The 288,358-nt window shown below is 38.5% G+C and overlaps 8 protein-coding genes and 2 long non-coding RNA genes across 32 annotated transcripts; 6 read left to right on the top strand and 4 right to left on the bottom strand.

The window, feature by feature from the left end:
- Positions 1-71,243: 71,243 nt before the first annotated feature.
- sox1a (SRY-box transcription factor 1a) lies at positions 71,244-84,946 on the top strand. Of its 2 annotated transcripts, XM_042002466.1 has the most exons (3): positions 71,244-72,380; positions 76,109-76,158; positions 83,885-83,952. In XM_042002466.1, the coding sequence occupies exons 1-2, from the start codon at positions 71,538-71,540 to the stop codon at positions 76,127-76,129; spliced, it is 864 nt and encodes a 287-aa protein (XP_041858400.1). In that variant the 5' UTR covers positions 71,244-71,537; the 3' UTR covers positions 76,130-76,158; positions 83,885-83,952. The 2 variants fall into 2 exon arrangements, with proteins under 2 accessions (XP_041858400.1, XP_041858399.1); XM_042002465.1 differs by lacking the exon at positions 76,109-76,158 and having other exon boundaries at positions 83,885-84,946.
- Positions 84,947-105,667: 20,721 nt separating this feature from the next.
- Positions 105,668-143,798, top strand: LOC121650630 (phospholipid-transporting ATPase IH-like). 8 transcript variants are annotated; one of them, XM_042002205.1, is made up of 31 exons: positions 105,668-106,154; positions 119,630-119,752; positions 120,006-120,095; positions 121,600-121,680; positions 122,269-122,376; positions 123,849-123,977; positions 125,667-125,770; positions 125,878-125,928; positions 126,064-126,128; positions 126,230-126,311; positions 126,395-126,545; positions 126,653-126,850; positions 126,944-127,117; positions 127,689-127,855; positions 128,335-128,406; positions 129,273-129,346; positions 129,460-129,563; positions 132,762-132,943; positions 133,392-133,625; positions 133,755-133,932; positions 134,027-134,129; positions 134,352-134,497; positions 134,906-134,965; positions 135,428-135,555; positions 135,641-135,776; positions 136,274-136,297; positions 137,165-137,230; positions 137,433-137,536; positions 137,628-137,793; positions 139,340-139,561; positions 140,687-140,773. In XM_042002205.1, exons 1-30 carry the CDS (start codon positions 106,116-106,118, stop codon positions 139,520-139,522), a joined length of 3,522 nt encoding a protein of 1,173 aa, XP_041858139.1. In that variant the 5' UTR covers positions 105,668-106,115; the 3' UTR covers positions 139,523-139,561; positions 140,687-140,773. The 8 variants fall into 8 exon arrangements, with proteins under 8 accessions (XP_041858139.1, XP_041858140.1, XP_041858141.1 ...); XM_042002206.1 differs by having other exon boundaries at positions 139,340-139,538; positions 140,687-140,770; XM_042002207.1 differs by lacking the exon at positions 139,340-139,561 and adding an exon at positions 138,443-138,557 and having other exon boundaries at positions 140,687-140,770.
- A 5,792-nt stretch (positions 143,799-149,590) lies between these two features.
- mcf2lb (mcf.2 cell line derived transforming sequence-like b) lies at positions 149,591-190,852 on the top strand. 9 transcript variants are annotated; one of them, XM_042002470.1, is made up of 34 exons: positions 149,591-150,135; positions 166,213-166,296; positions 167,545-167,659; positions 172,261-172,351; positions 174,999-175,118; positions 175,211-175,327; positions 175,593-175,742; positions 175,866-175,990; positions 177,236-177,350; positions 177,453-177,572; positions 177,934-178,125; positions 178,221-178,412; positions 178,682-178,841; positions 180,065-180,120; positions 180,217-180,302; positions 180,449-180,515; positions 180,603-180,718; positions 180,841-180,910; positions 180,980-181,072; positions 181,168-181,260; positions 181,360-181,485; positions 183,391-183,612; positions 183,696-183,788; positions 183,903-183,981; positions 184,132-184,204; positions 184,863-184,969; positions 185,254-185,346; positions 187,171-187,230; positions 187,708-187,773; positions 187,903-187,980; positions 188,343-188,452; positions 188,647-188,759; positions 189,641-189,744; positions 189,839-190,852. In XM_042002470.1, exons 1-34 carry the CDS (start codon positions 150,057-150,059, stop codon positions 189,916-189,918), a joined length of 3,645 nt encoding a protein of 1,214 aa, XP_041858404.1. In that variant the 5' UTR covers positions 149,591-150,056; the 3' UTR covers positions 189,919-190,852. The 9 variants fall into 9 exon arrangements, with proteins under 9 accessions (XP_041858404.1, XP_041858410.1, XP_041858401.1 ...); XM_042002467.1 differs by lacking the exon at positions 149,591-150,135 and adding an exon at positions 154,843-155,195; XM_042002472.1 differs by lacking the exon at positions 149,591-150,135 and adding an exon at positions 155,539-155,816.
- Positions 190,853-191,621: 769 nt separating this feature from the next.
- Positions 191,622-206,198, top strand: phf11 (PHD finger protein 11). Of its 2 annotated transcripts, none has more exons than XM_042001851.1 (18): positions 191,622-191,834; positions 192,964-193,068; positions 193,157-193,290; positions 193,401-193,429; positions 193,521-193,588; positions 193,722-193,792; positions 193,897-193,952; positions 194,033-194,103; positions 194,195-194,217; positions 195,159-195,232; positions 195,325-195,395; positions 195,507-195,529; positions 195,704-195,738; positions 195,814-195,878; positions 196,768-196,906; positions 203,349-203,771; positions 203,856-203,927; positions 205,595-206,198. In XM_042001851.1, exons 1-18 carry the CDS (start codon positions 191,724-191,726, stop codon positions 205,669-205,671), a joined length of 1,647 nt encoding a protein of 548 aa, XP_041857785.1. In that variant the 5' UTR covers positions 191,622-191,723; the 3' UTR covers positions 205,672-206,198. The 2 variants fall into 2 exon arrangements, with proteins under 2 accessions (XP_041857785.1, XP_041857784.1); XM_042001850.1 differs by having other exon boundaries at positions 193,515-193,588.
- On the bottom strand, positions 192,093-216,708 carry LOC121650373 (RCC1 and BTB domain-containing protein 1-like). 5 transcript variants are annotated; one of them, XM_042001853.1, is made up of 13 exons: positions 216,567-216,696; positions 215,498-215,511; positions 214,810-215,061; positions 213,662-213,812; positions 213,420-213,586; positions 211,721-211,879; positions 211,522-211,629; positions 211,291-211,433; positions 211,012-211,202; positions 209,552-209,678; positions 209,304-209,455; positions 209,093-209,223; positions 206,693-207,941 (listed from the first exon to the last, which is right to left on the bottom strand). In XM_042001853.1, exons 3-13 carry the CDS (start codon positions 214,933-214,935, stop codon positions 207,801-207,803), a joined length of 1,596 nt encoding a protein of 531 aa, XP_041857787.1. In that variant the 5' UTR covers positions 214,936-215,061; positions 215,498-215,511; positions 216,567-216,696; the 3' UTR covers positions 206,693-207,800. The 5 variants fall into 5 exon arrangements, 4 of the variants coding, with proteins under 4 accessions (XP_041857787.1, XP_041857786.1, XP_041857788.1 ...); XR_006012255.1 differs by lacking the exons at positions 206,693-207,941; positions 215,498-215,511 and adding an exon at positions 192,093-192,103 and having other exon boundaries at positions 208,184-209,223; positions 216,567-216,708; XM_042001852.1 differs by lacking the exon at positions 215,498-215,511 and having other exon boundaries at positions 216,567-216,708.
- Positions 216,709-217,933: 1,225 nt separating this feature from the next.
- Positions 217,934-234,112, bottom strand: kpna3 (karyopherin alpha 3 (importin alpha 4)). Its single transcript, XM_042001790.1, has 17 exons — positions 233,883-234,112; positions 231,371-231,415; positions 226,800-226,889; positions 226,125-226,154; positions 225,960-226,012; positions 225,735-225,830; positions 224,615-224,700; positions 223,109-223,195; positions 222,852-223,021; positions 222,539-222,583; positions 222,275-222,406; positions 222,026-222,154; positions 221,655-221,759; positions 221,342-221,413; positions 220,884-221,046; positions 220,620-220,714; positions 217,934-220,525 (listed from the first exon to the last, which is right to left on the bottom strand). Exons 1-17 carry the CDS (start codon positions 233,949-233,951, stop codon positions 220,427-220,429), a joined length of 1,566 nt encoding a protein of 521 aa, XP_041857724.1. The 5' UTR covers positions 233,952-234,112; the 3' UTR covers positions 217,934-220,426.
- Positions 234,113-236,105: 1,993 nt separating this feature from the next.
- On the bottom strand, positions 236,106-243,956 carry spryd7b (SPRY domain containing 7b). The gene is made up of 6 exons (XM_042001213.1): positions 243,817-243,956; positions 243,158-243,449; positions 241,859-241,975; positions 240,377-240,543; positions 239,206-239,308; positions 236,106-237,248 (listed from the first exon to the last, which is right to left on the bottom strand). Exons 2-6 carry the CDS (start codon positions 243,261-243,263, stop codon positions 237,151-237,153), a joined length of 591 nt encoding a protein of 196 aa, XP_041857147.1. The 5' UTR covers positions 243,264-243,449; positions 243,817-243,956; the 3' UTR covers positions 236,106-237,150.
- A 186-nt stretch (positions 243,957-244,142) lies between these two features.
- On the top strand, positions 244,143-246,367 carry trim13 (tripartite motif containing 13). 2 transcript variants are annotated; one of them, XM_042001212.1, is made up of 2 exons: positions 244,143-244,229; positions 244,882-246,367. In XM_042001212.1, the coding sequence occupies exon 2, from the start codon at positions 244,888-244,890 to the stop codon at positions 246,088-246,090; it is 1,203 nt and encodes a 400-aa protein (XP_041857146.1). In that variant the 5' UTR covers positions 244,143-244,229; positions 244,882-244,887; the 3' UTR covers positions 246,091-246,367. The 2 variants fall into 2 exon arrangements, with proteins under 2 accessions (XP_041857146.1, XP_041857145.1); XM_042001211.1 differs by lacking the exon at positions 244,143-244,229 and adding an exon at positions 244,240-244,774.
- A 5,064-nt stretch (positions 246,368-251,431) lies between these two features.
- LOC121650008 lies at positions 251,432-261,872 on the bottom strand. Its single transcript, XR_006012196.1, has 3 exons — positions 261,444-261,872; positions 257,429-257,481; positions 251,432-251,573 (listed from the first exon to the last, which is right to left on the bottom strand). It is a non-coding gene; the product is annotated as an uncharacterized LOC121650008 (long non-coding RNA).
- Positions 261,873-270,250: 8,378 nt separating this feature from the next.
- On the top strand, positions 270,251-278,973 carry LOC121650009. Its single transcript, XR_006012197.1, has 3 exons — positions 270,251-271,138; positions 273,858-273,945; positions 275,903-278,973. It is a non-coding gene; the product is annotated as an uncharacterized LOC121650009 (long non-coding RNA).
- Positions 278,974-288,358: the final 9,385 nt, after the last annotated feature.

The raw sequence follows: 288,358 nt of genomic DNA, 5'->3' as shown, positions 1-288,358 counted from the left end.
GCACACACTTAGAACTACAGACCCAGCAGGTATATGAACTTCAGTGGAGTTGTTGCCATGGCGATACACTGAGTTGCTGACCCCCCGACTCCATTTTTCCTGCCGCTTGGCTATTGAAAGAGATGATTGACAAGTGTCCAAATGTCAGCCGACCTAGCTGGCCACACAGATGGAAGGAGGTGGTGAGGAGGGGCAGACATTTTATTTTACTTTCACTTACAGAGAGGAATTTGTGTGTGTATCTGTGTACATGTGTACACATATATGCATGCACATACATTTATACAGGTATTGAACGTCTGGCAAAGAAGAAAAAGTAGCTACTTAAACAACAATCAGAACAACTTGTCTAGTCTGAGATGCTAACAGTACATAAAGAAATCACCAGAGATAAACACACACATAATGTAGGTGTATTCACATGTAAACACACATATCCTGACCTGCAATGAGAAAGCATTCAAATAAAGCCCTTTTGTATGTGTGACAGGGTCGTATATTTGGTTTGTCTTTTGAGTTGCACCGATAACCCACTCAATGAAAGGCAGGATCGGCTGGTGGTGCCTATTGAGTGCCCCCCCCCCCCTTTTTTTTTATGTTTAGAGCTCTTCTCTGCTGTGTGTTTATTTATGTATGTTTATATGTGCAGCAGCACTGATCTACAGACTCAACATGAATCCACCTATTACATCAGATATAATAAACAGTATTTTACAGCAGTCTCACACAGACACTTCCATGTTTTCTCACATCAAGAACACTTTTGCTTATTTCATTTATTTATTTATTTTTCCTCCTCCTGTTCCTCCTGGTTTTTGTGTCCACACTCCCTTTCTCTCTCATTGTGTGCAGGCTTGAAGGGATCGGTCTTATCTTGATCACCCACAGCAACACATTAACCTCTCCTCTCTTATCTCTACACTGGTCATTAGTGCCAAAACCCTTAACGTCCTATTGACAAGGAGCACAAAACTCTGCATTTGTGTGTGTGTGTGTTGGTGTGTGTGCGTATGTTGAGTTATTGTGACGTGCAGCTTAGATCTGCTGAGTTTGTGATCTGAGTTGATAACATTATTTGCATGTTGTGTGTGTGCAAAAGTAAAAGAGAGTGTGAACGGGTAAACTGTTGTTTTATTCCTGTATGCAGTGTTTGATATCATGACAGCTTATCCAAAATTGAACAGCTGATAAAACATATTCATCTATCTTTATTTGAACCTACATAGGATCTGTACATTAAAAGTAGTGTGAATAATAAGATTTATTTTTAATATTTATCAACCAAATACTGTATAATTTGCACTAAATGCAGTGAATGTATTCACCACAAGGCTTGAATGACTCTCTCCTCCCACTTGAATTCTTTACAGGAAAATGTAATAATTCAAAAGCTTGTTATGTATTTGGCAATGAAAGCATTTAGAAGGTACTGAGGAAAAAATAAAATGTACTCTTGGCTCTAATGCGACAGTATTGGTGCTGAATGGGGTTCTCCATTTGCTGCTGATGGTGCATCACACTTCAGCTCAGTGAAACAGCTGTCAACAGTAAGTGAATCACAGATTTAATCAGTTCAGTGTCTTCACACGCAGCAGCTGCTTTTTGCCATAATGTTAGCACCTGCTTTAAACATTGTTTGTACATTCAAAGCAGTTTTGAAATAACAGGAATTAGTAATTTAGGGCTTTTCTCTTTTCAGAGTCTTTCTGCAATTGTGGTTTTAAATGGAGAAATTGATACTGAATTGGATTTGTTTCTACTTCTGTTAGACGCATGTAATCCATAAACCCCGTTTGTACCAAATGAAAAATAAAAATCAAATCTCTAAAAGTACTAATCATAAAGTATGGTAATATTGGCATTTAGTTTTAAGTTAAAAGTGTGCTACTGTTTTGTTGCTAAATGCTCCACTTATCAGTCTGTCTCTGTTTTCTATCTTGTCCTGGCCCTGTGAGTTAGTGGGGCTGACAATCTAACAGGTTAAAAGAATAATTGCAACTCTATTTACCCCAAACAGCCTCTCCTCTGCACATAATTACATCCACACACGCATGCATTCACAGACACATTACTGAGGCACACTCACAGAATGGGAGAGGGAGAGTCCCTGCACTAATATTTAGGTTGTAACAGTCATGTGTTGGAGTGAACCCTCCTCTTGTCCTCCTCTTCAACGCAAAGCACTGTTAACCACCGGCACTCTCTGAAAGAGGAATACACCCCGCATTGACTGCACTCATTGTACTGTAGATATCTGTGTGCTGTATTTATGCCAGGGTGTGTATATTTTAAGAGACTGAAAATACTAGGAAAATAAGGTGAGGGGTTCTGTGGTAACTGTATGCTTTTGTTGAAGCAAATTATTATACTAATAATGTTTTTTCTTGGAATTTTTGGTCTTGGACAGACTACTTATTATAGCAACAATCTCAAGGTAGCATCATATTAATAGCATTTTATCTAAATGTTTTTTTTTTTTAAACAGAAAGATGCTAAAAACAAAATAGGGAGACAGAATTTGTGAAGCCAGAATTGCTGAATATTTGGTAATTTGGAAAAGGTAATTGATTGTGTTCTGAACTTTTGATGTACTGACATAACTAAATATTCAGCTACATGAAATACCAGTTTACTTCAGCATTTTTAGGTATTTTTTAGTTATGTCAGTCCAAATAATTCCAACCACATGATTTAAATAAAGCATTTTAAAGTATCATATTCTTGTAGATTTACAGACTTTGTTAACATGGAGAAGAAAATTTACTTATGGCCTGTAGGTTTAGTTAGACAGTACCGTTTAATGATTTTTCAGAAACCTAAATACTGATATGGCTAATGCAAAGACAAAAAGCTGAGTACAATCTAATTGTATGTATTTAAAAGACAGAAAACATGTGGCATCAGTAAAAATAGCAAGATGGTAATATATAATGTCTGTACATTGTTCAAACTGCGAAAGGAAAACAAAATGAAAATATAAGGCTGTGTGAGGGCATATTTATCATTAATATAAAATTCCTACTTGGTTTATATGTGGCACATGTCATTTTAAATATGGTTTGCGTACATGTTTGTACAGCTTTCATAGCTTGTTTAGATTTCTCATTTGCAACTGATTGTACTCTTCAGTGCACAGGTTTTATATGTGTAGAAGGGTAAGGTTCAGTATGAATTTGATTGGGAAAATGCAAACGTTTTTATGTTAATGTTTGTTTGCAACACAGATGCAGGTGTAGCCTTTGTATCCATCCTTAAGGTGAATTGGTTTCAGCTCGCTGCTCAGTGATGCAGTGCCTCTGCTCAGACATTGGTGGCGCTGCTGCTGCACTGTGATTAATGACTGCTGCAGCTATACTGTGGATCCACTCACAGCCTGGCATTACATTAGGAGACATTATCTAAATACTCAACAAAGTGAAATTGAATTTAGGGCTCCTTCTCTAGCCTCCCCTCCACCTCCTCCTCCCATTCTGCTGGTTCAACTGGCCCGCTCTAGGATCCCATTCTCTCCTTATTGTTAGAGGGAGTCGAGCAGGATCCTCTGCTCCACATCCACTTCCAAATTGAATCAGTCTCAATTTGACCTTTTATGTACTAGAATCCGCTACAGATGTACAGTATGTGCATACAAGTAGGATTTGACACGTGTGTGTGTGTTTGTACGCTCACATGTGCCCCAGTGTCAGCGCGCATTGCTTACAGTGAAGTGGGAAACAGCATCTCCCTATTTGCTGCAGAATAGACCAATTAGTGTTTAGCAACAGAGCAGGAACCCATGTGAATATGTCATTGATTAGCAGGATTTGGCTAATCATCACATCTCATAAACTCACCCGTTAATGTCAGCTGGATCTCCTACAGTACTCCTCCTTCTCCTTCCTCAATATATCCCTCTAGCTCCTTTCCTTCTCCATTCAGCTCCCTCCTCCCGTCTGTCTTTCCGCACTTGTCTTTTTGCCCATCTGTCTCTGTCTGTCTTCTCTCCTTTTCTTCTTCTTTTTTCCCCCACTTCTCAGTTTCTTCCTTCCTCTCTCCCCATTTTCTTCTCATACTTTTTCAAGGCTGGAGGGTTTACAGTAGAAGGAGTAGAGCGGATGCTGATTTCTCCTGCTTGTACATGAGAACAAGAGTCTGCATTGCTGCTGATCTTTAATAGGAATATGCACTTTTAAAAAAATTAATAGTCTTCTATGCAGCTTTTAATTCGTTACTGAGGTTTTAGTGTCCCTCATCTAGCTTGGCGCCTCTTTTATGTTTCTTTTTTTTCTGATATTAAGTCATTTTAAGCAAAAACAAACAAAAAAAAAACAAACAAAAAAAAAAAAAAACACAAAACAAAACAAAACAAAAAAAAAACACAAAAAACCAAACAAACAAACAAAAAAAAACCCCACAAAAAACTCATAGTATCTCTATCACTTCCAAATATTCAGAACTGTGTTTTATTGTTTAATAAGCTTGTTTAATTGAAAAATTGCCTTTTTATCAATATGTTTTAGGTCAAAACAGTAAGAAAAATTAGTAGCAGTAATCAGATTAAACTGGTTAGTGAAAGCAAATTGATATACAGCGTAAAAAAAAGGTATTTAACCAAGATAATAGAAATTTCTCTTAGAGAGCATTTAGAGTTTACTAAAAAGTTTTGACAGATTTTTTACGTTTTCAATTAATGTTCAGATTATTTCCCCAGCATAAGAAACTTTGCATACAGCTATTTAGGTCACTCTTAATATTAAAGAAAAATCTCATTTACAACCTTCATGGCCTCGTTTTGCTTCTTTTTTAAATGTCTGAATGCCACGTTTGGATTTCGCTACACTCTTAAACTAAAGGTGTAGATACATTCAGATATTTATTGCTTGCTTGCATATGCACAGAGAGAGATGAGATGTTCTTGATCGGTTTCATCTTTTTGCTTTAAATAAGCCCAAATTAAATGAATGATTTTGGAGATTTCTATGTTTTGTAATAAGTATTAGTTATCATATTAATTAACATCTGTTTGACACAGTATGCTGGCCAGCTGGGAGCATGAAGGAGGACATGTGGCGTTGCGTGTAAGTGTGTGTGTGACTGTGTGTGTGTGCGTGTGTGAAAGGTTGGAGAGGAGGGGACTTGCAGCGTTTGATTTGTTGTGTTGCTAATGTGACACTGATTATACAGGTCAGAGTAAAACAAAGCGGTGAAACGTTGCAATGCTAATACAGACGCTGTGATAACAGGGTTGTCGTCTCGTGGTTACTCACACTCAAACACAGATAGACAGATATACCTTCATAAGGATATATACACATGTATGCATTCTTACGTGCTTGTGCAGAACATAAGACACACCAACCATAGCACATGCACACACACACACACAGAAAACCTCTCTCAATGACTTCTGCAAACCACACAGAGCTTTTTTTTTGTAAGAGCTACACTGTTGCCATGGAGAGAAGAGGTTAGTGAATTTGACCTATGCTATCATGCTAGCTTTGGTCCCGCAGCTGTAATTTCAAATGAGAGAAAAAAAACGTGTTTCTCACTGAATTGATTTATCCCTATGTTTATGAGTAGATAAGTGCAGTGATGCTTAGATGGAGGGTTATTTTCATGGGGTGACTCTTTTGTGTGTATTGTGTTTATCTAGGCCACTGTCGATGTAGGGAGTACTGTAGCTCTTTTGCTCGCAGCAGGGGCCCTCTTTTTGTGTTTGTGTGTATGGGTTTTCTCTATGTGTGCCTGTGATTTGTTTGTGTTTATGTGTGCACCATTCTCCACCAGAAGTACAGCAAAGGCATGGGACACATTGTGGTTTATGAAGAGCAGTGCGTGATCAGACTGCCTTGCAGCACTAACAAAATCAATCACAGTAAGATGGACAAAGTAGAAGTGACTGAACAACACGAAGTGCATTTGCTCTGATGTAGTCACCACATAACCTGCTCCTTCGTTTGAAGTGAACCAGTCTTGTGCCCTTGGTTTGACTCCCTCTACCTTCATGTAGTCAAAAGAAAACTAAACTTAGCCAGCTTTATGTCATCTGATAGAATAAATCCCCACCAGAATAGTGCATGTGAATGAGCAATATATGGAAGATGAAAAGAGAGAAAATGGGTTGCTAAGATATAGTCATCTGTCTGGGTTTTGGGGTAATTTGATGGGGCAGGTGCAAATGTTAGTGGTGGTGGGCGGGGACATGTCAGTCATGTGTTTGACAGGGGCTTGTATGGGTTGTCATGTTGCCCAGCAGCAGAGGCAGAGGAGCCATGAACCCAGGGGCCAAACAGGGGTTAAAGTCTGCCCTGGACGGTCCCCAAGACAGCACAAGGTGCAGATAGGGAAGCCGTCACTCCGAGAAGGTCATCCCAGGGGTGATCCAATTCTCTGTGTTTGAGCGTCAAGAGATTGTGTGCTCACCTCTGTCAACCCCTCTATATACAGGTCAGCAAAAATAAGACAGAGACTCACTACAGCGGGAGGAAGGGTTGACATAACAGAGAGGCATGGTGTAACCTGTGTGTGTGTGAATGTATGTATAATTCACCAAACACAACTGTGTCTCTCTCATCCTTTCTCCAGTCATCTGAACAGGCAATGTAGTGGACACTAATGGGCCTCTTAGCTCTCAGTTGACCCTTAACGGCCCCAGTGGGGATACTGGGGAGGGTGACTTTGCTCCTGCAGCATGGGAGACCTCCATGTTTATTGTTTCTTTTTTCCTCACTTCAACTACCTGTTATCTCCCTTTCATTGTTTGTCTTTACTATTCACTCTTAGTTTCTCTTTCAACTTTCCTCCTAAGGGATCTCACCTTCACAAGTTTATGCAGGTCACTGTTGGATATTCCCATGTGACCCGTCTACACTGAGGTATACAACGAATCAATAAAATTCTGAGACTTTCACACTTTCATGTTTTTTTTTTTTCATCTTCACTAATGTCAACAAAGTATGGATTGTGGAGGTCAATGTTTTTGCAGCGGTGGTAAATTTTTGTTAAAAACGTGTTAAACAAAGTAATGTACCTGCTCAAGGACAAAGTAAAACCCGCAATTGTGAAGAACATGGAATGTGTTATTAATGACTGTGTTACTATTCTATCTATCTATCTATCTATCTATCTATCTATCTATCTATCTATCTATCTATCTATCTGTCTGTCTGTCTGTCTGTCTGTCTGTCTGTCTGTCTGTCTGTCTGTCTGTCTGTCTGTCTGTCTGTCTAGAGAAACAGATAGCAACATCAATCTATACTGTAGATATATCCCTACAGTATGTAGCTAGATATATTTCAATTTATATAAAGCTCACATGCTTTATACAAATAATATGTGTGTGTGTATCAAGAGAACAAGTTGGAACTACCATCTGGTAATGAAAGCCAATAAACCGTTGGAGCCTTGCTGCCCTACCCTTGTCAGTGACAGCTGTGAGTGTGTGTGTGTGTCGTAGGGTGAATGTGTATTCCCACTATGTTTCTGTGTGTGAGTTTCTATGTGCTCACTAATTACTGTCAATTGTATCACAGTGTGATCAGACCAGTAAACGGTCATCATGTGTTGACACATCTAGTTTCTGTTCCTGCCTCCTGTGGCTCTGCTGCAGGGAAACATGTTTTGACTGAGTCGCACAGTAATGGCTGCATTGAGGGCCCTGGACCTCCGTGGCCTATTGCTTAGTTCCCACCGACTGGTGGATTGACAAAACTTATGTCACATAGAGAAGTGGTTGCAGAAACTGTGAAATGCTTTTAAAAGAAACACTTCTCAGCTCAGTTGTGTAAGTTTTAAATACTAATTGATTAAGAAATAAAGTAAACCAATGATTGGCACATTCTCCACAGTACAACCCAAGTAGAGCACATATTATAAGACAGGAAATTTTTGCACCATCAACCGGTGATTCTTCACTACCTTTCAGAGCATGGCACTTTGTTTGAGGGCACATTCACACCAGCCTTTTTATTTGAATCCAAGTCTGTTTGTTTGGAAAGTCAGTCTTGTTTGTGGTATTGTGAATATGCAAAAGTTACTGATTTGCGTCAAAGAAACGAACTTGTTCCTCCTACAAATGCAGTCTGGTTCAAGCGAACCAAATACAGAGACTGGACTACAAAACAAAGTGCATTATGCTTTCAGTGCACAACATTATGGGTAAACACAACCAAACCTAAACATACATACTTGTGGGACGATAAGCGAATTTTGGAGGGGAGACGTGGACGAACTTGGTAAAAGTTCTAATAAAAATCTGATCAACCCAAGACCCCTGGGATCTGATGCAGCTCCATATTTAGCTTTTATGTACTAGATCCAAAGTTGTTCTGCATGAATGAGTGTCTCATCTAATTCATGTATTCATTGTAATTACTGGTACAGTGATGCTTCTGGTGAAGAGTGGAACATGTTATTTAAAAGGTCCAATTAGTTTGAGTAGTGCAGCATCAACGGTAATCTCAGCCTAAAAGAATATTGCACCCCCAACTGAACGAGTCCTCAGTCGTACTGAGTCTAGTGGACTACAGTATCCTGGTGTGAATGCACCCTTAGTTTCAGAGATTTCTCCAAGAAAACAGATTTTTTTTTTTGTTTGCATGGACATATTGATCCTTTTCAGCTTCCATAAAATTCCAGCAATCTTGGATCAGTGAGTGCAACCTGATTTTTGTGACCAGCAACACAGTCTCAAAATGTTTGGATATTTTTACAGATGATTGCTTTATTAACAAGACCCAGTACGCCACTGGCTTTGAGGGGTGACTTTAGCTAAAGTCAAAGCTCTTCAAAACAGCATTAGTATGAACTGTAAGTGGTAAGTCAAATCATATCAGATATGTCTTATGTTGGCATTTAATGTAAACACTGCAGAGTGAAAAGACAACTAAGGAGGCTAAAAGTATATTGTCTAGATTGGTTTGTTCACTGGGCATCCAGAAGTATCCATATTGTTTACAGTAAAGCTGTAGTTTACTCACACAAACAACCATAGTTAAACACATGTTCACATATTGCATGAAAAAGAAATTCCATTAGGATATAGTTTAGATTAGGGGAGTATGTCAGGATCATTACCTTTTCTAGATATTTTTTTTTGTTTGTTTTGTTTTAGGAACAGAGACACCCTGCTGTAATCTTTGTTATGGTGGTTTGTTGTACTGCTCACCTTCAGATCAGATTCTGGCTCAGACATGTACACATGGATCTGAAGTAAATGTTTGAGAATGTGGTGTTTGTCAAAGGTTTTCGTAGATTATGAGTTGTCACAGCTGAATGTTAAAACATATTAGTCAGAATCTGCCATTTTCAGGAGAAAGCTTCCCATTTGGAGAAAGCTCTCCTTTGTTCTGAAATATTTAGAATACAGTTAGGAGTTATCTTGGGTGCAAAGCTAATCTAAAGTTTAAGAATTACATAACTGGAAATATTTATACCAGGTCTACTAAAACATCCCAACATGCCCTCTCATCAGATTCTACAGTGTAAGATTTTCTACTTTTATTGTTTTCTTCTTATTTATTAATTTATTTTCATTCATTTAATTTCATTTAATTTTAAATTCCTTTTTTAAATGCAAAATTAAAAGCAGTTTGTATTTTCAATTCTGGAATCTTGGTTGGACAAAATGAGTCATGTGAATGCAAACCTTTTCATCATGAATAAATTATGCAGGGTATTATTTTACAATATTTTGATGATAAAAACAGCTCATTATTCACAAGAGTTGGCAGCTGACACTGGATAGCCAGCTGAAGCCAGCTTCAATATTTTTCATTTGGATTTGCAGCAGTAATAAAGTGAGATAAAAAATAATATTTTTTTAATCAGTTTTGAGTGTTCCTAGTTTAGTCTTTCTAAGTCAAACTAACCTGCTAAATATCTCCTCTTGTCTTCTTTCTATTCATCTCTTGCTGTTCATACAAACCCCTCCTCCCCTCACCCCATGTTTATCCCATGGGCAAGCCAAGGGTTGACAGCTTTGTTTGTGTTCTCCACTAAGTGATTTTTAATCAACTGGTCTGCATGAGTCCTCCCAAGGGCCAGAGCAGCTGAGACCGTGAGAGGCTGAGCTGTGGGCTGGCGGATGGATGGATAGATGGATGGATGGTAGGATGGAGACAGTTGGAGTGAAAACTTCATCAAAGTGCCGCTGCATTAAAAATATTAATGGAAACAGCACATTCAGTCACACAAAAAAATCTCAGATTTTCTCTGATAAAAAAGGATTTATTAAATTGTTCATGTGTTAATTATTATTATTATTATTATGTGTTTTTTTCTGCTTGCATGGTCAGTGCTGCTGTTGTCTTCTTTCCTGCCTGCTTCCTGAAAGAACACAGTCATGGGCTTCAGGGGACTGTGGCAGAAGATGTTCTGTCATGCAGATGTACATTCAGTTTTCATTAATGTTATTCACAGAGTAATTCAGACATATCATCAACATTTGATGGAAAATGCCATAGTACACATGCACACAATTGGCGAGAGATTGGACAGTAGCAGGTCAAATTTCTTACATAATGGACTAATGTGAGAGAACTGACACACATAAAAGGTGGATTCTGCCTCTGGGTTCGAAATGTGAAGCCACACAAAATACTTTGACCTGCATTTTTTCCTATGACAAGCAGGAGGTAGCTCATCTGGTTTTCTGATGGCATAAAAATGAAAATGAAAAATGCCCATTATTCATGATTTGGTTTGTTTTCTTAGTAAGCATTTTCTAAAAAGACTTCATAGTTTCAAAAGTTAGTTTAAATTCTCCTTTGAAGGGACACAGAAAACGTTTGCAAACCTTAAAGCAATCTTCTTCTAACTCATTTTGCTATGCATATTCCTGGGCCTGAAACAGCCCTGGAGCGCTCATGTACTGACACACTGCAGTTACAGTAACAGCTTTGGTTTCAAGCTTGACACAATGCACTGTTTTGCTTTACTATAACATGTCACACACCACCAGTTAAAAACCCTCTTTGTCTCTATGTGGAGAGAGAGAGAGAGAGAGAGAGAGAGAGAGAGAGAGAGAGAGAGAGAGAGAGAGAGAGAGAAAACAAATAAAGTTCTGATAAAAAAAATCCCTGTGGCTGGTGAAACAAAGTGATCCAAGACAACAGCAGAATCTAATAAAAGGGGGAAAACTTTACAAGTACAAGCAAGACACAAGACAAAAATAACATCAGCTTTTACTGCTGCAGAGTAAGAACATCTGAGACAAAAACCAGGACGACTGATGGATATAGAGTTAAGTTGTTGGTATCTAAGTAATAACTGATTAGCTCTCTTTGCTTTTCTTGACAATGCTGATTAAGTTGCAGATTTTGCAGAAGAATTTGCAGCTGTAAATGAATGCTTGCAAATAATTTCAGTTTATATTTTTAAATCAAATTTTCTACTTATTCACAAACTTTTCTCAGGCAGATTCTTTTTTTTAATTTTATTTTGTTTTTTTTTTTTTTTTTTTGCTGATTGATAAAACTTAATATAGAAATACAAACTCTTAAATTATTAGTAAACATGACTTTACAACTCCAAAATCTTTATGGCTTTATTATACTGAGCCAATAAGCCTTGTCATTTTTTTCTCTCCCACAGATGAATGAGCTGTTTCTCACTACACTTGCTTCATTATTTTGGCCCCATATTCTTAACTGTTGAGTGTTATTTGTATAAATTTGCACCATAGTTCATCTTCCCAACAGTTCAATGCTCAGTGCTTCAGGCACACTGAGTTTGCCCATCCTTTAGCCACCAAAGCAGAGATAGCCTTTAAGTCAACACATTTATGTGACAATAGAAAAAAGAAAAATACTGTTTAAGTTGCACCAAACTTACTTTCAAAATGCATGTACACTTTAAAATGCTTAAAAATCTAAACCCAAAGCCACACTAGAGCACCCAGATGACTTTTTTTTTTTTTACCCTGTCCTGTCCAGCATCCTAACATACAGAACGATGGTCTGTGCGCCAACTTTTGCTTGACAGATTTGCTCTACCAAGGGAGACATGTTATATACATGGCTGCCCTTGATATTTTTATTATTTTTATTGTAATCTTATTTTCTTTAGTTTTTATATGTCAGTGCCAAACCTGACTAGGAGATAGAGGAAGAGTGAAGAAAAAAAAAAAAAAAAAAAAAAAAAGGAGAAAGGAGAAAAGTACCACAGTACCACATGACACTTAAAAAAATAGGATAATGATGATATGAAAAAGTACGGTAGTCATCAAACGTACCTGCAGAGAAATGTACCAACACACAAACATCAGCAACACCTAGTCAGAAGCAGATGGAGAGAAGAGCACGTTTGTGAGCATGCATGTGTGAACGTACGTGTGTGGCCATGCAACGAGGAAGAAATGTGTGCTAGCAAGGGGGCCGTGATCACGCCGCACCCCAAAGCATCAGTGGGGGACGGGGGGAGCCGAGGCCCCAAAGACCCAGCAGGCCCACAGAGCACCAAGCCCAGGACAGCCAAAGCAGACAGAGCAGTGGCCCACTCAGACCAGAGCAGAGGGGCCCCCACACGTGAGCACCCCGGTGCGACAGGGCACGGGCACCAGGCAGCACAGGGCGACGGTGAGCAGGCCCAGTGGGTGCTGGGCACCGTGGCGAGGGGCTGGCACCCCAGGGCAGGCACCCCACAGGCCCAAGGGCCACCCATTTCCCCAGCAGAGCCCCGCCCAGGACCCGACGGGGCCCGACTGCCCCAGGCAAAACCACTGCTGGCCACGTCAACCCAACACCAAGGCTAGGCACCTCAGGGACAAGAACATGTCCTCGCCCAATCCCCCCCAAAAAAACTAAAAAAACAAAACAAAAGAAAAATCTTCTTTCCCCAACCCTTACCCATTCATCCCCTCCCCAGAGGTTATATTTGCTTTGAATTGTTAGAAAACTAATCTGAAGTGGTTCCAACTAGTTGGAAGTTGCCAAACAACCTCTAAAGATTAATAGTTCTGTATTTTTCTTTAAAAATAGTAAAGCATGTGTGTACCAGATACCGGCGCTGCAGAAGTGGCTGCCTTTTGGAGCAGTCTTTCACAGCAACTCCTGCTCACTGCTAAGCTCTTTTCCACCTTATTTCTATACTTTTGTTTTTTATTTCTTGTAACTTTTATTTAGTTCTTTTTTTGGATTCTGACTATATCCACCAAGTGTTGAGGCTGGATGCTAACATTGGAATTGAAAGCTCTGACCTCCTGTGGGCGGATAGGATAGTTGAGCGTGACAAAATAACAGTGGTGGTAGGGTTTGTGAATGATAGGTGGTGTAACCCTAGGCAGATCACAAATAAGGCACAGCAGTGTAGCAAGAAAATTATACTGGTAGTCGCTAGCATGATGCCTAACTAACTACTGAGGGAATTCTCACAGTATTATGAAAGGTGTGTACAGAGTACAAAATTCTGTGTTGAGAACATTGTACCCACCAGGACAGTATGGTGTTTCTCCAACAACAAACTACTGATCACCCCTGACATAAAGATTCTGCTAAAAGAGAAGAGGGTTTTTCTGTTTGGGAGCAGCGAGGAGCTAAAGGCTAAGCAGAGAGAAGGACAGCTACAGGAAGAAGATGGAGAACAAGCTGCAACAGACCCACATTAGCAGTGTCTGGATGGGATTTAGGGTGCATTCACACCAGCCAGGGACAGTTCCTGCTGAGGAGACTTGGGTCTTTTGGAGTACAGAGGTCACTTTTGAAGACCTTCTATGACTCTGTGTTAGCATCGGTCATTCTGTATGGTGTTGTCAGTTGGGGTAGCAGCATCACAGCCGCTGACAGGAAGAGGCTAATCAAGTAGGCAAGCTCTGTTCTTGGGTGCCATCTCAACCCATGTTGGAGTCGGAGTCCCACCATATTCGGGACACACTGAGTGCACTAAGTAACTCATTAGCAACAGGCAGCTCCATCCAATCTTATCTTATCTTATCTTATCTTATCTTGTCTTGTCTTGTCTTGTCTTGTCTTGTCTTATCCTATCTTATCTTATCTTATCTTATCTTATCTTATCTTGTCTTGTCTTGTCTTGTCTTATCCTATCTTATCTTATCTTATCTTATCTTATCTTATCTTATCTTATCTTATCTTATCTTGTCTTGTCTTGTCTTGGCTTGGCTTGGCTTGGCTTGGCTTAGCTTAGCTTACCTTAGCTTGGCAATAAAGCAGTTTCCATTTACATTTTATTCTGTTTTTTTTGGTAAGACTGCTGAACATACCAGGACCCTAAAAGCAGCTCATCAGGACTCAGTGATAAGCATTTCCAGACTGCTGCTTTGTGTTCCTTATCTTATTTTGTCCTTATTTTATTACCACAGCATCATCTGACCAAATCACCACTCAAGTAGCATAATAACGACATAATGACAAATTCGATGCACATCTGGGCAATTTGGCGATACTTACATGTAAAGTGATCTCCTACAAAGACATTTAGAAGTAGTATGTGTAAGTGTAATATATGAAGAATCTTAACGGAGTCTTCCTTAGTCTGTTACAAGTAAACATGGATTTGATCAGGTCTGTCACTCACTGCCTGACTAGTCAAGCAGTTTATCAAGTGTCTAAATCCTCTTGCCATCACCAGAAATATTTAATGTATTCAATTAAGTCAGTCATAAGAATTCAGACATGAAATGTTTTTCCATTTCTGCATTCCAAAATAAATGTCAATACATCACTATACTATGTAGACATGGAATATCTAACTTGTACAACAGAAGTTTCTATTAGGAATATCAAAAACATTTTCTAACTGCTAAAAATAAAATAGAACTTCATCCTGAAATAAGCCATCTATGAATTCAATTATCTCACCAAACCTTCACAATATTATAAATAATAGAATTGTACTTAATATCTAATTATATTTTATAAGCATTCTAAGTGACCAAGCCCCACAAATGGTATGCAAGTCAGACCTATGAGTCAAGACAAGTTTCTCTCTAGTTATAGACAGACAGGCATGAGAAGCTTGAAGAAAAGCCCTAAATGGGTTTTGAGGGGTACAGAACAGGGTTGAAATACACTTTGGAGCAAAGGTGCACTGGTGCATATGGCAAAAAGATATTTGTGCACAATCCAAATTTGTAAAATATTAACCATGAATGTAATCTTAGAAAAATCTTAGAAAAGCAAAAACATACATATAAGAGTGCGTTTTAAAATTTAGTGTCTGGTTTGTTTTTTAATTGGTGGCAACAAATTTTTAATCACAGTTAATCACATTGTTATGTACAAAATTCAATGACACTTATTAGAACAAATAGGCTGCTTAGACAACAGTATTCCTTTACAATCCAGCAATAGGCTTGTCTTGTAAATCTCAACTTAACAGACAAAAAGCAGGATTATAATCTCAGCACTAATATATCATGGGAGAGGACGGGATGTTTCAAGAAAAAAAGAAAAAATAAAGACTTCAAACTTGTGTGACTATCCTGGTAATCTACAGTTGGAGAAACATGTTTTAATAGGGTGCCCGCTTTTGTTTTCTCGTATGGGGACACCGGTTCAGGTGATGCTGCAGCAGTCCACACGCAGGTGATCTCAATGACTGAGTCGCAAATTGACTTCCATTCTCTGCCAGTATACCATCTCTGGTTGGTCTGGTTTGTATATTTAAAATGAATTTGGAAAAAATAAAAAGAAACTGCGTTAATGCATAAATGTTGGCGTTAAGTAATTAATCAATACATTAAAGCGATGCGTCCACGTGCCCAGCCCTATTTGTCATAGGGTCTACAGCATGTAAAAGAAATTTATTTTTAACTTTTAAAAAGTTTTTGTCAAGAGTCTTCGTTACTGGACGTTTATATCTGACTATAAGCCAGGCCAGCATCAACCAGTGCAGGTTTGCGCGTTTGCGTCAGTCTGGGTGCGGCGCAGACGTAAACATCTCCTGGTCTGACTGCAGCTGGGAGGACAACCCGCTATATTTATCATTAGTCACTTTAAAAAAAAGTCGCTAGAAGGGTTGGAATACTCACTCACAGTGACTAAGTTGGCAACACTGCTTTTCCCTTGCTTGCACAGGTGCACGTGCAGTCAAAAATTAGGTGCACCGCACATGCACGAGGTGCCCTAGTACAGAGAAAACATGAGTTATAAAAGCCGATGAAGGGTATTTATCTTTATGACTCTAATTGTAGTAATTATGAAAATTATTACATCTCTCTATGTCTCTTCTGATAAATAAACAAACTCAAATCTTGGGATATGTTTAAAACATGCAAATGCAGAAACTGACCCCATGGCAGGGATAGGTGTAGAACAGGATAAAAAAAAAGTTTTTATTTGTTTATTTATTTATTTATCTCCACATAGACATATCTCATTGCAATTCTTCTCATCTTTGTATGTATGGCAATGGTGTTAATGCTAAAATAATTTACATTGGAACCTTAGCAAGCATATTTGCTGTGCCCCTCTTGTCAAAGTATAGAGTTCAGGACATTGTTTTATAGTTCTAAGTGCTGATGAATAATAGGCAGCTTGTATAAATTTAAAGAAGCCTCCCCAAAGCAAATCTTCCAAGTATGTCAACAGATAAGCCCACCCAACCCTATCAAAGGACTTTTGAGCATCTAATGATTCATGCATTGCCTTCTGCTGTTCGCTTTGTGAATTCACCAATGTCACCTTAACCACTTAAAGTTTAGATGTGCGTATGGTGTTGTGTTACAGTCCCTGGAACAAGAAGGACTACATAAAGCAACAAATAAATAACACTTAGCATCCCTTAGTGGATGAATCAGAATCAGCCTACACATGCAGTAAAGAGAAAAAAGCCATGGACTAAGGTCACTTTTTGTGTTTTAACTGTTCTTACTGCATTGAGTCTATCCTGAACAAGTCAAGGTCTTAGGCCTTCAGAGAAATAGAGAGAGCGGGTCGAGTGTTAGAGCAGAAGGGAATTGGGGGGCTAACCATAAGAGCTGTACTTGTGTTTTCACATTGTTAAACAACCTTCAGGGAGAAAAGCAGTGACTTCCAATGCTAATAATCAGGCCTTCAGATAGAAGGCAGATATGAAAAATGTTCAGGACCCTCTGTGAAACCTGAGATATTTCAAATAATTTCTACTAAAATGATTGCTACCATCTTCTTCTGTGAAGTAAGTAGGACAAATGCCTGCCCTCTTTTCACAGCTGAACCTGTTCAATGATCACATTGCAGAATATCTGCTGCTCATATGTGGACAAGAAGATGTAGTCATATTCTAAGTGTTTAAACTGTTTAACCAGTAGATTATGGGATAAGATGTAGTGAATACATTCAGCATCCTGTATACACACTCTCAGCTGTTTGCCACCCTGAGTGTCTGGTCTCCTTCCCTCTTCCTGCTCTGCAGAAGCAGATGCGGAGGAGCAGAGATAACTCTTAACTTTGTTTTGACACTTTTGATTAAGGACCATTGAAGGAACACCTGTATGGCGGGAGGGAACAATGCACCAAGCCCGTAGAGAGATTGATTTTGTGCATTAGAGAAGCAGCCTTTGTCTAAAGCCACGAGGCCCTTTGTTATGCTAACCAGCCATGGAAGATTTCCAATTCAATTTCACCTGAACGCTGGTCAGCCGCACGCTCCATTGTATGGCGTCCCTCGGGCCCAGCAGCCCCCACTCCCACACAACACCACCGCCGCCACCACTGCCACAGCAGCCTCTCCCCTGTCGTCTCTCAAACTGCAATTTAGCCACTGAGGAGGGTGCATTTGTATGTGAGAGTTGAGATATGTGTGTGCGAGGATGAGGGAGGGAAGGGGGTGCTGCAGACTAGATTGACAGCCGACTGGATACTCTTGCCACAGTATTCACTGCATCCTGTCCTTGTGTGTGCAGTGGGCCGCAGAGAGGATCACAGTGAAATGAGATGATATTAATTATCCTAATCCTGATAGCTCTCTCTGGAACTCTGCTTCCACTCATCTGTCTCAGGAGAGGACTTGGATGGTCAGACAGAGAGAATGTCAGAAAAATGAAATGAAAGCTGATAAATTCAGTAGAGAATACTCCCAACAAAAAGGCTGCGTACTGAATAAGGTACTTTTCCTCTGCTGTATGTCTTTCGTCTTTCCTTTCATAATTTCATGGTAGCTTAATTGTCCCCTCTCAGTTTCTACATAAGAAGTTTATTTATTTATTTATTTTTACATTCCGTAGGATGTAAGTACAACACATCATTTTCTTAAATTTGCAATTGTATTCACCAGTTACTTACCAAGTTAGTTTGTCTGCTTTGATCAAGTTATAAATTTTCATATTATTATTTACATTTTGCCAACTTATTTTCAGATAAAACTAAAGGAGCCATTTTAATTGAATAACTGTAAAAAAAAATGCATGACAATTGAACCAAATTGAACCAGAGGCAGCATGAATAGGCCAGTATTACATAGAGATTTGCATTAAGATCAAGTCTCTCCAGTGATGAAATAGCACAATGCTCAGCTGCAACCATTTACTCTGCATGCAATAAGAGAAACTTCTTAACTCACTTATTATGCTTGATGATTGTATTATTTTAGTGGCGTCACACTCCAGTAGGCTGGATTAGATAACATGACTCTCAGCGCACATAGTAATTAATTAGGTTTTTCATCTGTATCTTGAAAAAAGCTGTGTGGTTTTGCTAAATGAAATGCAACTTAAAATGTCTTCAGATTCCTTTGCAAATGCAGTTAATGTATGTGGAGAACCTCTTAGATTTTGTGTTTGTGTCCTGCTCTCTTGTGTAGAATTTCTTTCCTATAACCATTTGTCTTTTAGCAATCAAACATGTTGCTGTCGGTACTGTTTATTCCTCTACGTTTAAAATTAATTGATTCGTCGTTTATGTGTGTTTGCATGGTTGTTTCCAATTCTGATAGTTCTTTGTTCTGTAATGCAGCACATCCACATAAATGTGCGCACAGAAAGGCCTAATCCTGGCCTGAAGTGGAGGTACTGTATATTTAGAGCGCTTTTGATTGTGAAGGTTGTTATTATTGAATTTGAGTGACGATCACGGTCGTTTGATCATGAATCAATGCCTGTTGGGTTATGATGTGCTTAAGGGGACACAGAGGTGCAGAAATTGTTTTATGGGGCATTTTATATTTCTTGGTCTTTGAGGGGCTCTTGTCTTTTTTCTTGAGCTCGCCCTGTAGCCTGATGAGACCCCTGCAGGCACCACACTTACTCACACACCCTGAAACCACTGCAGCAGATAAAGTGAAGTGAGAATAACTGTTTTCCCCTTATGCCTGAGGTATCAGTGCCAGCATAGAGTGGCACATCTTCCCCCTCCCACCCCCCCAGCCTTCAATAGGCTTGTGAAGTGTGAAGTATATTTTTGTTCTTCTGTTTTTATACCAATTTTAATTCCACAGCTGCATATCTGAGAAGCAGGATTTCCTTGGTTAGCTTCCCAGATTTTCTTTCTCTCCATGTTGCTACTTCCCTCCCTTGTATTCTCACTCACGTCTCCTTCTCCTACCCCTACTATCCTTAACCTCTCTGTGTGTCTCTTCCCTGCAACCCCCCCACCCTCCCAACAACACTTCCCACCCCCTTCCGTTGCCTGGGGGCTGATTATTTTAGTGGAAATACCGCCATCATGTATCGGTGCCAGATTCTGCCAGCCCAAGCCTCTGCCACTCCGCCCCTCCCTCTCCACCCCCATACCCACATCCCTCCACTTAGAATAACCAATCTGATGATGTGACAGTTTCTTTCTCCCCAAAGAAAATCTGCCTCTAACCCTTTTTCTCTCCCTCTTGCATTTTGGATTCCAGCGTTGTTTGACATGTTATGGAAGGGTTTCAGCTTCCCACCTCCGCAATCCTTATTCTATCCCAGGGAAGCGGTTGGCATGGGAATCTAATACTTGGCAAAGAGGGCACGGAAGGAGGTGGGGATGAAGGGGTTGGGGTTGGGGTGGGGTGTCTTTAAAAAATCTTCGCAAACACACTCTGTCTTTCTTTAGTTTCTAAAATATCTTGTTATTTTTCTGCACTCTATCTCATTTAAACTTTGATTTTACTGTGGTCTTGGGCCTTGATGTTGCATGATGTCTTATAAAGTTTACAAAAACAGACTTTGTTTGATGATTTTGATCATCTTTGAGTGCTTGTGTGTCATGTAGCCACATCAATGGTCTGAAATCAGGTCCTGTTACAGCGGTCTAATGGAAGATGTTAAAGCCTCTTTATTTATAACACCTAAATGAACCACAAATGCAACTCTGGAACCCACAAGGTGTTGTCTAATGACTATTTCTTGTGCAAACTGTCAGTATTTATGTGCTACATTGTAGCCGATGTATATCTGGATTATAGATAACAGTATCCTGGGTCAAGACTTCCTTTTGCCATTGTTTGCAGAGAAATGTGAATGAAACTAATCGTAAGCTAAATGATTTTTGTTCAAGATTCAATTTTAGAACTTACTCATCATGTTGGCTCAGTTCACCTTTTGACCACTAAGGTTGAGAATGTAACTGCTTTTAATTACATATTTGCATGCTTGTGATGACTGTGTGTTGTTTGTAGAGTCAGTTTTTCACATCCTCTGAAATCAGGACTTCATGTACATAAGATGCATTATACAAGTGACTATTAGAAGCAATGTAGGAGCTAATGGTACCTGTAATCCTTCATTTATTGGCCTTAAATACCAACACTAAAGTAAATACCAACACTAATGCTGCAATATTTTTTATAGTGATTTTCACTTTAACCACATTCCAACCTCCTTTTACATCCAACAAGTTCTGAAGTTTAGCAGTCTGAATTAGCTGTTATGCCCCCTAGTGGAATCCTGCAGAAACAGAAGTAATACATCAGCAAGTTTATGAACAGTTATGTCAATAATGGAAATGGCTGCTTATGTGAACATGAATATAAAAACAAACAAAAATATGGTCAGATTATTAAAATGAAAACAAGAGAGCTTCCTTTACCACAAATATTCACCCATTCCTTCAAATTCTACATATTTTTACACCTACATGTGTTAATAGAGCCTGTTTATACTATTTTTCTGTCATGGTTTCCACTTGAAGCACTGTGCTGCTTGCATGCACAGGAGATGACGATCTTTCAGTCAAACCTTTGCAATCACAACAAATCGATGAGTACATGATCATCTGTAAAGAGTTTCACCAACACCCGCTGGTTTATGTCATGCAAATCTTACCAGACTTGCATACACTTGAATAGTGGCAGGGTAATAACAGCCTGAAGCTCATCTATCCTCATCGGGGAACCGTGGTGAAACCAGTCTCAGTTTGCAGGCTAAAGTACAACTGAAGGCTCACTTAGATGCCAATCATACACTCCCGGCAATGATGTGATAGTGGTCATTAACTTAATTTTTTGTCATCATCTCCCATCAACTTCATTGTCATTTAATCATATAGTTAGAGTTTTGCAATTATGATCAGCTTATGTTGGGTGTAAGGTATTTCAGGCACAAGGTAAGCACAGAAGAGGTTAATCAGCACTCGCTTGTTACGCTGTCTCAGTTAATGTGTTGCCCAAAAGTGCTTTCTGTCTCCTTCTGCCTCCCTCTGTCTGTTTCTCAGAATGGTGGTGGGATCTGGCCGCCTACAGATAACCGTGGTCTTTGTGCAACAATTTCTAAGGAAAAACATATTGTTCTATTCAGACAGGGTTAGGTTATTTATTTGTCCATTCTGATCATTTACATGCATTTCCATCATGCCTCCGTGAACTAGTGTTTATTCAGTCACAAATCTGTTTGGCTTAACACAGCACAATAATGGTAATAAAAGTGATCATACAAATGTAAAATAATGGTAATATAAACTTGAACCAATTAAGAGCTCACAGCAGGTCCAGTCTACTGCTTGGCCACATTTGTGTTGTATTGCGCTACATATTAACATGTATAGGAGAGAAGATGAGTAAAGATAGCCCTGTCTGCACTGAGCTGTTTATCAATGTGCGGTTCTTCTCGGCATACAGAACAGTCGTGGCAGCCCCCAGCGTGAGGCTGAGCAGGCAGAGCTGTCATTGTTTAACGCCTCCCCTGATTAGTTTACTCTCGCCTGATTAGAAATTAATTAAAATGATGACACAGATCCCAGCAGAGGAGCAGGAGAAGGGGAGGAGGTGGAGGAAAATGGGAGATATGCATAGGGGGGGATGAAGGTGGGGGCGAGGTGAAAAGAGGGTTAGTGGCTTGTTGGTGGTGTCCACAGGGAAGGGGTAATGTTAAGTCAGGGAGCTTTTAGGAGGCGAGAGTGCAGCAGGGAGGGTTTTGGTGTGGATTGTATGGCAGGCATGGGGGGGTAAGTGTTTTGGGGTGGGGTGGGGGGTGGGGGGTGTAGCTTGGAGGGAGTGGTGCTCTGGCAGGGGACAAACATGGCTTAATAAGTGACTCTTGTCGCAATCAGAACATCTTTTCCTCATGCATTCTAATGAGCTGGATGTTGCAGTGAAGATCAGTTCACGCCTTTAATTTATTCAATATATTTTGTGTATTCACTCTGTTTATTTAATAACAGCAACCGTGCACATTAATCAACATCTCTGCCATCATCACATCAGCAGAGTTTTCTCTGTGCGCCTGCCTGGGTCATGTCCCTGCTTCTCAGGACAACATCACTGGCAAACATTGTGCCGCTGCTATCTTCTTCCTGGTTATTGCATCTGTAGACATGGTGAATGTTGCCGTGCAAGTCAGAACAAAAGCTTTGAGTATTACACTGAAGCCTGATAACATCGTGGTTGTGCAAATATGAGTGCTATAAACATTTGAGTGCCTAGCTGCGGCTTACATGTCACTCATGGATGAGCCTGTAATTCTATCTACTAATAATTTTCTCTGGAGTCACGCTCTTGTTCTCCCACAGCAGCCTGGGTCTCACTGTTTCATTTCTCTCTATGGTTTTCTCTCCTTTCATCATTGTTTCAGTGAAGGCTGTGCTAACCAGAAGAGATGCTTTCAATTTACAAAGTTTATCCCTTTCATGACAAACAACTTATGATCTTTAACCTAAACTGCTGTTTTCCCCATTTGCTCCAACTTGTTGCTCCCTTGGTTTCACCAGTCATTTTGTCTACTGGACTGCGATGTCATCTCCTCTTTTCCACCACCTATTTATCTTTGCCTTCCCCCTTATCTATGTCATAATATAACCGAAGAGTTGAAAAAGGTAGCAGATGAGCTCTGTGTGTGTGTGTGAGTGTGAGGGGGCAGTATGGTGTGGAGACTATAGTGGGTTTCCCATAGTGATGAGGGCCCGCGGTTCTCCTGGTAACCTAATTGGCATGTGTTTCCCGGCGGGTCTTATTGTGGCCTCTCCTAATCACTGTCCCCAGCCCTAACAAGAGAGACCTACAGTATTGGTGCTGCACTGAAGGAGCATGTCTTTTGTTATTTTATTTCTTTCTCTTTCTTCATCTCGTCTGTCCTCATACCCCTCATCCTAACAGAGGAGCTCGTTGAGACTGCCTGATTACCTCAGTCAGGTCCAGGAACATGTGTATCTGTGTGTGCACACATTCATGTGTTTATGAATGAGATTACAGTTTTTTTTTTCACCCCGTGCTATAAAAACCAGTTGGATTATTGAGGCAGACTCCTGTCCAACTGAGCATGTAAACCCTAATTGCGAAATGCTTTAAATAATTTCTAATTAGTACAAGTGTGGTAATAATTGGCGGGGTAATCTGAGGATTAATTAGCAGTGTTGTGTGTGTGTTAGTGGGAGACTGTTTATGAGTGCATGTGTGTTCACTGAGCATGTGTGTGGATCGTTGCGTGTGTGTCTGTGTGCTCCTCAACACACTCAGTCAGGCCTGAACGGGCGGCTGAATAGACCCCAGGTTCTGCAGCTTGCTAATGGAATCCTGTCCACTCAAGGAGGTCTGTGGAGGAGGGAGGCCAAGACAGAAGCACCTTTGTTGGCCAAGTTGTACTGTGGGTGGGCCCCCCCCCCTACCCGCAGACCCTCATTTGTATCACGACGGGCATCCACCCCCTCTCTTAGGACCCCCACCTTATTTAACAGCTAACCCAGCCTCTAACTCCCCTTCACCTCACCCGGCTGTCCAAGCTCAGCCCCCACCCCTCACCGTGTACACCACTCTCATCTTCTTTCTTTGGCTAAATGACACGTTTTATTTTCTTTGACCCAATATGCTCCCAAGCCCTGCAGCCCCCCCCCCCCCCCCCCTCTCTCTCTCTCTTTTTTTTTTTTTTTTTTTACCTAGTTTTATTCTTCTTCTAGTTTCTAGCCTCTTCCACCCCCCCTGCCCCCACCCCAACAGTGAGGAAGTGCTGGGCTCTTGAGATGTGTACTTCCACCTGGCCTGCTCTCTAATAACTGCATCCTTTCTCTTAGGGGAAAAAAGAAATGTGAGAAAAATGAAGAACAAGAAGGCTACAACCACTTGTTGCTCCAAGCATAGGTTTTTATTACATTTTACACCACACTTTTTGTTTTGCAACAACAAAGTAAGCTTTTATCAGCTCAGTGTTTTTTTTCTTTCCATTGAAGTTTGAAGAACATTTGAAGCTCTGTATCTCACTGCAACTGTTTTTTAATTTTACCCCAGCATTACATTAAACATCCACTTCGAAGTGTTGTTTCACCTTCTCGTCTCAGTTCATTTGTTGGAAATCTTTCTCAGATTCACTCTGTCACCATCTACCTTCATTTTCTCACTCCCTCTTTCTGTGTGACAGATGGCTCTTAAAGCCATATGAATGAGCAGTAAGCAAGTAAACAAACAAGCTGGGATCAATATCCCAGGAGACTAATTGAACAATGTCACAATTTTGCTGAAGCCTGCTTTTAGTCATTTGCTATTCTTGCTCTCTGTCAAGCTTGAAAAGTACGGCTGGCATGCAGTGCCATTTGGATCAAACATGTGTTTGTAGCTACAAACTACCGTCACTCAGCAATAATGTATTCTGGTATTCCATTATACTAATTTATACATAATTACTAATCCATAAATAACCACCAACTGAGGACTGTATTAATACATATATAGGTTTAATTAATATTATTATTATTATTATTATTTATAAACATATCTTTCTATTAATGTTTTGAACTTTTTTTGTGCTAAATGAAAGACTTTGGTACTAGAGGTAAAATTAATTCTTATATGTGCAATGCTCTGTTTCTTGTTTTATTTTTCTTATTTCCATGCTTTCTAAACTTGGCATCAACTTATCTTGCAATACACTGTCCCCTTACTGTACATTATACTGTGTCTCTGACTGATGGCACACACAAATTCAGCTAATGGTGCTCAAAGGTGCTTATCACTTCCTTGCTAATCTGGTTAGTGAGATGCATTTACAGAGGTTGCAGATTTATTACAGGCGATCCTCCCTCCATTGCAAAGACAGCAACTGCACATATGGGGGAGATCTAGGTTTTATTGTGGGTTTTAAACTGCCCCCATTTTCTCAGTGAATTATACTCAGTCCATGAGGCTATAGTCCGGATGCCTGGCCCGTTCTTTGACATTTACTGGGCTGGTACAAGGACGTACCCTTTCCCATCCCCTTCTCTTCCTCCCATTCCTCCCAGTTAATCAGACTGGTGTGAAAAGGAGGCTGATAAGCCCATTGTCTGGTTGACAATGTCTTGGTGATAGGCCCGTAGTGGCCAACTGGATGGTGCTCTGTCCCTTCTCCTCCTACGTCAACCCATCCCATATTTCTGCACCCCGAATCCCCTCCATTCTCCCCTCCTCTCCTCGCCTCTTTATCAGTTCTTCTTCACCATTTTTTGTCAAACTCTTACCCCCCTTTGCCTTTTCCATGTCTGCACCCCACCAAAACCCCTACACAACTCCAAGCTTTCCCTCCCTGACCCGTCTCTTCATTCCCCTCTCCGCTCACCCTGCTCTTCCCTTTTCTCCATTGAGCACTGCAGAGCCACCAGAGGGAACTCATTAGTGCACTGCTCCCAGGTTAATTGGCTTGCTCAAAGAAAAGGACTGAAAAAGAAGAAATGAATGAGAAGAACACCCACTCTGTCCAGGGAGAAAAGGGAATCGACCTGTGTGTTTCTCATACTGGCAGCTCCTCTAAACAGTGATGCAGCTGCTGTCAGGCCAGATGTGATCCTCATCCACTGATTAGCACTGCAGCCTTGTTAACTGTGCATGAGGAGGGGGCAAGGCCTTGGCCTCTATTGTCGGATTTATCTGCCATGGAACTATGTAACAAATCTGTAAGCCGCCCCATGTGACAGGTTCATATTTCTCTTTGCAAAGGAAAACGATAATATCAAGCAGAATTGAAAGCGTTATCTGCTGGCTATCTGGATAAGTCAATGCAGAGATGGCGACTGTGGACTTGTGTGCATCTGTGCTTCCACGTCCATGAAACACTCACCAGAGTGTGCCTTAGCGCCCATGGCACGGCCCTCCATGTCCTGAGAAATGGAGAGAAATGACTCTTGAGGGAATGTGGTGTAAGAGTGGTGCTTATGACAATACCAGGAGTGTATGAGTGGAGTCTGGAGTGCTGTCCACTCTTTAATTAACCACACCGCTTCCTGCCACCTCGGGCAACCAGCACATGTCAGCAAGAAACTGTCTGAACTCACAATGTCAAAACAAGATTTTATAATTAAGGATCACATTTCATTATTTCTGGCAGATGCTTGGACATAATGTCAATATTTTAAGAATTCTACATGTGCTGCAGCCAGTTCTAAGATTTGCAGGAGCTTTATAAGTAATTTAAAAGAAATAATCAATTATATCTGTGAAGAATGGGTGTATTTGGTCTTTTTCAACACGTTTTCAGAGAATTTCTTCTAAATAGCTGATTTTCATTTCCTTTTTGATTTGTGTTTACAAGATGTGAATATTAGAGTGATTAGAAATGGAAAAACTGAACAAAAAGGCCTTTCAAGTAATTCACAGATATTAAGAGTATAGGAAAACATCTTTCCTGATAACATTCCTTTTAAGGGTCACTTTAAAAAAAAATGTCAACCACAGTTCTAGCTTCCTGGTCCAATTTATTCACTGCAGTTTTAAACACTCCAAAGTTGTGTGTTTAGCTTGGTAAACCCTTTAGTGAGTCCAGGAAAAATATGCCTTGCCTTGTCTAAAACTCTTCTGCCTTTACATCGATCTCCTCTTCCAAAGCATTTTCTATTAGTACATAAACTGTGGCAGTTGTGATGATTTGATTATAGTTTTATGAATGACACATTTTTAAGGTACCAAAGGAAAGGAACTCTTAAGAGTTATGCTTAAGCTTTTAGTTTTTATGTTCATAACCTTTTATGAAACAGACGTAAGCATATGTCATCAGCCAAAACATTCCAGCAAGGTTATAATCTATATTATCCTAAAAAGAGAAAGCTGTTGTGCAGCATCGAAGGATAAACACAACAATAATACAAAAAATGCACTCTCTGGTCAAGTTCTGGTCCTATTTAGCTAATATGAATAAAATCGTCCTGTGACTAAATAATGAAACAAAAGGATGAGTTATGTGAAACAAAGAACGGTATGGTCTGCTGGAGTTAAGATCCTCCAGATAAAAGAAGAGTTTTGATTCAACTATAAACTGGAAATGTCATGCTTTGGCTCATATAGTTTTCTTTGTTTATCTGGCTGAAAAGATTTAAGAAAACCAACTATTTCAATCAAACCTTGACAAAGTTGCTTGGTTGTCTCTTGACTTGTAACTAACAAAAAAGTAAAAAGCATCAGAGCTGATTCTGTAGTGGATGTTTCAACAAGCAACTCTGTTAAGCACATCTGAGATAAATTCTCATTTCTAATTTATGCTGAGCATTGAAATATTCAGTTTCTCCCTCTCATGCAAAACACATTTTTGGACATATAGTTAAAGCTGCCAACCTTATAATTACAGGACAACCTGGCTTGATCACCTGAGCTGATGGGAATAACATCTGCACAGGTTCTCTGTGGCTTAAAATAAAGGAATAAATATAGTTGTGAACACTGGATCTTTGGGTAAATGATAAATAATGTTCCTCCCTTTTTTCTCCTTTATTTTTCTCTCTTACTCCTTTTTTCCTTTCATTCTCAACTGTGAGATGATAACACGATCAGTGGTTTGCTGGTTTGCAGCCAGCACAGGGATCATATTCAGATGAGAGAGGTTGAGACTCTCTTCAGACAGACCTAACGGAGTTGGGATTAGAAGTACAGGAGCATGGATAGCAACAGAATTACTCACAAGCTCATCTTTTTCCATTTTCACCTTTCCTTTGGCTCTGCTGCGGTTTGTTGGACATCACTACTTGTTAACCCGACCCACCGCCAGCACACATCATGCATGCACACACTAACCTCCCCCCTTGTCTTTTCAGCATGAGAGAGAAAGCAAAAAGCAAGACAAGGGGGGCTCTGCATAGATTCACTGCCATTGTGTGTCAATCATTCTGTGTGTGTGTGAGAGAGAGAGAATCGGAGAGAGAGCTCTTGCCTCCAGTGATTAGCTCTGTCAATGCTGGGCTCTTGCTGCTTACAGAATAATACAGTAAGGCCTTGAGGAGCAGGAGGGAGAGAAGAGGAAGGCGGTATGCTTGTAGGCCTGTCGGCTCAGCGGTCAATGGTTTGTGCTCCTGTGTGTGTGTGTGTGTACCTGTGGCTGTGTGTGCACGTGGGAGAGAGACTGTGTTTACGAATCTGTCTTGTGGACTATCTGTTTATGTGGGAGAGTGTATTTTTGGAAGCGGAGTTGCTTGATTTTGTTCACTGATGCTTAAAGATGTTCAAGGCTCCATGAGCCAAATCCGAGCACATTAGTTGGAACAGTCAGATCACACACAGGATGGGTGTTTCTTCATCCACCAGGTCAGTTAGCTACGTGCACCCATCCTGTGCCTTTGCTTTTTTGTGTATTTTTTTTTTATATTCTGTAGTCTCTTGGCCCCTGTCTCCCTTAAACACACAACACACACATCTTTTTTGCTCATGTCATAAGTGGGTGTGCAGCGCATCGCCTTGAGCTGTAGATGAACATGAAACAACCACAAACTAGGATGGTGACAGTTTTAAATCGGCTTTAGATCACTATGAAAGGTAAAGGATTAGGATGCTTTTCTCAGTCCTGAGGAGATAGGATGCAGTCTTGGATGAGAGCCCACTCCTCTGAACCTACTGTGGGCCGGGTGTCTATCTTCTAATCTTCTAAAGCACTCTTACGCCATTTGCATGTAGTATGGCCTACATAGTGAGCACATGCCCATCTTATATAGGCCATGATGAAAATGTATCTTTTACAAGATGATTGGAGAATAGTTTCTTGTGTGATCCAGTCATGATTTTTGTTGTATACTTTTGTTTAATTATCTACATAGCAAATTATCCCTTAGGATGTGGCTTATATTTTTTATGCATTTTGTATCAACACAGTTTAATAATTAATATTTTCTTTTTACATGTAAAATTATAGAAGCTATTTTGTTTTTGGCCTTCGAATCATTTAAGGCTGTCAAATTCTTTTGTTGTGTATTTATTCATTTAGTCATTTAGGCTTTGATTTTTAATAAGCAAAATTGTTGTTTTAGTTACCCCTTTTTCATAACCACTTTTTTTATTAGACTACAGATAGTTTTCTGTAAATTATCATATTTATTTTTCAAATATTCTTTAAACAAATGAACTCAAATAATAAAGTCATTGCTTTCATAATGAACTAGGTTATTTAATGTAATTCTTGTTTTGCTATATAATCGTCCTAATAGTGAATATATAAACTACCATGCCTTGCACTCCCCTTTTGATTTTCGTGGGTATTGTTAATTTTTTTTTCCGTTTTTTTTCTTTCTTTCTTTACCAAATCAGGCATGAAACCACCCCAGGAGGATCTTTTTTTCTTATTGTCCTTAATGCTTTCTCACAGGGAACTCCCCCCCAAAAAAGAAATCAAATTGAATTTCCTATTGAAGATATTGCTGTTGTTGTTTAGATGCTGGTTTGGGGTCTTTATAAATCTAATTATTCCATTATCAGGACGGTCCAAGGGGTAATCAGTCACTTCTTACCAAAGTCCTCCTCATATTCTTATCATCATAACTTAGACATTTTAAGGGAGACATTTTTGTGTAATTTATGAGTCTCGAGTTTTATTCTTTTTTTCTTCCTTTTTGCGTCCGTTTATTTTTTAATCGTTCCGCTGCTCTCCGAAAACACACCTGCCTTTCTGAACAGGAAACAGAAAACTGCGACCTTGTTTCCTGCGCGGTGGGCAACCGTTTAGCTGAAATGTTGCGCCAATCAGAACAGCGATGCAACCTAGATTTTGTGGAGGTGAAGATTAGTTGGCTGAAAATGAAGAGATTCTTGAAGGTCCGGCTGCGGTGAGAGTCGCAGCTCGTTCACGTGGCGTGAAATGCTCCGCTTGCTGCCTCTGCAGCTGGACAAACGAACTTTGTGGAAAAAATTTTTTCGCATAAGCAAATATCTCACACACAGACACACCAAAAGAAAAAATTTTGAGGAGACAAATAGACAAGATGCAGTCTATAAAGTGTTACAACAGGCCTGTTAAGAAAGAAGTTTTGATCTTTTAAAATAGCCAGTAAAATGTTCATTTTTGCCTCAACATCAAACTTTAGTCGTCTGTGTTTACTAATATTTAATTGCTGAAAATCGACCCTGCTTCTGATTGTTGCACAGCGTGACATGATGTTGTTTCTGCAAGCATTTATTTTATTTTGGGTCCATGTGTTTCCCTCTGGTGTTTTCGAGAGCCTTTTAATCGTACAAGCTGTGGAGTGAGGACTAATAATGGCTCTGTGTTGTGATTAGGCATGGTCACCCTCTGCTTGTAATTTTCAAGAAATTTTTGATGCAGCAGACGAAATAATATACAGTACTTTTTCCAGATTAAAAAAAGAAGAAGCTGTTTTTCCACATGTTTCAGCAATGCTTTAGTGTTTTAGTTCATATGTGCTTCCAAACATAATGCTCATATATGCCACCTGTGACTGTGACCTTAAGAGAAATGTAGCCTACGCCTCATAAATATTCATGATTTTTTTTAGCATCATACCACCTTGCCAAACTGCAAGAGACTGCCTTATGGCTGTAAAGAAGCAGCTTAAGTATTAGTCATGTCCATTAGATAATTAAGAAAAATAACAGTCGGTGAAGGAGGGGCAACAGGACAGACAGCAGCGGTCAGATCAGCCGATCTCGTCTGACAGCTGGAGCAGTAACGGCTCACCAGTAATTAAGATGGAATGATAACATCCTCATGAGTGTGTGGCTGTGATGCAGCATGTTTGGCATGTGTGCAAATATCAATTTAGGCTATTTGTTTTGCGACCCAGTTTACCTGGCAGGGGTTTACGTGACAAATGTATGATTTTTGATGGGTTTGGGGGGGAAAAAAAGAAAAGAAAAAGAAAGAAAAAGAGAGTGGTGGTTTTGCGGGGGTTGAGAAGAAGAGAAGGGGGGGCTGTTTTTCTAATCAGAGTCACTGTCGTTTTGTTGTCACCTGCTCCCAGACAGACAAAGTGGCATTTCCTGACTGTTCCCATCCCCGTCTGAGTTATCTGACACCCAAAAATACGGCTACCGGGAAGCAGAGAGACTAGGCACCACAGCCTTATCCCGGTAAGGAGATGGCTTCTTATCAGATCAGGCTAGGAAGTTTATTTTATGGAGTAAATCTGGATAGAGGGGATAAAGAAATGACACATCCCTTGCGGACACAAAGGGAGAAGGAGATTAGTCCTCCAGCAGCATATATGGCTTTAGTTCAACCTGACAGGCAGCGGATTGAAAGGTCATGAAATAATAATCCCCCTATTCTTTTGCTCTAATCCTACGAGGGTGTGTTTCACTATGGGAACGTATAGGCTGGGGCTATGTGCTGAAGGCTGAATGTTCATTTTGTGTTGTCACTGTATTAAGATAGGCACCCAACACTGATTTAAATTAATTAGACTAATTATGATTGAAGAGGGGTTTTTATATGATGAATGTCAGTGCCATCACATCTGTCTCTTATGGTGGGTTGTAGGCTGTTTGTCATTCATATCTGCACAAATGCTGGAGGTTATTTTCTCTGAGTCTGACTTTTTCTTTTTTTTTCCTTTTTTTTCTATCAGACAGGTTGGAGGTTAAAGGGACATTAAAGAAATCTATCATCATCTGGAGCCTTTTTTCTCCAATGCATCACATACATCAAGCACCCGGTGCAAAGACATGTAAGTTTATGTGTTTCTAGAGAAGGGGAAAGATGATGTGTTTTAGAAAACCATGACCTATCTAATAGATTTGTGATTGTGTGTCTGTGTATGTGTGTGTGTGTGTGTGTGTTTGTATGCAGAGGGTGCCCTAAAGCTTGATAATTGAGCATAAAAAATGAGCGGGATAAATTCTGTGCAAACTAATGTGTTCCACACAATTACTCGATTATTAATTCTTATTCCATTATAGTACTATAGAAACTCAGAGAAAGAGAGATATGGTGGGAGAGAAAGATTTTTCTGAAACAGGGAAGGAGACAAGCGAAGGAGGTGGGAGGGGAGAGGGAGGGAGCACATCAGGCTAAGAGATCTGCAGTGGCTGTATATTTCCCAATGCCTAGTTAAGGCTGCAAGGCAGGGGTCAGGAAACTTAATTATAGCGTAAGTGGATAGAAACTGCAGAATGATAAAGAGAAACATGCAGACAGATTGGGATGGCAAGGACAGGTTTAATACTATCTTATCCTGTCTGCTTTCCTACCACAATACAAGCTAGACCTGCAATCACACATGGAAACAGCCTATACACCCTGCCTGACAATAACACTAATGCATATCAAAATTACATACTTCACAACTGCAAGGCGTTTTTGCATGGCCACTATTACTTTCCAATTTTGTGAGTTCAAGAAAATATGTAATGGGGATATCACAGGAACTTATTTCCCTGCTCTCTCTCTCTCTCTTTGTGTGTGTGTGTGTGTGTGTGTTAGAGCTTCAGATAAGCATTCACCTGTGGTTGAACAAAACTTATTAAACCATATCTGCGCTGATGGAATGGCTGAATAAATATTCTGGATTTAATTTTTTTTTAGCTCCACCATTAATTCTTCATCTACTCCTCTTTATTTATTTCTCCTTTAATATCTCAAAGTCCAGATTTTTTTAGGTAGCCACATGCATGTCTGTATTTCCATGACTTGGTTTCAAATCATCGAAGCCCAACACACACCATCCTCTGTGTGAGCTCTGCAATCTATTTGCATTGTATGAGATTTGCATATCTGCTGCTCATGAAGCAAGGCTTTAATTTCCTCCTGCTGGAGATAAACATCACCTTGTTGGAGCAGATGGGCGGAGGCAGGATGGGGTCAATGAAGAAAAAGCAGGACAATGGCATTGGTTCAGACTCTGAATGGGCAGAAGTAATAAAATTGTGCAATTTCCATATGGTGTCTTTTTTCAGATAAATTAGGATTAAATGTGATATGAGACGATGCTGCAAAATTCTGTTGGGGAAGCAAAGTTTTGGTTGTCAAGTGGGGATTCTATTCAGTTTCTTGAATGTTTTTAAAGTAAATATGGGTACACAGAAGTATGAGATATTTGGGAGCTGATCTTTATCATTATGAACGTGGTTTAAATCATTTTATCCTAAGGCATCAACCTTTGATCTTCAGATATTTGTGTTTTAATCTAGAATATTTTCAAGGTAACTCTGCTTGTGCCATCATCATATGAACAGTCTCAGTCGATATCTATATTGAATACAAATTCTACTCTTCATAGAGGTGGAGTCCATTTCTTACAAGAAAAGTGCCACATTCTGTGAATTAGAGTGTCAACTAAGCACCTTTCTTATGACAATATTAGACACAATGGAAATGATTAATTAGGTTCAATAGACAGAATTTAATCAGTGTCTGAGCTGGAATTTAGTCCACATGTGCTGTTAGGAGGCAAATTGGATTTGGCATTTCACAGAATGAACTTTTCTTAATTTTCACTTAACTTACAGAGTGCATTGTGGGAGGTCACACATTGTTCTGCATTATTTTGTATTAGATCTGAGGAGACGCAGTAACAAGAATAGTTTCCTGAATAAAGAGTGGCTCATATGAGAGTTATGTAAACCTCCTGTTATTTGGATGTAGGAGTCTTGTAATTAAAGTACTTCTACAGGGGATGCTTTCTGTCTTGAAGAGAGCAAGGCAAGCTGGGGGGTTCTCCATTCCTTTATTGACTTGCATTATCTTATACTTATTTATCATTGCACAGCCCCAGTTATGGATCCCAACAGCACAGGCAGAAATCAATTAAAAACAGATGCATATACACACAAACAAACAAGCTGTACATGTGCAAACCCTCTTGTAACAAGTTCGTCTAATTTTCAAAGACGTCACACAGCGGGTGAGGACAAGGCGAGAGAGGAAAAGGCAAGAAATCGGCGCCAGTGTTAATTTAATCAGGCTTCAGTAATACCTCGCCTTCTCCTCCCTCCCCAGGCAGCTCTTGGTTTCTCTGCTAGCTTGAGGAGAAGATGAAGGGAGCTTTCAGCCTCTTAGAAGATGGGGGTTAAAGAACGGAGAGATTAAGGAAGTGAGAGAGTGACTGAAAAGAAGGCTAAGGATTATGTCATCTACAATTGATGTGCTCTCTTAATGTACCTTTAAACATGTGCCATTGGGGCCTGCTTTTATAATGTCTATTCAGACATTGAAGGAAAGGGTGGGTGGGGTGGGGTTTGAAGTATTAACCCAGAAATACTTTGCAACAGATGTGTGGCTCGTGTATTGAGAGTAGTTATCAGGGTTTATGTCACTTTGATATGTATACAGCATGTGGAAAGATCATCTTTGTCAAAGGAAAAGTCCATTTCTGCTCAGCTTCCCATACAGAGCCATGCATTGTACTGATCTCCATATCAAAAAGAGATCCTTTATCGAGTGATCATAAGGACAAGATGTGTCTTTATTCTGCGTCTTCAGCGCAAATGAAAATGTTCCTGCAATCTGGTCCAACTTGGACTATGAGCAAAGGATTTAATAAATTGGTTGATTCTCCTCTACCCACTGAATGAATTGTCTCTCAAATTGCTGCTTGTCTCAACAAAATGACAGCGGAGAGAAAGCGTGAAGATCTACAGATCTTATCCATGAGAATGTTATGGGGTTAAGTGTACTTGGAGTGTGTATGTGGGCACATACACAGAGTCTGGGTGTCTGTAGAGTGTGCAACGATTCGATTAAATCCACGGCTATCACTAACAGGATTAGCTGAGTGGACAGCAGAAGTCTATCATTGCTTATTGATTTCTTCTGATTCCCATCAGCCCATCAGGGCAGGACATTCTGTGAGTGGCCCCAGTGGGGATCACTGCTATAGGACGGGGTTAACATATTATGGCTAACGTATCTGAGAAGCTTCAAAGCAGGTACCCATCTTTCTGTGTCAGGAAAAGTCAAATAAGTCAAAGCTATCTGGGGCAACAGATGCTTCCACCTCTCTGGATATGGAGTATATATAGTTTGAATCCATCTCAAGTGAAGTACCTGGGGATCAATCTAATCAATGGATTACTAAGACAGTGGTGTTGAGTAACAGCAAGTGAATCGCTCCTGACACAGTGTAGTTCTAGGTAATCCTTTCTTTCTTGTAGTCAATATTTTCTCAAATTAAACAGCGCTTTGGGAGGCACCAATTCTGTTGTTTGATCCCTGAACACTGAAGTAAGAGCTGTGTTTGCATCCTCAGCAAAAAAAAAAAGCTCATGTCATGATCTTTCACAGATTAATGAATTCAGTTATGAATATGTTTACATACTTTATTAACAATAACAAACAAACAAAACACTTTCCCAAACTGCACCTTGCTGTATCTAGTGTTTTGCCTTTCAGTCTAAACGGTGCATTTCAGCTTGTGTTCTTTGAAGGCCCTCTTTTCAAGAAATCCAATGAGCTCAGATGGGTCAGCTGATAAGTCAAATGGTACAAGACAACTGCTGATTCTTTCTTTGAGGACATGGCAAACAAGTCACCAGGCATTTTAAGAATATGTTTCATGTTGGAGGAGCAGTGTTTTTGCTGGGAGGAAAAGTCTTTGTCAGCCTGCATGCCCTTTACATGCACAAAAGCTTACTTAGCACACTGAAAGTATGGAGCAAAACTCAAAAGAAAAACAATTTATTTAAGGCTGTGTCTTGCTATGTCTAATATAATTTTAAATGACAAATATAACTATTTATTTATATAACTATATATATATATATATATATATATATATATAAACTTTATTATATAAAATATTTATCTTGATATTTTGAAATCTCTGGAACACTGTGCAAATGTTGAATTCAGCATTACCATGCATGAACAGACACCACTGGGAAACTCTTAAGGAAGCTCTGTCAAAAGGGAAAAGTCACAATGAAGTTAAATTTGGCTACCTTTTTTTTAAATATATTTTGAACTGGGGACCTGCACTCATAAGCTTCTAACAAAACGAGCATTTCCCCTACCATTACATGTTGGGGATGCCTCAACCCCACACCACATCCATGCACCCCTAGAAGGTCAATTTAATTTTATTTAATCCCTTTTTCTATACACCACCAGATCACAACCGATATCATTTAAAGTTATCCTTCCTCTATAAAACGTTTATATTGTCCTTTTATTGTGTTAGTCATCTTATTTTTACCCAACAACATGTTACAATCACACATCATATTTCTACATGCCATACCATGCACCCATGGGTGAGCACATTCCCAGCAGTGGACTGAGAGCAAATGTTGGATGTCATCTTGCGTCAACTACCTGAAAAACAGACAAAAATATCTACATTTTAAAATGCTCCTGAGGTGGAAACACTTGCTCTTCAGAGCAGCAGGTGTTTTTTTTCTGCTCAGGTGTTATGCCAAGAACTTCATGTCCATTGCAGAACCGTACACAGCTGAACAAATAAGACTCTCTGTGTCATTGCAATTATTTCTGAGGTGTCATGGCTTAAAATGGACATTGCACATTCTGCTTTCATCTCTTAATGCTTGTAAACCAGCTTGATATGTGTATTTCATGTCTCCATGCTTCTTTTCCATCCCTCCTGAAACAACACATATGCACACAATTTTCTGGATGGGTGAGGAATTGTGCTGTCTGCTGTGAGTAAGCATAGAAAATCACATGTAGGCTTTAAACACTGCTGTGACAATTTATACTCTACATTCACTACAATTTAGTAATGCTATATATTGCATGTCGAACAACTCGGGATACATCAAGTATATTCAGTAAATCACCCACCTCTAGTTTGACAGCAATGAAGTTCCAGGTTTATATCTCAGTCAGGGCCTTTTCTTCACAGAGTTTGCATGCGCTTTTCATGCCTGCATCATATTTTTTTTCTGGGTACTTTTGCTTGCTTTCACAAAATATTCATGTTAGGTTAATTAATGATTTTACATTGACTTCATGCATAAATGCAACAATTCAGGAATATTGATTTTGTTTGTTTCTATTTTGGACATTTATGGACCAACCCCATGTCCAGGGTGTATTCTGACTCTTGCTTAATGATGACTCGAATAGGCTCTGGCCAGTCAACCTAATGGCCGTGGATGAATTGATGGATAGATTTCAATAGTAACAGTAAACGGAACATCCTCCTTTGGAAACCTAAAAATTATATCTCATGCTCCTGTCTTATCAGCACAAAAAGACATCATCATTATTCTGTTTCTCTTTTAGTAATTCACACAACCAAATGAAAGAAACTCAGTACCACATCAGAGTGTGCTTACCCATAGCAAATTGGCATCACAAATTAAGATGAGTTACATCAGTATAGTTAGAAACAATATTTTGCTGTGCTTGCTCATGTTTACATATTATACCAATTTACAGAAACTTTAGCAGCACATCAGCTTGAGTACTAGAGTCCATCTCTTCATTTAAACACAGGATGCAATGAATGCCCATCAGTCTTGCCGGAACAGACAGTATGAAATGAGCAAAGTTGCTGTCATCATTGTATGAGTGCATTAAATACTTGCTGAAACAGTTTGGAAATATGAAGTTGCCAGAATTTAAATCAGTGTATACAAGTGTGTGGCCATGAAGGACGGTATTGACCTGTAATGTAAAGGTTGAGTCTTCTACATTTTTGAGTTAAAGCATCTAAAAGTCTTGTTAACCAGTGACAGATAAATGGATCAAGAGATGTAGCATAGACTGGGAAGCAGCTTCTACATTGATGTTGGAATATTGAACCTTGGTGAAACTCAAGAGGAACTGAAGCCATAAAGGAAAGGATTTGGTTTACCAGTAAGATTTTGTCCCAACCTTCACCAGCTTTCTCTCTAAGATTATTTGTAAAGTTTAGACATTCTAGGGAGATACAGAGTTGACTGATTGCTCCTTTACAATAAGGAGAGCCACCTAAGATTGTTCAGGTACATGATAAGTTGCTAGAAACTGTGAAATATAAAAGCTTTTCCACGTGTACACTATGTGGGAGTTTCACAGCCTAAGTTGCAAATTTGCAAGATGCCAATGTTTTAAGCAAATGTCATGTCATTTGACCAATGAGTATGAAACTTTGTACTTATCTCAATCTATTTTAGCAACTAAATCTAACCACACATTTTAATTCTAATCCTAGCCACATACTTTTAACTCCTAATTGTAACCTTTAGAGCAGTGTTTCCCAGTGCAGGCCCTCAGGATCCACTGCCCTACATAGTTCATATCTGATTACATTAAATTAATTGGCTCATTAACATGCTTGCAAAGAACTTGATGAGGTGTTCCATTAATCTGAATCAGGTGTGATGGAGTATGAAAACATCTAAAACATGCAGGCAGTGGGTTCTGAGGACCACAATTGAGAAACACTGCTCTAGAGAGTGGGAGCAAATTATGTAAAGTCAGTGACTGTGGAAAGAGAAAAATGAAATGACTGAGGAAAAGACTAAAATAAATATGATCTGAAACAGCATTTTTTTCTTAAGGGTCATGCATCACCCCCATCTTCTTAACATAGTATGTTTTATTTATCATCAGTGGAAACTGTCAATGCCATCATGTTGCACATGTTGCACATGTGAACATGTAGAAATGTCATCAGTAGTTAAACAGTAGCTGTATTACAGTTGACAACTGCAGAAACAAAAGCGTGCTGTTTACCATAGTCCTACAGGACAATTTTTCTGTACAATACCTACTGTGAAAAATGTACATATTTATCAATGGGCCGATGTACGTATTATCCAATCTGTCGTAAGATCTAGCCAACACTAACAGGAGGATTGTGAATATGAGAATATGAGACTCTCAATTACATTTTCCCTAGTGTGTAAAAGACTGAGTAGCCTACTACAGAATACTATGTCAGTGTTAAGTTTTGCCTCTTCTTGCTGCCTCTCAACCTTACGAGATAAATGTTCAATTAGTTAGTGGTTTTCAAACAAGTAAATTTAATATTACATATCTGACATATGAAAGGCTCTGTTTTTACCAAAACTATATTTTCCTAAACTTAACCAAGTTGTTTTGTTCCCTAAACCAAAAGTGAGAAAAAGTATTATGTAAAAGTAAAATCATAGACAAACATTTGACTCAAATTTGAGCATCAAGGACAAACAAATAAATGGGTTCATCACACTGTTAGAACAAAAGGTATTTGAGCATTATTGCTTCATGTTGACTTTGCAGGCAATGAGTCTGTCATATGTACAGTTTAGTAGAGGACAGCCAGTTTTTGATATGAGATAAATGCTAAAATAGTCTGTTATGGACTTTAGAGTCAAAGTCACTTCCAAAAATATTTTCATTTTCGCTGTCCTGATGGTTATAACTATATTCTTTTTGTAAAAGCTAATCAGTTATTACATTTAGTCAGATTTGGCACATTATGATATGCAGTCCACATTTAACTTACTGGAGACTTGTACAGGTAAGGCCAAGTGTAAAACTGATTAAATTAATGTGATATTTAATTTTAAAAATCACTCGCAAACTTCAACAAAATGTGATTTTTATTTTAATAATAGAAAAAAAAATAGTTTTAAAAAGCAAAGAAAATTAATTAAACTAGAAAAATCAATGTGCTGCAACACAGTTGCACTGATAGAGTTGGTTGCAAAAAGAAAGAAAAAAATTAGAGCAATGTTAAATAATATTCACAAACTGCATCCAGCACATCTGTATTCTTCCTTTAAGAATAAGATGAGAAAAACATGATACAGTACAGAGGGAAATAGGCTCTAATGCATCTATGTGAGAGAGATAGAGAGATACTAACAAGATAATAATGAAGGGGAAGCTGACAGCAGTTCACCCTCAATGGTTCAGATGTCAAAGGCTAAAAGAGGCCCCCAGAAATTAATAATAGCGTTTGTGAAAGGGCGAGGAAGACATGCACGGGAAGACTTAAAACTGTACCTCTGGATGCAACTGTGACAGAACCAGAAGAATTAGTCCAATTAAAAGTGGTAATTGCTCTGCTAATTTCTCCTATTAATTTCTCAGAGTGTACCAAGGAGTGAAAGCATAATAAGAGAAATATTAACCCTTCACTGCCTTAATATACTCACTGATGTCTTCATGCTCTGCATAATAGCGTATATTAGTTCTCCACATCTTACTCATTCACATCTGATGTCTTTTGAGATTAAAGAAAAAGTGTGTTGTTTATTTTGCCCTAAACACAATAATTCTGAAATGTTTTTGCCATGTTGGTATAGATTATTGCAAAAAGAATAATAATAGATTATTTAACAATATTACAAATACCAAAAGCCAAGTGGTAATACCAATAAAATGTATGGTGTATGTATGGTGTATGGGATTCATTTATTTTTTCGTTCTTTTTCCTATTATTGTCAAAATGGGGTTAATGATTTCAAGTTAAACACCTTTTCCCTGATACCTTTACCCCTTTTCCACTTTCTTTTCAAAAGCTTATGTTATGCTAGCTATGCATCATTAACCAAAGGGCCATATGGTATAACTTAAAACCTGTACATGAAAAATATCTTCTAATTTACTTAGTTAAAAAAACTATACAACTCTAGGCCCAAACTGAATGACATTGGGCTGTGTAGATAAAAAGACACTTGAAGGGGTTCTGGAACAGAATAAGTTTCTTCATCCTTGTCTCCTGGTCAGAGAAAGTTTTAAAATTAAAGCAAAACTTGATATTGTTTTTCTTTTCCCAGCAGAAACTGTATATTAAAGGGAAAATAACAGTCTCATAATGAGTCAATGACACTGATGCTTCTGAATGTGTTATAAAAATGCTCAATTGTAGGTCTGCTGAACTGGCTATAACAAAAAAATAAACATACCAAAATATACATCTGTTTTGTATGTTGTGATGTATCAGCATATTTAAGCATATTCTCCTTGACCAAGTAAAAGGGGCCCAAGGAAAGAAGAGGATAACAACAAAGTGGCATGAGTCCACACAGTGGTTCTGTGTTTTTTCCCCTCCAGGCTTAAAATTGCCAGCCGGGTGCTGGAGAGTTCTTCATCCCAGCACCTTCTTTAAAAAACAAAAAAGTATTTGTTTATTGTGACAATGATATTAGATAAATTCAGCTCTTTTTACAGATGCAACCGGAACTGCTTCTCCTCCATTTTCTTAGTTACTACAGAAAAAATTAATAGTGCCCATGTTACCACTAGTAGCTTTCTGAAAGACTGAGTCTTTTTCAACCTGAAGCACTTAGAGCAGCCCCATGAAAAAGGTGAACACTAAAAAAAAATAAAAAAAGCCTTTTTTTTCCCTTGTTGTAGCTGCATGTGTCCTCTCTTCATTTCCTCAAAATGCCATAGATGTTTGTATAGCATTTAGTATTTGAAAGACCAAATTGTGATTGTTATACATATGGATTATATTGCATGCATACTTATTTCACAATTAATAGATTTTGACTTTTACCTCCTGTTTACGTCAACTCCTGACCAAGCATAAATTTCACTTATTGTATCCCACTGGCAACCCATGGCTGCCTGAATCAAGTTCTAAGCAAACTTGAGTGTAGGGTCTGTAAAAATCTCCTGGAGCAGGGAGTCTAATTATTTAATTTTTGCTGTATAATGAAAACATGTGGATTTGAGTATGAGACAAGCAATCAGCATTTACAGGACAACAGTTTTATTTTTAGGTATTCACATCTGTGCATACTGCATTTATAGTTAAAGAGGTGTAACCATTATCAAGACTGAAGAGAGGATAGAAAATTAATCAGAGCTGTTGCACATACTTTGGCCATTATCAAAAGCACCATTTGGATTAGAGAAAACATTGACAGAAGACATTGTGAAAGCTGTGAAGAAAAACCCTGAACTACACACAAACTCATCACGACAAAAGCTGGATGTCATTTTATGACTTTAACTTTAATGGCTCCTCCTGCAATGTGCTTATTGACAGATATGATCAGATATGATGGGGTAGAACAGGTGCATGGTGATCAGGCGTTTTCCTGGTGCCAAGGTCTCTGACATTCTGGCTCTGGTTCCTGACCTGCTGGCTGAATACTCCATGTCCAGAATGTGGTCATCCACGTCGGGTGCAGCAATATTCCCAGCCAAACATTTTAAAGAATGATATTAGAATGTTTTTATATCTGGACCTATTGGTCCCTTCAGAAGAGGCAGCAATCATTTTAGTCTCAACACCTGGCTTTGGCATTTTTGGCACCTTTAGCATTGTTGTTATTGATTATTTTGATCTGTTCTGGAACCGCCCTTCATTTTTCAGGTTTGATGGCCTTTACCCCAATAGGCCATGTTTTAATAGACAATATATTTTACTTTATTCGCAGTTATCAGTCATATTTACTAAGAACTGCCGCCTGTGCACAATCACAGCTGGCTCACCTGTTTACCTCAAACTGTCATGTATCTCTAGTTTACACCAGCCTCCCTTTTTAGTCCAAACATCCCTTAGGTCTAAGTCACTGCTTTTCTCTTGCCAGTTTAATCACTGATATCCTCTCATCTAAATATTTCTTCCACAGTTTATAGTAATCCCATTTCTGTCATCATCATCAGAAGCCAATCTATTCAGTATTCCATCTACAAGTCCTGTAGTTCCATTAATCTTCAGCTCATCGTCACTACTAAACCATCATCTGGTAAGTCTGACATAGGGTCTCTTGAAATGGCTCTTATCAATTATCGATCTATAGCAATAAAACGTTCCTGTGGAATTATTTTACTCTCGAAAAATCTAGATTTTATGTTTTTCACTGAAACTTGACAGATGACTCACACTATGGCAGCTACTCCCAGCTACTCCTTCATTAGTCAGCCTGTGCACCTGGTCAAGGAGGAGGTGTCGCTGTAGTTTTCAGGGACCATTTCGCATGTCGCTCAGCTAACATCGGCCCCTTCTCATCCTTTGAACTACAGCTGGTTAAAGTCGGGAATAAGAACCCTTTTTACTGTGCTGTGTTGTATTGCCCACCTGGCCCAAGCGGCCTATTTTAAAGAGAGTCCAGTATTTATTTATTTAGTTTTTTGTTTTGTTTTGTTGTTTTTTTTCCACAATGAAACTGTAGTTGGTGATTTTAATATTCATAATAATGGTGATTCCGATCTCTTTGCTTGTAGTTTTATTAGTGTTATTGAGAGTGCTCTGTGTTACTGATGTAAGATTTGACCTTTGCATTTGATACTGTTGATCATTACATCATCCTTAAAACACTGGGTTGGTGGATCAGGATTGACTTTAAAATGATTGTCCTCTTATCTGGATGATCATTTTCAGTGAGTGTTGCTAATTCAGATCCTGGCCCTCATCCCTTGCCTATGGTGTGCCACAAGGGTCTGTTTTGGGGGCTTTATTATTCCTTTATTTCTGCTCCCTCTTGAGCATATTTTAAGTTTTTTTTTACTTTGTATCTTATTACTATGCAGATTATATTCAGCTTTTTTATTTCTAATAAATCCCAGGATGTTCTTAAACTACAGATCTTGCTTGGGTGCTTAGATTCTGTCAAGGGTTAGATGGCTGAAAGGTTCCTGCAACTACATCATTAAAAAACTGAAATCCTTGTCTTTGCCTCTGATGGTTCTCTACCAAAGATAGTCTATTCTCTTAACCTAACTTACCTTTTTTTCATTATTAAGAATATTGCTAAGCTAAGCTCTATTGTGGCATTTTCTGAGTTAGAAATAATCATACATGCTTTTATATTTTCAGACCAGGACTACTGTGGCTCTATTTTCACTTGCCTCCATGAGAACTCTCTGGAACGTCGTCAAATTGTACAGAATAATGCTGCAAAGCTCTTTTGAATCTTCATAATTGTCACATTTTACCCCATTGTTGGCTCAGCTGCATTGCCTCCCAGTCCACTACAGAGTAGACTACAAAATTTTGGTTTTAACATATAGACCTCTGCATGGTCAAACCCCATATTATATCAGTGAACTTCTGCCGCCATATGTCCAAATCAGATCCCTGAGATCATGTGATCAGGGTCTGCCAGCTGTGCAGCATAGCTGGTTAAACCAAAAGTGACAGAGTTTTGTTTTTTGCAGTAACTCCTACTGTCTCGAACTTCTTTCCTCTAGACCTAAAATCAGTGATATATTTTAAAAAGTAGCCAAAAACATATTTTTAAACTTCCTTTTGTCTAAATTTTTGTTTTTACATTTTTTTCCCATGTTTGTTTTCTTTTATTGTAAAGCACTTTGTGATTTTTATCTTGAATGGTGCTATAAAAGTTTACTTTACTTACTTTCCTTTACATTAAACTAAAAAGAGAGTTAATCTATTCAACTAATATCAACCATATATTCACTGAGCATTTATTAAGGATAGGATATATATAATAAGTAGGTTTTTCCTTTTTTTCTGAAGGTATTACAGCATTTCTTTAAAGGTGGGTGGTAATGCAGTGGATCCATAGATTTACTTACTTTAACAGAGTTGGGATGGCTAGAAGTGATTAAAGTTTTTGTGTTAATCCATGATTTTTATTCTTACTTTTTATTTAAATTCAGGCTCAGCAGACATGCACAGTTCCAATAAGCCTGCTCCTGTTAATAATGTACCAGAAGACAGAAGCAATCAAATAGTTGGAAGCATATATAGTAGGCTAAACTGTATCTTCAGGTTAAAGATTCAGTTTTGACAGGATCTTTTACCTGATCTCAGCCCATTGTTCACCTGCTGAACACAAACTCAAGACGGAAAGATCCACAAACAATAATTAAAGAGACAGCTGCAGTACAGGCCTAGAAAAAGTCATTAAGAAAGAAACCCATTCTTTATATGTTTCATATAAATTTTTATATCCTTTAAGCTATACCTCATTCTGCACTCTAATTTAATTGAAACCGTTTAATTTCAAATTTATTTTGGTGGTGCATAGAGGCACAATTTGCCAGTGTTTGCACATTTCCTTAGCTAACTGTGTATTTCACTAATTGTGTGTGTAGTACCTAGGCCTTGACAGTGCTAAAATTAAAAAGAAATAAATGTAAAAAATGATCAACTCAACTTCACCAGGTTTAAAAGGCAACAATATACAATGCAAACACTTTCACCAAATATTCATAATAGTTTTCAGCGACCCTTGTGGGATGTGATTTGTGTAAGTATTCAGTGGAAATGTTTCTAAATAAATATATCCCTTTTAGTTTTTTGTAAAAAAACAGCTGAACAACCGAATATCCAAAAATCAAGATTTTATGTATAAGCAGTCACTAAATTTGGGTGTCCTTCTTCCCAAAATGTGGCATGTGCTCATGTTGGCAGATAGGGCCTATATTTGTATTTGAAGAATATACAAGCTCTAATGATTGTGGGAGCAACTGGGAGTAAATGGTAAAAGTAACATTCAAATGCTTTAGTTTAAATAAAACCAGAAAGTGAGAAAAGTGTTGAAGTAAAGTTTTGTTTTTTGGAACGTATGTTGCTCTCAATTTGGTGTCTCAAAAAGGTCTTTGGTTGAAATCACAGCAGTTAGCTCCACCACCAAAACCCTCTTCTTCCTCACTGTGAGGACTTTTTAGCTTTCTAGATTAGATGACATTGACATCTTTTTTGATGTGGATGTGGAGGTAGTACTTTATAGGACACAATTAGGAGACATATGTAAGGATGTGAACAAATGACCATTTCAGTTAGAAGACCTGTTGTAACAGGATTTATTTGTTCTCAATGTGTTTTGATAAATGTTGGAATTTATTCATGGAAAGCTTATTGCATTATCAGTACAGGTAAAACCCCCAAAGCATCACCCTTGCTGTCTTGTCTGACTTGATTATAGACCAAGCACATGTCAAAAAATATTCTGGCAACAGATTAATTTTCTCTTCTGCTAGCTGACAAGGTGGTCAGCTATGTAATTTGTTCCTGTCTAGCTTTAAGTGTATAGAGTAGGCAGTCTATTGAATTCCCATCCGTCATGGTTAGTTACACGCTTGTCAGCTGCTCTCCCACTGCCCAGCAGTCTAGCCATCACCCCTGACCTGGAAGCATTATATCTAAATCACATTACATGGCCTTGCGTTCTTTGGGTCCCTTTTGAAGTCACCAGAGTGAGACATCTGTCCAGCCCTGTTTGAATTTACTTCCCACTCAGCCACCACATCTTAATTAGCTGATCTGATTTACTGTGTGGATGTGTGCCTGCCGTACGTGTTTGGGTGTGTCAGTGTTTCATGTGTAGGCTGTTACGGATTTGTTTGTGAAGCTGAGGTGATCGACAAGGTGATGGGAAGATAATATGCCGAGTACGACAACCAAAGGAACCTTGAATTCATTCATTGTGACGATAATGAATCTGAGAGAAAATCCTTGTGTTTGTTCATTAGCCATTAAAGCTGGATGACACAGCCTTCTTGGCATTGCCTGCCACAGATGTTCCTCACTGACATCTGCAGCACCTGAGTCTGTTCTGGTTAATAAGGTTGAAACTGACACAGCAGCAAGACACCATGAGAAAAAGCTTTGAATATGTTACTGCTTTTTAAAAAATTAAGTCCTCCAGGTGTCTGTGAGAGAGTTTGTAACTTGTGCGTGCGATGCAGATGCTTGGTCTCAATGTCTTATTTATTTATTTATTTATTTATTGTCTCTGAAAGCTAGTTGTCCTTGTTAGCCCTGCGAAATGATTGAAGGTAGGTGTACATACAACAGTATCCCTTTTCGTGTCCTGTGTCAGTATGGACTGCATAGCAGGCAGGAAGGAGGAAAAAGTCAATTAAAAATTTTTAGTCACACAAAAGAAAAGAAGAACGAGGTGAAAGAAGAAGAAAAGACTCGTCTATTCACCCTGAACCCACAGCTAGAAACATTTTGCTGTAAAATGGTTTCATTTGTATTTTTCTGGAAAACTAATTAGCCTTGCAGTACTTGACCTTTACCTTCTCTTCACTTAAGGTTTGCTGCCTGTGCATCAACATGATTCTTCATGGCAACATCACTACCACTATAACCAAATAAACATCTGTGTTGCCTGTTAGGTTTTGCTCAGATAAATCAAAATGCGGTGTTACTGTCTGGTTGAAATGTACGGCTAAATTAAATGAAACATTGCACGCTGTGGCTGATGGACACCTAACATAGATTAATGCGTATAACAATAAATACTGAAGCAGTATTTCATGTCTCCAATCAGCATCTTTGAAAGTTGATAAATATACATTTACGCCAACTTATGCAGAATCAGCTTTAAGTGGACTGTCATACATTTATGATGACAGCCCATATTTTCATATTATTCTTAATCAACCAACGTTAATTTAACCTGATGTGAAAGGTTTGTAGACCTCTGGTTACCTTTTACCTTTGGTCTTCATACTCTGTCATTCGTTCTTATAAAGAAAAAGTGGAGGCAGTTAATACTACATGCTATCTTAAGCTGGCATTCACTGCCCCTGAGATCCCATGAAAATGAGCTGACTACAAAGTAAAAACATACAAGTCTTTTACTAGTGGAAAGAAGAGACAAGCTAAGATTAGGATCAGGTTCTTGAAAAGGGCAGGTGAAAGTTAAATGAATCCAAAGATGAGAAAATCTTTAGAATAAGAACCTGTTATTGAAAGTGAAGCACTGTTCAGGTAGTGTTTTAGGCTGGAATTTTTATTTTGTTAATTTTAGATAGTTCTTAACTTGCTTGTAGTATTTGAATGGGCAAACACTTCATGCAACACTTTTAGAGTTTGTTGGTGAAAAGGGGACCAAACTGAAAGTGTGCTTGAATAAAAGCACTGCTCATCAGCAACTGAAACACCCATGTCTATGTCTGTGTGTACTTTGCTGGATAACATTAACAGCTGCCTTTAAGTATTTTACTGCAGTCACATTTAAATTAAACCATAAATATTATAATGATTCCTATAAAACCAGAATAAGCTACAAGGAAGCAATTCTTGCTTCCTATATAGAATAATTCATGCATGTTCGACTGCAACTCTGCCTAAAGAAAGAACAGCTCAAAATAGATTTATTAAGCCTCTTTTAATGACGAGAATATTTAGTAGAGACATAAACTTTTTAACAAACACGGGCAGTTTCCCATATGATGTGGTATTGGTAGTAAGCATTTTGTTTTCAACAGGTACAATTAAAAAAAAAATTCTAATTGCAATTATTCTAACTATTATCGCGAAATGGTGTTTTTTTAGTCTTTTAAACTGAAAATTCTATTTGGTAGTCACAAAGCAATATATTTTTAACATGAGATTGAGGATTATCTCATAAGATGACATGAAAATCTGAATTGCTCTATATTTTAATGCAGAGACACAAAGCTGAGATATGAACGGTTTCACATAAACCTGCAAGATGCAACCTGTTGTCAAAACACTGAACCAAGAAGGTTACATTTCCTCTAGAACAGGTTTGTCCTTGTATTAAAGCTAAACAGTCTGATGTTATTTATCTTATTTTACCACAGCACACCATTTCTCGCTCCACATGCTTATATTGCACAGGGAGTTTCACCCAGCTACGAACACACACAGACACATGCACACACACATGCGCACATTGTAAGCATCAGATAGAGAATGCATGTTGGAGAATGTGTTGCTTCGGCCACCTGAAAATCTGAAAAGATCTTTGTTTTTTAACTCCCCTAGGCTGGTGAAGATGGATACGCTCATGTTATGCTAACAACTTCATGTCCATTGCAGAGAGCTGAATCTACCATTATTGTAGTCATTTCTGAACCATAGTGTAGTACAGCTCAAATCAGGTGTGTCCAACTCCAGTCCTCGAGGGCCACAATCCTGCAGGTTCTAGATGTTTCCCTGTTCCAACACACTTCATTCAAATCAAATGGCTCTACTCAACAGCTTGTTATCAAGTTTTGTTATCAAGTATGTTGACCCATTAATCCGTTTCAGGTGTGCTGCAGCAGTAAACATTCAAAACCTGAAAGAAAAGAAGAATATAACCTTTCCAGTCTTTCTTGACATAATTTGGGAACCACTGCAGTTGTATTACATATTTGTGCTTCGTAATGGTCTTTTTTTTGGCTATCAGGCTATTAAAGCTACATGAGCTTTCTAACTCTGTGGCCATGGCTATATTAAGATGAGATGAGATGATTAATTTCATGCTTCCTCTGCAAATGCTCTGTTAGTTTGTGCACTAGTGGAGCGATTCCTGCACACAAGGAGATCAAATCAAATCATTCCATGCCATCTCTTCATTGTTGCGTTATCAAACAAGACACATCAAATTTGGATGGTGAAATGTTACATTTATAAAGCTCAGCAAAAACATTTTACACCTTGAACCCATCCCATGTGGCTGGTACACAACATGAGATAAGCACAACAGATGTAGTTTTTATTTGGCCTGACCCAGTGTTTCTGCATATCCCAGCAATAACTATAAGTTTTTGTCAATGATGCAGGGACAGTGATGCTGGGACTGATTCTGACATATTTCTAAGAGTTTTTTTCCTTGTCTTTTTATCTCTGACAACATGTTTATCAATTTGATCAATCAATAATTTAACTGTAAAGAGTAACTGTAAATTTTACTGAACTCCCATCAAGATTGAAAATGTTTTATTACACACAAAAAATTAAGCTTCATCCAACAGGAAACACGCATGCTACATGTATGAAGTATCTTTAACTCATTCATTATGTCACACACATTCAATGATAAAATGAATAATAAATCATTTTTTTTCTTGGTCTTATCAGTTTTATCTCAGAACACAGGTATTTCCATAGTTTATGTGGTTTTGTGCATGTATGTACTGTACATATATGGAATCCATCTCTGGTTCTGTGCATCTGTATGCCAGTATGAAGACTGCACACCTACGCTTTTAGCTCCTTCTATTGAGGTGTTGTAGGTCCAAGGACACATAACATTCAAGCTGCACTCTCAGAACTTGCATCCAAACCTGTTCTGCCTTCAATTAGCATTTAATTCATAAGAGTCAGTTAGTGTCTCCTTGTTCACTGAAGTAGTGGAGAATTCAATTTCTCCCTGCCTCCCTCTCACAATAGACAGAGAGCTGGGTTAGAGACAACCTTAAAATGATAGTGTCCTTGCATTTGCATGTCCTCCATCCTACTTATACCTCATGATGTTTTCCCATGCTTTCAGTTTCTGTTTACACTTTTAATGAACTGCAAAAGCAAACATAATAGTCTAAATGTTCTAAATCCTCTATACAATTAAAATGGGCATAGCTGTTCATTTCCTGTTAAAGTGAACAGCAATTGATTTGTTGAGAATCTGCCTTTTTCAATATTTTATAAACACTTTAACATGACCTGTGTTTTAATGGTTTACTGGCTGAAAGATTCTGAAAGCAATAAAGGTAATTTTGGCCAAGGTGGAGGTTATGTTTTCTGCAGCGTACGTTTGTCTGTCTGTCTGTTTGTGACACAACTCAAAACGAAATGGATGGATTCTGATAAATTTTTTTTAGGAAATCTCCCAAATGGAATAAGGAATAACTGATTAGATTAGTGATCTAGTGTTCTAACATTACATCCTACCCATTAAGACGTACTACGTATGTTTATCACACCTGGCCCCCAGAGAACTGAAAATCGCCTCTGGGTAGAGGACCAAAGCATTCAGTGCAGCGATGCCCAGAATGTTAAAAACCACCGCTACTGGCCATCTTCTAGTTGCAGCTCCAGATGAACACTGCCTGGCTTCTTGTCAAGGATGTCTACTCCTAACTTGGTCCTATACAATAAAAGGAGCTGATGTCTTCCTCCTTCATTTGTTGGAGCATAGCCAAAGCATATTCTGCACTCATTCTTCTGCTTCTGTTAATTTTTTAATTGTCATGCAGCATTGATCTGTCTGTCTGTCTGTTAGCAACATAACTCAAAAAGGTATGGATGGATTTAATAAAATTTTCAGGAATAACAATAAGGAGCAAGTGATTACATATTTTTGTTGGTGAACACCATCTGGATCCAGGTATTTTTCAAAATGATTCTTTACTTTTGCGAGATAGGGATCATTTTGCCATTAAAGCTTCTAAATCAACACATAATGCCCAGAAAAAAATAAATAAATACAAGATAACATCATGGTAGATGTTATAATAACAGAGTGACCCTATGGCTTGACAGACTTGGCACTCTCTGAGTGCTTCTAGTTTAGGTTATTTTCCAGCAAATGCCCATCCTTCTATCATTTTAGCTTCTCAATTATGAAGACTCTGTGTGTTTCTATGTTTAATATTAGAGTAAACTTTTAATCTTCTAGTTTTGGACTCAGAGTACTTTAAAACAAAACATTTTCAGATGCTTTTTTGGGCTTCAGGAAAACAGACTTTTCTGCTAGATAATAAAAAATTATTGGCAACTTAATTCAGTAATGGAAATAGTTGCAACACAAAATTCAAATGCAATCCATTATTGTTTTGATTAACTGCAAAATATTTTGGTCAGGCTTACCTTTTGTGTGTGGTTTTGTATAATTTTATGGTTACAGAGCTCAGCTTTAGCACAGCAAAACATGCCAAAAGTTTCATTCTGACTTCTTTTTTTACATTTTACAATGCTTATACTTTATTCTCAAGCATAATTATTGTAATCTAACTGTTTAAGTACTACATTTTAGACAAATTCATTGTCTTTTTTTAGTCCCCTTGTATCTTAATCTGCATTCATTGTACAGTATTAGAGAAAAATTTAGACAAAGCTAGGCTAGTCAAACTTTTTATCAGTAGAGCACCTTGAGAGTGGTTATTTTCTACTTCTGCTATGTAATGCATAAAGTGAGGGGTAAAATAAACATGGCTACCTTCAGGTCACCTCTGTTAGAAATAAATACGTTAACAATTCTGATGAAAAAAAATAATGTGCAAGAGTAACTTTGTTGTGTCTTCAGATCCGATGCTTCAGGCATCAGAGTTTGTGTTTGCTGTAGCTGACTTTTGTTTGACAGAAAAGTTAAAAGGTTAACTTTGTAACTAAATGTTACAAATATAAATACCATAACAGTATGCCTAGAAAATCTGACATCCTCAATTTTCTTATATTTTCCTAATATTGTTTAAACTAACGTCTTTGAAACAACATTAAAGACAGTTTAGAAAAAAAGTTGCCTTTACAATGAACAGAAATGACATTCTGTCAAAGTTACTGTGTGTTGTTTCACAGGAATGCAGTTGAGAGTCTGGTTCTTTTGTCTTGTTTTTTCTTAGGTGCCTGATGTAATATAGGAGAAAAAAAAACACTTTTCAGTCGATTTTATGTTTCTGAAATTTTTCATATTTTCGTCATTTTTTCTGTCATCAGTTCATACCTTCCAAAGAAAGCAAATTCTGTTGTATTAAGAATCTCCTTTGATGCGACAACATTTTAGAACTTATTGCATATCAACAGTAAAGGTTAAAAAAAGTTAGTGTTTTAACTCTTTTACCATGGGGTTCCAACTAACTAAAATCAAACAATGCAATCAGATTTATAGTTCGTGGGTTGGATATACAGGAAATTCAAAGAGTGCAAAAATGTAAATTTTTTTCTCCAAGGTATATCATGTAATTGCCTGTGTGTGTGTGTGTGTGTGTGCATGTAGTCCCTCTTCACTATAGTGCAAAACAAGGAATAGCAGCAAATCTTCACATTTGAATTGCTTGATTCATTAAATTGTTCAGCATTTTTGTGCTACAACTGAGTAATCAATTATCCAGATTTAGCTAAATTACCAATTAATATTCTGTCAGTCAAATGATTTGTTTATAAAATACCTTCAGGTCCATAAGTATTTGGACAAGAACACAATTTCCGTCTGTACACCACCATCTGTAATTAACTGGGTAATGCAATGTTTTTGTAAATTCTTTCACTTAAAACTAAAAGACTAAAATTCAGTCACTACTTGATTGCTTCATTTCACTTCCACTGTTGTGCATAAGCAAAATATGTGTTCTTGCTCAAATACATTTGACTCACCTGGTGGTAAAGACTTGCCTCTGTGTTTTCCCAACAATGTGAACTGTTGTGACTAAAATGTATTGTGTTATTTATCAGATTCTGAAACCTCTAGGTTTTACTTATGAAGCATGCTTACCTCAGCCCAGAATTCTTTGTATTAGCTTGCTCCAAAAAGCCCGAAGCTGCAGTCAGAGAAAATGGATATCATTACAGCCTTATTATCAACCTTCTTTGTTAACCCAGGTTTTGTTCTTCAGGCTGTGTGTACGCTCCAATAAAAGAAAAGGGGGCTTGTGATGCTTTATTTAATTCCCACTTCAGTTAAAGAAAACAAGTTATGGCAACAACAAACACTTCTGGGGTAAATATAGTGGAATAATAGAGCAGAAGAAAATTATTAGTAATGTAAACTGATAATCTTGCACACCTATGTGCCCACACATACAGGTTGCATCATTGTAACTGCGTGGCTTGTTTGGCACCACTGAAATGTGGCTCAATAGGTTTATACTTTTAATGTGTCGATTCAGCTGAGTTGATTGCATATTAAGAATTTAATCATAAACGAAAAATAATTAGTAAAAGAGCTTTGCCTATTAAAGCAAGTTTAAATAAAAAATATAACAGTTTATGTGTGAAGTTACCACAGTGAAGGAGATCCACTGCATATACAGCGTAATATTCAGTCTATAAACCATAATCTAAATAAACAATATTGCAATTACTGTATTTACAAGGGTTTTGGATCACGTTCACATTTCGCATATTACAGAGCACAGTCCAATAAGTTACTTTTGCCCCCAAAGTCCACCTATGTTTGCACCAATCCAAAATCTCATCATATCTATAACTTTTAAAAACCCAGAACATTAGCCTACTTGTGTTACTTCCTCCACCTAAATGTGTGTCTTTAATTTACTGCTATATTCTTGTTCTGGGTTGAACTCCTCTGGATCTGGTGTTGCCAGATATTGTGACAGAAACAAGTTAACAGATCTAGGAAAAAAATAAATGAAACAAAATCAAGCAGGAGTGTTTTTCTTTGTGTGTCACAAGACACACCAAATACCCCAGCAGAGAGTAATAGTGTGGTTAAAGTAACACCACATGACGTTCCAACCTTAAAACTCTTCTCACTCGTTTTAATGGCACACTGATATTCATTTTGTACATTCTTGTAACTGTTATGACAGTTTTTTTTCTCCTTCTTGGAATCTCACTTTAGAGATGCATTTTGTTTTATAGCACTGTATCACATGCCAGCAACTGGATATCAACACACTGGCCATTTTGAATATGCACCACCGTGGCTGATTTGGCAAAGAAATGCAAGAGGACATTATCAGCGGAGGAGAAAATTTGAAAGAATGTGACAGAGGAAGATATTAGACAAGAGCCAACATGGGACATTTACTGGCTGGAGAGAGTTTAGAGAAGAGACAGGATGCAAGACGGATGCCAAATTGGCCATTAGGGTGCACCTTAGTGAGAACATATGCATTGGTTCAGTAGTGAGGCTTAAGATGTATATATATCTGATATGACTAAAACTGGCATACACCAAATAATTTACTTGAAAATTTTTATTCTTCTAAAGATACTTAAAAGTTCTAGCTGTTGTTGCCAGGGTATTTCTTAGACTAAGATATAAAATGAGTTAATTTTAGAATAGTGGTCTGGATGTAAACCAAGCAATTGGAAACTCCAAAGATCAACATACCTCATTATATTCCATTACTTCTGCATCAGACATTTTATTTGCTAGACTTTTGTCAATGTCAGTAAGAACATGGTCAGTTGTTGATTACAACACAAGGAGAGATGTAAGACAAAATGCCTGAGTCAAGTTGTAACCATAGTCACAAACAGTAACCCAGCTTGTGAAAAAAAAAAAGAATACATAAATATTTATTTGATTGTAAACTCTTTTGAAGTTATTATTATTCTTTCTATTATCAGTTTCCTCATATCCAACATCCATGTTATTTAATTTTGCAACCTTTGTCACTGCTCCTCTATACCAATATTGTGTATGTTGATAGAATCCTCAAACTTAGCTTGCAGCAAGACTCCCAAGCGTCTGTAAATAAATTACATTAACTTATAATATGCTGCTACAGCTGTTGATTCAAATCATTGTCCCAATGCTTCACCTTTTGTATATATATATATATATATATATTCTTCTGAGGAGCCATAAAGAGCAACAGAACAAAAAAAAGCATAATGAACAGTGTGAACTTCTAAAGACATCTGCATACACATAATGAGAAATCACGTGGTGTGCATGTGTTGTGCATGGCACAGCCACAAACACACCAACACATTGGTCCATCAAGCCGCTCTCCATCTGTATATCCAAGGGTCTCATGCGACCTTCCTCCCAACAAGGCCAAGGCATATTCATACTGATTTATTCAAAGGGACGGTTCTCATTCAATTTTCTCCATATTCATAAGCGTGTTTCGCACCCCCGCTCTCGTTTTCCTTTTCAGCTTTAAATTAAAGGTACAGGAACGAGCCAGGCCTTTCATCTAGGGCTGGGAGTGGAGGGGTGTGGGAGGAAAGCAAAGGCGTATGTGCACGTGTATGTGTGTGTTGGCTGAAGGGACGTGGAGAGTGTGCTGGGCAAAGGAGGGGAGGGATATCTAGTGGCGAGACTCTCTCCACTCTGTATTTATTAGCCCCCACTCCCTCGCCTTTGCCCCCGCCACCGCTCCTCACCTCCACCCTGCCCCGCCTCCTCCCTCAACGACACCTGGCGAAAAATGATTCATTAATTCAGAAAGCAGCATTTTTGAAAGCAGTATTTCAAAGGCATCGACAGGACAGAGAGTGGAGTTGAGTGGGGTGGGGTGATCCAGGAGAGCTGAGCGAGCAGGAGGAGGAGGGGTGGAGAAGGAGAAGGAGGAGGAGGAAGAGAGGGCAGGGGAAGACAGAGCCAAGGTGTTCTAAGGGGCAGAGTATACTTAGTTTCTGTTACAACGAAGCTCAGGTTGGGGGAGGAAGTAATGGAAATGAGGTCCAGGTTAGCAAGAATTTTCTGCAAATTAAAGTTTTCTTTCATTTTCAAAAACATCACAGACAAAAATAAAAAAAAAAGACAAGTTTGTCTGCAAACCTGATTAAAATGTAAAATGCAGCTTTTTGTGTGGTGATCTAAATAGTACTTTAAGGTTTGAATGCACTTAAGGTTAAATTAGCAAAAAGGCATGGGATTGTATTCAGGCTCATTACTAGTTCACCTGTTGAGGAAATCAGAAGATTCTTCAAAGTCACTGTGATGAATTGACTAACACACACACGCACATTTGTACACACAATCAGTAAACATTAACAGCGGGATCGTGTGTCGACCACTCCCAGTCCAGCTGAATCTTTCATACGACTGTAGATGATGTGGTTAATTATAGATGGCAGGACAAGCCGGGATCCTTAGCCTCAATTAGACGGGGCCACAGGGTTATTGACCTGCACAACAACTGTCAGTGCCTATTACACACTACACATGGCCAGTGACAGTGAGAGGGTCTAGGGGGTGGAGGGCAAGGCTGGGTTACAAGGGCTACTACTGTATTCTTTTCTTTCCAGCAAAAAGCGACACAGACGTGCACGTGTGTGAGGACTAACAGCCACAAAATCAGAAATCCAACAGTTAAATAAAACAGCTGTAGAACAAAGATTACTTTGTTTTTGGTGGAATTTAACAGCTCATTGCTCTTACCTGTGATTGTGTGTCCATACACAGTACCATCGAAATGTTTGGTTTAATCAGTTAATATAACACAAATTTGCAGCACAGAAAACTACTCTAGTTCACTTAATTGTCCTCCAGTTTTTAGGATATTTGTTCCATTTTGGAGAACTAGCCACATTCCTCTGTAAATTCAGGTTGTGTCACATTTTTGTCTATTTTTTATCTGATTTTACAATGAACTGATGATGTGACAAGTCAAGTCTCTCTACGCCAAATCACTTGTTGCAGAACTCTTTGTTTAATGTTGTCATCATGCTTTAAAAGTGATTTTGGACCAATCTGACATCTCCCTGATGGAACAACATGATGAATGTGAATCTACTTTGCTGCTTAACATTGATTAGTCTGCTGCATCTGCAGTGCAGCAACTCTAAACCTGCATGGTTTATCCTCCAGTCCTGTTGCAAACAAATGTCCCTCTCTCAAACATTTCATGCTGCCACTTCTCCTAACCCTGGTGTTTCAGCTTTTGCGTATGTGTTTGGCCCCCATTATAGTTTCCTTATCACTGGAATGGATCACTTCTTGAAAGACTTTTCTGAACCCCCAATTTCTGCCATTGGCAAAATGATGCTGCAGGAGGACATGCATCTTCCACTTGCCAGCTTGATGTCTCTGTTAGTCTGCACTGCTTGGTTTCTTTTGTCAACCCCTGGTTTGCATATTTGTGTGAGCTATTAGAGAAAAGCTTGTACAGCACATATGTCTGCTGTGAAATATTTGTCAGTCAGAAACCTCGGTGGTCATGAAAGATTTCCTTGAGACTTGTTGCCATAATCAGACCTTCCTTTGATATAGTTACAGATTTCAAGACTAAATTAAATTTTTAGAGGCCTTGCATATTTTTAAAGGTGGTTAGTTTAATTAGTTGTTTTGTTAGACATTGAACCTGCTATTAAAATATTTTTTTAATAATTCTGTATGTCTCTGAAGTTTTTATTATTTGTTGTACAATCATGAAAATCATCCTGAATAAGCAGTAGACATTTCTTTAATCTGACTCTCTTTATTTTATTTATTTATTTAGCTGCAAATGGTCAGCACAACAAAGTCTGTGTTAGATGGTTGAGTTGGAAAATAATCATTTTCAAAATCTAGAAAATTTAGCATCCAAAGAATGATTCATATTCCTACATGCATGCATCTGATTTAAAATATACAGACTGATATTTGTGTACAGGAGCACCATATCATTTTGTGTATTTCCAGAAAACATGAATTATCAATATTTCATCTAAATTAGAACAAATTATAAACAAACCCAAGCAGGCAGGTATGTTTGCTGAACCTATTTGAAAAATAACTTCATCCACCACAAAGATACAATAACTGTGACATAAGTTTATTTTATGGACAGTAATTGTTTAGATACAGTTACTTTAAACTAATTCAGATATTTGTAGATATTGCTGTTTCCTCATTTTTAGTTATTTTAAATACCTACTATAGTCCAAGGACAAATATTTTGCAGTTTTGCTATAGAAAAATCTCTGTTTTTTTACATGCTCATGACATGAGGATGTTGACAGCTGCTCTCATGAATATGCAGGTAGGGATAGATAGTGATGTTACATCCCCTAAAATTCCAGCAAGATCTTATTAGTTCACAATCTGTCCTTCACAAGCTTTTTCTCACTCTGGTCACTTATAAACTTTTAACATATCTTATTTTTTCCACTTTGCTCCTACAGCTAACAGTTACAATTAGTGAGTTAGTAAGTTAACCATGCATGGTTAAGTTAGTTGCAAGATAGTTTTACCTCAAAGTAAAAAAAGGTTACGCTGAGGCCGCACCTTTGTTTCTTTTGTACGTGCCCTTGCATCTATCTAGTTTACCTGGAACAAAACTAATACTGTTTTTTTTTTTTGTTTTTTTTTTTTATTATTCCCAAAAGCTCCAATAAAAGTAGGAAAGAGCCATGTAAATCCACATACTCAGAAAACAGCTGAACTTTTTCTTTTCTTTCTTCTTTCTAAACTTTTTCTTCTTTTCTTTTCTTTCCTTTTTTTTTACTTTTCTTTTGTACTATTCTGTAACTTCTGACAATGAAGAATAAAAACAGGCCAGTTAAAACAGTGTCAAGCACACGTCGGCACATAGCATTGATATTTGCAGTGTTTTTCTCACGGAGGTAGCTATTGGTATAGTATGTCCTATTCCCAGGGTGTCTCTCAGAATACTGTCTGTGGGAACAAAACCAGGCAAATAGCCCTGAAATCTATCATATAATGATCCAGCCCTAATGACTGCAGCTTCAGTAATCGGACAGTCCTTCAGTTAAACACTGTTGTCTACCTTAAACTCAGTGTCTTGTAATTACCGTGTCCTCCTGGTCCCTTTTCACTTCTCTATTCAACCACTTTGTTCTTCTTTCTACTGAACAGGAAGAAAAAATCTTTTAAAATTATGTTTATATCCAAACTAATTTCATTTGACTTTTCTGCCAGCTATTCTGCTAGAGGATGCAACAACCCAAAGTTTTCAAGTCTTGTTCAGTACAAGCAACTGCCTCTGCACCCCAACAGCCTCCTCCTCCTTTGCCCCTGCTGCCTTACCTGTACTCACCTATGTCTGTCTATGTGAGTGAGTGAGCCAAACCACCTTTGGGACCTGCTGATTAGGGTATTAAAAATAAATGGGCTCAGTTTAGGCGGGTGATGGGGGGGGTGGCACTGTGGTATATATTTCTGTTAATTTTTCTCCCCCCCTCTCTCTTCTATGTAGTGACTGATCTGGCAGAATATGATAGCACGGGCTGTCACGGTAATAATTAGGCCTATTTTCCGTGAGGTCATCTTACAGGGACGCTGGGCGGCTGTGGTTCACACACAGGGTGCTCTATGCTGCTCCTGCCCCAGAGCCCCCAGGATATGATCATCCACACAGGGCAACAAAGAATCACTCCGCAGCAAATGAGCGAAACATAAAACACCTACAATCTGATATCGACTGTGGTTCTCAACGCTGGGAGAATTCACCTCACTGGGCTTCTAGCTGAAAATCTAACAGCCTTTTATCAAATTGTCTCCAGTCTTAAATTTTAAACATTTTTGGGAGGATTGAGGTGTCAAGGGAATTATTTGTGACGGATGGTTAAGTCAGCCCGAGTGCATTGGTTTGTAATCAAGCAATTGAATTTGAAAATGTTTCATCTGAGTTTAAATAAAATCTGAAGGTGTGAGGGCAATAACAGTATTTGGCAATGGGTTTGTTACCAGAAAGTCAACAGTGTCAAGTCAGAGCGCAATAAATTTTAGTTCCATTCAAAACACTCCCTGGTTGGGTCAACAGCTGCAGGCTAGAATTAGAAATCAATTATTCAGCTTCGACAAGCTCATTAAGTCTCTGAATAGGATTTTCTGTTCTGAGTCTGCCTGCTCATTTCTCCTAGCTTGCAGTTTTTAATTAGTATTTCTTTTCCTTTTAAAGTTTTGTGGGAGTTTGGGTGAAAAACGTAAGCATTGACTTAACATTCATAAGCCTGTTGGCCTCTGTGAACAGTATCATTATCTGTAGAAGAGGCTGTATCGGTACATTGGAAGACCACTGAGGTTGTTTGCTTTTAGTTTGGGCACTGTGTAATGATTGGTGTCATCAGGCTAAATTAGGCATTAATAATCAAAGGAGTGTAATCTGGGTAAATTAAGCATTAATAATCAAAGGATGACTGGAAATTATCACACGCAGTAAATGAAGCAGCACTAATCAGCAGTAAGAGAGAGGGCAGGAGGCCAGCAAAGTATTTTAAAACAGAAAATGGAAGGATATGTACTGGCAAGCGCATTTATATTAAGCTCCTGCTGACAGACTGTGCTAAAATGATTGATGTTGTCATAGAAACATCCATCCCCTCAGTTTGTTGGCATCTTCTGAGTGAAGTCAGACATAAGCCTGCATCTCCTAATGTTGCCTACATCACCTGCAGTGCAAGAAGGCATATTTGCAAACCCTTTCCCTGGCCATCCCTCGTTCTGTCTCACCGTGCTGCCTCCTCCCATCCCTCCCTTTCTCCCCCTCTTTTCTCTCTCTTCCTCTCCTCCCTTCCTCTCCTCTCCACATTGTGTGTGTCTATCTGATCCCGTGGCCTTTTGTTGCGCTATGAAAGGCCCGATGCCACACTCATTATTTTCTCCTTTATCTCTCTCCCCACTGCTCTGATTAGAACAGTCGCCCCTGACAGACGCCCTCAGCCAGCTCCTATCCATTACACAGTGTGTGTGTGTGTGTGTGTGTGTGTGTGTGTGTGTGTGTGTGCGTGTGTGTGTGCGTGTGTGTGTGTGAGTGAGTGAGTGAGACGTGAAGCTACTTACCTATATAAACCATAAGTGTTTTCAGCGAGGTAAATGTCTAACACAAAGGAAAATAGGAAAACACAGATATCACATAAAGGGTAAAAGAAGAGGAAAATTAGCTGTGTTTTGATAATTTTGAGGTTTTTGTGACGTGACACAAAAACCAGCTCCTGCAAAAGCACAAATTGCACACTCTTTTGGTTACACTAACGCACACACTTGCAGTCACATTCAATGGAATTGGTGTGTTGCTTAAAGTTTTCTGGTGTTTTGTGTTACAAAGTTGTGCTTGCTGTTGAAAAATACTTCAAACTGACATTTTTTCTTGTTCCTGCTTTTGATTGTGCATGAATGGTCCTATGTCAATTAAAAAATATATATGTAAGCATGTAACAGAGAAAACAGGAGATTAACTGATGATTAAGGAGGGGGTTTCTGCAGTTATAATTGCCTTTAAATGAGAATATCCCCCAGCTTTGAAGCATAATGTTGACAGTGTAATGTAAGATGTCATACACACAAAGTGCACTGAAAATCAGCAACAAGCATTTAATACATCAAATGCTAATCTCCAAGAAGCTGTGTACAGTTTAAGATTTAATTTATGCATAAATTGGTCATTCTGACTTGTAGGAAACACTTTAAAATTTTTTCTGATACAAGTAAAATAGAACAAAAATCCTTTTTACACATTATTTTCTTATAGGTACTCTTCTTTCCAGAGTAGTATGAATATGTAATTATCTTTTAAATTGTTTTATTATGCAAAATGAAGAATAAATTTGATGAAACGCAGATGGATTCACCTGAGTTAATGGAATATGGGTTTAAGAGGGAACTAATTATCCCAGTTTAGCGGGCAGTGAATGTATTTCTTTGCAAGGCTTGATTCTGAATGTAAACATTAATGGCCTCCTTGATTAGCATAAGAATAGTGAGTTATTGTCCAGCTCACTCTGCATCCTATTGGATATGCATCTGTGCTGCTTCACACACAGATACACACACACAAACACGCACACACAAGAACAGACTGCAAGCTTTAATACATTTATTACCTGTGTTATCAACGCACGATGCCATTTCTGTTATTGTTTTGCTAATCCATAAAATTCATTTCTCCAATCAAATTACAGTGTTAGGGCCCAATGACATTACTGGAACCCCCCACCCACCCCCACAGCTTTGGGAGTCTGGCAAACACAGGAGAACAGTACTTAAAGAAAAGGTACTTAAAAACGGTTATTAAACAAAGAAAAGGGAATGAGCAAAAAGAGAGGTAAGACCGAGGCCAAGAGTAAAATTAAGAGAAAAGACGATGAGGAGAGTTAAAGGGCAGGTGAAAAAGGAGAGCTTTGACTTGAGGCCTCCTGGGGATGATGACCTTATTTCAAATTCTGGGTATGGGATGGTACTTAGGCAACAGAGGCGCTCCCCCTGAGTCTCAGATATACACACTTACACAGACACTCATACACACTTTCAAGACTGAGTTCAGGAATAGAGAACCCCCCTGAAGTCCAGCAGCTCCCTCAAAGGCCAAGCAGCTACCCCTGTTGCTAGTAAAGGTACACAATAGGTTACACTTATAATATTCTTCCAAGGTTCAAGACTTTCACTTCTTCTTTGGTATCACTGGAGAATTAATGCGCAAGTTTAACATTGTGTATCTGATGACTGATTTTTTTGTGTGCAGTTCCAGTACATTAGCATCATGTTACTATCAGAGGTAGTTTGATGTATTTTTTTATAGCATACAGCTTTATACATAAATATAAAAAGATTATGAGATAGTAAAAATGAGAGCAATGTCAAAACGCTAAAAAGTTCTTAAGCACATCCTTTGTTCAGGGTTTTCACACTCTCTTTGGGACAGTTTTTAGATAAATTGAACATTTTTTTAGATGGAAGGTAAGATAAATGAAGAACAGAGTGCCATGTTTGACTGTGGGGAGTTGTAGAGAAAAATCAAACACAGCAAAAAAAATCTAAATACAATAACAATTATTAGGTTCCTGACTAACTTTCCTGATGACTGTATTATAAAAATTTAAACAATACAAGGCATGCCAGCAACATGTTATATTATGAAGGAAAGCAAGAGGGAAAGGTTAATAGAAATTACAAGAAGCATTGTTCTAGAAGGGTCAACAGTCAATAGATTAATTGTTGAAAGGTTAGGGTGTCAGGATTGGATATAAAATAAGCATCCACCAAGCCTTAGTCTTTTAAGGAAGGATCGGTCATGTTTCATCCATTTGTGCTAAATTCCATCAGAGAATCATTATCCATTAAAAAAACATTATAATTTTATAAATAGATATCTGTTATTTACAAAGAACTTCAATCCATCAGCATGTAAAGCATATTAAATTATAAAAAGTTTCAGTAAGACTTGGGAAATTGCAGAGGACAAAGGCAAAGGTTTGAAACTATGTTAAATGTGACATTGAGCCTTTAAGCTCTGGATAAAAGCATCTGCTAAATGACTGTAGAATAAGCAGCCCGCATGAAAAACCATCATGCCATTGACATCGGAATGGTCACATACACACAGCAGTACCTTGAAAAACCATCATCACCTAGCATAGTTCACCACTGCATTCAGAAAAACGAAATCTGAAACAATTATAAGAGAAAGACACATATCAACTCCAGATTGGGAGATCACTGAGTTCTCATAACACAAGCTTATCTTAGATGGACACAAAGACAGTAGACATTAAGAAAAATATTAAGATAGTAATAGATAATAATAGGATATAAGCATGTATTTATTCATTTTTTCGTGTAATCATGTGATATTTTAACTATAATCTTTCATTCATATCTAAGCCTAACCATATATTTATCATCCACAACCAATGACGACCAAACACAAATAGTAAGTAGTTTTTGGTCAATATTGTGTTGGATGGGACTCAAATTTGGCTTCCTTGCATGACAGTAGAGTAACACCACTGTCCACTGTGTCTTATCTTGAACGTGTAATAGTTGTGCTATATCACATTTATAAATGTTTCATATAAAGCAAAACGTCATCATGTGACAATTTGCAAAGGAAAATGTGGACGTGTCATTTTTCTAAATCCATTTTGAGGCAGTGTGACAGGATGATTTTTAAAGGGACACGTAGGTGTATAACATTGATAAAGGCAGTTACTTGTCATTTTTGACTCTTCATTGAGGACCCTACATTTTGCACTTTGGATAAATGGAGGTTTAACATTTCTGTTGGTAGACTGTTGGGACAAAAGTTAGCAAACTACAAGGGAAGCCTACCTCATATTTTATATTCTACTTTATGAATTTGTTGAATTTTTGTTGTGAAAAACTTGTTTCATCGAAGTGTTATGTCAAAATAAGTTGTTATGAAAAAGTGGTCACACAGCTGTTTTTTTTTTTGTTGTTGTTGTTTTTTTTGATTCCACATAGAATATAAGCTAAAAATGTTGTAAAAAGCTGAACTAAATATTTCAAAAGCCTACCCAAAATTCTGTTCTCTTCACTCACACACAGCTCTCACTCTACAAGACTCACATTTAATTTCTCCCATTATTGCTTTCCTGTCATCTTATTCGCTTGTTTTTACTCCCATCACTCTGTTTCGCTACAGTTGCTGCAATTTGGTATTGAAAAGTGTTAAAATGTGCATCAGTAGCTGAATGGGCTGCAGAGTGCATCAGTGCTAACAAGGTGTAAGTGCCAAAGTAGTTAACTGTAAGCCTGCCTCGCTGCCTTCCTCCCTCAGTCATCCTAGCTCTCTTGGTTATCTGAATTCCCCTGAACCTCATACCTCCTTAATTTTTATCTTTTTCTTTTTGTCTTGTCAGTCTCTACATGTGCCTTGCCTAGCATGGCAGATTTCACCATTATCAAAGAGTCTTTCCATTAATGGGTCATGACCTTGTCTGACTACTATACTTAAAAACCTTCTCTGCTGCAAGGCACACTTTTCCCAAAATCACTCCTTGAACCCCACATCACACACTCCACACCCCCCAACTTTCCATCTCACCTCTCCTCTTCACCATAATCTCCCTTTTTGTTCCCTCCTCCATAAATGTTCTGCTCCTCTCACCTTACAAGAGCCCCCCTCTGTTGTTTATGGGGGCTTGCCTGATAGCCATTAGTGTTACACCCTATTACATCAGTAATGACTGACTGTGAGCTCTAATTAGAGATGTGTTAGGGAGAGCTGACTTACATCGCCCCCACCTCCACCTCCTCCTTCTGCTTTTCCGCAAAGCTGTTACTGTGACTCCATCGCCGTGGCGACACCATTAGCACAGCACCTCTAAGAGTTGCAACTCCTGACTGTTAAAACCATTATGTTCATTACAGACCAATCAGAGGGGAAGGTGTTATGGCTAATTGATAAGCTGAACAATGCGTAAAATCTTGTCTCTAATTGCCCTGCGGGAAAAGGAGAAAGCACCCAGGGAGAAAGAGACTGAGAGAATGAAAGAGGGGAGAGTGTGGAAGTGACTGTCGTGCTAATTTCAAAATCTGATATTTTTTCCACTCGAATAATTTAGGCTTACAATATGACTTCATCCAAACATGCTGCAGATTTTTTTCCACCCTCTTGAATAATAGGATGTTTCTTCTGGGTTTGTCATCTGTGATAAGATGATTATCTGAAAGGTCTGTGGCACATTGTGAAGAGAGTCTCGCCTTCTCTGCTGGAGTAGGTAATCCTGGGTAATAGCATTATGGACACAGTGTTTTCCTAAAGCCCATGATTATCTGCTGCTGTTTGCTGTGGGATTGACATTGGCCTCCCTGGTCTCCCTCTCTCCTCCTCTGCCAACTCCTTTTTCTCACTTCTCTCACTTTGTGTCATCCTGTCTCTGACTCACCACTCCATCAAGTCCTTGTATGCTCTTCTCTCACAAGAGAAGAAGATGAAAATAGAGCACATGGAGCAACAAAAGAACAAATTGCTTGTAGACAAGAGTGCCCCAGATTTGAATGACATGTTATGCTCTCTGTCAAAAAAAAAAAAAAGAAAAAAAAAAAAAACACTTTCACTTTGGCAGTTTGGGGTTATCATCCTACTCCAAATGCAATAAATGTAAGATTATGCTGTTTACCCAAATCTGTTTTAAAGTTCTACATTCTCAAGGTTTTATCTTCTACCACACCCCTTCTTTTAATCCTTCTACGTTGTATGCTCTAAGTCATAAACTTGACTTATTTGTGCCTTTTGATGTTTTTAAGTGTCATGTTATGGGGTCTGCATGAAGGAGAGGATCACAGTTAACTGAGCTTAGACCTTTGCTTTTAGCCAATTGGTGCACTCTTTCCTCAGCGCTTTTAGCCCTGAACTTGATCTGATCTCCCTGTCTTGCTGTCGGTCTTGCCCCTTGTACCAACCACCCCTCCCAAACACACACACACACACACACACACACACATCAACCACTTTTACTTAGCTCGCCAATCTCTGTCATTCTCCTGCTTGTATGGTTTATGTGCATTTGATGTGGTGCATCTCACAAAGGGACAAAGTAATCTCTGGTAAATGCATGTAGAAGTTGCTTTAATCTGCAGGGACACTGCCTTTTTCAGTGAGGAAAGTAAAGAAAAAAGCCAGTTAACCCTAAATTGGTTATTTAGAAATTGCACATCAGGGTATACCTGTGGAAGGCATGTAGTTTCTGCTCATTTTAAAATGAAATGTAATGAAAACTCAGAAACAGCAACAAATGCTCAATTTGTGGTCTTTTTTTTTTTTTTTTAAGAAAAAAGCTTTAAATAGAACTCACAATATTGATCGCCTTGGCTCCCCTCAGTAAGCAGATGGATGTGTGAAGCAGGAAAAGCACCTGCCAGCTACAGCGGCCACAAGTCAGGGAGTCTGTCAGCTCTGGCAGCGCTGCAGCCAGGCTGCAACAGGCAAAGGAGGGAGTCGACAGCAGCCTGCTGGATTCATTAACAATGAAGGAGCTGCTCAACCAAGTTCTGCTCTTGTGTTTGCAAACCAAACAGGAGGTTCAGACTGAACAGAGTGTGAATCATTCACCATGCTACATCTCAAAACCGTGAACCTGAATAATTAAGAATCCTTTTAATTAGCTCAACTGTGCCTTACAGTGTTGTGTGTTATTTGTTTCCCCACCTTGAAGCTCTCAAAAGCACATGCTTACAAGCTGTGCAGGTTCATATAAACTAAATCATATACATTGCACCCCATAGACTGAGGCAAATATTTTATGATTCCAGAGTAATTTTTGGGAATGTTGTTGGTTTTGTTCCTGGGCAAAAGCAGCCTCCAAAGTCAATATCCCCCTTTCTCCTCTTTCCTCCATTCCGACCTCCTCCCTCCCACCCTTTGCATCCTTTTCTGTTTTAGGATCAGTAATGGGAGTCAGTATCCAGGAGGAGACAAGGGGGTGCAGGGCTCCTTTCCAAGTCCTCGCCCCTCCTCCCCAAATGCGGCACAGCTGCCTTTCAGAACCCTGCCGCTCCAACCCATTCATCCTGGAGAGCCCAAAAAAAAAAAAAAAAGAAAAAAAAAAAAAGAAAGTGGCTGTGGCTATTTATTAGAATACTTGTTTTGTATTGTTCTGAGCCGCACAAAAGATGTTCATTATGTTAGAAGCAAGCCCCCTTTCGCAGAGAGAAACAATAACTTGGAATTGTCTGTTTTAGAGTGTATAATAAATGTCATTTCTTCTTGTCTCTGCCCCACAGTGTGTGTTGAGTGCTGGGTTTGGGCACCGGGCACGGATGGCCTTGGCACTCGAGCGGCCAGATTGTAGTGGGAGTAGCGGTCTTACATGGAGCTTTGGAGGGGTTTAGGACGGCTTTAGGAGTGTGGAGGGAGAAATTTGCCCACAGTGTCTGCAGCAGAGGGAACGAGAGAAACATGCGTAAGTTTGCAATATGACAATTCCATATGCAGGGAAGACAATGTGTGGTATTAATATTTAACGTGTGTGTTGTGGTTTTTCTGTTTAGTGTACACATTAACAGAGTAAAGCCAATTCAATTGTAGCCTATATGCTTTTGTTGGAAATCTCTTGGTTAGTCCGTGCTCCGATTGTGCGATGCACACATAATGTGTTTCCAGCTGCAGGCTGTCGTTTTTATTTTGGGACATGCGAACCCCGCGAGGGTTTGGCTGCATACAACGCACAGTTCCGTAGCTCATGATGCTACCAGTTGCTCTTCAATCGGCTCAGTTTGATTTTCCAAAGTGACATGACCAGATCTGTTCTCCGCGGGCGGGTCATCGTCTGCGCCACCTTTGCGCTGCAAGTTGTAGGATGCCATATTTAATATTAAACGCTTAAGCCGTTCCGTGGCTGGTACAACTGACCTTATTTTCATATGTGGGCAGGCAAGTGGGCAGGTGGTGGTGGTGGTGGGGGGGTCACATTTTAAATTGACACATACCACGCATTTTGTTTGTTTGTTTTTTGTTGGGTCTTTTTTCTTTTGCTTTGTTTAAACCCAATTTAAGTCCAGGTGATCAACAGATGTTTAGAATTCCTTTACCTTTTCTGCATTAAAACTAACATCACTCAGTTTAAAGCGTGCTTTCTTCCCCACACACTTACATCCCAACGGCGCGTGGAAGCTGTTGTCCTCGCTCAGGTTAACTGGTTTAGGGAGGAAAGGGGATTAAAGGAGAAGACCCGTATACAATAGCTTGTTATGCATGAGGGTTAAACTGCGAGGGAAGGGTGAACTTGCTGAACTAAAAGGAATAATGACACAGTGGTCGCGCGGAGGAGTTTGGGTGCTTGTGATTATATATTTGAAGAAAAAAACGTATAGGCTATTTGTATATAGATTCGTTGTAGAGGGATGTAGCGTGTGTGTGTGTGTGGGGGTGGGGGGCTAACTGCTTTGACCCTTGGCTCCGGTCTGCACCGTCATGACGGTGCACACACATCCTGTTGCAGAAGCTAGCGCACAAAGAAGCGAGGAGGTTTGAAAAGAGGTTTGTTAAAGAGGACTGATGGGGGATGACAGAGAAAGCAAACAGGGGCCACCGGGGTCCTAGTGTCACTGTGAAGGCTAATCCTCTATGTACAACCCCAAATCCTCTCAACAAGGAGGATAAAGAACAACAGTAATATAAGTAATAATTATTTGGAATGTATTAGCAAGTATTTATATATATATATATATGTTGCACTTTAATTAAATATTTTATATTTTAGAATTTATGTTTTAAATCATATGTACCCATACAAGGTTATAGTAAAGCATATCCAGAATTAATAGCCTATTAAAAAATATATATTTAAAAAGCGCAAATCAACTTTATTTTGCGTGTATTGTTGGCGCAATACATGCTTTTTCTGGACTGCTTAAAATTAATATCTGCAATCAAGAAATGTGGTGACATATTTTAATAAATGTATCTGTCATGTGACGACATGTAATCAGTGTTAAATTTGTATATTTAACAAAAAAACGGAGTAAGGATTGTTTTTCTTAATTTTGTTCTCTATGTGATCGTGTTACTGGCGCTCACCTCCCCGTTGCTCTCTGGGCTCTCATCATTACATTATCATCATCCTCGGGCCTTAAGCCACGTGGCCTGAAAAGCGCTGGAAACGTTTATTGACCACTGTGACATCCAGTTAACCCTATTACCAAAGACTCACGGATCCGTCCGAGTGATCCCAATCCCTCAGGCCCTAAACAGAGAACCGTATCAAGCTGAGCTGTAATTAAAATAAAGGGCCAAAAAAAAAAAAAAAAAAAAAAAAGGAGGGGGGGCGATGGAATGATTAAATCGTTAGTCTCGCCGCGGGAAGTGGTATTTCGTTTTCCCTTTCAATTATGGTCTGATTGGGCTTTTCGGGGGAGGTCATCTGTGAAATCTGGATTATTTATGCGCGGACTTGAAGACCCAGACAGTTCTCTCCAAGTCTACAAACAGGCTACTTGCCTGCATTTTAAACAAGATGCATCACATCTAACAGCCACGTTGAAAAAAATGTCAACCACAGCTGACAGCATGAGCAGCATTACTTTTATAGCCTCAGGCAAAGGCATGGCCGAGACTCGTTCACCACCACCAGCAGACGGCGATAACGACACTTTACCCCAGCAATTTCACCTCATTAAATGGCTATCAATCTTTATGGGCTTCTCCTCTAAGAACAACTTTTTTTTCTTTACAAAATCACTTTCATGCTATTTTCTGCATTGAGTGCGCGTAATTTCTCTCACTGACACCTACTATTACTACATACCTTAATCACATACCTGGAAGGAGAGCGAAGGACAGAGTGCAGGGAGAGAGGTGGTCTGAAAATTGATTTGAAGCGCTGGTTCAGCATCACATCTTCTGAGTACGGATAGACGAAGAGTGATTCCACCGCACCACAAATATATGGTCCTAAGATGTTGTTTTTTTTTTTTGTCTTCTTCTTTTTTGGGGGATGCGCGGATTGTGAGAATGTTGCCAGATATAGATGGGATTGTCTTTAATGCTTAAATATGGAGAAAAAGTTGGCATAGAAAATCCTTTCATCCGCTCCTGCATTGGATCATTTGAATATGTACCCGCTTAAAATGTTTGTTGAAAATCACCTTTAAAATGTTTAGGTGTTTGACTCGTTTCCATCACAGACATACCACAGAATTTGGTCGCTATATCACTGCCAACAAATCTTAAATATTTTTGTTGTTGAAGTCTCTGAGAGCCTGTTTGAACATGTCAAATGCCTCGTGCTATTTGTGGGATTGACCCTCCTTTTTGCCTCCTCCTCCTTCTCCTCCCCCTTCGGTGTGTTCTTCCTCTTTGGTCCTATGGTCACCTGACCAAATGCCATGCAAATCATTCTGCTGGTAGAACCTCATTGGTCGCCTGTGGCTCATTTAACCGCTGTCAGTGCGCATCATATGGCCGCCGCTTTACCCAACTTCTCAACTCCGACAGGGAAAGTGTCTCAAATGCGCATTCTCTCACATTGGATGTGAACCGACCCAAGCAAAAGAAATACTGGGTGGAGGACATTTTATATGCCTTCTTGGATTCATTTTCATTTCCTTTTTTGTTTTATTTGGGGTTAGAATATTAATTCTGTAACCCAGTCAGCCTCAGCGCATCCGTACTTGTGCGCGCCTGACCGTTCGTGAAACAGACTTTTTTTCTCTGTTGGTGGTGAAATTTAAAAATCAGGTGAATGTATAGCATGATGATGGAAACTGACCTTCATTCCCCCGGCCCCCAAACGAATACGACCACGGGGCAAACGGGGCCGAATAGTGGGTCCAAAGCGAATCAGGAACGCGTGAAGAGACCGATGAACGCGTTCATGGTGTGGTCCCGTGGGCAGCGGAGAAAGATGGCACAGGAGAACCCCAAAATGCACAACTCTGAGATCAGCAAGCGGCTGGGCGCCGAGTGGAAAGTAATGTCAGAGGCTGAAAAGCGTCCTTTCATCGACGAGGCGAAACGGTTGCGAGCCATGCACATGAAGGAGCATCCGGATTACAAGTACCGGCCAAGACGAAAGACCAAGACGTTGTTGAAAAAGGACAAATATTCCCTTGCCGGTGGACTGCTTTCTGGGCCAAGCGGTGGCAGTGGAGTTGGTTTAACCGTCGGCATGAGTTCATCAGGGGTCGGACAGAGGTTAGAAAGCCCAGGGGGTCACGGAGGGTCCGCAAGCTCCGGCTATGCGCACATGAACGGCTGGGCGAACGGTGCGTATTCGGGGCAAGTGGCTGCAGCCGCGGCGGCCGCTGCAATGATGCAGGAGGCTCAGCTTGCCTACAGCCAGCATCCCGGGAGCGGAGCGCACCACCACCATCACTCACACCACCACCATTCACACAACCCCCAGCCCATGCACCGCTATGACATGACAGCCCTGCAATACAGCCCCATCTCGAACTCTCAGAGCTACATGAATGCTTCTCCATCCGGCTACGGCGGGATCACCTACACACAGCACCAGGGCTCCGGCGTCTCCTCCTCAGCTGCCATGGGGACGTTAGGATCGCTGGTGAAGTCGGAGCCGAGCGTAAGCCCTCCCGTCAGCAGCACACACTCACGGGGTCCTTGCCCAGGAGACTTGAGAGAGATGATAAGCATGTATTTACCGACCGGAGAGACCGGGGACCCGTCAATGCAGAGTAGACTCCATGCCTTGCCGCAACATTACCAGAGCGCCACGGCTGGAGTGAACGGGACGGTCCCTCTAACACACATTTAGAACTCAGAGAGTAATTGAAAACTGCGAACGAACACATAACCAAATATTTACCTCTTTTCTAAATAACCCCGGTCCCGAGAGCTACCTGCATTTTGTACAGAATGTTTATGATATTGTAAATGAAGGGTAAATAACATATTCATCTTGGCTCTTTTTTTATAGCCACCAGTGGAATTATATAACGAATATGATGCTGAGATATTTGGTTATTGTGCTATCATCTTTTTTGTCCACTTCTTCACAGTCTTAGTTGAGGAGAATGCCAGGTTTACATGGGGAGGGAGTACTTGCTTCAATTGTCTCATCATTTTTGGGGGGGTTCTTGTAAGTTATTTGAAAATGAGATAACGTGTCATAATTATGAGAAAGTGCTTTAAAAGATATGGGAAAATCTCATTTCTTCAAGCATTTGTGTTTATTTGCAGAAGCCTGTGTCTTAATTCTTGAGAAAAGAATCATCTCTTTTTATTGTAACGCTCTAATTATTGTAAATTGTGAATAATTTTAATAACTCAAAAGATGACGGGCAACTGCTGTTGTAATTTAAGTGCTTTTCTGCAAGTGAAAAGCCCTGATATTGCAATGAAGAAAAAAATAATAAATTTCACAAGATGTTGCTTTGATTCTTAACAGAACGGTCTTAGATTGATTTTTTAAGTGCTTTTACACATATGTTTTTACATTTTAAGACACAAAAGTATCACCAGACTTCTTGTTTGGTTGAAAACATCTTTAACTATTCTTTTTTTTTTCACTGCTGGACACAGACCCCCCCAAGCTCTTCAATAGTCGAATTGTTTTTGCATAATTATGCATAAAAGCTACAGGCTTTAAGGGAACAATTTGGGGATTGTTGTTCCAGAAGTTGGATTTTTTGTTTGTAATGATACATTTGTTCATAAGTTATCAAAAGAAAAAAGAAAGAAGAAAAGCTCTCGTCCTCCACTTCCCTCATTGTAGTTGCATTTTTGGCCTAAGTCTAATTTCCAATCTTTATTATTAAATACAGGCCAACGTGATAGTTCACTTTTTTATATTAATATAAATCCTTGTTTCGCAACGTTTGTTAGTGATATAGTGGTATTGAGTATAAGGAGGCCTCACATGACAGCCACCTGTTTAGTATCAACATTATCATTTATTAAGCAGAACGATTTTTTTTTATCTTAAATTATGCCATTAACAATTTCTTTCCCCCTCTTGTAAAAGTCTATGAAATGTCATTTTCCATTTAAATTAAAGCATCGAAAATTTCTTCTTAATTCTTTCTGGTTTGAATCAGCTTATAGTATATTTGTAGCTTGTGTTTATCAGCAATTACACATATGTTAATCAATGAATTGAAGAGTTGTGCCAGACTTCTCCTTTACCAACAGATCACTGCAGATGTCAAATCATGAGCTGCTCTTGAAAAATACTGGCAACTACTGAAAATGCATTTCACGTTCAAATATAGGGTTCAACTGAGCTATTTTGGAAATGAATAAAAAAAATCGGATCAGGAATACATTACCGATTCATATAATTTTACTATTTCTGCTTTGAATATTATGAAGATTACATGAACAAAATATTTCATAACGAAAAAGTCAGAAGCCATAATAACAGTCTGAACTAAATGACTTGTTTGCCTTACATTGCTCCATATGCTTTATATATATATAGAAACCCTCTTTATTTGCACATTAATTGATGATAATTGTGAGACAGCTATGGGAGGTCTTAAACGATATGGGCCTCGTGTAATTTGCATTGATTGCTATTTAGCAAACTGCAATGAAGTTTTCCATGTAAATATCCTCAGCTATATTTAGATTAGGCTATATTATAAATTAAATTCAAGAGCAGGATCGACGATTATAACACATATAATATTTACTCTTATTGCATACTCCCATAATACAATGCGGTTCTGCATTTTGTTCTTAACACTTGATAACCTGAAGTTGGGGAAGTAACAGAACTGACGTATAGCAGTCATGCAAAGTTATATATATATATATAGTTATATATATATATATATCACTAGAAGAGAAAAGTGGAAGTAAGCAAAACAATGGCTTAGACTGCAGAAGGGTATTTAGCCCCCCCTATTTTTTCATACTAGATTTTTTTTTTAATCTTTCTAAAACTACACTACAGGGATTGTACCTTCTCAGTTGTACCTTGTGGAGTCAGACAACTCTGGTGTTTGATTTTGGATTGATCATGGTGATTTTTTTTCAATAGCTAAATCATTTTGAAGTTTTTTATCCTCTTGAATATATATTTTTAAAAATTGCTCAGATGATGACTTCATCTTTGACAGCTGCTTTTGATATTTGCGATTGCTATAGGCTTCACACGATACTCACTAATGGCTATACAGATGCAAATAAGGGGGAAATTTATGCCTACTTATGCATTTTTAAAAATCAATTAATATAAAATACATAGTTAAAGGGCCTATTTTACACTGATAAAGACGTGCACCGTGTGTCAATTAAACCTGTTAGGCCTCATAGCGTGTTACGTCTGGATGCGCGTTAATCTGTCGAAGTAAATCAGAGGAACAATGTCGAGTTTAAATTCCTAAACCCAAAAGAAACTGCGTCTATGGAGACCTCTCCGCACCACAGCGCGCACCGTAAGGCAGGGGAGGGCCTCCTCGTGTGTTTTGCATCTGTTTCAATCTTATCTGTTGATGTGAAGAGATGCGGATTAACAGTGAAAGCTCGGAGAGGCGGAGCGCGTCACGGCGCATCGCCAGGCAAAAAAGAGGAGCGTTCTGGCAAATTTAACCCGCATAAATTACACCTTGAGGTGGAAGAAGAGGGGTGAGCAATTTGGGTGCAACATATACAAGCTTTCAGTATTTGCGCTGCGCCGGCTCTTGTTCCAGCTCCTGTGTGTATTTATCTATTTATTTATTTATTTTAGTGCGCGCGCGTGTACATGCGTTTTGGAGCTGACCGGTCCAATAAATCTCTCCACCGCGCGATACTCTTATCTTGTAGCCACCGATATATTCCGTGCTAGGAGGCCATCAGTACCAGAGCACACTCGGTTGTTCGTAAAGCCCCGATCCTTTGCACTCCCTGTCCTAAATGGGGATAATTAGCGTCACTTTATCACGCCTCTGCATATTTCTCCCCGTCTCCCCCCTCTTTTCCTAAAAAAAAAAAAAAAAAATTACCAAGCAGCCTGCTCCCGTCGCCCGCTCTGTCACAGAAGATTATGGAGACAGATTGCACAGAGCAAATGTGCCGGGCGAGATTAGCGCGGAATAGAGAAAGCAACTGGGCCAATGAATTCCTCGGAAGGGCCTTATCGTGCAATTACACGTTGACATGTTTAACAATCTTGCTGCCTCTTAATCCTGCAGTGCTGCTCTATCTACCCACAGCTACCACGCTATATGGCGGCACAGAGACCAAATGCACCGAAACGTAGTACAAATGTACTAAAAGTTAAGAGAAATTGCTTTATTTTCCAACTTTGTCCAGAAGTACCCACCAAACGTTTTTCTCCTGTTTTCTGTTTTTGTTATTTTTCAGATTTCTCCGTTGTCGGAATAGCGTCTGTACTGGGAGTTTTTGAAAAAAAGGTGAGGCATCAAGATACATCTTAAAATGAATTACTGTTTACCTAAATAACTGTTTGCCTTTTTAAAGGGAGGGCAAAACGTGCTTAAAAATATAACCAAGTTGCGCAGTTTCCATCCAAAATTGCGAGACAATGCAAAAAAAAAAAAAAAAAAAAAAAAAAAAAAAAAGTAGCGATCTTGTTTGGAGTTTAATGACTTTTTATTTTTCTGCCCAACATACACACTCACCCCAACCGCATCCCGACCCCACCGTCGTCATCCCCCCCTCTTCCTCCCCGTCCCGTCCCTCCTGCCTGGCGGTATATCGGGGCCTGTGTGGGAGTGATTGTGGAGCGCCACTGTTGGAATTTGGCAGCGTCCGTGGGTTGGAGAGACGCCCCACGCTGAGTCCCATTCAGCGGCCAGCGTGCTGTGAGGTTGGGAAGTTTCAGTCAGCCGTACAACTCAATGGCCCCGACAAAAGCGATTACAAGCCCCAGCGCATTCCTGTAGGGACCTGGGAGCGACGCAGGTGCGAGGGGATCCGGGGTAACCCGTCAGAGGAGTGATAAAAACGGGACAGTGCAGGGACCACACAAAGCCAGACTCTCCACAGGAACCGGGCATTTTTTGGAAGAAGGAGGAGAAAGGAAAGAATAAGTCTGTAGAAAGATGCGAGTTTAAGGGTTGGGGTGCAGCATACTGATGGCTTCACTGTTAAACACTGAATGAAAGTCCGACAAGAATTCCCAATCAGGGCTCATGGATCAAAAGTCCAATGTCTCGAAATCCGTCTTAGAAATGTTAGATACTTTTTTTAGTACTCTAAAAACTTATTGTCACACTTTCAAAGAGGCTGAACTGAACTGTTTTTAGCTACTTTTTAATGTAAATGCCTATTATCAAAATACATTTCAGTTTTATGGTATATAACCCTTTAATTCTACTAATTATATCACCCTAACATTTATAGATATTTATAGACTTCTGAAAGGAGGCATAATCTCATGAAACACACCTCCAAAATATCCCTTATATGTAACTGCTCCAAATGTTACTGGAGGTATTGTCTCAGCAAGGCCTCCAATATGGGCTAGAAACACAACATTTCTTAGTCTAAAATGTTGTTTGAATCAGGATTTAAAATATATGATGAACTTATTAGCTTGAAAGGTTAATTAATCTTTTACTGATATGTATATCATTGCTATTAGCCAGTTCATCACGTGTATCAGATTTGAAACTTGGTCCAACATCTCCACATTTTTGTGGATTAGATGGATGAAGATCAAGATCATGGGTAGAAGAAACCAATGTTGACAGTTGGAAGAAGATGCACTGTGAAAAACCCGTCACCAGAATCAGAGTCAGATGCTTTGCGTTTCTGTATTAAAATGTTTGATAACCCTTTCAGTTAACTACTTTGGTGGTTGGGAAGATTTCACGTGTATGTATAGTTAATGACATCCAGTGGCTGTTTTTAATTGAACAAATTAGACATATAGGAGACTAAATTGTCATCAAAGACACAGGTGCTTCAAAATTTATTGAAATTCCACATGTCCTGAAGAGGGCTTTAAAAGCAGAAAACCCACAGCCTTGCTTCTATTAAAACTGGCTTTTCTCATCTGTTTGTACTTGGTGCAGAAATGGCAATAAGTTGAAGATGTGTAAAAGTGTGAGTGTTTTATTCAAATGAGACAGTGAGTCTTCTATATTGGAAAATAGGTCTCAAGGGGTAAGTTTGGTGATACTGTCAACAAGTACATAAAAAATAAATAAAATACAGACGAAAGGTAGCACAAACATGGCAAAATTTAGTACACTGCAAAAATAAGCTAAATAAAAACAACATGAAATGCACACAATGGAAAGGCAATGATTGATTTAAATGAAGGAAAATCTATCGTTTGTCTTGCTGCTCTCTGATGCAGCAAGAAGTTATCAAAAAGTGATAAACAAACAGCCACCAATTTCAGAAGTGTCATCAGTCTCAATGTTCTGCTGCACTTGTTTACAGACGCATGGAAATCATGCTCAGCTGTACCTCTACACACATCAAACCGATGAGGTTAAAACTCAGTGTTCTGCCAGTTTGAGCAGGAAATGCGGAACTCATTAATCCTCTGCATCACAGCAACCTTTTTGGCAAAAATGGCAATTCAGGTTTTATTCTCAAAATGCACTTTTAATTTTGATGTGAAGTATGACATAAAAAAATACTGGGTTGATGTCACATAACCAGATTAGAAACAGCTTTGCTGTGGCCCCCACTAATTTGACTGACACCCTTAACAGAGTCAGCAGCTGCATAAAATATTTTTTAGATTACTAAATGCAAAATAAAACAGGCATCACAAAAAGCATGACGTGATTGAACTTTCACCATCTCCACAAACACAAGCATTGCTGTTGGCTGCAGATTTGTTTTTCCCTTGCTCTTGGGTCTTTAGCACTTTCTCAAAGAAAGCCTACTTTCTCACCAAGAAGTTTCCCTACTTGGTGTGCCGGTGTGATCTGCACAATTATTTTAGTGGTATTATACCAGTAATGGGACTTATTACAGTGTTAACAATACACATTATTTCTTCCAATTTATAAGGTATTTTGTAAGCTTGTACTGTCATGATATCAGATTTTTAACACACTGTTGCCAAAACTTCCATGATCGCAATGTTATTGTGATTTTAATAGAAAACTTTTTTAAAATTTACTGGCACTAACTAATTCACCTTTACTTTTAAATTTATGTCTCAATTTCAATTAATTATAACCTAAATGAGAAGTGAGGAATTTAATAAATTGTTCAAAACCAGTATGTAGTCAATTATGGTCTGAATTTATTAGCTTAGATACAATCACAATATTATTAAAAGTGCTTTCTCAACTCAGAATTGATAAGTCATAACTATTATCAATACTGGTTAATGGCATCTTTATTACCAACTATTCTGTATATATTGTAGCACTGCATGTTGCAAAGGAATTAATTAGGTATCATATTCTGGCAAACATTGTTAAAAGCAGCCTACAGATCTGAAGCTGATCTGTCACTTTGAAAACCTCTTAATTTTGAGCTGTAAACAATGTTAGTGTTCCTAAAGACAAACTGCTTTTCTGAACCCAAGTAGCTCTAGTGCCTTAACTTAGCCAGGAAAATGTTGCTTGACCCTGACTCTGTCATTATATTGTGTTAAAAGCAAATTTTCAAAGAAGGAATCAGCAAATTTAAAAGAAGGAATGAAAAAAATCTTTTGTTTGATGGTCTCAAACTAATATTAACAGCATTGTGCAGCTAGAACCAGCCTTTCTGTTCTCCTTGTAAGAACCTTGTGGCTTGTAAAAGCAAACACATCCTTATGCGGCCTGTTCTATTTGTTGTTGGCAGGTAACAAAACATGACATAAATCGTGTGCATCGTATTTCAGGGCCTTTAAGATCTGAGGACTTATCGGCTCCAATCCCTAAATGTTGTCCTGTTTGACTGTCTACCTGTCAGATCTATCCAATTATAGGTGCTTTATGAGATCTCAGGAGTTACTTTGGTGAGTATAGTGACAGTTCCTCCCACCTCCCACATATTTTTGTCAGGAGATCCTTGGCTATTTCAGTTGACCATTAGCAGACCTTATTCTGTATTATAGACTCTACAACAGAATTAATACAATGAAGTTAGTCATTGAAATCATGAAAAATAATTTCTGTTGTGGTTTTTTTAATGGCTCGCTGCACAGTGGCTGCTGCCTCAGTCTGCTTGTACTGGAAAAAAAATTTGTTGCACCTGTTGCAATGACAATAAAGTTTCATTCATTCATTCACCTGTTAAGAATTTCAATACAAATTCAAGCAAATTTACTAAATAAAGATTTAAGCTTTTTTCGCACTTAAAAAATTGGGAACTTCTCAATTGGTCTGGAAATGAGGTTTGTAGCTAACGTAAACTATTAACCTTTCCTAAACTTAACCATGGAAGTTTTGCTACTTAAACATAACTTAACCAAGTAAAACTGCTTTATCCTTATCAAATGCCAAAACAAGCAAACTTGTAGAAAAAAGTTACATTAAGTGAAGTATCCTCAGTAAAACGATAAAGATAGAATTTAAATCTATTTTCTACTTTCCAGTTGCAAATACACTAAATCCCATTTTACACTGGTCACATAACCTTCTTACACTCTGTACCATCTGGTTCTTGAGTACAATGAAAAACTGTTTGACATGGGCCTGAATGACGATCAAATGATTCTGAAGTAGATGTAGGTTTTAATCAGCTTCAGCTCAGCTTGGCGCTAAGGAGTTCATAATGCGCGGGTCTAAATGCTAATTTTCTCTGAGGATGCTGTGGTCTGGGCTATGAAAATAGGCGCAGCTCACTTTTTCTTTACTGAAACAGGCATGTACTTACCATAACGTCTCACACAGAGGCTCTGAAACTGATAGCAACAGCATGCAAAAAGAACGAGGCTTGATTATTTTTGTATTTTATTTGCATTTCTTATTTTTCAACCTGTCATTGAGACAGCTAAAAGCTCTTTAACTGTCCTGCTGTTAGGGGCTGATGCAAAACAGTCAAAAGTAGTAAACTGACCTGATTATCACAGAGAGTTGTGATTACAGAAACACACTCAGTAGGATACAATCTCTTGTCATCCCTTGTGTTGTTATAGTGTCACACCCATCTCCTGGGAGGTACTGGACCATTAAGTTTCAGCCTTTAGAGCATTGGTGATAAATCAGACACTATGAGAAAGGCTTTAACCAGCTGGTTTTAGCAGGTGTACTCAGATTTAAAAAAAACACACACACACACACACACACATGCATTTTAAACATCCTACCTTTGGTGTAGAAAAAAAGAGGGGAATTTAAAATCAGTTCATAATTAAATTTGATTCATAGCTCTGTATTGCTCATTTAAGATGCAATACCCCTAATTTAGAGCAGCAGAAAAATTATAATGTCTTTTAAAGCTTACGGATTGTAATGAGAACTGTTAATGCAGTGTATTACGGCACTGGATGAAAGTGCATCTGCTTGAAACGTTTGGCACCACTTGCAGATCACTATAATTTCTTTCTGAGTTTCTTACTGCTTACTTCTTACTAAAATTTGGATGTACAGATACAAAGTTGCTGCTGCACTCAATTTTTTATTCATAAAAAATTATTTTGGAGGCTGTAACTACCTTAACTTTTCATTCCATCCAATACTTTGGTCCAAACCGACACAGGAAGAAATAGAAATATATGTGTATATGTATTGATGTGAAATTTTACAGTGAAATCTGTGACCAGTAGAGAATTACTTCACAGATCTTCATGCATTTCTTGTAGTCTCCGCATTAATAGTCACTATTCACTGATCGATCTGAAAAATTTTGATTAGGCTCTGACTTTTTGTCTACTTCAAAACTCAGGTTGACATTTATGTTGTGACCATTGTGAAAAGATATATTTTAACCCAAACCATAATCTTTCCCAAACCCCAAGGCTTCTTTGGTACCTAATACAGTTTTCATACTAAAAGCAGTAGTTTCAACAGAACTTTAAAAAATGACTAAACCTGCAAAAACAAACTGTTTAAATAATTTCTCATTGCCAGAAGTAGTTATCATCAATGCTACATCTAAAGGAACAAGCTTTTAAGCTTTCTGATAGTCATGCATTTCTGAGACTATTAGACTCTTTGTTTAGACCTCGGCAGTCCACCCACACAGCTATCATTTGGTCAGTTAAAATATATCAATGTTATATATAATTACCTGCTAATTATTGAATTATTGCTGTCAGTTCCAGAGCCTCCATGTGAAATGTACAGTTGATAGAAAAGAAAAGGTGAGCTGTGTACAGCCTTACAGCCCCGAGCGCAGCACCATTTGTGAAAACTAACATGTTGATCATTCCGAAGTTGATCAATACCCACAAGGATCTTTTTTTTTTCTTTTTACTTAGACAATGTTTGGAAGTATATGGTCACCAGCAAGAGGTAACATGAAGTTCAAATTATAGAAATTAATACTGCCAGAAGTCTTTGAAACCTGCTGAGCTACACAATGTTATAACAAACGCTAACAGCACAGTGTTGGAACCATCCACAGTAGCCCAACTGCACACAGTGCAACAACAGTTTTTTTTTGTTTGTTTTGTTTTTGTTTGTTTTTTTTTTTGTTTTTTTTTCTTACTTTCAGGCAAGCAATGGACCTTTACATAACAGCTGCGCCTTGCTTAGGTGTTGCCTCTGGTTCCATTTGGTAGTTTGGGAGTTCATGCAGACCACAGAGAGGTGTCCCAGCACTGCATCTCCTTGACACATTGGTTGCACCTTGTAGGCAAAACAAAAATGTTGTTGTTAACCCTTTATTGTTCCTTGTAAATCACACATGTGTCTTTATTAACAAAATAGTAATGGATCAGGCCAGAATTGCTGTGTCCTTATTTACATCAACCTGGCATATTGCAATCAACTGAGTGACAACAGCATTGTTGGTTAGAATAGGGAGTTCTGCATTGCTGGTTGGATGTTTGTAAGCACATATGAAGTGGGTCTGTTTAGTCTCTTTTGCTACCTTACTTGCCAGCTTGCACATTGCTGGGTCAAAAGGTTGAGAAGCTACATTTGAAAGAGGGAAGTGTTTGCATATGCATTCCAAGTTGGCATATTGGAATTAGCTGAAAGAAATTTCCAACGTATTGTTGGTAATAACAGTGCTGCTGGCCAGTCCTTACCTAGTAGCTATGTATCTTGCTTAGGGGCATATTAGCAACCCATCAATGTTGATCCCCTATTCTGTGTCTGTACTCACACACAGAACAACAATGCACAACAAGGATGGAACAGGCTTACCTTAAAATTGGCAGTGAAAGGGGCTAAAAAAATGGCAAACCTTTACTTAAACGTCTTTGTCAATGTCAAAATTTGGAAAATATGGACACTTCTTATATTGTTCCTACTCTTACAATTTGAATATAGCTCAAACAACAAATGCTCCACAGGATGTTAAAGAAAAGGGTTATGCTGAATTCCCTGTTGGGCAGCAATAGTCTTGTTTTCTTCATCAATTTATTCTTTGTTTGACCTAAACTCTAACTAACACTCACCAGCTCAGGTGTTTTTCTATGCCTGGTTTAAACACACATACACCTGAGCCCACCAGATGCTGTGAAGGATTTCTGCTCCTCTGTGTCAGGTGATAATTCTCAAAGCAGCAGCGAGAGGTTAATGAGGGGTCAAAGAGTTCAGATAAGAAACAGCAGTTTTATGGCGCCTGCTGCAACCTGCAGCACACTGATAGCTGTTTGAAGTGGCTGACCTTTGAACTCCACTGGGTCAAGTGATGAACAACCTGGTTTGTTTAGATAGGTCAGATTGGAACAAGTGAAGGATTTGTATGTCACAGCCAAATGTCGAAGAAGCCCAGATAACTTGTTTTTAAGGATTACAACCCTACTTAATAATTAATTAGTTTCCAGCCATTAGATTGTTGTCAGCTATCAGGCTGTTTAAGGTAGGATAAATCTTATAATTTCTCATTTAACTGATAAGTTATTCGCTATTTAACACACAGCTAACTGTGGATGTTTCATATTTAGAAATAGAAACACAACACGTGCAGACTGTAGACGCATGCGTCATAAGACAGCAATGTGAAACTACAGGCAATTGTTTGTTTTGGTACATCTTAGTTTATTTGACATTTGATACTCATACAATTCAATAACAGCTGTCCATCTCTTTCCTTCCCCTCCAGCAAAGTGACCATCATAACCATCACCAGTGGACGTGGATCACTGAGGGAGGACTGTGATTTACAGATAGCACCTTGTCTCTTCAACTGGCAGGCCATCATTACGTTGAGCACCAGGAGATAGGTGCTGTGGGCAAAAAAGACCTTTTTGGAAAATGTCAGCAACAGTCAGAGCCTCAAATTTCCCCCATTAGCTCTTTCCCCTGCGATACACTGGACTCTAAACCCCTTAATTATACAACCCCTTCCTCCTATCACCTGATGTTTGGTATCTAAGTAATTTCGGAGCATGTGGGGTTTTTTTCTCCGTTACTTAAATGTGGCTTACCTGGCAAAGAAAACAGCCCAATAGCCTATTTCACCCATCTTGGCAAAAACAAACACACACGTGCACACACATACACACATATAAACTGCCATGCCTGCAACAGCTCTCCTTCCCAGTCCCTTTCAGAGGAGCCAGCTTCGCTCTCTTAATACCCTTAGTCCCTCAGCTGGCATGTTTTCCAAGAACCCACTGCATTTTCAGATTTGTAAAATCCGTCAAAATGCCTGTAATGAATATTTCTACGCTCTTGAGTCTATTTAATGTGATGTCTGACCAACCAATAGGAAACTTGTACAGATTCTACAGCACTAGGTAAAGGGAATCACTTGAAGCTTTATTATCTGTTCCTACTCAGCCATTTCTCTCAGTTAGTGTGAAATTTTCATTTGAACTCTGGCAGATAGGTTTGCATTAGGAGACTATAAATGAAATAAGCATTTATTATTATTTGTATATACTGTTAAGTTCTAATTAGCATTTGTTCTGTCCATAACTGTGCATATGTATTTCTGTTTTGATTTTTCTTTAAAAAAAAAAAAAAACGATGGATTAAATATTGGGAGACAGGTTTTGATTTTTCTGTTAACATGCAAAGCTTTTGATGGGAAAAAAGGGAAACATTCTGTGTAAAATCCTGCATCTTTGTCCTTTCTTAAGAATAACATGTTTTATATTCACATTTGATTTAAGTGGTAAATTAATACCTCAAAGTGAGAAGTTACAAAAAAAAAAAAACATCTTTCAACATTTAAACTATGTATTATTAATCCCAAGGCCTAAATGTGCCCTCAATTATTTTACCACTGCCCCTAAGTAATTGATTTTCAGCATGGAAAGTGAGAGATGGAGGGGAGGGGGGGAGGGGGGGAGTATGTTTTGTCTTGTGAAAACCACAAAGCCAATAAATGAAAAAATAACTGATGTCATAATTGCAGTGAATGTTGTAACCTTGCTTTATTGATTTTATTTTTTCTTTTTTTTTTCTTTTTTTCTTCTTTTTTTTGTGTTGTTTTTAAGGCATTTGGATAACATCAAAGTTGGGCCCATGATAACATAAGTTGTTTCACTTCCACCAGCAGTGGTTTATGTTTTTGTTTGTTTTTCCCCCCCATATATTTTAGCCTTTCTCTGACTCATACAGGTATGTGCAGTTAGGTACACACTCAGAGAGGACAAAGACAAAACATGTACACAGACAAGATAATGAGCATCTCAGGTGACTACATGCAGTGATTACCAGGTTACTGGTGTTATATAGGAACTATATCACATAAACATACTCTCCCTCTTTGTGCGCACACATTATGACAGGGCACACACACACACACACAAATTCACACTCTTGAGAGATCCATGGTTATCACACCCTTCCAGATTGTTCTGAACTACTTATGGAAAACACACACATCTCAAGATGTGGCCACTCTTGCCAATACGAGCCCAGTGTTAAGAACAGTTGTTGTCGTTGTGTTTTTTTTTTTTTTTTTTTTAGCATCTCTAAATTCCTAGCGTTGCTAAGGTGCTTTGGGAGGGGATTAACAGAGGCTGGCGCCGATGAGCAAGCCTTGCAGATTTCCAACCAGCAGGAAAAAGACAAAGACAGAGGGGAAAGACGGAGGAAAAACAGCGGAGGGGTAGACAACAGGGAAATGGCAGTAACAGCTTGTGTAAACATGATGACTTGAGAGAGGTAAAGAGGTAAAAACAAATGAGGGATGAGAAACAGAAAGTGAGACAACATAACAAGTATCCTAAAGAGGAGGCTACAACTTTCACACAGAGATGTGGGAAGAAACTAACAGTTTTATTCCCGTGTCTTCATCTCTTCACTCTCTCCTCTCCATTTCTTCCTATCGCTTTATTCCCCCAAGGGCAGCAGTTTCAGATCCAGGCCCTTTTGTGTCTCTTTCTCTCTGCTACAACTTCAAACAGTGGCAGTGTTGAGGTCACACTGATGTGCCCGGAGCATCAATGTCTGTGCTGTCTCAGGTGAACGTCTCCCAGCGTGTCCTTGATGACACTCTTTCCCTTTCTCCCATCTCGCTGTTTTTAATTAGTGTAGTGAGCAGGGGAGGCAGGCAGCTGAGCCACATTTATCAATTATCGACCTGCATGTAGTGTAATGCTTTAAATAATTCTGCACTAAAAAAACAGAAAACTTACATGAGAACTGACCTTAATTTTCATTAAATCCTCAGATATATATTTTTCTGAAAGGAAAACTCCCTTTGCTAAAGAGGGTGCACCACAAGGAGGGAGGTCCACATGCCTTTCTTTGAATCCTCTCCTCAGGCTCAGCTTCTCAGGTAAAGTGTAACTGGATGCGGCCTGTTTGTGGAATACAAGGTACTTGACCAAGAGCCAGCGCTGCTCCTCCCTCACCTCCCATTCCCTCCCTCCTCTTTCCTTTCCCTACCTGGGTCAGGTTACCCCTCAGTCCCCCCTCCTCCTTCTTTCCCACCCTTGAGCGGTGGCAGGTAGTTTGTTTTGCAGCTACATCAGTGTCTAGATGCTGAAAAGCTTGTCTGTATGTATGTACCCTACCCAGATAAGTGTTTGTGACTGTGTTTGGGCTTAGCAGCTGGGATCCTGTAACTGTGCCCATCTCTGCTGCACTGGCTTATGTGACTGGGTTGGCTGAGTTATGGAGGCGGCTGTCTTTCAACCACTGATCCCTCAGAACTACTCATCTGATCAGGCTGGATCTGCGCTTCACGGCTGCCAGGGTCACACAACCCAACCCCGGGGTCAAGCAGCTAATTACAGATCTCTGTGTCCTCTGTCTTTGTCACCACTGGGGAGATGGGGAAGGTGAGGCAAGAAAAGCCTGCGGGGGGGAAAAAAAGAGATAATATTGACTTAGACATCAAGAGGTCAACAGTAAGGATAACCAAGCCACATGTTTTCCCTCCTCTTTAAAAAGACAGAGAAAGTGAGGCTTTGGTTTGCTTCATCTTGGTCTCACCCTTTTCAGCCCTCAGGGGGCAGGTAGATGCTCAGACTTATGAGGCAAGAACTATGTCTGTAGATATAAATATAACTTAAGATTCTAGGTCTTTAGGAATCACTGTAGAAGCCCAAAAAAATATTACCACTATCACAACTCCCCTGTTAAAAAGTGTCCATGTGTTGTGTGTGATTTCCTCCAGCTTGACCTTTAGCTGTCAGCTCTGACTGAGCTGGGGATTTGAAGGATGCTGCACACTACTAACAGTGAGAACACACATGCACACACATGCACATACACATAAAAAATAAGTACCAAACCACTATTATATTATATTAGGCTGCAGGTTCATTAATCACAAATGCGAGGGTTTCTCAGCCGACATAGGAAATTAATAAAAAAAAGGGGACATTAATCACATGCATGAACAGCAGTAGTTACACCTGTGACAAAGCCATCTGATTTAAATGTGTGGCTCCAGCCGGTGTTAATGATGCCACCCAGGGCCAGGAAAAGCAACCTCTCTGCCATCACTGAAACAATAATGCACTATGAAGCAATTTTCTTACGTGTTGTGAAGGAGTATGCTGATGCACGTTGCACAGGGGTCAGTGGGTGTTGCAGCAATTACCAGGTGCAGCTTTTTCCTCACAGCTTGACCACTGGGTTTTTCTCTCAGACTGTTGAAATGTCTGTTGAAAATTAGTCATACTTAATATTTTCAGTCATTTTGTCCTTGACAAATAGATTATTAATTTGAAGAAGTAAAAAACAAGTTGTTGTTGCACAGGTTTGATTTGCAGAGGTTCACACTTAAAATACAATATATACACATGTTATATTGAAACTGTAACAGCTTAAATGTGAGGAAAAGCAGAAATAGAAAAGAACATCAGCTGCCAGTGTGGTTACACTGCCCTCTTTTGAATGCACTGCAGTGTTCCCCAGTAATCTGTTTTAGGTGTGGAAAATACAGAAAAATGGAAAAATTAAATGTCTTGCAGATCAGAAAGAAAAATTAACAAATGGACATTTACTACAAATCAGACTATTATGTATGAAGAGAAATGGTAATGTTACTGTATTTTAATTAGCTGGCATTTATACATAGTGTGTTTTCACATCCACGGATTTTTATCTACAGCCGAATCTTGCGTCTTGTTCCAGTAAGAGAAAAAATATTATCAAAAGCCTTCAAAGGAAAGAAATTTTAACCTGTTTCTCTGGTACACTTGAAAGATTGTGATAAATTTAGGATTGCAGAATGAACATTATGTTAAACTCCAACAAATATTACTGTCAACCCTGAATTCTGCTGTTTCTTTGTGTCCAAGAAATCATTATAGTTTACTGTATGTAGAACAAAGGAGTTAATGACACATCAATATATCTCATTTTGTTACCTTTATCCCATGTATATAAATCAATCTACTAAAATATAGTAAATATATTAAATCAGCTGTGAGGATTATTGTATGGGGTAAAAGGGACACAAAGGACATTTCCCTGCTTGCAAGAAAAATAAATAAAAAAAACACACATTTCCACTCCTTCCAACTCACCATCATCTTTTCTGTAGCTCAAACCTATATAAGCTGACACACAAAAGCTTAAAATAAACATATTCACAATTATAAAAGGCATTTAAATTTTTAAAAACCCTGTGTTATCTCTTCTCATACAGCATTTTAAGTCAGCATTTATAAATATTTAAAGTTGGATCATATTAGTAAGAACAAGCTGCATAAATAGTAATGACTATAAAAGATGTTTTAAAATACAAATTTATATTTTAAAGTCATAACAACATATTTTATTCTAAATCTTGGTTCATTTTTAATTACTGCTTTAACCACTTGAACCTCACAGGGTTGAATGGAATCAAGAATTTATTTATTTATTTTACATTTTCCCAATTTTAGTAGATTAAAAACAGTTCATTCTTACTTTAACCTCACATTGTAGGCATTTAATTCATTAGTCCACATTAATGGTGTTGAGAAAATGTCTTTGTTATCTGTTTCATAACCATGTATTTAAAAGATTTTATATTTTTAAGGTAGAAGGTAGACTTAAACCAAAGACAACGAGATAAACTAATTGAAAGTAAGAAATGTGAAGGTTCAATGTAAATATGAAGTGTTAATATGAAGTGAAACACTCATTTTGTTTTTACATTGCAGTGTGTTAAAATCACTTGCCAAATTATATATGTAATGCTTCAAAAGGAAACATCATAAAGAAAAATCTCTCTGCATATTAGTTTCTTTTAGAGACCCGTGGATGCAGTTTTATTTAGATTCACAACATTTTTCACAACAGGCAAGTGATTTAGTTAAATTTCAGTTTAAACAAATGTTTACTTTTATTAGTTTGTTGTTACTGTATTTGTAATAACAAAACAGTTACATACAGATAATTGCTGCAGTACTTTATGATTCAGTTGTCCTATAATGAGTCTTTTCTTTCTGCTTTAACAGCATCTTTAGGCTTGAAAAGAAAATCTCTTTCAGCTTTGATCCGTTAGCTATATACTGCTTCTCTCCTCCGGCCGAGTTTTTGCCGTGGCTCAGTCTGCAGTCTAGTCCACCTACACTGTTCTCTGACCCCTGCAGCCTGACAGGCAGCTCTGATAAACTCATACTGTATCACACATGGCGAGGAAACCAAAGACCTGGCCTAATTAGAAGGCAAGACAAGAAAGATGATGAGAGCAGGGAGGAGAGGAAGGAGGGAGTAGAAGATTGAAAATCAAAACGATGATGACTTGATCAACAGAGCCGCTGACCTCTTGTTATTTATTCATGGGATTACTAAAGAGGACTTTGGAGCAGAGCACGTTGCCAACTTCCCAACAACCATGTTGTGTCAGCTCACTGTTTTGCTCCTAATAGGCTGCTAAGCAGTACAAACTTCCTTTTCTTATTTCTCTGCCTTTTTCACTCTCAAGCACATACATGCACTTGACACCTTCTTTAGTAGACTCACCTGTCCAGGTATTCCAGTAATCCAGGCCAAGCCTTGTCAGGTGGAAGAAAGTCTATCCCAGGGTGGAGACAAGGAGATGATGAGGGGGGGCTGCAGTAAGTCTAGCTGGTGATAGTGTAGGTGGGAGGGAGGTATAGGACCAGAGACAGGGGGCAGGTTAAAGGGATCGTGTTTAGGCTCCTGGGGACAGGAGGCTTGGCGTGGCACCGCACTGCCCACCCAACATCAACACTCTCAGGTTCCCTGGCTCAGATGGGCCAGATAATCACCCTCTCTCCACAGGGACCATCTGGAGGCAAGGAGGGAGGCAAGGGCTATATTTTATTTCCATAAAACATAAATTCAGTTATCTGCCGATGTGCCAAATGAAGAAGAAACTTTTTTTTTCTCTCTCTCTCTCCCCTTCCACTATCTGAGAACTGATCCTAACAAAACATCAATAACATGTAACACCTGGTCTGGAAAAAAAAAACACCCAACACGTGTTCACGCTCGCAGCATCGTTGCTTCTCATCTCTGAGTGTCTCCGGTTTGATTGACACTCATATCCCTGTAGAGATCAGAGGACAGCCACTGTGATTATCATCTCACCCTGGTAACCGAGACACCCCTAATCCTATAATAATCCTTCACAGCCAGTCAACACGGGAGTATCTTGACCTCCTGCAAGCAAAGCACGTGCACACAAATACACAGGCACCCACACATGAACAGTTCTACATTTTAAAAGTAAAAGTAATAGACTACACAACATTTTTCTGACATTATTTTGTGTCATCACACACACACAGACCAAGACCTCACAAGTATGCACTATTTTCTGTTATATCTTTCTGACACCTTTACAGCCCTTTAATGACACAGCTGTGAGCTTTACTAAGACTATCAAAACTTATTGAGAGTTCTCCTCCAAAAAGACAAATGACACAATATAAAACATGAGGTTTTTAAATATTTCTGAAATATTCTTGCAGTCAGGGCTGCTGCTAGCTATTTGGGTGCCATAACTATTGTGTCTTTGTTTAAAAAGTTTAATAAAAAACTCAAAATTTACAGATTTCCACAGTGAAACAACTATGTTCGCTTTCAACATGTCTGGCTTCAATCTCACTACTCAAAACTCTTACAAAATCATGTATTAGTTATTACTAATTATTAATTATATTTAGTATTCTTATAATTATTAATTATAACTATCTTTTTGTTGCCAATTTGACTTTTATCTTAATTATCAAATGAAAAATACTAAATTTAGCTCTAATATCGCTGTTGCTGATTAAGCCACATTAAACCCACATTTTTTATTTAATAAATAAATGCAATACCAAGGCTGAGACAGTAAAAAATTTGTGAAAGGTCCTAAGCACTTACAATCTTCTAAACCTTTGCGAAGGCAATGCCTACCAGTAAGCTATCCAACGGTGGCAACAAAAGTTTGGCATGAAAAAGATACAGAGCAGCAAGAAGGTTTTTGGTTCAGAAAATAGCTACAAATTAAATACCTGTGTGATGCAAAGTGTTGTGGAGTAAATACATAAATAAATAAATCACAGTCAAACTACAATAATTTATTTATTTATTTATTTTTTAAAGTTTGGATTGTTTTAGATTGTGAAAATAATCTGTTGTGTCGCACTCTGAGTAGTTGTTAGCGTAGGTCTTGTAGCTGCTAGCTAAGTACCTCTTTAGAATTCCTCCCTAAAGCCTCCTTTCCACCCCAGGATCTTATTTTATTTAGTCGGGATTTAAAAAAAAAAAAAAACCTTGGTTCATTTCCATCACGATTACCCAAATAAAAAAACTTTCCCTCACCCCTAACCTTACCTTGAAAAATAAGTACTTAGTAGGGGGGTTGGGATTTTTCAGATTTCCCAGAATTTATGAGGGCCAGGGCTACATGCGGAAAAGTTCTGAATGAATAGAACTTTATTGTCATTGCAACAAAAGTGCGACGAAATTATTGAAATAATTGGTGGATCATACTTGCAACATTTTGATATGTTTAAGTCAATGTGAACACATATGTTTATTTTATTTTAGTTCTAGAAATTTAACTCTGTGTTTTGATAGTTTGAAAAATAGACCTATGAGAAGATGATAGACGTCAGGCTCTTTTTAAGTGTTATTGCAGAGGGCAACAGCAATGAAACATCTAAGTGTATGGAAAATTTGCTAGCAGAGCTGAATCTAGAGCAAACAGAAACAAATATGTGACAAGTTAAAGAAACTAAAATAAGAAATAATAAGAAGCAGAAAGATCACAACAGCCAACGTGTGTCTGACCACCAAGGTTCTAATTCGAATAAATTTTATGGAAACTGGCAGTGCAGAGGAAATGCAAGCCACACAGATTATTAGATTATTTTACTCTGATAAAGAGCACCCTGACCGTTGTCTGCTGCAGAGACTGACTAATCATAGATACCTCACATAATTCAACTTAAAAGGTAATTAATTAACCTTAAAACATTCATGCATTAACTACAACAAAGTGTGTGTTGGTAAAGTGGCTTAGTCCTCTTTGTTGTGGAGTTGCATGTTACTCTGCACTCACTCACTGATATTACAGATACAGTTAAATACATGTGATATTGATATGAGCAAGATAATAACCATTGTTATTGTTGAAAATTACAACCCGTCTCTTACACTGCTTGAGTAAATGAATAAAAACAGATTATCCTAAGCAAGCCAGGTTGATTATCTGTGAACTTGATAGCAAGTACACACCTCAGAGAAATTATAAGCAGCTGTTTTGTGATCCAATGTTTTCAACAAATCAGATATCCATTTAGGGTAGTCTGGGTCTTAAAGAAAAAGAGAAGAGAAACTTTCAGACAGATGTAACAAAGAGGTGCTGCATCAATTTACAATATAAGAAAAATAATGTGTAATTTTAACGGGTGAACATGTAAAAATCATTTATACTCCCAAAGCTGTAAATAAACATCATACGGGTTCTAGAAATGTCCAATAAATTACAGCAGCATTGACATTTAGAGATGGCATGGCTCTCAGGTTCATAATGAAAATAGGGTGTGTCACACCAAATGAACATATTTTTTCTCACTTTTGACCTCCTTTACTTTTCTTCCTCCGACTTTAGCCTTTTTTGTATTTACATCACGTTCATGTTCTGTTGCAGGCAGTTCAATCCAGTTGTCGTAGAGTAACCACAGCCTTTCTGACGAAGTGGAGTGAAGGCTGGTGTGTGTTCATGAAGCCTTGACTGCAGTAAAATGTGCTCAGCAAGGGGTCTGAGAGTCAATGGATGTCACTGTTTAACAACTGTTACAACTCTGTCGTTAAGACAAGAAAAATGAAGACAGGACAAAGAAAGATTGCAAATTTGTGTGTGTGTGTGCGTGGTTATAACATACAAACTCGTATGCCCCTTTTATCTGCTAACATGGTTAGCAAGCTGAAGGGGCACAGACCCTTATGCACACATAGTGGGGGGTCCAAATGGGTCATTATTTCACCTCCTAAAGTGAAATTGGCTGCTCTACTTTAAATCTCTCATTTTTGACAGGAAAGTGTACCAAAATGACTCATTGGCCATACAGATATACCAAATATCCTGCAATCATATTTGACAATTTGAATTTTTTATTTATTTTTATTTTTTTTTTACTTTGCACAATGTTCCTCTTAAAAAGAAGACAGTCTTGCAGCAGATTTTAACACAAACACACACAGCAGTAGAGTTGAAAATGTATTTATTTATTTGTTTATTTGTTTATTTATTTATAAGGGACTATGTATATTAATAAACAGAAAAATGTAAATATTATAGAGGCAGTGCACAAGAGTAATGACTGAGAATCAAAGGCAAAGAGCATCCACACAATCTAACACTTGACATGAGGAGTAATCGAGAGAAAAGTCAAAGGTGGTTACATGTCTGGTTCCTCTTAAGCCAACATTTGAGTTTTTGTTTTTAATATTTTGAATGTGGCACAGTCTCTCAAATCAGCTGCAATGCTGTTCCAAATTTAAGTTTCTTTAACTGATTTGAACTTGATTATCACATTTAAGGATGGTGGCGAAAGTCCATGCAAAATCTTACAAATCGCACAAACCAGTTAAAGGTCCCATATTATGCAAAATTCACTTTCTAAAGGTTTTCAAAGTCATATATGTCCTTATAGCCTGTGTATGAATCCCAAAAATGAGAAAATTCTGTCACCTTTTTCACTTGCTTGCTCCCCTTTTTAGTGAATTTGTGCTCAAATGAGTGAGTCTGAGATCTTTCCCAAAGGGAAATAACCACTGCCCCCGTAGTGGATACTGTCATTGATCTGCCCCCCTGGCTAACTGAGCCTGCCCTTTAAAATAACAGAGCAGGCACCAGCACAAGCTGGTTCTTCTCCCATAGAGGGGCATGGACAAGCACCACTCATGAACATTTAAAGGTTCAGACACAGAAACAGCCTGTTCTCAGTAGAGCTCACCAGAGCTACTTTTGGAATGGCTAAAATTAAGGACCAAGGCTGAATTTGGGGTTATACACTTTGAAAACAATGTTGTTGGACCTCTGATACCCATATGAAATTGTTGAAAAAATTTGTAATGTGAGATCTTTAAGATTTTTTAAAAAAAAAATTAAATTTAGAATTTTGTATTTCTGAATTATTAGACAATGATCAAAGCAAAACAGTTTTTTGTATAAAGATTTTATTGGTTTAAAGCAGCCATGTTTGTCAGTGACTAGTTAGTAATACAATATTCAATGTGTGAAAAAATCATAAAATAAAGAAACATTTTAGCAGAGTTTTCTGGCAGTCATGATCTAATTTACTTATTCCTAATTTAATCTAATCTAATTTACTTACCCAAATTTCCCTGAGGACTCTCCAAAGGGATTAATAAAGTATTTCTATTCTAATTTGTCTAAAATTACAGAAATTAAAATATACAAAATATTACAATTGTTTTTTAACATATCTAAAAGATAATGTCAAGTCCATGCTAACATCAAGATATTTAAATTAATCTACAATCTGTAGCTCCTTTTAAAAATATATTTTGGGTTAACCTTGCCTTTGGGCTTTTGAAAATATCATGCAGACAGTCTTCTTTAAATTTAATAAGAGGCATGAGCCACTCATCAATACAGGGCATTGCTGAAGTCAGTTTTTCTGAAACTTGAGATTTGATACCACTGACTGTGACACAATGAGTTTGGTTTGACAAGTCAGATTTCATCAAGAAAATGGCTTGCTCTGAAAAATTACATTTGGTTAGCCTGGACAATAGAATTTGGTGATCAACAGTATCAAATGTCTTCTTTCAATTGAGAAAAGCGACCCCAACAACAAGACAACTATCCAAATCATGTTTAACTAAAAAAAAAAAAAAAAAAAAAAATGTTTATTGCTGTTTCTGTTGAATGTCTGGCACAAAAGAACAAATTGCATCGGGTGCAATATGATTCTCGTTTAAACTAGTTGTCAATTGTTTAGCAACCCATTTTTCAATCATTTTTGAATATACTGATACCGAAAGTATAAACATGTCTGACAATATTCACATATATCTAGTAGAGACACTTGCAGTTTTCCTTTGTTATTTTTGATCTTATCTTACAGTTAATAAACTACTAACAAATGCTGTCTGATTTTCCTCCACTGTGGAGTAACTGACCCCAACTTTGCCCCAGACTGAAATCCTATAATTAAAATAAATAATGTTGCACCATAAATAAAACTCTTTGGTAATGCTTTGCTGTGAAGACAAATGAAAGGAAAACCAATAGAAACTATCCTGTGGAGTTTAACATCTTTCTGCCACCAGAAGAGCTTTACTGGCCCCTACATTAAGTCTTTGGAATTCTACTTGGATCATCATTCCTTCAGAGGATATTCCATAGTTTGTTGTTTTGATCGTGTAGGACAAATAAAGCTGCCCAACTTTAGGCTAAAATCCCTGTGTTTGAATTTAATGACTGTGAAAGTAGGAATTACATCATTTTCATAGCTTTCAAACCATTCAGTGACTCCTTTTGTCCTATTACTGACATCATAGACCTGTAAGAGATCGTTGCCACTAATGCTATTTAATTCTTAAGGGACATGTGAACTAAACCTTACAGACCAGGAGTGCCCATTGTAGGGGAAAGGAATCACATATATTTCCTTTAATTTCACGACAAACTCAATAGTGCTAATCACAACTTAGCAGCCCACATCCATCTATAGAGACCCCTAGACTGTAGCCCATCTAGTTGCCAATACCTTAAGATCATCAAGGGCACAATTATGTACATTTGGTTTTCAGTGATGATTTTATATCTTCCAGGGAACCTCCAATAACTGTATTTCTTTGTTCAGAAATTAAACCCATATTTCTTCGTATGTAGTTGTGAACAGGAGCAGCTATGAAGAAATTTAAAAAACTGTCAATGATATGTGTTCACTCTCTGTGTAAAGAATGTAAGAACATCAAGAATATAAATTACAAAGTACAGGTCAGCTACGTCCTGATACTGGCATATGATCCATAAAACTGTCAATTATTTGAGTGTGACAGCTACAAGAGACTTTCTGGCTGGGCTTATACAGTAACATATAATATCGTAGTTAGGGCTTAAAAAAATTTTCACCGCGAACATGAGGTACATCATACAATATAATATAGGTCATTTTTTTCATGTATCCAATAACAAAATATTAAGTGACCTCCAGTTTGGTATTGTGTGGTAGTGAGAGTGCTTGATTATGGAAAACATAAGCTGCTGGATACCTGAATTTCCCCAGTTAGTGGTGAATAAAGTATGTCTTATCTTATCTTATCTTATCTTATCTTATCTTATCTTATCTTATCTTATCTTATCTTATCTTATCTTATCTTACCGCCAGTGGCCATGAGAGCAAATATTAAAGGAAGGGCCAAAAAAGCTTCCTTAAAGCAATACAAATAAGTTTCCTACTTTTAAACTCTGTGTTTCTAACTTGTTTTGATGACACTCTGACATTTATTATGTTCTTCCTGAGGCCGTTCTCCTGGAGCTGAGAAACTGCACCGCACAACTTTGTGTTTCAGCCCGGAGGTGTATTTTGCTATATGGCACCACATTACATGCCAGCAACTGGATAGCTACACACAGGTCGTTTTGGACATGCAAAATGGCTGATTAAGTAAAGAAACTAAGGAGGACATTATTGAAGGAAGCAAATAAAAGAAAGAGAGAAAGTGACAGAGCAATGGATAGGATAAGAGTCAACATTGGACTGATTTTCACTGGCTGGAGAGAGCTCAGAGATGAGACAGGATGTCTGACTTAGCCTTTGTAATAGTGGCCAAAGTGTGAAGAATAAGAATAAGAATAAGAATAAGAATAAGAATAAGAATAAGAATAAGAATAAGAATAAGAATAAGAATAAGAATAAGAATAAGAAAAAGAATAAAAAAAACCTTTATCAAAAAGAACACACACACACACAAAAAGTAATAATATGTACAGTATATGGTCTGGCAAGGAAAGTATAAACAGTATATAAATATGTCTATAAACGTGGTATCTCTCCTTTGCAGAGCGAGGATGGATCAGTCTGTCATTGAAACTGCTCTCCAGAGCAGACAGGGCTTCCTGCAGGGGTCCTGACTCATGGTCCAGCATGGCTGTCAGTTTTGCCAGGACACTCCTGCATTTAGTCCAGAGAACAGCCCAGGATAGAACTGGACTTCCTGATTTGTCCAGTTTCTTCCTCTCCCTCTCTGTGATGCTGCTGCTCCAGCAGACCACACCGAGGAGACTGCAGACTGATCTTGCCCTTCCTGTACAGTGTGTCTGTGTTGTGAGTCCAGTCCAGTTTATTGTTTAGCTAAACATCCAGGTACTTATAAGAGTCCACTCTCTCAGTGTCCGTTCCCTGGATGTTCACCGGTGCAGCAGATCTCCTTGGCTTCCCTGCATAGATTAGGAGGTGGTTTTGCTGACGTCAGTCCACAAAATTCTGCATCAGTCCACTGTACTCCATGTAGTCGTCAGTGATTAGTCCGACAATCGCAGTCGTCTAAGAAGTTCTGCAGAACACAGCTGTCTGTGTTGTGTCTGAAGGCTGCAGTGTAGAGGGTGAAGAGAAACGGGGCCAAGACAAAAATCTGCCAAAGTTTAGTTGTGCTGCTTTAAGGTCAAGGTGACAATAATATTATTTGTTAGCGTTGTTTTTTTTTTTTATGAAACCAAAATCAAATTGGAATTTCTAACCCAAATCAGTGCCTAAACCCAACCAGAAATCAGCAGTGTCATCATAACATGTTTGGTTGATTTGTCATGGAGGAAATTATCTACATACCATCCATGAAGATGACAGTCATTTTGTAAAAACAGTATAGTTTATCCCAAAACATTATCCTTTTTTTAACTAAGTATTTTTTATCTCGAACCTTCAGCATGTGATGTTATTGCTAAAACCCAACGGGGAAGTGACAAAAGTGTTTTCATAAAACGCTGTTTCAATGGTTGAACATAATCACGCCATTTAACCCCCCTCCTGTGTAATTAAGACAACTTTATTGCATGTAAAAGGAAACTCTTGAGAATGTTGTTTGTGAATAATGTGACAAAGCTGTTCCGTGTTTTTTCTTCTGCACCCCCGTGTAGGTTGCACTTGAGAGGATTTTCTTTTGGGGTCATGTTTAAGAGTACTAACAAATTACCATCTCTTCATTTAGACTGGAGGACCTCTTGATTGGTCAACAATAAAGGTTTCAGAAAGGTATGGTCTAATATGATTTAATCTGCATTTTCCTTTAAAAATTGAGGCATGCTAACATTTTGCAGTAAATTAGGATGTCTTTAAATAAATACAGTAATATTTTGGAATTATGTGTTTAATGCAAAAACAAACTTCTTTCTAAAGTAAGTTTGTCTCCATCATGCTTTGTGAGTCAGAGATGCTCACATCCATCTGTTCTCTCTTCCCACATTTCAGGTCCTCATGCAAACATACTGTAGAAACAGTTTGGGGAAAGAGTGCTGGAGCTCACTAACACCACGGGCGATCACATTTTTATGACTGGTCTCAGTGGTGTAACTGCAGCTCACATCCATCTCTTCAGCATTAGCGTGATAGATGTATTTTTCATGCGGCCATTAGGGCTGAGGCAGTATGTTGTGCAAGGCTTGTGTATGCTAATGTGCCCTCTCACACCTGCAGTTTCCAATTACCCCTGAGGAACAGAGCCAAGGCTCAGTTTGCAGCCACCAGCAATAATATGAGTAATGGCAAAATTGCACAAGTCCTTTGTAGGAAATTGGAAGAAAAAAAAAGTGAAATCATTCAAGAGGGGGTTAGAGAGGGCAAACAACGAGAGGTAAGAATTGGAAAGACAGGTGAATACAGGATTAAGGGGGCAGATACTCAGGGGTTCCCTTTTTTTCCCTTAAAACTTTAGTCACTATGTGCCAATATCACCACTTTCAGCAACATTTCTTCTCTGAACGCCCCCCTTTCCTCAGACAGAATTGATCATTTGAAGCTTCAATTTGGACACATCCAGTTAGCTTTCCTCAATCAAATCAGCTTCTCAATCTTGTGCACTTGTGTTCATAACTGCTATTTCCCCTTTCTTGAACCCTGCCAGTTGTAGACAAACAGAGCTTTCCTGGCTTTCCCAATTTCTTCTACTCTCTCTGCATGTGCACACAGCCAGTTATGCTGATATTTGTAATTGACCATGTGATGAAGAGACAGATGATACTTGATAGGCCTATTTTCAGTGCATTGAGCTGCTGATAGCTGTGTGTTGGACAGGATCCTCATGGCTGCTAGCCTTGATAACAGAGGGCGGAAAATCAATCACCTTCTTTGACAGCTGTATGAGAAGCCACACCCCTCTATTTTTCTAATTCGTACCTCCAGTCTCCGTTTCTTTTCTGTCCTGTCACTTAGAAAGAGTAATCTACATGGTGAACATGCATGGAACTAACCCATACATGTCATAGTCTAAAGAGGCTCTCATATACATGCACAGGTGGGCAGGAAGCACCTGGTAAATCCCTGGCAGGATTAAAAAGTTGTAGGAGCTGGTTATGGTGGGGAACACATGTTCAGGTCACTGTCTCTCTGACTGCACTGCTCCAAATGCGGCTCCTTGTATTATACTCCCCTCTCTTCTTTTTTTTTTTTTTTTTGTCCCTTTCTATCCCAAACCCCCCTCTTTCTCTCCTTCATATGTGTACATGTGTATGCGTGTGCGTACTCAAACTGAATATATTTAAGGGGTGAGGAGGGGGCCACCAAATCCTTAGAGAGGACTTGGCAGTTGCTTTTCTCCCTCTCGCTTCATTGCTTCGGTCCTTCCCAAATCCTATTTCACGGTGCCAAGCATCCGCTCCCTGGGATCTCACAGCTCCCATCTCCAGACGCAGGTTTAAGCCCCTCTCTTGGCACCCGGACTGGGCATGGAGAGAAGGCATGTGAAGCACATCAGCACCACCAGAGACACAAACACACCTATTATCTTTGCTCAGAGAGGGACCTGAGTCCACTAGTATGCACACACAGCGCTCACTCACACAATCTTAGACTCGCAAGCTGCATGAGACACATCAGTTAACCTCTGACATAAGTCAAGAGGTCACCCCAGTGAGCTAAGTCACTCATTCATCCAATAAATCACTACCATACTAAACACACTCAAAAACTCACTCAGTCAAACAACAGCAAGTCAGCCTAATGTGACTGCCACTGTTGAGACATCATGAATTAATAAACAGCAAAAGACAAAAGGCTATAGACTTAATCTCCACCTTCTGTTAATTTGCTCTCCCACGATGCAAGCTAAACTTTAACAGTCCTCCAATTACAACTAATCAAATAAATTAATTAGTGATTAAATTACCTGAATCTACACCAACTGAGCCATGGGATAAACATGAGCATGTTGCACTTATCAGGCAGTGCATGTGTTTTCGCACAGTGACCACCAGATGGCACCAAATACCAGATTTTACATTCAGGCTTTTTTTTTTTTTGTACATGGAGCACTCTTGATCTACCCAAACTGTACATCAAAACCTCCAGTGAATCTGTAATTGATCATTCTCAAAACTCACAATTCACTTACATATAATCAGATCTTACAGTGGCTCTATCCTTCTATTGACAGTTAGATTTAAACTTTTTTTCCATTTTTTTTACATCAATGACACAATATGATGAGTTAATAATGTTTTCTAAACTTAATCAAAAATATTTTTAATAACATCAAGTACATGTCTAAGTGTGGCACAAATTAAACAATCTGCATTTCTAAACACCAATAATAGAGCAGTGTAAAGCAAATAATCACAACTATATCTATAAATCAATGACTTTGGTTCCAGAACTTATAGCTTTTATAGATATTCAATTTATATTACTGGATATTCAAAATATATACAGTTTCCATCACTATGTCATCCCATGCCCCATATTCTTAATTTTCCACAGCCAGAGAGTCGATATGGGGATAACTCATGTCTACAGCATAATAGGATCTGGTGTTTGTGCTGACAACGGTGCCGTGTCAGCTGCAACATGAGCTGTAATGATGAAAAAACACACAAAAAACCTGATACAGAAAACCTCCTATATAGATATTTTAGCAGTTTAAAACAGCTCAGCATTCAGGACCTAGTTAATTGACCATTTGTTAAAATTTTTATTTGTTTGTTTAAATTGAAATTTGTTTATTTCTTTCTGATATTTAAACAGCTAATGAGCTCTGAATAGTTTTTAACTGTTCACTATCTATCCTGAGTCAACACTTGTTTCACAAAACTGAAAAACCTTTAAATGTATTTGGGAATGTTCATATGCACAATACAAACATTTTTACCATGACTTTTACAGTTCTGTGAATTTCCAGCACTAGAGAAAATGGCTGCATGGCACAAAACACAACATCTCCAGTATCCAACACAAGGTGGACGAGTGAAGATTATTAAGGAAATAAATGATGAGGAACATTCACTTTGCAAACAGAGAATCAGAGGAACATTGTCAAGACAAATGGAAAAAATGGACGATGCTTGGATGTCAGTCTTAAATAAGAGAACAAGCTTTTACCTGTACTATAGAAACACAATGTTATGGGTAGAAAAGGCAGTCAAAATCTTTTCCAGTTAGTTTTTGTTTTGTTGTGCTTTTTTTGCAAAAGACAGGCATTAATGAAGTACAGTGTTAAATACAAATCTAAATATGCAGGCTTTGTTTGTTTACTCTACCTGCCACTCTGTTCATGCAGATCCCCACTAAATACAGCTTACTTTCCAGTCTACTATGATAACCCACATTTCACCACACCTAAAATCTTACCAGACTTTTTTAACACAACAATTCAGACCCAAATATTTTGGTGTTGCACATTTAGGGGTAAGCATTTGGTTCAAGCATCTATCTTATGCTTTTGAAGCAAGATCATAAAGATGTTCATTGTTTTTTTGGTTTAGCAGACACTGCTGTCAGATCATGATCTCACTGAAGATTATTGCTCTGAAGCAAGAATAAACAAACTATGAATGACTGGGAATCAGCTTTATATCGCTACGTTTAACTTAAGTATCAGATAAGGCTGACCAGGAGCTTTTATTGACCTCAAGCAGAGTATTTATGTCTAACAGTTATTAAGCCCAAGAAGAATCATCTGAAGGGGGCAGCCAGAATGTGTATGATGACAGGGTAGGGACAGGACCAATCATAGCCCAACATAACCCATCTGACAGGACCTAGACTTTGTGAACTGCAGCAGCGATTAGGTGTGAATAAGTGAATAAAGATGATGGAGGAAGATCTTCTTGTTTGGGCCTCATCTCTCTGCCTCAGAGTCAGGTCCTTCATAATAGAACTTGTACTTTAAAATATATTTTCACCTACACCTGTTTCATATTTTTTTATTCTCCACCATCATCTTCAGTCACAATGATACCTTTGAATCTGTAAAGGTGATAAGTTCAATGCATTTTGAAATCTTGATTAAGTTTAACACTCTGCATTTTCTCCTATTACTATGAAAAAATATTGTGTCCACATGTAGAAATTAAAGATTCTGCCCACACAGGGGTGATGGCTACACAAGAAGACTAACCCACTGCCCCATATGTGTAGTAACTTGCTCTCACCCACAGAAGACAGAAGCAAGGAATGAACAATGGCCCAGTTCCTCCACTCAGATGGAATTGAAATAGTCACTCAACTGTGTGATCATCTAAGGAACAGAAGTGGAAACATCAACCAATGATGCAAATTGAGCAGCAATTTTACCCCAGTTTGTTTGGATATCAAGGCCAGCTGAGGATGAAAATCTCATCTGCTTTTCAACATGACGATATGTTTGGGGGAAAAAAAATTGAAGAGAGATTTTCAGAGACAAGATGGTTCAATTCCAGGATGTAGAAGTCATTGTCTTTCATTTGCAAAGTATATAACTATCATAAATCTTTGATTACTGCTGTGCCATTTGCCGTTATCTTCATAGCATAACAATGATATTAAAACATCCATATGCTCCTCATAGTCAATAAACAACGGATATGTTGTAATGTGTCCACTGAGGCAGACTCATCATTAGGTACTAAGTGCCCTCGGGTCTTGAGAGGGAAACAGCTGCATCAAGCATTATTAGGTCAGAGCTGTATTCCTATGCATTATTAATAGTGCCTGTGCTAATTGAAAGCCTTAACGCGTTTGAAAATGAAACGTCTGGGGCAAGTATCACAACATGCCTTATTGCCCAGCTATCAGAGGATGTCCTGGATGGAGGTGCAGCTAATTTTAGATTCTCGCTTGATCGCTAAATCAGCTTTTGTAAGTTGCAGGCCTATAGTTACGCAGCTGTTGTTCATAACACTGACAGTTTTGACTTCAGGTTTTGCCTCATCTAATACTTGTAAAAACCATCTATAGACTTCATGTCTATAGATGGGTTTCTGTAGATGCTTCAGTCTTTAAAACTGACTGTTTTCTGTTGTTTTGCTAGAAAAATGTCACTGAGTCACTTAGACTCATGAGTCTTTGTTCAGTAGAAATAACTCTTAGACCTTGATGTTCTGTTCTCAATGTTTTGAAGTAATGTTCCTTGATGTAATGTCAAATGAACTTTAAGAAATGTAATCAACATACATAAGTGACATATAAAGCATTTCAAAGAGATAGGTACCACTTTCTAAAAATCATTTATTGAGAGTGTCTAATAGTTGTAATGGAATAAATCAATATTTTTAACAAAATGTTCATTTCTCTTTTTTTTTATCGACATCAGCATTATTTGCGAAAACTTAGTTTGATTAGTTGGGCTGCTTGAAATTAAGTGGAATACAGTCTAACCATTAACCTCTCATCACTGCTTAAAGCAAGTGACATGATCATAGAAAAGCTTCAATTGATAACACTTTAAACCTTTCATGTGGTTATTACCAATACTGACTTCAACATAAGAAGAAAAGAGTAACTTAAGCAATTTTTACAGACTCCCCATAAATGTGTTCCCATAGTATTTTAACTATCAAAAACAGGTAAATACCTTAAGAGAAAGTGACATTAGAAAGGCTCATTGCTGAGAAGTGACAATGCATTTTGCATCATTTTCTAAATATTACAATGACGTCTGTGCATGCATGTGTGTGTGCTTGAGAATGTGTGTGTTTGTTTGTGTATGTTTGGTCAGGGTGTGCTGTGGAAAATGGCAGCTGGCATTCAGGACATGTCAAATGTTTCTGCCTAAATATACTGAGAAGTTAAATATACTGCTGGCAAAATAATCATGTCAAATACTGAAAGCATAGACAAAAAACAGAGAGAAAGAATATTGGTCCAGAATTTTAATTTCCCCACTTTACCGTTCCAAGTTTCACTCTTATATTTGCCTGACATCTACTTCTTTTGTAGGAAAAGATTTTAGAAACTTAAAATAAGCTATACATCTGACAGTGGTGCTTGAAATTTGTTTAATTGGCTTCTCTTTATGTGCTTTTCAAAGTTGTGTAAAATTCTGTTGACATTACATGAAAATTTCAGAAATACTCCCAAACCTCCAAGCATCAACATAAATTGTCAGACTGTAAATTAAACTACTCTTTTTACAACTTAAAAATGTTCCAAAAAAGTACTCATTTGCCTGGATTGTGGCATTGTGGCTTATCAGTTGAGTTTATATGAATGTTTCTAACATTAATGCATGGATTTTATGATTATTGAGCTTTCACATCTTATGTTTTTTTTCACATTAGGAAACTGAAAAAGAACAGAAAACAGGAGCAGACATCCTGTGATTTGCTACCTATAGACATATAAGACAAAAATGATAATCGTTACTAATTAAATTGACAATAATAATGAAAAATAAATAACAGATACAAAAACTATGTAAAAAATATATTTTTTAAATATATATAGGCTATATATATATTTGCATAAAGCAATTTTGCAAGAGGGGCGGCTTTAAAGGGAAATATCCAAATTTATTCAGCAACTCGAAAATCAGTGCGCATGCCCCGCGTAGTCATCTGACGGGTGCGCGCTGTGGACCGCTACACTGAGGGCCACCGCTGTTACCACAGAGCGGTACAAACACGGCGTCCGTGAAAAATCTTCCCCTGCAAGGATAAAACAATTTCTCATACAGGAAGATTTCCAAGCGAGACCAGTCGGAGGTTTGGTGCTTTGAAGCGGCAAAGAGAGAGAGAGATAGAGAGAAGGAGAGAGAGTGAGAAAATAAATCTTCTGAAATGTAGCTCGAAGCGTGAGAGTGCAGGTTGTAATCGCTCGGTGGCTGTGTGGCTCTTCCAGTGATGCCACGAAAATCAGAACAGCCGGGTGACTGAGAGACCGCTGCTCCTCGCTAAATCTCAGACACGACGGCGGCAGCGGCGGTGAGCGATGGATGCTGGTGGAAAGATCCACATTAGGTAGCGTTTACGAAGATCCAGGGAGAGCCTTCTGTCTCTGTCGCACAGTGAAGTCGCCGCCGGAGCTGTGAAAAGGATGGATTTCAGCCTGCTCCGGAATATCATCAGTAGATACGTAAGGGCCGCCGTCTGTCAACACTGTCACAACTGTAGCTCCGTGGCTGAATGTGCAAATATATAGACTGCATGTTTGTTGTTGCTGTTTGTTTTCCCACCTTTGCTGCTGCACATTGATTTCCCAGTGTTGCTCAGGTGGTTTGAACGGGGACGCGCTAGATGACAAATACTTTGCTCATGTGCAGTGATGCACAATTCACTTGATCAGCTTTGGCAGGGGGTTGACTGTCGGCTTTACGGTGTTGTTGTGGGGCTGAATGGAGAATGTGCCAGTGGCTACAGATGCAAAATGACTGATGAATGTGTAAAAAAGAGATGAACTTAGCTGGCCTATTTAAATGAGCCACAGCAGGCACGCACTAAACTATCGTATGGCTTCCAGTTGTACTCCTCTGCAGAGGAAATAAATCCCAACTAGGCCTACTAATGGAGGTACCACACTGGCAAGTAAGACACTAATATTATTTTTAAAGAGTGATCAAGTTCCTCTGTAAGCAGGAAATGTCTTCGCGATAATGTTGTGAACCATATTACTGGTTGCCCTGGTCTGAATGGGCATCTGCCATCAACAGCCTCTAATTATCTGGCAGGACAGGAAGCAGCTGGTTGGAGGGCAGCTGAATTAGAGGGGGAAAAAAGTGTCTATGGGAACCCAACAGTGACAGGCCTGGTGAAGCTTTGAGTTCCTCTGAGTGTTCAAAGATCTATCACGCCTTCACCTGACCCTAATATTGGCTCAGATGTTGTGATGATAACCAGCTAAATATGCATTTTGAGTAAATATCAGGCTTGTTTTGTGCATATTAGTGTGTGCATGTGTGCATTTACAGCACAGAAGCTTGACAGATCCTCCAATAGAGCTAATATCAGGGGAAATCAGATTCATGAGTGAGTGGGGAGGAGGAAGCAGGGGTGAGGGTCACTAAACACGCCCCTTCTCCCTCATCTTTTTCCCTTTGCGTCCTCACTCTAGACAAGGTATGAATCATTACTTAAACTATCAAGATATTGATTTATAATGGGAAGAGTGGATGATGTACAGGATGTCTGGACCTCTATTACTTGTGTATAACCTTGTATTAACTCTGCCATATTCTGAACAGCTGCTCCTGTAATGAGACTACATAGTGAACAAACATTACATCTTGCAAGGTGATTAAAATGTGATAAGCAGGGAGTCCAAGGCTTTTTAGATCGAGAGAGCAGTCTGCTCCCATCAAGGTCACTGCCCAAATGTAGCCCAACAAGACCAAATTAGTAAATGTACTTCTGTCTGTAAAGGATACACCTCTGATTTAGTCTACTTTACCCCACAGAAGAAGTTTATAGCCTTTCACTTTGTATTATGTTTTCTTATCACCCTGAAACTTAATTACGACTTATGCTTGATGTATTCTCGGTGGAGATTTCCCAGTTCTGTCCTTCATGTCAGATAAGCACTGCTTTTACTTTTATTCTCAGACAACATTTCTGTAACTGTATATGCAGCACAACATTTCTAACGTTTTAAAGTATTTTACCTGTGTTCATCAGTATTTGTGTTGGAGACACTCATTGGTTTTTGACTTTAAAAAAGGAAGAAAAGCTGGGAAATTGGCATAGTTGTGTTGTTAAGTTTTTTGACATGGGTTTTTGTAACTTATTTGTATTAACTGCATGGTTGGATGAATTTGAAGCCTTCAGTTGAGCTTTTTTTGTGTGAATGGAGATGACTTTTTTTTTAAAACTATATGCAACATGCAGGCGAATTGAACCAATAGTGTACAAGAAATATATTTTTAAAGAAAATTAGAAATGGTACTATGGTATTGTCTATGGCATATACTTTAAATGTGAATTTGGTTTGCACAATAACCTAAATCTGTTCTTTATTCATCTTGCTGGAATGAAAGAAAGGCCAAGCCTTCATGCATTGTTGTGGTGCAGTTGGTGCTTCTGTTTGCACTTCTTTAAGTATCATAGTCAACACTAAGTCAGGACAATAATTCATTTTTACAAAGACCTTCTTTTTTTTTTAACTCTCTTTAGGTTGATAATAGTAGATGTGTTGTGGTGCTTTTGACTTGTGCAAACTGTGAGAATTGCATGAGGTTATGATCTGGATAAAAAGGATGCTAGTATGTGCAGCTGATGGTCATGCTAAATGTATCAAATGCTTTGTAAAAGCACAAATGCTGTATTTGCTCATGTTTGTCAAGCTTATAAATCTAACAGCCTCACTGTGGTGCTTTTTCCTGTATTCAGCCTTTATTTTTCTTGTCTCCTGTTATATTGACCCACAGTTACATCTTATCTCTGAATAACTGTTGCACTGGTGGAGACCTCTCACAAAATCAGCTGATAAAAACAAAAACGAAAGGCCAGCGATCCCTCCGTTTGATTAAAAAAGGCACCAGGAAGCCCTAACATGCTCAAGGACTTAGGAAAAGTTCCTGGCAACTTTATAGGTCTTCGAGTGCCTGGGATGGTGTTGAAAGGCAAAAAAAGGCCTGCTACATTACATTACATCTCACTGCTACAAGCGGTTAAGGGCAGTCTATTCCTGTCTGCTGCACCCCATGGTGATGGAGCCCTGGTGGAGAGACAGTGGCTGTAGGTGACAAAAACAAACAGGATTTGTGTTTGGGTTGAGCTTTTCCTGCTGGGCTATGTTCATGTCAGGGGGGAAAAAAAGCAACGTTTGTGTGGAAGGCTCTTAAGAATGATCTGTGACTCATACGGCATGGCACAAAGTTTTTTGTGAGACTCATTTTCAAGCTGGTATTAGTGTGTTGACATTGAAAGCAGACAAATGTGGGCTTTTTAAGGATGCAGATTACGGTGGCAGGAGGAAAAGGAGAGACCAGAGGGAGGGAAGAAGAGAAGTAGCACAGCTGGATTAAAGACTTATGTAACTGTTGGATCACAGCTAGTCAAGTGGGAGCAGAAGCTGGGACACCAAAAGAATACAAATTTTGTCACTTAAAAATATTCATATGTCACAGGTATTAAATGTGTCATCAAGTTTGGGTGATTTTTGTCACTTGTGGCTGAGATTACTGCCAAGAACTAACAATCTTTTCATGTCTAACCAAAATACTGATTATTATGTTTTCTATTTCACAAATATTATTCTCTAATATGTCACTCTCTGTACCCACAAGGTATTGTCACTGTCTCCTCCTTTTTTTTTTATCAGTTTCTTCCTCACTGTTGCTTTGTATGAATAGTTTACTTTGCATTTTGTTGTGCTTCCCAAACAAACCAGGGTCTAAGAGTTCTGTTTAGACCTAAATATGAGCGCAGAAGAAGATCTTGAGGATATTGTTTGCATAAATTACACTAAATTAATAAAATCCATTTTGTTATTTTTTATAAAATTAAGCTAAAGGGAAAGACGTACACAATGAATATGCAGAATCTGCAGAATAACATGAATGAAACATGAATCTGCACATATTAATTAGCAGTCTCTTGCTGTGTATGTGTTGCCATGGTGATTAATGGTTAATGAATAGCTGTGTGGGGGCATCATTGGCCTCCTTTTTTATTAGCTGATCAAGGACTCAGTTGTAATCAATTAGATATCCAAACGGAAATTCAATGTAGTTTTATAAGCTGTTTGTTTTTTTTAGTTATACACTGCCCCTCCCTGTCACCTCTATATATCATTATGTGTTAATTTCTGAAGACATGCACAACTGATGCTCCACACAAATGCAGGAAATGGGAGGTAGTTAGGTACATGCATTTAAAAGCAATTCTGCTCTTAGACATAAAATACTTAATTGTCATTAGTGTTAGGTTATTTGAAGAGTAATAAACAGAGAACTGCTGCCACAAATTCTAAACTAAAACTTATAAAATTTTGTTGCACCATGTTTATCCTTAATCATAAATACTTTCCATAGAAGTTTCTTAAAGTGCACTTCATTCCACATTGTACATAAACAGTGCTTTCTCCCTGCAGCTCGTTGCTCAGGGAATGTAAGCTAAGAAAACTTCACTTAACAAAACTCCTCAATTCAGAACACTTTGCTACATCCCCAACATAAACAGCACTGCATTATCACCACAAATACTGCTGCTGCACAGAAAAGCTATAGAGCATGGAAATGTGACGTCGCACTGCAAATCATAGTGGAAACGAAGCATAGTGGAAAGTGCAGTCACAGCTGGTTTGAGGTTTTTTAGAGATGGTGAGAGCGTGATGTGTTTTGAACTGTCTCAATGTTCACATGACCATAATGGCAAACCATTGGGACAGGGTATTGTTTTTTTTGTTTTTTTTTATTTTTCAAACCTGGAAACAAACGTGCCCAGTTCCCACATTTCCAATGTTACCAGGCAGCACAGATTTAACATTTTGATGAGTATGTTTATTTGTTCGAGGCATTTTCACAGTAGAAAGTCAGCATTAATTGTATGTGAAGGTGGAGTGATTGATGACTATAGTTTGCATTCTTTCTTTTTCCTGCAAATTCACTGTTAGCGTCACTGTTAGCGTCACTAGCTACGTTTTCCAGTTGCTCCATAGTGTGATCTGTGTCGTATTTAGACATTTAGTACATGTAAAATTTGTTTTATTTAAATTGTGGGTGTTGGCAGACCACAGGTTTGACATTACAGACAGTGCTAGATTAGTGAGTGCTGAAGTCAAAACATCTGCTTTCATTGGAGGATGCTGTCAGCTTGATGAGGAACTTGAGGAGACAAGATGGCTAGCACACCCCAGGCTGAGAGGGTGGTTGGAGATTACGCACCAAATACACTATTTTAAACAGCACATTATCACTAAACTTGGTAGTTCCTTGTGAAAGAGAGAAAACTGTTACTTAATAAAAAGTTATGTGTATGTTGTGCACTGACTAGTATGTGTCCCAGTGTATGTGTGTAAATATACAGCTTACAGGTAGTCAGCAACATCAGCAAGACATTCTTACTTTGAGGCAACTTAACCTCTTAAATTCTATTGGGAGCAATAACTAATAAAACTAATACCAATTACAATGATAATATAACAGTAATATGTTAGTACACAGCTCTCTCTCTAGTGCAGTATTAGCTAAGTTGTCAACATATTAAAAAGCCCCACAGAACTTTGATAGATTTTTTTTCACACACCCCCTAACAACGGCTAATTCAGCATCCATCTTTCATCCTGTGTGTACTGTAAGCTCTCTCCAGACAGTAAAAGTTAGTCCTATGTTGACTCTTGTTTTATGTCTTGCTCTGCCCCTTTCTCTCTTTCTTTTCCTCTCTTCCACTAATAATGTCCTCCTGCATTTCTTTGCTGAATCAGCCACTGGATGATGTGTTAATATCTAACTGCTAGCTGGTGATGTAGTGCGTAAACTGAAACTTTCTCAGCCTCAGGACGCTGCTAGGAAGTGACGGCTCCAAAAATAAATGCTGTTCTGCCATCAAATAGGCCAGGAATGTGGGAATGTGGAGTTTTATGGTCAGAAAGTTACATAGTTACATACATACTTTAAGCTCCTTTTTTATATGGTCAAAAATCATCATCAAGTTGAGTGGATGATGATTAGCTGGCAGCAGTGGTCTTGGTATGATTTGATAGTGACAGAAGGCCAATGTGGAATGAGATGCTTTTCATTCACAATTTTAGACTATTTTCACCATTTCTTTTGTTTAAAGAAATTTAAGAAATCATGAAAAAGGGCAGCTTTATTGGAAATTAAGCTATATATGTGAGCACAGAAAGGAGCGAAGCAAACTGATGTAAAGGCCTGGCATGAAGCAAAAGGCAAAAGTGATGTGATCACTTGGGTTGTGTCAAATCTGCACACAAATCTGACTTTTTTGCCCATTTCTAATTGACTTATTTTATATATACTGTATATACACAGAATGGTCCGAAAAGCACAAATTTATTTAGTTATTCTTTTAAAATTTTTTTAAGTGAACTCAGTCTGAACAATCATGTCGCATTTCATCTGATATCTATGTCATGTTATACAGAAGTCACAATTCTGGGTTTGAGGAGGGAGAACATGGTAAAATTAAATATAAGCAATGAATGAAACAATATTATGTTATAATTTTGTTGGCCCCAATTGCAAAACTTATTCAAAATTGATACACACATGCTTACATGTGTAGCATCCAAGCGGCAACCTCAGCCGGTAAAATGTGAAGCCTATGCGGAAACGCAAAAAATTGCAGTTCACCCCTCATCCGTTAGGGGCTGGCTTCAAAACAGACTCCCATGTTTAAAAGACCAACTTCACAGCCGAAATAAACATGTTTAAAGCCTGGTACAAAAATCCATTTTAGGATTAATAGGTCAAGTTTATCTTTATGACAACTGTGAGGGGGGTGAAGTTTTTTCTAACTCATTCGTTTGGATGTTATTTAATCTTAAAATTCAGCATAATTAGGGGCGTGTCCTTTTGATTGACAGGTATCCAATATCCGTGGAAAGAAGGGAAAGTGCAGCACAACCGCGGTTTTTAGCCGGCTAACAGCGCGCCTTAGCTTTAGCCCGCCTACCTCTATTTGCTGGTTAGCCACAGTTAGATCTGGGTTAGCTCGGTTAGCTTTTAGCTACAGGCAGCTCGGAGTTGATGGGTGTCAATCATCCACCCCGCCTTCACAGTCTCCCTCTCAGTTCCACCTCTTTGCCCATTTTTGGATTTTCTGGAAATGACAACACACATAAACCTGCCAAAATGGCAACAGTGGAACGGCCCAATGAGCTTCAGTTCAGCTCCTCAGAAACCTACGTGTGATATTACAGAGGCTTCGTCCATCTTTTATATACAGTCTATGAGCACCACACAGCTCTTCAAGTTACAGAAAAGTCCTGTGTCTACTTTACTACTCCAGGGTAAAGGGAGTTCACCCTAAAGCTAGCTGCAGCTTCACCCAGAAGTAATCTCCTCCTCCTCCTCCTGAGCTCAGTTTGGAGAAAGAAGCAGGAAGTTTTTAAAAGCTGTTTCTGTCAGAATTTTTACAGATAGCGGAGGCAGCAGACCAGAGCAGCACAGTTACCAAACCCTGACAGAAATGTTGTGCTTCAGGAGCAAAAAGACCAGATGGAAAGATGAGAAAATTAACAGGTTTGTGTTGAAGCTGAATAGGCTTGAACAAAATGGAAAAAAATCTAATTGCGATTTTTCTGACCAACATTGCGATTGCAATTTGGTTTGGTGACATCATGGTGACATCACGACTAATTAACTAATTAATTTTGAAAGGCCTGACTATTCGACTTCAAAAATCACCTAAAATCCTTATCCCTAGTTATTATGCAATTTAACCACAGTTCACCATTTCTTCTGAACACATCTGTGAACAGATGTTTGCAAAAGCTCTCTCTCTCGTTATCTATCTATCTATCTATCTATCTATCTATCTATCTATCTATCTATCTATCTATCTATCTATCTATCTATCTATCTATCTATCTATCTATCTATCTATCTATCTAATAGTTTATTAAATGTTTTGTATTTAAATATCTTCTTCTATCAGTTTTTTTTTTTTTTTTTTTTGTGGTAGTAAAATCTAATATTGTGTAGATGTTGTGTTTATAAGCCTGACTTTTTAATGTTCTTGTGGGAGCCTGATTTTATTCCAGGAATTATTAGCCTATTGGGCCTCTTGTTGCATGCGCAGTTTAGCATACATGTGATATGTAAGGGTCTTTGTTATGATCTAATTGTATCATGTCATATTTTTTTTTATATATATATTTTTTAATTATGCCATACTTTACAGGGTTTTAGCTGGTTAAACTGTTAAAAACTGTAAGTGAATTTTGTTTAGTTAATGCATACAAATTAAACCAATGGAGTGTTAATATTTGTGGGTCCCAGACCACTTTGTACTGGAAAAGCTTGGCCCCAGCATAAAAACTATACATAAGAACCCCTGGTTTAGAATTTTGCATAACACGGCTGAATGAAGTGTGTGGTCCACTTTGAACTACTGGGCAATTAGAGCACGCTCCTAGTGTAGTATGCTGACTTGACTTGGCACAAGATGCAAGTGTTGTATAGTTACAACCAATCCCAGTCTCCTCAGCTGATCCAGTCTTGCATCAGTCTTGAAGAAAAAGATGACACAGCCAAATATGGGTCTTTGTTTCCCTACATTCTGTAAAGTGATGTAGAGATTTTTTTAAACAATAATGAGCAAAACTCACGTTGATGGCTAAAGTGATGAGCTAAACTTACATTCTTATTATTGTGTATCACCTTTTTTATGTTTGTGTTATCATGAGGAGTCCATTAAAAGGGAGCTTAGTCAGAGGAATTTGATCTGTGGGTTAATGAGGGATCCTTGCTCAACATGCCATGTGTTTCTGCAGCACAGCATTGCGGGACAGTGGAGGAAGTATGAACCATTATCGTTTAATCAGGAAGTTAATGGTGTATATCTTTTATTACGTTGTGTGATAAAAAAGAACTACATCATGGAGACAGATATATCATGGCACTGTTGGGGTGGAGAATAGCTTCTTTTTTGATGAAGATAGATGCCTCTAAGTAGCGTGAAGTGAAACATCTGCAAATATTGGCACATTAAGTAACAATGCCAGAACTAGAATAACTTTCATGTCTTTTTAATAGTAGCATTTCTAATTTTAGAAATAGAAGGCCTTCTGCTGTTCTCTCTTTCAGAGTTTAAACTGTAAACTATCTACTGTAGAGAGTGTACCACAGCACAGTTAAACGCATAAAGGAAGAAACTGCAGGGGTAGGATGTTTCGATCTTATCAAATTCATTGTGTCATTGCTGCTGATGATGTAAGACCAGCCTCTCTGTTAATAAAGACAAAGCCCCCGTGTCCTGCAACCAACCAGCAAGCCACTTTCTCTGATGGAGCAATAGAATGAAGAGGGAACTGCAGGACAAGGGTTGATACGGATCAGTGAGGATTAATGATCAGATAACTACAAACCACAATGCAATCTCTCTGTGTCTTCCTGTCTCTATCCTGCAGTCACACTCCGTCATGGTGTGACACTCGCTGCCAGGAGATGGTTGGGGACAAAGAGAAAGAACATCACAGATAGAAATGTGATAGAGTAAATGATGGAGACAAAAAACAAAATATTTTGGTGGAAATGTTTGAATAAAAGAAGTGGAAAGTAGTAAATTCTTCTAAATAATTTAAACCCTTTTTTTCAGATGCATTTGCTTCTCCTTGTTGCCTTTTATTTACTTTATAAAATCTGCTATAATGTGTTAATTTAATTCATAGAGTAACTTCTTTTCTATGTCCTGCCCATGTTGCTTGCTGCTATTCAATCTCTTTCCCCCACACTTTCCATTTCACAGTATCTCTCAGGGTCATGTTGCCCTCACTAATGTTTTGGAGGGGTCTCAAGTCGGCCGACACTGTTGGCTACGTGTCTATTTTTATCTCACTGCGAAGTGCCTGTTGACAAACGGAGGATAAGTTTAGGTCTGTGATTTCAAGCCCAGCAATAACTCGTGTGAGTTATTGCCCCCCACATTTCAGTTTGCTCAGTTTACCAGGACATTACAATATTTTTTGTTTGACAGTGTCCAGTATTAAGTTTGTTAAAACTTGTGGATTGTGTTTGACAATAATGGGATAATAGTGGAAAATTAGCATCATCTGGACTGATCACAATAATGAGCTATAAGTCAGCCAAAATGTTGAGGACATTTAAAGCACTGAAGCACTGCTTCCACTGAAGGGCTTTTTCCAGAACCTTTCTGCTAATCGTCAAACTTCTGCCCTTAGCCGTTTCAGACAGGCTGCTTTGCCAAAGGCTGTGCTCACACTGTTCACTCAGATCACAGCTTTAGGTTTTATGCTGGAAGACAGACATGAAGAAGTGAACATCTTTGTCCTTTGATTCCTTGTGTGTCTTTGAGATTTCTCTTCCCACAAAAGTGTTTATTGAAGATCTAGGGTTAGTATGTGCTGCATGAATGTGCCAGATTGAACTCTGCTTGTCCTTGTAGAGCTGCTTTGATGTTATATATAAACTCCACATGCAGAAAACACTCCAAAAACTTAAATCTGTAATTCTTTTAATTTGTTTGAACCTTTATATATAACTGACCAACTTCTCTGCATTTAGACAATCTTGAATTTGATACCAGCAACAGACTCAATGCTTAGAGAGAAGCAAGGAAAGACAAATATTTATACTTTATACTTTTAACTGTCACAGTGATGACATGTGAAGGTGTAAGGGTTTGGTATAGATTAATCCAGCAGCTGTTTTATGTGTTGTGCCTTCTTGTGCTCCCATTGCTGAGGTGGCAAGTCATAATTACGTATCTGCTGACATGGACAGCATCATGGAAATCCGTAGTTGACAACATAAGACAGTGGTCTACATTTATTGATCAGGGTATGTTACCTAGAGAGCTCAAATGTATTTTGTTTTTCATGTTAGTTAGACATTTGTGCATCAATGTAAACTATGATTCATCTTCCAGAAACTGCTTTTAATATCTGACAATTTACATAGGATAAAACTCCAATCTTGTTATAATAAGTTAATGAAAGTTGGTAAAGAGATAGCTTCAAACCTTTGCTAAGGCTGTTAATTTTCTATTTAGTCAGATATTAGACATAGTTTTGTTATAACTAGGCTGCAGGACACAGTATGTGATCTATTTGTGTTACTGACTGAATGACTAATTTTCTGGTCAGGACATTGCCCTGATTAGAGCAAATAATATTACTTCACAAAATCTCCCACATTCGACATTACCTCTTTGCAGCAACACAGCTTCCTGTCTCTTGGTCCGTTAGCATTAACCAGCAAAAAAAAAAAAACCTTACCTCTTGCTCCATGTTAAGCTTAATTAAAGCTAAAATTAAATTAATTAATAGATAAAAATAATCTTGTCTATAATGTTACTAAAATATTGTGGTAGTCTTCTGATTTCTCAGCACGTGAAAGCCATCACTGGAAGCCTAAGTCCTCAGTCAGGACATCATGAGAAACTGTCATGGCACTATGATCAAACAGCTTTATGGGCTTAAGGCAGATTTATATTTGCACGGCGTCTGTGTGCAGTCAGTTACAGCGTAGCTGGCGCTGGTGAGTGTGCTGTTGCACTCGAGCGTAGGGGCTACGCGTCATTTTGATGTCATGTTGCAGTTTCTCTTCCTAATCTGAAGGTAGCATCAGGGGTGTTATCGGCGGGCAAACTCACCAGGTCGGAATTCTTTTGATGGTTCACTTCAGTTCCTATACATATTTTCTGTTATAAAACAACAATGGCGTCCAGTATGGCTCAATGTCTTTCTTAGCTTGTGAATAAAGATGAAGAAATATTTCTATCAGCCTCTCATCAACTTGAACCATTAGGTGTTGTGTTTAAAAATGGCAATTACTACACAAATTCAGCAAAAAGATCCAGAAATCCAGAAACTTGTAGTCCCAAATTGACCAATCATAAGGGAGAACATCTGCGTAACCATCTGCATTGCAGGGGTGCACGTCAGGTCTGGAACAGGTGCACGTCGGGCCTCTGTGGAGCTATGCCGCACCTACGGCGGTGACGCAGATGCAGATCGAGTATAAATCTTCCTTTAGGAGTACCTTGGTAAACTAATTTCACTCTACTCCGTACACTGCTGCCTCCAGAAATATCACACAAGGTTGTTATCCTATATCCTCTGAACTGTGAGTAGATCAGATCGTAGATGGACAGAAACAGAGTGGCTGTGGGTTTAGATAAATCTGCATTTGGGAAAAATGACTATTGGGTTCCTCAACAATAAAGTTGAGAAAGACCATGTAGGCTGTTATCAGCAAAAAGGAGCAGAAGCCAGCATCTGTGATGGTAGGGGGTGCAAAACTGCCAATAGCATGGATGACTTGAGTACGTATGTGTACAAAGAAGCACAAAGAAGCACATATTGAAATTTTGAAGAGTCATGCTATCATCAAGGCATATCGTCTATGGATTTTCGTGGATTTTTCGTCAGGACAGTGTGTGACAACTTACAGCAGTGTTTCTTCGTACACACAGACTTTGTGTTTATATCTTGCTTACCTGCAGTACATACCTGTCTCCTACTGAAAATGTGTAATAAGAAGGAGAATCAGACATCATTGATCAAGGATGGTTGAACAGCAGAAATCTTGTATCGTGTGAAATTGACTCTATCAATTTAATTAGAGATTTCAACTGTAAGGAAGGACGATATAATACAGTGGCAAATCCACCTCTGTTTCATTTTTTAGTCTGATGAGTCTTGGTATTTTCATCTTGGAAAATGCCAATACCATCAGGAAAGAAAAAAATGTATTGATTGAATGTATTGATTTGCTCCAGAAACCAATCTGTATCTTTATTCTTCCCAGTGAATTAAAGCCTACATTGAGTTTTCTTCACATTTCCTATGGGAATGCTCTTGGTTTCACTATTAAACATTACCAATGACTTCTGCTTTTGATTTAATTTACCAAATTTTAAAATAATCTCTCCATCATGATCATTCAGGTTTTTCTTTTGACTACATTTCTTCCTTGAAAATTAGGATTCACCACTATTCTTCAATGTTTTTATATTGTGATGGACAATCCTTCATCCAATTTTAGTAGTTTTGGTGTTTTTATTTTTTCCCTTTACTTGATGCAGACCAATTTAACACCTGAAACACAGGCTGTTCCTTCAGCATGGTAATTTAAGGAATGAGAAGCTAATCACAGCATCAGGTGGCGCTAAAAACCTTCTTAGTAGATCTTACCTGTTTGCTTAGTTAATATTACATAGTGACTTTTTGTTAACCAGACAGTGCATTTTAAATAAAATGGAGTTTAGTTTTAAGGTAATTGGAGGATGAAGAAAAGCAACAACTGCAGAAATGTTCTACTTGAAAAGTGAAAAGATAAATGACAAACCCACCTAAGCCGATCCCACCTACACACTTCACCAGAGACACACTGATCCTTACGTCGGGCCTGGCTTGTCTACAGAGTTGCTCGTTTAAAGAAGCGGTGATAGTTGTGTAACAGACTTGTGTAACAAGACTTGAGAAGAGCATTTAATCCAGAATGATGTTTTCTAGAGGCAGATTTTTTTTTCTTTATCAAAGGAATAATTATTTCCTTTTCTCAGTATTCAGATTAAGCTAATATGGAATTTCTGTCGATTGATTGTGATGCCTGTAGCATCGTCATTCTGTTTTTTTGTTGTTTTTTTGCACAAACTTGCATGCTTGACTCAAAGTGCAAAATAATAAGATAATGTTTACAAAACTGTGACTATATAAAGTGGACGATGTATAGTGCATTCTGTCCAAGTTTGCACATATTAAATTATTATTTAAGCAGATTTTGTTATGTTATCAAGGTGTTTTGACTGTGGATGACATAAAACTGAATCAGTGAAATTTGAATAATCCAAAAAACTTGCACATAGGTCATAAATTGTTATCAAATTGCTGTTTAATATTGTGACTTAACACCAAAATTTCTCTCTCTGTATTGCTATTTATGTCTATATTTTATGTCTCTTTGTCAGTGTGTGGGGGAGGAGAACTGGGTGGACAGTAGGACGGTGTATATCGGACATAAAGAGCCCCCTCCGGGAGCTGAGGCCTACATCCCTCAGCGTTATCCCGACAACCGCATCGTCTCCTCCAAGGTGAGCGAGCCACAGTCAGCGCCATACTGCAGTTTGTCATCATGCCATTCTTCTTTCTTCTGTTTCATATCCAGACAAGCATGTAATCTCTCTTGTTGCCATTTTTAAGGATGACACAGTTTACTTGTCTTGTGTTTGTCAAGCTGTGCATCACCGTTTTCTCTTGTCAGAAAGGACACTTGTGATGCACCATTGTCTCCCTGTCTGTTTCAGTATGTCTCCATGGTAATTTTGCTGTCACTCTGTCACACAGTACACCTTTTGGAACTTCATTCCCAAGAACCTGTTCGAGCAGTTCAGAAGAATAGCTAACTTCTACTTCTTGGTCATATTTTTGGTCCAGGTAAGATCTTTGTGTAATTTTGGAATAATGTCTTTTTCTAACCTGAAAGTAGAATATAGATGTGTTTGCAATCCGACGCTGCATTTCTGAATCAGTTTTTTTGGATGTAATGTTGGAAGTCACAGAGCAGATGCAAAGTGTTTCTCTCATTTTACATTTTATTTTTGTTCATGACTTAAATTATTGAAGACAATGAGGTGCTGTTAGGTTTAGCAGCCATGAGCACTGCACTGCTGTATCAGAGCAGTTATATAAGATTAGCAGTTAAATCCTGCACCCGCTTCTTGTTTGAGTCTACATGGGTTAGTTAGCATGGTGTGCTAAAATCATAATATTATGAAATAATGCCTGTTTACATCAGAGACTTTTTTTTCATTTGCTCCTATTTTGCACCTTATGTTAATCATCGAAGTGTAAACTGTATTGAGTTGAGAGTGGGTGCCCAATTGCAACTCTTTGGTTGGATTATGTCTTTTAATAGCATAATATGTTCCTTTCCATCTAGATTTATGAGTTCCCACATATACTAATAAAGTTCATTTATTTTAAATTAACACATTGAAATATTGCCATATGACTTCCGAATATTACATTAATAAAATCAGATACTTCAAAACTGAGTCACTGTCAGTTGTTTTTAATTCATTATAAAAGTTTCTTGAATAGATATAAACAAAGGCAGTGCATTGTAGATGTTTAACGACCACCCTTATGCATTATCACACATGATCATAATGTCTTTAAAATTATTTTAACCAGCCAGGATCCTGTAATGGTAGCTACGGGGTTTTCAGTGCGATGGTAGTTTGCTTGTGACAGTTATGAACAGATACTTCATCCAGACACCTGCTAAGTGTGTGACCTTTTCAGAATGATTTCTATGGAGGACTTCCGTGATGGCTCTGTGTAACAAATGGTTCTGTCAGGTTAATTTTGGTCTGCCTCCTTTGATAACTCCCCTTGTAAACTGAAAATAAACGGAGAGCTTCCAGACCAATTTGCGTTGTGCATTAGTCTGGGGTAAATGTCTTTACCACATGCTGCCTCAGAAGGCATGAATGCGTCTTAGCTGCAGCTTAGATCTCTGTGTGTTGTATATTTTCTCAGTACCATATGAAATTGTATGTTCTCATAATGAGACAAACTGGGCCTAGCTCAGCACAGGTTTTTAACTTTTTGTTGCCTGAAAAATTATTAGTTTGCTGCATGTGGTTAAAACAAAAAAGAGATGTTTAAACCGGAAAAGCAAAGCACCTGTCTTCATGATTGATTTTGATGATCCAGAATAAATGTGTCTTCTTACAGAAGAAAATTTTACAACTCAGACACTTTGGGTTTGCTAGACTGGTGCTTTCTTTCTTATTTTAGCAGCTTTTCCCTGCTGCATGTCCAAACTCAGCTTCGCCTTACTTGGCCTCCTCTCACCTCCCTTTTCTGTTTCCCCCTCTTCACCCTCCCCCTTACTCTACATCTTCCTCCCTCCTACTTCCTCTCTTCCTTGCAGCTTATCATCGACACCCCCACCAGTCCAGTCACCAGCGGCCTGCCCCTCTTCTTTGTTATCACTGTCACCGCCATAAAACAGGTAGGACACACACAAACATGTTCACATCTCTGGGAAATATGGTCCACAACCATCTTCCTCATACACAAACTCATTGCCTGAAATAAACACACACACTCTACCAATCGGCTGCTCTCTATTATCTGTATATACACATTCCTCTCCCAGCGAAAGGACTTGCCATTGAATATGTCTGGTGATGTGAGAAATATGATAATGAATGGTCTCCTCTGTTAATCACTTGAGCTGAGGATCCCATGCCCCTGAGAGATGCATCCTCTGTACTGCATCCCAATACTGAGGGATGGGGTGCTATCAGTGATAGATGAAGCTGTTCAAAGGAAGGAAGCTTGAGCATTACTGGAACATAAATCTTAAACATGACATGTTGGCTAGAAATCCAAGAAACAGGTCAGTAAGCACAGGGAGCACAATGCTAATTAATTACAGTGTATGACTACCCCCCCTCCCCCCCGTACACACACACACCTCCTGATTTCCTGCTATGTTTTGGGTACTTTGCGCAAAAATCTATATTCTCTGTTCCTCCCCACTTCTTTCCCCTTTACAATCTTGTTGTCTCTTTCTTTTTTGCTGCACCTCTTTCAGGGCTATGAGGACTGGCTCAGACACAAAGCTGACTGCTCCATAAACGAGTGTCCGGTGGACGTTGTGCAGCAGGGAAAGGTGGTGAGGACACAGAGTCACAAGCTGCGGGTAAGAATGGCCTCATTAGAGCGGTACAGCACCTGAGGCCACAATGCTGCACTGCTGCATAGCTCACTTTTTCTATAACTGTCACTCCTACTCCCCCTTTTGCCTTCCCCTCTGCAGTGCTGTCCAACTTTGTCTCTCTTGTCTTTTCTGCCAGTTAATTGCACTCAAACTTTAGTAGACTGTCCCCTGCTGCACTGCTGTAAGAGTCTCTTAAAGGATGAACAGGTTTCATGAGTCAACATTCTTGTCATCATATCATCCACAGATGCCCTCTTATGTCTACAACATTAACTACACAATTATTTTTTAATTACTGAATACTATTGTTTCTTAATTCTGCATTAATAATTTCCAAAGTATATACCTAATTTAAATAGCTTCTTGTTTACAATGAACAATATCGCACCAAAGAATATGATTTATCCAGCTTCTTTTAATGATTTACAGTAAAGGGATGAAGTTAGTTTTATTTTTTTTAATGGTTTGTTTTTAAAAGACAACATATATGAATAAATAAAGCATAACACAAATTAAAACATTTTGTACAAGCTGTAATTATTAACTGATCTGTAGCTAGAAGAGATCAGAGAGAAATCAGACGCTTATTAATGTGCTTCTGTTTATTTATGTTGCTAATGGTTACAGAATCAGTGATGAACGTCGCTGGTTGGCTGCTCTGCAGACATCTTTCCTCTATCACCCCAGCGTTTAATGAAAACAGTGTCAGACTGTATAATGTGACTGATCTAGCTCATCACCTCCTGCATGGATCTATTGATTCAGTGCACTATATTTTAGTCTTGTAACACCATTTGTCTGCAGGTACATGATGGTGCTGGTACATCTACTTTCTGCTGTGTCTGCTGCTCATTGCGAGTGTGCAGAGCCTGTGTGGGATGTTCAGGGTTGGCTCAGCTTATACAGCTTCAGTACAGCTACCAAGCATTTAAAAGATTTCAGAGAGCTTTAGTTTGTGTTACCATAGCAGTAGGTTTCTGTGAATTTGATTGAGAGAGACATCTGGCATCCACTTGCACAAGAGCTTCTTATATTTATCTGTTTGTCAATCACTCTTCCTGTAGTCTTTCTCTTTTTAACTGGTCTCGCTGTCTGTCTTTTTGTTTTATGCTGTTTTCCTTACCAAGGTCTGTCACTACAACAAATGAAACGGAGAGGATTAGAGTGGGAATAGGGAGCAGGAATAATGATGAATACATTAATCGTATGAAATCAGAGAGCGTGTGTCATGTGTATGGTCACCGTGGAGATGGGATTTATCAGAATTTAAGCTGCTCTGCTCTCGTAATCCGTTATGCAACTTCTCTATCCTTTGAAAAAAGGAATGGTACAAGATGAGCAGACTGTTACCCGCAGGTTTTTCTGTTTGTCTTTTGCTCTCTTCATGTGAGAAAGAAAGATGTAAGGGCATCTGATTTGTTGTTAATGCCTGTATGTCTGTTAATTTCTAACAGGTGGGAGACATCGTCATGGTGAGGGAGGATGAGACTTTCCCCTGTGACCTCATCCTTCTCTCCTCCAGTCGCTATGATGGAACCTGCTATGTCACCACCACCAGCCTGGATGGCGAGTCTAGTCATAAGGTACCACGATTAGTGGATGTTGTTTTTTTTCTTTTTTTTTCTTTTTGTTTTTTTGGGTTCAGTTATGTTTTAAACTTTTAATTATAATCTTTGGTTACAACATAAGCCTACAGTTGGTTTACATGGATCTTTAAAGTTTTTTTTTTAAATTCATCACCTAGATTTAGACTTATAAAGTACCAAAATATGACAAATGTAAGTCTTTTGAAACCAAATAATACATGCCTGCTTGCACAGAAAAATGTTGGTTATGTAAAAGTATATTTATTAATGTCAGTAAAAACAAAAGAAAATGACCACCTAGTTGCTAGCAGGCATTATTTATTATGGATAGGAAATCCTCATATGTGTGTGATTGTACTTGGTTTGTAAAGGATTTAAAATATGGAAAAAAATAAAGATAAGATAAATAAATTAAGAAGGGGAGCAATTCTTGTTATTTGAGATGTGCAATCCATTTCATCTGTCCTGCAGTGATCTCCTGGAGTGTCTTCTGAACCAAGCCGTTCATCTTACATTCAACTTCTGTTTCTGAGTGCTTCTAAATTTGCTTGACGCATGCACATACTTTGGCTTTCTTTTTAACTTCTTTCCTCTGTCTCCTGATACAACAAAATGCATTCGCTCAGTATTGTTTTCTGGATGAGTGGGGGAGTGTGCTGTTGTCTCTGAGAGAGGTTATAGGAAAGTGAAAGATTTTAAACTATGAAGAAAATCAGATGTAGATTGCTTGAAGCAACACTACATAAGTGACCTTAAAACTCAGTGCTTCTGACTTGTTTTGATGGCACATTGACATTCATAATGCACATTCCTAGGCCTGTCATTGCCTTACAGCATCCCAGTGCTCAAAAACTACACTTTACAACTTTTTGTTTCAGCCTGGAACAACATGTGACAGCTGCATTTTGCTATGCAGTACCGTATCACACACACTGGCCATTTTGGATGCACGCTATGGCTGAATCAGCAAAGATACCCAAGACAACTTTATTGGTGGAAATGAGTAAACAAAGGATAGAATGTGACAGAAAAAGAGAAAGTTCTGTAGTATTACTCTAAAACATTGTTGTTTTATCGCCTTACATGAACATGAATTTAATCAGGTTTATTTTTTTGTCAAAATTTATTTTATGTGAAAGATTATCTTTTTTATTATTTTTTTTTTTTACTATTATTTGATATTTTGTAGCAACAATTAAACAGGAAATACGATTAGCATTTACATGAACACTTCTTAGATACATAACACTTTTCAGTCATTTCCTGCAAACACTTTCTAGCAAACCCATAAGGCTGTAGTAGTTGTAACAAAGTGTTAATGATGTGTAGATCACACATCATTTTACCTACATGTCTCTTGTTCATTTTTCTTGTTTTCATTTATGTCACTCATACAACCACATGCATGGCTGAGCAAACATGTGGTCAAGTGTAGAACACTCACTCCACCCCCTGCCTCATACATGCCCTCGAGGCGACCCCATCATGTGCAGACCATCAGCAGGTTGCCCCCCTCACCCAGGTCTCACTCTAATAACGGCTTGTCTCCATCCTCCCGGTTTCTCCAGTTCATTAAGAAAACCTGCAGAGGCCGAGGCACCAAATGAATCTTGTTCACATGGTTGCTGTGTTGGTGACATTTTCCTCTGCTGTCTCCCCCTCCTTTCCTCCACCTTTCTGTCTCAGACCTATTACGCTGTACCAGATACCATGGCCTTTAGAACAGAGCAGGAGGTGGATTCACTACATGCCACTATCGAATGTGAACAGCCGCAGCCTGACCTCTACAAGTGAGTGTGACAAGCTCTTGCTGATACATCTGTATACACACACCTGATAGAAGGTCTAACCTTATTGCTGTGTCTTAATTTGATTTTGCTGTACCTTTTTATTCCAGATTTGTGGGACGCATTAACATTTACAAGGATAAAGAGGAGCCTGTGGTTCGGTGAGTGTGCTTTGTGTGTACTTTTGTTTTTGTGCAGGTGCTTTTCTTTAAAACATCTTGTTTGGTTTTTGTGTGTACCATTCTTTAATTTAAAAAATAAGTGCTTTAGTTGTGTTTTTTTTTTTACTCTTGCAGAACGCTTGGAGCTGAAAACTGTCTCCTTAGAGGAGCCACGCTAAAGAATACGCATCATATTTATGGTAGTAGAATGAGATTTCAGCCTCTGTAAAATCCCTTTAAAATTAGTGGACAAGCCTTTTGTCATGTTTGTCTCTATAAAGCTGTGTTTTCTCATCCTCAGCTGTCGCAGTCTACACTGGAATGGAGACCAAGATGGCGCTTAATTACCAGTCTAAATCTCAGAAGCGATCTGCTGTTGAAAAGTAAGATTAATGATTTGATTGCTCTTGTTGTGTGATTTGGTTACCATGGTATTGACACATCTTCATTCTGCTACTCCCTGCAGGTCTATGAACGCCTTTCTGATCGTGTATTTGTGCATCCTGATTAGTAAAGCAGTGATCAACACAGTCCTGAAATATGCTTGGCAATGGTCTCCTGACCGAGACGAACCCTGGTACAACCACAGGACCGAGAATGAGCGCCAGCGCCATGTGGTTTGTCTTAACCGTCTGAGTTTACAAAACAAAATCGTAACTCTAAATGCCTGTTATGATTTCTCAAAAGCCTCACCACTGTTAATTGTCTCCTCCCTTTTTTTTAGGTGATCCGAGCCTTCACAGACTTTCTGGCCTTCATGGTTTTGTTTAATTACATTATCCCAGTATCTATGTATGTAACAGTAGAGATGCAGAAATTCCTTGGCTCCTATTTCATCACTTGGGATGAAGAGATGTTTGACGAAGAGCTTGGACAGGGTGCTCAGGTGAACACCTCCGACCTGAATGAAGAATTGGGACAGGTAGGCCCCCTGTCTGTACATCTGCATTCATATCTTAATGTAAACTTTGTACAAACATGCCCTTGCTATAGCCTTTCTCTCCCTCCATATCAGGTGGAGTATGTGTTTACTGATAAGACTGGCACTCTGACTGAGAACAACATGGAGTTTATCGAATGCTGCGTTGATGGGAATGTCTACATTCCTCATGTAATCTGCAATGGACAAATCCTCAGCGCTGCCTCCAGTATAGACATGATTGATTCCTCACCGGGGGGATACAGGAGAGTAAGTGTCTAAATGCAGCCTGAGCAGCCATGTGGCTTACAAACTCTGCGACTGAACAGGAGAAAATAAAACATTATTTGGTTGAAATGTTTTCAAATTAAGGACATTTTTAGGAGAAAAGTAATAATCTGTGCTCTGCCATTTCATTTGACTCTAAAAACCTTGGGGGTTTAGCTTACATCCAAGTCACTAAAAACATTTTCTTATTTAAGAAAACTGGTTTGTCCTACTTTGGGAAAAGAGTTCCTCAGGTACACAGAAAAATGATGAGCCTTGCGTTTATTGCAACAGAGTAGTTTAGATTTAATAAAAAAAAAAAAAACTTGTGTAGTCAGCATGAACAGCAAGAGTGGGCCCTGCCAAACTTAAAATTTGCAGAACAGATGTCCTGCTCTATTACAGGGTTTTCTGAGAAATGCACAAAAATACCACTGTAGTGACTAAAAAAAACAATCCTGTGGGAGAAACAGTGGGAAATAGGTGGATTTGTCTTTACTATTTGTCATGATTATGGCTTAGCTGTTGCCCGTATGAAGTGAAGAAAAGCTGTAATGTATATCTGTGTCTGTAGGAACATGAGGATCTGTTTTTCCGGGCGCTGTGTCTGTGTCACACAGTGCAGGTGAAGGAGGAGGAGACCGTAGATGGTATCAAGAGGGGCATCCACCAAGGCAGGCCCACCTCTTTCTACATCTCTTCCTCACCAGATGAGGTGGCCTTGGTAGAAGGAATGAAAAGGTAAATGTTATTTTATCGTCTGTAACTAAGAAGGCCTTTTCTTTTATTGTGTTGAATAACATTTTTAGAGAAGAAGGGTGAATCAGTCAGATTGAGTCAGATCTGACTGAAACTAATAGATGAACTGATCTCTGTTCAGCCATTAGTCTTTGTCACCTTTGTGGTATATTTAGGATTTCTGTGGAGCTGCAGTAAGTTTGTCTCACATATAGACTGTATTCATGAAGGATAAAGCCATCGCTCTTGGCTATAAAACTGAGGAGCTGCACTAAAAAAACAATACCATCGGCCTCCACTAAGTGCTATTTCCAAGGCAACTTGTGCTGAGTTTAGACTGTCTAAAGCTCCATAATAGAAACATATCGAAATGCATCACAGCACCTTTAGCTTCCCTGTCTGTGATAAAAGTAAGTAATTGTGTATGTAGAAACTCTCTACTGCATTTTCATGAATCTTTTTCTCTTTGCTTTTGCTGCCAGGTTGGGCTACACTTATCTAAGACTGAAGGATAGCTACATGGAGATCCTCAACAAAGATGATGAGATTGAAAGGTTAGTTTACTAAGTGTCTGTTGTGGTTACACCACAGAAGATAAAACCAGATTAATCCTTTTGATTGAGACTGAGTTGTGGTCATACATCAGCTGACTTAGGGGAATTACCTCTCAGATTGTGTTACATGCTCAGCGGAGGTTACAAAAACCTACAGCCTCAAAAGGCCTGCTCAGTTGGATCAAAATGCTATAACCAATGAGGGAGAATGGATGGAAGCAAGAATCCAGTGGACTGCGGCAGGGAGGGGGAGGTTGAAAGTGTCTAATGTTTTGATCCATAGCATGTGTTAGTGTGGGTGGCCTCACTAACCATCACTCTCAGCAGTGGCCTGTCAATAGGGAGCTATTTTAAGGAGGAAGGGCTGGAGAGGGGAGGGGTTCAGCATTCATCCAGCAGTTATGCAGACTTTGGAGGCAAAGAGACGGAAGACAAATCTAGTCTTCTTTCATCTACTGTGCTGACATTTTTATAAGGAACTCTAAGGTATAAGCAAACAAAAATTACCTAAAATGCTCTTAATTCAAGTTCAGACCTCGATGTCTTTTCTTTCATGTTATAGCCTCCCAGTAGATAGTTCAAGGCCCATTTACAAATTTCAAATTAAGTCAAACCTTTTGGACAGTAAATGAATAATTAAGACATCAAATGTGTAATACCAAATTTGTTTTATACATATCTTCTTTTTTATATTACTCATTTACCATTGCACAGAACTGGCTTTTAATAGAAAATGTGTTGAGAGAAAAAGAATTATGAGATGCAGTTTGCAGTTTTGCCTCAATTACATGACTCTATAAAACCTAAATAGGGAGAAAAAAAATAAAAGAATTACCTGTTTTATATTAAAACAACCTCTTCCTCAGATTTGAGCTGCTCCATGTGCTGAACTTTGACTCTGTTAGGAGGAGAATGAGTGTCATCGTCAAGTCGAGCTCAGGTAAAATATCCTACACCAGTTAAAGTATTTTATAACGCTAAGATGCTAGCCTCTTCCTACACTTTTCTTATAATGTGTTTGGTTTGCATGTGTGTGTTTCTGTGTGTTCTTAGGAGAGTACCTGCTGTTCTGTAAAGGTGCAGACTCATCCATTTTCCCACGGGTGGTATCTGGGAAGGTGGAGCAAGTCAAAGCCCGGGTGGAGCAGAATGCTGTTGTAAGTAAACAGTTTGACCAGCACTGATGTACGTTGGCTTTGACGATACATTACATTTATATATTTTTCATTTTGTTAAAACAGTAGCACCCATAGATTATTATTACATACAAGGTTTAAAAAACATATAGAGGGAACTAATATGGTTTAAATTCTCCTAAATGTAGGAAATTTTGAACACTCATAAAAAAGAAATCTGAATTTATTAATAAAATACATTTTCAGTTACAGTAGATTAGGTTAAAACCATGCTCGGAAAGCTCAGATCTCCACCAAGGCCAACAATATAATGCTTTATTATCAGGTATAAAGTTACAATAATACTTAGTAGAACTTTCTACCTGCAGCCCTGAACATTCCTAGACATTACCAGACAGCGCTGTATTTTAAGGCAAGGCAAGTTTGTGTGTAGCACAACTCAACAGCAGGGTGATTCAAAGTGCTTTACAGAAAATGAGAAGCATAATTTAACAGTAAAAACAAAAGAGAAAGGAAAAAGAAAGAACATTGGATAAAAACAACATTAAAATGTGATCACGTTTAAAAATTCAAGCTTAAAAGAAACAGTACAGATTTGGACTTTATTAAATAAAAACTAGTAAAATGCAGCAGAGAACAGGTGGGTCTTTAACCTGGATTTAAATACACTAAGGGGCTGAGTTATGACGAGGGCAAAACTGCTGCGCTATTTAACATTTGCTGCGCAGTTTTGCTCTGGTTATGTTTCTACGATTAGCGCCTGATCTATTAAGACTGCTCCTGTTATCATTTGCGGAGCAAACAGCAGTATTTAAATGAGGATTTAGCGGCGCTGTTTGCTCTGTCATGTAAGGTTCTGGAGAGCAAGGAAACCGCAAACGCACAATTAACTTTTATCCGATAGAAGTTGAGACAAATAAAGGAGACAAATAAAAATATTGCGGAAGTCGAGGAAAAAAATCTAAATGTCACCAGAAATGCTGCAATATAGTTTCATATTCAAGTTCAATTTATTTATAAGGCACACTAACAACAACCTTTAGGAACCAAGGTATTGTACATATAAAAACATGCAAGGAACAAATAAGAAATAATAAAGGTTTAAAAGCTATAAAGAAATAATAATAATAATAATAATAATAATAATAATAATAATAATAATAATAATAATAAAAGACAGGCATGATAAAGTCTTTAAACTTATCCAGCAATTCTAATATTGCAACGCTGGATCGTCTCCACAATCCTCTTCTCTGGCATTCTAAATATATTAATATAATAGAAAAAAATGCATTATCTTAGTCGCCTTTCATGGTGTCTGTGCCTCCTCCTTAAAATTATTACTGCAGCCATTGCGCGTATACTGTTGTGCCAATTAGCACCTGCTTTTCAGAAACGCTATTTTTAGAGCAAACATAAACACCGCAAACTATTTGCGGGCTACATGAATCCCACTGCTGCGCAAACCAGATTTATTTGCATAGTCTCCTCCCACTAATGTGCACTTTCTGGCCGGAACGCCCATAATGCATATGCAGTAGCTTCAGAAACGCAAAGTGGAGAGCGGCGCAGTTTTGCCAGGATAACTGACGCAGTTCCATGTTTGCGGCTTTGATAGATAAGCTTGGGCCGATTTTAGCGGAGCAAAGCCGTCTGCACCTGTTTTAGTACACGCAAAGCCTTAATAGATCAGGGCCTAAGTGTTTCCGCTGATCTGAGGCTTTCTGGGAGTTTGTTACAGACATGTGGAGCATAGAAGCTGAATGTCTGGTTCTGACTCTGGGAACTGATAAGAAACCAAATCCAGACAACCTGAAGGGTCTGGTAGGTTCATACTGGGTCAGGAGGTCGCTGATGTATTTTGGTCCTAAACTATTCAGAGCTTTATAGACCAGCAACAGAACTTTAAAGTCTATCCTCTAACAGACAGGCAGCCAGTGTAAAGACCTCGAAACTGGACTGATGTGGTCCACTTTCTTGGTCTTAGTGAGGACTGGAACAGCAGAGTTCTGAATCAGCTGCAGGTGTCTAATTGACTTTTAGGTAGACCTGTAAAAACACTGTTACAATGATCAAACCGACTAAAGATGAAAACATGGACTAGTTTTTCCAGGTCCTGCTTAGATATATTCCTAAAGTGGTAGTAGGCTGACTTTGTGATTCCCTTAATGTATTTTTTTTTAGTTTTGGTCTGAGTCCATCAATACACCCAGATTTCTGGCCTTAAATGTTTGAGTCAGTTGGATCAGACAGTGAGTGTCTGGACACCAATTTCTAGAGACTGACTAAAAGCAGCTACACTCACACATTCAGAAGCATTTCTTGATTTTGTACCTCTTCATATCCTCCATCCACCTGCTTCGAGCCAGATGTACAAAATCAGCACATCTTGAAAGATGTGTCAATTCTTAAAATTTACCTGAGAGAGTGAGAAGTGATTAGGCTTGTTAGAGGGCCAGTAAGCAAAAAGAGTTTTTTTTTTTGCATCCATGTAATATAATATAAAGATATAAGTTGTAAAAAAACAGTGGTAAATGGTAAAAAATGGTACATGGTATGTTTTAGTAATGATAGTTTAAAATGACATATCTGAAGCAAGGGTGGCTTATTTTATTTCAATACCTGTTGCATCAACTTCTCTCATCTCAGGTGAAAGGGATTAAGACTGAAAGGAATGGAGATGAGGATGTACTAACTGAAAAATGTGACAAGGGAATGGTATATTTTACATAACCTCCTCTTTATGTAATTCCAGTCATTCATTGGTAGTTTAAGGCAGAAGAAATAAAGACCTGTGACGGGGCTTTCTTACAGATCTGGTGTGTGTGTGTGTTGAATAGCTGCTTGTGGGGAAGAATTATCCACCTCTTAACATGTATCAAACATGTACCAAAATGTAATGCTTTCTTTCTTTGCCGCTGTTCCACTTGCTTACTAAGTTTAAAAAAAACAAAAAAAACATGCTTCGTAGCATGTTCTGCTAACAGTGAGATGTACAGACAGACATGGTTGGGTTTGAAAACAAAACCTATTAGACCTCTCTCCCAGCTGGATGTGGTTAGAAACAATCACTTCTTAACATGTATGCTGTTACCACTATGTTAAAGCTTGTTCAAAGCCTGCTCTGATCAACCAAAGCTTTGTTGTCGTTGAATCGTGATGTTAATTAATCTATCGCTCTGTTTCTGTCTTCAAAAAAAAAAAAAAAAAAAAAAACAGGAGGGGCTGCGGACTCTGTGTGTCGCCTATCGAAGGCTGTCAGAGTCTGAGTATCAGGAAGCGTGCCATCACCTGACTGAAGCCAAGCTGGCCCTGCAGGACAGGGAGCAGAGGCTGGCACAGGCCTATGACATCATTGAGAGAGACTTTGTCCTTCTGGGTGCTACAGCAGTAGAGGACAGGTTGGTCGATGAGAGAGAGAGAGACAGAGGAAAGGAAAGATTTAGAAACGGTGCAGCAGCAGGGGGACAGAAGGGGAGATTAATGAATCATTAAGCTGGCTTCAAAGTGTTTTCATGACTCATAAGGGCAAAAAAGATTCAGTGTGAGCTCTCATTGGTGACTTCCTATTAATACTGCTGCACCTTTTGTCTATTTTGCTTTTCTTTAACTCCTTTTGCAATAATTTGACATGTTTTTGTGTACTGATAAAATAGTATTGACCCTGACTGATTGATCAACTGCTTGACAGTTTAATTTCCTAGTAGATAAACTGCTGATGGGCAAAGACAGGGGTGGTCATGCATTGAAAAGTTATCACTATCTGGTAATGGATTGATTGAAGCTTTGATGGATCGTTCAACCTACCTCAGTGGAGGCTGGAAGACTTATTGACTTATTGACCCACAGGCTCCAGGAGAAAGCTGCAGACACCATCGAGTCACTGCACAAAGCCGGGATAAAAGTTTGGGTCCTCACGGGGGACAAGATGGAAACGGCGGCCGCTACATGCTACGCCAGCAAGTTGTTCCGGCGCAGCACCCAGATCCTGGAGCTGACCAAGAAACGTACCGAAGAGCAGAGCCTGCACGATGTTCTGTTCGAACTAAACAGGACTGTTCTCAGACAACGCTCAATTTCTGGGTATGGAATAATGCAGATGCATGTTTGCAGCTTGCACTAGGCACCTGGGACCACCCGTCTGGATCTGATTGCTTCTCAGATTGCTTTGTACATAAATCCTGTTAACCAGGCTGGGCTGTGTGCTTCCAGATTGTCAGTGGACTGCCTCGACTTTGGCTTGATTATCGACGGGGCCACTCTTTCTGCTGTATTAAAGCCCAACCAGGAGGGTCCTGGCCATGGCAACTACAGAGAGATCTTTCTAGAAATCTGTCGCAACTGCAGCGCTGTTCTCTGCTGTCGCATGGCACCACTGCAGAAAGCACAGGTTCCAGAATAAGATTTCTATTTGGAAGATATACTGAAGACATCTTCCTGAGTAACATAGTCACTGTGACTGAAATATTTTTTTTCTTTGGCAGATTGTAAAGCTAATCAAAGCTTCTAAGGAACATCCTATAACCCTTGCTGTTGGTGATGGAGCCAATGATGTCAGTATGATTTTGGAAGCACATGTGGGCATTGGTGAGTTTATTTCACCACCTTAGTGCATCATCCATCCGCTGTTTTGGTTTGAATCCAAACTATTTAAAAACCTGGTCATGATTAAATTAAATGGCAATGTTGCTAATAACCTATCAACTTCATTGGTCAGTCATGGGAGATCTATTTTAACATAAGATATTTGAAACATTATAATAGTTGTTTATACATCCCAGATTGATTTGAACTACTTTCTCTCCTCAGGTATTATGGGTAAAGAAGGCCGACAGGCAGCGAGAAACAGTGACTATGCCATCCCGAAGTTTAAACACCTGAAGAAGATGCTACTTGTTCACGGCCACTACTACTACATCCGAATTGCTGAGCTTGTTCAGTACTTCTTCTACAAGGTACAGATTTCTTGTGTACTCCAGAGATTCACATTTTAATCACTTTATCGTAATTCCCAGTGAAAAACAGTGTTACAAAGAACCAGATTTTGCAGCCACTCTGACAGATTACTGGATTCATGAATACCTTGTGCGACATTCTCCTGGATTCACGGCCATGAAGATCAGTGTGGGCGGCTTCCACAGCATGTGATGCCCTGCCAACCAATCCATTTTTTTCCCCCCTTTTTGGCAGGCCAGCTTGATGCGGCCCACTCAGTGAGCTCATAGCGTTCAATCTGCAAAAACAGAAACGTGTAGATACATTTTTAGCTTCTTGAAATGGCTTCAGTTGTACTTGTCACTAACTTATCACATCCTCTGCTGGTTTTTTGTTTGTTTTTTTTTCTCTCTCTTAAATCTTTGCAGAATGTATGCTTCATCTTTCCTCAGTTCCTGTATCAGTTCTTCTGCGGGTTCTCCCAACAGGTACGTCCCTAATAATGTGTTAGTACTGAGAAGATTATATTCAAATCAATCAGTGAATGACAGTGTGTAAATGTAAAAGGTGTCACTAGCAGAAACCCCAACGAAGTGTCACTTGATTATTTTTTCTTTGCCCTGTTTGCCTTTTAGACCAAAACAAATATCATAAATCCAGTTAACAGAAGCAGCACAACAGCAGATTATTGATAAGACTAAACTAGCAACCATCTGGTGAAACTAGTGGAGCATTTAGCACGTACGTAGCTGGAAAACTAAACAGCTTTGGAAAGGAAAACATGATTTGCTTTATGAGACCTTGATATGCAAACTGACAACTTTAAACATGTCTGTCTTAACTGCTTGAGAAGCCAGGCTGCAATAAATCAGATATGTTTTTCATTTGTGGCACAGATGGTGTTGCAGTTACAGATGTCTGATGCCATCTGTGTAACATTCCCTTTGCAGCCTCTGTATGACACCGCGTATTTGACGCTGTACAACATCAGCTTTACCTCGCTCCCCATCCTTCTATACAGCCTGGTTGAGCAGCATGTCACCATGGAGACATTAAAGAGGGAGCCTTCCTTGTACAGGTGAGGTCAGAAGGAAATGCAGGTTTGTATGTGGTTGTTATAACCTACTTTAATAACATTTTTTGTTTGCGCTTTTCTGTCTTAGGGACATTGCAAAGAACTCCCTCCTCCGCTGGCCTGTCTTCTTGTACTGGACGTGCCTGGGTGTGTTTGATGCTGTCATTTTCTTCTTTGGTGCCTACTTCCTCTTTGACAACACCACCTTCACCAGCAATGGCCAGGTAAGGCTCTGTATCTATGTCAGCAGAGGAAATGTAATTGAAACAAGACAGAGCTAGCATCTTATGCAGTATTTGGGTTGTCCTTTAGGGATGTAACGAGTGAATAATGGACACAAAGTCTTCATGATCGTTCACTCATCATCACTTGATTCTTCTTATTAGATTAAGTGGAGTAGTTGTTTTTATGTATATGGTTTTGTAACAGTAAAGATTCTATCTTGGCCCCCCACCCTCCCACATAGATCAGCAACATTGGAGCTCCATTCATATTGACAACGCAATAGCATCTTTCTCTGTATCGTTAATTTGTATCATGTCAACTGTTTTTGATTGCCTTTGGTCCTGTTTTTTAAGTTAAAACATCCTGAAATTCATTTTACCCTTTGTCCTGATTCTTTTTTTCTCTTCTTCCCCCTCCTTCTCTTTGCTTCCTCACTCTTTATTTTGCTTCTCTCTTCTTCCCCGTCCTTTCTTTTCTTCTTCTTCTTCTTCTTCAGCTTATGACCACCAACACACAGATGGTAAGCCTGTCTCCCTCCCTGTCATCTCTCTCTGTCTTTCATGCCCTTTTAGTTCCTGTTGTACCGTTTTTTGCTTTTAGTTTCACCGTTTCATACGGTTTCATCCTTCCTTACTCCACATCATCCAAGCACTTTCATTTAGATGTGTAGTTTCTCTAGTGCTCCATTACCCCCTAATCTCTGTAAAGCCCTGAATCCTGCACAGTGCCTGATCTTTAACAACTCCACTCTCATAGTAGAAATCTTAGATGCTTCCCCACATTATCCCTGTGTTTTGTTGTGGTAGCAGTTAAATCAATACTAATATGTGGTACAGATTGAGATAAAACATTTTTTTTTCTTTCTGTTCACCGTGTTTGTGCATTGTTGTGTACGTTCTGTGTCTGTGTGTTTGTTCCAGAACTTCTTGGGGTTAGCTTGTTTTTCATTTCACTGCTTCTCAAAGTTTAAGACAAAAGGAAGTCGTGGTGTTATTTTATTGGTACCAACAACCGTTGTAGCCGTAGTAGCCGTTACATAAGCTTTACCTTCTTTGCCTTGATCTCCCTATTCCTCCCTTCTTTCATATTCCCATCCCATCTGTTCACTCCTGATGTCTGCTGCTTAAACCTTTCTAGGATTTCACCAAGTAGAAAAATATAAATGCTGCAAGATGTGAAACATTTCTACTTTATTGGCCACAAACCGTAAAAGAAAGATGAGGGATTGATGTTTTTCAATCTGAACAGCTCTTAGCAGTTAATATTATGTGAAGATGTATTTTCCCTCTTTTTTTAAACTTAAAGATGGTTTTTAAAAACAATAGGATGTTCAATGATTCATGTTTAGTGTAGTCACTAACCGTCTTCCTCTTCTCTTCCCTTGCAGATGTTTGGAAATTGGACATTTGGGACTCTTGTCTTTACTGTGCTGGTGTTCACAGTCACACTCAAGGTGTGTGTCAGTGTTTCTTTGAAAATGAAAGGAGGGGAAAACATTTCCATGTGCATGTGGTCATGTAGGATCATGAACAATTAACTGATGTTACATAAATGATTAACTGCACTGGTTTCCACGACAGTAAAGCCTGAAGGTAATGCCATCGACTTTATTGACTGGGTTAATGTTTACTATTTATATATTCTGTTTGTTTCAGCTTGCCTTGGACACACATCACTGGACTTGGATCAATCACTTTGTCATCTGGGGATCGCTGCTTTTCTATGTTATTTTCTCACTCCTCTGGGGTGGCATCATTTGGTAATGATATGTTTGAATTTAAGTAGCATCCGTGATACGTTGATTGGTCCAGTTTGGTATTCCTTTTCTTGCCTTTGCTTTTGCTGCTCAGGCCCTTCCTGAACTACCAGAGGATGTACTACGTGTTTATGCAGATGCTGTCCAGTGGTCCAGCTTGGCTCAGCATCATCCTCCTCATCACAGTCAGCTTGCTGCCAGATGTCATCAAGAAGGTGCTCTGCAGGGCTGTTTGTCCCACAGCCACGGAACGTGCACAGGTAGGCTTCATAAAAAATTATAACTTTCTTTGTTCTAAATTTTATTCTGATCTTTACCCTTTATTGATTTCTAGTGTTAACTAAATGCTTCACTAAAGCCATTAACCTCTGACTAATTAATGCTTTCCCTTTTTTAAAACATCGTAGTACACAAAACTGATTTAGTAAGTAGAGTTCTCTGAAATATAAGTTTATTTACAATTTTTAATACCATAGTCATAAGGCATAAATCTCTTCCTGTATAAATAATCCAGAATAGCTTTTAGCATCAGCTGGATTTACTGTGACTTCCTGTTCCTTGTAGCTTAGCCTTACCCACCTGTGAAGCAAGCTTCACCATGAATGGAAAAATGAGTGAAAGGTCTGACAGATTTCTTCCTCCTGTGCTCTTTCTCCTTTTTTCTCCCTTCTCACTGCATCATAATGGATCACCGTAATCAAAATACACACCACTCCGCATCGCTCCATCCTCTGCTCTCCTTTCATTCACGCTGTTCTGCCTTATCCTCACTCTTGCCATCCTCGCTCTTCTCACTTCTTCCTCCCTCGTCATTATCATCTCCTCTCTCCTCTTTTGCATTCCACCACTGCTCCCGTGTGGTTGTGACTCTGTCCTCTGCACTCACACGCTCTTTTGCGGTAACTGCAGTCCACCCGCCCGTGCCTTACTGTGGAGCCGTCCACCATCTTCATGCTTTCTCAGTCCTCCAGCAGAATGAGTTTTTGATTGGCCCAGAGAGACGAGAGAGGAGCAGGAAGAGGAGGTGACACTCTCTTTTAGCCCTAATCTCTGTGTGCATGGCAGTATGGCCCAGTGTAAACCACTTCCCTCTACACCCCAACTCGTGTCAAACTAATCAGCTACTGATGCCGCTCCAAGGTTTGATTTGTAAGCTAGGTTTCATTTATTTTCTGTTACTGCTGTTTCTCTTCCTCATAAGTTTTGTGTTCTTTATTTGCCATTTAGAAAAATACATTGTCTGCACTACACCTTTCCTTCATGTTTTTCATGTTGTCAGTTCAGTTTTATTTATGTTATTATTATTAATTAGGTATACAGAATGTCTCTCTACTTAAAAAACAGTGGCATGTTTCTTATTTATAGTATTCAAGTAATTTATCAATATGCCAATAATGATTCATTTTCTATGCAATTTAATGATTTAATAATAGTTTTTATCCAATTAGTTAGATTGACCATTAAACAATACTTGATATACCTTAAAATGCTCTAAACACTCTTTGATCCGATATTAAGTCAAAACATACCAACCACGTGTAGTTTAGTGAACATAGAGTAAATGAGTTACTGTGCTTGACCCCAAGTCTGGGATGTGAAAAGAACAACAAACCAACAAACAGAAAAATACTAAGATCACTCAACAGTATTCTTCTTTCACTGAATGGACGGATAAAGTTCAAGCGAACTTTTTTACAGGATTCAGTTAGCTCCATATTGACCTTGAGACAATCTGAAATCTACTGGATACAACACAGAAAGTCTGAGCAGGTTCCATGATCAGTTTTCCTTTAACGTCATCCACAGAAGGTCAGGACAGTGGGGGCTCTGCAGGGCCGTGCAGCTTCTGGCCCTTGTGGTGGAAGTGGCAATGAGAGGGACCCACTTCACCCTGACAGGACCTGTGAGAGTGACAGTGGAGAAAAAGCTGCTAGGACCTATGACTCCATGATGTCACGCAGTCACAGTACCCCACTCAGCAAACCCTAGACTTCCCCGCCCACCAGTAGGTGGGCTAGGGTCACCATGGTAACAACACACAGAGGGTGTTGATAGTGGGGTGTCGTGTTCTTAATGCTGCTGCCATGATGCTTTTTGCTGCTCTGAATTGCTTGCGGCATGGAGTCATGCTGTGACTCAGGGTTAAAGTGGGGGTGGGACATATGAGTGTGTGCCACAAGACATTTTCTTGTGTCCTCTATTTAAGGACTCACAATCCCCCCCAATTAACTCTGCAATTCCTGATTTACAGCAGGTTGTAAGTCTCACTGCTTGTGGGGTTTTGAATGTATTTAATCTAAGAAGCAGTTAAGTGAGAAATTACCTCCATTTTGGGACTCAGGCCTCTTAAAATCTTTTGTTTGTCATATTGACTCTAAAGAGTGTTACCTTGCTTGTTTGGGTCCTGATTTGTAAATATAACAATAGGTTGAGAGGTTCAGTTCTTTGATTCAAGGTTAAGTTACAAAATATACAATAGATTCAGGGTTAAAACTGATTTGATTAGTACTTAGAAACCAAGGTGATATGTTAAAAGTAGGTTACCTAATTCGGCCCACAGACCAAATGCAAGTTGTACAGGCAGTTGATCCAGCCATCAGATACATAAAAGGTAAACTGGTGACATCTAACGTTGGAGAATGGGATTGCAAGTGTGAACTTATTTGCCTTTCATGGTCATGCTTACTCTAATACAACAGTTAATCAGCTTGGGAATTTCCAGATGGTTTCTTCATTTGCCAATTCTTTATGGTATCCATACAGATACAGTCACTTAGAGTGGCTGATTAGCTCTGGCATGGATCATTCTCTTCCAAACTGAACCGAGCTGAAGATCATGGCTGAAATTGCCTAGAAACTAGCAGAATTTTGACTGGGAGAGGCAGTTAAAAGTGGCTGCAAATGTAGATGATGGCTCATTCAGTAAATCCATGACCATTTATCATACAGTATTAAAACTTAACTTAAACAAAAATTTTAAAAATTAAATAATCAAACCTTCAGAAAATAACCCTAACTTTTTACTTTATGCATCTTCTCACGTTTTCACATTCACAAGTTTGGTTTTGTGTTGTGTGCGTGTGTGTGTTTCTGTTTTTCTTGGCTTTATTTCTTGAATTTTCCTGTGATGGTACTTTCTCCGTCTTTCTGCAGGATCATGAGAAGCTTTTGCCAGGTGACGTGGCTGAGTTGACTCCGCTGTCCTTTCGTCGATCCTACAAAGGCACAAGTACAGACTCCTCTCGTCTCCACCTTGGGGCTGTGGAAACGCTGTCCCTCCGCAGGTCTGGTCCCCTTCCCCAGAAACTGATGGCGCACTTGGCTGATGGGGCAGGAGCAGACTTGTGCTCCCTCAGCCCCTACATGTTTCGTCTCTCAGGGGCAGGATTTGCCTACTATGCTCCGGGACCAGAGACCTCTGTGTGAAAACAAATCCAGTCTCTGAAACTAAGAATATGTGCGTCTCATGGGTTTAAAATACACACACAAAAGAAACAAAACAACACATCCCCAGTATGTGTGAACAAGATCTGCATTGCAAAGACGGAAGATTTATAGAAGAAAGCAAACATATTCACACTCAGAAAGCATGGGCACTCCATGCTTAGTTCACCATGTGCATTTTCTAGGCTACACCTGAGTGGACAACCTTTTAGAGAGATTGCTCTGAGTCCTCATCCTCATACATTTATGTGTGAGTGTAGCCCCTGTATTAGTCTTGTCAAAGTTCCTGCTCAAACATTTCGAAACTGTATGAGAACTAAAGGGGAACCATGTGTGTCCATGTTATTACACTGCAGAACTGTCTTGTTTAAGAAGTCAATTTTGTACACCTTGTCCTCATTCTTAGTCTTGCATTCTCTTGCCTGTTCCTCCACGTCCATGTCCTTTTTGCTTGTTTGTAAATGTTTGTCAAAAAAAAATCTACACTATGTGGTCTAGCCAAGTAAGGGGGGTAGCCTTCAAGCTTAGCCCTTTAGGTATGCGTGTGTGTGCATGTGCGCAAGAGTACGCATGAATTTGCCTGTTTATTGTATGTTTGTATGTGACACACTTTTGCCTTACAGGTACGCAGCAGCAGACTAGGAGCCAAAGGAGATAGGTATATTTTTTAAAAAAGGAAAATAATACAGCAGAATTGGTGTATTTTAAAGCCTTACACTCACATACTCATCAGCTGAAGGGGGTAGATGAGGAGAGACTCATGGGGGAAGTGCAGTATTTTTGCCACCCTGCCTTAATTCATAGACACTATTTTCAGTAGGTCAGTTTAAACATGCTGGTGAGAGTACAAGGAGGTTCAGAGGGCATATATGTCTGGTACAGTGTGTCAATTGTCCCCCTTCTACTCTTTTACCCTTGCTTTGGTGTCAAGCTTTGTTTCTCTTATCTGTCAGTGTAGCATGTTGGATCTCTCTCTGCATGCTGATCTATTCTTCTTTATCCTTTTGTTTTTTTGTTTTTTTTTTGTCCCTGTCATGATTCATCATGAAACATATCAAGGCACTTTTCTTTAATATTGAAAAGTGTGCATAGTGTGCCCTGTACTGCCACCTTGTGGCCAAGTAGGGTAACAGCCTGGGACTGATGATTTATGGATGTCTTTAATGACTTGCTATCCCTCACTGTTGCAATGTGCTTGTGTATTTGCTGCCATGTTACGTGTTATGCAAACATTAATGCCAGAATGCTAATATCATGTAATCCTTGTTATAAGGGGTTGTCTCTGTGTTGCATTAACTCACGGGGTTTTCCCATATTCTGAAATTATTGATGTCAGTCACTATTTTATGTATGGGTTTAACTTAAAAGGTTTTTGTTTGTTTGTTTGTTTGTTTGTTTTTGTTTTTTTGCTTAATATTGTAGTTAGAGGGGTGTTATAGATCTTTAGATACGACTTGTGGTAAGTAGGAAGGAGACTTGAATTGGCGACGTCACAATCAAATCAATGAGAATGTTGAACTGACTTGTCCATCATGTCCTCCAGCTGAAGATTGTAGCTCATCATGGATGAACCTTTCTTCTGTACTTCTAACAGCATTTCTGAAGTCCTTGTTTTGTTTTTTTCCAAAGCATATCTGTCTGGTTACATAGCAAGTGACTGACTCTGGAAGTCTTGAATGTGAGATTCTGAAGCATTTTTGTATCTTTATACAGTTTATTTTCATACACATCACCATCTGCCAACTTGTATAGATTTAATAACAGGCATTCAATATTTTTCTACAGTGGCACAGGTAATTTATTTGTTTTGAAAGGAGGTCTAGATTTGTCCCTTTCAGTATTTCACTCAAAGCCTCCACAAGTGTTGAGACATGGGGCCGCAACATCCTGACCTCAGTTGTTTTAAAGAAGAGTTCTCGGTGCTTGTATAGCATAGTCCCACCTCACTGTGCTGTCGCCATATTGTGTCCAGACATATTTTACTTGTTCTACAACAATAATGGTGTCAAATCAGTTTCTGTGATTTGATGGATTTTTCTTTATGGTTTTTCTTTAAACACATTTTTGTAATATCCAAGTCCTCAGATTTTCACCTTTTATTTATTTATTTTTATTTTTTATTTTTTTGTCATTTTTCTGTTTTCCATTGTGAATATTTCTTTTGCTACTTTTTGTATCTCAGAGAGAAGATTATATTTTAACTCTGTTAGAATATCTGTTCAAGTTTGTAACCAAAATGAGAGCAAAATATAAATTATACGATTCGTTAGATCTATCTATAGTTCTTCACACTGCACTTTGTTTTACAACAGATCGGTTTTACCCTAAAAACAAGTTCTATTGTCTAGCAACTGGAGTTTATAGTTAACTGTTCCTCACATGTTATTTTTCTACAAAGATTGTAGTGGGTGACAATTAAAACAAAAAAAGAAGAAGTGACCAAATAACTTAACAAGGAATGAACTGTGTGTAGGTGTCAGCCTCTGTCTCAATGGGTTTATCACACCAGCCTTCTATTGCTGATCAGAATGTCAAACAGCTTTTTCTAAGTCCATCAGCACAACAGCAGGTGCTCATCCTGTCACTTCTGAGCTTGGCAAAGGTCTGAGATGTTGACTGCTGTGCTCTGAGAAGCACTCTTCATATCATACCTTTAGTATGGCACTGTTTGTATTACTAAACAGAATTTGAGAACTTACTTTTTTTCTTTTTGGATAAAGATTTTAAAAGTTCACATGTTGACTTTTTGCCAGCCTGTCTGTAGCAAATGAGGGCAAAGCACTGTACTGTCATTCTGCTTGTAATAAAGAGAGTGAAAACATTTTGTGTTGTTTTCTATCATTGTCAGAAATAGATAGGCTGCAGTTTTTCCAATCAGTCAGGATCTAGCAGGTGAGCCCAATCCACCAATACACTTGTTCAAGCTGTTTATTCATGCATGCGCAATGTCTTGAGGGCAATGTCACTTAGGGTACACCAGAGTGGTCTAATGAATAAAATGGCGGTGGTGTACACTGGGTCCAAAGTTCTTTCCCATAGCTGTTCTTCTCATTGATTATTTGCCTTTAGTCAAATGTGTTGGGCGACTAACAGTGCAAGAGAAACATTTATATTTTGCTTTTTCTCAATACATTACTAGTTTAACCAGAAACAAAGCCACAAGACCTCTTAAGTTAATCCGAAAAAATACTAACAACTAAATACATGACAGCTAAATGCTAACAAGAGCGGTTAGCCTCGTTGACCGCTGAGGTCAGGTAAACTAATAATGTAGTGCACCACATATGACGTTTTTCTAAGCTTTTGTTCCTCTGGGAAAAAAAGAGCCATATTTGACAAAAACAAAATAAACTTTTTCCAATTTTGTTTCTAGATTTTGGCTTAGTGAAACACAAATTTATAACAGCATTTTTCCAGCTCAAGAAAAGGAAACAGAATGGATCCATTCTGTTTGCCGGCCATATCCTTGAAAAGATAATGTTCCTGAAAAGGATTTTGAATAGATGTATTATCATCCTGACCATTTCTTGATAACACCAATATCTACTTTTGATTGACTGAATGTAACAAGTCCAAAATTTCAGAGTTTATCTATATCTTTATTGTAGAGGTAACAATGATTGCCAACACACCTGATGCTACCTGGAGTCAACCCATATGATCAATCCATCCATTTTCTACCTATTATCCGGGGTTGGGTCGCAGGGGCAGCTGCCTAAGCAGGGAAACCCAGCCTTCCGTCTCCCCGACCACATTCACCATCTCGATCTCGAGGTGTTCCCAGGCTAGCCAAGAGATGTAGTCCCTCCAGCATGTCCTGGGTCTTCCCCTGGGCCTCTTTCCGGTGGGACGTGCCCAGAACACTTCACCAAGGAGGCATCCAGGAGGCATCCTGACCAGATGCTCGAGTCACCTCATCTGGCTGCTCTTGATGGGGAGGAGAATTAACTCTACTCTAAGTTCCTCCTGGACCACCAAGCTTCTAACCCTATCTCTAAGGGGGAGCTCGGCCACCCTGTGGAGAAAACCCATTTGGGCCGCTTGTATTCGCAATCTTGTTTTTTTGGTCACTACCCACAGCTTGTGACCATAGGTGAGGGTAGAAAGATCGACTGGTAAATCGAGAGCTTTGCCTTATGGCTCAGCTCCTTCTTCATGAAGATGGGCCACTACATGCAGAGTCCAATTGCTGCAGACGCCGCATTGATCCGCCTGTTGATCTCCCGTTCTATCTTTCCTTCACTCATGAACAAGACCCCGAGATACTTAAACTCCTCCTCTTGGTGCAGGACCTCATTTCTGACCTGGAGAAAACACTCCATCCTTTTCTGGCTGAGGACCATGGTATCAAATTTGGAGGTGCTAATTCTCATCCCAGCTGCTTCACACTCAGCTGTGAATCACTTCAGTGAGAGCTGAAGACCACGGCCCGATGAAGTGAACAGAACTACATCATCCGCAAAAAGCAGAGACCTAATCCTGAGGCCACAAACCGGATCCCCTCAACACCTCAGCTGAACCTAGAAATTCTGTCCATAAAAGTTATGAACAGAATCTGTGACAAAGGGCAGCCTTGGTGCATAAGTACAAAGGACCCATCTCCCCACCTGAAGGAGGAGGGAGGCTACCCTCTCGTCCATGGGGGTAAACACCAACATACAGGCACCAAGTCAGGGGGCAATGAGTATGCCCACACCTACTTGGAGCCTCTCACTGGGAGCAACTCCAGAATGGAAGAGAGTCCAGCCCTTATCGGAGAGAAGAGCCCTTCTTCTCATGATCAATAAATGTGGAAATTTACTTGTTTTTTCTGTCATCTTTTTATGTTTGATTGGACTTGCACCAACCTAAAGTTCTCACATAGTCTTCTTTCATCGTGCAGATTCATAGGTAATCAATGAATTTCACTTTTGTGCTATCATGGACAGTCCATTTTTGAGGTAAACCTTGTTTCCTTCAGCTAATTTTTCCCAGTTTGGCTACAAACGTGGACTCCTGTTTTCCCCATTTGCTTTTCATTGCTTTTTTCCCCAGGTATATTGAGCTTCCTCTGTTTAATGTCTTCCTTGGCCTACTTAAACATGACCTTTTACAACTTCCCATTTTTTTGTACTTTCTGCAAAGTGGCTGAGCTGAGTTGAATTACTTCCTTGAGGCAGTTCTGTCATCTATGTGGGGCCATGTTTCCTGTCTTATCAGCCAGTTTTAACAGCTGGTTCAGCTGTAGAAATACAGATTTTCTCAGTGATGTACTCCCTATCAAAAGCTAGTTTGGCATCCACATTGCATCCTAGCAATACTGTGAGTTCTCTCCAGCTAGATAGTCTTATCTTGACTCTTGTCTTATCTCTTGCTCTGTCCCTCTCTCTCTTTTGCTTTTCCTCCCTTCCTTCGATAATGTCTTCTTGTGTGTCTTTGCTAAATTAGTTGCAATGCTCATTTAAAACAGCTGTGTGTTTATATGCATTTGTTAGCATGTTAAAGCAAAACCCGGCTGCAATGCCATATGTGCAGTGTCATTGAGCCACCTGACTATTCTGTGCATTATTTACGTTATTGTCCTCTGTGAGTTAACTGTTTACTTTGTGGCATCATGGCATAGCAAATTGTGGCAATGCATACACAATGACACTCACTTTGTCCAAACACCCTGTAACACTTGTAAGCTAAAACTCCCCACCAATTAGTTCTTAAAGATGATCAGAAATGTTTTCAAGGACCAAGGAAAGGAAGTTGTGTTTATTCAAGTTGTTAGCATTATTTGCAGTAGCTCCACTGGGAAGTGACAAGCACCTGGAACGCATGTGAACTGTGAGAAAAGAGTGAATTTTCCCGTTGCCTTAAAGGATAAATATCCATTAGAGCAGACTTCTGTAGGTTACATTTTGTAATCTAGCCCTACTCAGGTTTCAGGCAGATCTCTGTTCCATTTAGTCTGAGGTGTCAGCTGGACAAGTAGCAATGTGTGCCTCATTTAAATGTCAGACTGAGAAGGATGGATCAGCAAGAAAAGCTTGGTGTTATGAGCTTAGCAGAGAGAAGAGGAAAGGTCTCAAGAGTCAAGCTTGTGAAGCTCCTGTTATCAGACTGTGTGGCTGTGATGCCGATCCTTTTCTTGAAACCTGATAGGACTTAAAGGAGTCATACCTTGCTCATCTGTGAGTGTGGCAGAATGTTGTTCAAGTTATCATTAGTGGATGTGCGCTAGGTTCTCTGCGAATGTCCGTGTACCTGGTTATTTGTTGTAGACGCTATAATAGAAAAACTACAGGTTTTGAATCCTGAAAGATGGGTGCAGAAACAAGTTTTAATGATGAGATCAAACACATAAAACACAGAGTATAGAGTATAGTACACATTAAAATATGTTTTTTAAAAAACAAAACAACTAATAACAGTAAATAATAAAGTACAAGGGGTCATGAGTTGGTCATTTTTTTTTTATTCAGTAGGCTAATGGAAAATGGATAAAAACAGTCTCTGAACCGAGATGTCCGTGCTCTGGCAGCTCTGTAGTGTCTGCCAGCGGGCAACAGCTCAAAGTGGTGGTGGCCAGGATGAGAGGGGTCCTTTGTGATGTTCACAGCTCTGCTGAGGTAGCGTGATGTAACAAGTTTATCCAGGGGGGGCAGGCGACAACCAATGATCTTTTCTGCAGACTTAATAACTTTCAGTAGCACCATTTTGTCTGCAGCTGTACAGCCTGCGTACCACACTGAGACGCAGTATGTCAAAATGCTCTCAATCGTTGCCCTGTAGAACGCCACCTGCAGCTTCTGCTCCACGCTGTTCCTTTTCAGCAGCCGGAGAAAATAGTGCCTTTGTTGAGCTCTTTTGGTGATGGCAAAGGTGTTTAGTGACCAGGAGAGGTCCTAACATATATGGACTCCAAGGAGTTTGAATGGCTGCACTCTTTCCACAACCACATCACTGATGTGGAGAGGCAGAAATGATGTGTCACACTTTTTCCTGAAGTTCAATATCATCTCCTTTGGTATTGAGGGTCAGATTTTTAACCACACACCACAGCCTCGCAATCTCATCCCTGTATGTCCCAAGAATTTCCAAGTAAAAATTAAACACTGCATAAGTGTGCATCACATGAACTCAAATAACTCCCCAATTCATGGTAAATCAGACAGGCTTCTTAGTATTTTGAAATTTTAATTAATGTTTATGCATTGTGCATGTGCAGTGTAATTATCACAACAAAACAACCAACCAAACACATTCATTTCAGGCGATTCAGCACTGGCAGTGTAGGCTTATGTTGCTTTTAAAACCACATGCAGTATGTGACCACAAATGACACACTGTACACTGCAACCACTGCAACCACCACTGCAACTTTTGGTTGCATTTTTCCTTTTGTCATAAAAATGGATGCCGCAGACACAGCACACATTGTCTTTATCTATCAAGATAAAAAGGAAGGAAGGAGAAACAAAAGTATTTTGTTTAAGGTGAATTCATCAATCAGTCAGTCAGCCATATTAAATATTTAAAATAATGTCTCAAAGGCAGCTATTTCTGTTACAACTGGCCAGCTCGACTAAAAGCTTGCAAACTGAGTGGGTTGGAGTTAATCTGATACGGTGGGTGACTACTACAAAAGTCATCTCTTATAAGTGACAACATGAAAAAATATACTGAGACACACAAGCCTCATATTATATACGTTCAACTGAAATATTTTTATACAAAGACCCTGATCAGGGCAATTTTTTTTTGCAGAAGGAATTATTAAGGTACAAGGAATTTAAACTGCTAAATGTACCACAGTTTTAATATCTCACAGGATTATATTTATTTAGCCACTTGGGGGAGTATTGAGCTGGGTGGGTCACATGAGTTTAGGTTTATCTGTAGGTAGTGTTACTTAGGATAAGTTGATTGTGGGGAAGACATGGCTCTTAGCCGACCCACTAAAAGCAGGGTACGCTAGGGTTGGGGCAGGTTTAATTCCCTTGCACTGTTCCCAGTGTAATTTGGATGGGTTAAATGCAAGAAACGGTTTATCAGTTGAGATTAATAAAGTTTGCTGTTTGCATGCGTTCACTGTGGACGTTCACATAAGTTCACAACTACTGGCAACAAAATGTCTATTTAGTTGTCATTTCGCCTCTGTCATTGAGGATTTTCTGGGTTTTTTTGCTGAGCATTGTTTCTCAAAAATGACATCTCTGTGAGGACATGTTAATGTATAACTAGCCAATCAGTGATACACTGATTTATTTTAATGATGCCAATTAGGTTCAGTTACATTTTTTTAAAAGGTGTAAAAATGTTCATCAAAAGGGCTATGATTTTTAGAACAATACATTTTCTTAAGCAATTTTACCCAAGAATACCCAGCTTATTTTTGTCATAACCATTTGTCATCACATGGTGGCAATGCAGCATAATCAGTGGTGCATGACCATCAGTAGCACTACGTAAGTTTACTTGGATCATGACGCAGCTGCTATGCCTTCTCCTCCCCGCTTGATGTCACTGTTATCTCAGCTGTTTGTGTGAAACTACACCGCTGACCTTCACTTCCCCTCCCCCTCTCTGTTAGTCTGTGCAGGTTTGCACCATCATGTGTGCTGAGGCTGAAGCATGCATGTGTGAAGGAGGCTGTCTTCTGCTCCAGCTCCTCCTCATCTCCACCGCCACCATCCTTTGCTCTGCATCCCTCTGTCCACGAATCAGCATTGCTGCTGGGGCTGTCACAGCAGCTTCAGCATCTTTCCATCATCCATCTCTGCACCATCCTCTCCATCCTTGGCAGCATTAATTTTTCACTGTGAAGAGGCGTGCACCACCTATATCTTAAATCTCTCTCCTCACTCCCAGAGTTTGGAAGCTGAATTAGACAGCAGCCAGTCAGTCACATCGTGGGCGACTTTACCCTGCTACATCCCCATTCTCTCCCTCCGCTCAGCTGGGCTTGTCATCTCAGAGTCTCCCTCTCCCATCGTCTTCACCATCGTTCACTCTCTAAAGCACTGTTTGGCAAAAAGCAGGCAAGCTGTCTCTTCTTCCAAAGAAAGTGTATTTTGGTTGGGCAGCTGGTCTTCCGCTGTCCCTCTGGAGGATGATCCTGTGGATGAAGACAGAAGAAATGGCCCTTGGGGAGCTCTTGGAGAGACTGAGGACTGTCACCCAAAGCATAGGTGGGTGACAACAGTAGTCAAAATCAACCGTATTGCCTGTTTGCCATCTTTATTGCTGAGTGTTTGTACATGTTTGCTTTAATGCAAATATTGGTGATGTGCCTTCATATGCAGGTAAGATATATAAATGAGGCACAACAAAGTGGTTTATGAAGAAAATGCATGGTCATCATATCTAAAGCTGAAGAGCAACATGAAGTCATATTAGGTGAATCTGTTTTTGTTACTGATGTCCCTGCCTCAAGCTAGGCATGTTTTGGTCCAACATTGTTTTTATCCTAATATACATGTACATGTCATATACATTTTGCACTTTTAACAAAAACTGATTCATATTACTGGATTTTCTGAGAATGTGTTACATGCTATTGTGTGACAAGAATCAAATGTGTTTTTAACATGATCAAATTGAAGTATTACATTGAAAGGTTTTCCTACTATTAACAGCTTTCTGTTAAATAGTCCAAAATATGACATGTCATCTGAACCCCAATCACAGAATGATTTGTGTTATGATACACTATCTTAATACTCCCATTTTTTCAGTTCTCCACCCAAATCAGAAGAAATATTTGGAAAATATTTAAGAAAAAAGCTGAAGACAGAAATGGGAGATGTTAATAGATATATTATTGACCTCTTTATCCTGGGATAATTATTTAAAATTATTGTCACTTCACATATTCAGCTTATGTAGGTTTTGATGTCAAGTATATGCAGTTGTTTGGTGCAGCACTCTACACTCACTCCTCCCACTTTCATATTTAGACAAAGCTTTTATTTCTAGTTGTGCACATTCATTGTGCAGCTGAGATTTCAGAATTCAGCTATTTTGGTCAGTTACCTTTGTTCACATTGTATACCTGATGTTGCTGCATTATTTGTTTTTGATTAGAGGACAAATGTTTCCCTTTTGCTAGAGTAATGCCCCTAATATGATTTCTGGTGTTGCTCTTTTCTGTTTTGATCCGTTTATAGAGATCTCTCTTAATCCACTCACTGCCAGAGTGCAGCAATGCACACAGAGTTGGAAAGACAGTGGTTTGTTGCATATGTCTTGATGTCTTTAAGTTCAAATTTAGAGAATATATTAGTGTTCCTGTGTGTGCAGGTATGTTAAGTTTAAAGCTTGTATGTTGAGACATACTGTATGGGGTATGCTTTTTTGTGTGTGTGATTTCTTGCTGTTATTATAAGTGCAGCGTCTCCAGCTCTTGTTGCATCCCTTACACCTCAGCACCAGAGATGGTGAAAGCTTGGCAGTAGAGAGTGGGTGGACTTGAGGAAGGAGGGGAATATAGCCAAGTCCAAGCTAGCAAAATGAAAATGTAGAAATTTAGATTCAGACATTGAATTTGAAGTTGCATGATTTATCTATACTAAAATGAAAAGAGTCCCCTTTACTTTTTACGCTGATTACCATTCAGTGAGCAGCATATATTTTAACATTCAGTAACTGGTGGCTGTTAACAAGGAAAGGTGGCAGGTATGTGCTATAGCAGGAGGATGAGAGCAGTAATCGGCTTAGAGCAGAGTTCAATAACACTGATTAGAGAAGACAGAAGATAGGAAGGGAGAGTGACAACAAGAGATTCAGTCATCTCTGGATAAAAATAATTTTGCTTTGTCTAAACTGCAGACCTGCTTTTAAAGGAAGTATAAAATACAAAAAACAAAAATAGTGGTTTTTATTTTAGTTCCCCAGAGAAATCACTGTCAACACACTATCACCTCTGTTTCAGATTGTGTTTTTTGTCTGGCTGGATTGATACATGAGACAAATAAGAAGATCATGTTGCATCCCAACCGATGGACGATTGTATTTTTACACTTTCTCAGAAACTATTGTCAGATGCAGGGTTCCAGTCCATCTTTTTAGTCTATTGTAGCCTCCATAGTGAAAAATGAGATGAATAAATATTAAATTCCTTAATATGATTCTAATCAGTGATTATCAATGCCACTGGCCTTCATCCTGCCAATGTCTCTTAAGGGTAATGTGATATATATTGTCTTAGAAAGCTTTTTGGGCATTTGACCTACTTCCAGTTGATTTAAAGGAACACATCCGGTTAAGTGAGTCATTGGTCTCAGCTTTACCAGGAGGAATGTTTTCTGCAACCATTCAGTGTTTTTTATTTTTCATGTAAAAGGGGCACGTAGTGCAATTATGGGTTGTGTTGTTGTTGTTTTTTTTTGTTTGTTTGTTTGTTTTTGTTTGTTTGTTTTGTTTTGTTTTGTTTTTTGTTTCTCCTTCTTTTTTCCAGCTGATATAGCAGTATGTGTTTACACCTTTCTGGTTGCGTGTGAAACAGTTTTGTTTATGCTTGTAGTTTAGGTGAGGCAGGAGGGAGCAAGAGATTTATGAAAGTGTTCGAGCTTAACTTAAAGTAGCCCAGCTGTCTCAGGGGTAAATGTGTGCTATTTAATCTTAGTAATTTGGTATTGATCAGATTTTCCTCTCATGTATTGTTTGTTGTATCTCTTGCATTATTTTAAGACAGCTTTATTAAAATAAAAAAATGAAAGTTTAATAAAAAAAAATGCTATTTTAAATTTCTCCTGGGATAAATAAAGCATTTTATATTTAATTTATTTTAACAGGGACATTTATAGATCAGGTTTGAATGTTAGAGTTCTTTGGTAACATAATGTGAGTGCTTGATTCGTTTTTTGTTGGAGGTCAAACAAGCTGTGCTTTTTATCCCTAAAGGCAGAGCAGGTGTACAGGCAGATGGATCCAGCAAGCCACTGTTAGCCTTTAGTTAGTTGGCCAGAAAGACACAAGTAGAAGTGCTACAGTAACAAAACATTATTGGTTTCTTTTCATTTACCAGTTACAATTTTATTTCAATTTACCACTGAACAGTTAAAACTGTCTGCAAAATTTAATTGAACTTTGATAATCTGTTTATGTACTGATATATTACAGTTTACCGACTGATGATCCTCTTAAGATACACCCCAATAGCTTTGTTTCGTGAACTTTTCCTGTATCTGACTTATGACCAAAGTATTTGGCCTTTATTTAATTATATTTCCCAACAGTTCATCAGGCCATGTGATTCATTTTTGTTTGCTGTGTTTCCTTTAAAGATGGCATACACAGTTCTTTTGTAAAATCTCATATTCCGTTTGAAAACTTTTATTACAACTTTGATCAGCTGTAAAAGACAAGGTTTCAAGCCTCAAAATAATCTAATTTTTTTGAGGCTTGAACTGAAATCCAAATAGAAAATTGTCACAGCACACAGACATGTATTAGCCTCCTGCCTCCTGCTGAATATATCAGCCCATCAGCTTCTTTAGTACAAACATAGTAACAACTAGGCAAGATACAGTTTATTTAAACACATCATAGTCATTAATAAGTCATGTAATTAAAATAGTGTCCTGAGTCAATGTGCAAAATGTGGTTTTGAAAAATCAAAGTGTCTCAGATTTCATTTTACTTACATGTTTGTAAAGTTATCTTATTTTTTGGATTAAATTTAATGTGTAATTCAATGACGAATTATTTCATTTAGTCAATGTTTTGAACTTGGTTTGATCCAAGAAATCAGAGATATTGCTTGGATAGTTTAAAAAGGAGCATCAAAATTCCAACTTTGACTAAGTGATTACATCAATTTACTCAAGAAGCAAGCATTAAACCTAGTAGAATGAATCAATGTTTAATTTATAACTTTATTATAATTGTAAGCATGTTAACTTACTAAACCTACTAAAGTGCCAATGCGAACAGCTATAGAGCCCCCAACACACATGTGCCTTTTTATTTATTTATCTTTTGGTGGTCTTAGTAGATTTCAGAGCCGTCTAACACTATGTTGTGGGGGGGGAAAGAAGGGCAAATTGTATGAGTTTTTATGTACATATCTTTTTTTCTTCAACACATGTATCATGGAGTACAGGACGGGGCAGTTTCACTGAACAGGGAGCTGATGTTGTGTGTCTCACCCCTGCAGTTGCCTCATCAGTATGTGGGTGCAGCCCCTCTCCCAACACTATGCTAAGCATAAACACTGCAAGCTTCCCTTTGCTTACACAAAACACACACACTTAAAAGCCTGTTAGAGAATGAACCCCTTTCTTCCATCAAGAAGGACTTGTTTTGTTTACTTTCTACCTCAGCAACTGAAGATGTATTGATACCACAAGCTGTGTACACAGGATTAAGATTTAGTTTTGTTTTTTTGTTATTTTTTTTTTTTTTTACTATTTTGCAGCTAATGGGTTTTAGCTGTTTTCCAGCTTTTTTTTTTTTTTTTTTTTTTGCATTTTTACCAGGACTTCAATGAATTGAGGGACCCAGGATTCAGAGAGGGAAGGAAAAGACAGATTAGCTAAGGAGTAGAGGAATATAATCAGCCTGAGTAGCAGAAGGGGATTTGTGTTCCACCGGCTGCCCTCTGCTTCTGTTGCACTCCACTCTCCTCCCGCCTTGTGAGGAGAAAACCTTCGCTTCTCCTAACTGTCAGTAGTTACACTTGCAACAAGATATGTGTGTGTTCATCAGAGTGGCGGTGTGTGAGCAGAGCTGAGCCCATTCTCACCTCTACAGAGAGCTGTGTTTATTGTAGAGGTGGTAGAGACAGTGACTCAGCTTTTTGTGCTTCCTGTCAGTTTTGGACTGTGCTATTTTCTTTAGTCCCCAATGTGGCACTGCAGAGGACACTGGATTTGTCTTGTATGTATTCATTGCAGAGATTTCATCACAGGATGCATGTAGGAACAAGTCATTTTGGTCTAGAGTGACTGGCAAATTATGACACAGAAGGATCCTTCACATGTCTCCATTTGGGAGCTGCGTTTTGGAGTCTGTTAAAGTGTTCAGCGGTGCAGCAAGGGGTCTCCCTGGATGACAGTTTGTCTGAGCGTGTGAGACCAGCAGCCAGTTCTCATGTCTCTACATGAGTTTTTGCGGGAGGGTGGAGAGGTGTCCTACCGATTCATGAACCGCCTCAGTCATCTGATCCAGAACTTTGACATCTCTGGACTGGGCTCTCCCTTCCCTTTCAACCCTGCCAGCCGCAAGAACTCCTGGAGGGACTGGGATGGTAAGACTGAAGGAGGAGAAAAGATTTGTGCTTTGTGTGTGTGTGTTTGTGTGTGTGCGCGTGCACATTTGCATTTCATGCTTTAATAGCAACTTTCCTGAACTGGAAAGTTACATATGATACTACACATGAGTGTTCATGTGCAGGCATATGTGTGTATGAATGCATAATATACTCTGATTTAAGCTTTGGCCAGAGTTCTGCTGGGCATTATGCCCAGAGCCTCACACAGTGTTTCCTGTGTCTTTGTGTGTGTAACATTTTGAGTATGTGACTGCGCAGCTTAAACAGCCACTTGGGTTCGCAACTTGCAGATCTCTGCAGCTGCACTGACATTTTTCCACTGCAGCAACGGATTCCTCGGCAAATGCAGCAACTGCAGCATGCAGCACTTCTCTAGCTGATGAGCTAAGGGCAAAAGGGATGGGAGCTTCTGATTTAAGAATCTAAAATTTTTAGTTTGAGACCGTATTAGTGAGTCTGTTTCCTCATTGAAGCATTGCTTTTAGCTTCTATTTTTTAGAAGGACTGCTGACATGTAGTGGGAAAGAATGGTAAGGAAATCCAAGAAGAGTGCACCTGAGTTGGATAAAGGAATACCAATGGTACCACTTAAGCCACGTGAGTCAGGGGATTTATGCATGGTCTTTTTTTCAAATCTTTTGGGTTTTTTTTTTGTCAGAAAATAGTTATGTTTGTTTTTTTCTCCAATAAGCATGACAGTTAAAAGCTCCAGCTATACCTTGTATTTATGGATTTCTCCTGTCAGCATATATATGGTTTTACCATGCAAAGACTCTGCTTACAGTATGTGCTTCGCATCTACTTTGTTAGTTGCTGAAACTGCATGATTTCAAAGGAAAATTTAGTTTTCCACCCATCTCTGGCAAAGTCATTAGCCATGAGGAGAATTCATGAGACAGATCATGCTCACACTCTGTATAAGAAGAACAACTGTGATACTTTACAACAAACCTTGCAAGAGAATAATCATAAACGTGTATGGAATTGTTTTGTTTTTTTTTAAATTGTGGTGTGATTTTGTTTTACATTTGGTGCTCAGTAAATCAGCTTCCTGTTCTATATTCTATATAGTTTAGTGGTCAATACTTGTAAGGCAGCTTTAACCTTGGTTAATATCTACAAAGTGTTGTAAATGTGCTCCTTATTCACAAAAAATATTTATACAGTGTGCTGTTCCACGCAAGCAGTGCTTTTTTTATTATTTCACAAACACACCCTCAGACACTAACATGCTATGTGAGACTCTTGCCAAAAAAGCTGGAGAATCACCAACCTTCTGATTGGTTAATGAGTCTTCTATTAATTAACACTCATTAACCTCCTAATATCTCTATTTATCAGATGCAAACATACAATACAATTACATGTTTGAAGACATTACATGTAAAATATAAATGAATAATGAATACAGAAAAATTGATCAATTAAAATTTAAGTTTAGTCGAATACACTTCTTTGGACATTGTTAAACCTGCAGCTATGTTCTCCATAAGGCAAACAGCTGTAATGACTTTCTATTATTCAACTACAGCTGTGGGCTGCAGCCATAGCCAGGACACATAGATGTAAAGGAAAAACAATATAATAATGTGCCTTAAGCTTTTCCATATTCCTGCTATGGAAATGCTTCAAAACTCAGTTAATATCTAAATTTATTTATATTTAATTTGGGGTCCATTTATCCAAGACAAGAGAAACCAGGAAAGGTGTTTTCTTAACTTTTCTCTTTGATTCCATGTTTCAAAACAAATGAAGATGCAACGAATCAAACTTTAAATGTGGTTGTTTTGGACAAGGCATCTCTTTAGTGATGATCCTTACTGACAATTTTTCATTACACTTTAAGACACTTTAAGGCCCATCTGCCTCAACTGGTAGGGGTGGAGAAGACAGGAAAGATGGAGGCACAGGCATCTAAAATTTAAACCAGGGAGATCTGCTGAGAGATAAGAGGAGAAATATGTTAATGATGCAAATACTATCATGAGTTTATATATGGAAGATTAGGAGCAGAGAGATGAAAAGGACGTGCTCAACTCATCATGAGATGTCCCTCAGCAGTCTAAGCCTATATATATATATATAACTTTCTTTAAATATTTAACTTCTAACCAAGTAACTTACTGTACTCATAACAACGCAGACGTAAGGAAGATGTAATTAGAAACACATTTACTGTTAAACCAAGAGCAAGATATCTGCCCTCTTTCATCCCAGTTACCTGTTTCTCCATATTTCCCACTTTCTTTTCTCCCTTCAGTCTGCTCTGTAAACCCTGATCTCTTGCTGCATTTCTTCTTCTTTATATTTTTGGCTGTTGGCAAATGTGAATTGGTGCATTACTGCCACCAAGTGGGCTGGAGTGTGGACCAGAACGTTTCCAAGAGCCCAAGTTGTCAAAACATTAGTTTAGTTTATCTGCTATATTTTCCCAATTCCATGTCACATGTCACAAACAATGCCCAAAACTATTTTGTCCAAACCTTTTTGCAACACTGTAGTTTTCTAAATAGATAAACACTGGATTAGGAAACACAGAATGGTAACTGTTAAATGACTGAAGTGAATCTTTTTCAGAACTCAATGAAATTGAGTCTAAATTGATGTATTCTGTCAAGGAACAGTGTCTTTCTTTGAGAGGTCTCATTAGAATTGAGTCATTCACTAAGTTTGTAAGAATGGGGTCTTTTCATTGGAGTAAACAAGAATAGATGCTTTCAATTGATGGTCACTGGTTAAATGGGGATGCAGGCAGTGTTGGAATGGGCTGTTCAGAATGGAGGCTTTGTTCTTTTGGTGCACATCTCCTGAGATAAGGCAGAAGGGGATTCTAAGTTTTGTTGGTTTAGGTAAATTAGCACTGGAAGCTGCAGTATCTGTAACATACTAGTATGTATTACAAAACATATATGGCCTGGCAATTTCTTTTCCTGTTCCTCACTGGGCATAAAGAGTCATGGCTGGATGTTAATTATAGGTCAGATCCAGTCACATACGGGTAGGTTTGAGACATTGTACTTTTTGGGGACAAGTAAAAATAGTTGGGTGAGGAGGGAGGGTGGGGTCCACCACTACACTGTAGCTTTTGTATACAGGGAAGGTAACCTGAGGTTGGAATAGGAAGTGCTCTCAGTTACTGACTGATATCTGCAGGCAGTGGAGCACCTGCAGCCTGGCAGCAGGTTAGAGGCTAGATGTGAAGTTTAGAGGAAGGTGGAGTCAGCATGAGAGGGAAGTTGTTAATGTGATACCTATGCACAGCCTCATGGAACAAACATTGCAGGAGTGGACTGAACAAGACTGGAACAAAAAGATGGGAGGAGAGGAGATGGCAGACTCAGAGTTCTACATGGAGGAAGATGTTGAGGTTGAGCTAAATTTTGGGTTTAGCATGATGACAAACTCAGAGCTGTCTGAAGCAGAGCAGAGGATTGTAGGTTCAGATGGACACTCAGATAGAGAAGAGTTGGACTGGTTTGTGGTTAAAAGACACTCAGACTTTCTGCTTACTAGTAAGCTACAAATAGAGGAGACTTCAGGAGAAGATGAAGGGAGCCATACTGAGGAAGATAATATAGCTGCTGATTCAGTATTAGTGGAGAATGGAAAGACTGAAGACAGGAGCGGAGTAGAGATGGATAATGAAGCTGAGGAAAAGATGGAAGAATTGGATCACTATTTGGGTCCAGGAGAGGAGGGTTGGGGTCATGTTCGGATTTCTCTTGAAGAGGTGGAGAGTTATTACAGATTTACTCGCCGCTGCCACTGGCTCTGTGGTAGGTGTCGGATTATTCTTTTCTCTCTTTTTATGCATTTTATTCCTGTATTGCTTTAAAAATGAATAATTTCTGAAATAAGTTCAGTTTTCTTAAATATAAACTCACCCTTGTTTTCCAAAGCAGACCAGAAACTGTTGTCATTGTTAGATCATTTTAGAATTTTATTTCATTTACCATTTTGCGTTTCTATTTAAAAACAACAACAAACTTTCCTACATCTCTCCAAGGCTGCCTCCTTAATTATTTAATTACTCTGTATATCAGCTCACTCTTCTGTCATCGCCATTAGTCAGGACATTACCCTTCTGAACCTTCACCTGAGCCCTCTTGCGCCTTGGCTTCCTTCATATTGCATGAACATAACCATCACTTCTCAACAGTTTCCTTAATCTCCATTTCTCGTTCTCATTCATGGCTATGACCTTAAGCCCCTTATTGCTGCTCTCCCCCAACCTCTCTGATCTCTGGCCCTCAAACCCCAAATCTGTTCTGTCCATTATTCAAACTTTAACATATTTTCATTTTTTTATTTGTATGACTTATTGTCCTCTGCTTGTCCATTCATCTGTCTACCATCTACCATTCATTCTACAATGTCTCAAGGAATTTTTTTCATATTCACCAATAGGGGATGAACTGATTAGGTTTAGGTGGCCAAAAGACAAGGCAGCTATACCCTCACACAACCTGTTTCTCACAAATGCCAACATTATAAACAGAAGTGGTACTTAATCTCATAAAGAGGTCAGAGGTCTTCTTCATTATAACATCACACATTATTTCTCTTGTGATTAAGGAATGCCATAAATCTGGACCAGTAGGGCCAGCTGCTACTGTAACTGCTACTAGGAAACTACTACTGTATTTAAATTTTTTTTATTTTTTGATTATTTTGATTTTTTGACCAGCAACACTGCTGTGCTGAAGATGTAGACACATTGCAGACCAAAAACAAAGCTTAAAGTCAAAGGAGTTGCATGTCCTTTGTTGTTGTCCTCATGTGAAAGGAGGAACTACTAGATAAAATAGGACCAAATGTCGTTTTGTTCCTGGGAGTCCTCCACACCTGTGTTAAAGCATCACTCCTCCACTGCTGTAAAAAAAACACTCTGAGCCCAGCACCTGGACTCTTGTGCTGTTTCTTGCACATCCGTTTCAGACTGGGCAATATGGCAAAACAAATTAAATTAACTAATTGTTGGAGCAATAATTATAGTCTCTGAATTGATTTTTATTGTATACAGTATATAACCTAGTTAAAATAGTTAGAAAGTTTATGTTACATTTCATAAGTCAAGGAAAGAGGATGAGCATTTCTTGGTAAGTTATTTCTTAAACATTAATAAACACTACATTGCTCCATTGTTCAGATTTTTATGTATTTTTTTTTCTCTTGCTAGCATAAAGAACCAAGATTTCAATCTTGTGGTCAAGCCTTAGTAATCTGTGTCAGTAGTGGCAGGAGGTCCAGGTGTGGGACTGTGACCCATTAATGTTTGACTCGTTAGCCACAAACGTGAGCGCGAGTGAACACTAATCCCGATTGCTAAGCCTCACAAAGTACATTAACTCCTCAACCAGCAGGTGGTATGAATGCAAGTGTGTTTATGTGCAGTTATATTGGAATACCTTTTTTTATTGTTTGTTTGTTGGTTAAGGTTTTGTTTTTTTTCAGTTCTTTCATCACAGAGGAGCAGACGACTTACTGTGATAAAGTTAAAAAATTAAGCTAGTTAAAATAGAAATTATTGTCTTGTAATATAATGATGTTCAAACAACTAGCAAAAAAATAATAGATGCAGCTAGCAAAGTGTAAAAATGAACACCAAAAGTAAACTTGGCTCTCATTAAAGCTTTAATTTTTTATCATCTTTCTAAGAAGATGCGTATGGTTTTGGTCATATACATAATTTTCTCTCATCAGATCATCATGATATCACTTACACTTGTTGATGAAGATGCAGAGAGAGTCTGGAAAAGAAACTGGATAGTTTCACTGCTTACCATCTGAAATACAGTAGCTTCTGATATTTGATATCACTAGAGGGGCTTTTGCAATTGTATAAGATGTATGAGTGGTGAGTGGATTTTTACACAGGTTAGGGAAATGGGGGAAAAAAAGTGATTGCAAAAAGGGGCTGAAGCTGAAATTAGAGGGGATTTTTCAGTAACAGAATAGCCTCTTTCTGACCTGGATTGGGGGGGTTTGTTTTGATGTGATATGCGTGGGAGTTTCTCTGGGCAGGGTGTGCCTGGCTGAGTAAGGGAAGCCTGGTCTGAAAGGGGAAACTGATGGAGGTCTCTTTGTGAACTTGAGCACATAAGAAGCATGTGAGAGGCTTTAAGCACTTTGCAGTTGGTGAGACAGCTGCAGCTTTGTGACAAAACCCCTCAGGCAATGCTGACCTTTATCAACATCAACATTGCTTAACTGAGTAACAAAACATTAAACATATAGCTATTCATCTGTGCCCCTTGTACTTGCCTGGCTTCTAGGCTTCTGTCATGTCTCCTTTGTTTGTTTGTTTTTTTTTAAAGGGCCTGTGTGAGCCCATTTGCTGGAGGTTAATTTGAGAGATGAGAGGAGAAGGAAGAATTTATATAGCGCTTTGGATAAAAGTGCTATATAAGTACAGGCCATTTGATCAATACCTGTTAACCGCAGAGGCCACTGGAAAGGTGTCAAATTATAGGAGAATACTTTATTCCTTGAAGGCACAACACTGATTTTTGCTTAAAATGAGATTTTGTTAAAATTGTTTAGGTAAAAAAAAAAAAAAAAAAAAAAACAGACTGTCCATAAGAGTGTGTGATCAATAATGTTTATCCAAGCACTGATGGCCTTTTGATTTACAGTTAATGGAGAAGTGCAGCATTTGGCAGATAACGAACGAAAAAGCAGATCGCTGTAACTGATGTATGCGATTTAATCTCACCTCAGGTAGTAATGTTAACAACCTGTTTGTGGTTGTTATATTAATTAGGTGTCTGGATGTAATATAAACATTGTTACTGAAACTTTTTTGAGCATCCGTGGAAACAGATTACTGTAATCTAGGTGTCAACCCTGGAGATCTCCTGCTGTCATGGTAGATTTAAAACCACCTGCTTCTGTAAACAGATGTTGTATCTCTGGGTGTATGTTTGGAGCCACTACATCACGCAGCAGGATTAATCAGTTATTTTATGTGAAGGATAACGACTGTTTTATGCAGTTTTTTATATATTTTGTTTTGTTTTTTTGTTTGTTTGTTTGTTTTTGTTTTTGTTTGTTTTGTTTTTTTGTTTTTTGCATCCCCTGTTTGTGTGTGGCTGACAGAATATGGTCAAATGTTTATATTCTATGTAATATTTAAGTATTGATCAAGTGATTTGTTAGATGGTCTGCCTTACAAGCAACAAGTCCTATGACATTTTTTGGATATGTAGGCCTTCTTCTAGGGTGTGTCTTTTTTGATGAAGCACATTTGCACTTAAAACATGACTGTAATGTTTTCCTAGGAGCTTCCATCTTAAGACCACATCCCAAGTGTCTGAACTTTGTTTTTTTGTTTTTTTTGTTTTGTTAAAATTAATATTAATGATGTTAATATTTAAACTGATTCTCTAATGATTCATTGTCACTGCTGTATAATTCTCTATCCTGGTTTACTGAGGAACTAATTTGTTCCTGATTTGTCCCCTGCTCATCTTCCAGCTGCTTCTGCTGATTGTTTCACCTTACAACTCAACACTCTTTTAGATGATTTGGAAGTGATGAACTTCTTTTTTTTTTGTTTGTTAGTTTGTTTTGTTTTTTTGTTTTGTTTTGTGTTTTGTTTTTTTTTTCCCTTGAGATTTAGTTAATGTCGCTTATTGAAAAAGCTTCTAACAATTTAATACATTAAGTGTTAGAATCTTTTCTTTGGTAGGTGGGAAAGCATTAAAAACAATAAATATTGTATAGTTTGGGAAACCAAAAGTAATTTATAAGTGGACAGAACTGACAATTCTGTATAATGGAGTGTACAGCAGGGACTTAACTTGAGGCCCACATAGACACTGTTGCCCAGTTAGGCAAAAGTCTTGATATTGTATTGCTACAGTCAGTGTGGCGCCAGCTGGTCTGAGAGGGAAAGAGTCAACAGGTAGTACGGGAATAAAGACAGTTGACCAAGACGATACACCTGAATGAGTCCCATCAACAAGCAGTTTGAGGGTGTGTGTGAGGCACAGAAATGGAAAGCAAAACAATCTCATTGCAAACAAAGAGCAACAATAAGACGTGTTTGGTTTGTTTAAGCTTCAGTCAGTGGAGTGTTTAAAGTAAAACCAGTGTTCTGTAAAAGATGCTGTCAATCACATTTGTCAATCACAACATGATAAACAACAGAAAAATAACATTTTAGTAATATTTTGAATATAAGACCAGACTAGGTTGAGACTTTTCTGGATGGTTTCAAGCCTCATGCTATGTTCTGTATTGATCTGTCTTGTCTTTGTAGATCCTAAAATTCTTCAGATATTTTATGTTCTTGTCAAATTAAAGAGAATATAGTAGATTGTGGCTGATACCTCTGATAAGTATAGGCAGTTACAATAATCCAACCTTGGAACAATTAAGCATGTGATAACTGTTTTTAAGTCATCTATCAAATATCAGATCAGGATACGATACCAAGATTCCTGGCATAAGTTAGAAGATTGGAACTCCAAAGTCCGCTTGTTGATCACAAAAAGGTGTTTGCCAAAAAATTAAAAAAAACCTTAGACTTGCTATAATTTAGCTTGAGGAATTTCATCCATCTTTTTACTGAAGGCAGTTAAGGATGTATGTGACATCTATCTTGGATTAAGAAAGGCATTTAGCGGCAAAGAACAAGGCTTTCTTGAATACTGCAGTGGTGGCTCAGCATGATTTGCCTGAAGAAAGTTAAGCAAACAAATAAGGACTAAGATAAAATCTCAACTTTGATCTTTACTAATATAAAAATCATCTGCATCCAGAGGAAAGTCCCCTCTTGTGATCCTACAGCTTTAGATTTCTCTTTCCATCATATTATAATCATTCTCACTTATATTTACACAGCTTTAGCCTGTTTTAACTTAACTGCAGCACCATATACAGTTTGTGGATAGTTGTTAGGCTCCTGGAGATTTCATTTTGTTGGGTGAGTTTTTAATTACTTTATAAAGAAAAGGAAAAAGGGTAGAAACCAGGGCTTCACATTTTGTTCAAGCTCTGTCTTGAGATGCAGTCTTTTAGCTTAAGTGACGTAAAAACTGTTATGCTGAGATATAAAATATGCAGCTATTTTAAGACCTTCATTTGGCAGACGGGAACAGAATTTCTTTTGTGTGTGTGTGTGTTTGATAGGTTATTATGTTATTGTTGAGCTACCAAATGTTTGTGAACCAAAATGCAAAACATTAGCACTGAAAGTGAGTTTATAGCAGGTTGTTGTGGCAGTTTTTCAAACTTTTTCTGTGTAATTTTATTTCCCACTGACCCTTCAATCTGTTTTATGGTGGAAAAATGTAACACAAACAAGCTGAAACACAACAAATCTTACATTATGAGAGACATGTTTGCATTGTGTCTGTATTTCAGAACAGCTATCAGAATCCAGTGAAGTAAGCGAGTGAAAGGGAAGCTTTAATTGGTTAAAAAGCAGAATTGCATAAATAGATCCCAAAATGAATAGATCTGAAAGCAGTACTAGAAACGTACTAGCATACTTACTGTGTTATGTAATTTTGTATTGTTTTGCTCTCAGTTTTAAGCGGAGTTGTGCTATTTGTACCTTTATACTCAAATCAGTACATGTGCTCCAAATATTAAGAACATTAAACTCTCAGGGAAAATGAATACATGCCCTCTAACTCTATTCTTTCATAATAGTATTATACTCCTACACTGATGTTGTTTACAACCTTTACTAATAAAGAGGTATGCATAGTGAGTCCCCAACATCCAGTTTGGTCCTCACTAAAATTTCAAAATCTCCAGCTCTGTAAATTAACATATATATATATATATATATATATATAGTTTGTAGCAGGAACAGTGTCACATATAAAAACTTAAAATGGTTGAACACATTCAGTATGAAAATGGTAGTAATGGAAAACAGAGACATATCTTAACATCAGTTCTGCCTCCAAAGATTACATAAAATGAGAAGACACTTCTTCAAGTTGGTTTACAAAAGAACATTAAATAGGTTAAAAAGGGGATTGCTTCTAATGTGATTAAATATCAGTGTTCATTTATTATCCAGGAGGCAAAAACTAGAAAGCAGTTTTAATAAATTCTTAGATTAGCTTAGGAACTAGATCTAAGCCTGTATGCAAGAATATTTCTTCTAAAAGATAAGAAAGAAAATGACAATGAAATCATGAACTAAAGTGATTGAGAACAGATGAAAGTTCTCAAATTTTTGTATTGTATTGTACATTTGTATCTCTGTGTGTATGTCTCGTAATGGGGGATTTGGTGTGTAAGGTTATGTGGATGTGTTGTATGTTTTTCATTATTGTTGTTTTTATTCTTTACTGTTTCTGTTTTGTTTTTACTTTACTTTACTTTAAAAATACATGTTAATTGATGAAAAAAAAAATAGTTAATTTAGATTTTGTGAAACTGATTGATTGAAAAATTAGAATTGTAAAAGTACATGAGCGAGAAAAATGTTTCCACTGCCATGGAGTTTCATCCTACATCTTAAATGGGCAGCCAAATGTTTGGATCCTTCAAATCACTACCACATGTTCTGAATACAGTGTAAAAAAAAATCACTTTTCTTCATTAATACTTTGTACAACTCCCAACTGTAAAACTGCAGAGGCAGAAGTTGGTGATGATCCTTACCTCTCCATCAGTGCTGCACTGCATAGAAATAATCCACTGTTTAATTAAGTTACATGTGGAGCCATCTAACAAATGCAGTATGGCTCCTCTACTTGATTGTCCATAATATTTATCAAATTAATATTCATCTCATTATTTCCAGAAATAAATTATATCATCACTGTGAGAAAAGTCAGTTTTTACCTTTAAGGTATGAATAATATGAAAAATATTTTTTTTAACTAATGATTGCTCTCTTCACATTCTCAGCAATTATTTGGCTGATTTATTTTAATTTTATTCAAACAGATTTTTAACAGTTTTGCAAGTGTGGAACTTAAGCTAAGAGGATCTACTAATACGTGTGCCTTTCTTTTTCCTCCAGATGAGATCATGCAACTGCACCACAGTCCCCTCCGTGCAGCTGATATTATCCCTGACCTCAAAAAGCAGTTTGCCTTCCTTTCAGGTGACTATTTTAATTAATCCCAGTCTGTATATGCTTGCAGTGATGTATTATTTTTTTATCTTAAATCTTCCTCTTGTATTTGCATACTTCATCTGAACTGTTTTCTTTGGACAGTTATCATTTGCAATTCAAATGTCATACCCATCCTTTTCCTCTTTACTGCCTTTCAGATACTGCTCCAAATACCTGCTGGCTTGTTTCAACTGTTAAATGAACTATGTTTCACCTAACTGCCTCTACACATCCAGTTTTTGATCAACATCATGTTTCATGCAGCTCTTATTTCCATTTCTACAGTATTATAGAAGCTGTCCTCTGTCTGGTGACCTTGTGCCTGCAGCAGTGTCGGGAACCATTTTGCAGAAAAAGATCTAAGCAGACGTTGAAACCATGACCATGCACTTGCTGTTGCTATAGCGATGAGAGAAGAAAAACCAGACAGATTGATATTCCAGGCACATGCGCTGACAGAGCAGCTGTTCCACACAGGGAGGGAGATTGTGCATGTTTGCTTGTGTCTACTGTCTGTGCGTAAGAGGAGATATCGTTGGCATCGACAGCCATCATTGTGTGCAAACACAGCAGCATATCTCTATTTCACTGTAGTTTTTCTTTTTACTTTCCATCTTGACATGTGTAATAATACTTAACACATAATGGAAGTGATTAATGTACAGGTTTTTTTTTTTTTTTTTTTTTATGGTTGTTATATCAGCATTTCTCTTTTTTTAAATCAGTTGCAGGGAAGAGTCACATTAAAAAAATATAAAATTATGCCAAACATCCCAATGCAATAATTTGTATTTAAGAGTAATTAAATTATCAGCTTATTTGCCATAGTTAGTCAAATCTAATCAAACCAACCCATCACAATCCCAAAAAAGACGCACATAAGCCAGAATTTCAGCTCTTAAACTCCTTTCTGTGGAATAAAATCAGTGGCTTCTTGGCTTATCATTTATTATGGTGGATATTTGTCTGCTCAGCCTCCTCTGATCTCAATGTGGCTCTACCTTCACTGCCCCCATGTGGCTACAGTGTCCTCTTTCTTCCTTTATTCCACCTGTAATCAAACAAAAAGCATTTTTTACAGACTAACAATGTGAAGCCTCACACTCAACTCATAAAAGCCATGACAAGTATTGATATTTACAGTCTCTTTGCTTGATGGTATCTATTATCATTAAAGAGACATTCTTAAAGCATTTCAAAATATGAAAGTTTGTGTTTTTCTTTCTCTTTCTTTAGGAGGTAGAGGAGATAATGGCAGCCCAATCATTGTGTTCCCAGAATTTCCTGCATTTGGGGAGATCACGGATAAAGAGTTCCACAACGTGCTGACCTACCTGACAAGTGTGCCAAGGTAAAATCCTACGTAGGGTGACTGTCTCACATACAAACGCACTCTCATCTCACGTCATCTCATCTTCATGGTTTTTACTTACCTAAGACATGCAAGCTGAGAGAACTGAACACAGAGTAAAACCGTTCAATGAAGACTAAATTCGTCTTTTTAAATTGAGTCCACCAGTAGGTGGCAGCTGATGCTTAATTACAGCCAGACTTCCTATTTGTTTAGCTGTACATTTTTACTTGAATATCTGCGACGTGGAAAAAAGGGTGAATTAAAATTAATTAGATGACTGAGGGTGCTCAGCCTGCTCCAGATCTTTAGTACACATGATCAGCCACTTGAGACATAAGAGGTAAAATTCCTTTTTACCTTTAAATGTCCGCCCACATCACCCTTCATTTTTTCAAGTTGACTTGCATATTTTTATTTATAGCTTTCTTATAGTTTAGATCTTATTGTTTTATTCTAATTTGCTCTTTCGTTGGTCTTGTCCTTCCTTCATCCTGATGAAATGTGCAAAAATAGAAACTGCAGCGAGTCTGACTGGCTCAAGCTGAATAATGCATACAGACAGCTGAGCAGAGCTGTGCATGAAGAAAGTGCAAGTCTGAGATCAACTTGCAGAAAGCCTTGCTCACACAGTTATGTATTTGTATTAGGACATGCAAATAACTGTGTTAATGTAGTTTTCTTCATGTTCGTTTTTTCTTTTGCTCTGTGGCTTTAATCTCTATAAAAATTCAAATACAAAACCTACTTTATACATCTGAGAGAGTAGAAATTTTTCTTTGGGCATCTAATGTAAATTCATCTAGTTTCGGTAAGTCTGTGGACTGCTGTCGGTTTTCTGCAGGAAGGTCATCCATGAGGGTGAGATGTGTTAAGGCTCAAACTGTTGTAAGTGCACAGATGGCTGGAGCTACCTGAGGGACAGATGTCCCCAACAGGACAAAGAAAGTCCAGGAGCAGATGTTCTGCATCTGTATTATGACCTTTCACAGCTTCTGTTTGTGTGAAATGTATTGTGTCCTAAGATCAGCATTCACTGCTGAACTAATGCCTATCTTTGACTTTCCCTTAACATGCATGAGCATTGTTGGCAGACTGTTCCCTGTCCTACTGTTTCATCTGTAAAGGGTTAAACTAATATTTAATAGACTTTTAAATCACTTGTTTTTTTTAAAGATAGAATTCACACTGATTTAACGTTAATTTATCATTTCTTTCTGAGTTAATGTACTTTTTTGTTACATTCATTAATAGTATTATCAGTCTGTCTTGCTATATTTAGTGACAGGCTAAGTTTTCTCTGTAGTTTCTGGCAAGTTAATAGTACATAAAGAACCTACAAGCAAATTACTATGAGTGTAACCCTGAAGGGCAAGCTTAGATTTTGTTTAATGGGCATTTTTATCAGAGGGGAAACCAAGCTGTGTGAAATCTTTCAAGTAATGTATTCACATATTTAATCGTGTTTTCCCAAGTAAACTTAATTTAAATTAAAGTTTTTATTTATATGGAAAAAAATCATGGGAAAGTTGTGAATTATTGTTACACCTAAATACTTTATAATCATGTACCACTAATATTTTGTTCCAGGTATAGCTGGGTCTGGATCTCTGTTTATATTTACAAAAAAATAAAAAATTATAGATACAGTTTAAATGATTTTAGGATAACCAGTCAGAGATGTTCACCACTGAAGCTTACAGTATTTCTGCAGCTTGCTTTTGATTTTTTTGTATGCAGATACATGATTGTGTGATCATAATTCATCTTACACTTTACAATAAGTGGACAAACTTTTAAAAAAGTATACAAACCTAAAGACACACTACAGAATTTTTGCAGATTTTCTCCCTCTTGATTCAGCATCCATCTTGCATCTCTTGCTTTGTCTCTTTCTCTCTTCCTCTGATAATGTATTTGTGCATTTCTTTGCTAAATCGGGTATTACACACCAGGTGACACGGTGTGTAAAGCAAAACTCAGCTAAAACATTATGCGGTAACCCATGAAAAAAGTTGAAGTGTTGTTTCTCGACCACTGTACGCTGCTGGGCCGCAACAGCTCCAGAAATGTGGGTAATAAATGTCACTGTGCCGTCAAACATTCTGAGAAAAGCGGAGTTTTTAGGTTGGAAAGTTACATAGTGCATCTTTAAAGGCAGATGACCCAACACACAGCCTTGAGGTTCAGCCTTGTCAAAAAATAAAATAAAATAAAATAATGTGCAGTTTCAGTAGAACGATTCTGAAACTCAAATGATGTAATTAAAGGCAGATGTTCAAATGGTATATTATCTGTTTAAAGATTGGTGTGTTTATTTACTAAAAAAAAAAAACATGTGTTCACCAAATTTAAACACTGGCATAGTTACTGCAGCAATGCTTGATTATTGACCAGTTAATTTTTTAATGAGGTAACAACTTGTTCCATATGAGTTTTAATATATATTTTGTCCAGCGTTCTAGACATTTATCTATGGACAGTTTTAGGAAATACCAATTGTGCCCTTGTAATTGTTCCAGCTTTGCCTTTAATAATGTTTGGCTTTACAAGAGGATGCACACAAGGATTGTTCTGACTGGTTTTTACTAATGGAATACATCTACATATTTGGTCAGAAATTAGGTACATTTTATCATGTGGATGTATACTCATTTTTCTGCTTAGCACCATAAAAGAAGAGAGGGTGCAGCAGAATGTGTGTTGCTTTGTCTGCATCTGCATTCATGCAGCAAATTTACTTCATCACTATATTGCTGTTAAACATAGCTTTTTTACAGCTCAACACACAGCTCAAAGGTGCTTCTGCACACTTTCTCCTGAGAAATCCAATTATTATGATGACACTCAAGCATGTGCAGCTGCAACATAATCAATTGCACTTTCTATAAATATTTATAAATACGATGTAGTATGTTCTCTTGTTGCCAGCACTGGTTTTCTCCGGGTGCTCCAGCTTCCTTCCAGAGTCCAAATATATGAATGTTGGATTAAATGATAGCTCCAAATTGACTGTTGGCTGAGAGTGAGCATGAATAGCTGTCTGTCTCATTTACCTCTATGTTGGAATGGTGGCCTGCATTGGGTCTATCCTGCTTCTTGCTTGGTGGCAGCTGGAACAGGCGCTATCCCTTCTCTGACCCTGATGTAGAGGAAATTTAATAAATTACTGAGGAAATTAAATGATTGAATGTGTAATATGTTTTACATTGTGGCCGTCTATTTGCAATGCAACATAATAGTGAATCAAAACAATAACTATTCAAAATCAGTTATATTTCACATAGGTACTGAGTTACACCAAAGATTAAATTCAAGACTCTGTACCTTTGTCAACATTGATACTGAAATGAAAGGGCTGGGGGGAAAAGGGGGGCATTTCTTTGTTTTTTTTGTTTTTTTTCATCATCTGGCACTGCATGTTTAGCAACCCCCCCCCCCCTCTCCCCCCCTCTTAACACACACACACACACACACACAATCTCAGCAGTTGTAAATGTCTTAGTGGTAAAGCTTTTGTTCACTCCACCCCTCCTCCTTGTCTTCAGCAGCTGAAATGTCAAGCAGTTTGTGCTTTTAAAGCAACCCTGAATCTGTACAAATAATTATGTAATAACAGACTAACCTTAGAGTCAGAATAATAAATACACACTGGAAAGATAAAACGGAAATGAAAGACCAAAATGAAAATTTAATAAACATAAAAGGAGGATTGCCACTAGAAATGCCAATGTAACAGCGATGGAGGCATCTTTAAACAACTAAAAGCTTACAGTTGACTTGCTCCGCCTTCTGTGTTTATCACACTCCTCTGACAGGCTACTAGAGCTGCCCATTACTTGCAACCATGTTTTGGTTGGCTCACATCCCAGCAGCTCCCAGTCTCTTATTGGATAGTTTAAAGATGCTGGGCAGGGAGTCAAGATGCTGGAATCTGTTGTGGTCTAGCTCCTTCTGCTTTAAACAGAGCAAGCTGAGATCTACGTCTTGTACTGTGTTTTGCATTCATGGACTTTTTTTTTTATATTATGCTACCATTTCTATGCAGTTTAAACGGCAGATAGGAAAAGAAATGTAACCATTGGAGGATTTATGGCTTTTTTTTTTTTAAATGTAATGTGATGATGGCACAGAGGGGCTTGTTTTCACCTGTGCTGTAGGTGCATCATGTGTTCAGGTTAGTGTGGGAGAGTCTGCTGGTGACAAGGAGATGCAGTTGCCCTCCTATGTTGTGAAACTGTAGGATAGCAGGAGTAGGGGTCACAGGGAGAGAAGTGAGTGCGTAATGCTGATGGCCAAGAAATCTGCAGGAGCTTCACAGCATCTCACTTTATGGAGCGCACCAGCTGTCCAAGAAGATAAGAGGCAGAATAACAAAGCAGCAAGCTGTGAAAAGGCTTCCCATCTGTGTCACCAAGACTTTTTTTGGACTCCTTTGTTTACAAGGACTCCCCAAGTTTCTTGTCTGTGTAGACTTATGTCAAAATCAATGTGTGATCTCTTTACCATTCATTGGGCTAGATTCTCACCCCCGAACCTTAAAGGTGGGCACAATGACTCTTTGGTTTGTTCTGAACATATTTCTTCATTTTGTGTTTCAGCTTATCATCAACAGACGTGGGTTTCATCCTGGTCATTGATCGCAGGCAAGACCGATGGGCGACTGTCAAGGGGACGCTCCTTCGTATTGCAGTAAGTTTGTGTTTGCAGATCATTCTGTCTGAATTATGTAGGAATGTTTGTGAGATATTTAATCAGCTGTTTTAGTGAAAGGTCCAGGAGCTGATGTGCACTAACCTTTCATTGTCAGCACATGCAAGGAAGAGGTTTGTTAGACCCTAGATACTCACGAGCACTGCACCAGTCTGCAGGGATCCTTAAGCAACCAACTGCATGCTGCCCAGAAATTTGAAATTGTACAAACAATGGACCACGGTGTCTGCACATTTATCTGTGTTTCACGCTGCCTGTAGGAAGGTGATTGCAGGGGGGGTCGACCCTCTTTCAGGGTTTCTTTTTTTATCCTAAAACAATGGACTCTTGATACACATCCTGCTCCACACTACAATACAAAGTTTTGGCTTTTATTACCTCCCAATGTAGCATGGACACACTATTATTGCTGATATTGCAAATGTTCTGTGAAATATTAAAATACTTGTAAAGGGCAGTTTTATTTCAACATTACATATGAGAAAGCTTTGTTTTTCACAGCAGATTTTCACAAGTCAATCATAAGCAATAAAAACAACAAAACTATCAATAAAATTTAAAACTAAGTTTAGTTAGAAATTTACAAAAAGTTTAAGTGTCTTGGAGACAGATTCAGAGCTATTTTTCCCCAACCTTCTCCAGACACATAGGAGACCACTCAGTCATTTAAAATGAAATTAAGCTTTATTAATCCCTTAAGGCAGACATTTACAGGTTGACAGGCATTAATAGGGGGCAATCAGTCAACCCTGCAATAATGTCCTGCTTGGAGTGATTCAGCCAGTCTACTAAATACATGATTAAAGCTTTTGTAGCAGACAGCCTCTTCAGTTAGTGAGTACATGTGAAGATGTGTTGGTCTGTGCAGTCGAGTTAAAAATCCTGTTTATAGTGACTGAGCTTTGGGTACTTTTATATATTTAAATTTATAATTGCTTATATTTTTGGATGTGGATGTGATTATGGGTCATTGTGCTTTCAAGGAAAGCTGCAGATTGTAGTGCAAAGCTGAGGTGGAGAAGATGGAATGTGTTTAGAGACGGGTCTTAATTAAGTCTCTAGTCATAATGTTCATTTAGCTGGCTCTTTGAGGGTTCTGTGGGTCTGTCTGCCATTCACAAAGAACAAGTAGACCATGACTATGAGAGCCAGCGGCCACAGATCCAAGCAGCATGGTTGAATGCTTAGAAGCTGAATTACACTTTCAGAGGGCAAGACTTGACACGTTTTGTAGTGTTATTATAAATAAAACCTATAAAGACTGAAGATATAAATATATGTAGAACTTAACATAGCTAAATCTTTCCTTCATAAAATGTAACTCTTAGGAAATTAATATATCATTTCACTTTAAAAGTCATTTTTAGTGGTTTTTGAAAAAAATAAAAAATCCTTCCAGAATTATTATTCTGTTCTGATGTTAGTGCACAATATTGCCTAATTCATTAATCATGCATAGAATAACAAATAGCTGCTCTTTTGTTGTACACCCACTACCATAATTTAAAAACATCTGCATGTTCCACACATTGTAGCTATCATCCGTTCAGATGGTGAATGACCATTTTCAGCACAGTTATCTTTTGTCTTCCAGCAGGTCAGCAAGGACAAATTCTGAGTTGATATATTAATACCACTAACAGTGCCTTTCCCAAGGGGCTTATTATAACAATGTATTTACCATCACGTCTGCTTACACCAGCATTCCTCCACTCACTCGGGTTGGAAGACCAATCAGGCAAACCATCCATTAAGGTCATTAGCTAATTAAAGCTGCATTAACAATAATATTGCTTCAGGAGGGGAGCTAAGTGTCTACCCTCGATCATCCAACTGCATCCTCAGCAGTCCATCAGTGGGTGTCAGTCATGACATTTTAATTGGCACTTTATTCATTTTGCTGCCGAGCTGAGCATGTCGTGGAAACATGCCTTCATAAATATGAAGATTTATGTGGATGTTCAGTGGACATGCAGCCAAACAGTTTTGCTTTGTGAGATTTCTTTTATTTTTTTTTATTTTATTTTTTTTTTGGCTTAGTGTAGAGTTTGATAAAAGATGCAACTGACCAAAAAGGTCAAGTCCATTTTTTACAGTATACACATCCGAAAATGTCAAATCAGATGCAAAAGTCTTTTAGATAAAATATATATATATATATATATATATATATATATATATATATATATATATATATATTCAACACCCATAACAGAAGGATGGACAGGTGTGAAAGAAATTTCTTGATTTAGTAAAAAAAAAAAAAAGCTGATTAAAAAATGCATCCAAATTAGATTTTAACTCAACAGTGCCACCTCAGTAAAGAGAGAGACTGATTCATATACATGCACATGTGTAAAGAGTCTTCCTTCCTTATTATTTATGCCAAAGCATTTCAGGGACATAGAATGATGTCAGTCCTGGATTTTCCTACACAAGCTCCTTCTTGTGTTTTAGTATGAATTCTCAAATAGGAGACATAAGGAAGGAATAATTTATAAGACGTGTTGTCTGTCAGCTGGGAGAACTGACTGTTTCTGAAGACTGCTGTATAATTTGAAGGGGAAAGAGAATCCTGTCAGCTTTTTTACATAAGTGACAGTCCTCATCTATATTCAAATTTCAGGGCTCCTTCCCTGCGAACCTCCAGCTGGTTCTGGTTCTAAGACCCACAACCCTCCTGCAACGCACACTCTCAGATATCCTCTTCAAGTTCAACAAGGATGAGTTCAAGATGAAGGTGCCAGTAAGTATAAGTGACTTGTTTTCCTAATATTGTACATAAATGATCAATATTTATTTAAAATCAAATGATGAGTGAAATGTGGTGTTTCTCAGGTGATTATGCTGAGTTCTGTAACTGAACTGCACTCCTACATTGACCGCACCCAACTGACACAGGAACTCGGGGGAACACAGGAGTACTGCCACGAGAAGTGGATCTCACATCGTACTGTATGTTCAATACTGATCATAACTCTTTTTTTTCATGCAACAATTATTTGCCTTACAGAAAAAAATGTTTTAGGATACAATTATCATAAATAAAAAGGAAGAAAGACAAATACATTTAAAATTAGCAGGATTTTTAATAGCCATCATTCAGAAGTGATTTATGTGTTGCATCTTGAAAGCGTAAAATCCTCCTGGAAAACATAAAAAAAATCAAGTTTTTGATGAGCAGGCATGTTAAAAATCTGTTTGGTGTTGTTTTATTCAGGCTATTGAGGGCTTTGCATTAATGGTTAAGAGAACAGCACAGACCCTGCAGTCACTGGGGACTGAACTGGCAGAAACTGAACTCCCAAATGAAATCCAGGCCACAACACTCCTGCTGAGCACACACACCAACAAGAGAGACAAAATGAAGGTAACCCAATGAAAATGCATACATATTGTGCACTTTATTTTCTCTATTTATAGTAAATATACTATTCATTTGTGATCTTTATGGGATTTAAATGTTCTACCATATGTCTGCATAAATCTATAGGAGGACATACTGGTGGCTCTGGGTCAGGGCAGCATGCTGCTGGAGAGCATCAATGAGCCTGTGATGCGAGACCCAGACCACAACATGAACCAGGATGAATTGGAGAACCTAGCAACAGTGCAAAGGTTAGAGCCATGATGGAAAAAACGGGAGTTTCAATGCTACAAACTAAATGCTAACGTTACTGGTGTAAAAGATCCAAATATTACACCTGAAGAAAATATTTTTTAATTTCTCATCTTATAGTTGACTGTGGCAATGTATCCTTCCAAACATCTTTTAAGCAAATTGATGTTGAATTGTTGGGTAATATAGGAGATACATTTTTATCAAAGAAATGCAGGAGGATATTTGAGGAATAGAGGGAAAGGAAGAGAGAAAGTGACAGCAAGAGATAAAACAATAACCAGCATCAGTCTGGTTTTTACTGGCTGGAAAGAGCACAGAGATAAAACAGGATGCAAGACGGATGCTGATTTAGCTTTCATTAGGGAACACCACCGTGTGAAAATCTGCCAAAGTTCAGTATTGGGGCTTAAAGAGTGACTGGTATATACTGGGAACCACTGAAACAAAATATGCCTAGTGGTTAGCAGCATATAAGAAAGCCTTAGTGAAATTTTACATTACATTATAACACATTCAACTTTAAATCCAAGTTAACACAAAATGACCATCTTGCTTGATGAAAGATTACTTCAGCTGGTGGCTGAGAACATAAACTTCATTAGAAGTTGCCCCCTGCTTGCCATTAGATTTGAAGCGTGTTAAACGCACTCCTGTACTGGCTTTTGTAGTCACTTAGACTTCATCTATTTTTAAGTATTTCATGATGTGAGATTGATATTTGCTTTTGAGCAAAGAAGTAAGATGTCAGAATTGTTGTTAGTGCCTTTCAGTCTCCTAGTAGTCACATCTGTCCTGTCACATTATTAAACAAAGGTTGACCAAAGTGGTGGATAAAAGAGAAAAAGAACGTAAAACATACAATAAAAAGTCTCTGACTTGAATAAAAAAGACAAAAACCAAATTAAAGCATAATAAAAGCAAAAGTTTGCTGGGTAATTATGTCATTAAAGAATCAAACATCTAATAAATATTGATCCAAAGGAAATCACTAATAAGTGCAAATAGTAGTAATATAAAGATGAAACGAAGATTAAAGCTGGATATTTGTTACGGTCTTGGCCATCTAGTCTCTCGTGGCTATGCTGCAAATTTTAGTTGTCAAGGCAGCGTGTGCTATCAACTAGCCCTGCATCACATGCACACATGCAAACAGAAAAACAAGAAACTCAAAATACCTCCATGAGCATCCCTATGCCATTTCCTGTTTAATTAATTTCTATCTCATTTACCTGTTTTGTCAGGCTGCTGTCTCAGCTGGATGAGACAGAGAGGGCTTTCGATGAGTTCTGGGTGAGGCATCAGACCAAACTGGAGCAGTGTCTGCAACTGCGCCACTTCGAGCATAACTACAAAGAGGTGAGCTGGAGTCAGTTAACACAACTGAAATGTTACTTATGATGCTCCAGATAACATTATTCCTTTTAAACTTCAAAACTGAATGTGATGTCTCTTCTGCAGGTGAGGGCTCTGCTGGATCAGGTGTCTGAGAAACTTGCAACCTTCTCTGAAGTGGGGATCAGCCCAGCCCATGCTGACCATATCCTCTGTGAACTCACCACCTATGAGGAGAGAGTCTGTGTAAGTCACAACCAACCCCTATAATTAAGGCTTTGTCCACACACGACGTGGTAAATAATACTTTAATAACACGGTTTAGTCGAATTCTCAGCTTTGATTGTTGTTGGATAACATTTGTGCTTTTAATTAGTTTATTTAATTGTAACACTGCTGGTTTATATTTGATAAAAATGCAGTTTATTTTTGCAGCATCCATTTCAGAATTTATACTGTATCGTTTTTCTTTTCTTTCCTTTTGTGGTAAAAATAACAACCAACTTTGAAAAATTTAAAACAAGTTACATAATTCATCCTCAAGTTTAAAATTAGTTGAAAATTAATAGCCTAAATAACTACACTCTCCATTCACTTGGGTCCTCAGGAGATTGTGGACAGAGCTTTGGCCTTGTGTCATGAGGGTGATAAACTTATCCAGAACTCTCACTATGCTGAAGACTCCATTCAGCCCAAATGCAGCGAGCTCAGAGAAGTCAGTGAGAACGTGAGCAGCAATCTGAGATCCAAAAAGGACCACCTGCTTAAAGCCATGGAGCTGCACCATCGGTTGGAGAGAGTGAGAAGACCACACACACAAACACCTCTACCATAACCACCTTGTCATGATGGTCATATATTTAAACTATCGTCTTCTATTGCTGTCATCCTCAGGCATCCCGATGGGTTGATGATGGAATTTATCTGCTGGCATCTCAGCCAGTAGACAAGTGTCAATCACATGAAGGGGCAGAGTTGGCCCTGCAGGAGCTGGAGCGTTACCTGGACAACGCAGGTCAGAACCAACTGACTGACCTCAGCACCATCTGGAAGGAGTATGAGGCTGTGCTGAACCAGCAGCTCAGGGTAAGTAAACCAGCATGTGAGAAGAATATCTGTTGCATTTAAACATCACTCTGCTGCTCAGTTGGATTGTAATAACTTGATGCAGTTATAGTAAACAGAAATGAGCAGCTGCGTTATGGATAGATTATTGTCATGTGTCTAACATCAAAATAGCATTAGGTCTCATATTATGGTGTTGCTGCTGGATTGCTGCTGACACACTAAACATGAAACCCCTAAACAAGCATGAGTTATTGATGGCATTCTTCCGATGGCTTCTTCTGTGTTAGGACCAAGTGGAGAAAGTTTACCAGAAGCAGGCCTCCATGCAGGAGATGTTTGATAAGAGGAGGGTCAGCCTCAAGAAGCTAGCAGCCAAACAAACCAGGCCTGTACAGCCAGTAGCCCCAAGACCTGAAGCCTTCATCAAATCGCCTCTCAGCTCACCCGGTAAGTCTTCACACAGCCACTTTTGAGAGTTTTGTGCTCTTAGTTATTTGAAGGTCTTAAATGCTGTTTATACTAATGGTACAAATAGTTTCATTTTTATGTAGATTTTACATGGCAATTAAATTACATTTTCATTATTTGAAAAGGCAAAGTTTCAGACACGATGTATCAAAAGTATTTATATAGAAATTTTGTTTAATATTTGTTCCTGAAACATGCCTAAAGCAAGTTTTAAGGGGTATAAACTTTATGTTCTGGTTATGCATTTATATTATTTGCTCACATCTGTTCTTATAATAATTGTCTTTAGCAATATAGCAAATCCTTAATTGGTAAATCCTTAATTATACACTATTCACAAAAAGTTAGGAATTTTTGACTTTTTGCATGATGTTAGAATGAACCCAAAAGTCATTACAACTTTTATAGGTGAGCTTAATTTGACTCTCTCCAAACCTTTAAATGCACATGTACAACTTCTCAAAGTTTAGGTCCTTATTTTAAAACAAGCTGTTTTCTAACAAGATGATTAGCCACAAAAAACCAAATCAAGTGTCTGAAACATGAATGGACCACTAAATGTTCTGGTTTCTGTATTTTGTATCTAAACAGTCCTCTTCATCATCATTCTGTTCACATGTAGACACCATTAGAACAAAACAAGACTGAAAACATAACAGGTTAATGATATATTGACATTTTACGTTGAGGTTGAGGCACACCCACCACTGTTGTTTAGTTTTCTTTCACTTAATGATTTATGATGGATGAATTACCATCACATGATTCTACTGAAATGTCCTACATTCATGATATGACATCAGTGTAGCATCAGCATTTTACTTTTTCTGTAGATTTCACCCAAAAGTTGAATATCCCTAACTTTTTATGAGTAGTGTATAAGTCAGACTATTAAACGTTAAATCAATTTATTTAACTGCATGAAAATTTACATTATAATCTAGATTCACCATATTCCGTGTAGATTAATTACAGAAAAGGTCACATTTTGTTTATTTCGCTTTAAAAAAAAAAGCTATACATTTTCTGTTATTAAAAGAAACATTAAATAAATGCTTGATTCTTGTTATAAAGACTGTGTATTATCTCAGATAATATAAGAGCTGAGAATCAGCTAAAACATGCATAAATTGTCTTGTCTGACAGTAAATAAATAGATAAAAGAAATGAAGTCTTTACATAATTATTTTTCTCTTCCACAGCGCACAGACTGAAACAGGAGAAAAACTGCTCAGACTCCAACAACAGCTGTGACAAAGTAAGTTTCCTGTTTTTGTTTGCGTCTGCATTCTGCCTCTAAAGTTTAAAAATGTGGTATTTAAAGTGATCACACTTCTTTCTTTTCACTCTGCAGGGCAACGGGCAACTGCAGAACGGAGATGGTAACAGCAGACATGCGTCTCTGTCAGAGGAGGAGGAGAACCTGGCTGTGCTCAGGCGGTGAGGGATCAGCAGTAACTCTTTCATCTGTAATCAAATTACACAGCAGATGGACTGTGTGAAAATGGTTATCTCATTATCTTCAGCGCTGTTTATACCTTTTCTGAGTACACCAAACCCCTCGTTTTTATGTGTTTTGTCTGCAGGCATGTCATGAATGAGCTGCTGGAAACTGAAAGAGCCTACGTGGAGGAGCTGCTCTGTGTTTTGCAGGTGTGTATTCATTCCACAGAAGGTTTTCTAGGCTGTGTTTTTTACCTGTGCCAGGGATGTCTTGCCTTATTTTTGTTTTTATTATAGGGATATGCCTCTGAGATGGATAATCCAGCAATGTCTCACCTCATCCCAGCCCCTTTGCAGAACAAAAAGGAGGTTCTGTTTGGGAACATGCCAGAAATTTACCACTTTCACAAAAGGTGACTGAGCGCCACCTGGTGGTCATTGATGAAATCTGCACCATAATGTGACATTTGAACGTTTACCCCAATTATTCTGTTTTATCTCAACACTAAACAGTAAAATTATTTATTTTCTCCAGAACTTTTTTGAGAGAGTTGGAACAGTACACTGACTGCCCAGAGCTGGTTGGAAGGTGCTTTTTAGAGAGGGTGAGTCATAAATCTGTTGGCAAACACTATGACAAGCTTTCTTAGATACTAATAATTTTTTCTTCTCAGATGACAGACCTGCAGATCTATGAGAAGTACTGTCACAACAAACCTCGCTCCGAAAGCCTTTGGAGGCAGTGCTCAGACTGCGCCTTCTTCCAGGTGAACTACCCTGCTTCCAAATGAGCAAACAATCAGCACATTTTTTCAGCTTCAGGTTTTATTTGATCCTCTTTTACATTTTCTAATTTTATCAGGAGTGTCAGAAAAAGCTGGAACATAAGCTGGGTTTAGATTCTTATCTGCTGAAGCCAGTTCAAAGGATTACCAAATATCAGCTGCTACTAAAGGTATAAATTTATCTTTTGGATGCAAATGAATTGTACTCGTCCTACTGGGATCTATTTGTGTGTTGTTTTTACTACTTGTTTGTTTGTTTCTGACTACAGGAAATGCTGAAGTACAGTAAGGGTTGTGACGGAGCTGAAGACCTGCAGGAGGCGTTGACCTCCATCTTGGGTATTCTCAAGGCTGTCAATGACTCCATGCACCTCATTGCAATTACAGGATATGAGGTGAGTGTAAAAACAGGCCCCAGGCTTACCAATCCAAGAACAGATTAAAGAGACACAGTAAATATAGCATTTGAAAATGACTGGAGTGATTTGTCTGCACTGCATTATTTTGGATTAATATACCATGTTTCCCAAAAAGAGTAGCACCATATGGTACTGTGTTTTGCACTATTTACATCATGAATAAGATTTAAACAACACATATGCAGATGAATGTTTGTATATATTTCCATCAATCTGCAAGGTGACAACACTATCTTGATTTTACATGTCTCCATGACTCAATGACTTTGAAATGAAGCAGTCAGGATGGGATTAAATAGAAACATTAAGCTCAAATTAAGCGTAAACTAATTTAAGACTTTACCAAAAATATTAACTTTAAGAAGCTATTGCTTTCATTTTCCATCCAGTCTTACATGCTTAAAAAAATCACTTTACTTTTGACCACTAAACTATTTCAAGGCCAGGTAAAGCTTTCTGCATTATTCCATATTAAATAAAGGAAAAAGATTTGGGACTAGATGCATAAAACTGTGTGTAGTTTCTAAACTAAAACTGTATTTGTGCAAATGCAGAAATGTGCGTATGTGTGTGGTTTGGCTTTTTTTTTTTTTTTTTTTTTTTTTTTTTTTTTTGTTTGTTTTTTCCAGATTTGTAAAGCTGTGTGTGTAGGCATGGTCCTCTTTTATAAATCTGGGATTGTGTGATTCACCATGAGAACTGCACAAACCTGATTTACTCTCCCTTTTTAAGCCATCAGTTGATTCAGGCAGTCTCCTAATTTTTATATGTATATCTTGGCACTGCACCACTACTAAAGAGACATGATGATAAAAGCAACAACAAAAAACAAGTATGTTTTTTTTTTATTAAACTGAGATCTAATTTCTGTAATCACAAACAGAAAACAAAAACAAAGAATGGAAATCAGCAACACAGCCTTAATGGAGTATGCTTTTAAAAGAACAATACATTAAAAGGTCAGCAAGTTATAAATGGGGGGAAATGTGTATCAGTTCGTGTAAGGAGAGCATAATGACCATAGGCAGCAACTTGGGCTGCAATTCATACTTAGAAATGAGCAAGACAGAGGCACAGATGTACAGATAAATCACGGTATGTTTCCTATTACTAAATTGCATTGCTATTAAAACGTGTCATGGCCTGAAGAACTTGCTTAAAAACTCTAAATGCACATTCATTATTTGTAAATAGCTATTTGTATTTAGTAAAAGGAGTACAGATGATTATTGTGTGGATGCAAGATTCGTGTGAATATGATCCAAAGTGCTGAAAACCTTTGAATCAGGTCCATGAGTTGCACATGTCTGGCAGTCATTGACTACAAATACACTTCATCTAAGTTTTAGAAATACTGATGAGCGTCTCCACACATATCTGCTTCATAGCAGGAGACAGATGAGACACAACACAGTGATCCCTTTAACTGTGCCAAGAAAGCAGTAAAGTCAAAGCCTTAAAATGTTCATCTCTGAATTTGTGCTGTGGTTGTGTGTTAAGACACAAATACACAAATTGTGCAAATGCAATGACTAAATTCTTTTAAACCTGATTATATGTGCAATTAACATTACACTACAGATATGTAGGTATATAATTCAGTCACTTTGGAAATAAGGCAGATGTTCCTGAAAACAGAAGTGTTATATAGTCTATACCTGGCAGCAGCTACCAGGTGCCTATAGAAGCACATCATTCACATAGCTGACATGTTTGTTAGAATTCAGGCACTCTAAATTATACTGGTACATAGTAGAACACTGAAAAAAACACTTTTTAATATCAAATTATGGTCTCAACTCACCATTTGAGACGTGCGTGCTCTGTGGTTTATCAGTTGCTTCATGCAAGATCTTTCTCTTAAACCCTTTTCTTTCTCAGGGAAATCTCAGTGAGCTGGGTAAGCTCCTGATGCAAGGGTCATTCAGCGTGTGGACAGAGCACAAAAAAGGCCACGCCAAGGTTAAGGATCTGGCTCGTTTCAAGCCCATGCAGAGACATCTCTTCCTCCATGAGAAAGCCCTGCTGTTCTGCAAGAAGAGGGAGGAGAACGGGGAGGGCTATGAGAAAGCTCCTTCATACAGCTTCAAACAGTCTCTCAATGTGAGTCCTTGCTTATTAGTAATGTTGAATTTGTCTCACATCTGTTGATCGTACAATAAACATCTCCATAATTTGTTGAGCAGATGACTGCAGTGGGTATTACAGAAAATGCAAAGGGAGACAACAAAAAGTTTGAAATCTGGTGCAACTCCAGAGAAGAGGTCTACATTGTTCAGGTAAATAAATGCATGGGAATAATTGTGACTTAGTATCCCTAGTAATGAACATTTTGTAGTTTAAATTAATGGGCTTGAATATTTATTTATTTATTTTTGTATGCTCCTTTGCAGGCACCAACAGCTGAAGTAAAAACCACATGGGTCAATGAGATCAGGAAGGTACTGACAACCCAGCTGGAGGCTTGCAGAGGTACATAGAGAATAAAAACCATTTATAAATGCTGTATCAATATTTAAAGTCCATATTAAATTATAAACAGACAAAAATCTTATCTGAAATTAGGATGTCAGTATTGCTGTGCCTGCTTTGATGTGGATGTTCTCCCTCTCTGTGGTTCAGAAGCCAGCCAGCAGAGGGGACCAGATCAAGTTTTCCAGTTTCCACCTGCGCCCAGTGGGACAGTAAATCTCAGGTAAGTCTGAATCCCAATCTAATTTATTTTCTCTTAGAATTTCAGTGGACAGCGCGATACGTGATATTCTTTGTCCGTTTATCTGGTCCATCAGCCCTATTACATAACTAAACTCTGCAAAATTAAATAAGCATCTAAACTGCTCTGGAGATGAAGGATAAAGTCAGAATTCAAGCTAAGGCTGATACAATAATGAGGGTCTCTCAGTCTCTTTAAAAAAACATGGTTCATATTGTCTCTTCTAGACTTTTATTTAGTTATTTTTGGTGCAGTGTGGGACATTTTTTGCCAGTGCAAAGATGGCAACTTCTCCAGCAGAACTTTTCCTTACTGAGTCAGGCTTTGTATCATCTGGAGGGACATGCATATATAATTACATTTGTAAAGCAGCCAGTATGACTTCTATGGATCTGAAAAAAAGACTTGCGCCTTGTCACAAGTTAGAAAAACTGAGCCAAGATGAGGCATGGAAGTTGCAGAAGTCTAATATCTTCAAGGCCAACAACAGTGTGAAGGTTGATGTGGACTTTATTTTTCCTTTTAGTGATTCCAAAGATACTACGTTCCACCTTAAGCTGTAAACTTTGAACTGTGAATCATCTCTGTTGGTTCATTCAGAGGTTGATGAAACTTTACATTTCACTCTGTCCACCCACAGTCCATTTAAGTCTGGTCAGAAGAGCTTTAAAAAGGGAGAGGAGAAGAAAGCTGAGCCCTGTAGCCTTGATGTCCACTCCTCATCTTCACCAAAGCTCACAGGAAAAGGTGAGTAGGGAAACCAAATTAGGTAGACTTGTTTGTGAGAATTTTTTTTATTATTATATTTTTTTAAATTAATCTCTTCTTTTTGGAGTGTGTATGTTGTGCAAACAACTTACTATACCTTCTTAGTCCCCTCTTCTAATGACTGAATTATGTTTTAACCTTATGTGTCCCAAGGACTTCTTCCCACTTTGATTATTTTCTTCTTTGCTTAACTTACCGTCTTCCTTCCTTCCCTCCATTTTTTTGTCTGTCTGTCCCGTCTTCTTGCTTTTCCTTGGGGTCAGATGAGGTTGTGACAAGCCCGACCTCAGACAGAGCTGCTGTGGCTAAAAAGCGATTTACTTTACAGGGATTCAGTAACCTCAAAGCTCAGAAAGGTAACTGCAGGCCGTTGTCATTTTCTTTACAAGCATTTCATATTGTTGTAAAATGCGAAAACATTTCAGTTCAGTAAAAGTCAGATTTTTATTTATTATATACATTTTTTAATTATTATTAAAGGGAACACTAAAATAACATCCTAGATCCAAATGAATGAAATATTCTTATTAAACACTTTGTTCTTTACATAGTTGAATGTGGTGACAACAAAATCACACAAAAATTATCAATGGAAATCAAATTTATTAACCCATGGAGGTCTGGATTTTGAGTCACACTCAAAAGTGAAAAAACACACTACAGACGGATCCAACTTTGAAGTAATGTCCTTAAAACAAGTCAAAATGAGGCTCAGTAGTGTGTGTGGCCTCCATGTGCCTGTATGACCTTCCTACAACACCTGGGCATGAGGTGGTAGATGGTCTCCTGAGGGATCTCCTCCCAGACCTGGACTAAAGCATCCGCCAACTCCTGGACAGTCCGTGGTGCAACGTTGCGTTGGTGGATAGAGCGAGACATGATGTCCCAGATGTGCTCAGTTGGATTAATGTCTGGGGAACGGGCAGGCCAGTCCATAGTATCAATGCCTTCGTCTTGCTGACACACTCCAGCCACATGAGGTCTAGCATTGTCTTGCATTAGGAGGAACCCAGGGCCAACCGCATCAGCGTATGGTCTCACAAGGGGTCTGAGGATCTCATCTGTACCTAATGACAGTCATGCTACCTCTGGCGAGCATATGGAAGGCTGTGTGGCCCCCCAAAGAAATGCCACCCCACACCATTACTGACCCACTGCCAAACTGGTCATGCTGGAGGATGTTCCAGGCAGCAGAACATTCTCCACGGTGTCTCCAGACTCTGTCACGTCTGTCACATGTTCTCAGTGTGAACCTGCTTTCATCTGTGAAGAGCACAGGGCGCCAGTGGCGAAGTTGCCAATCTTGGTGTTCTCTGGCAAATGCCAAACATCCTGCATGGTGTTGGGCTGTAAGCACAATCCCCACCTGTGGACATCAGGCCCTCATACCACCCTCATGCAGTCTGTTTCTGACCATTAGAGCAGACACATGCACATTTGTGGCCTGCTCATTTTGCAGGGCTCTGGCAGTGCTCCTCCTGTTCCTCTTTGTACAAAGGCGGAGGTAGCGGTCCTGCTGCTGGATTAGTGCCCTCCTACAGCCTCTTCCACATCTCCTGATGTACTGCCCTGTCTCCTGGTAGCGCCTCCATGCTCTGGACACTACGCTGACAGACACAGCAAACCTTCTTGCCCCAGCTCGCGTTGATGTGCTATCCTAGATGAGCTGCACTGCCTGAACCACTTGTGTGGGTTGTAGACTCCTTCTCATTCTACCACTAGAGTGAAAGCACCACCAGCATTCAAAAGTGACCAAAACATCAGCCAGAAAGCAGGAACTGGGAAGTGGTCTGTGGTCACCACCTGCAGAACCACTCCTCTATGGGAGGTGTCTTGCTAATTGCCTATAATTTCCGCCTGTTGTCTATTCCATTTACACAACAGCATGTGAAATTGATTGTTAATCAGTGTTGCTTCCTAAGTGGACAGTTTGATTTCACAGAAGTGTGACTGACTTGGAGTTACATTGTGTTGTTTAAGTGTTCCCTTTATTTTTTTTAACAGTATATTTTCAGAGGTGAACTAAACTAGTCTAATTTTTGTGGTAACAGTCCTCTTGGTGAAGTTCTGCCAAAAAAATAGCCCTAATCATGACACCCTGTAGACTAAATAAACCAGATAGAAACTATTTCTCAGTCTATGATGGAAACTGTATTTTACAGACATCCTTCTGTCCACAGAACCCTCAACTACTGATGACAAAAGTTTTACATTACCCATTATAATCTTCCCATCACCAGGTATCACACAGCTCTAGACTCTAGTTTTACTTTGTCTTGTTCTATGTCTTCTTTACAAAAAACATTCCTGTCCAACCCCAATTACCTCATTTGGCCCTACCCTTCCGGTTTTTAAGAATATCCTGCCCCTTTCATTTTGGGAATCGTGTGCTAGTGTCTGTTATCTCTTTAACCAGAGCACTGGTAGTAGTTTGGATGGCTAGTTGTCCTTTTCGTGAAAAATGGAAGTGTTAAAAACAAATTTCTTTAAGATGGCTTCTTCCACCTTAACGTGCTACAGCACTGAGCTGCTTTTTGCAGAAACACCTTGTTAGAATTAATATTCCCAGTTGTTACTTCTCTCCTCCACCCACCTGTATATCATTTAGTCTGAGCTGAAATTGCTGTTTATTTACCTTTTGATTACTATGTTTTGGTTGAAATCTCTTTCAAGCCTTAACAACACCACTTGTCTCTACTTTTCTGGTTTGATGGTAGGCTCTCCCACCAGCCCAGATCAGAAGACGAAACGCCAGAGTGATCCCACTCCATTTGGCTTCAAAGGTAGTCTGTTTATCTGCATTTTGTCTGGTTGTTCATATGTGATTCTTAAGTACACCCATCCTCTAAAAATATTAAAGCTGTCTGTAGCTGTTGCTGGGTGAGTTACCAGCTGTGCCTCATGTCCCTCAGATGCAGGTCCTCCTTCCCTCCACCTGACCAGAGCCAGGTGGTTCAGCACCTCTAGTCTCTTACAGAATAAATGGAGAGGTATACTGGCAATGGCTCTCTCATGCTGACTATGTGTCAGCCCACTGTTTCACAACTGAACAAACCCTTCACTGGGAGACTCTTTTCCTTTCGAGTTGAATTAGCCACTCACATAAAGGAATACTTTCCTGCCACTTTGTTAACTTTGTAAGAAATTTAGAAATGCATGCTGCCTCCACAATCTTAGTGGTCACAGTTTTGGAACTGATTGAGTCGTGAGGATTCCTGGGTTTAGCTGTTTCCCTTCACTGAAAGTGGTTTGTCCTTTTTCCTATTCACACTTGTAGATCTTTCACTGCATTTCACACAAAAGCCTGATAGCAGCTGTAAAGTTAACACCTGCCTTTGTCTCACTTGTTCAGGCTGGAACAAGGCCTCTCTGTCTCTGGATGCATCTGAAGAACATGAAGGTTATTCCAGCGCTGAGGATCCTCTTAATTCTGACCCAGAGGATGAAAACATCAAGAAGCTGGTGAGTTATATTGTTGCAGTCACATTATTGCAAGCATTCATTATTTAGCTTTTTTGTTTTTACCTCTTGCAGAGCAGCATCTCTCAGTTGTCAGTGCTACAACATTGATCGGTGCAGCTTTTAATCATCTTAGTTATGATAAATCCTGAACTTTTGTGGTGGCTAATTTTTTTCGTATGCACCGTTGTTTGCAGTGTGCTGGGAAATACACCGTGATGGCCGACTATGAGAAAGTAGGTGCTCAAGAGTTCTCAGTGAAGAGTGGAGACATGGTTCAGCTGGTGAAGGAGGAAGGCGATGGACAGTGGTGAGAATAAAACCTTTCCGTTCTGTGAAAAGCAGAAAAACACATTACAGCAGCACCATGACCTGAGTTCTCTGGTAAAACCCTTCAGATTTTTACCCTTTCTTTTAAAACTTGAAAAGGTGAAAATAATTAATAGTTGCTTTCTGACTTGTTGCAGTGCTATGAAATTTTTAGAATATATGCAATAATTAGAACATAAAAACATGCTGGTGTATTCTTACCAGTAAAATATCATGGAATTGTCATAAGATGAAGTGGTTGTGTTACTAATAAAAGAAATTACAGCATCATCCAAACCTTCATTCTCCACAGTTTCACCTGTTAATTACCTGCAGCAGTGTTTCATCAGCATCTGAACCAGAAGAAAGACAGAAAACTGTTAAATGGATTCCAGTTATAGATAAAGTTTCTGCTTCCAAGCTGCTTCAATCCACCACCATTTTAATACAGTGCTGCATGTTTGTTTGCACAGTGAGAATTTAAATGACAGAACAACATGTTCTTATAAGACAACTGTAACTTTAGAAGACTTGGAGAGCTTTGTGCAGTGCAGCAGTATCTCATCTGTCAAACATCAGTAACGGTGCAGAGATGATGTCCTTGGGTTAAGTAACACAACCTATATAAACTCTTGTAAGTAGAATTTGTATTTGGTGTGATTTAACACACCCAGGCCTCCATGTTTAGGCCTACATTTAAGTATTCATTAAGTGACTAAAACCAGTTTTATGTGTAGATTATCATTTTATGAACAACAAAATTATTTGTGCACTTTAAATAGAATATAAAGGTTTACACAGAATGTAAGAGATGCTTTTACACACTTGCAAGTACGGTGCATTTTCCACAACTACTGTCACTAATACTGTGTGTCTGTCTAGGTTTGTGCGTAACCTGAACACATCGAAGGAGGGCTGGATTGCTGCTGCTAATCTTATCACCCTCATTGGAAAGTCCAAGTCTTGCCAGTCTCTCACCAGCTCAGGTATTCAAAGAAACAGTTCCAAATTAAGCAGTTCAACACACAGCTGAAACATCTGAGAGTAATCTGTCTGTATGTGTGTGTGGGTTTCCAATAGAAGGCAGTGGCTCTGGTAACCTCAGCACATCATCCAGCTGCAGTGAAGCCTACACAAACTTCTCGGACATCAAACCCTGAACTCTTCAGTACTTCCGCCGTCATGGAACTGCCCTCCAGAATGCTAGCATCATGTTGCTGTATCTGTGCTGTGTTGCCAACATCAGTACTCTTCTTAATTTTGCACAGAAAGCTGTATTTTTCCATTTTTATCACACACAAGCACTACATGTTAGGACTGTGGCACATCTTTTGTAGCTAACTATTATAACCATCATTCAGTGATTATACAGAACAAATTTACAGATCAAGTAACATCACAGTTTAGAAATGTGGCTTTCCTCTAGTCTCAGATTTGTCTGGTTATGTTCATGTTCATGTAATAGATGTATGAATGACCCAGCAGGACTGATCTCACTTAATGCATCTATTTCTGTTCAGGGAGAGAGGTGGGGCATATCACGTGGATGACAACTGTCTTTACATTAATCTGCACTAATTTAACATTTTCATTTTTCAAATGTTACTGTAATAATAAAAAAGGGAAAGAGAAATATGTGTGGCTTGTTTAGCTTGAATGTTTTCCTTGTTTCCCATTGACATGTTTATTAGGAGACACCCATATGTATTTATCCACTGATTTCCTTCTTGTCCTTCCTTTTGTTGTGTTTATGCTCCAACTGTCAGTTTCCATCCTGTCTTTAGAAACGTTTTTTCTGCCACCAGCTGTCCTGAATGAGTGTGAACTGTTCTCCTTTCATGTTCTCATGGTCCAGTACTTTTTGGGCTTTCATAAATGCAACAAATGTTTCTCAGTGTGATGAGCCAGAGATCACTGTATAGAGATAACTTATTCCCTTCAGAAGGATCATGTTCTGAATGTAGATATTGTGAATTAATATGTCTGTCATGAGATGTTTGTTAATGGAGATGATATATTGTACATTAAGTATGGTGATGTCACTCTTTTGTGACTGGTCTAATTTTTTTACATAAACAACTTATGGCAATTCAATATCCTGTGTTTGGTTTGTCTCATTTAGTGAGTGATTTTTTTTCTTCCTTTTCTCCCATAGAGTGAAGAGCAGAAATGAAACTGAAAATGTTTAACTGGGTTGCCAGATCTTTCCCCCTTTAATAAACCTGCCCTATAGACTTTGATTTCAAAATGCATAGAAAAATTAGTCTATTAAAATGACAACTGTAATAATGAGCTGACATTAGGTTGGCTGAAATGTGGCATCTTCAGTGACCTAATTTCTTAAAGAATAGTCTTAAAAAATCTTATAAGACAGGCTTTGTAAAATGGGAACGAACAAAGTGAATAACTTGAAAGTAACTTTTCTGTGATTCTTGGTATTTTTTTTATATTAAACTGGGTGTACAACAAATTTCATTTTAGGATTCAAAATGACCAAACGATATATGTATTCACAGAAAGTTAAAGATATTTAACTTTTGGGTGGAATTTATGAAATATTTTAAATGTCTATGCTACACTGATGTTTTACAACAAATTGTAGACATTTACCTAGAATCATGCAATAGTAATTCTTTCATATCCAATAATATATTGAAAGAAACCGTAATAATACGTAAAATAACGTAAGATAAAGTAAAATTTTTATCTCAATAACTTGCCATGTGTTTGGTGTTATACACAATGTAATAATAAATAATGTATGTAATAATAAAGTTATATACAGCCTATGAATTACACAGAACTTGCTCTTCCTAAGCTTGAGGAAGTCCATAAGGGGGATTTTTTAATCAAGCTGGCAACCGCCACGGAAACGACTGGCTAAAGTTTAGTGTGTTCAGATGCAATAGCAGCGCAACCAGCCTAAAACCAGAATATATTTAATTGCATTTATTCTTCTGTAGAAATGGGAAACGGTCGCAAAGCGTCCTGTGTTCTGTGTCAGCGGTCAGAAGAGTCAAATACAACTGGAGCTTTATCAACCAAAGACCAAGTAACTGCTCACCAGGATTGTCTGGTAGGCTACATGATGAGGTTTGGGGGCGTTGTTTTATTAATTTATTTATTGTTTTCTAACTAGTAGCAAAATAAAAAAAAAAACGCGGAGAAAAGTAGCAAGGTATGACAAAAGTTAAAATTTTCGCACTACGTTATTTCACAACATAGGTTTAGCTAACCTTGTGCTGGGTTAGCGATGGTAAGCGTTAGCTTGTTAACATGCAAGCCGGAGAAGTCAAGCTCAATAGAAACTTGTTTGTGGCGAAGATGCAAAATATTACAGGTACACTCATGTAGCATGTAGTAAATGAGTTTGCACTAAGACCTGATCATATTACTAGACTTTGTAACACTGCCAACATGGTGTAATGATTAAGCTAAAATTAATTTCATGAAGCAAAGTCCTTGCAGCTGCACCTTTAACATGGTATTTGATACAAAGCAAATGTGAACATTTCCACACTTAAGTGACCCTGCACTAGAATTCATTTTCTATACCGCTTAGCAGGCAAGAGGCAGGGTACACCCCTGTTCTTTTTGTGATATTTACAACCTCATTTTATCTTAAGCAATAGTACAACGTCCTGCATTTTTAGGTTAAAAATTCCCTAAATTTCTCTGCCGGGGACAGGTCTTTTATACAAAGCCATTTCCTTTCAGTGTGAGCTGAAGGATTTGGCTTTGTCTTTATAAGAAAATGCCTACAAAATATATAATCTTGAAGGCAGCATATGTTCCTCTAAAATGATCCAATGTACTGTTCTGCATTCACGCTGCCTTAATATTTGAATGAAATGAATCCATTTAGAGGGGAGAGTATGCAGATTGCTTTCTTTCTGGAAAATTGTTTTTATGCAGTTCAATATTTATTCTCTTATGTTTGTTGACAAATTGAACATCTTCTGCTCAGCTTTATTTTTTCTTTTTGCATGAAAAGCCCTTTCTAAATAAAATTGGATTTGATTTAATTTATTGCCCCCGTCCCACATTTGCAGCACTGAAAATGAGGAACACAATCTTGAAACTTCTCAGTGGAATAAATTGTAGTTTTTTTTTCCAATCTCTTACAGTGAAATGTGATGGCAAATATTTGAACGACCACAGTTTAGTCCATTAGGTTCTTATCTTTGCCCCCTGTGTGTTTCCAGTTATACTCCTCTGGTATATATTCCACGGCTTCGCCAGCATATGACGACCTGTTTGGTTTCTCTGTGGCAGATGTGTTGGAGGAGGTGAAACGAGGAAGCAGACTGGTAAAGACTTGAAGCTGTCCGATCCTGAATAGGTCTAACTGTGTGCTGGAATCAGACTTTCATTCTGTTACTTATTTGTCTGCATTAGATTTGTTATCACTGCAAGAAAAAGGGCGCCACTGTTGGCTGTGAGGTTAAACGCTGCAAAAAGTCCTTCCACTACCCTTGTGCAGTAGATGGGGGGGATAAGCCTTTTGAGGATAAGCAGCATGGGAAATATGGGTCAGTTTGATATATTTTTTATACAAATAAAGAATAAGCCAATATTCTAAAAAGAAAAAAAAAACAATTGAGAATAAAAACATTTTTTCTTTGTGTTCTATATGCAACAGGCTATATTGCTTACACCACTATGAACAAAGTAAGTGAGCACATCTGCATGTTTGCTCTCCACTTTTTACAAGTGCAAGGTATGTTGTGCTGAATTTAGCCTTTTTCATGGCCAGAAAATGGTGAAACTGTGAACGGCCTCAGAAAGCCTCAAACCTCCAAGAATCCCAAAGAAGCCGGACCACTGAAGGTTTGATTGACACTAACAAATTTTGTTTTGAAATAATTTGTATATGGGGGGGATTGAACTGAGTTTGCAACAAAGTATTCCTTACAAATAACAAAATCCATGTTTTTTTTCATTCTTTCTTTTCTTCCTTAAGACTTTTTGTTTAACCTGTGAGAAGACAGAAGGGAATATCAGCTTGGATAGTTTGTCTAAAAGCATTGTTATGTAAGTATTTCACATACATCTTTCTGTCTAAATCTTTCATCTTAGTTTTTCTACCTCTTCTCACACAAGCACCACTCTGATGACAATAGTTGTTTGTCTTTAAGGTCATATTGTGATAAACATGCTCCTTCATCATACAAGAGGCAAATCGACAGTAACGGTAATGTTGGTAACGTTCCTCAGTCTTGTTTAAGAAGTTTCTTTCATGTCTCACAAACTAAACTGCTTTCTCATCGACAGATGAGCCATCAAGAGCTGGACCATCTTCGTACAGCAGCGCTTCATCCAGCGAGACTCACTGCTCTTCCAAGGTTTTATTTCTGTTAACATAAAGCTATTTTAATGCCTCTTATGTCTTATCAAACTGGTTGAGATTATATCTGTTCTTCCTTTGCTTTTCAGAGACGATTGAGCTTTCATGACGAGTAAGTGCAAAATACCGTTCAGGTTGGACTCAGCTAACTTTTTTTTTTCATTTCTATTCTGTTTTTAGCTTGTTGTGTTGAATCTTATTATTCCAGCTTTTTTTTAAAACAGTTTAAATTATTTTTATTACACATATGTTGTAAAAAGAAGTTATGATTCCAAAACAAAATCGTTTGCTGGAACATCTTAAAACTGTTTGAAATTATTTGTAACATATCAATAAATGTGATTGGGTATTTAAAGAGCATCTCAGAGAGTTTTTCATAAGTCAAGGTAAAGGATTTGCAGCTCAGGTTAACATGAATTTGAGGTTTTTACCATCTCCAGAACTGGATAAAGAATCAGAGACTCCAGAGAAATCTCTGAGGGGATCAAGCAAAAACATAAATAACAAGAAGATTGAGAAACTCTACCTTAAATGTGTTAAACCACATTCTGCACTCATTGCTCTGTATTAAAATATTCCAAGTGTTTAAGTGGTGCCCACTAAAAACACGTGTAAACCGGTGAAGCAAAAATGTAATAAAATCGTCCCGAAACTTTTGAGATGCTGAAATCCATTTGATCTCCTCAGTTCCATACAACTTTGAACACCCTTGACCCCACGCTTTTAAATTATTTTACTTGTATCAAGGTCTCATAAGCTTAAACAATGAAATTCAACAATTTAGATTTTGTAGTTTTTTTTTCTTCTTTTTATTTAAGTTTTTAATACTTGATAGTTTAGTACTTATAATTACATTTTTCGTTTAGTTAACGCCCCCACTTTTTTTTGAAGAAGAATGGAATTACATTTAGTGTGCACATATTTGATTTCCAATTATTTACTTTTTTCTTTGTAATTTCATCCTTGCCTTTGTTTCATGCAGCTAACCCACTTTTTACTTTCCAAAACCTGTTGGACATTCACAACGTATAACTCATGAAATTCTTGTCACAGGGGCGAAGAGGAGCCTGTCATTAGGCGGAAATATAAACGGAAAAGAACCATATCCGTGGATTCTTTAAACTCAGGTTCTCCCTGTTACAAGCAAAGAAGATATAACTTTTATAGTTTTAATTCTCTCATTTACAAACTGATCTTTGTGATTCTTCTTTTTGGACAGATGTAAGCAGTCTTATTCCCCCAATAGAGTCGGATATGGATGAAAGTGTAAATTCTTTACCACAGCACCAGGTGGGTCTAAGCTTTGATTTTATTTCTTTGTTTTTTCTTGAGTGACATTGTGATTGTAAGAGGCTAAAGATGTTTTATAATCTGATATCTCTGTTTTTTTACACCTGACAGCCAACTGTCCCTCAGCAACTCCGGTATGAGAATTTTTCTGTAAGAAAAGCATGATGTGTATTTTTTTTGTGCTTATTATTGGCTTTCTATGTGACACATCAGCACCTAATAAAGGTTTTATTGTCATTTATATCACAACAGGTTTGTTGAATTTGAAGATTTCCGTAATGATAATTTTTTCTGTTCTTTCTTCACAGCCAAGAACCTGAGAGACCCACTGATTCCCTCACAGGTAAGCCATGTGCTCGCTGACTAAAATTTTACATTTTTATTTTATTTTTTCCAAGCACTTCCTGTGTCCTTTCAGGAAATCAGCCAATCAGTGATTATGCAGACGTAATCAGTAATGAAGACGATACGATCATTGACTCAGTAAGTTCTCACAAACACCGCCAGACAACAATAAATCATTAAAAAACCTTTTTGTGATCTATAACCTGTGCAATTCCATAAAAAAAACAAGCTAATCTTTTATTAAAATGAAAATTCTATATTAAAATATAGAAAATAAAAAATGGACTGAGCTGGCTGCATTAGAGTGCACACCTTTGAACTGTTTAATCCCAAATAGAGTTCAGCTGTTTTAGTAAGATTTTCTTGGTATTTACTCAGTTGCTGCCAAAGCAAAAGCCATGATTCACAGCAAGCTTAGAAAGTATCAAAGAGATTAATTATTGAAAGGACTCAGTCAGTAGAAGGGTTCAATACAACTTCCACAGTATTGTATATACCATGCAAATCGGGGAAGACATTCAACAAAAAGCTGAGAAAACACGACAACTATCTCTTGTATTTTCCATGTCTGCACTAGGGGAGGGGTGCAAGACAGAAGACAGACTTGGAGAGAATTTGAAAAGAAAAGTGAGCAAATATTGCAAAGTGAAGATGTGCAATATTGATAGACTTACTACCCAAGAAGAGTGAATGCTATTAGTATTAATGGATGCACACACTTATGCAACCTGCTTAGTGTATAAAACATAAACTAAGCAGATATATATATATATGTATATTCTTTTTTTTACCGGTAAAAAGTTTTTTTTACCATTTTTTACTAACTAACAGATTAGTTAGTTTTTTTAATTGAATTGTACAAGTTATAGGTCACATTAAAGTTGGTAAAGGTTTTAAATCTTTTTTGTTATCCCATTTTCGACACAACAAAACCCTGACACTATAACAAGAATGTGTTCACTTGTCACCATGTATGGCATCACCAGCAGAACAGTGTTGTGATGCGAGATGTGTTGCTTCCTCTCAGGATGCTGAGTCAGAGAGTTTGCTGCCTCCTGTAAAGAACCACATTGAGGTGCCTTCTGAAGCCTCAGCTCTGACTGCATCAACTCCACAGCCCCACACAGTTTCGGTTCAGGTGCAGACAATCAAGAAAGAGTATGGAGGTAAGGTCTCACTTCTCGGCATATTGACATGAGTATCAGGAACACAGCAATGGTGTTTTACTTAAGATTGTTGTTGCACACTGAAACAGAGACCTGAAACAGTTTTATAAAATGAGATACACATTAAGAGTACATGTGGGCGGGGGGAGGTGGTTGCCCCGGGGCCGGGTCCCGGGGTGGCTGCGCTGGTGGGCTGCTGGCTCTGTGGGTGTTGGGTCAAGGGGGGGTGCTTGGGGCTCGCTGTCCTCTGGTCCCCCTGGGGTGTCCCCCACGGGGCATGGTGGGTGGGTTGTGTGTGGCTTGACTGTGTGGTGGTGAGTGCTTGTGGGTGCGGCGTGGGGGAGGGTGTGAGTGTGAGGTTATATAGGGTGCAGATTGGAGTAGGTGGGGAGTGGGGGGAGGGGGCCGATAGCACCCTGGTTCCCGGGGTGTGCGGCTGGAACATCGGGGTGTGTGCCGGCCTACGCCAGGTGGCTGTCTGGGGGGGCCTGGTCCTCCTAGGCATGTTGCGGGCCCTCTACCTTTGGGGGCGGCCGCCTCTGGGCTACTGGGGCCCTGTGCCCTTCGCTTGGGCTGCCCTGGGCGGCTGGTCCCTGGCGGGGCTGGCGGCTGCTGATCTTGGCCCACGAGGACCTGTGCCCCGGGACCGTGGGGGGCTCTTGCTGGGGCTCTCCTCTGCCGCCCTTCAGGTGGGGCTGGAGTCATCTTCGTGGTGGGGTGGCTTGGGTTGGTGCTCCGGGTCTGCCTCTGGCCTCCGTAGAGGCGTGGTCGCATTTGCATGATCTCACTCGCCACTCTTCATCACTGATCACTCCTTGTTTCTCATGCTCTGCATGCTGACACAGTCACTGAGTTGTCCAGTGGGTTTTAATACTAAGCGATAATAATTTTTCTTTATTTCTCCTGTGAGTTAGTATCTGGTCACTGTTATGTCTTTTTGATTTGGTTATTATTTAAAAACCCTTAATGACTAGTTTTTTTTTTCTGTGTGTGTGTTTCTGCTTTTGTAAAAGATGTAGGAAATTTTCTGGCGTGAGCATGTACAGGTGTAACAGTTTGTTGTTGTCTGGTGATGGTGTGGATTGAAGGGTCGTTGCCTTCTGTCTGTGATCTTTTTGTCTCCTTTCTTCTTTCCCTTTTGCTCTTTTTGCTATTTTCCATCTTTTTCTGTCCCCTCCGGTCAGGTCCAGCAAGATTACATAGATAATAAATAAATAAATAAATAAATAAGTTAATCACATTATCAAGAGGAGCCTTACCCATAGGCCTCCCCTTGGCAGAGAAAATTTGTTCAGCACGATACAAGGCAAGGCAAGGCAGTTTATTTGTATAGCACATTTCATGTACAGGACAATTCAAAGTGCTTTACATAAAACAAAGACATTACAGATATTTAGAATAGTAAAAGGCATCAACACATAATCAACACATAATCACAATAAAATAATAAATTACATTAAAATGATTAAAAGCAAGATAAGTTAAAAAAAAAAAAAAAAAAAAAAAGTTACCGTGCAGATTTCATGCATAGGCGCATGAGAAAAGAAAAGTTTTTAACCTGGATTTAAAAATGTCTACATTTGGGGAAAGTTTAATCTCCACTGGCAGTTTGTTCCATTTGTTTGCAGCATAACAGCAAAATGCTGCTTCTCCATGTTTAGTCTGGACTCTGGCCTGGACTAGTTGACCAGAGTCTTTGGATCTAAGAGCTCTGCTAGGTTTATATTCTCTGAACATATCACAGATGTATTCTGGGCCTAAACCATTCTGGGATTTGTAAATGATCAGAAGGGTTTTAAAATCTATTCTGTGACTGACTGGAAGCCAGTGTAAAGATTTTAAAACTGGTGTGATGTGTTCAGATCTCTTAGTCCTGGTTAAAACTCTAGCAGCAGCGTTCTGGATGAGCTGCAGATGTTTAATGCTCTTTTTAGGAAGTCCTGTTAAAAGACCATTACAGTAATCCAGTCTACTGGAGATGAATGCATGGATGAGTTTCTCTTGGTCTTTCTGGGAGACTAAACTTTTAATTCTGTTGATGTTTCTGAGCTGGTAAAAAGCTGTCTTAGTGACAGCTTTGATATGGCTGCTGAAAGTCAGATCTGAGTCTATCACCACTCCCAGGTTACGAACTTGGTTGGTAATTTTAAGAGCCCGAGTCTCCAGGTGTTTGCCAATGCTGACCCTCTTCTCTTTGCTACCAAACAGAATAATCTCAGTTTTGTCTTCATTTAATTGTAGGAAATTCTCCCTCATCCAGGTGTTTATTTGCTCCAGACACTGACACATTAAGTCTATTGGACTGCAGTCATCTGGTGACAGAGACACATAAAGTTGTGTATCATCTGCATAACTTTGATAACTAATGCTGTAGTTTTGTAATATTTTACCCAAAGGGAGCATATACAAGTTGAACAGAAGAGGTCCAAGGACTGACCCCTGGGGGACTCCACAAGTCATGGCCACTCGCTCGGATTCATAGCTGCCGATCGTAACAAAATAACTCCGGCCTTCTAAATAGGACCTGAACCAGTTAAGGACCGCTCCAGAAAGTCCAACCCAGTTTTCCAGCCTGTGCAACAGGATTCTGTGATCTACAGTATCAAACGCAGCACTGAGATCCAACAGAACCAGGACTGATACTTGACCAGAATCGGTATTCAACCTAATGTCATTTAACACTTTGACCAGAGCTGTTTCAGTGCTGTGATGAGGTCGGAAGCCGGACTGAAATTTATCAAGATTTCCACTTTCATTTAAAAAGTCATGAAGCTGGTGAAATACAACTTTTTCAATAATCTTGGAAATAAAAGAGAGGTTAGAGACAGGTCTATAGTTGTTCATTATAGAGGCGTCTAGAGTCCTTTTCTTTAGGAGTGGCTTAATAGCAGCTATCTTTAGTGACTTGGGAAAAATGCCTGATGCCAGCGAGCTGTTAACTATCAGTAGGAGATCACTTTCTACTGAGGTAAAAACTGTTTTTAAAAAGTCGGATGGTATCATGTCCAGAGTGCATGTTGTTGATTTCAAATGCCAAACTGTTTCTTGTAGGACTTTTAAATTCACCATTTTAAATTGTGACATGACATCAGAATTATTTCCGGGTTTTAGACACAGACTAATTTTCTTGTTTGACTGTGTGGAATTAATATTTTGCCTAATTGTTTTAATTTTTTGGCTAAAAAAGTTTGCAAATTGGTTGCATTTCTCAGTGGAAAGGAGCTCTGGGCTTATCTGTTTAGGAGGATTTGTAAGTTTTTCAATCATAGCAAACAGAGAGCGAGAATTGTTGACATTCCTGTTAATCATTTCAGATAAATGCAGCTCTCTGGCCTTGCACAACTCATTGTTATAGTTACGCAGGCTTTGTTTGTACAGCTCATAGTAAATTTGAAGTTTATTTTTCCGCCATTTCCGCTCAGTTTTTCTGCATTCTCTTTTTAGGCTGGTAACCACAGTGGTGTTTCTCCATGGTGTTTTCTGTTTGCTCAAGTTGCTCTTGATTCTTATCGGTGCAACAGCATCCATTACATTCAAGATTTTCAGATTGAAATTATCCAGGAGTCTATCAACTGACTCTGCACTGGTTGTTGGTAACATAGCTATGGCCTCCACAAACTTAGCACTTGTTCTTTCATTAATGTACCTCTTCCTAACGGAGAAGCAGGTTGGTTGAACATTCTGAGTGATCAGTAAATCAAACAAAATACAAAAATGGTCAGACAAGGCCAAGTCAGTGACCGCAACAGAAGAAATATCAACACCCTTTGAAATAACCAGGTCCAGAATGTGACCTCGAATGTGGGTCGGTTGTTTAACATGTTGCCACAAACCAAACATGTCCAATATGGAACAAATTTCCTTGACATTACCATCCGTCATGTTATCTATGTGAATGTTAAAATCCCCAGTTAAGATGAAATGGTTAAAATCAGTAGAGATAACCGACAATAATTCAGAAAATTCATCAATAAAATTTACACAGTGTCCTGGACGTCTGTAGATGATTAGAAATAGGATTTTAGGAATGCCCCTTAAAATAAAACTAAGATATTCAAAAGAAGTAAAATCACCAAATGACATTTCTTTACACTGGAATGAATCTTTAAATAAGGCAGCTTCTCCTCCCCCTTTCCTCCCCTTTTCGACATTTTTTCATGAAACTAAAATGAGGGGGTGCTGTTTCATTAAGAACTGTAGCACTTGTGTCTTCTGTTAACCATGTTTCTGTCAGAAAAAGAAAATCTAAACTGTGAGAAATGATGAAGTCATTAACTAACAGTGACTTGTTGGACAGAGATCTAACATTTAGTACAGCTAGCTTTATGAAGTTTACACTGGTCTCTGTTGTATTCTGAGTTATACAAGGTACAGTTAACAGATTAGATCGATTCACCCCACAAGCTGACCGTGTTCGATTCCTTATTTTACTAACTAACACAGAAATCCTACTGGGTCCAGGCTTGATCTCAGAACAGCTGTCAGTAGTAGCAAAACTACAGCAAGGACCCTGAACGCATCATGGCATGTTATCTTTGTTGTGAATTCTGCTGCTCTGGGAACCTCCTCCCATGCCCTGCTCGGTCAGGACAGATGATCTAATAGGAGGATGAGGAGGGGGGGGAGCCCTGTATTTCTTGGTAGATGGTGGTCGCTGGGGTTCAGACCTGGATAGAGACATCCTTTTAAGACCTTGGGTGATGTGGAGAAGAGGGTCTGGTGAGGGGGGAGAGCTGGCAGTTGATCGCTTCTCTGCTGTGTCCTTCGCTCTTATCTGTACACTCATGTTTGGGTTTGCCGTCCCAACAGCATGACGCAAGTGTGCACCAAGTAATCTGCATCCAGTTAGATTTGGATGCACACCATCAGGTCTGAATCGCTCCTTACAGTTCCAAAAGATATTGAAGTTATCAATGAACTTTATCCCATGGGTGATACATGCGTTTGATAACCATGTGTTCAGGCCAAGAAGCCTACTGAAAAGTTCAATTCCTTTACCCGCTGTAGGAATGGGTCCTGAAATGTAAACATGGTGTGCTCCCAACTGACACAGTCTCTCCAACAGCAGAGAAAAGTCTTTTTTAAGGATCTCAGAGCCAATTTTCCTCCTCAGAATATCAAAAGACCCTGTGTGGACAATAATCTTCATACCATCTGGATGTGAAGACAGAATGGTCGGCAACATCTCTGTCAGTTCCCTGACTGATGTATCAAAAAGTGTTAAATTTTCCGTCTTTGCCATCCTCACATGCTGTGTTATAGAGTCCCCAATCAGAATTGTGTCTATTTGTTTTTGTGTGGAGGTGCCGATAGCTTCTCTAGTCCTCCTGTTTGTGGGATTTTGGCCTCTCCTCCTGGTCTGGTTAGCCCTGGGCTGAGTTTTAGGGCTATTTCTTGAATTTTGATAAATCCTTGCATTACATTCATCATCATTCATTTTAATATGACTCAACACATCATATTTATTATGCAGTGAGACTTCAGATGGTGGAGTGAGTGCTGGAGCTTTAAATTTCCTGCTGGATTTACCTCTGCGACGAACAACATCAGACCAGGTTCTTGCTGGGGTTGATGACTTTGGTCTGGCACCAATAGTGTTCCAGAAGGAGAGATCAGTCTGATGGTCCGGTTTGGGATTTTCCTCAGCTATTCCAATGTCATTTGAACACATCCAGGGAAGTGTATCAGCCAGGTCTGTAGCGGGAGGCTCCACATTCGACATGCCTTCGCGTATGAAGATGTGACTCAATCCATTTGACAACTCAGTAGCATGTACAGAAGCTACTACAGAGTCAATAAATTCTTCATTCACACAAATGTCTTGCAGTGTTTCAATCCTCTTCTCCAGCTGTGTTATCCTCAAAGAAAGTTGCTCACACTCAGTGCAGCTCACTGATACTGCAGGGTTAGGAGACATCATTCCACTAGTTCTCCGATGGCAATCAACTAAATTTATCAAAAAATATATTCGTTCCAGTGATTTATAAGTGACCAGGAGTCCTTGTTCCTAAATTTCTTGCCGGTAAAGATAAGAAAAAAGAAGAAAAAAAAGAAGAAAAATGCAAGCAGAAAGGAGAGCAGAGCAGGAAGCGTCCGCACGGCAGCAAAGCAGGAAGCAACCAGATTATCATTTTACTTGCTATGATGCTGGACAGGACAAGTTAAAAAAAAAAAAAAAAAAAAAGAGATACTCCAGGGTTGGCCAGTAAGAAATTACTAGCACAGTTACATGTAGTTGTATGTAAAGTTTGGGCTTTCTGTTGGGCTAAGAGTATATACTATTTTGATTTTATGAAATAAAAGTAAACACAAGCTCTTAATTAAATAATTAAACATTGTAAAGCGATGTTTAATTATCCATCCATCCATCCATACATACATACATACATACATCTTGAATCTAAGAAGCTGAGATATAACATGGATCTGTCTCTGTTCTTAGGGTCGAGTCTTTTGCAGAGTCCTGCCCACAGTCCTGAGCAAAACACCTGTTGGCCTTCTGTCCCACAGCAGAACTGTGCTGCACCCCTGTCTCCACCCTCTCCGTCCTCTCCTCCCTCAGAGCCCTCCAAACTTGGCAATGTTACTGATTCACCTCCACGCACCACCGCTCCAGCCACTTCCCCCGCTCCACCTGAACCCAACTACGTTACCCTTCTCCCCTCCCCTTCTCTCCCACTTTCCCCAGCACCTCCCTCAGACTTTCCCTCAATCCATCCCTCAGACCCAGAGTCCAACATCGACTCCATTAACTTCTGGAGGAGCTGCAACACAGCTGGTTGTACACAGGACATCCTCACTGATTTCATTAATAAAATGAATGATATCTTCAGCAGAATCCAGACTGATCAGGCTAGCAAAGAGGGTGAGAGATGGAAACAAGATCCTCACAAGACTGTGTTGACGTCTCTACGCTGTCCTGTTTAATAAAACTATCTTCTTTCCACAGATTATGATCGTGCTTTATCGGTGATGGCAGCTTCTGGCAAACTTGCAGAGTTTGTGGCCAAACAGCAAGAAGGTGAAGTAAAGCGCATTGCTCTAACAATCTCCCAATGACAGATTAGCATTTAATGGCAACTTTAGCTCTCAGCTAAGATCGAGAAAGAAAGATTTATACCAGTGGAAGTCCAGGTTTACCCTGAAATGTAAAATGCACTGACCCTCTTAGTGTTACTCTTGGTTTACTCTTAATTTTTTTAAACCATAGAAAGTGCCTTTTCTTAGTGATACCATCTGTATATAAATGGTGGGATGGAAGGCAAACCATGGATGTGCAAATGTCAATTTCCAAATGTTAATTGATAAGTTAATGTTGATAAAATTGAAGCATCTAGTCTAATGCTGTCCTTCTCACACTGTGGTACACATGCAACATACAGCTCCCTCTAGTGGTATGCTGAAGAATTTTACTATATCAACTAATTTGCAAATTAAGGTATTCTATAAATTATGAATAAATATTTTTGTATTATCAAATTTAAACCATCATATCTACAGTTTTCCATGGTTTATTAACGTTAAAGAAAAACTAGGAGAGTGTTTCAGATCGGAAATATTTTTCTGTTATGGCTCTGTGAAAATGATGTCGGTGTGGTCACAGGTCCAAGGATAATGTCTCTGCCATCCGTAAATTGTGAGACTCAGCGAATAAGAGTTCTTGTCACTAGCATAAAAATTAAAAAGGACAGACAGCGCGTTGAATCTCAGACTGAAGCTAACATCTATTGATCCAAATATCTGGACTGTGTTCAGTAGGAGCATCCTTCTCATCAGGATTGTAGGTACTAGTTTCTCTACTCAATAACTAGCGGGTCAACTTTAACATGACTTTTAAATAACTAGATATTTTTCTAATAAATTAGTGTGTATACATAATGGTCTCAGTCTCTATACTCTGCATGTGTGAGAGGGCAGCGGTATTAGCCTTCAAGGATCAGATCACACAACACTCTCACAGCACCGTAACAAAAAACATGAGGTCAGTTGAATTCAGATCCAAAACTCACAGTTTGTGTTTGATACTGATGGACCATCAAAGATATGATGGTTTGAATGTGATTCCAGAAAAATATTTATCGGAGCATAAAATGGGATGGAGGGGTGTTGCATTCTGTTTGATAAAAACATAATTTTTGTCATTTATTAAACAGAAAAAAATCGTGTTTGTGAGTTTTATTAAAAGAGTTTTTTTTGTTTGAATTTAGATTATTTTTGTGTACTTTGTTGATAAAATTGGTTAATATTTCAGATTATTTAGGTGTAAAAGGGATATGGTAAATATTTTCTTCTTATTCAGTATATGAAGGCAAAATCAAAAATGTTCAAACAACCAAAATAGTCTCAGACAGCTTACGCTTATTTTATTATTTTACCCTTTATTTTACAAGAGAGACAAATTAATTGAGTACAAAGTACAAAACAACATATGGATGACTATGAGGACTTTGCTGAGTTGGGTGACAAAGTTTAAATGTCAGTTCTGGTGAAAGATCCCGTTGACAATAATAGCTGCCACCACTCAACAACAAATAATATTTTCACTTGGAACTAAGCTACCTGATGGAAGAGCAGATTTTTACTACCGTGTTTTAATGTGAACTCTGCTGGACTTTTAAAGTCTTGCTTTATTTGCTCTGCGAGGATTAGAGTTATTGTATTCTAACGTTGAACTTACTGTGGTTACAGAATTACAAAGGAAACAAATGGAACTGCAAAAAGCAGCAGAAGCTATGAAGGAAATGGTCTCAGCACTGAAGAAATGAATCCATCATCAGCTGGTGCAACGGTTCCAGTTTCATAGATTTTCCTTTTTTCATCTTTACTGAAAGTTACTGTTTTCATAGTTCTCATTTTTAAGACGTACTTTTATATTTAAAAGGTTTGTTGTTTGTTTTTTTAAATGTCAGTAGTGTTGAGGATTCCAAATTATGAATCTCTTCTGTTAGGGCTGACAAAAACATTAACAGGCAAAAAAGAATTTTACTAAAAATCTACTATATTGAACTTTATGAGCTGAACAGTTTGTATTTTCAAGTTGTAAAAAAAGTTAGATTTATTTTAAAATAAGATCATTTATTGTTAGAGAAGCTAAAACATCCGACCACCCTGGCGGGTTAAAAGCTGTTCTGTGTTTGTGAACATCTTACAAGTTCTCAGAGCTTAAAGAAAAAAAATGTGTTGAAGTGTTTGAGGAATTTTACTTTTTTGAAGATACAGAATTTTTCTAGTTCCATTTATGATCAGGAATACATTTTATTTGTGTGTTTTTTAAGAATAAATTCTTACGTAAGGCTTATTTATTTTCTTTTTCTATTCTTGAACTTTTTCTAAGGGTTTTCAAGTTGTCAATAACTAAATCTTTATTAAGATCTATTGTAAAAAAACCATCCAGTCACCTAATCAAATTTATTATAATCAATTTATAACCAATTTAATGTCATTTTATTCATATAATGCCAGTAAAAACAGTTGCTAAAAAACTAACAGATTACATCGAATCCCTTCTTTAGTTTAATCCCCGAATTTGACAAGTGCAGGCTGGTGGGCAACTGTGGAAAGCATATTTAGAGACACTGTGATAACACTAAACTGTCAATGGAAATTTTACATCAAGACATACCAATGAAAAAAATTATATTAAGAAAATAGGTAAATAACTTTTTACAGACTTTTAAGCACAAAAGGAAGAAAAAAAATGCTGGATAGAAATAAAGACCCTGTTGAACTGTCTTTGACTTAACAAGGATGTAATACACTTGAACACTCTTACAGAAAACAACCAGATCAAAGTCTTTATTTGCATTCACATCATAAAATTTAACTGGCACTTCATAATACTCAGTATCAGAAGACACAATTTCTCATTTACAACATCCTTCGTATAAACTAGTAAATATATTCTTCAGAATACTCACAGCAGTAGTGCAGATAGCAAACAACTTTACAAATGATAATACTGTAAATATTCTCAGTAAACATCAGATATTTCAACCGGATGGAGGAAAAAAAAAAATCAGAACTAAACAAAGCAAAAGACCACAAGCCTTAAACTTGTCTGGTTTACTGCCAACACATGAATAGAGGCATTAAAAACCAGTTTAACTGTCCATTACCATCAAACCAAACTTTTGTACATGAAAAAATAGACTCAGAAAGAAAAAAAAAAGAAGCTTTTTACATTGTGGAGCTGTAGCTGCCCACAGTAATGCAATCTGGCCTAAGAAATGCACAATTTAAGACTGAAGTAGACTGTTCTGATCCACATTTGTAACCCAAGTCCCCATGTTTGTGTCATTTTACCAACAGACTGAAGATAAGCTGTGGAAGCCACTGAGGAATAATAATCCCTGACTTGAGGTTGACCTAAATAGACTTAATGAGGCTTTGGATGCTGCAGCATTTATGATATGTCAGTATTCAGTCAGATTGTTGTTTCATCATCATACCTTTAAGTGCAAATAGACTCAACCCGAAAACCAAACACAAGTGCAATGTTGGAAGTAACTTGGTCACTTAAGAATAAAAAAAACAGAAAAAGGGAAATCCAGTAACTGGCAAGAATCCTTAAATGGTAAAATTCTAAAACTTCATTAAGCAACAGAGCTTCTCAATACATTTGATCTCCTACTTTACACAATATGTGTAAATTTACAGTTAAGGCACTGTGAGAAACAGTTCCTGGAACTGCCCCATGTCATGTTGCCTGTCAGCTTGTAACTTCATTATGTATACAAACTTGACAGTGATGGTAATGATCAACAGTTTTCCACATTTCAAACATCTGTGAACGTATATGCACTTGACTTGAGACAATGACATACCCGGAGAAATCCCCCCCTGGGGGTCCTGCAGCATCCCCTGCATCTGTTCCCATCATCAACTCTGGTCGAGGTCAGTTTTTGAAGGCTCCACAGCGACTGGCTCGACATATGAAATCTTTGAGCAGATTGCCATCAATCTGCCAGAAAGCAGCAGTCTGGGTCACCTCAGTCAGGTGGTTTACACAAAACTTAAAGCAGAACTCTTCCAGGTCCTAGATGGCAAAAAAGAGAAGCAAAAATTAGTGTTCCTGGTTTTGGTCCATAGTTTTGAAATATAAATGGCTTTGAATGTTGGGGGGTGGTAGTATATCCAGCACCAAGTCACAAAAAAACTAATTTAAAGTCACATTTCCTCAAGAACACATTCACACTTCATCCTTTTATCAAAAAACTAAACAGTCTGATTTTATTTATCTGATTTACATGATGACTTGTCATATCTGACTTTGGACACCCCCAAATACATGATTTTAAAGTTGTTGAGATTTACGTCTAGTTTATTAAGCTTGTATGTAAGTTACATGTATGAACCTGAAGGGTCAGATCAGGGGTTGGTTGTGCAGAGGAGGGTGCAGAAGCTGCGGTTAAATCCCCCTCCCCCCCCTCCCTAGAAACAGCTAGATGGCTTTGTCCTGGGATAAACAATATTCACCAGCCTGCTGGGTCCAGTAACTTCCTGGTAGCAGTGCTGGTTGCCTGGAGCATTTTTCTTTAGAAACAGTCAAACACACACACAGTATTTAATAAAAACAACGTTTTGTAGAGATTTAACAAACAAGATATCACATGATTAGGAGCCATTTTTTGAGATACTAATAGATGCATTATTCTACCTCTGCAGGGTCCAACAAGCTGTTTCCTGTTTGCAGTGTTTATTAGGTCTAAACTTTTCCATGTTTCAGTGAGAAACCTTAGTTCTTGGCAAAATAACAAGCTCAGTGAAGCTTTATAATTACTAAGTGATGAATTAACGCTAGTGTCGACCAGTCCAGTGAAGTCTTCTGTAGTTTTTTCCTCTTAAAACTGTTTCTGTGGAAGGTCTTTCTCAAAGTTTACATGCAAGCCAAAACGACCGCTATGTTTAGTCCCAGGAACTAAAAACTAAGCTGCCACTGTGGTCTTAAGACCTGTAAACAGACTATAAATTAATCTGGAGTCTAACACAGAGAGTTAAAGCCTCAGCAGATACAAATGAAGAATATTCTTTGGCTTTTCTCTACTTGGGGGATTTCTGATCTTGTCCACTCATCAGAGGATTAAAGGCTAACAAGAACCTTGTGTTTGGTAAAGCTTCCTACTGCTGTGTGTTATATGCAAACAGTACAAATCCTTGACAGCTGACAGACTTATGGTGAAAAATTACCTCAGCATCGTAGCGCACAGCAGCAGACAACAGGGAGAAGGCGTTTTCCACAGTGATTCCCCTCTTGATGATGTGTTGACACAGACGTTTCAGTCGGTTCTCGCAATATGATGTGGCCAGATCCAGCAGGCCTGAAAATACACAGGGCACAGAAACTTCATTATGATTCAGGTTTCAGCAGAAATTAAAATATTAAGTGTGTGTGTCTGACCAATAGCATCTTCAGGAGGCAACTCCACGTTGTCTGTGTAGAGAAACTCAAGGAAGGAGCGGTAGACTGGATAGGAGAACTGATCTATTTCAATCACCTCCTTGATGTCCTCATTCCAGTGAGACTGGAACATCGACCTGAAGTGTTCACACCTGCACAGCGAAGACACAGCTGCTATAAAAACTATGTAGACAAAATGACTTCTACTTAATAGGGTGAGTTCAACATCTGGGAGGTGAAATCCTGACCTAATTTTGAGAACTGCTTTGTGGACATAGATGTATTTTCCTTCAACACAGAATTTGAGGTCGGCTGTCTCTGGGTTGTCAAACTCCTTCTTCAGAGACTGAGCTACAGTCAAGAAGTCATCATACTCTGGTGGGACACAAACGCCACACGTAAATATCCACAAACATCAAACTGTGGTATCACAAAGACTGAAGCTGTGACTTATGTAATGTTCAGCTGGGAAGCTTAGCATCCTGGACATATATGGAGCTTCTTTGACAAGTGCCACCTACCTAAACACAGTTAAAGATGAGGCACACATTACTAACATATTACTAGACAGAAGAATAGGTGGTCTCCATCATGAAGACAGCTGGGAACTGCTCAATGAAAACAAGGAGCTCAAATCTAAGCAATGTGTACATTTTTAAACCAACTTGGAACCAAAAGCTTTCTATAAGCTTTCATTTAAATTTAGTTAATAATGAGAGCAGGTTGGCCCAGAAAAGTTCATTTATATCCTTAAACAGTTTAAACCTGTTTTAAATTTAAATAATAACAAATGCTTTTTATAACCTGTTTTGCACATCTAAGGAATTTAGGGAACATTGTTCTCTAAATGTTAGTTTACCACTGAAGCATTTTTCACACAAAACAACAAAAAAAAACATAAATTAACTTGATAATTCAGGTCACATTTTAATGTAACCAGTTTTCATTTCTAGTATGGTCAGTGTTGCAACAGCTGAGGCAGATGTACCCATGATGATAAAGCCCTCTTTACTTGTTTCAGAAGTCAGGACAACAAAAGGTGTGAATTAAATAAGGAGTGCCGTGTCTCTGGTGCTCCTTTGCACTATTGTGGTATCAGACTTGTTTTAACAGTTGTGACTGACTACTAAGCGAGGACAAGTAGAAGTCTACTTAAATAAGAGGGGAAAACACACATACTGCCAATGAGCTGCTGTGGATTAGGCATCAGTTTTAACCCCTTCTGATTCTGATGAAAATTGAGCCAAAACATAGCCATGTTGCTTACGTGGGACTATCCTTGCATAACATTTAAAGTTACACATGCAAACTGCATGTCTTTGTTAGAAGAATTTAATATGCCATTTGATTCATCAGTCCTCAACAAGCTCATTCACATGTATACATGGCAGAAAATTATTTGCCACATGGATTCTTATTAGCTATTGTAGCCTGTGGAAATAGTCTGGTAGGTCCTGTAGTTTCTGTGAAGCATCAATCAAAATTCTTGTGCAGCCACGTATACACAGCAAAACGTTGGTCTTTTAAGGAGTTAAATTACCACACATTCCTTTCAAAATACTTTCAAACTGCACCATTTACAAATTATTTGCATAGATTTCAGCATTATGGATCACCAGCCAAGTTTTATGTATGCACACTGATTTTTGACAGAGTAAATGTAAAGCTGAAAACTCTCTGGGTACCACCATTTAATTTCTTCTCTTACCCATGGAAAGAAGTCGCCACATAACTGAGGGCGTGGCAAAACATGCAAAGACATCGTCTGTGCAGGAAAAGTGTGTGAGGTGAGGCAACACTATGGACTGGCCCCTGCATTGGCCCCACATGTACACCTGACCACTCTGGGTCTTAGCAGCTGATGTGTGTGTGGAGTGACACGCAGCAATCTCTACAATTCTGTTAAAGAAGCAGAAAAAGAGGAGTCAGGTGATGTTGGCGGAGTGACAGGAGTAATCATCATGTCTGCGATGATAGACTCCATCACCTCTCCTTCTCAGTCATAATCTGAACTGGGCTCAGCTGGTTGCTTTTGTTGCCCGTGCCCAGCTGTCCGTACGTGTTGGCACCCCAAGCATAAAGAACCCCTTCATCTGTTAGTGCAAGGGAGTGGGCATAGCCAGAGACAATCTGGGGAGGAAAAAAAATGTTTTTATACATTTTTGTCTCACGTTTAACTGAACTATTCATTTAAAAAAATGCTGAGGTTCATCATCACCTGTTGTACACATAAACCTTGCAGAGCAACAAGTCGACAAGGAGTGAGCTGGTTCCCATTATTTCCAAGACCAAGTTGTCCATTACCGTTGTAACCCCAACCGTATACCTGCAAAGACATGAAGAGAAGATGACTGCTGAAGCAGTCTGAGCAACAGAACGATGTTTGTATAGTTCTGGCTTCATTTAGAAACAACCACCTCTCCGTTGTCCACTACTGCCAGAGATGAGGTCTGACCGCAGACGATACTGACCACCACCTTGTTCTGCAGGCAGCTGGACACTCTGCGTGGCGTGGGCTGGTTCGCTGTGGAGCCTGAACCCACCTGACCACAGTTATTATACCCCCATGCATACACCTGGAAAACAAAACATGTGGAATGATGTAATATGTTCAAATGAAAGGAAAACAAAACAAAGATCATTGTGATTGATTAATAAACAGTTTTTTTAAACGAAGTCTAAGGAAATATTACACATTCTCACTTGTATCTTCAACTCCCATTTTAGCTTCAAACATTCATTCTTGTGCAAAACATACCAGTCTTTAGTGCTGAGATGTAAAAAAAGTTTCCAGCTGTCATGTCTATGCAAATAGGCACCAGTGAAAATGGTTTTTATTTTGTTCCAGCTATGATGACAGTGGATCAGCTGTACTGAAAGTGTTGCGTTTATAAAGCTGTGTTTTTTGGTAGGTCTTAGTTTCTGGTCTCTTCCATTTGTAGAGCAGAGATCAGTAACTAAACAAAAAACCTGGGGATATTTTACCCTAAAAACATAACAGACCAGCAGGTAGCACTGATTGAGGAGTACTTCCTTCCTTCATTTTATTTCTGCTTTTCTGTCATTTAACGGCAGCATGGCTCAGTGGGTACAGTGGTTGTCCTGCAGCCCAAGGGTTGCCAGTTTGATCCTGGCCCGGTCAAGCTCATGTCGAGGTGTCCCTGAGCAAGACACCGAGCCCCTAATTGCTCCTGATGGGTCGTGGTTGAGCGCCTTGCATGGCAGCTTCCACCATCAGTGTGTGAATGTGTGTGTGAATGGGTGAATGTGACGTTTGGATAAAAGCGCTATATAAGTACAGACCTCCACACTACTAAGCTCCTCAATGCATCTTGCTATCTGGGTGCCGATGGGATTTAAAGCACCAGACTGGAGGCCTCAGAGTGAAGTGGAAGCATGATTTCCTTTCAGTGAAGCAAATGCTTGCAGGGTTATAACCACAGCAAGCTCTTAGGTGGTGCTGGTCTCCACAGCAATGCAGAATAAATTTAAAGCAGCCATGCTGCGTTGTCAGGTTGAAGCTTAGACACAAAACATAACAGTTGTCTTTGCAGCTGTCTGTTTTGATGCAATTCATAACAGAGTATAATAGGTAAAAATAATAGAGGTCTGACGGACAGTTTTTAAATTGTTGAACTAAAAGTTTGGGTTACGTTTGTCAGAATGCAATATTGCTGTAGAAGAACAATAGATTCCTTATTGCTGAGCTTAGTTTTCAGTTTTTTTCAGATCAGACTGGATCAACTGTAACTGAACTTGGGGTTCTGTTGGAGTTTGCATGCCTAGGCAACATTAGGCCTCGACAGCTGCAGTCCTGCAAGTTTTAGATGTTTCCCTGTTTTAACACAACCCACGATTCAAATGAATGAAATCACAGAGCAGAACTTGATAAACTGTTGGATCCATTTGACTCAGGTGTGTTAGATCAGGGAAATATCTAAAACCTGCAGGACTGCAGCTCTCTAGAACCAATCTTGCCTGCCCTGCTCTAGCCAAAGCTAAGTGAGCTGGACTATACGAAGGATTTTAAAAGATTTCCATTCTGCTCTATGCATAGTTAAATCAAAGTTATCTTTCTCTCTTCATCTTTTTTTTTTTAAATCCCTGGACACTTACTTCTCCTGAGTCCGTCAAAGCCATGGAGTGGTGAGAGCCACAAGCCACCTCTGTGACCTTCTTATTGAGCAAGTTGGCTGACACGATCACTGGAGCCACTCCTTGATTGGTTGTCCCATTTCCAAGTTGGCTGTAACCATTATGGCCCCAAGCAAATAGCTCTCCATCTGAAACACAAAAAGATTAGTCATTCTCCAACCTTTAAACTAAGAAGAGGGTGATTACATGTTTTATAAAGCTACCTTCTGTGGCCATCAGGATGTGGGGTCCACTACCATAGCTCAGGCTCACCACCCTTCTACCACTCAAGAAGTCCAGCTTCTTAGGTACAATTGTGCTCTGGCTGTCCCCTGTCCCCAGGCAGCTACTGCAGTTCAGCCCAAACACATACACCTGAGTGAGGGACAAAGCAGAGGACATGAAATGTGGATCAGTAATAACAAAGGCTCAACAGAGACGGCACCAGTAAGCAGGGTAAGATAACAGGTCACTTTCCGGACACATAAACATGAGTAGCAGCAGGTCAGCCAGATAAGAGGTCTGATGACACACCTCCGACCTTTCACACACAACTCAGATTATAATAACACCACTGGCACAAGGACGTAACAGGAGCAGCAGTGTAAATGGGTTTATTTTGACATGTTAGCATGGTTAAAACAACTGGAGTTAAAAACCCTGTCTGTTTATTTTACTTTAAAAACAGACCTCTGCTCTAAAAGATGTACTAGACCAAGCAACCCACAAAGATTTCATGTCCACACCCTGACACATACGTGACCTCAACAAGATTATGGAGTTAGTTTCAATGTTTTGGCTAATCAGTGTTTATAACGGCTGGAATAAATGATGTAAAACAGCAGGCTTCTCCTCAAACTGTGGCTTACTTTCTCATTTTAACCAGATTTAGCCTGTTAGCACCTGTAAGCTTGACCAATAATATTTCAGAGTACTTCTAATCATCTAGCTGCTGCTAACAATGAAGCAGACCTCCAAGCAGAAAATGGCTTGACATTTGCCTTAAATACTACTTGACAAAAGGCTTCTCCTGCACAGCAGGATACCAAAACAACCAAAGAAAAACATATTTGCAACAAAATTTTTATATTTGTCTCTGAACCATTTAATGATTGTACTAATTAAGTGTTTTGGGCACTTGATACTGAAATAGTGACATAATTTTACTTAAAAGTGTCTTCTCAAAAATATTAACAGCTGCAGAATTTGGTGAAAACACTTATGGACATCACTATCAAGTTAAACAGCTTTTGCCTTCAAACACAACAGGTCCCTCAACCAGGAGTTTAGCGTTACTTAACTTCTCAAGACAAATCTTACATCCTTTCTTGCATTATTAATACACAACCCTGTGTTTCCTCTGACCCCTCACCTCATCATCACTGGTGATGTAAATGGCCTCGTTAGCAGACGAGCCAAACACACAAGCCTTCCGTATCGAGGAGAGTTCCTCGGGCCCCATCAGGCTGAAAATGGGCCACTTGGTTACATCCACCATGGTTTTCTCCCTGCAAGTCTGCGGCGAGGATGGCAGGTTGAAGGGACAAACCTCAAAGTGAAGGCAAGACAGGGGACAGGGACTGGGGAAGGGTCTTGGTCGGCAATGCCGCCAGTGCTGCCGTAACTATTGGGAGTACATGAGAGAATACACCATTAAAAAACATTATAAAAAAAAAAAAAACATTTATAATCTAATTATCTTACAAAAATATAAGCTGGGATAAGAAAAAAAGTTCATATTTTCAAGCTGTCTATAAGTTTGAAAAGCAGTTTGCAGAAAAGTTAAAACACTCAGTTTTCAGACTTGTTGAACAGTTAAACAACACTCTGGTGTCACACACATACCCCACAGCAGCGAATGAGAATTAAAAGCTGAACCAACACATGATGAGATTAGAAATAGGCTGGATCATGAGCTTTCATATTAGGGTTGCCACATATTAATCTTGGAGTCTGATTTTTAAGGGAGAAAACAGTCTTCTACTTGAAATCTTATATTGCACAACATGAACTTGTCTCAGATCCAAACTTACTTGCGAGACATTTAGAGGTTTTCTTACCCAACAATAATCAGCTGCAGTTGGGGGATTTACGTGTGAAGGGGCCAAGAAAAAGAAAACATTTTTTAAGACAGTTTTCTTTTTTTAATAATAGTGGAGTGTTTAGAGCTCTTGGTTAAAGATTGTTTAAGCATGGGAAAAGAAGTATAAGCAAGGCTGTTGTACAAATGCTTTAAGAAATAACTTATTTAAAATGTGTTGCAACTACAGAGGTTTATGGACTAAACTGCGTTATTTGTGGTATGGATGGACATAAAGATGCAGACTGGAGTGAGGCTACCATAACACAACAGAATGTCAACGCAAAAAAAATCAAAGAAGTAATTTTATTCTAATTTATATTGTGCATTCCAACTCAGCATGTAAAATGTAACCTTTAAAATAAATAAAGCACATTTGAAACTGTTCGTTTAATTTCCCCATTCAGTCTGCAAAGGCTACGCAATATTTGGAGAATATTGTCTATTAACGTGGACAACTATCAACTGTGATAGTAATGCCTTTTTTCTGAGTTTTGAGGGGGATTCGTCACTACATAAGCCCTGTTTTCACTTATTTCCAATCCAGTTCTTATACCTTTTTGGCATGCTTTTATCTTTTCCTTCTGTTTCTCTTCCTTGATAATGACTTCTTGATTGCCTCCCGTATGTGTTGACCATTTTTAATGTGGCTATATTCAGCGCACTGTTTAGGTTTGAACTACCTTAAAATGATTCGCTAGACAGCTCACGGAGTTCGGAGGATTAAGGTTTTCTAAGAAACTGAATTTAAGTAGAACAACTAAAAACAACGAGGTCAAAGGGGTTGCTGACGCGAACGGTTAACACTGCTAACCTCACTGATGCGCAGACACAAAACCCTCGCTGTTACTGTAACATAAAAGCATGCTCGTTAATGTTTGCTATTGTTACAAAGGCATTATTCAGCAAACTGCTCAGGTTACACAACTCAGCAAAACAGTGAGCAAAGCTGGTACTAGACTGATCCGTTTGGCAACTCCTAATCTGTGCTAACTGCTTGCTTAAACTGGATACATTTAGAAAACTATAGACTTTCCCATTAGACTTACCAGTTTAATAGCTCGGTTTCTGAAGTGGTTAACGATTCCGGTAAGCGGTGTCACTATATCTATTTGACGGCTGAAGGTTTTCACTTTCAGCGCGGAAGCTGCGGAACTCAGTTGTAATGTTTATTTGCGGAAGTGGGGAGAGAGCGAGAGAAAGTCACGTGACCAATAGACCAAAACAATCGCTTGCAGACGCCACAGAGCGATCGATTAGTCTGAGAGCAGGGGCTCTGAGAGTTTCGACCAGTTTCCTACAAGGATATTCTCAGTAAGTAACATTTTATCGTTTGTCAGTGTTTTTGTCTTCAATAATTTCTGAGATTTAATAAACAATGGCTATCAGTTTGTGTCTAATTTGATTGACGGAGAAAAAAAGTCCCTTTTTTTTTTATTATCAGGAAATCTTTGTATTTTTTTAAAGGAAAAAGATGGGCATGGCCACCGACACAGGAAGCTTAACGCATCCAGTTTTAACAGTTTGATACATTAGTTTTGTCCGGTGATCTTTCAAAAGGTCTTATGGGAATTTAATATCTCAGCTCAAATGGTGGGTAAACATCCTGTCTAAAATGCTGTCCACCATCTGCATTGAAAAATCACAGTAATAATAGATTTTTTCACACAGGACAACAAATTGACCAAATATGTTAAAACCCAGTAGGTGCCTTAGTATTTCAGTTTACATCTTGCTTTGGTAGCCCATTTCCCTCTTAGGAAATTGTTTCTAAATGTCCAGAAAAACGATTGCAAGACTATAAACATGGGCATCTGGATTTGGGTCAAGCAGAATAAATGTTCCACTTGGAGGCCTGTTATCGTGTGTTGCACTTTTTGTTTGGACAGACTCTGCAGGAAACCCCTATTCAAAGTCTGAAGGCCAAGTTAATGATTGTTAAAAATTGAGTTTGTGTAGAAGGGTAGAGGTCTGCACCACTTTTTTTTTTACAAGCACTAACATTCAGCTTAAAACAGCTAGTGTATGTATGAATCACAACACTTGCAAGCACGAAGGGTCCAACGGCTAAACAGCAAGTTTATTTTGGTTAGAATCAGAAACACAGATGATGTCCTGAGGGCGAGATGAAATGGTAAAAACCCCTGAAATTATGGCAATCATGGATTGTGGTGTTGAGAACGGGATAATGAGTGGGAGAAATGGTGCATTACATTGTTCAGTGAGAAAGATTGGAGGGGAGCGGTTACTCTCGACAACAGAGAGCAGTACTAACCATTCTCATGGCAAACTCCAACAGCAGGGAGACTACAAATTACTGCAGCCACATCTCCCTTTAAAGATTATCCAGTTAAACTAAGTTTTTTTCTATTCAATAAAACATAGTTTTAGTTGAAATGAAAAACAAAAGGCACAATGATTTTCAACTCATTCTTGTCTTTAATATGCACAAGAGTTGAAAGCATCAATGAGCCACCTTAAAGAGAAGAATTCAATCAAAAATTTATAAAAAGATATAAACAATCAGAGGCCAAAACGCTGTCTGTTGCTTTTCTCCTATTATTTTATTTAAAACAACTTTTCAATAGCAAGTAAAAATCTTGCAACAAACATAAGCTTGTATCCAATTCGGATACAAGGCAACAAAATTGTAAATCTTTAAAGTGGCTCGGTCTAGTATGCTAGTTCATGACTGTACACCTTCTCCATAGTTTTTGTTCAGTGATAAATAGCTAGTCCCAAAAACAAAGCCTGGGCTGCTCCTTACAACCTCACCCAATATTCAAAGCCCCAGTGCGATACCTCCCCCATCCCTGCTATGACGCCCTCTAAGTAGTTAGCAGCCAACCCGAGGGTCATAAAAGTCTGCGAGGCCAGGGTTAAGGTTGGGATTAAAGCTTGAAGTCCATAACCCAAACCTAAACCCAAACATCAACTGGAACACGGGATAGTACATTTTAAACAGCCTGTTACCACCGCAAAGAGGGGGGAGAAAAAGAAAAAGGAAAAACAAAAAACCTGTTTAAATTCATCAGCATGTCATCACAATACATATGCAAGTCAAAATAAAAACAATAAAACAAAGAAATATTGCTCCAAAAAAAAAAAAGAAAAGAAAAATAAAAACCTCCCCAGCCATCTTTGACAGTTATTGTCCATCCGATGACTGTCAGCTGCAGCAGCTTTGTACAGGCTTTATGCAAATATTCATATACTCATTAAACGGCAAGGAGAGATACATATCGCATTTCTTTTTACAATTATTCAAATTGAGTGATGAAATGTGACCTCTTCATCAAAAGTAGTTAAGTACTGTAAAGATCAGGACCTGTAACCCTTGTACAAGTCTTGTTTTCAGTGAGCATAGGTCCCCTTTCTGCAGGCAGACATCATTATGCCTCAGATGTGTACATAAGACTGAACAAAAATATACAAGGAAGCTCCACAGACTTGACCAGAAGAAACACAAACAAAAAGAAAAGAAAAAATTGAAGTGTGGATTGAAAATAAAAATTTTAAAAATGAATTTAAATAACCTTACGGTCAAGGTGAGCAATTGAGGACGATTTTAGCTTTGAAGGTTTTCGTTAAATACCCCCCCTTCTGAGTTTCACATTTCACAGGGGAGTCCCGAGCAAACAGTTCGCCGGATCACAAGACGTGTACGAGCACACGCTGCAGAAATGGATGTCCTGTGGGGAGTGGGGGGTGGGGAAGGGGATATGAACGCTACAGCTGACGAGTTCCTCTTCTCTCAAGTCTGTGTGCAGTCACCCAAAAGGGGCTTCCTCCCATGACAGGTTTTCACATCCATTAAAACAAAAATATTATCTTTCCTCTGAATCAGAAGCAGGCAGTTAGCAGGTTTACAGTTGCATGTGATGATTGGAAGAAGAAAAAAAAAAGTTATGGCATTTTCTTCACATTTTGATGTTTTGTATTGTTTTTGTTTTTTTTTTAATAGTTTGATAATTCAACAGAAGTCACATTAAAAAAGTGACGTCATTGAGTCAGAAGTCCCATCAGTCAGTTTGCCACAAAGTCCTTTTTTTTAAACCTTAGAGCCCTTTCAACTCTCCACCTGCCCAAGGACTCTCCTGGGAGGGCAGTGGGGGTCCGTGGTAATCATGGCTTAGCTCTGGGATTTAATCTTTAAAGTGGTTGAGAAAGGGGGGTGTGCCAGGCCATCAGGAATCAGAGCGACCAGGCATGTTTGTGTGTATACTTGTTTGTCAGTGTGTGTTTGTGTGCATGGGTGAAGTAACACCAGAGGACAGTCAAGGGGAGGGAAAGCACAAAAATAAACCACAATCAAACAGCAGTATTTCTTCCCCGTAAGTGATAGGATGGCTTCTAACAGAAGTATGCACACAAACCTAAGTGTCAAAAAGTGTGTATACATATATTTATATATATATATATATGCATTTGTGTGTGTGTGTGTGTGTGCGCACGCATTTGTGTCTGAAAATGTGCTTGTGTTTTTGTCTTTATGAAGACTTGACATTTGGCAAATAAATCTTGCCAAGAAGGCTTTTTCTTCCTTCTGGTTTTACCTTTGAGTGATATTTAGAAGCACTGGTGGACAAAACTGACAGTCCTACCAATGCAGGTTGCCAGATGGTGCCTGTTGAACAACCAGGACTTCTAAGAAGAGTTGCAGTTTTCTGTAAAGGATGACACTTTTACAAAGAGGTGGGGGGAAAAAGAAAAAAAAGGGAAAATTAGAAAAGCCACCCAACAGTGCAGAGGTGGGAATGGGTAAACCCTTCTGTGGTGAATGTCCATGTTTGAAGTGATGTTTTGAAAATCCTTCTGTACCAGGTTGCCAGATTGTTGGAGACACAAATGAATATCTGGGATGATTACAGAGTACCCGTGCATCTGGTGGAACCAAACATCCTGGCTTTTAGAAATTAAACTCCTTGGTCTGCATGTTGGATGCCGGGTCAAAGTTGAAGGTTCCTCCTTGAGTGGTATCAGGAAGCAAACCGGGATCTTCATCAATCTGAGGGTGAGGAGGGGGGGCAGATATGAGATCACATCAGTGTAAGTAGTTGACTGAGAGGGAAAAAGTGACCAATCTAAGGTAAAGAACTTACGTCATCTCCTGAAAAGTACTGATCAATAATCTCAAAGGCTAATTTGTAGATATCTTCATTCTCATGCTGCTGCAAATTTTCTATCTTCTCCAAACCTTAAACAAATGAGACAAAAGAATAGTCAAAACAATGATAGAACTTTTTTTCTTAGTTTTAACATGAACTTTGATTCGCAGTATAAAAATACAACTTTTGTTACCAATGGAAAAAAGAACAAAAAAAAGAAGCTTAAACCACAATAGAGAGAAATAAAGGAAAACCAACCTCCACACTCCTCTATAATCTCAGCAATAGTGCTGGCTTCATCTCCTGCCATGATGAGGATATTCTTGAGGCCGTCCAGGACAACCTGCACTACCTGGGAGTCTTTCACCGACAGCAGGCTACAGAACGGAGGGATGACATTATGCTCCACCAGGAACTCCACCTACACAAACCCATACATACACACCACATTCATACTTTATTACAACATAAGTACATGATTACAAGTCTGGAAAACAGCCTTGCAAATCACTTAATGACGTTCATATCTTATTACCTAGCTTCTTCCTTCAATCATGACTTAGTGAAAAAATATGTCATAAGTTCAGATAAACATTTACAATTAAATTCATGGACTAAATATAAAGTTTGGAAGCATTTAAAGTAAAAGCTTCCTCATTGCAAAAAGCACATTTTAACTCAAACCTAAACATCATTGCTACAAAAAGCCATCTCACCTGGTCTTTCCTCCCACTGATAGTGAGGTTGCTGATGGCCCATGCTGCCTCCTTCTGAGTGCCAAAGTCACCCTGTAGAGAGCCAGGCTGTCACCAACATGTACTACCACAACATACTGTCAGAATATACAGTAAAAATCTAAACCGCATTTCAATTCTGAGGCTATTTCATTAGTTGGTTATCTTGCTACGAAACAAAAACAGTATCAATCGAAATGTCAGGTTACATTTGTAGAGTAAAAAAAATAAATAAAAATAAATAAATATAAAAATATAAAGCTTTATTTTTCCTGCTTCTCCACTGTGCACAAACCTTAGCCAGTTGGTGAATGATCATAGGAATCAGATCGGCATCAATCACAGCTTGGACCTGCTGCTGGTTCCCAGCTGTAATGTTGGACAGAAACCAGACTGCTTCCTGTAGACAACCCAATTATAGATGGGTCAAAAGCGGCACCCATAAAACTTTCACAAACATAAATATTCTAACCAGCTATATGTGGAATTAGTGGCATCTACATTACTTACTGGTTTCAGATCTTTTAAACAGAATAAATTCTAACTCCATTTTTCCATAGTGGAAATGAACAAATGCGTTTTCTGTGAATTAACACATGTACTGCATTTTTAACTATATTAAAACAAAAACTGGAAATTAAAAGACAGATGCAGTGGTTATGCTACCTTGTTGATCTTCTCTTTAGGGTGTGTGAGCAGGTTGGGGAAGTGTGAAAGGACATCACAGTTAAGAACCACCTGTGTCTGTTCGTCTGTCCCTGTCACAATGTTTCCCACTGCCCTCAGAGCTGCCGTCTGAAGGTAAACAAACAACTTTTAATTACTTCATAGATTGTTTCCAGAGGATGACAGAGACCATCACATTGTGGACATGAGGCAAAATCTTATGTATGAGCTCTATAATAACTGTCTTACCTGAACTTTCACCTCCTGATGGCTGAGGAGAGGCACAAGAAAAGGAACAACTCCAGAATCAATGACCATCTGGATCTGCTCGTTGCCTCCATCAGTCAGATAAGACAGAGCCCACACTGTGTCAACTAGGATCTAAACACAGATGTTGCATTGTAGAAAATATTGACATTAAATAAAACAAGTTTTTTTTTGGTTTTTTTTTTACAATCTGGACAAATCAGAAAACAAAATGAATTGGCCGTTGCATTCCAGCCTGATACTTACATTTATATCAGTGTGATATATTAGCACACAGAGGGCGGGCAAAATCTGTGGGAAAGAAAAGTAGATTGTGAGTGGTTGATTGGATAGATTAATAAGATAAGAGGAAAAGCAGAGCAAAGTAGAAAGAGGAGGAGGGAAAAAAAAAAAAGAGAGACTAGACTTCACATGTCAGAAAACTTTATAATCCGACATTCCCAGGGTGATGAGGTGGATTTGGCAACTAAAAAGCTTCGTGACTCAGCCTGCAGTGATACAGTCAACTGTAGAGAGATCATTTTTGCCCACGTGCGCACCAACGTCCAGACACACCCACCTCTTGCACAGTCTCCATGGGTGGTGGTGGATCCTTGTTGCGGCAGAGGTTAACAATGACCCAGGTAACGTTGCGGAGGAAGGTGATTGGGATTGATGGGTTGATGAAAGACAGCAGGGGCTTGACCACACCCAAGGAGATGACATAATCCCTGCACTGTGGACCATCACCTGAAGGAGCAACAGGGCAATTGTCATCACTCTATATAGTAGCTTCCAGTCAGTAAAATCTCACTTCTACTTGAGGGTGGCACTTACCTATAATGTTTCCTAAAGCCCATACAGCCTGTTCACATACGTTCTGGTGAGGTGAATGTAGGAGTCTCAGGAACAACGGCACTGCATCTGGATATGCAAACATCAACAAGTGAAAAGACTGCCCAAAGTGAGTGCTTCTGCAACTCCAATGATAAGACAGTTTCCAGCGAAAAAGACTAAATCAAACATGAATCCATGATTGTGTCACAACACCTGCGCATAACATTTCATCTGAAACCAAGCAGTGTTATCAAGAAACGTCAAATGAATCATTTAATGTTTCTGTCCTTCACCAGAAAACTACTGCAGAAGTACAGCAGCCCCAGCACGCAAATGTCCACCTGTTGCCTCACAGGCACACAAATATTAGCTTGTTTGCATGTTCACAACCATCACGTCTGTTGCAAGTCTGCAAGCATGCTGGCCACTACTGAGATGAAACACTAGTGGGACTTGTGCACATCCAGAGACAAGCAGAAATTTGTGTTCCTTTCATTATCTTTCAAAAAACACACACCAACTCTACTTTTGAGTCAACTGTCTTGCACATGTCTGATAAAGTTAATAAGCTTAATGTTCACCAACACACTTGCTTATCACACCGTTTTCCCCCCCAAAAAAAGCCTTTTTGTCATTCATGCTAGAGGCTGTGTATGTAATTCAGGCACCAAATAAGAGGTTATGCAGGTTTGCAAAAAAATGTGCATGGTCTGTTAAATATCAGTATGCTCTTGATAAAATGTCCAAGAAGAAATGTCTGCAAAATGTTTAGCCCAGAGACTTGACATCATGTGTTTAATTTTATTACAAGAGTCAGACATCTGATCTCATAATTCACATTTGTTTGCTGTAATTTGGTGCAAGATGTAAATTTTGCTGTACGAGAGCCTTTCAGTATCAGCAGAGAGTCTGCATCATTCTTCCCGTGGGCTTTATGAATTACTGAGTAATCAGGAATGATTCAGAAACTGCTGTGAAAGCCAGAGATTTTAATTCAGTCAAAAGGGCTCCTTTTTGTGACTAATTAGATTTGTTCATTAAATAGAGTGAAATTTGTTGACTCGTAGTCAGACCCAGTTAGAGGTCCATCTGAATTCATTCTAGACAAATGGCTCTTCATTTGAAACTAAAAGATTAATACTATCAATGTCCATTTTCATGACTTGCGTAATAAGCGAAAATCTAATTTAAGTGAAGCTCAAATAGATAAATTCAAATTTAAAATTTGGGCCTCTAGAAGGTGAATATATGACTATTTAGAAAGAAAACACTCATGCATCTCTCCAAATGTAGGTACAAAGGACCATGTTTTAAACGCACCAGTTACCCCAACTGAATTGAGTTATTCTGATTTTCCCCTTTTTAAAAAGCGAACATCTTTTATTCAAAAGTCACCTCACTGAGTGACAAAGCAAACAAGTATGCTTGCTCTGCAGATTTCAGACAGTATATAAACACAGACTGAAGGAGTAACGCTGGAGAAGACAGAATGTGGAGTCAACTTACTGGATTTAACCACAGCCTGAGTCTGAGCTGACGTCCCAGAGGCAATGTTGGTCAGCGCCCAAGCTGCCTCAAACTGAAGAGAGGGGCTGTGGAATGGAAAGAAAGCAAAAGCTGAAGATACAAAGCAAGTGTTTTAATTTCCACAACAGGTAAGACAGCAAGGAGGAGTTTTAAGTTTTTCCAAAGATTATTGCTTTTTCCCCATGCCCCTCATTAACTTCTGCTTTTTGGCTATCCAGATAGATTTAGACAAACTGCTGCTATTGTCAAAACAGAATAATATGATTTCTGAAAAAAATTGGTGCAGCACAAAATATGAGAAATCACAGACTTGCGGGTGAATCTTAACACCACCCACCAGCCAAATGTAAGCAAACTTTGGAGGTTATTAAATCCATATTCCACAATTATTATTCTACCGACCCACCACCCATGATCTAGTTTCAGTTGATTTACACTGACTTAGCTGAGACGCAAAACAATCAACAGGCCATCTGGCTACTACAGGACAGTATCATTTTTACCCCCATCACTAAGGCAGATATTTAAATTTCAAGACCTCAGAGAAATTGGCCTATTTCTTTTTTTGGTAATGTTACACAGTGACAGACCACATATGCTTCACTTTGTGGCTTTATGTCAATATTGGCTTTCTGCCATAAAGGTAAACAATAATCTCTCTTAATGAATACACAAGGATTAAAACTGCATGACTGCAAAGCCAACTTAAACCCAAAACTAGATTATGTTCCGAGATAACAAAACAGTTTTTTATGTGGTATGCCATGGCAAAATCCTATCTTTTTTTTTCCACCCTTACAACTTCCCCCACTGAAACTACTCCCCCCCCACGCCTCAGTGAACACAAGGTCCTGGGAATTGGGGAACTCTAAGACGCAGGAATGTTGATATATTTGGCTTGGCTTGAGCTGAGAGGACCAGCCAGCTGCCCTGCATGTCTCCACACTCTTATGTGTGGACACAGTGGGAAACAACACATCCTCCATTGCATCTAAAACCTGCTACAGTAGCATCAGATCTAAACAGAAATACATTTTAAAAGGACAAAATATTAGATAAAAGGGCAGATACTATTACATTTTTTTATAAGTGGACTTACTTATCATCTCTTTCCAGACATTTGACTAAAATGGGTAGGATTCCAGACTTTATCAAATCATCAATAGGAGGGTTTCTGTCACTGGAGAGTAGTTTTCTGACAAAACACACAAAAAATGTTAAAAAAAAAATCCAAGATCATCATGCTAAAGAAAAAAAGTTAGTGATATATATATATATATATATATATATATATAGAGATATTTACAGACAGACAGACACTCACCTGGCTGCCTGCACAGCACTAAGCTGTATGACTGCATTATCACTGGTAGCATTCTGTAGTGGCAGAAACACATGGTAGATAGTACAGAATAACCAGGTGATGGTACAGTTGTTGGTATATTTAGGAAAGGCTAACATATAATTAAATAAAAATAAAAGATCTTACCTGTAAGATGGCATCAAGCGTAACATTTTGCTGCAAAAGGCAAAATACAAAATACATGAATGCCAAATTTGCATACTCCATCACGTTGCATTTTAGTAAACCTACAGGATCAGATCTTGCCATTTAGTTGCTGTAAGGAGTCACAGTTATGAGCCATTTTTTAACCCACAAAATCCCGTTTTTACATAAATTTTAAAATTTTCTAATTTTAATCAACAGTATAGGGTTTTTATCACAATTGAGAGAGACTGTGTTGTTTACAGTACATAAAAAAAAAAATCACTTTTGGGTGCACTACCCCTTTAAGACATTTCTGGGGCATCCACAATTGTCTTTTTTTTTTCTACTGGTGCTCAAAAAATAAGTTTTTAGTCTTTGCACCAAATCCTTTCCAGGTCTTTTCACAGGTTGAAATTCTTTCAAGATTTTGCAAAACATATGAGTAAGTTTAAATTATGCTGCAACTTAAGTTTTAGACTTTTTAATCCTAAAAAAAAATGATTATTCTTAAGCCTTTTCCATCATAACCACTGCTCTGAATAATGTAAAACAACTTAACAATATAAGTGTATTAAAAAAATAAAATTAAAAATAACAATGCCTTATTGATTTGACACCGTCTGACCTGACCTATATTGACAGGCCGGTCTCTCACTTTGCCACATACACACTTACTCCTTTGAAGTCTGAGTCGACATCAGAGTCGTCCAGACTCTCCTCCTGGGGGACATTTCTCTTCTTCAGTAAATGTTCGTCTCGTTTGTTCTGACAAAAGGATAAACACAGAAGAGCAATGAGAGAAGAAGATGAAAGTATCCATTCCTATCTTCATGAATTCTTAAAGCGTTTTTTTTCTCTCTCTATCTCTCCCTAACTTTTTATTACACAGTATGGCCTCATTTTAGAAATTAAGCACTTAATGAGGAAAAAAGTGCCTGCAGGTTAATACACAAAGCAAAACATTCACCTTTGAGGGACGCTAAACCCCAGTCTAACCCCCACCATATGCTGTAACCCAGACAAGCACATACTCATTTAGCATCAGTCTACAAGGCATGCGAGTCAGTGGTAGGAGGAGATTCCCTTGCCCTACATTCCTCCGCATCATGCTGATGTGCGTCACTGATGACTAATCAGCTAGTGCAGTGCTTCTTGCTGCTCTGATCCAGCTAAAATGGAATGTGCTAGACTTCAGACCACCTCAGCACGCCACAGAAATTATGTTTTAGGTTTTAACACCACTAGCTGTGCCAGTACTCTCCAACTGAATGATGATGGCTGTGCTGCTTCATGTGTTTTTTTTACCAGTATTTTCAGACTTCCTTTGATAAAATAATACTAGTAAAACTTGTGGCAATTAATCAGCAAGAGCTGTGTTTAGAAGCTGGAACTTTTATATTGTTAATAGTGTCTTAATTATATTGTTCATTTGAATTTCTCTAACATATATCTGTCAAAGATTGTTTTTCTATTACGAGGTATAGTACAGTATTGGTTGACTCAGCACAGCTCTTCCAAGCTTCGACAGCATCCCCTCACTGTGAGCAGGATCAGCCGTTTATCATCTTAGCAGGTGTGAAGCTGCAGCAGATCAGACTAGACACACAACTTTACTCTGGGTGTGATGGTTACATTACACCAATTTAGCAGATGTTTTTATACCAAGGGACTTACAAGTGCGGTGGGTAGCCTGATTAATGCACTGATTGCGTCTGCAACACATTTATTATGAAAATTGTCTGCAAAACTTTTAAACAACTTCATGGAACAAGGAATAATAGTGCCCTACTGATGTGTTACCTTTAAACATCCACAGATGATTCCCTCCAACCAATCAACGCTCTGCACCGTTTCCACATCACTGTACTGCATTGATTACAATTTACTGATGTAATACCAAAACTATGTAAAAATTATGTTGTACTGCTTATAAAGGAACCCCCAAAAACAAACTGCCTTTTTTTTTTTTTAAATGGAAATTGAGTGTGAAGACATCTTCAACTACTCACATACTTTTCCTAATCTAAAATCCAAAATCTTCATTAGACTCCACACATCTCATGACATAACATGTCTCAAAGTGCTGTTTAAATTGATTTACAAGAGAGAGAGGGTTAACTTACAAAACAATTATCTTCCCAGAGAACTAATGACTTAACTCAGTTTTGACTTCACAATCCTGTAGGATAAACTAGTAAAACAGATTGTAGCATATCTAAATGTCATCAGGTAAAATGGTAGATTGTACTATTATCAGATATTGAAAATATACAGAAAAGATTTATTTAAATCAGGCTACAAAAAAAGAGACAGTATGTGTGATTAAACAACTTTGAATCCATCAGAAAACAAAAAGAAGGACAGATTTCCAATAAGACAAGGCTCTTAAATTTACCAGCTGTAACCCTCCACAGCTATGACTGTTCTGTTTCTACTATATCATACATCTGTTTCCAACAAACATGTGTATCAGCAAGGAATACCCTATCAGGCACTGCGAGTGTCAGCATTGGCTGTCTCAGAGTGACAGTAAATAAAGCAAGTCCAAAATTTCAAATCAAACATTTATTTTAGTTCATTATTAGTTTGTTAACTGGTTCCTCAAAGGGAGGAATGTACAAAACATAAGAGAAAAAAAAAACAAAAAAAAAAAAAAAACACACCAGGTAAACCCCCCCCCCCCCCCCCAAAAAAAAAGTCAGTTGTAATATTGTGGTTGTGGTTAATTATTATACATCTTTTTAAAATGCTTTATCTCAAGTAGAAACTGGACCTAAGTTTGAAGCGTGCAAATGTTTAAATGTGAAAATACAATTAAAACATTTCCCCTTAAATTACTCAGGTGTTCTTATTTTCTAAACCACTTATTCCAATTCAGGGTCATGGGGGAGCTGGAGCCTATCCCACCAATTAGCAAGCAAGAGGCAGGGTACACCCTGAACAGGTCGCCAGTCTATCACAGGGTCAACAGAGAGGCAAACAACCACTCATGCTCACACTCATGCATAGGGAATATTAAGAGTGACCAATTAACCTAACATGCATATCTTTGGATGGCTGGAGGAAGCCGGAGTACCCGGAGAGAACCCACGCATAAGTGGGGATAACATGCAAACTCCACACAGCTAAGATTTAGGGCTGGGCAATTAATCGATAAAACTGATTAGTCGAATTTTCCATTTCTGACTTTTTTTTTGGGGGGGGGGGGGGGGGGGGGGGGACAAAAAAAAAAAAAAAAAAAACAATGAGATTTTCTCCCCTAAGCCTGGTACACACATCGATTTTTTTAAATCTTATGAGAATTTTTATCTGGTCAAGACCTCACGCGTGAAGATAAAAAAATCTGTTTTGATCGTGTGTGGTGTGTTCTGAACATGTAATCACAGAACAACACACACGACGATGCTATCCAGCAACTCATCTACAAGCTAGTCTTCTGAGCCGGACAAACGTCGAAACGTAGAAGAAGAACCATAGCAACAACAGGCAAAAAACGAAGAAGAAGATACATTGTAATAATCGGACAACACAACACACAGCATGGAAGAGGACATATAGGACGAGGGAATGATGGTGGTCTTGGAACTATTGTTAACAGAAAAAGCCAGAACTGAAAAAAAAACATAACAGACTGGAGACGGCGTGAACACAGACTTTATTTAATCCTTGTTCCCTCACCCAGGTCGCTCTCTGATTGGCTACATTCTGTGCCACGTCACCATCCACGCAGTCACAATGCACAAGTCGTCGGTGTTCCTCAGAAATCAGCTCTAAAATATTAAACATGTTCAATGTTCCCAATTGTCAGCTACGACCCATTTCGGAGCGGATTATCAGGACAAATCGGCTCGTAACACACCACAGAATCGTTGTGTGTACCAGGCTTTAGTTAGTTAGCAGCGGACTCAACTGTCCCTCCGCACCAGAACAGTATTTGTCTGAAAACATTAACAAAAATAAAGTGAAGTGAGCCGTCACTCACACCAGCAGTTTAGCTGTGCACTGCAGTGACAAATGCTGCTCCCTCTGAGATGCAGGAGGCAACTTCAGCCCACAAACTCGTGTTAAGAGACGACCTACATCAGGGGAATTTTTTCCGCAGTGGATACCGTATGATAAGGATCCAGATGGAAAGAGATCACAGATGCAGCTGTGTTGCATATCTCTATGCAAGATATGATTTTTTTTAAAGCCAATTACAATAAACATAAAGCAATTGCCGGGTGTAACAAAAACAAAAAAAAAATCAACTGATAAAAAAATTAAACATGCCAAGAGGTGAATACTTTTGCTAAATACAACATCATTATATCAAACTAAATTTAAAAATTTTGTACTATTGAGAATAATGTAGCCAAAGTACAACTATTTAAAAAGGGCAACTGTAAAGCAACCTCATGAATTAATTAATTCACTTTACAACAGGATTAAAATAACAAAAGCCAAAGACAGATATACCCTGTAGGTGAGACAACGCCTGCATTTTCTGATTTCACAAGGTCACAGACAATAGTTTTCCATGTTTTAATCCAGCAATCAAAACAGGTAAAACTTTCATACATAAAAAAAAAAAGACAGGAAATCCATTTCCTCTTTTATATCATCACTGTGCAACAGATCCTGGCCCATCTATTGTGTCAGGGCAACATCAATGGACAACACAATAGGCTCAAAATAAACAGAAGCTGGTTGAAACACCCAACAAAGTAATGCAATGTACCAATTTTATTCTTCACATGTGCATTTAGTGCTTTCTATTCTAGTGTGACATGAAATTTTACCTTTCTGTCTTGTATTGGATGCTGAACCAAAGCTAGCCTCTTAGATAACGAAAACAGTATCAGCTGAATATGACAAAGCTTTTGCTGTGTTCAATATCTAAAACTCCAATAATAAACACTACTTCCTTGCAGGTCTTTAGTTAACAGCTTTCTAGCTGCCAAGTAGGTGTGATGATTAGTAAGTAGAACGAAATAACAGCTAAATCCGCTAGTCATGCAGCAAAGTTAGGTAAGTAGCTCCATGTTAAGTTTAAATATGGAACTAACTCTACATTAGTTTTTATACAAACTGTATGCCTGTTTCCTAAAATATATGAGCATATAAATGTAAGAATTTTACATGTTTCATAATCTCTGTGGATTTACTGAACTGAACTCAGAACAGTTGGCTATATGCTGTTACTGACTTAACGAATGTGTGAGTGGGTGTGTGTGTGTTAAGGCAGTACGTGTGTCTTTCCTCACCTTTCTCAACTCAACTGTCACCTCATTTCGATGTCTTCTCATAGTCTGTAAAAGAACACAATAGTCATGATGTATACACTGTAGATTTTTTTATGTGAATAATTAATCTAATGGGTATAATCATAAGATACCAAGCATATTTTACTTTAATTTCAGGACTGTATTACCATTTTCATAACATACATTTTAAAAACATGGGGTAAGTGATCCATTTATTCATTACTTATGACTGAGTCCTTATGACACCAATCACCATCAAACTGGAAGGTTAGAGATGGAAAAAAGGCAACTAAAACACATCCAATAGATGAAAAACAATTTCATGCTTTAACCAATTGCTATTTGTGAGTCTGCTGGGATTCCAGCTCATCCAGAACAGTTTGAGATGGTCAAAGATCTTGTGACTGTTTGAAGAGGTTCATGTTGCCTTCCTAAATAGCATCTTATGTAATCCGGAACAGCCATAACTCAGGAGGCTGTGGAGCAGAGAGGTGTCTCCCAATCACTACAAAAACAACAATAATGCCACTACACTGGCCCGGACAAAAACACCTTTTTACAGTGAACATCTATCAGAAAAATTAATGGAGCCCAGCAAACATAACTGGTTAAGTTGGGTTAAATCTGTTGATACAAAAAGATATTAAGTGGTTAAAAGTAAATGCAGGTCCACAAAATAAATTATACTGAAAGCAAAAAATGTCATTTCAATTTTGCAGGGTAAAAGAGATGCATAATTTTGGGCAACATGTAATATTCAGGAATACTAAGGATGGGACTTATGGCAGACAGTATGTGGGATGTTACTCCTGTACAATTTAACACATTTTTTTAATGGTGTTGGAAATTAAGAACAATCTGTTATGGCTGACCTAAATAACCAAGCCAAACTGGCAACCCCCTCCCCCCTGCTGTAGTCTGAGTCATCCATTTACAAAAACTCAAATTCATGCTGGGGCTCCAAGACAGTCCTGGTCAGACATCCAAGATGCCTGAAATAGCATCAGGAATGCACTTGGCAAAGTCTGCCTGTCATGGTAGCCACGTGCTTGTCAGTCTGACTCCAAGATTCAAAACAACTAGCTATGGGGCACCAATCTTTTTATCTCTCTCAAAAGTTATGATAAAATTCCAAGTGCCACTGTGTTGGAATTGGAAGGGCCATTTTAAGACTTACCTTTGTTTGGGAATTATCTAAGGATTACCAATAGATCAGAAAAACCCAGCACAAAGTATGCCTTTGTTAGTAAACCCCTTGGCTAAAGAAATAATTTCTGATAAATTCTTTAAATATCATACATGAGTGAATCGTGGCTAGTTATTTCTCATTTCAGTTGGTCCTACGCTGGAAGCCTTAATCTCTAATGATTTCAAAGCAGGCTTTAACGTGATGTTTGGACTTCAAGTCAATGAGCGATGTAAACAAATACTGCCAGATTTATAATTAGACTTGTTAGCTTCATGATACAGCAGCAAACTGCGTTATCTAAAGTAGATTTGCAAGCAGGACACGAAGACATCTGACTGTGTTTTCTGGAAAGTGTAACTTACATTTGAGGACGACACATTTATCACAAGCGTTTATGCTATTGTAACACAGCATTGAGCGTTACCAATTAGAGACGAGATATACGTGAACATTGCAAAGTTGGTCAAAGTTACAGATCTGCTAAGTTCAACGTTAAGTAAGTCGAATGTCTCTTCTTAGAGATGGATTCACGCTGAAGAGTATTCCCATCCCTTTCGTTTGATTAAACTAGCTAAATATTTTACGATTACTGACATATAAAATGTAAAAGGCGCTAAGATCATATCCTAATCGCCATTTAGCTAACGTTCAGTGTCATAGCCAGATGCTCGGTTTAGCTAGCTCACCTGGAAATGAATGCTAATTTTGCTTGACGTTAGCTAGTTAGCAAGGTGGGGTGGATGGGCGGGTGCAGACCTGTCATTTAATAAATCATAACCCACTACTTTATTCATAATGACGACCTTGTGTGGCATTCAAAAGTCAACCCTTAAGTTAGTCAGGGTCATTTTTTATCATAAAACAGAACAAATTTCAAAATTATGAAACTGAGCAGGCCTAGCTTCGCTTACGACCGGTGTCCATCCAACTAGCTAGTTAACGTTAGCCGGTGTTGACAGCTACGTCGCTTGCCCTTAATTCTCCAGACTCCAAAGATTCAACTGTGGCGTGGTGCACAAAAAACAGTGGCAAATAAAGTTTGGGAAGCGACCGGTGTTCAATAGATGAACACAATCACCGTCAATGTTTACGAGGGAAGTTGCCGATCATAGAACACAGTAGCACATTTGATGACGAACTCTTTACGATAGCTTACATTAGCTAGCTAGCCGACTGGCTGTCTGACTGGTAGGGAAAGCAGTTATAGCAGGAGTCAGGCTACCAAAGGAGGCCCATATACTTTCAGGTTTCTGTTTTGTTTTTTTTTTACATTAATATAATTCCATTCATGTAATTCACATTTGTATCCATATGCCAGCTCACCTCGACATCACGCCCTTTGTTTTTAAAGCTCTTGATACGGTGATTTTCCAAGCCGGCGTTTTCTGCCATGGCTGTGCGGGGTTTAGCTATTACTCCGGCTTTATGTATATCCTCCGTAAAAGACGAGGCACGGCAGCTCCTGTGCGGCTGCAGGCTTCAGAGGAGGACGTAACAGTTCGCAGAGTGAGGGGAGGAGTTAAGGCATACCTCCTGCTTCGTGCTGGGCTGTCCTGGTTTCCGCGGCTTCCCTAGAAGCAGTTCTAGCAAATTTACCTACGACGAAGGCCGGGTCAAACACATTGTCATGTAATCAGTAACTCAATACAAATTTAATTGCAGTTGTGTGGGATTGGCAGCATACTCGACCGGATAACCAAACCACGTAACCTAAATTTGAACATATTTAGATTACAAATAATCAATAGGTCGTTGCCACAAAACGTTAATGCATAAATATAGACAAATTTCTTTTGTTAGTACTGTATAAAGACCTCATGTCGTCTTCAACAAAAATAATTGAGAATCTGACCTTACTCATTTTAACCTAATTCTAGTCACAACCCCAATTCCCAAAAAATGTTGGAACACTGTATAAAGAGAAGGCAATGACTTGCATATCTCATAGACTCATTTATTATTCCCAACAGAACATAAACATATATGTTAAAATTGAGACATTCTACCATTTCATGCGAAATACTAGCCAATTTTTAAATTAATGGCAGCCAAAAATAAAATAAAAAAAGTTGGAAAAGGAGCAACTGAAGGCTTAAAAAGTAACTGAACTGGGACAAAAAAGAGGAGCATTTGACAACTAATTGGATAAATTGGCAACAGGTTCTTAATATGAAGGGCATGTAAGATGTAAAAATGGACAGAAGTCACCAGTTTGCAACAAACTGTCTAAAATTGTGGGACAATTTAATAAAAATGCTCTTCAGCATAAAATTTAAGATATCACCACCATGAGATTTAAAGATTTAAAAGAAATCTCTGTGTACATGTGACAAAGCCTAAGCTAAAAACTGGATGCTCGTGATCTTCAGGCCCTCAGGTGGCCCAACATTTAAGTAGAAATGATGCTCCACTAGAAATCACTGCATGGGCTCAAGAGCACTTCCAGAAATCACTGCCTGTGAAGACAGTTTCCCATGCAATCCACAAATGCAAGTTAAGCTCTGTCAGGCAAAGAAGAAGTGAACATATTACAGCAGGGGTGTCCAAAGGCATTCCTTGAGGGCTGCAGTCTTACAGGTTGTAGATGTTTCCCTGCTTCAACACACCTGATTAAAATTAAATGACTCTTCTCAACAGCTTGTTGTCAAGTTCTTCCCAAGCATGTTGATCCACTAATCTGATTCAGGTGTGTTGCAGCAGGATATATCCAAAACCTTAAGTACTGACTTTGAAGACCCTTGCTACACAGAACCACTGCCATCTTCTCTGGGCTAAAACGAAGTTTAAATGGTTGGAGGCAAAAACATGGTCAGCTTACACTTATAGGTGAAGGTGCGATTCATCATCAATGATGAAAAGTGCATAGAGGTTTTAGAGCAACATATGCTCCCATCCAGCCAACCTCACTTTCAGGGAAGGCCTTAAATACTTCAGCAAGATTATGTTAATCCACATTATGCATCTATCATGTCTTAGGAGGAAAATAGTTCAGGAGAACTGACCTGCCTGCAGTCCAGACAGAGAATATTAGTGCATCGTGAGAAAAAAAAAAGTTATAATTAAGGCCCAGCTAAGCTACAATCATACATTAGACAAGAGTGGGACAACAATCTCCTAAAGCTCCAGTAAGTCGACTCCTCACGCCACAGACATTTACAGACGGTTGTTAAAAGAGGGGATGCAACACAACTGTAAACATGTCCCTAAGCTATCTTTTCCATGAAATGGTAAAATGTCTGGTACACCTGATATGTTAATTTTGTTCTCTTGGGAAAAAAAATAGGTTTATGAGATTTTTAAATTTACAGCTATCTGTTTTTTGTTTTGTTTTTTTTTTTTCATTTTCACAACATCCCAACTTTTTGGGATTGGAGTTGTAACTGGATTAATTATCCAAAGAACATTAAACATTCAACAGCCCAACAGTAATTATCAAATGCAACATCTTAGAAAAAGTTGGTTTCTTTTGCAAAACACCAATAGAAAATATACTTTACTTACCCATAATCAAGACAGAAGTAAAAAAAAGAAAAAAAAGAAAGACGCTTTCAAACACAAAAGTTTAATGAATCAACATTTGGAATCATACAATAACATCATTAGTGCAAACAGAGACAAGCGTTTGAAATATTTGACTGTTAGACTTCAGCAGCAGATATGCAATGCCAATACAACACAACAGATTGACATTTGTAGATATATCTCTGATCAGAGACAACCAGCGTCAGCTCTGGTACTATCCTGATAGAATAAATACACTGTAAGATTTCAGGATGAGAAAGGGGCTATTCAGAGTGGTAATGTGAAAAATGATCCTTTTCCTCCCATTGCTAGTTTCAGCCATTTAAGAAATATCTGACACTTAACATTTCCAAGCACTGCCAGACATGTGAAACACAGGACATCACCTGGAATGTGAACCTGTTTGCTTGTGTTTAGTGTTTTTAAACCATCTCTCTATGGTGACATGACAGGAAGGTGTCCATATTTCCACGTTTACTGACTCTTCATTAATCCATCAAACTCTTGATGGCCAAAGGTAAAAATACATGTTTGTGACACAAAAAAAAAACAACATAATTTTGATTTAGAACTGAAATAAATACAAATAAATATACAACGTATGCTGAGATGAGAGTAAAGCATTGAGCAGATTACATGCTCAAAAAAGCAGAATAAAGCAGTGTGAATAAAACATGGCTTCTGATCCTGAAATATGGAAACATTTTACCATTGCATCCTTAGCCTGGTATCTATAGACACACTGTGGATGTGAGCAGCAACTTAAAAATGATTTAGTTAACAAGTCTGATTACCACTGATACAAGGCAGTTATTTTACAGTTTTCTCCCTGCACAGACAGTGAAACCCCCATCATAGCAGAGCAATGATCAAACCCACCCCTTTTCAAGGACACTCCATCACTGGTCCAAGAGCAACAGTAAAAAAAAGACTGGGTAATCAGGAAAAATAAGATGCGCCTAAGCCACAAATAACAATAATATTCAATAAAAGTCTAACTGTAGTGTCACAGAGGTTGCTATGAGATTCAGAGGAAGGCGGCAACACAAACAGAAGCTGAGGTGCTCTTTTAGAAGATTTGTTGTTCAAAGAGGATCTTCTCAAATCCTTGTGGAGGTGTGTGATAGAAGTCACTAAACTGGCAGTCTAAGATGGCACTGTCATCCACTGGAACAAGGTAAAGACATTAAAGCACAAGGTTAGACATTAAACACTGATTTTTTTATGTTCCTGTAAAGTCCTGAAAACATATCTAAGACAACACTGATCATATGAAAGGCCAAAAAGTTAATCAATAAAGTGAAATTATATTATTATAAATAAGCAACAATAACACAAGTGCATTACAAAGACTAATAAAATATGGTAGTTTTGAAATGTTAACAAGAATTTGGCTTTTTCCTGGTGTGGCGAAAGTATCCTACTGAATATGAACAGTGTTGATGCACCATTTTTTTATTTCTTAACTACTGTTTTGAATATTTGGGCAGTTTAAGTATTTTCACACATGCACTGCAGTTCTGATTTGTTATACAGCAGTGATTCCTAAAGGGGTCCCTAAATAGCTCAGGGGTTCTGACAGGGTTTGACTATACAGACCCTGAGTGATCGTTAAAACGCCCCACCTTGTGCATCCAATCAATTTTTGTCCACGTACTGTGTGGTTTAGTGAGCCAATGAAGCTACAATAGAGGAGTAGTTCATGTCCGTCTTGATAACCTTGACTTTCTTCCTATACCAATGTATCACTGAAATGTGTCTGAATAACACCAAATTGCGGATGATTCATCCCAATCACAAAAAAGGGGGTTATATGCTGATATTTTTTTATTTTGGTTTTATCGAAGGATAAGACAGGACTCAGCCAGAATGCAGCATTTGTGGCGAGAAGCTAGCTAATGAAAGCATGAAACCAAGCATGGTTTCAGCACGGGGCAGATGGGGGTCACAGCTTTTTGGCAGTTGCATAAAGGGGGTCTTCAAGGAAAACAGACTGGGAACCACTGTTCTAGAGGGATGGCATATGAGAAAGCAAATGACGACAGCATTGATATAAGACTTCTTGTGGACATTTTTAACCCAGTTCTATATTAAAAATGTCTGATCAGCAGGTGAGACAAGGTGTGAATCACCCGCAGCATTAACTGTAACTGAAGACACTGCTTTATTTATTTTGTTGTTGCTCTAAATATTGTTTACAACCGTCTCCTCAATGCCTTGGATACATGTGGTCTTGATATGATCATAAAACTATCATCAACTATCATCTACAACACGGATCATCAACTCCAGTCCTTAAGGGCCGGTGTCCTAAAGGAACTGAATGTTTCCCTACTGCAACACACCTGATTCAAATAAAATGGATCTCCAACAGCTTGTTGTCAAGTTTTGCACAAGTCTGTTTGATGACCCATACCTGCAGGACACCAGCCCTCGAGGATGATCTACAGCTGGTGATCTACAAGCTGTGATCACGTGTGAACAGCCCAATCCGGACCAGTCAGGTTTGCATATTCTCCTAATTATCCTGAAAATCTTCTATGTTAATATGTGAAAATTGCTTTTGGTGACTGACTCTCAAGGCAATCTCTCAGCTGGCTTAGGAGACAGCAGCTCATATAAAACCTAACAACAAAGTCTTTTTACATGTGTCAAACAGCTGGTATCATTGTAAATGACATCTGTTATACTTAATTAACACAGGTCGATTTAACAATGCAGTTTTTGATGCAAGTCAAACAGATTTTAAATATTTAAGCATGTCCACAAGACTGAGGAGATATATAAGCTGCGGTGTATGCTGCCCTCTAGTGGGATATTCATGAACTGCAAGAGCTTCTCTTCAGAACACTGGGTCAGACTGCCTACATCCAAGGTGGAAGAAAAATGTTTGAAAAGTTGTGGATCCAGATGCTGATTGTTGTCAAATGTCAATCTTTTCTACGTTAGGCTATTGTGATGCCAATCCATGCATACGTTTTTAATTAATCCTCTTTACAACATGACCCTACTGTACAACTTCCCAGGTGGAGGTCATCCAAAAGCATGTCTATGGCACAGTGGATCTTAAAAGTAACAAACATTGATAACCTAGTGAGCATACAAAACCAGAAAATATGCTTACCATAAACAACGGGGTATACAGTGCCCCGGATTCCTGAGGCAGGACAGTGCATGTTCTTTCCATTCAGATATAAATTCAGCTCCACGTGGTCATATGTGATTCCCTGTAGAACATAAACACACATGTAAAACACCAGTAGCCTTGTTTTTATCATCAAAAGGATCTAGTTCTATTTTTTTCTTCTTAGTTTGGCTAACTAGAGTGATAACAATTTAACAGTCTGGATGACATTTGAGCCCAATTCCTGTAGAAAAGAAACAAGGTATACAGATTGGTATCCCACAATATTCCTGGAGTTTTTCTCCCTCCAGAAGTTGCTTTATTTGTCAACTGGGCCGTGATGGCCTGAACTTCAATTATCACTACATCATTATGTCAAAGACACCTCTGAACACTCAACACAGGACAAGAGTCATGAAACATTTTACAATACATAAAAATATACTTATTATACCTGAAAAAGTCTATCTGGGATTTTGTAACTATATGCTGTGGTAATGATCTACAAACAACCAAATGCTGGGATCATTGACAGTACTTTCTAATATTTTTCTGTCTAGTCAGAGGTGTTTTCTTTCCGCAGGCGTTCCCAGAACAGGGGGTTATATTTTGGGTCTTTCCCAGGGTCTCTTCCCAGTTAATTAATACCAACAGATGGGTTTGCAAGCAGATAGGTATTGAGCTTTAATTAGTACAGGTTGCAAGCTTGTTGGTAGATGTGTGAGTGGTAGTACTTTTTATCCAATGAGGCACAACTCCAATAAGTGTTGCAAAGTATGATGCTTAAGAATAATTCAGTGTGCATGTAGCAAATTCTGGTACAAACTGAAGGCAGTTAAATGCATTAGTGATTGTCACTGTCAGGCTGAAAATAAAGAATTTTGCTGTGGTTTATCTGGTCTCTAACAGCAGAAACTGAAAAGGCAGCTTCAGACCGTTTGAGCATCTACAGTGACATCGATGTATTTTCTTGGAAGCAGAGAGGACCGATTTCACGTAATCATTTCAATATTTATGTTTCATGCTTACAACTTACTGTTGATTTCATCAGAAAAAAATTAAAGAAAATGTTTATTTTTAGGCTCATGGATCACATAGCAACACACATTTACAGTGTTTAGGTAAATAAACTTAAAACATGCCAATTAAATTAATCAAATGTGGTGCTTACCACAATGTCACCCTCCTGGGGAAGGCTGTTCGCAGGTAGCCGATTCTTCTCTTCATTATTGTGGTACACAGACCCATCGTGCCTCAGAACCAGGCTGTTTGTGTCTCTGCCTAAAGGCACTTGGTTAAGATTCACTTTCTGGGTGGCCACACCTACTCCCCACACACCTAAAGTCAAAGCACATAACTTGATTACTTAATAGTCAGATTCCTGATACACAGTTATAACATTGTATTCACATTTTTGATCAAAAAAAGGCAGCTGTAACGGTACATCTGCATGCAGGAACTAAATGCCTGACACATCTTGCAAAATTTGTATAAAACTACTATGAAGCAGCATATACAGCTCTGATTTATAGGTGCAGGTACCGGTGAACTGAAAAGCTTTGCTTCATTTTCTGTTAACTGTTGACATTATTTCTCTTAATTTCCTAATAAAACGATTGTTCTTTAGACCATACTTTAAAGGAAATGACATTACTTCAAAATAACAGAATGATGTAATGTTTGCAGAGCATTATATATATATATATAAATATATATATATATATATATATATATATATATATATATAAAATCAAACAAACAAAACTAACTGGACTAAAGAACGCAGAAATCACTATTTGGTGGAATAACCGTGATTTGTAATCACAGGTTTTAGCATGTTCTGTTATCCACCAGTTTTTCCACATTGCTGACGGGCAACTTGATATCACTCTTTGTGGAAAAAAAAAACTCAGTTTTGCTTGATGATTTGTGACCATCTATCTTCCTTCCGAGTTCATTCCAGAGGTTTTTAAATAGGGTTCAAATCTAAAGACTGCACTGGCTATGGCAGGCTGTTGATGTGGTGGTCCTGCATTCAGACCTCGAATCCCCTGGCTGTCTGGCATGGAACATTTTCCTGACGGAAATACTAATCCTCGAAGTTGGGGAACATTGTCTTAGCATAAACATGTATTTTAATATTTTAACAGCTGTTGTGAGACAATGTGGGTTGCAGGGCCGGCCTTTCCAGGTCCAAGTGTTTTTTCTTCTATTGTTCAGCACTTTGGGCAACTGCTGTTGCAGAAAATGTGCTATATAAATAAACCTGAACTTGAACTTGAAGTCATACCATAAGATGACGAAGTGTTGGGCAAAGCTAAAAATTAAACTCATCAGATGAGATGACTTTACTCCAGAATCCTACAGTCCAATCTCTATGGCCTTTTTCAAACCTCAGCCTCACTTTTCTTTGTTTCTCACTGTTGCCACTGTGTTTAGAGGTCACTTTAAATCAGCCTACGGTTCTTGAATGATGAGTTTGATGAGCTTTGTTCTCCTCAGAAAGCAGGATAAGATGCACTTGAGTAGGAATTAATTTTTTGACAGTGATACCCAGAGATGGTGAGTTAAGAAGAAATTGCAGTGTTGTCTTTTTTCTCTCCTGAGCTATATGTAGGCTGGTAAAAAACTTTAAAAGAAATTAAGCTCTTACCAGTGGACTGGATCTTAAACTCAAAATAACTTTTGTTCTGGTGCAAAGGCGCATTGGCCAGGCAGCCTCCAGTGCCACATATCCTCCGACCACTCTTCACAATGACAACATCAGTGCCTGCAAGAAAATCACATTAAACTCACTAATCACCATTTAGACAGCTTACTTTCCAATTTTTAAAAATACAAAAAATATTTTTGCCTTCTTTCTGTAATACAAAATGTCTTAGATATGCTTTACATGATTTTTCAGAATTAAAACAGTTTTGCTTTAAAGTTATGTTATTTGAAAATCTGTTCATTGACAATCAACATTTGCTGAACTGAGTAAATCAACCAGTTTCAGCTTCTTTTCCCCAATGAATCCAGTCACCCTGTCTCTTAAAGAAATGTCTACATTTTTAAATAAATCTTTCGAATTTAGGTAAATAAAATGAACTTTACTTGTGTATTTCATTTAGCAAAAAAATAATACTTGACCTAATAACTCCATGACAAAAGAAAATAAGTTTACACTACATATGTTTAACTTTTCAGAAGATTTTATTTATTTATTTTGACATCCTTCCTGTGAAGTGAAAACAACGAACGCTAGAAGTCAGAGTCCAGATCTCAACCTGACTAAAATAATGTGGAGGAACCTTAAGAGAGCTGTGCAAAAACAAATTAATGCAAAACTCAATGCATCGAAGTAACGTTATGAAGAACAGAATGCCAAGATTTCCCCATAAAAATGTAAGAAACTGAAATCATACAGAATAGCATGGACTCTGGTTCTACAAACTACTGAATCATAGGGCTGTACTAAATTTTAACACCATTTGTGCATTCTGGCTTTTATCTAAATTACATTAGATTAGATAGACCTTTATACATTTGTCGTTGAGGAAATTTGGTGTTGCAGACAGCTGTGTTGCAGATTGTTTTGTATATTTGGTTATGTACTTTTGATCTAATGTTGGATATTAGCCCTGACAGCTATCAATATCAGGCTGAATATCTGCTGTTTGTATTACATGTTAGTTTGAAATACATGTAGCATTTAGATAAGATATACAACTACAAAATTAATGTGTTAGAACAACTAACTGCTACTGAATCCCAAAAAAAGCCGGTTTAACCAAATACCGAAGATAAGGACTGAACATGCAGGGTTTTTTTTTTTTTTTTTTTTTTTTTTTTTTTTTTGCTAGCAAGCTACATTTAACGGCGGAAGTGTGAAACCATCATGTAGCGCGCACACAGTCAGTTGAATGTCAGGTAGGAATCAACTGTGGAAAGTTATCACGAACATACTTACCCATGTGGTGAGTGTCCAGCTGAACAGTGGGCATCTCTTTGAGGGGAATATGCCCCGATCCGCCCTCTCCGCAGCAGCCAAAACAACACGTAAACATCGCAGCCATTCTTGCCTTAACTCTGGCGAAACATCCGGAAAGGAACGCTTACCATCAAACCAAAGAGTACTTACCATCAAAACGTTAAAAGGCTTCCCAAACACAACACTGCCACCTTGCGGCAGAAGTCGGAACTACATAAGCCCCTGCTCCCTCACTGTATCCAATCACAGTGGGTAAGATAGGCAGTTGCTCCTGATGGCATGGAAACAAGGGAAGAAAATCAAGGTCAAAATTTTCTCCACGTGACTAAGTAACTATTGGGTATCGATGTTACATAACCTCGAGTGAACTGAAAGTGTTTAAAGGGTGGAAACATAATATATCTAAGAGCTGGATTGGTAATATAACCATTCATAGCTGCAGAGCATACACACAACTTTGTTTTCATTGAAGTTCAGTGTTGCTGATCTTCAATATTGCTTGTTTTTAAGTTAACTCACAGTGGCTGGGTAACGTTAGCTTACAGCTATCGGTTAGGAACTGCTCAACACTGATGTTCATTCTTATTAGTTAATGTAGTTGTGTGAGCACACGTGCACATTTCAGAGCATTAACTTACAGCTGCATGTGTTGATGAGTAGCAGCACAAGCGACTAAAGTAATCTAGAGTAGAAACGTGCCAGGCTGGGCTAAAATCTAGTTGACAGCTTTTCACGCTGTAATGTTTTGCATGGCAACAGCCCCTCCCCCATCCGACAGGCAGGGATCCTCTGCAAATAACCTTGTAGGGACAAAAGCGTAAATCTAAAAGTATTTTTAAATTAAGCTGCCCAAGTACTCTCAATACCCAGAGGTTTCATGCTGCAGTTTAAATATAACAGGTTTCAATTAATATATGCAGAAATATAAACAAATAAACTTAGTACTAATTTTCTTTGCGCGACCGAAAGAGTTAACTGTACACCCGGAAAGGGCGAAGTCTGCACAGCAACAAGCGCCATGATTACGTTGCACTGAGCGCCCCAACAGCTGGTGAGTGATTCTTTTGGTCCAGTAGTTGCATGTTACTATGCGCTTGCAAAATCTGTCACAGCCCTCCTTCGATACCTTGCCAACAGAAGCAACACTAATGCGAACCCAGATTGCCGATAATTTGTCGCATTGGATTGGTTAAGAGACGGTAATTTAGGGCTCAACTCTGCTAACCATCGTCCTGATGTTCCGCAATACAAAACAAAGGAAAATAACTCGTTCTAATAGTTTTTATACTGTAAAAGTTATTGTCGGTGTTGACTTATGTTCAGTCTGAAACGGTTGCAAGCTTCTTTTAGCGCTAACTGTTTACAGACATCAAACAGCGGGATGTCGCTTGGCCAAAGCGCAAAGGGAGCTCTTGGCAGCGCCCATGCCAGTGTTTTACGCGGGTACAGCGATGCAAGTCGGTTTCACTTCCAGGATGGGAATACTTAACACAGCTGGAACGTGACTCCAAAATCTGTATCCTTTGCGATGCTACGGTATTTTCGTGTAATTTAATGGCTTTTCTGCCGTAAGGGGCGGCATCCCTCTGAGTGTGGGTGTGTATTATGTTGCCCCCTTTTTATTGAGTGTTGATTTATTGGTTTTTCTCTGTCTAAACTGAGCACTTATTTGACGCCCGGATGACGTGTTGATGTGTTTACAGGATACAATGGAGCAGCTGGAAGAGGAGCTTACGTGCCCGGTGTGCTGTGGTCTGTTCGAGGACCCGCGGGTCTTGCTGTGCTCACACAGCTTTTGCAAGAAATGCTTGGAGGGACTCTTGGAAGGAAACAGAGGTCCAGCTTTCAGAGCACCTCTCAAATGCCCCACCTGCCGCAAAGAGACCCCTCACAATGGCGCAAATAGCCTGCAGATCAACTATTCTCTACGCGGAATAGTTGAGAAGTTCAGTAAAATAAAGGTGATGCCTAAAATGTCTGTATGTAAACAACATTGCGACCAGCCTCTCAACATATTCTGCTCCACTGATTTAAAGCTGATTTGTGGATTTTGTGCAACAACGGACGACCATAAAGGGCACAAGTTCAGCTCCTTGGAGGATGCATATGAGCAGGAGAAGGAGGCGTTTGAGAAGCTGCTCGGCGGTGTAGAGAGCTGGCAGAGCGCAGATATCCAGTCCTGCATGGAGACACTACAAGCCAGTAAGAAAAAAGCGCTCCAATCGGTGAGCAAGGACGCGGAGAAGGTGGCAGACTATTTTGACAAGCTCATCGGTGCCCTTGAATGCAAAAAGAATGAGATACTATCCGACTTTGAAACGCTGAAACTGGTGGTGATGCAGGCATACGACCCAGAGATTACCAAGCTAAGCGCAGCGCTGGAGGAGCAGAAACGTGCGCTCAGCATCGCGGAGTCTTTCAGAAGCGTCAGTGAGCCCCTCTGCTTCCTGCAGCAGATGCAGGAATTTCGAGAGAAGTTGAAAGTCCTCAAGGAGACTCCCCTGCCCTCTCAGAAAGACATGGACGTCGGCCCTCTTGTGCGCAATTTCGACGTTAAAAAGTGGGATTCCATCCAGTTCAAAGAAGTGGACAAAATCTCCGTCCCCCACGAGAGCGGCGCGTACAGAATCGATGGCTCACGGATGCCAGTGTCCAAACGGATCGTTTATCGGATCATTTTCTCTCTGGCTTTTTTGCTTGTCCCACTACTACTTCTGCTACTGTCACGCAACATTGCTGGTGACGTGTCTTCACAAATTGAACCGTTTGTTTCTCAAATTTCCTCCCACACTGATACATACCTGAAGGAAATGACTGACATGTGCACAAGTTTGATGGATGCAGGTCAGAAATGCATTGCGAAGTTAGTTGACTCCACTGCCCACTTTATTGGCAGTTGTAAGTTATATTAATCAGTCTTTGACGTCTCACAGCTATACTTTAATGAGACGTAGAGTCGAAATATGAAAACACTGTTTACAATGTTTTTTCACCCTTTCGCTCACATTGTGGCCTCAATCAAGCCATACAATCCAATCAACTAAATCCTGAGGCGGCAAACTACATTATAATTTTAGTGTCTACATTATAAAAAACTCTTTAATATGTGCATACTATTACTTTTTTATACTCTGACAATTTCTTTTACTTGTCAAATATTATTTTGACAAATAAACCTGAGAAATTTGAGTCACTTCTATCATTGTTTTCCCCCCCTTCTTTTTTTCTAGTTCGACAGAACAAATCAGACAGCTGTAATGAGCAGTGAAAGAAATACAGTGCGGTCCATGGCCTCTACCCCCCCTCTGCGCCATAGTGATGCTGCAACCTATTCAAGGTTACAAACATTATGTAACGGGGCCAATGTGAAATATTCAGCAGGCTGCAGATACAGTGTGAGAGAAAATACAAACATTGCTCTGTGATCTGTTTTCATTTAGCCTAAAACCCCTCAGAACTCTAATTCAAGTGAGATTTTAAAAACGTGTGATGAGTTCTCCCCTCTCAAGATCCATTTTAGTTCATGCATTTCATTCGTTGCATAACGTATCCAACCCGTGAAGTCACGAACCTGCTGTTTCATTAAACGCGCATGTTTTTTTTAAAAAAAATCCTGCTTTGCATATGGATGTAAACCAAACCGACTTATAGGCTATTTCTAATATTAGAACTCTAAGACTTAGTTAAGTGGGATCTTTGCATTAATGGTAGTTTTTATTAAAATAGGTCAGATCAAGCGAGCAGTGAATGTGAGAAAGGATAATTTAACCCTTTATTCATGTTTTCTCATGTGTTGGAATGCCTTTATCGGCGTGGAGGTGAATCCTAAAACTAGACTACAAAGTGCACCAGTGATGTCAGCACTGACCATAATTCAGGATGTACGTCATGGCCCAGCTGTACATATATATAGATTCCTGTTACCAGGCAAATATAGGATGAAAATAAAGGACTACATTAATATTTCAAATGCAATGCCCGCCGATTCAAATGTATCCTGAAAAGTTTATATAAATTCAAATGTAGTTATGAAAATGTATTTACAATCAGCAATGCTAGAGCCACCATGTTCCACTTTAATGTGGGCCTATAGTGAAAAAAGTCCCAAATCACAGTAAGCAAATATCAAAATGAAAAAAAAATTGAAATTTCACTGCAGCTTAATGCCGCATCAAAAGATCCCCCCCTTTTTTTCCTTTTGCACATATATTATGCGGGGACTTGTTTTAACATTGTATGCATTTAAATCCTAGGATTTAATTATTTTTCACGATCAAAATGCGAATCAAGCACACAATTAAATTTAGCTTTTTATCTGGAGGGCGAAAGGTAGTAAAAGAGGAAAAAAACAAAACAAAGCAAAACAAAACCAAAAAAAAAAAAGAAACGCAACCAGCTGTGTGTCTGAGCCAATCCTATAGCCAAGCTGCACCTACATATTATATCCTGCATGTGCTCTAAGTGTTTACAAATATAAATTAAAAAACTAAAAATGTTTTAGGGATAAAATACAGGAATTCAGCCCGCTAATGCAACAAAATGCTCAAACACACTGATGCAAAAGGGAGATAATGCAAGTGTGTGTGTAACCTACGAAGCCTTTAGAGCCTTTTAATATAAATAAATGAAGCAGAAATGCAAAATGAAATTGGATAATAAAAATAGAAAATATTAACAGTAATCTAATCAGCTGTTTGTTTCCTTTTACACACACGCACATACACAGAAAATAAGCCCACATCGTTACCCTGATGTGCGTGTGTATATACATTTATATATAAATTTGTGTATTTGTTTAGTAAATTTGTCAGGATGTTGTTCAATATGTAGCTTATATATACAGTGTATATATATATATATATATATATATATATATATATATATATACACACACACATTATATATATAGGCTATATATATGTGTGTGTGTGTATTTAACATGTGGAAGAAACGGTCCTGTAGGTCACAGAAAGCGAAGATCTTCGAAAATAATAATAAAAGAGGTTATTATTATTTAAAATCAATCAACTCCAATCTGACCATAGTTATTGCTGTACAAATCCGTTCATGCGGATTTTGAATTGCACCATCAGAGGAAGAGGCCTATAGGCCAAAATAAGGTAAAAGCTGCTGCGTGCGGTCATTCATTGGAGGACAAAATGATACCGGGCCTAAGCCTTAAAATTACAGAAAAAAAATCTTCCATTACGATTATCCATGCAATAATAAACTGATACCAAGATCTCACATACACATAAAAAGTAATGTCTAATTTGTTTAGCCTTTTCAACCAGGTGTAACCAACCAATTAACTTTATTCTGATTTTGATCTTCTCGTTTTATTTATGTATATATCTTCATTTAAAGCTTTATATTACAATGTTAGGAACGGCTTTAACATCGTAATGACATATAGGCTATGCATAATATGTAGTTTTAAAAAAAAGTCATATTTGGGATTATCTCGTCTAAATGCTGATACTGCGGAGATACCTGAAATGCGCTCACATCCACCATGAGAAAATTCTGATCGATACGCCGCAAAAAGTAGAAAATGATTTAGTTTAGCTAAAACAGCATGTTATTAAATATTTTTAGATGCATTATCATTAAATAAAATAATCTAAATGTAATTCTGCTGCAAGAAAACATAATTAGACTATAAAGGCCATCAGGACATCAAGCAGAACTTTCTTCTAAAGAAAAAAATGGTTAAAAAAAAGAAGAAAAGAAAAAAAAAGCAATTTCATATAGCTGATAAATATGTAGTTTATAACCCAGTAATTTTTTTACTTTTTTGTAAAGATCCTATGCAGATCTGTATCTCACTCACAATCAGGCCTCGTGACTCCAGCAGTGCTGCAGAGGCCACGCAGGCCGGGCTGTGCGTTTCTTCTTCAGCACCGTAAACACTGATCAGTGGCAGCAGCGCGGACCCGTCTACAGTCCAACCATCTACTTAGCACCTCTTATCAGGGGTCGGGTCACGGAGGCAGTAGCCTTAGCAGAGAAGCCCAAACTCCTCTATCCCGGGCAACGTCTTCCTGCACATCTTTAGTCACTTTAACAGAAAACTGACATTTAATAAACAGGATACTAATCAATAGTGAGTTTGTCACGATAAAAAAAAAAAAAACGTTAGACAAAAACATTTTAAAGATTTTATTTCCCAAGTGTACAGGTAAAACAGTGATCACATGAACTGTTGACATTAATCTGTGAGTTTAGCTCAAACCACCCTATACACAGTGCTCCTAAGCTTCTCCAGCAGGTTTGTCAGTCCACACAGTGCTGGTTAGTTTAGCTGATTGAGAGTGGTCAGCTTTGCTTCAGCAGCACGATCAATACTGGAGACTTCAGCTAGACTTAACTCCAATATTTACGTGCTGCTACAGTAAAGCAACCATAAAACAAAAGTAATAATTAGTAACTTTTTATTAACAGGCAAACAATCACATATGCAGAATCACTCCAGACTGCTGAAAATAGCCCCTTAAAAAGATAATGGTTTCATATAGCGCTTTTCAAGGCAACCAAAGTGCTTCATGTTGAATGTTATTAATCCTAAAAAGGAAAATGCTTACCCAGAAAAACCTGGTGATGTCCATGTTGTATTTTCTGGCTTTACTGCGGCAGCACATTATGGCCTGCATCTCAGAGTAACCCACAAACCATTCCGTGCTGCTACAGCATCACCAGTCAAGGTCCCTCCAGTTCATCATCTTTGGCATTTTTGCACTTCTTTCACCATCCAGGCATCTTTTCCAGACTACACATTTACAAGTGGCTACAGACATACACTATATTGCCAAAAGTATTTGCTCACCTGCCTTGACTCTCATTATGATCCAGCTCAGCTAGGGAAGGAGGTGGTAACATAGAAAGAACGATGCCCAGTTATAAAATGGACTAACAGAATTTATTTTTCCAAGTGGCAGGTGTAAGGTAAAATGACAGAAAACCAAGAGGTGCTGCTCAAATCAAAGAACCAAATAAAACAGAATAGAATAAATAAATGGAAAAGAAGGCCAGTCTAAGGTCTATAACAAAAACAACAGAAGCAGCACTGATAAATAAACAAGATAAAACTGGAAGTAGACAGAACTGGCTCAAATCTCCAACAATTAACACTCGTATGAACTTAATAGACATCCCATACTTAATCAAATGAGCTCAATATGACCTTGGTCCACCCTCTGCAGCTATAATAGCTTCAACTCTTCTTGAAAAGGCTTTGCACAAGGTTTAAGAGAGTGTTTACAGCAAGTTTTGACCATTTCTCCAGAAGCGCGTTTGTGAGGTCTGACACCGATGTTTGAGCCTGGCTGTCAGCTTCTGCTCTAATTTGTCCTAAAGCTGTTCTATCAGGTTTAGATCAGGACTCTGTACAGGCCAATCAAGTTCATCCACACCAAACTTGCTCATCCATGTCTTTATGAACCCTAGCTTTGTGCACTGGTGAGCAGCCATGTCGGAACAGAATGGGGCCATTCCCAAACTATTCCCACAAAGTTGGGAGCATGGAACTGTCCAAAATCTCTTGGTATGCTGAAGCATTCAGAGTTCCTTTTACTGGAACTAAGGGGCCAAGACCAGCTTCTGAAACACAACCCCAAACCATAACCCCCACTCTATCTGGCACAACGCAGTCAGACAAGCGCTGTTCTCCTGGCAACCACCTTACCCAGACACTTCCATCAGATCAGATGGTGAAGCGCGATTTGTCACTCCAGAGAACATGTTTCCACTGACCCGGAGTCCAGTGGCGGCGGTCTCTACACTGCATCCGACGCTTTGCGGTGATGTATGGCTTGCATGCAGCTGCTCGCCATGGGAACCCTATCCACAAAGCTCTCTTTGCACTCTTCTTGAGCTGATCTGAAGGCCACATAAAGTTTGGAGGTCTGTAGCAATCGACTCTGCAGAAAGTTGCAGACCTTTCTGCACTATGCGTCTCAGCATCCGCCAACCCTGCTCAGTCACCTTATGGGGGCCTACCACTTCGTGGCTGAGTTGCTGTCATTCCCAATAGCTTCCACTTTGTTATGATACCACTGACTGCTGTGGAATTTTTAGGAGTGAGGAAATTTCCCAACTGGACTTGTTGCACAGGTGGCATTCTATCACAGTACCACGCTGGAATTCAATGAGCTCCTCAGAGCGACTCATTCCTTCACAAATGTTTGTAGAAACAGTCTGCATGCATCTGTGCTTGATTTTTATACACCTGTGGCCATGGAAGTGATTGGAACACCTGATTTAAATTACTGGATGGCGCAGTGAATACTTTTGGCAATATAGTGTATTACCCATCGACCTAAAGACTTTCAGACGATTACCAGGGACATATTTAACTCTTCCATCCACTTTGAAGACAGGCCAGGACGCTCTTCATCTGAAACACACAAAGGAAATGCAGTTTAATGTTATTAGACTGAACTCTGTCAAAGGTCCTGTTAAACACTGTAAAAACATGCTCAAATGTATGAACAGATTTTTACATCCATATGGAAGTTGAAAAGCTTCAACTCTTTCAGAACTTGGGTGCACCACTTTAGTTACAATGTTCAGCTGGACTTTGATGTTGGATAATACATTTGGCTCAGTGTTCCAAAGCTGCTGGATGAGGATGAGGTCAGCCTCCCCACAGGCATGTAATGTTCTTCCACAACAACCTCAGATAAATATTTCGTTATGGATGCTAGTGAATGCACAGGGGTACTGTCATGTTGAACCAAGGGGGGGGGGGGGGGGGGGGGGGGGGGGGGGGGGGATTCCCAAACTTGCCACAACACTGGGTCAAAGTGCTGACTAAGATTATCACTATATGATGTTGTATTTGGATTCCCCTCATAGGAGCCAAGCAGTTAAGAGACTGTCCTCTAGAACCTTAAGTAGTTTTGCAGATTATTTATCTTAAATAGTGAAACAGAACAAGTCACCCCTTTGCATGAAAAAAACCTTTTCTAAAGTTTAGCAAAACCTGGACAATTTTAAAACCACTGCAGCAAATGGTATACTAATGTGATTGTGCTGACACGAGTTCATAATAATTTTACAACACTAATGAAATATAAAACGTAGTGAAAACAAAAGGCATTCTTAACAAGAAGACAACCAGCATACTTTCTATTCTTATAGACCAAATTAATCCATTTTACTACGTAGTTTATATAATATGCTAACATTTTCAGTCCCAATGACGTACGTAAGAGCAGTCTGCCGGGTTCTTCCCAGAAACTACTCGTCATTAATCAAGACATCCATTCCCTAACATCAAAATCACCTGTACACACTTAATTAAATTGTTTTTTGTGTGTAGTCTGTATGTGGGCGAGTTTGAAACTTTTAGTGGTATAACATGTTTTTATTATTATTATTTTATTTATTTTTTTACTATGTTTTAATAACTACCTGTCCAGGGACTGCAAGTGGAAATTGGCAGTTTTGCTAAAGCCTGGCACCAAAAATATTTCCCTTTGAGGTAAATGTATAGCTGTGCATGTCCATGTCAAATAAATAGATTCAAATTAAAACCTGAAATGCCAGGTAAAGCTATTCGAAAAAATAAATATATAAATTACAAGCCCACAAGTAGGAACATGAAAGTACCATGATCCAAATCATGTCCAGATAAAGTTTGTCTCAACTTTTGTTGCAAAATGTTTAAAAATTTCCTTAAATTATTTTAATCGTAATAAACTGTGTCCTATGTATGTAAACTTGTTAAAATAACTTTCCTATCTTGGTAATAATCTTAAAGGAGATTGGCTATAGCAATTGTGTTGCCACTAGAGGTCTCAATGGACCTGTCATTATGATCTAGTCTGAAATGGACCTGATAGTCTGAATCTAAAAACATACCCAACATACTTCCCTTCCAATAAGGCACAGACAAGTCGTTCATTTATTTTTCTTATCTTATATTTTCTTCCTCCATACAACCTCAAACTGGCACAGTTCAGATGCAAACACTTTCTAAAAAAAGCCATTTTATTCACTCACTTTAGAAAGGTTATTTACTTTTAGTATTTACTTTTCTCATGGAAAACTGGATAATAGAAGGAAAATAAACATTAACAGCAACAACAGCTGGTCAGCTGCACTAAGACATTTATACTGTCTGACAATCAAGAAGAGGATACGTGACTGGTTTTTGTTGCATAAAAACAAAACAAAAAACAGTTGCAAGAATATGACTATTAAACTTTGCGCGCCATTGCTTCAAATAGTCACAGTACAAAATGGCCCTATTCTTAAATTTATTACATTACAATCAATAAAAGCAACTGTCAGTCTCAATTAACATTAACTAAAAAGTCATAAGTCAGTGTTATAATATGCAGTGAAGCTGAAAAAGGATGTAAAGATAAAAAATAAACAGTTAGACAAAAAGGCTCTGCTGACATTGATATCACTACATAATGTATCGCCGCACAATGGCTTCACTGATAAATTATTTTTCTGTTAGTTAATACTCAAGAGAATGCACTTGGGGAAGTCTCAGAGAAGCAGGGATAAGTGTGTTTGAGAAGTTCAACTGAACTGGCAACATTATACATGGCATATCAGTCATAGTTAAAAGACATAGGATGTGTCATTTCTTTCTGTCTCAAAGCAAATGCCTTTCCTGATAACAGACATTAACAAGCAGGTCAGTGTTGTTCAGTCTGACAGACACTAGCAGGGGGGGTGGGAATATGGTGAGGACCGATAAGTACTGCTTAGTGTTTTTAATATGGATGTTGTGTAACCATATGACAAAGAAATAAATTAAATAAATAATAAATTAAATAAATAAAAAGGTATGTATAGCTAAACACAGTACAATTTTTTCTAATAAGAAAATCTGTGCTTCTTTAACAAAACCAACATTTTACACTTCATAAATTTCTATCTACCATTCCCCAAAAATTTGTTTGCATTACTTTTGACACCATTTGCAAAATTTCTTGCACCTTCTCTACAAATGATTTCAGGCAAAAATGACTAAAGAACACTGAGATCACAAAAAGTTGAGAAAAAAAAAACAAAGAACTCCCCCCAACAAAAAAACCACAATCCTTACCATGTGGAATGTAGTGTATTACATGTTACAGCAGTTTAAACAAAAAATGTAGGGGGGCGCAGAGAGAAAAAAATAAATGTTAGTTGCATATTTAATTTAAATTTACAAATCAGATTTCTATTTGTATACACATTATTTTTGGGGAGTAAAATCCATGCTAGACCATGTAATTATCTCATGTGTTAGCTAAAATGTGTAACACAGTAGAGCATAAATTAAACTGAAGCCTAAATGGAAAGAAAAGACTTTTCCCTGCCACCCCCACCAAAAAAATAATAAAATAAAAAATCCAGAGGAACAAAATTAGACAAGTTGCCTCATTTCCTTTTAAGATAATCATTCCTTTACAACTCTTGTTGAAAACTGTTTATATCAATGGCTCTAACCTCTCCCTATTTTTCTCCCTCCCCTTTCAGGAAGCATGCCCAGACATGTCACCTTCACTGCTCTGCCTTTTAACCCATTCCTGACACTTGCTCCCAATACAATGACCTCAAAGAGTCACCTGACCCTGAGGTTGAAAGGTCAAGTAACCTCCTACACCCTGCCGGGTTCAGGGACATGGACATGACAACCCATCACCTCCCCAGATCAAGTGGTCTGGGCTCGCCTCTTCTGGTGTGTTTTACACAGTCTAGATTTGCAGTGACATCCTAAGGAGGGGGAAAGAAGAAGAAGAAGAAGAAGGGAGAAAAAAAAAAGAAACAAAAAAAAAAAAAACACAGATGGATTTTCGTACCTATCCACGTCAAAAGATCCATGTTAAAAACATTACTGGTTAATACCACCTAGAATACGATGATAGATATGCCCCCCCCCCCCCCCCCCCCCCCCCCCCTTCTCTGTTCACTGTGGCACCCTAACGAAATACATCCTTTTGCAATTACAAATCCATTTCTTTTAGAGTGTAAGCCAAATAAACAACAGGTTTTAGACTTGCCAAATCATTGTGCTGGCTTTGGCAAGAAATAAACTTAGTACATTTATACTATTTAAGACTGTGCCACAACATGAGAATTTAGGATTAAATATATAAAGTACTGGGTAATATTTTGTACAGCAATAATCATTGTCATTATCTCTGTTCCATACCAATTTTTCCATAGTTATAATTGAAAAAAAAAAAATATATTGCTACACAAATTATTAATTTTGGGGTGCAAGTCTAAATGCAGCATATATATATATATATATATATATATATTTTTTTAGTGGATAAGAGTTGCTACCAATAAGGAACAGCTTTGTTCTGAAACTAAACAGTAGTGCTCTAATGGTATGTGTTAATCCAAGAAAAGCCCATTACATTTGCACACCCAGTAAAACATGTTAAGCAGAGGCACTGACAGAGTGACAGGGATTCCCTGGAAGATCCAGCCATACCTCGTCGCATCAACTAAGGGCACAGGACAACAATAGCAGGTATGTGAGTGATCTTGCAATCTGTGGTCAATAGTCCCCTCCACTTACTACCAGGTGTGACTGAGAAAAAACTCTTCACACTTGAGGTACATAATGTCTGTACTGTAAAATTATTTTAAATAGTGGAAAACATTATACATTTGATATTATATAATAATAAGAAATAATAAATGGATAAGCATTCCTGAAATCTATATGGTGCAATTTGTGATTAATCTGACTAGATTTGCCATTTTGACTTAATGACAGTATGTCTTACAACAGAGGTAGAACTTATCTTTAAAAATTTATTAATAAACTGGAGTAAAAGTAAATTTAAACACTTCTAGTACATTATGGTACGATAATCCTGGAACTTGCTGCAGTTTCTGGCACTTAAATACACCAGTTGTGTCCACAATGTGGTGAAATATTTAATCCAAACATACAACTACTGTACTTCTTCAACAACGTAAACCATACATTTTAAAACAGCCCTATGGTCCCCAACAAATTAATTTCTAGTCTTTTTCAGGACTTAATTGCTTCATTTGGACCCTTTTAAATTTTGTTCCTCCTCACAAAGAAAGAGTGCAGCAATAAACAGGATGCAGACAGCGTAGCACACAATGATGCAACTTCACAAGTATGGTCAAGGGACTTGATTTACACTTGCCCAGTATTTTTTAAAATAAAATTAAAAATAAACAAAAAAACAAACACTTTACATTTTATATTACAATAATAATCATTAACAAAACTGCCAACCACTTTCATTATGTTGACTTACTTTTTACAGAGCAAAGAGGTAATCTGACACTAAGATCCAAGTGAGTGTGTATGTTGCATGTGCATGCTCACATATTCAAGAAAAGAGGAAGCAAGGCCAAAGTGTAAAAGTTGAATCCAACACCCATAAACTTGTGCAGTAATTACAGACTAAACCTATTTTTGAAAGGGACACCTATTATAACTCAAATTAAACTAAAAATAGATATTAACATAAATCCTATGAATATCGTAAAAAATACATTAAATAAAAAAAGTGTTTTGTAAACACCAAAACCACAACATTTTATACAAAAAATTAGGCTTTCAATTTAACTTAAAGCTTTTGAGTCAACATTTACTTTATGCGGTGGAACAATCAAATAAACAGAACTTATATAAATAATAATTAAATAAAAATGCAATATGTCTTCAGGCTAAAAAAAAAAACGCAGAACTGGCTGTTCTGTGTCCTTTCTATGCTTAACTATTTACTTCAGCACTGTCACTTTATAGTGTCAAATCTACATCAGTATTTCAATCTTAGATGCAACAGTAATTCCAAAACTACACATGGTGATATTACTATTGATATTACTACAATAAATTTAGACTAGTTTTCATTTTTAAAGCAGACCAAACAAGACACTCAAATTGTGAAAATGTCTACTCTATACACATCCATGCACAGGTGATGTTTTTTTTTTTTTTTTTTTTTTTTTAACACATCAGGGTTGAAATAAAGACAAAAAAATAAATTAATTAAAAAAATCAGAGTGATGGAAACAAACTATAATTTTTGTTTTTAGATCATTAGAAAACTTTGTAATTGAAGTATACACACTTTTATATTTTTGGCTGATCTGGCAACCTGAACTGACAAAAAGATTGTGGCAAAGAAAAACACTGTGTAGTAAACAGATATGCTCCCGCTATGTCAAGATCGTTCTGCCAGTGCTGTGGCAGGTAATCACATTACTACCTAAAATTTAATTATCAAACAGATAACTCACCAGCACTGCAACTGCTGATATCCTTCTAAACATGCCAACGTCCAACAGTACCTCTACAACAAACAAATAGATAAAACATAAATTAATTTTAAAACTGCAAACTTTTGAGTGAAGCAGGGGCAAGAGATATGCTATCAATGAAATACTTCTAACTTAACAAACATAAATCAACATTTTTAGACAGTGACCATCCAAAATTCATCAATGTCCATAACAAATTATAAGGGTTTGGGTGTGTCATAAAAATTGCACAATTTTCAAATAAGCAGATTTACAGAAAATGTGATGTCTACACAACCCATAACAGTTAACCATATAACCGATATTTACTTTACAATGCACCTCTTACACATTCTGCTAAACATTTCACATTTTTAAAACAGGTGTAATGCTTTGTGCACTATAGTGATGAAGCACAAAGTGTACAAGAAAAATCAAAGCTAAAGCAAAACAAAACAAGCATGCAAGGCCCTGGCACCCTCATTTGCTGCACTGCTGCCACTACTGATATCAGCATTAACTAACTGTATGGTTAAATACATCATGCAAAATACTCCCCCTAAGATAACATCTAAACTGGAGGCTTAAGACACACTGCTGATATAACTTGAAATATATCTGTATGGAAACTGAGTGACCATTTGACAGCTTCTGCTACATATTGCTGAGACGCAGAACTGAAATCAAGGCCAACTCCTGGAAAATAACCAACAAGACCTGTGAAAACCTGTTCCCATCACAGCAAATTTGAATACTATAAAGTTTGTGCTGAGTGGTGCAGAAAGACGGAAGAGAAGGGTGGGGGTTCTCTGCAGTCTGGCTACAACACATGCGACAAGTACAAGAAGAGAGGCACAGTTTCACCAGGAAATGGGGGTGGGAGCCCATTTTGCCAGAGGGGTCTGAGAATACAGAATGATGAGTCACAGAATGTCATGCTAACAGCCTAAAACTGTACAACGGTGCTCTACAAAGAGAGTGGAAAGCCAAATACCAGAGAATGGAGGGGGAAACAGAAACCTGTAGCATTTAAAGCAGATTAACAGTGGGCACTACAGTGAGGAGAGAGAGAGGGAAAAAAAAGTTAAATTGCAAAAGTACAAATCTCTTTTCTCAAAATATTTGCATATACTAAAATCCTCTTAACCAATTTAGGTAGATTAGATACATACTCCAAAACAAAGTTACAAGTGAGAGTACAAATATTAAGACTATTGATAGTAAAATTCCACTTTGACAAAGTACAACCCACCCACTTCTAGACATTACAAATACGAAACTTCACTGATATGCACACTCTCTGCAGACGAAATAATTTTAATAATTCTATTTAAAATATACTGCTTCCACATCTGAATTTAAACACAATAATCAGTAATGCTTGCTTAGTTTAATTTAAAAAGCTGCCATCTTGAACTTGTGTATTTGGTACTTTATCTATTTTTTTGTACATTTTTTAAATAGCTCTACAAAGTCAATTGATTTATTTTTTTCATTAATAACATACAGCATTTGACTTTCAAATATAAACTATCTGCAACTAAATGACTGAATTGGCACATTGGCAGAACATCATGTCTACTTCCATTTTCAGCACAAAATAGGCTGTTACCGTAAGTTAATTAATTTAAAGAAAAAAAGGTTAAGAAGCCATATCATAAAAAGAGATAATGAAACTTAAAAACACTGTCTATGTTATACTTTCTACTGAATGCTATTAAGAGGCAACACAAGTGTAGTGTACAAAACTAATTATTTTCTCCTCCCACTGTAGTCCAAACTGACCTCACCACAACACATTTTCCTGATTATTAATTAAGAAATATATATGGGATTTTTTTAAAATATATATTAGAGATGCATGCAGTCAGGCACATGGAAGTTACTTAACACAGCTTCACTATTAAATAAATAAGAAACTTTTAAGTTGTCCATAGTTTACACCATGTGATGTGCATTACTCCAAAAGCTGACAATCACACGCCTGTCACATTTTGACCATTAACCACTATGTTCAATGTGCTTTAAATGTGATCCCACATATTCATGTTTTCTTACAAGTCAGGCACATCAGATATAGCTGTAGAGTAATTTCCTCCTCTTGTACCTCTTTACTTTGCTATGAATCCATGAAAAGTCTCAGTCACATCATATTAGTTTATTTCTCTCTCAACTAAATTCCCACAATGATAAACAAAATCTCTCTAGATGAGCAGAACAGTTTCACAATGAATATGCCACCCCATTTCTACACCAAATATTACAGTTAGGGCACAATATGCCATTCCAGTGAAGAAAACTATGCTATTTGCCAGATCTTCATTCAAACACAGCATATATATTTGAAATGGAAGTAAAACTCATTACCTTACTGCAGCAGAATGTATGACAAAATAAAAATTCTGGAGAAAATGCTATTGGTAAGTACACTGTCAGATGTGGTGGGCCTTGGGAAAAAGGCAATGCATGGAAAATACACCGAAGTGCTTGAAATATCTCATTATCATCTAAAATATTTTCTGGGTTTACAGTAACCAATATATTGTACTATGTGGACACTTATTTGTTTGAATAACTGCAACACACAATATAGGAAGGCCTCAAATTATGTAACACATTAAAACGATCTCTACCTACAAGGAAGTAGAAGGGGCGGGTTTAGAGGCACAATTATATGGTGGCTTTCTTTTCCTCTCATATGTTTTATTTGTCAAGTAGTCCTGCTCTTGTTTAAAGAAAAAAAATGCATAAAGCTGAATAAATGACCCAAAAGGTTCCACAATAGTAATGAATGAGTAAGTGCATTCAGTCACTCTTCGCTTACTGCTGTGTCGTCGACGTCTCCCCCACAAGAAAAAAAGGTAAAAGGAGACGAAAAGCAATATCAGAGTCGTCTGCATCAAATTACTACAAACTGAGAAAAAAAAAAAAAAAAACCCGCGAGCAAAGGGCAGCACAAAAATTAAGATTTTTGTTTTTATAGACTCATGTTAATCGCACATTATGGTATCATAACTGGCTGTGGTAGATATTCGTCAAAGGTTTGAGACAGCTACTAAAGTTGAATAATCAGAAGTTGCGCCCTACGATTGTTGACATTTGGCCGAGAGCCACATAGATCAGATACTGGCATCTTTTAACGGATAACGATAAAAAAAAAAGCAACTATGTGGATAAGCTTTACATTTGTCACCAGCCATCGAAGATACGTTACTGAACGAGTTGTCACTAATAACATCAACAACTTAAAAACAAAGATATTGAACTAAAACAGGTTTGATAATTATTATTTTTTATTATTATTAATTTTGAAGGCATCACTGACTTTAAGGTAACAAAGCAACATAATGATAAACTTACCGGGTATTCACATTCCAAAAACTGCTTGCAACATCTCATATGCAATTTACCAACTCGGACAAAATGTCTGCCTTTGCTAACAAGCTTGGTAAAATTAAGTTACCACAAAAGGCACCGTGTCTGTTCTGGTCTAACGTTTTCATTTTTTCCCTCCCAACCCTGTGAAGGTGCCGTGTGCATGTGTTGACACTGCCGACTCTCCGCTGCTCGAGGCTGGTTGCTTTTACACCTCCCGCTCAAAACTGGGCTCCAATCCCAAATAAATAGTCCGTTATAGTTCAACTTTCATTAAATAAAATCAAAGTTATGTCCCGTCTGAATATGAAATAATTTCTCATCTAGTCGTTGTTTATTTATTTATTAATTTATTTTCGAATAAATCTTCCTCGCCTCCTGGATAAAACCCGCTGTATGAGCGCATTCCCCCACCCCACCCCCTCTACCGTTACAGCGCAGCAAACTCAGAAATCCCTCTCTATGTACTAGCACGCTAAGCTAACAAGCTAGCAGCTAGTAGAACAGGCTGGCAAACTGGCCAAATGGCTAACGTCTCCCCGCCACTGTCGGTCTCTTCTGTTTCCCCCGCATTCCCCTCCTCCAGTCCGTTAAAAATGACCCAAATAAAATACATCTAAATACATTTGACTGCAATTACCTGTGTTTCTGCTGAAATAAGGCGATTCCCTCTCTATAATCGCAGTTTGATTTTAACCGCTTGGTTTCTCCTCAGTCTCAGCGACAGCTTTCTACATTCGCAGCATCCTCTCCCCGCAGCTGTTGAGGCAATCGCTGCTCACTCGAAAATGGCGCCGAAAGATACACTCCTCATTCAAATTCGATAGAGCCTCCCATTCTCCCTATTGGCTAAATGCGAAGTGGATTCCGCGTAGCTGATTGGACGCTGAAAATGCACTCTCGAATGATGTCGCAGCCCACCGCAGCGATCAACAGACAGAGACAAATTAACTCTTTGAGACCCACACGTACTTTTGCATGAAAAACTGACGTAAAGACCTTTACGTTCAAAGTTATTCAAACCAGAATGCTGATTTGAAATGAATACCTGAATCTTTACTAGTGACTATATAAATATAACTAATTTCCAGCTTTCATAACACACGCAAAAATCTATACAACTGCAATAAGAGAGTGAGAGAAACCAAAAATATGATAAATTATGTCCTTGTGACCCTATTAGGCCACGCCATTTTTCATAGATAAAGCTATTATACGTGGTTTATATATCTTAATGCTGCATCAAATTTCAACTTGCTAGATACAAATGGATCTAAATTACAAAACATCATTGAAAGCTTAAAGGCTGTACCTGCATGACAAATGCGTGTCTGAACCACATCAAAACAGGAATGAGTTGTATTTATCCTCAGGGTTACAGTACATTGTTTCACCAAGATGACACCAATTAGTCATCTGTCTGCCACTGCACTTCTACTAACTGATTATTAATACCTCTTATCTCTTTAACAAGTGGGTGAGAGAACTTTTCAAAATGTGCAATCATTACACAGAGCCTTTGTAATAGCATGTTGTATACATGAGCGGTTTTAATAAATTGCTCACTATATTGAAATACCGTTCTTACTGCCTTTGATATGAACATTATTATAGTGTCTATTTAAAATGTCTTCCTTATTTATAGAATGGGTGGTTATCTGCAATCCAGGCAGTTGCTCTTATCTTAGACTGACAGGCCTATCAAAGGCAATCTATGGACAGCCAAATAAAACACATTATTGCAGCCATAAGATGGCATGTAACATCTGGTTTATATGTATTATCAGGTCAGCATGTAAATCCTGAAACCAGGGAGATGCAAACTGACTGATGCTAGTGAAGAAAAAGGAAAAAATTAAATAATAATAATAATAATTAAAAAAAAAAATGCTCTGAGTCAGTGAGGTCTAAGGGATAGTAAACACAGACGCTCACGCTGCATTTCTCCCTCTCAGCCATCCTTTGGAGTTGGCTTATTTTCCCCAGTTTCAATGAGGACATTGCTTCTTATCTTAAATTGCGCTGACATCATATTGCCCTCTCTAATTTTAATTAGGTTTAGTTCTCAGTTGCATCATTTTTAAAACTTTTCATTGATTTGCTATCTATACCTTTCAAAAGCACTTGGGCCTAGCTTAATTGAGTCCATTCCATGAGTAAATTGTGGTACATTTAATTTGTCTTAGTTTTTAAATCAGTCTGGCAACACTGTATTATTAAATGCACAGTTCTGGTATAAAAGTTGTAGCAACAAAATACACAGGTTGAGCTCTGCAGCTATAATTTCACTATTATCGCATCCACAGTAGAATAGTGTGCCTCAGGCAAGACAAACAACAGTTTTAACCTAATGCATACAAAATAACAACACATATACTATACCTGCTCTTTGAGGGTGCCCAAGAAAAGGCTTTAGCTGCAATCAGTTGTAAGGTGTGCCAAGTGATAAGAGGCAAATATTCCTACACTTCTTTTCCAGAATATTTACTTTTCTTCATTCACATTAATGACATTTTAAAGATTTTCAGCAAGCAGAAAACTTTTTTACACCGCTGTGTGCTATAGTAAAACACATAATGTTTTCTACTTTTGGAATAAAGGCAGACTGGAAAAGAGAGAGGGCGCCCATTGTATATGCATTCTGCTGTAGTGTGGACAATAGGGTGGAGAGGAAAAAAACACACTTGTTTACAGATAAACTGGTTTGGACAGGAAGCCAGTAAGGAGGAGCTCTGTGTTGTTAAACAGGCATGTGGAGAGGCAGGGATGAGCCAGCGAAAAACATCACCATGACCATGAGAAAATTATGATGCAGTACTCATAGACATTGCTTGCACTAATGCACACATTCATATCCACAACGCACTTATGCATAACTTCCAGCTCTGCAGTCAAGTAGCTATACTAGGAAACTACTGTATTTTTCAAACATTGCACAGTAACCTCTACACCCAAAATCCCAAAGTGACATGGACAGAAATTTGGGCTTACACTGTGGCAAAAATTAACAAGGTATTTATGGGTCTTTGTGGGTGCCAAACCAGTAGCTCAGCTGAGCTCTAGTGAATACTATACAGTTCGTCCTGCATTGTGTCACAGTCACATGAGCACACACTGCCTTCCATTAGGCAGGAGATCCTTATGACTCACGAAAACACAAGTCACATGTTACTACACAAATGAACCATGCTACTCAGTCAGCTCTGTTATCCACAGCAGCTTCTGTTTTTTTTTTTTTGCAAGCCTAAATGAAATCACATCATAATGCATCTCTTCATTAGGTGGGTTGAGACCGAGTAGGGCTCTCCCTTGTATTCTGGTAGATGAGCTGAACAAGAGCCACAGTGTCATGTATCATGCTGTTTGGCCACAGCAGGCTAACCCGGCTGCAAAGTTGCCATGCTGGGGTAGTTTTAGTTCAATGTAATTTGATTTCATGTTAGATGACTTGCGTGCATGGTTGACTGTTCCACTCAGCTGCTTCCCATTCTATGAGGAGTTTTACACATTTCTTTGGTTCTCTCTTCTCCTGTGTGACTCAAAAGATGAACCTTTCACACCGTTACCAGACACGATACTACATAACATCAAAGGATGGAGAAACGGGCTGTAATAGCAGCAAGGACAAATCCTCCTTTATTGCCGAAGTGTAGAAAATATCAATAAAAGATGCTCTGAAAATGCAAAAAAGGGCAGAGAACGGTCAAGGATAAAAAAATTAAAGCAGGGATGAACATCCAAGCACCAAGAGAAGACAAACAATCTGCACTTCTCATGTCAAATTCTGCCATCAGCAAGTTTGGGGCTCACATTGTCAGCTCTCTATGTCTCTCCTTGAAATAATTGAGGCCTTACAAATCAACAGGGTGAAAAAATGATTTGTCTTTTAATTTTCCAAATGAAATTAAGATCAGTTCAAGTTGTTTCATGTATGAAGATATCCCATCCAAAGTGAGACGTATGTGTTTCCTTCCATTATCCATACACAAAGCAAGGGGAAACAGGATAGAAAGACTTTTTCTTCAGTCAGTTTAAGTAAATATCAACTTGTGTAACATTTAGGAACATTCAACACAGCACACCAAAGAAAAAAAAAGAACTACACAGAGCAAAATATAGCAAAGTATAGAAGACTATTAGCTTACTATATTAACATGGCATATTCCTTCGCCTTGGTCTCTAGAGAACACAATAAGCCCCACAGAGAACTCCATCCTACAGAGACTCTCCATTGATGTCTCCTCAGCTCCCCTCCCCCTCTTAGACATCTGTAGCAGCTGCCCCCTTGTGCTCCTGTCAGCAGGGTAGAGTGTGTGTGTCAATGTGTGTTTGCGTGTGTGTATGTATGGGTTGAGGTGGGGTTGGCTTGGAGGTTAGTGTGGGGCGTGTTGTGACACCTCCCCCTTTGGAGGGGTCCGGCCCGCACACTTGTGGGACATCACATTTATCAATGGCTAATAGTCACTAGCAGGTCATCCTGAAAACACAACAGAGACCTCTGACCTCTTTTTAGCACAAAGGCTGCGAGATGGTCACATTAACCCCTGGGTGCTATAAAATGTGCACACACACGCAACTTATTCACATGCAAATTTCCTATGTGAAAATCACCTTAAAATTTTTTGCTTATTATTTTGCATTCCAACAAACCATTAGTTAAAAATATCCCATGACAAATAAATAGCTTAGGTTAAAGTAAATGTGAAAAAAGAAACACTTTTCTAGCCAGAGTTCTGCTAAAGACTATCACATGCTGCGCCAGAAAGTTCAGATGTTACAGTACAAGAAGTCCTTTTTTCTTAGTCTCTCCATGATCTTACACACTATCTCACACATAGCAATCAAATTAAGTGGGCATAATTCATGGAGTAAGCTCAGGCTACATGACTAACGGGGGACAATTAACAGGGAAAAGCCCTACTAGCTCCAATAGTAATGAAGGTGGGGGGGGTTAGTAATAGGAAAGAAAGACGAGACCATATAAAAACAATAAGCAAAATATTTAGTGTGGACACCAGCTGTGCATACGGCAAAAAAAAACAGGAACTATCACTGACAAGATTTTAAAAATTTCAGAGGATTTCCTGTTAAAGAGTGTTTTAAAAAATTATTTTAAACCAACTGCATGAGTACACTAAACATGTCATGTGCCAAAAGGCTAAAGGATGCCATGCATGATGCATGAAAGGTTTGGCTAATAAATTCAGTGGCAAGTTCTGTTGCATCCAGAGCAGCCAGTGCTCTGGCTGGTGTGTAACATAATTAGGCCGGCTTTCCGTTCCAAACAAAGATATTTAGTGATAGGTTTAAATGCCCTTAACAAAACATGATTCATGTTGCTTCCTGGTCAAGTAGCATTTTCTCTTATCTTGAGTGGATTGTCCACACCCCTCCGTCATTTTTTTCTTTGTTGAGGCAAACTGCTATAAGCAATTACTAAGGCTAAACACACTAAAGATCTAAGCCTAGGCAAGTAGAGTTAACTTAAAAAATAATGTTTTTAAAAGTAAACAGCCTACTTTAATGACTGATAATATTTTGCGCCTACATTCCTTATCATTAACTTTGACGATGACTGTGCTAGAAAAGAAATGCAGTTTGAACAGCAGCTTTATCACTATCCATAACCTTCCACTGAAACCGGAAAGAAAATTTATAGCTACATAAATGATAACATTTATATTAACACAAGTGTGCAATTAATTCAAAATAGTAAATTTCATAAGTCAGGTTAGTCCAGTTATGGCTCAGGCATTTTTCACTAATTACCCCACAAGAAGTGTACAAAAAGTTCAGGAAACTATCAGTGAGGCCAAATAAGCTATTTGCAAATAATTATACACTATTGCTAAAAGATACATCACAAGGCGCGTTCAAAAGGCAAAAGGTGACTTGTTTAAAGAAAAAAAGGATCTTCTGGATTACATTGAAAAACATTTCTGACATTTTGCTTCTTTGATAAAAATGCTTTAAATTTCTCCTTCTTGCATTTAACCAGAAAAATTCAAAGAAATTCTTCAATAATCCATGAAAACTACAACAGATTTAATTCATTGTGATCGGTGGACTGCATTTTCACTATCGTTCTGTTCACATCTCAGCAATCAGAAAATGTTAAAGTTGTGTTTTCCTGCAATCTGTAGTCAAAAACTATTTAACTAAGTAATAATAATTAAAAATGACTTAACTATGCAAGGTGTGAGGCAGAGTGTCTGTCTACCAGTCAGAGGGTTCAAAGGTTCGATCCCTGCCTTTCAAAGTCCACATGTTGAAGTGCCCTTGGGCAAAACACTGAGCCCCACCCTGCTCTGAAGCGTTTAATGGTGTGTGAGAGAAGGAAAACTGCATAGGCTGAAAAACCTGTAGGAGTGTGTTTGTTTCATGTAAAGCTTTTTAACTGGACATCTAGACTAGACGGCTCTATATAAATGCAGACCATCTATTTCTAGCTTAACGTTGTACACAGATTTTCTGTGTTAGTATCTTTAATGGACTATACTTCATATTTAAATTGGCAATATAAGTAAATGCAGTGTGAAATGTTTTGTTTATAATACTATTTTACCTACTCTTAAGCACACCAGTGGTGTCATGATGGGACTGTTATTCTGTTTTAATTGTCCAAACTGGTATAGATTCATAGGTGTGCTTTTTTTTATTTAAATTAGCCCCATCTTACTATTATAACTTGATTTTAAGATAATGGGGGGTGAAAAAAAAAAGACATCCCGAATCGGAGTTTTATGGAAAGTATCACAGAGATAACTATCCTTATTGTTTTCAAGTGCATCAAGCTATTCACAGCCCAACATCTATGATCAAAAACCATTATATCAGTATGTAGATTAAACGGACTAACGCTACGGTGCTTGATTACTTGTTTCCAGTATGACACTCATAATACTTATGTTCTCATAACAGTTATACTCAGAGTGTACTTACAGTTTAAGTTTAACAATCATTAATACTAACAACAATAAAAACATTTTGTCTTATTTTATATTAAATCGATTATTCTGATTTAACTTACATGTAACAAGCATAGTCTTGGACTCTCTTAGTTACTGTGCTTTCATTTGAATAGAATAAAGACAAAATTCAAATCTAATTTAAAGACATTAGAGTCTAACTTTACTGTTAATAATAATAGCGATAAGAACTGGGGAAAAGTTATACACCTTGTGTGTTATTGTACCCAAAACATCCTGCGTGCATTCCAGTTGGAGACATTTTATGAACACCAAGTGTCAGTGAAAAACAGTTTTGATACATTCTGTCTTTTGTTGCAGCTTTGCAGGCTCTTTCTTGTGATTTACTCTGATGTGGTTGAACAAATGTGCACAGCTGAAGCTGAACGTCTTGTCAGTTTCAAGGCTGACAACATGTTGATTAATAATTGCTGTGTTTGCCACACTCTGCCACTGAAGAAGCTGAAGGCAAGATTGTGGACGAGCGATAGTTGATTATTTATTTATTGATTGATTGATTGATTGATTTAGACTCAGTGCAGTCTCATTGCAAAATTTCTAATGGCTACATTTGTCCACGGTGCAAAAAGGCACCTTACACGATGATCATTCAACTTTTTGGGGGTCCCTATTACATACCAGCTTAACACACTGTATCTGTGTTTTGTATTACATCGCATGTGCCCCAAAATGTTAAACAACAGGAATTTTAAGGTTCCAAAAACATTATATTTTTTCCTTTTGCAAACTTTTTTTAATTTTTCTTAAACAGTAACAAACTTATTGGTGCAAAATCACAACATATTTGAAACAACTGAGGGGTTCGTTGGTGGTGTGACACCAAATGTAATTCACTTTTTTACTTTGTTGTTTGCAATTGGGTTTAGGTTTGGCTTGCTAAAAAAAAATCCACTTTGTTTTCGACATATGGACAATTCGTTTAGAGTCTGGCTTTGGTGACTATGTGGCGACTACCTGATTTAATTTAGTATTAAATGATAGAAAAGCCTATATTGTATTAAAGTTGGTGCAGCTAAAGTTGACATTTGATTAGGCCAAGTTGTCTCACGACTCTAATTGTGTTATAGAGTGCTGCTTTTTAATTGGAATAAACTAAACATTTAATGGATTATTAAATTAAATATTAGCTTCTTGGTCCTGCTGCTGTTGTATTGACAGTCATAATCAGTTTTAACTGTATTTTCAAAGGTTTAATAGAATAAATGAAAGTGTAAACAGGTTTTGGAAATGAATGGAACTAGTAACATTTTAGCTCTCAGTCTCCAGAGTGAAAACCGGTAAATTCATTGTCCTGTTTCTGGACTACAAACTGAGAAATCCTGCGGAAGTCCCTCCCTCCACAGTTCACTGTTGCACCTCGATGATGTAACCACTTTCCAAATATAGCGTGTTGCTGATGGCCTAGTGGCGTCCTCATTGGCCGCGGACGCTGTCACTCACCGTGACGTCACCGCGATCGTGTTATTATTGTAAACAGCCCGCCTGCTCTCCACCGACGCGCTATGCCGAGCCGACTACTCCATCCAGTCCTTTGTTCATGCAGTAAAAAACACCGACGCGACGAAGCTGAGTGATCGCCCGTCCGAAGCGCTTCTCAAATCTCAAAGCAAAGTTGAACACTTCATCTAAAATCATGACATAACATCAATTGAATAAAACGAGGGCACTCTGTTGTGGGCACGTTTGTTGATCATTGAGATCTTCTGGCAGCCGGCTGCCAAAGGCTGCTGCATGCATAACAAAGATAAACTGCGAGTCTGCGTTAAAGACTTGCCAGTGCAAAACATAATTACTTGAATGGTGTCTTTTTAGACAATCACGTCATTCAAATTAATATCTGGCTCTCAATAAAATAATAAAGCTACAACCCTTGTGTTTTAGGTTGACAGTTTAGTTAAACCGCTGTTGTCACTGGCTCCTAAATGCCACGAGAAGGCTACAAACTTGTCATTCTAAAAACACCATTGATGCAATTAATACATGGCCTGTAACTTATACCTTGCTTCGTTTATTCGACAGCGTAAAGGGACTTTACTTTGAGCCAATAAGTGTCGCAGAGGATCGACTGGAACGAGTTTTATCTTTGCAATGACTGACACTGTACGGCAAACTACTCGAGAGGTCACACAGCAAAAGTTAAAATTACTCAAGTCAGTGTTTAATAGCACTTACTCTGTGGCCTGGGTGCGTTCTGGAGTGATCGACCGCATCTCTGTAGCCGCCAACCGGCCACCGGTGACACCCTCACCTCGACATTTCCATCCAGACAAGTTGACAACAAGCTTCCATTCTCTGACTAAGTGCAGTTTCAGCAAAGCTTCAAGGAAGTTGTTTCTTTTGTTCCAGTATTTTTGGTTGCGTCAATGTTGCGAAAAGGGGGAGGGGGGGCGGAGCGGTGGATACACAGCGCGACCGAGGGAGGGAGGGGAAAAAAAGAAAGGGGGAAAAACACATCTGAGCGCACTACGGCCTCGTTCGCACGCTTGGCCATTTACACAGAGAACCCCTCATCCAAATCCGCGATAAAGTCGTCTCATCAGCTCAGCTCACGTGTCCGGGACGAGCAGCATCTCTTCAAAGTGAAGCATACAGGCTGCACAGCACGCTGCGCCCAGGTCCGATAGGCTGTCCAAGATCAGGCTACTACAGGTCGGTGCGCCCGTGCGCGCGTAGAGAAACCGGCCATTTGCATAGCGCAGCATAACTTGGGCTTCTCTACAGAGCTTCACTAAACAGCCTTCTAGTTTTTGCCTTGGTTGGTGCACAGGCGTTTACTATTCCACCTCTTCACAACGACAACGCGTGAAGCCTATGTGGCTTTCGACTTCAAACTCTCCCAGTTCTCGGAGAGTGTAGGGCGGTAAAGAGATGCTGAGTACCTGGCTCCCACCAGCATGGAGTTGGAGCAGATAAAGCAGTTTAATATAAATGAAAAACCTCACTTTCACTACTTGAGTTTAGCAATATTTAAATATAAAAAGCAGATCGAATCTATTTTATCCCATTTGAGTAATGCTTTTGTCGGGTGACCTTTTTAAAAGAAACATATAAAAAGCAGAAAACCTTTTTTCCTCTGTGAGGAAAATGGCTTAAACAAGCAAACTATAGATGCAATGACATTTTGAACACTTAAATTCCAGGTGAATTGACTTCCTGTCTCCTTCAACGAAGAGGACCTTAGCAAATGCAACAAGTATATGTTTGCGAAAAGAGGAAGAAAAAGTAAGCATACACAAATTACTTTTTCATGCAACGAACCCGTCACCGTTCTTGGAACCGAGGGGATGAACATCTGAGACGGCTTACGATGCAGGAATAGGATCATGTTGGTTCATCGGATAAAAAGGTGAGCACCCTGTTTCCTCGCTGCTGTTACAGTAGCGTTGCGTCAGGAAGTTGTTGGTGTCAGTGAAGTCACTAAAAGAACGCCTTCCACAGCTTCACGACAAGGACCCCTGCGCCGAACAAAGAGTTCAGATAATTTTTTACATGTTATCAAAGTCAATCCTGCCTTCTGTCCCTACATATTTTGACTTGACTGAAGACTCTCACGTCAGACTTTGATAAAATGCTTGGTGTGACAGGCTGAAGAAAAAGGCTGCAGATATCTGCGAAGAGGAAGTAAATTTCAGACGGAACCAAAAACAACCATAACAAATGCTTTGCTGACAGGTGTAGCAGCTTTTTCAAATCTTTTTCACAAATGCAGTACGACTGAAACTATACAGGACCATAAATGCTTTACAAAACTCCTTTATAGCAATGTAAAACTTGCCAGTCAACGGCATCAGAAAAATAAAGCGCGCTTGTCTTTTTGCGTAAAAGATGTTCAAACCGGAAAAGTTATCATTTATCACCATGTAACGACAAAAAGGAATTTAGATGGGCTACAGCAATAGTGGCGGAAAATATTGCATTTACACACCAGTCCACTTTGCCGTTTGCATGGTGTTCAAATTGCAGGGGGTCAAGCCTCCCATGCATACTTTGAGCCCACTTTGTAGGTCAGTTAAAGCACAGCAAAAAGGTGCCACTAGTCAGAAGATTTTGTTTAAGAGGCCTCTAGTTCACTGCTAAGGAAGAAAACCCACAGACAACATGATTATTGTCAAACACCGCGCCACATCTTAAAAGTACAGATGGGTTTAAGGTAAGTTTAAAACAATCTGACGCACTGTCTGCTAGAAGTTGGCTTCAAATAAGCCACATGATGTTGCAAAATCATGGGGGAAAATACTACAAAAAGAAATCAAAACAATAAAAAATAAAAGAAAACATATTTCTCCTTTTAATGTGTTGCACCAAATAGCTTTTGTTACACTTGTGTCTTTAGATCTATTTGAATTATTGATGTCCAATCGAAGGAAAACACAAGCAATCTATTTCAGATGAACATATATTTAAAAGGGAAGTTTATCAGCGATTTAAACTGTCTCCTCTCTATGTCACCAACTTGTAGAGGGAGAAATAAATATGGAATTGTCACGAACAGATGCTTTATATTTTGTTACTGGGTTTGAAATAACTAGTGGATGCTTGCAAACCGCATTTCAATGTAATCATGAAGCTCTAAAGGCTGACAAAACAGAATAACAAGTTCTAGAGAAATGCACTCTACACTCTCAACCACGTGTAATTTCTGTATTTTACACACGTTTACGTTGTCTGAGTTTTGCGCTCGTTTGTAGATCAACTCTGGTAGAACTGAGCAAAAAGTTGTAATAGAATTGTGAAGAAGCCTTTTCTCATATGTTTAGGAAAGTCAAGCTCACAGTTGTGCAGAAATTTACATATCTTTGCCCAACGTGTGTGGGCTGATGCAGAGTCAGAATGCAAAGAAGAAGCAGTAATCAGGCACAATTATCGGATGGGCTGAGGTTCCTCTTAAAGGTCACCGATGAAGAACAAGAAGACTGCAAAGAGACCGCCAAAATAGTTGTTTAGACAGTTTACAATTTCTATATTTAAACCCCCCACTATAGTTCTTTTCTAAAGAAAGAAATGAAAACGTTTGTACAGTTCCCTTTTCTTTGTATTTCCCTTTCTCTGCCTCATTTCTATGTTACTGTCTTATCAGATGTCTTACCTTTAATATATTAAGATGAACTCCAAGTTTAAAAGATGTATCGCGGCTGAACTGTCCCATGCGTTATTTCTATTTTTTCAGTTAGTTGATACAAACATCAAATTATTTATATCAAATTTTGAAAATGGGACATGGACGAAGAACAAACCACAGATTGACACTACGTTGTATTGTGCGTCCACAATTGGACGTCAAGAATTTATGAACATCAAATAAATGTGCAAAAGATTTATATATGTAAAAACTCTTTACATTTGTCATAACAAAAATGTTACGTTTACAATCGCTTAATTATCTGATGCATCTGCAAGATGCAACTATGTGCGCAAAGGGGCACGTTTAATTGCGCAAGAGAAGAGCAGAAAAAACACATCACACGTTTTGTTTCAGAATATTAAGATTTTTATATTAGGAGCAACTGAAAGGTCATATTGTGTAGAAGGAATCTGTATGACTCGAAACGAAAAAGTCATGAGCCTACGTGTTTGTGTGTTTGTTTGGGTGGTTGGTATAATCGTGCACACCACACAGATCAGCATCTCAGCAGATTTTCAGGCTGTGAACTCCACTTAAGATAACCAATCATAAAATATTTCTCAGACTTCAACAGTTTTTTTTAATGATTAACATCAGATCAAATTAACCAAAGTAAACTTTCTGTCTTGCATGAGGAAGCCACTGATTTTTTTAAGAAATAAAGGAGGTATTAGATGTGAAAGGTCTTGGTAACTGCACAGCACAAATTGGATTAAAGCCACACTTTTCACTCATACCATTTAGACTAAATTATGTACTACAAGAATGCAATGAATCAAGTAATTGTCACTTTGTCAATGGTATCATTGTTTGACACATTCAAGATCAATAATGTTCACTCAATTAACCTGATGGATAAAACATCAGTGAGATTACAGATGGGAATGATATAGCTTTTTCTCTTTGAAAGACTGTGTTTATGTCCAGGGCTGTGTCTCTACAGGTCCAGAGAGGAGACAGTGGGTGAGGCCTGTCTCTTCTAAAGCACCCTGTGTCCTGAGCAGAACTAGGTCAACAGAGACCGTTGGTTGGTGAGTTGGAACGATGCTGCACTCTCACACACACAGAAAAGAAAAGAAGAGGGGGGAAAAAAAAACTGGAAAAGAAAATACTTGCCTTCGATTGAGGGATAATGAGAGACTGTTTGACCTATTTGTCCCCTTAAATAAACTGTTGACCATTTAGTTTGGACTTGGTAGGAGCACAGACCCACCTCAAATTTCATCACAACTTATTTGGAAATGTTTGATTTGCTGAAACAGTCAGTTACAATTCAGAAAGCTGTTTCTAAACTGATACCTTATTAATCATTTGAACTGACGTAGTATCTTTTATGGGCTATGTAAAGCATAAAAAGATGAGTGTATGTAGTGTGTTAATGTGAAGTAAAAGAAAATGAGCAAAAATATCAAAATAGAATGAAATGCAAGAATAAAGACATCATTTTCTATGATGTAATAAAACATTGTTTTCTTTTCTGTACACCAAAACTGTCATTAGGCACTGTGATACACATCTCCTCACTGAGGGTTAGTTGTCTTAAAAGCCACCAGTAAAATGTAGCCCTCGAAGAACATCTAAAACAGAAGTAATGTAGCCAACTTATAATTTCAACTAGAAAACATTTGCTGGCTATCTTGTATCTTCGCTTTGGTAATATAATATAGATAACATAGCCCAAGCCAAGCTGACAGGAAGTCAAACACATGTAAACCTTGTAATGCATAATGATTGTACACACAAAAGTTGTTTCATATACATAGAGTGCTGGTGTCCATAGGAACAGCAAGTGCTCCTGTGATAAGTTCCCTGTCTTCCCCTGCTTAGTCAGTCAACACAATAAGAATCAGCAGGTAACTTAGCTACCCAAGACAAACACAGTTTCCAGAGTAAAAAAAAAAAAAAAAAAGTAAGCACAATACCTTACAACAGTAGTATATGTGTCCTTTGTGTCACCTACAAAGGCCCACAATTACTCAAATACTCAAATGCACTGAACCCTAACTTACCTTACAAACCAGTTAAAAAGAAAGAGATTGCAGCCCTTGGCTGAATCCTGTTTCCTCTTTAGTCTCGTTTGAGCGCTGGACTCGAGCTCCATTTGCATTTGTACAGTACGTGTGTGCAAGAGTGATAAAGACACAGAGAGAAAATACACGGAAGTGACCAAACATATCAACTGTTTGAGGGTTTCAGCCAGTGCCTCATGAGTGAGGCCTATGACTAAGATTGGAAAAGAGTAGGAGTTTGCCTTTACCAATGTTGCCATACCAATGCTGTAGGGAGAAGAAAGAAGGTAGGAATGGGCGGATGGTGATCGGACTGGGCATGGACACGCCAAATATGACCAAAAATAGGCAGTATGTGTGGAGTGGGATGCAACTCAGTAAACATTTACATTTAAGCAAATGCTTTGAGCCTAAAAGAGGTTGTGAGGGAGATCCATAAGTGTGGTTCATATGTTATGTGCAGAATGTGTGTAAATGCATTTCTGTGGTTGCGAATTATTAACTTATTGTGCTCATGAGACAGTCTGCATGACATGTGTTAGCTTTTATCCTCCTAAAGCTAGGCACAGTATAGCATGCAAGCAGTCATTCCAGTAGAAGAAACAAAATGCAGGGGCTTAAACGGGAAGTAATGACTGTATTCTTTTGCTTCCTCTTCTCTGTTCCAAAAGCGTTTTGCTTTATAATTTAGTAGATTTAATTAGAAGCAACAAATGTACACCTTTTTGAATAATAAGTTGTGACAACATGAGACTCTAAGGTCATGAAGTCTACAGTAGCCCTTACCCTTTTTTCCCGTTCATGCTCGTCTTTATTAATGCATGGGTGTGAGTAATAACTTTGCCAAAAATAGATACTCTTCATGATGAGAAAAAAACAAACAAACAAACAAACAAAACAGAGCATTTCTCAAATTAGTTTCTTCTAGTTATTTTGTTTGTTCACCTCTGAGACCAAATTTTTTTTCTCCATTGTGCAGATTCACACCCTCACATCACGAAGAGCCCTCCCTCATTCCCTTCCTATCTCTCATCCCTGCTCCTCTCTGTCCCACACTACATGCCTCTCTATTTATACTGTTGAGTCAGTTTGCCACTGACAGCAGTGAGTGATAAGGAAGATTGAATCATCATGTATTAGAAACACAAGCTTTCTTTTACCAATACTCTCTTAAAGGGGAAACACTGAGTGTTACTGGCAGTTAGTGGAAAGGTTCAGAGATAAGACCAGCTACAAAGAAAATTAGGCTCAATCATAATCGATGTTATAAGCAGATTAAAGCAGGCAAATTTACAAAGAGCACAATCAGCGTGTTCCCAGTGGAGTGTCCTCAGCATCGGCAGTGGCTGCAGAGAAGGAGAGATGTATCGCTCCAGCAGGATGCTGGTCCATAGGTGTCTAGTTTCAGATGGCAGGCATGCTGGGAGCACAGTGTGGAGCACAGCACAGCCAAGTGGACAACAATGGAACACGCAGAGACACAGGTGTCCCTACCACGAACCCAATGTAAGACAGATAATGTTTATTTGTGAACCTGGGTCCATGTGTATAAATGGTAATATGTTGATGTGCATGCAGCATGTGTTTTTTACACTGCTGTGCTTTTACAATCTTTGTTCTCATGTAGATTATGTATTCATGTGTGTGTTTGTATTAGCTCTCTGATATTGATTCAGTATTACTGTAGTAGCACTTAAGCAGCACTCATGCATGCTTCCCTCAGGACTCCAACACCTGCAAATGGAAATGAAGTATTCCTAAAATTAAGGTGAAGATCGTGAAGTGCAATATAAGTAAGAACAGAAGGCCAGCATGCAGAAAATAAAGAACAGAAATTCATATCACAATCTCTCACAGTGTCCATTTACATTTTTCTTTTGCTTTATGTACAAATCTCACTCCATTTCTTTCTTGTTCTCTCCCTTTAACTCACTGGAGGATGCTAACCCATCAGGTCCCATGGCTCCCCTCCATGGGATGATGTCATTTCAGATGACATCACCATGCAGTGTATGTGTGTTTGTGCTATGTGTATGAGAACACCCCCCACCCCCATCCTTTCCACCACTCTTCCTCCTCTTCCCCCTGCAGCTCTGCTTCTTTCCTCCTAGGAAAGGTGCTGTTTGACACACACCCGCTATACCCAGACCATCCGGCCAACTACCATGCTTGCACAAGAGCTTTTAGAGCGCAGGGTCAAGGAGAATGAGAGAGACAGACACGGACTGCCATGAAGGCAAAAACACACGTACATACACAAAAGAAGGAGGTGAGGTGGTGTTTAGAGTGGCAGTTGTGTGATGTGAGGGTACAGAAAGAACCGTAGAGGTGTGGCGAGGACTCAGCGAAGGGATGGGCTCTGAGAGCCGAGTCAGTTTAATTACACAACATTGCTGCCACTATAACACCACAAAGCCCAGGCATAAACTGTCATTAAGATAAAAAAGTAGTACACGGAGGAGTGCCACAGACTGTCTGAATTCTTCTTGGCTCTATTGTTTGTTGTTAACACAGTTATATATAAAACTTAATAGCCTGGTTCAAATTTCTGGAAAACAAATGAGTTTAAAAGAATAAAACAAAATTGAAGGAAATAGGCCTATTTACTTCCTGCAGTGAGCAAATTGTGGGTTCCATTTGATGGGAAAAGTTGGAATTTCAAAGTTCCGAATAGGAAACATAAGAATTTTCCCCCAATGTGGATTTCTGAGTCATGGACTCTGGGTGTAAACTCTGGGCAAAAAACATAGTAAAGATGTAGTAATATATATTTATTGCCACTTCCTAATCTAGTGAGTGAAAAAACTCTTGGTTTTCTGACTTGTAAAACTGGAAAGTAGCCTTTTTTAGGTTTGATGCCATTGCTAGCTCTGTCATGGGCTTGTCAGGAAAATATAAACACATCACAACTTCATTTCAGATTAAATATTAGGTTAGTTTGTAGGCAGTTAGCTTAGCTTAAGGTACATTCCATTTAAACCAGGCAGCCAAATTCCCAAGGTGATATTTGACCTTGAACCATCCCTTCTCCTTGTCACAAATCTGGCTTAGAAAAAAAAAAAATCTCACTAATGCAGATGAGCATTTGCAAAGTTAGTTTCTTTCCTTAGGAGTGTTCTGAGTAAGATTACCCAGATGGATCTATGTGACTGCCATGTGGAATAATACTTCCATTAATCTCATAACATCTTTTTAACAAGAACAAGAAAAAAAAAAATGCTTTGAAAAATATGTTAGATTTTTAATGACCATAAACATACATAAGATGGCTATCTTACACATAGTTATTAAAACTGTTGTATTATAAGATTTTTTTTATCCATTTGTCTATGTGTGTGTCACTGAATGAGTCCCACACACAATACTGTTCTCCTTCTAGTTATGACGATATTTCTGTGATTTCCGTTCCTAAATCCAGAACAAGTTCTTTACAAGCATTGCTAACCTGGATACTCTGAGCAAATGTAATTTGTTCTGCTATTTGATTAACTGGAACATGTTCAAGTGAAGGGAATTATGATTTCTGAGTTGAATTAAATTAAATACAATTAAATGGACAGTAACTGTGTGGTTACAGTACACAGTTAGTCAGCTTAGCTAATCTTAGCTTAGCTCATAGACAGGTGTCTGTGCAATGTCATCACAGAAGTATGTACACAACCAGAGGGTAGAAAGTAGTGCACAATCTTTGGTAGAACCAAGATCCAAAACAGTGATGTCAGGGCAGTTAACTTTACCTATCAACTAAAAGATGGACGCAAATCATTTCAAATGTCACAGAGAACTCTTTGCTGAAAGCAGTAGAAAATTGTAGATCCACAAAGAGCAGACTGACATCCCATGAGTTTCTGCATTGCTCCTGTTGTGTGTCAAAATGCAAAGCTCTGATTCCAAGACTTATTAAGCTACCAGAGCATAAATATACAGTATATGCATCTAAATATTAGCTCGTACACATGTAAAAACACTCAGTGACATTTTATGTAATGTGTTTCAGATCATGCAGTTATTAATTCTGGGAAAATGGCTGGAACTGATCAATAAATCTGTTATCACAGAATTCCTTAAATTTGACTATAATTATATTATATTATATTATATTATATTATATTATATTATATTATATTATATTATATTATATTATATTATATTATATTATATTATATTATATAATGATAACTAGGAGTCAAATTACAAGATTCTGACATTATTTCTGACAGTGAGTGTGGCAGGTGCTAACTCATTGTAAACATTGTTACCAACTGAGCCCAGTGTAACTAATGTTAACACTAGAGAATGAGAGCAGAAACTCACCCAACATTAAAAAATCACACAATATCGTTCATAAATACTGTTGAGTTACATTTTCCACAATTTTGTATTAAAACTGAATTATGAAAACAATTAACTGAATCTCAAATAGTGTTTTATGATTTATTTATTTAATTTTTTAGTCAACAAGGCTTCACAAATGAGTAAAACAGTAAAAAAGTTTATTACAATCCTGTGACCACCAACAATGGTTTTGCCCTTTGGATACCCACACGTGTATGCAAGAAACTTGTCAATATAAATTCTCACTAATTGTCGCAGTGTTGGTTAAATATTCATAATGAACATATTGCAATGATGTTTGCATTAATAAAATACAACATCTACCTTTTTAGCAACTTGTACTGCTACCAGTGGCTAATAGACAACTCAACTTGCAATGTTTGTGTTTATGACTGTTAGCACAAAGTGTTTACATAAAGGTTTGATACAAAAAGATGCAGCTTCAGCTGTGACTGCTGGCAACCAAAAAAATCCACCCAGCACATTCACTCAGGCTTACGTTTTCTCCATCTTTTATGTTTAATTCATAAAAAAAAAAAAAAAAATCCAAAACCAAAAAACAAAAAGCAAAAAACAGAACAGAACAAAACAAAACAAAACAAACAAACAAACAAAAAAACAAACAAAAGGGTAGTCGGAATAATAACTCTCCATTCACTCATCACTTTAAAAAATGTCACTCTTTCCTCTCATCACACATCAAGCTGCCAGATTTAAACCACAGGCAGATGAAATTATTGATGTTCCTCATTGTTACAAAACAATGTTGTGTTGAACAGTTGTGCACACCACCTATCACCTCCCATCCTTCCCCAGCAAAACAGTAGGCATAGCAAAACCAAAATTTTACCTAATTCCAGTGAAACGGATCTAATGGCATCTGTGCAGAGAAAATCCACTTCACAAAGACACCCCCCCCCCCCCCCCCCCCCCCCCCCCCCCCCCCAATGTTCTTTGTGCATTTATGTTCGATCATAACTCTTTTGGCAGCTTTTTTGGAGGACCCAGTTAATAGGCAGGTGGTCTTCATGTTATGGCTGATCCGTGTATTTTCTTTCCTTTGTTATAGCGCATTATGATATTTTTTTCTTGAAAGGAGAATCAAACTCTTGCACCTACAAATAAACATTTTATATTTCTTTAACAGGTGTCACCATGTAGTACTTCATCTTTCCAAGCTTAATTTACATGTTAACATTAGGTAGGACAGGATGTTATTATAAAGATTCTGTTTTAATTAACCATGGAGGACCAGTGACAAGCAGCACCCTGAAAATTTTACCATGACTAATGTGGTACTAAGATCTCCTCACTCATGTCTGTCATAGAGGCAGAGGCACTCCCACACTGAAACACGCCTGGGTTTTATTGAGCACAGTTGGCACTGTCTGAACCAATGATGTCATCCTGGTATATGGGCCAGCAATATGGGGAACAGCAAGTTTCTGAAATGAGAAATGGTAGAGATAGGCATCGTGTTAGTATTGAAGTCTTTATGACAGAAAGGTAGAGCATTTTTCATATGTGGTCTTTTTATACAGGGGACAATAGTGAAAGCTGTGGAAACTGTGCCTAAAAAGCTGGTCTTAAATGACATGTTTGAAGTCTCAAAATATTGAGGCATGGTCATGTGGCATTGTTGAAGAGTTTTGATAAGTGGTTTTGCTGCCTGCCAGTGAAATCTGTTGTTTTCAGCTTGGGACTGTAACATGCCGTGATTATAGAGATCAGTTTGAGGCAATAACAAACTCCTTTTTTTTTTTTTTTTTTTTCTTTAAAGTGTGTGTGCGTATGTGTGGGCTGAGGAGGGGATTTCATTATGAGTCCTATAGCTAGACTGTGAGGTCTGGGGCTTTGGTCACAGTGTTCACCCATCTGTCCCATGAGCACAGGCCAAGGCCCCCGTCACCTCCACCTGCTCCATCCTCCAGAGGGGACCAGGACTAAATTTAGAACAACAAGGAAACTCGTTTCTACACAAGATGGGATAGAGGTTCTCCAGATTGTTGAATAACTGGGAATTTCATTTTTGTGCCAAGCATATAGGGAGGGTATTTACAAAGAGGGAGGTTGTCATTTTCTATTTCATTTTTTTTTACTGAAAAAATACAAGGAAAACGATCCCCTTTAAGAGCTGTACAATTTTTTGTAATATTTTTGTAATAATATTCATTGAATCTTATTATAATCATTAATCTAATTATCTCTTATTTATTCAAGGTTGTAACTGCTGACAATGTTAAACATTTGTAATCTCCTGACTGTTGTATTTTCTTTACTACACTGTAGTTTTAAAATATAATGTACTTTTTTGTTGCTATTTTTTGCTATCTGCTGTCATTTGTTTTCTGTGCTATTCTGTGTGTAACATTTGTCTGTGTGTCTCAGGGACTGCAGACAGAAATAAGCTCAGAGCAAAAATCTGGTACAAAGCAAATTTTTGTCTGTGATTAATGTTTGTGTACATGGTCCCTCTTCAATAAACCAAATAAACTAAATTAAACTAAACTAAACTTTCTTTTGTGCCACCATGAGGTTTGCATGTACAGTGAAATATTGCAGCAACTAACAAATGGACTGAAATATCCATCACAACAGCTTAAGGAAGTTTGCACTGTATTATGTGTAATGACTAAATGGGATATGCCATAAGAATTTATTAATTAAATAAATACAGATGGTTTATTGCCACTATCACGACTTTTTATCTGCTTTGCAGCTATTTTTGATTTCGAGGTTAGAGTTGGTGCATTCACACCAGACTCAAGACGACTGGGATTCTGTTGGTGGTGCAACATTCTTCCACACTGAGATTGCATTCACACTGCTCTACTCAAATGAATTGGACCTTTAAAATAATGTGTTCCACTCTCCACCAGAGGTGGCACTGCACCAAGAATTACTATAGGAGAAGACGAGACACGGGACGAAGAAAACCTGTTCATCTATTGATTCATGCAGGACAGCTTTGGTTTCGATCACATAACAGCAAAATATGAGTTGCATCAGATCCTTGTGGTCTTTGGTTGATCAGCTTTCTATCAGAACTCTTATGGAAATCTTCCACATATGATCGAGAAACATTTCTCCCATGCGTTCCACAAGCACTTATGTTTTGGTTGTGTTTACTCACAATACCATGCGAAGAACCCACAATGCACCTTGCTTAGCAGTCAGCTTCCTGTATTTGGTTTGTGCGTTCACAATTCCCCAAACAAAGCAGACTTTCTGAACTAATGTACTAGGAATCAAATAAAAAATGCTCATGTTAATGTGGTCATGAGCTGTGGGTAGTAACCGAAAGAACGAGATTGTGAATACAAGTGGCCGAAATGAGTTTTCTCTGCAGGGTGGCTGGGCTCTCCCTTAGAGATAGGGTGAGAAGCTCAGTGATCCAGGAGGGGCTCAGAGTAGAGTCTGGGAACGCCTCGGGATACCTCCGGATGAGCTGGTGAATGTGGCCGGGAAAAGAGAAGTCTGGGTTTCCCTGCTTAGGCAGCTGCCTCATCTACCCGACTCCGGATAAGCGGAAGAAAATGGATGGATGGATGTTAATGTGTCCTTTAATAAATACTACTGAACTTTGCAGATTCTCTCAGGTAACCACAGTTAATTTGAGAACCATCTTGCATCCCACCTGTACTCTGAGCTCTTTCCAGTCAGTAAAAGTCAGTCATTAGTTGACTCTTGTCTCATCTCTTGATCTGTTTCTTTTTTTCTTGCTATTCCTCTCTTCCTCTGATGATGTTCTCTTAGTTTCTTTGATGAATCAGCACCTTCCAAATTGCAAGTATGTTGACATCTAGTTGCTGGCGTGTGAGACGGTGTGTAAAGTGACATTCAGCTGTAAAGTGATGCTGCATCGCTGATTAAAAGTTGTGAAGCGTGTTTTCTCACCCTTGGGACGCTGCTGGTCAATGATGGCTCCATGAATATACATAACAATTGTCGCTGTGCCATCAAAATGAGTCTTACACACATATTTTAAGGCCAGAAAGTTACATAGCACTATTTTATTTCCTTTTCTTCTATTATATTGACTAAATAGAGGTAGTATGATGGCAAATTTTGTGTGTACTTTCAAACATCAACGTGGCATCAACTGGGTGACAATACCAATGGTTAGAGAGGTGGTGGTTATGGTGGTGAGATATAGCATGCTGGCTGTTCCTTAGGGCTCTTATATACTAAAGTGATGTGAATAACCAGAAGTGATGATAGACCCCTGCGGTGTCTGCCCTTGTCACTGTACAAACAAAATAGAGTTTGAACACACAGTGAATACAACTTCCAACTACTGTCAAGGAAGGCACAATCAATGCCTGCAGAAGAAACAGCTCATTCATTGCAATGTTACGATAAACTTTGAAAATACTGATGATATTTCCACTCATTTATATTCATAATGTGATGATGTTTACAGTTGTCACTTTTAATTAAGGCAAAAATTTCCTTTCTAGGAGTCAGGTAGCGATGGATGACATTAAACCACTGACCTGTAAATTAGAGATTACTGATTAGAATTAGGTCCTCCACAAGCTTTTTGCTTTTGTTGGTATGATGCCATCTGGCACAAAAACAATTGCAGAAAAAAAGCTTTCTAAAAATTTTGAAGCTTATAGTGCAACTACTGCATATTTTACATGTGGACAAACAATTATATTTGACAATTTCTGGCGAGATAGAGCAGTGCAACAGTTTCTGAACAATGACAAAAACCAGAAGACTTGAACACCGGAAAGAATAAAACAAAGTGTTTCCTTTGTATTTTTTTGATAATGTGAGTTAAACCTGGTATTTCTTGAACAATGATTAGTGTTAGTCTTCAGTTTTGACAACACTTGGTTATGTTCCCATGAAAAGTATTGCTTGTTTTGGAGAAATGAAGACAACAAATGAGAAAAGATGGCGTTATCACTGTGGCCTAGCTTGTCAAGCACTCAACTGCCACACTGAACTGCCAGTTAGAGTGAACTCTCACTGACAGGCCCTGATTCTGATTCTGTGCGTTAAATTGGCTGAGACTGATGTATACCGATGCTCCAGATGGTCAATTGATATGGTTTGATGTACAACAGCCTTTACACAAACAGCAATTTGTGGTCTGTGGTCACAGAGGTGCATCAACCTGGAGCCTCTATTCCCTTTCCTTACTTCACAAATATCTTAACCATCTTGGGCAATAATTTTTTGTAGAATATCTGAAATTTTGGTATTATTATTTATACTTTATACCAGTATTATTTTACCCTTAAAAAAAATAAAGCCCCAGAGAACACTCTTCATGTAAAGGTCAGCCTGCTGTGACTGGTCAGATCCTTTGGCCTAAGCAGGTACAACCCACTTTTTCTACATTAGTTATGTTTAAACTCTTAAAATTCGGTCAAAGCATTTCATTGGACACTAACTATGTACATGCTTCTGAGTGCAAGAAAAGGATAAACATCGTAATCCCTTTAAAATAATAATAATAAAAAAACACTCCGAAAATTATTTAAAAACCTTTAAAATTACTTTGATATATTTTGGAAGACATATTGCATATAAAGGGACTTGCAACAGATCGGATTTACTTTCATTAACTTGTCCATTTAATTATGTCAGGCTGTATGCATAACAACTTTTTATATAACAAAATGTTATACCCTAAACATCATAAAAAAGTAAGGTGGATTTTTCATCTCATGATGCAACAACTATATTTCACACTTTACTATCTGCCATGCCAGAAGCAACAAACTATAAAAATAATTTTTTTTCTAAACGTGTAACAACTCTGACAGCACACAATGTGATCAGACGCAGGCAACAAAATTCATATTACTGTGATGATCATTTTACAACATGATATATGACTGAAACCTCATTGTTTCTTTTTTCTTAAAAAAAAAAAGTTAAACGTTTTTATAAAAAAACCAGAATAGTGAATCGCAAGTCTGAGCAGAGGCAGGCTGGGTAGGGAGTCCGTTCAAACTGAGATGTGGACTCCAGCCAAAAACTGTCTCAGCACACACACACACACACACATGCACACACAGCCTTTTAAACACGCTCACACGTGTGCATTTGCACTCCTACCTTGCATGCACCTGTTGTCCTATATGGATCATGCAGCTCTCCCTTAAACACGAGGTAAAACACTGAGGAGTTCCACCTGTGCGTGGGAAGTGTGTGTGTGTGTGTGTGTGTGTGTGTGTGTTTGAGTTCATAACAGATAAACAGGGTTACAGTAAAAGCGGGAGTAGTGCATCAGTGGAGGATGACTTGAATGAGCTTCTCTATTTAAACACAGCCTATTAACTCAATCCCCTGGCCCTCAGTCAATCTTTGTCCACCTTTCGACCCCTTGTCTCCCCCCCCACCCACTGCCTGCCTCTCACCCCATGGGCCCAAAATGTCGCCCTAACACTGACATGTTTTGGGTCATTTCATCTGATGGGATCTCCTGGGAGAAATTAGCATGTGCAAAAGAAAAGTCCACAGTTTTAAAAGCTCAGTGTTTCCAATTTGCCGCCACATGCTTCAAATTAGCCACATATTTACTAAGGTCAGGGACTGGGCACAGCGCCCGAGGGGGAGACTGTGCAGGAGAGTAAGAGAAAGTGCAAGAAGCAAGTTAGCCTAATTGCAGTCCACAGCTGTGACCATAATTATTTAATTATTTAGTTCAGCCTATGTAAACAAATGTACAGAAGCATGACTATTTCAACAAATTATTGTCTGCTCAGTGCAGAAGTTAAACATAAACGCAAAAATAAGCATAGCCACATCTTAACACTCAGGAAAGATCTAGCTTTACTGGGAGTTAATTTTACTTTACGTTTAAGGAGCTATGAATGAGAGAAAATGAACACATTACTCCTTAAGTGGTTTTCTAAAATAGGCTGAATGTGATTACATAAAGAATCAGAAGCTGCTTTTATTCGTAGCACAGCAGAATACGAAAATGTGCGGCCTGGCTTCTGTCAGAAACCGTAAGGACTGTTATTAGTCACTTTTGGTTCTGCAGACTTGTTTTATTTGTTCTGAGGCCAAATGACATCCTTATCGCATCTGTTGTGTGTTTGCCTTGTTTATATCACAACTCGGCCTTGGGTGAGGCTTCTCAAATGTGTATATGTGTGTGTGGGTGTTATTGAATATGCATGGCAGTCTCTGTGTGTGTGCGCATGCGTGAGAACACACGCTTTCAGTGTGTGTGTATGTGCAGCCAAGCCTAAAAGCATTTAAGCGGGAATGGGAGAGGGTCTGGAATCCTGGGATGACATCATTATCCATGATGTCATTTCTGCAGGGTGACTTTGCCACATGTGATTGCTTGGGTGAGGTCACATTTTCACTTCTAACTCTTTGTAACTGACAGTGAAACAGTGCATCACTGCTGTAGATTGAGTCTTGTCAAATTTAGCTTAAATTAGGTAATTAGTCAGAAATAACCGAGGAAAAATACGTTACTAATGTTTTTATTTAAAGTGCTTAAGAGATTTGTCTAATAATCAGTTTTACTTCAAATGCTTCAGTTTCTCTGATGGAAACCAGACTGAGACGTGGATTTGATATGTTCTTTACTGATTACCTTGTAATGTAAGAATTTATAATGAATGCCTTTAAACTACTGCTTGCATCTCTGTGTTTAAATTAGAATACCTCCACATATTCTCACATATAATGGCTGAGAACTGTCAACGTGGTAACATGTCTTGCACATATGTAAAGTAGAAAAAAAAACAACAACCTGAAAGACAAAACAGACAAAAGCTTTGAACATTCAAGTAAATCAGATGTCAGTGTAAAGATTGAGCACACAAGGGAGGAAAATGTGCACTTGCTGTAGCTTTGAAGACCTCTCAGTCCTTTTATGTTTTTTAAATAGTTGGTGGAATAGAATGGAATAGAATAGAATAGAGCTTTAATGTCAATGCAACAAGTGCAACGAAATTACTCAGGCATATACAGTATAATCACCCACATAATATTAATGTCTTCCGCAGTGCCCCCAAAACAGCATCTGACCAGCATTGGAGGGGGGTTTGGAGTGTCTGGTACTGGAACATTATCAGTCAATCTTTTGGGCCCTGGGGGTAGGTTTTTTTTTCTTTTTCTTTAACCTGTTCTGGTTACACAGTAAGGCCAGATTCCAGTGCCAGGGAGCATTTAGGGGTTGAGGGCCTTGCTTAGGGGCCCACAATGACTTACCTCAGCCCACCAGGGACTTGAACTCACTTGCTGTGATTTGGTGCCATGTTTCTTAGCTGAACTTAGAGTTAAGGTCTCTGCCAGATTATTCTTAAAAGATTATATGTTGATGATTGAATAGATTTACCTTTTATAAAATGTTGATACCCAACAATAAATAGGATTATCTAAATAGTCAATAATTGGAATGGTCAACAATTAGAGGGACCAGTTTTTAATTTTATACTCCTAATGGTTTTCCACTTTTATTATTAAACTAAACATTACATTAAATAACATATTTTGTTGTGATATATTGCAATCCAAAATATGACAAAAAGCGGCAAATATAAAGACTTTGAGTTCTCTGCTAACAGTGTTTTATTTTTACTTTTACAGCAAAGTTCTTGTGGTACAGACCACCAGAAACTGCACACACAGAAACACTCAAGGTGATGTGTAAGACATTGTGGTTATTGCTCATTGGAAATCATCTTAACCCTTGGTCATTCTAACCCAGTTATTCATCTCTTGAGTTTTTTTTTTTTTTTTAGTTGTCTGAAACAGAATGTGTCAATGGAAAATGAATGAGATTCACCTAAAACATGTTGACTTAAAAACTTAAATGTTTTCCAAATTTGTCTCCTCTGAAATCATACCTGTATGGTGATTTGCTCATTTCTTTCTTAACTGCATTATTTAACCCCATCCATCTATTTATCAAAGCATAAATACGCTCACACACACACTCACAAACACAGGCCTACACAGGCACATATGGATAGCTTGAGGCAGGCCATCTATTCTCATTAGTACCCTGTTGCAGTCGGCTGACGGTAAACTGAGCGTGTGCCAAAGTCATAAACTTGCACACCCCTCTCGCCATTACCTCATAATTATGATATCACACAAGTGTCTCACAGTG

This window comes from Melanotaenia boesemani, chromosome 12 (assembly GCF_017639745.1).
Source record: "Melanotaenia boesemani isolate fMelBoe1 chromosome 12, fMelBoe1.pri, whole genome shotgun sequence".
NCBI classification, from domain to species: domain Eukaryota; kingdom Metazoa; phylum Chordata; class Actinopteri; order Atheriniformes; family Melanotaeniidae; genus Melanotaenia; species Melanotaenia boesemani.
Note: the sequence above shows the minus strand (reverse complement) of the source record. Positions and strands in the feature narration are given on the sequence as shown.

What these genes read in the sequence shown, in the direction of transcription:
- sox1a (XM_042002465.1), top strand. Translation starts at nt 71,538, where the DNA reads ATGTATAGCATGATGATGGAAACTGACCTTCATTCCCCCGGCCCCCAA. An exon ending in TGGTGAAGTCGGAGCCGAGC is followed by an intron (nt 72,381 to 83,884) that starts GTAAGCCCTCCC and finishes CTTCCCCTCCAG; the next exon opens with CAAAGTGACCATCATAACCA.
- LOC121650630 (XM_042002202.1), top strand. Translation starts at nt 106,116, where the DNA reads ATGGATTTCAGCCTGCTCCGGAATATCATCAGTAGATAC. An exon ending in GGAATATCATCAGTAGATAC is followed by an intron (nt 106,155 to 119,629) that starts GTAAGGGCCGCC and finishes TCTCTTTGTCAG; the next exon opens with TGTGTGGGGGAGGAGAACTG. An exon ending in CTCTGGGGTGGCATCATTTG is followed by an intron (nt 137,537 to 137,627) that starts GTAATGATATGT and finishes TTTGCTGCTCAG; the next exon opens with GCCCTTCCTGAACTACCAGA.
- mcf2lb (XM_042002467.1), top strand. Translation starts at nt 155,039, where the DNA reads ATGTCTCTACATGAGTTTTTGCGGGAGGGTGGAGAGGTGTCCTACCGA. An exon ending in CTCCTGGAGGGACTGGGATG is followed by an intron (nt 155,196 to 166,212) that starts GTAAGACTGAAG and finishes TTTTTCCTCCAG; the next exon opens with ATGAGATCATGCAACTGCAC. An exon ending in AGTGGATCTCACATCGTACT is followed by an intron (nt 175,328 to 175,592) that starts GTATGTTCAATA and finishes TGTTTTATTCAG; the next exon opens with GCTATTGAGGGCTTTGCATT.
- phf11 (XM_042001850.1), top strand. Translation starts at nt 191,724, where the DNA reads ATGGGAAACGGTCGCAAAGCGTCCTGTGTTCTGTGTCAGCGGTCAGAA. An exon ending in GAGGCAAATCGACAGTAACG is followed by an intron (nt 193,953 to 194,032) that starts GTAATGTTGGTA and finishes TCTCATCGACAG; the next exon opens with ATGAGCCATCAAGAGCTGGA. An exon ending in AGACTCACTGCTCTTCCAAG is followed by an intron (nt 194,104 to 194,194) that starts GTTTTATTTCTG and finishes TTTGCTTTTCAG; the next exon opens with AGACGATTGAGCTTTCATGA.
- LOC121650373 (XM_042001852.1), bottom strand. Translation starts at nt 214,935, where the DNA reads ATGGTGGATGTAACCAAGTGGCCCATTTTCAGCCTGATGGGGCCCGAG. An exon ending in AAGGTTTATGTGTACAACAG is followed by an intron (nt 211,434 to 211,521) that starts GTGATGATGAAC and finishes TTTCCTCCCCAG; the next exon opens with ATTGTCTCTGGCTATGCCCA. An exon ending in CTGTGCGCTACGATGCTGAG is followed by an intron (nt 207,942 to 209,092) that starts GTAATTTTTCAC and finishes TTTGCCATCTAG; the next exon opens with GACCTGGAAGAGTTCTGCTT.
- kpna3 (XM_042001790.1), bottom strand. Translation starts at nt 233,951, where the DNA reads ATGGCAGAAAACGCCGGCTTGGAAAATCACCGTATCAAGAGCTTTAAA. An exon ending in TCAGGCTGTGGTTAAATCCA is followed by an intron (nt 223,196 to 224,614) that starts GTAAGTTGACTC and finishes TTGCATATCCAG; the next exon opens with ATGCAGTGCCGTTGTTCCTG. An exon ending in TCAGTGGGAGGAAAGACCAG is followed by an intron (nt 221,047 to 221,341) that starts GTGAGATGGCTT and finishes GGGTTTGTGTAG; the next exon opens with GTGGAGTTCCTGGTGGAGCA.
- spryd7b (XM_042001213.1), bottom strand. Translation starts at nt 243,263, where the DNA reads ATGGCTGCGATGTTTACGTGTTGTTTTGGCTGCTGCGGAGAGGGCGGA. An exon ending in GCTGGACACTCACCACATGG is followed by an intron (nt 241,976 to 243,157) that starts GTAAGTATGTTC and finishes ATTTTCTTGCAG; the next exon opens with GCACTGATGTTGTCATTGTG. An exon ending in CCCAGGAGGGTGACATTGTG is followed by an intron (nt 239,309 to 240,376) that starts GTAAGCACCACA and finishes TATGTTCTACAG; the next exon opens with GGAATCACATATGACCACGT.
- trim13 (XM_042001212.1), top strand. Translation starts at nt 244,888, where the DNA reads ATGGAGCAGCTGGAAGAGGAGCTTACGTGCCCGGTGTGCTGTGGTCTG.